At 42.5% G+C, this 288358-nt stretch overlaps 4 protein-coding genes across 4 annotated transcripts in view; 3 read left to right on the top strand and 1 right to left on the bottom strand.

The window, feature by feature from the left end:
• Positions 1-73537, top strand: part of LOC114649576 (uncharacterized) — an 80471-nt gene extending 6934 nt beyond the window's left edge. The window contains exons 2-10 of the mRNA XM_051924780.1: positions 6315-6662; positions 19711-19968; positions 35763-36110; positions 47038-47295; positions 51636-51983; positions 56480-56737; positions 65769-66113; positions 72125-72414; positions 73301-73537. Of these exons, the coding sequence (XP_051780740.1) occupies positions 6315-6662; positions 19711-19968; positions 35763-36110; positions 47038-47295; positions 51636-51983; positions 56480-56737; positions 65769-66113; positions 72125-72414; positions 73301-73537 (2690 nt within the window). The remainder of the gene's footprint in view (positions 1-6314; positions 6663-19710; positions 19969-35762; positions 36111-47037; positions 47296-51635; positions 51984-56479; positions 56738-65768; positions 66114-72124; positions 72415-73300) is intronic.
• Positions 73538-76314: 2777 nt separating this feature from the next.
• On the top strand, positions 76315-110158 carry LOC114649575 (tenascin-N-like). Its single transcript, XM_028799066.2, has 5 exons — positions 76315-76403; positions 86546-86803; positions 99689-99961; positions 104982-105061; positions 109681-110158. The coding sequence occupies exons 1-5, from the start codon at positions 76352-76354 to the stop codon at positions 109765-109767; spliced, it is 750 nt and encodes a 249-aa protein (XP_028654899.2). The 5' UTR covers positions 76315-76351; the 3' UTR covers positions 109768-110158.
• An 8388-nt stretch (positions 110159-118546) lies between these two features.
• LOC114649085 (sterol O-acyltransferase 2-like) lies at positions 118547-211993 on the top strand. Its single transcript, XM_028798513.2, has 16 exons — positions 118547-118741; positions 139373-139472; positions 147396-147454; positions 152631-152770; positions 152883-152939; positions 173946-174053; positions 175891-176173; positions 176314-176389; positions 177438-177522; positions 183749-183794; positions 196991-197120; positions 203555-203652; positions 206958-207056; positions 207147-207282; positions 209597-209742; positions 211228-211993. The coding sequence occupies exons 2-16, from the start codon at positions 139385-139387 to the stop codon at positions 211282-211284; spliced, it is 1608 nt and encodes a 535-aa protein (XP_028654346.1). The 5' UTR covers positions 118547-118741; positions 139373-139384; the 3' UTR covers positions 211285-211993.
• Positions 211994-219425: 7432 nt separating this feature from the next.
• igsf8 (immunoglobulin superfamily, member 8) lies at positions 219426-285547 on the bottom strand. The gene is made up of 6 exons (XM_028798512.2): positions 285116-285547; positions 248415-248789; positions 233761-234246; positions 224959-225363; positions 224471-224872; positions 219426-220282 (listed from the first exon to the last, which is right to left on the bottom strand). Exons 1-6 carry the CDS (start codon positions 285159-285161, stop codon positions 220155-220157), a joined length of 1842 nt encoding a protein of 613 aa, XP_028654345.1. The 5' UTR covers positions 285162-285547; the 3' UTR covers positions 219426-220154.
• Positions 285548-288358: the final 2811 nt, after the last annotated feature.

Genomic DNA, 288358 nt, shown 5'->3' with positions numbered 1-288358 from the left:
CAGTCAGCTACTTATTCATACAGCTTTTGCACACCAGCTTCTTATTCTAACAGCATGGCAAAATATTCTACAGCATGTACATTAATCAGAATCATTACAAACCGATCAATTATTTGAAAAAATAAATATTCCACATTTTGGTTCTGCACAGGTCAAAAATGTTAAACACAACTTTAACAAAGGAATCTGTCTTGTCACAAAACTGTGAAAATTAAGGTGGCTGAACGTGATTTAACACTTTACAGTGTCCATGATAGCACAGTAAATCCTATTTATCAGATATTGGAGTGGAAATACGCAGGTACTCGTACCTGGCAGGGCAAAAATCGGCTGCATCTTAAAAAACGCATATTCCTTGTCACAAAACTGTGAAAGGTAAGGTGGCCCAATATGAAATATGGAACATTTAGCTTTTCAAAGAATGGACACGATCATATCATGTCAAATAATATGCACGTTGCAGATGTGCAAGCAGTGGGACGTTGTGGTTAGGGCTTTGTCCTCTAAACCCTACATTTGTCGGTTCAAGTCCTGATAGTGACACTGTGTGACCATGAGCATGTCACTTCACCTGTCTAGGCGGCACGGTGCGGGATCGCTGAGCATCAGAAATGTAACCAGTAGTAACTAAATGTTATACTGGATAAAGGCGTCAGTCGTAAATGTAGAATATTTTGCCTTTAGAATAAGTAACTAGTTTGCAAAAGCTGTGTGAAAAAGTACAGTCGCGGGTTGCAAGCGAGCATGTAGCTGGAAGTGAATAAAAAGACGACCAAATACGTACTTAACTTCAGCTTTGTGTTCATTACACACTTAATGGCTGATTCTATTAAATAGTAATAATTACCACCAAGTCCTTTCCCAAACCTATCGTGTGGAAAAAAATACGGCGCTGTTTAAAGTAAGCCCAGATCTGTCTCCTATCAGCTTCTCTACACGCTCCATGACACTACCGGCCCCTGAGTTCCTGTTTCTTGCCCCGCCCATTTCCACTGAAGATCACGTGAACAACCAATATAGTTCGCACACAGAACCGATATAGTTCATACACAACATTCCGATAGTGTGCGTTTGCAAACCAGTATGTTTCATACGCAAAACCGATATAGTGCACACATAAATCCAGCATGTTACTTTCACAAAGCCGGCATAGTACGCACACATAAAACCGGTAGAAGACTGACAAGGACTCAATGTAGTGCATACACAAAACCAATAGCGTTCATATGCGAAACCGATATATTACCCACGTGAAACCAGTATAGTGCATATGAAAAACCAGTGCTATACGTAAGCAAACCAGTAGTATACGAACACAAACCAATATAGGTGATACGCAAACCGATTGCATACGCACGCAAACCAATGCAATTCCCTCACAAACCGATAGCAAACGCACGTGAACCAGTAATAAAGTTCAATTCAATATAGTTCATATGCAAACCAGTGCTATGCATATACAAACGGATATAGTTCACGCACAAACCGATAATATACGGACACGAACCAATATGGTTCATATGAAGGAAACCAGTATTGTTTGCACGCAAACCAATTAAGTATGCACGCAAACCGATAGTAATCATCCATAAACCAATAATGTTCATGCGTAAACCAATACTTTACGTACAAAAATATATGATTTTTGGCCCGTTTGGCCCCTCACTCCATCTGAACTAGTGCAGTGCTGAGGTATCACCCGTTGCATGGCTGCACTTGGGTCCTCGTCTGCATCCTGAGTTGGTTTGTCGCAATGTGCGGCAATGCGCTGTATCAGAGTGCGTGCTCCTAACCGCACTTCTCCTCCTAAGTGCATTCTTTAAAAAATGCTTGGCAGGATTCTGTGACACTGAGACATTTTTTGAGTCTTTTGTCTACTGAAGAAATTCAAAGTGGTCTTTTTTGACTAACACTTCAAACTTTGTGGTAGAGTATCCAGCATTGCCATCACTGATAGCGACACGGCTGTGGAGATTCCAGACTGCCAGTTAAAATTGCAAACACAATCCGTGCACTGTGGATTCCACTGCTTTTTGTGGTTCAGTGCTTTTTGCACATTTGTTATGATATAAATATTATAGAACTACATGGTTTATTTATTTATGAAGTGTTTACATTTATAAAGTGTTGTTCCACACTTTATCAGAGGTTCTCTTGAGACTAATATTTAAGAGTGAAATGTACATGTAAAAGCTGAATCTACAGTACTGTCTCCTCATTCATAACAATTTCCAAGACAAAATGGTGTTTGTTGGTTTTTTGAGTCTGTGCCTGTACAAGAAAACTGATGTATATTGTGTGTCCTGACCTGGGTTAGACTTGGGATTCCCAGCCTGAATAAGCTTCATAGTCCGGCACTGCTGATAGGAATTAAAAAATTTTGGTCCAGAGTGATGTTAAGTTCCAGTGAGGCTGGAACTTGATTGATTGTTCACAAGTTGGACCTTGCTCTATCTTGCCCTGGAAACATTTTCGACAATTTTAAGCGAGACAGATGTGCTCGATAAAAGATTTTGAGTTGAATAATTGTATGCTTTGCACATATGGAGCTTGAGTGAATTCTGTGCGTGGCTGCCTTCCACTCCATTTCTAAAATTTTGAGTAAGAGAACCTTTTCCCACTTTACTTTGGGATCTTTAAAAGGAATGGACTTTAAAATGTTTTTATATATTATAGAAATGCTGTCTGAGTCCCCAAGACTGATCAATATCTTTTCTGGAATAGAAATAGGTGGGAGGTGAGGAAAATTGGGCAGATTTCATTTATTAATGTTTCTTTGGAAAAAGTGGAAAAATTGTGTTGATTGGAGACTAATTTTAGAGTGCAACTGTTAATAGGATGCGACATTATTTATATACAAATCTCGAAATGATTTAACCCCATTCGTTTTTCAAACTTTTATTCTATGGCAGCCAGAGTTTAGAATATAAGAAGATAAGAAATTTGACAAACAAATTTATTAGCTAATAGTTAAGTTGTCCCAGTATCTCATCCAAATTCTTCTGAAAGGTGGTCAAGGTTTCTGCTTGAACTATACGACTTGATAGTTTGTTCGCTGAATTTGTCAGCAAGATTTATCCCATCTCCTATAGAAAATACAAACAGTGCATCATTTCCATTGAATAATTTAGACATTTTGGTGTATGGAAAGGGCCGCACGGTGGCACAGTGGTTAGTGCTGCTGCCTCGCAGTTAGGAGACCCGGGTTTCTACCCACAGTCCAAAGACATGCAGGTTAGGTGCATTGGCGATTCTAAATTGTCCCTAGTGTGTGCTTGGTGTGTGTGTGTGCCCTGTGGTGGGCTGGTGCCCTGCCCGGGGTTTGTTTCCTTCCTTGCGCCCTGTGTTGGCTGGGATTGGCTCCAGCAGACCCCCGTGACCCTGTAGTTAGGATATAGCGGGTTGGAGGATGGATGGATGGATGTTCGACCAGATGGGACGCCTCTACGCTGGGAGGACCAGGGGAGAGCTCGTATCCAGAGCATTACCTCCCCAAGAGTGCAGGCCCCCTGGGTTGCAGCGGTGCCTTGGACTCCTGCAGGAGTCCCTTTTGAGTTCCATGGGTGCCAACATAGGATACTGCAGCTGCTGCTGAGCCCTTAATTGCAGCATCTCTGCCTGCCAGAAGTAGGTCAACGTGCACCTGGAGCACTTCTGAGTGCCTCATAAAAGGAGTCGGCAGCCACTACTCCGGAATGTACTGGTAGAATGTACTGTAATGGTGGACTCATTTGAAGAAAGGTAAATAAACTGCACCAGTTGAACAGTTTTTTTGCCTGCATTATTTCTTATCTGTTGCCATAAGTCAAGTGATTAAATTAAGTGACGATCCTTACATAAACAATTTGACAAATGAGAGGGGACCATTCATTAGCTAATAGCTAAGCAGTCCCTGTATCTCATCCAGATCCTTCTTAAAGCTTGCCAAGGCTTCTCCTTCAACTCCATGTCTCTGTAGTTTGTTTTAGAGTCCCACAGTATTATGTGTAAAGAAGTGCTTCTGGCCTTTAGTCCTAAATTGCTCTTTATAAACAAATGAACAAATGGACACTCATTTACATTTGGGGACTACTGTCAAAACCATTACAGAGATCGCATGCAGTACCAATGGCAGGAGAAAATAATGTCTCTCTATTATGATAAAAAAATTTTGGGAGACGAGACTTTTTATGCAATGAGTCGTGATGTTTTTCAGAGAGACACTTTCATGTCCTGCGAGACGAGACTTTGTGCCAAGAGATTTAACCACACCCGGGACTGGAAATAAAAGACAAAGAGTAGATGACAAAGTAGAACATCGAAAAGAATTCAAAAACGTTGGTGAGATACACATACAGAGCTGGTTAGAGGTCATAGTATGAAAATTTGAAAGTCTCCAAAAAATGATAGTAAAGATCACATTAGCGCAAACAAACTTAAATTATTACTCGGTGAAATAATGGAACAGTGAAAAGAGATCGAATATATTGTTTGGATTTAAACTTTAAGTCGGAGACTTGTAGATTGTCTAATTCGTGTTGCCATCAGGGAAAAGTAGTGTTTCTTCCCAATGAAGAGGCCTATCTGCGAGAATGAAAAGATTTGTTGTTTGGTGAAAATGAAATCCCACAAGAGAAAATTTCAAGCCCCGCGAGACAAGACTTTATACAAAGAGATTTGGAAAAGTCCTGCCCACATCTAAAACATTTACAGTCACACACACGGTTCAATCATTTCTCATTTGTGTGAATGCTATTGTCAGACACAGTTCGTGTAGAGAGAAAGAAACGATATTCACTCACGGGCGTTGTCACGATGTAATTCCAAACATCCATTCATCATCCAACCCGCTATATCATAAGTGCAGGGAGCCAATCCCAGCCAACACAGGACACAAGGCAGGAAACAAACCCCGGGCAGGGCGCACACACACACACACACACCAAGCACACACTAGGGACAATTTAGAATCGCCAATGCATGTCTTTGAACTGAGGGAGGAATCCCAGAGCACCCGGAGGAAACCCACGCAGACATGGGGAGAACATGCAAACTCCACGCAGGGAGGACCTGGAAAGTGAACCCGGGTCTCCTAACTGCGAGGCAGCAGCACTACCCACTGCGCCATCGTGCCGCCCCGTAATTCCAAACACGTAATCAAAATTCAATGTGATATTGATGAAAAGGTAAAAGCGAAAAGAGATCGAATATATGGACATAGGTGATATGACAGAAGTATGGAGATATTGTTTGGCTTTAAACTTGAAGTTGGAGACTTGTAGATCGTCTAATTCGTGTTGCCATCAGGGAAAAGTAGTGTTTCTTCACAATGAAGAGGCGTATCCGCGAAAATTAAAAAGTTTTGTTGTTTGCGAGTGGCAAAGATGTGAAGTTGCTGGCGCGTAGCGCAGGTGGGGTGGGGGGGGGGGGGGTTGGCGAGCGAAACCCCCTAGTCCAGGGGTAGGCAACGTCAGTCCTGGTGAGCCGCAGTGGCTACAGGTTTTCATTCCAACCCAATTGCTTAATTAGAAACCAATCATTGCCAATCTCAGACCTTATTTAATTTTATGGCTTGTTATTCTGTGCAATGTAAGGCTCTTATATCGTAGATTTTTTTCCTTTCCAAGGATATCATCCAAATGATATGAAGTCTAAAACAGATCATTTTCAGTCTGTCACATTTTTCTATTAAGTGTTTTATTAAATCAAACCGTGCATGATGAACACACACAGATGTAATTGGAAAAAAGCTAGCTGGAGAACTGCTGGCTGCTTTGTCTTTTACATCTTATTGCTAATAAGGAGCAATTAAAATACTGAATGCAGCAGTTTAAGATTGAAATAAGCAATTAAGGTTGGAGAACCTTAACAAGCGAGACCACTAAAATGAAGCATTAAAATGTCACTTAAGCAATATGTGCTTCATCAGCAATAATTGAGTTCTCGTTAAGGAACTGGGTTGGAACAAAAACCTGCACATACTGTGGCACTCCAGGACCGACGTTGCCTACCCCTGCCCTAGTCAGGTTTAAAATAAAAATGAGCAGGTTTGAGGTGGTCACAAAATGATTCCTCTGAAGAACAAAAACAAAATCTGCTGTGGGCCTAACAGAAAAACAGAATTGTTTAGTTTAAGGCACAAGTACACATTACAGATTAAGATTTCAGTCTTTTTAGTTTGTCCCTTGTGGACAATTCAGTGTCATTTGATTTTGCTTGTGACGAATAAGCCTGTATCCCTGTAACATTTATTACTCAAAATTCGAAACCTGCATGGCTGGCTTGAAACTTGCAGGACATGCTTCATAAATTACAGTCTTATGTTTGTTTTACAGGAACAGCTCCAACAGTAGATCCAAGCCAACCAGGGAAAAACTATTACATCCTAACAAACAGCCTAATGTGGAGTAGTGCTCAACAGGCCTGCATGACCTGCTTTGAAGATCTGGCAGTGATCAACTCTGCAGAACTCACCCAGGCTATTCCCAGTCCTTCTTATGCCACTTGGATTGGACTTAGTAGATCCAGTGCTGGGGATTTTGTGTGGGTCGTTGACAATCAAACAGTTTATGGAAACTGGGCTGCAGGAGAGCCAACTAATGACAACTGCGTATACCTGCAAACTAATAAAATGTGGAACAGTTATCCCTGCAGCAATGGCCTCTGGTATATGTGTCAGGAAGGTAAGGGTTATCTCAATTTTACAGCCATCCCTCATATTTGTTACTGTTGTAGATTTCTTGTTTCCAAATAAAGCATACGCTCTAGACAGATGTTACCCACGGCTCCATGCTTAACCTCTCCCTCCATGTGCTGTTTGCCTCTAGCTACACCTTGTTTATTTGAGTACCATTTTGTCATGGTGGTCTCCTAGGGTGACCCTGTTCTCCCTTTTCAGGCTCAGAATGGTGCATATCCAATCTCTAGCCCTTGTATGCTTACTTTTACTAGCCTGGTCATTCAGAAATGATTGCTAATGTCTTCCTTTCTTTTAAATTTGTAATCCTGAGCAATTAGACTGAGTACCAGAAGAGACAGGAGGGAAAGTTATACCTTTATTTATATTGTGGCGGACAGCCGGAGCCCTTACCTGGCCGGGATGCCCTGAGTATGGAAGGACTGGGGCAGAAAGTATTTTCAAAACCTTTTCTACCCCGGACTGACAGAGGGCAGCCCCCTTGGTTTCCAGTGGGGCCACAGGTCATGAGCATGGAAGCTCAACCCTGCTGGGGCCCGTGGCCACTGCCACGGGGCACCTGGACTTTTCCACACATCCGTAAGTGCTGCTACAAGAAGCTTGTTGGGCTCCCAGACTCCTTCCAGGTGCCCCATAAAAAAAGGCAGTTACCACCACTCAATGGCCTGAGTTGGGAGGAAGTGGATGAAGCTCTCGAGGAGGAGTAGAGGCGGAAGGACTGACGACAAAAGGACTGTGTGCATTGTGTGCTGGACTGTAAATAAACTAAGTGCTGTGTGGCCAAATCGTGTTCTGCCTGCCTGTGTCAGGGATAGGACGACTGTATGCGCCTGGGCTTCACAATATATTGTAGATAATTCCCAAAATATAAGCATAGTAAAAAATGAGGTTTGGCAAAATAATATTAATACAACCTGAATAATTAGTTCATTTTGCTTTGACTACCAGGTGGCTCTCTGTCTTAGTATGTTGAATAATTCCACATGATCCGGCATAGCTCTTAGCTGGAGTGGCCTCCTGCATGAATGCAACTGCTGAGAGATGTTATGCCTCTCTCTCAGCCCTTCATTTAAGTCCAGTTTTGGACTAGCGAGGTGGTGTGTTCATGATTCAGCTCTTCATTGTGACTCGGTCTCCACCCACGCCAAATCCGGCTGCCAGCCAACACAGATCCATTCATGTCCTTTCATCTCAGCCACTTGTATTCCACCAGGCTGTCTTCAAAGAAGGGGAAGGGGTGTAAAACTTCTCTTCCTTCGGTAGACTCATGAAATTTGCGTGTCCTTTTCATTCAAGGCTTTCTTCTGTGACTCTTGTACTAGGGTGTTGTACCGTGTTAGCCATTATGAATGTAGAGAAACATCAAGCAAAATGACACCTTTTATTGGCTAACTAAAAAGATTACAATATGCAAGCTTTCAAGGCAACTCAGGCCCCTTCTTCAGGCAAGATGTAATACAGAAACTGTAGTTCCCTGTGTTTATACACACTAGGACAAGAAACAACACTGGTAAATCTTTAAGTGAGAAATCTTAAATGTAAAAAATTAATAGATTCCTCCAGGCTAGGGTTCATTTAACAAGAGAGAGTAGAACAATGTATGGTCAAGATCTTTGGATAAGATAACTGTCCAACAAAGTCCTTTGAAGTTTGTGATGAGTTTTTCAAAACAATATTGGTCTGTAGACAGGTTATCTGTGTCAGTCTGAGAGATGCAAACAATCCTCATATCTGGTCATAAAACTCTTGTCTCTATTTAAACCATGTTGTAATGTATTAAATTTTAGCATGAGTTTAACGTCCCATTCATTTCTCTCTTGCTGTGTTTTGAAGTTGCCCATAAGCACTGTGACTTTAAAGTCCCTCTCACAGTGTCCATGGCTGTTGAAACGGGCCGCTACAGGAACATCTGTGTTGCCACGTTCCACATTAAACGTGGCTAAAATTTAAAACTGTACATTACAACATAGTTTAAATACAGCTTACAATACAATACAGTTTATTTTTGTATAGCCCAAAATCACACAGGAAGTGCCGCAATGGGCTTTAACAGGCCCTGCCTCTTGACAGCCCCCCAGCCTTGACTCTCTAAGAAGACAAGGAAAAACTCCCAAAAAAAAAACTTGTAGGGAAAAAAATGGAAGAAACCTTGGGAAAGGCAGTTCAAAGAGAGACCCCTTTCCAGGTAGGTTGGGCGTGCCAAAAGAAGGGGGTCAATACAATACAATGCAGTACACAGAACAGAACAATTTCTAAATATAGTAAGAAATAAAAAATATAAATTTTAGAAGTATAGAGCAGAATTTAACAGTAGATGATATATCCCATAATAAGATTTGGATTTGTGTAGAGTCCTGGAGACCTCATCCTTCAAGCTGCCTCCCCCATTTGGCCATTCCATGGCTGAAACAGTGCTGGGCCAGCCAATCCGATGAAAGGACCCCTCTTTCCCACGATTCCTGCGATCCTCCATCTGGGATGACTTTTCCTTAGGCATGCAAAACAACTTGGCAGGTGGGCCATGGCACCAAGTGCCACATTTGAGTACCGAGAAGAAAAACAGAATAAGTGAGGGTTAGTATACAATTATAACTGTCATGTTACTTATGTTTAAGTGCTAATGACTAACAACAGAGATGCAGTCTGTACAGTTAATCAGCAGCTCTAGTCAGGATATCCTAAACTGAAGTAGTGAGTCTTCAACCAGGATTTAAAAGTTGAGACCGAAGGGGCATCTCTTATAGTAGCAGGCAGACCATTCCACAGTTTAGGGGCCCTGTAACTAAAAGCTCAACCTCCCACTGTTATTTTATTAATCCTTGGAATCATAAGCAGACCGGCATCTTGAGATCTTAATATGCGCTCAGGTTTGTAAGTCATGATAAGTTCAGACATGTAAGCCGGACCTCGACCATTTAATGCTTTATATGTTAAAAGAAGGATTTTGAAATCTGCCCTAAACTTAACCGGGAGCCAGTGTAAGGATTTAAGAACTGGAGTTATGTGTTCGTATTTTCTTGTTCTTGTAATAATTCTTGCAGCCGCATTTTGGATTAACTGGAGGCTGTATAAAGAACAGTTTGAACATCAAGTATCCAGTAAATAGAGACAAGAGTTTTATGACCAGATATGAGGATTGTTTGCATCTCTCAGACTGACACAGATAACCTGTCTACAGACCCATATTGTTTTGAAAAACTCATCACAAACTTCAAAGGACTTTGTTGGACAGTTATCTTATCCAAAGATCTTGACCATACATTGTTCTTCTCTCTCTTGTTAAATGAACCCTAGCCTGGAGGAATCTATTAAGTTTTTACATTTAAGATTTCTCATTTAAATATTTACCAGTGTTGTTTCTTGTTCAAGTGTGAATATAAACACAGGGAACTCTAGTTTCTGTATTACATCTTGCCTGAAGAAGGGGCCTGAGTTGCCTCAAAAGCTTGCATATTGTAATCTTTTTTAGTTAGCCAATAAAAGGTGTCATTTTGCTTGACTATTCCGTGACTCTTAAAATTTAAAACGTCTTTGTCTCTGGTACCAGATTTCCTACAAACCAAAACCAAAATGGGAGGCCAGAAAATCAATAGTACCCCTTATGACGAGGATTTAGGAGTCGTAATTGACTTGAAACTATCAACTGCCAGACAGTGTTCAGAAGCCATCAGAAAGCTAACAGAATGTCAGGTTATATAGCGCCTTGATGTGTGGAGTACAAGTCACAGGAGGTTCTGCTCAAGCTTTGTAACACACTGGTGAGGCCTTATCTGGAGTCCTGGGTGCAGTTGTGGTCTCCAGGTTACAAAAAGGACATAGCAGCACTAGAAATGGTCCAGAGAAGAGTGACTAGGCTGATTGAGAGGCTACAGGGGATGAGTTATGAGGAAAGATTAAAAGAGCTGAGCCTTTCGGTTTAAGCAGAAGAAGATTAAGAGGAGATATTATTTTAAGAGAAATTAGTCCAGTGGATTGAGGCGACTGTTACTTTAAAATGAGTTCATCAAGAACATGGTGACACAGTTAGAAACTTGTTAAGGGCAAATTTCACACAAACATTAGGAAGTTTTTCTTTTCACTGAGACCCACAGACACTTGGAATAAGAGGATAGGCCTGGTAAACTGTGATGGGCGGAATGGCCTGCTGTTGTCTGAATTGTTGTAATTTTCTGATGATCTAAAAACGATGCTTCTGATGTGTCTGCACAGGGTTATAGCAAAGCATGCTTGTGAAACCAGATATAAGTAGACCAATGCCCAAGAAAGATTCTTATCTGGTTTATTCTGATCATAGATGTGCCAGGGAAATTGTACCACCATATTATCACTGTACCAGAGGGTGCAGAAGAATTTCATATCAGGACACACAGAAAAAGAAGAAGCAATGGCTGAAGCCTAAGTTTCCCCTGATGCTAGAGGGTGGCATTAGCAATATGTGCAAAATGAATTTGCAGTGAGACCCAGTGTTTCACTTTGCAGAAAAATTATTCCACTTCCAATGAATTTCGTGCCATTCACATAAGAAGAAAGGCTTTTAGCGTCGTGACTGATGAGTTCCAAAAAGCACTTCAAAGGTTGCCCTTTTTTTTTTTTTTTTTTTTTTTTTTTTATTTCACCTTATACAATTTCTTGTACCCTAAGTTCTTGTCTATAAGCCGTGGCTTATCTAAGGAAAAAAGTTGTGAAAATGAAAAAATAGAATATCGGCTTATACATAAGTCCGGCTTATACATCCATCGCGGGGGTTGCGTTCCAGAGCCACCCGCGAAATAAGAAAATCCGCGAAGTAGAAACCATATGTTTTTATGGTTATTTTTATATTGTCATGCTTGGGTCACAGATTTGCGCAGAAACACAGAGGTTGTAGAGAGACAGGAACGTTATTCAAACACTGCAAACAAACATTTGTCTCTTTTTCAAAAGTTTAAACTGTGCTCCATGACAAGACAGAGATGACAGTTCCGTCTCACAATTAAAAGAATGCAAACATATCTTCCTCTTCAAAGGAGTGAAGCAAACAAATCAATATGTCTGTTTGGCTTTTAAGTATGCGAAGCACCGCGGCACAAAGCTGTTGAAGGTGGCAGCTCACACCCCCTCCGTCAGGAGCAGGAAGAGAGAGAGAGAGAGAGACAGAGTTTGTTTTTCAGTCAAAACTCAATACGTGCCCTTCGAGCTTTTAAGTATGCGAAGCACTGTGCAGCATGTCTTTTCAGGAATCAGCTTTACAAAAGATAGCAACGTGAAGATAATCTTTCAGCATTTTTAGACGAGCGTCCGTATCGTCTAGTTGTGCAAACAGCCCCCCTGCTCAATCCCCATACGTCAGGATCACAGATAGTCAGCGCAAGAGAGACAGAGAAAAGTAAGTTGGGTAGCTTCTCAGCCATCTGCCAATAGCGTCCCTTGTATGAAATCAACTGGGCAAACCAACTGAGGAAGCATGTACCAGAAATTAAAAGACCCATTGTCCGCAGAAATCCGCGAACCAGCAAAAAATCCGCGATATATATTTAAATATGCTTACATATAAAATCACAATTTAAATGACCGCTACGCGCGCGTGTTGACTCGGCGACGCCCAGAGCAGAAAGAACACGCTCCGGCCGCTCCAACCGTGCCATGCGGGGAGTGAGAGAGACGCCAATATCTCACACTCTCTCCCCCCTTAAAGAAATTAAATGGGTGCGAGTGAGACCACTGACCTCCCTCCCTTCTATTAGTTATAGGTTATAGTACGTTCGGCTTATCCATGAGTCCGGCTTATCTATGATACGATTTTATTTTAAAAATTAGTATGATTTTTGGTCTCCGGCTTATACATGAGTCCGGTTTATAGACAAGAACCTAGGGTATTAGGAATTTGTTAGTTTTCGCATACCTCATCCTCAGAGCACAGGGTCAGCCATTGTACAGCGCCCCTGGAGCAATTGAAGGTTAAGGGCCTTGCTCAAGGGCCCAGCAGAGTAGGATCTCTTTTGGCAGTGACGGGGATTCGAACCGGCAACCTTCGGGATATCAGTGCAGATCCTTAGCCTCAGAGCCACCACTCCGCCCTTATGCCCTTTGATTCAGTCGTAACCACAACTAGACACCAAAAAGGGTGTTGAAAAATCTTTATAAAATAAAAGGGTTATTTTATCAAAAGCTCTGCAATAGATAAAGCTCCGAATAGCTCAAGGGAATTGCCAGCAATGGTAAGGCAATCGCAGCAAACAAAGTCCAATACAGAATCAAAAGACGTAGTCAAAAAACAGGGCACAGGTTTGAAATATCAGAAAATCACAAATGCATTAGCAAAAGCACAATAAATACACAAGAACTCTCCACTCCCTATCGCATTCAAAATGAACTGCCTGGAACAATGGAAGGCCCTCCCATAAATAGGGTGGAAGGCCACTCCTGGTGGTGATTGGCAGGTGTCCACACCCCTTGGGGAATTACCCACAAAAACACATGGGACATAACCTGGGCCATTTCCCTTTACAAATAAACACAAAGGAAAATGTACACCTCGGTATTATTTCGAAAAATCTTTTGACGCGATGAGACTTTTTGGAAGAGAGATTTTTTCAAGTCCCGCGAGACAAGACTTTTACCTTGACATTTTTTCAAGTCATGCCCTCCTCTCCAACATTTTCGAACAAGACCTCAACTCTCATTCGTGTGAATGCTTTTGTCAGACACACTTCCTGCGCTCTCAGCTCTTATACATTTTAATGTTTTCCTCACTCTAAGTTCCCAATTAAAGAAGACGTATTATGTCCAAATCTTATTGAAGAATTTCATCACGAAGGGTTTTCAACATAAAAAATGAGTACACGGGCAATCCTAGCACAGAGAAACGATGAAGTCAAACGAATTAATGGCAAAAATGGCGATTGGTTACACGGCAGATTGGTTAAATGTGTTTCAATTGAATATGCTGAAACAGTTGGTGGTGATTGTGCGGAACATGAAAACAACAGATTAAATATCCTGTAGAATATCCACAAATGTTAACAACGTCTGGTCTTCCACCGCATGAATTACTGCAGAAAGAAGAATGTATTCAAGAAAGGTAATGTAGGACATCTTCCGCGGATAACATTAGACAACAGAGGAGATCTTTATATCCCATTCGTATTAAAACGTTAACAGTTTTTGGTTACAATAGCTTTTGCAAAGACAATTAACAAATCTCAGAGCCAAACATTTGAAAAAGTAATTTTATTCAATAGAGAGAAAAAAACTAAATTCACTCACGAGCAGTTATACGTTGTGTTGTCACGATGAAAGTCCAATCACAATTCAATGCGATATTGAGGAAAATGTAATTCAAAAAATGTTTTCACTAAAGTTTTACAGTAAAAATGTAAGTTTAAAAAGTATTTGCGTGTTAATTTCATAGCTAAACTGAACGAAATTGTATTACGCAACAAATAACTCTAATGCAACATGAAACATAATTTACTTTCAAATTATTACGATTTAATCTTTTTTTAATATAGTTAATTACTTGGTGTAATGTAAAATACTTCTATTATGCATATGTAACAATTCCCATGAAAATAAAAATCTTTTTAAATTGTACATCCGCATCCTACAGCAGCGGCAGAACCGCAAAGAGGCTAGCGCGTAGCGAGCAAGCAAAGCGAGCAGGGGAATAAATAAAATAAACATTAATACAAATAAATGGCATAAGTTTAAACGATATAAACAAAATACACAACTGTGAACTCCAGGCAGGGGAGAACAGCTGGCTGAGACATAATGTGTGTTTCCTGTCAGGAAGTGCTTTCATTAATTAATTCCACATGTGTCTGCCTTTCCTTTAATACTAAAATAAAGATCTCTAGTGAAAGAGAAACAATCACTGGAAGCGTGCATATCCTCAATTAGGTTAAGGTGGTTGCTAGTTAATGGAAGGGGTTTAGCAGCAGGAACTTTCCATGTAGTGAGTTTTCTTGTGGACAAAACACAGCAATGTTCAAGATGGTGTGTTTTAGAGTGACCTTGTATGGAAAATATCACATTTTTAAAAATTTTTTAAAATGAATTAATCTTACTAATGTGTTACTTACTACATGCTTTACCTTTCAGAAAAGAACACAGGTAAATATGAAAGTGTGAAGGAGGCTTTATGAGTCAATGTTCTTTGTTCTTCACCCAATAAAAGTCCTTTCAAACCCAAAAAAATCTCTTTAACTAATTTCATGTTATGCAATTAGAAAATCGGCTACGAAACAAACTTTAGAGTCAAGTTTGCGAAACTGTATGCTCATCACATTGGCCAGCACGTAATCCTGAGCTTGGTGAATGAGGGCCAGATTGGCCTCTTAAGAGGACAGGCAGATGGAGGATTACCTGGACGTATGGGCCATTTAAGGTTTAGGGACAGCGGGGGCTATTACAGGGGGCTCTATCCTGCAGCTTCTGTTGTGAAATGAGGGCCACCCCAATTCCAAAAGTAATCACTTGTTGAGGCCAAAGGCCAAAGGCTCAACAAGGGTATGAAACATGTGGCAAAGACTCAATCAGCCAGACGTAGTTAGGTGAGGTAGTGACAGGAGGTGAAAGGTGGAAATGGAAGTACCTGTTTGTGGTAGTTTGTGGTGGGCAAGTGGGTAACCCATCCCACCATATAAACAGTGGTCCGAATATATATTTGGAAGACCCAAAGAGGTACCAGGGCTTGTCCTATATGTGTTTATGTTTGTACTTTTAACTTCTCTTTGCTTTTCCCACCATTATGGAGTTTTTGGACCTTTTGGACTAGTTGGTTCACGAGACATGCAGAAATGGCATAGAGTTAAAAATATATATAAACAAGTCAGGTGGCATTTTTTAACATATAGAGTGCTAGTTGTTGTGTTCCACCGACAAAAGGCAAAAAAGTAGTGTGAGTCATCCAAAATGATCAGGAAAGCAGGCCAGCATTTCTACTGGTCTACCCTAAAGCAGCCTGAGATCAACTAAGAGTGTCTGACTTCAGCCTACAACAGGGCAAAAGTATGTTTCCACATCAAAGTTCAAAAAATATATTCCTGAATGCCCCCAATGTATAAAAAATGCCCAACTAGACTGCAAACCCTTGCATGGTAGACAAAATGGGCAAACAAATAATTTTTATAAATATTTTTTATTTATTTTATTGATTTTAATTAAAAGCAAATAAAATTCCATACAATCAAATGAAACTTAATAAACCAAAACTCAACCCGACCCAAAAGAAAGAGAGGAGAACCAACCAACAAAGCAAATCTTTAAAAACAGCAAGGAAGGAAGAGTATCCTTTTCCCTGTTAGAGAAGCTTATTCTAAAATATTTATTGTTTAGATCCTGCCGGTTTTGAAGAGATCCTCTAAGTCGGAATTTAATTTTTTCCAATGTGAAGTAGTATAGGATGTCAGTAACCCACTGGCTGGTGGGGTGGGATTCTTCCAGTTGAGCAAGACAAGTCTATGTGCTAGTAGTGAGGTAAAGGCAATTACAGTTTGTTTGTCCTTCTCCACTTTAAGCCCATCTGGGAGTACTTGAGTGCCCCCAATATGTCAAAAGTGTCCAACTAGAGAAGGGATGACTGTAAACCCCTTGCCTAGGAGACAAAGAAGGGCAAACAAAGTATCTTTATAAATAAAAGATTATTTTACAAAATTGCTCTGTAACAAAGTAAAACTCCACAGTGCAAAAGTGGCAAAAAGAGTTACCTGAAAAGGCAAAAGCAATCCAAGGCAAACAAACTCTGAATAAGGGATCCAGAAATCATAAACCAAAAACACAAATGCATAACATCAAAAAGCCAGTAAACCCAAAGAATAAGCAACAGCAAAAAGGAGGCACTCACCAACCACCATGTGCATACAAATGCACGTCAAAGGGACTGCAATTCCCATGATCCTTTATAGGGTTGGGGACAGTCCCTCAATGGAGATTGACAGGTGGCCCCACCTCTTGGGGAACCACCCACAAAACACAAGGAACATGGCAGAAAATTGATCTAAAACATGGAAGCCAATTAACAAAAGTGACAAAAATAATTATATGAAGAATAAAAAGAAATAGCAATAATAATTAAAGATTAAAAATGAATAAAAAAGATATAAAAAAGAAATTTAAATTAACTTACACATAACTCTCATTGTTAAACCCAAGGAGCCCATGAAGACACATTGAAGAAAATAACTCAAAGACAGGGTGACAGCCAATGGATGTGACTTGTCAGAACAAATTCAAAGTTCTGTTTATTATTAAAGTGCCGATTAAAAATAAGTCTACAAATCACACCATGAGTGACTAATAAAAAACATTTACAGAGCTAGGACACATCAGAAGTCTTGGTGTCTGACTTGATTCTGCTTGTTTGCACCTCTGTGTCAGGAACCTGAGAGTGATGCACACCATCAGGGCTGTAGACCACAAGTTGGAGGCAAACTGAGTGTCCAGGCTGGATGGATAGGAGATTAAGGAATTATTCAGAATAAATTGTGTAGCTGGACAACATACTTCTTGTCATCTCCTAACTCAGCATGTCCTTTTAACAGAGCAGCTTGTGTAATAAGGAATACTGTATATCAGAGGCACAAAAAGGTTTGGGGATGGCCACTCTGTATACTAAAAAAAGTCAGCAAATAAAGAAAACACATCTTTACATGTGGAGTTCAAAATGGAACTGACTAACAATGGAGTTTTGTCATATATATATATTGAAGAAGCAGGAAGAGGTGGAGTCAAGAAGGCCGGAAAAGGAAGTGTAGTATGTAGAAGGTGGGTTCTGGAGACTTGGTAGGACGTCATTAGAGGGTGCCAGAGGTGACATCATCAGTGGGTGGATCAGAGGAGGAGCTACGAGGAGGTACGGCCTTCACTAGGTCTGCAGAGGGACAAAAGGAGAGAGTATTAGATGACAGCGCCAACCCCTGGTCCCGCTGAGAAATGACACTATTTGAGCCTGTAAAGAGTCTCCCATGCACACTTATTGATCAATGAAGTGTGGAGACTGAGGTGAAATAAAATAAGGCAGTGCTTTTCAACAGAATGGATTGTGGAAGTATGGTATGGGCTATCCGGCCATGTCGTTAAGGCTGATGTGTCTGGATGACACCTATAGATCAATCTGCTATGAGCACACACTTTCTCACAAACATTAGGAGGTTTTTCTTCCCACAGAAAGCCATAGACAATTGGAATAAACTACCAAGTAGTGTGGTAGACAGCAGGATTGTAGGGATTATCAAAACTGGACTAGATGTTATTTTAAAAGAATTACGTGGAGAGGACTGAAGAGCTTTGTTGGGCTGTATGGCCTGTTCTCGTCCAGATTGTTATAAAACAATAAACTTGGTCGACTGAATGGTCTCTTCTCATTTGGGGTCAATTCACATATTGCATACAGTGTATTGAGATAGGATTCCAACCCCTCCTCTTTCTGCAAACTTTAATGTGTTGTAGATTTTGTCTTAAATGGATAAATTTGACATTTTTGCCCATCAGTCTACACTCAATAACCCAGAATGACAGAATGAAGACATGTTTTCAGAAAGGTTTGCAAACTTATGACACATCAAAAATTGAAATCTCTCATTCCTAGAAGTTTTCAGATCCTTTGCTGCAGCCCTCCAAATTGTGCACAGGTACATCCCGTTTGCTTTAATTCTCCTTGAGATGTGTCAAGAACTTGACTGGAGTCAACCTGTGGCCAGCTCAACTGATTAGACATGGTTTAGTCAGGCAATTAAAAAGATATGTCTATAAAAGGTCCACATTTCACATTGCATGTCAGCATGAAAACAAAGTCATTATCTCCACCATAAGAGTTGTGGTGAGGCACAGATCAGGACAAGGGGGTAAAACCAATTCTAAAGCATTGAGTGTTCCCAGGGTACCACGGTGGCATTCATACTTGGAAAAAAGTTTGGAACCACCAGGACTCTTCCCTAAGTTGGCCATCCGGGCTCACTGAGTAACTGGACTTCAGATTCCTCTTCTAAGATGAGAGAATCTATCATCCCAGAAACACTCCACCAATCAGGCAGAAGCCACTCTTGAATAAAAAGCTTTTGACAACCTGCTTGGTGTTTCCCCTTACAGAATTTAAAGGACTCTAAGAGAGCATGAAGGAAAAGGTTATGTGGTCTGATGAGACAAAAAATCAAACTCTTTGGGCAGCACTATGTCTTTTGATGACCAGGCACTGCTCACAACATGCCTAATACCATCCCTACAATGAAACATGTTGGTGCCACCATCATGATAAGATGGGTTGGAAAGGAACATGGAGACTGGTGAGATTTGAGGGAAGGATGAATGCAGAATACAGAGAGGTCCTTGAAAAAAACCTGACTGGGGCGACAGGTCACCTTTCAACACAACAACAATAACCCAGATTACATAGCCAAGACAATGCTGGAGTGGCTTTGGGACAATTCTCTGAGTGTCCTTGAGTGGGTCAGCCAAAGCCCAGAATTAAACCCCATAGATTATCTGTGAAGAGACCCAATGATGGCAGTTTATAGAATCTCCCATCTAATCTTGAGAGGATCTGCCAGGAGATTAACTGCCCAAATCCAGGTGTGCAAACCTTATAGAGATTTACCAAGCAGACTCGAACTGGAATTACTGCCAAAGGCGCTTCTACAAAGGTCTGAATTAAGGGTCTGGACACTTAAATCAATGTGAGAGTTCAGTTTTTGAGTTTTAATAACTTTGAAAACCATTCTGCAGACATGTTTTCACTTTGTCATTATGGGTTATTAAGCATGGATTGGTGGGCAAAAATGGTAAATTTGTTAATTTAAAATTAAATCAACAACGCAATAATGTATGTAGAAGGTGATGGGGTCTGAATACTTTCTAAATTCACCATATTTTTTAATTGGTTTGTACAATATTTTGAATAAATCATAATCAAAGACTCATGAATTAAGGAAAGTTTTGGACAATCAGATTTAATTTCAGGCCCCAGGTAAATGCAACTTTCTGAAGGGAGACTGGGTCTTTGAGTCTCATTGTTAACTAATTTCTCTGTTTTCTTTTACCCCTTTAAATCACTGTAGACCCCTATCAGGGAACCTTGACAGCCTCCAGTATCACCAGCTATTCAGTCACGCTGAACTGGACTCAGGCACCAGGGCCGGTGACCTCCTATACCCTGAAAGTGACCGGACCTACAAATCAGACGCAAACCCTCACACTGGGCAATGTCACCGGGACTGTTCTGCAGTACCTGATCCCGGCCAGCTTGTACACATTCCAAGTGATCCCAAATAAATGCCAACAAAGCCTGAACTCAGTCACGGGCTCCGCTTACACAAGTAAGTAAGTTCTTAACCGCGGAGGGATTCTGATGGGATTGGTGCCTTTAGTAAGGATCAGCTGGGGTTAGAACAGAAATATCAGAGTTAAGACTTGTGAGTCAATGACGCAGACCCTGATGAGAGAAAGTTAGACTTTATGTGAAGTTTGTAGCTGAGCATATCTTGATAAACGCGGCAGTGAAATGTGATCCCGGAGGAAGTGAACCCTCTAAATGTCAGGATGGATTGCCTTCACTTTAGATTGTAGCCTTGTAGCTTCTTGCCTGCCATTTGGATTCTGCTTTTCCTTTACTGGTTATTTTGGATACCACTTTATGTTCCTATACTTTGAATGGTTTATCTGTAGACTTGAATTAAATATATTGGCTTTCCTCCCACATGCTGATGAAAGGTTAATTGACGGCTGTTGGCTATTGGCCCTACGTAGGGTGGTGCGCGATTGTGCCTTGCTTCTCATTCAGGACTACAGTTGTGGCCAAAAGTTTTGAGAATGACACCAGTATTCATTTTCACAAAGTTTGCTGCCTCAGTTTTTATGATGGCAATTTACATATACTCCTGAATGTTATGATGAGTGATCAGATCAGAAGTCCCTCATTGCCATGAAAATGAACTTAAACCCAAAAAATCCATTTCCATTGCTGTTATGAAGAAGGCTTCAGGGCACACAAGAAAATCCAGCAAGTACCAGGGCGGTCTCCTATAGCTGAGTCAGCTGCGGGCACCACCAGTGCAGAGCTTGCTCAGGAATGGCAGCAGGCAGGTGTAAGTGAGAAGACTTTTGCAGGATGACCTGGTGGGTGTCAAGAAGGGCAGCAAAAAAGCCAAGGAAAAACATCAGGGACAGACTGATATTCTGCAAAAGGTACAGGGATTGGACTGCTGAGGGCCGCTGGGGTCAAGTCATTTTCTCTGATGAATCCCATTTCCGATTGTTTTGGGCATCTGGAAAAAAGAAAAGTTGAGCACTACCATCAGTCCTGTGTCACACCAACAGTAAAGCATCCTGAGATCATGTCAGTCAAGGTGGTGGGCTCACTCACAATTTTGCCTAAGAGCACAGCCATGAATAAAGAATGGTTCCAAAACATCACACCTACAGTTATATGAGCTTGTGGGACATCCCATTCCAAAACCATGAGCATTAATAAAGAGTTGTCCCCCCATAAGAGCCTCCATTGTTCTGTTAAGACTTTCCACAAGATTTTGGAGTATGTCTGTGAGAATGTGTGCCCATTCATTTAAAAGAGTATTTGTGAGGTTAACTACTGATGGTAGATGAGGAGATGTGGCTCAAAACTCGCTTTCCAATTCATCTCATAGGTCATTAATAGGGTTGAGGTCGCAGCTCCGTGCAGGCCACTCAAGTTCCTCCATGTCTTTGTGATTCTGGCTTTGTGTACAGGAGCCCAGTCATGCTAGAACAGAAAAGGACCTTCCACAAACTGCTGCCAACAAGCTGGAAGTGCCCAATTGTCTCGAATATCTTTGTATGCTATAGCATTAACAATACCCTTCAATGGAGCCAAGGGACCTAACGCAAACCCTGAAAAAACAGCCCCAGAGTATTATCTGTCCTTCATCAGACATTACAGTAGGCACTATGCAGTCTAGAAGTTAGCATCCTTCTGGCATCAGCCAAGCCCAGGTACATCAATCAGACTGCTGCATAGTGAAGTGTGATTCATCACTCCAGAGATCACATCTCCACTGCTCCAGAGTCCAATGGCGGCATGCTTTACACCACTTGGCATTGCACATGTAGATCTTAGGATTGAATGCAGCTGCTCAGCCGTAGAAACCCATTTCATGAAGCTTCCAGGGGACAGTTCTTATTGCTGATGTTGCTTCCACCAGCAGTTTGGAACTCTGTGGTGAGTGATTGAGCAGAAAATGGGTGATTTTTACACACTATGAACTCCAGAACTGTGTGACCCCACTCTATGAGTCTACCGCTTCATGGCTGAGCTGTTGTTGATCCTCGGCACTTACAGTTGACCGGGACAGACCTAGCAGAGCAGAAATTTCACATACTGACTTGTGTCAATGTGGCATCCCATGTCAGCGCTGTGTTTAAAGTCATTGAACGAATCATTCCACAGAGACAGCCCTACTAAGAGTCTCAAATGACATACTAATGCCTGAAGACGCTGGCAAGTGCACTGTACTGGTGCTGCTTCATCATAGTTCAGCTTTTGATATTGTTGACCATAAGATCCTTTTTGATAGGTTGTCCCATTCTGTAGGTATTACTGGCTCCACTTTATCCTGGTTTTCATCCTATTTAGCTAATAGAAGTTTTTCAGTTCATGTAGTCGACTTCACGTCAGTCAGTGCTCCACCGTTTTGTGGGGGTCCTTGGACCTATTCTTCTTTTTTTGTTATATATATTGTGGAAGAAAACTCCTTCACACAAGAAAGAGGTTTGGGGCAGCCACCCGAACACTTGAAATAAGGCTGCAAATAGGCAATTAGATGCAATGTTATTTACAGATTCGAGTCCAAAACAGAACTGATTAACAAAAGGAAGATGGCGGATTTTTAAGGTTGTTCAGGGGAAGTGATGTCATCAGGCCCTTAACTGGAAGTGATGTCCTCTGGCCCAGAACCAGAAGTGATGTCATTTAGCCTGGAACCAGAAATGGCATTATCAGGTCCAGGCAGAACTTCCTGTATTTTGTCTGCAGGGATAAAAAAGAATGTGCTGCTTCGGTCTGTCGTGGTGAAAAAGGAGCTGAGCCGCAAGGCGAAGCTCTCAATTTACCAGTCGATCTATGTTCCTACCCTCACCTATGGTCATGAGCTATGGGTAGTGACTGAAAGAACGAGATCGCGAATACAAGCAGCTGAAATGAGTTTCCTCCGCAGGGTGTCTGGGCTTTCCCTTAAAGATAGGGTGAGAAGCTCAGTCATCCGGGAGGGGCTCAGAGTAGAGCCGCTGCTCCTCCGCATCGAGAGGAGTCAGATGAGGTGGCTCGGGCATCTGATCAGGATGCCTCCTGGACGCCTCCCTGGTGAGGTGTTCCGGGCACATCTAACCGGGAGGAGGCCCCGGGGAAGACCCAGGACACGCTGGAGGGACTATGTCTCTCGACTGGCCTGGGAACGCCTTGGGATTCTCCCGGAAGAGCTAGAAGAAGTGGCCGGGGAGAGGGAAGTCTGGGCATCTCTGCTCAAGCTGCTGCCCCCGCGACCCGACCTCGGATAAGTGGGAGACAATGGATGGATGGATGGATAAAAGAGAAAGGATTATTGCACTCTGCCACCCCCTGGTCTGGTGTGGAATTACCTTCTTTTGAGCCCTTTAGCTGCCTCCCATGCACACATGTGTGACAATAAGCTACCGTTCACTCATATTATCAGTTATTTTAAGGATATTTCTTATTAATTTTATGCCGATGACATCCAACTTTATTGTTCTTTTACGAACATGCAATCTCTGCATGGCTCACTAATATCTCCAGCTCAACCTGGCAAAAATGGTCCTTATTGTTATCTAAGCTCAACCATCTATTCAACACCCCATCCCTGTTCAACTTGGCTGATTATTTACTAACACCAGCCAAGTTGGTATGCAACCTTGGGGTGGTGATTGTTGACCAGCTGTCCTTCACTGACCATGTTGCAACTGTCAACAGGCTCAGATCATATCTGACGGAGAAAGCAGCACAACTCCTGGTCTGGGCTTTGGTCTTACCACATGTGGACTACGGCAAGTTCAGTCAGAAACTCGACCAAGCCACTGCAAATGATTCAAAATGCAGCAACACATCTGGTGTTCAACCAGCCAAGGCAGGCTTATGTCACTCCTCCTTTCAGGTCACTACATTGGCTCCCTGTAGTAGCACGTATTAAGTTTAAACCCTCGCTACTGGCCAACTATACAAGTTTGCTTTTCTTTTTGATTGTCTGACGAAGACTAATAAGTGGCTTTTAGCTAACAACTTAAAGCTAAACTCTCAGATAACAGAGCTTCTCATTTTTGCCCCTCTGGACCTATTCACGGCAATCAGTTAAAAACTTTCATCACTTTCTAGCTTCTCTCAGGTCCCTCTGTATAACTTAGGTGATGTTCAATTGATCGATCCCTGAATTTGATGCCCAGGTGAGGTCCCTTAGTCGCTCCTGCTATTATCATGTGAGAATCTTATCCAAGTTAAGGACTGCTGTTTCTAAAGGCCAAGATGGAAATGTTTATTCACGCTTTTATCTCATCAAAAAATGATTTTTGTAACTCTCGTTTTACCTTTTGTGGAAGACAGACAGACACAGACACAGAAGTCTCAAAAACACACACACTTATTTTGCCTTCCAGTCCCCAGCACAACACAAATGCACAAACCCCCACGGTGCTCACAGACTTTTTCTTCTTCACCTTTATTATTTCCGCCTCCACTCCTCTCTTGTAAGCTCTGTCCTCTGCCTCCCAACAGGTGCTCCCTGATGACCTTCCTGCAGCACTTCCTGGTGTGGTGGAAGTGCTGCATGGGCACCCGGAAGCAGTCCGGGTGTACCTGGTTCCTGTTCCGGCAGCACCTCCTGGTTTGGCAGAAGTGCTGTAGTCCAGGCATGTCAAACTCACTACCATTGGTGGGCTGCTTTGACTGCCTTACGTGCGTCAGTGGGCCGCACTGTAACAAATGCTATTATACTATTATACAAAGCTACTGTAGCTTTCTTTCCAATACTGAAAACTTTAAAAAATATAACAAAGTTTAAAGAAAAGCAATTTGTTTCCAAACAATCTCCGTACAACAGCATACAATTAGAGTCTTAGCCTCTTAGCTAGGTCCTTATATAGGATTCTTACAGTGTGAGATCTATTTCTTTTGTCCTGACACTTGGCATCTCTTGTTAGTAACCAGTTCGTCAATATCAGGCTTGAACTTTTATGAGGGATGAAAGGTGCTCGACAGTAAGTCTTGAGCAATATGGGGTTTTGGTAGCTTTCATTAACAAAAACAATTGCTCACAAAGGTAAGTGCTTCCGAACATAGACAGTACTCTCGATGCCAACTTACGGATCTGCACATACAAGGGTGGCAGGTGAGCATACAGGCCTGGCACATGTGGACACTTTTTGTGACTGAAGACAGAGAAGAAAATTAAAATTAGTAAAAACCTTTTATTGATACATACCAGACAAGGGTAAAATGACAGAGAAATACAGTCCTAGGACACCGCACTTCATCTGCCTCGAGCGCAGATATCCTTGCTCTTTTATACCTTTCTAGTCTCCTGATCGTTGACCACGTAAGCAATAAAAATAGCGTCCTGACTCATTTTGTATTATTCCAATTGGTAAAGTCTTTACCCTAAAGGTATATTTTCTTGTCACACACATCATTGAAAGAAAACTTCCAGAAAGTATATATGCTTTTTTTCACGTACGCAAAACACAAACAAGTTTGATCATTCTGTCCTATTTTCTGTACTTACACACATACATTTTGTTCAATTACATCATTTTATGTTTTTACACTCCTCCCTTTTTGAACAAAATGATGTGGGCAGTAGAATTAAATTGAAATGGTTGATGAAGGGGAAGGGGGGGGAAAAGGGGATGGGGAGGAGAAAATGGAAGAAGCTATACGAGACATGTGCTCCTCATGTAGCCTATATGCCCTTTCCATAGAGGCGGTAAAGTACTTAGATAGAGATCACCACCCATCCTTGGGTAGCCCGAGAGGGTGCGGGTAACAGCCAACAGAAAAAGTATTTTTAAGATAGCCATTTCTTGCAATGCGATGCGTGGATCCAGGCAGGCAGTCCTTCAACTTTCACGGCATGTGGTGTGGATAGAAGAATTTGGAATGGTTCTCTCCACCTAGGCTGATGCCAGTGTTTCCTCCAAGTATCTCGAACCAGGATCCAGGTGCCCAAGGGAATTGGTAAATCCTTAGAAGGTGGGCTGGTCCTCCAGGCTTGATTAACCTGCTGGTGGACTTCCTTCAACGAGTTTCGGAGACCTGCAAGACTAGAGAGAAGATCATTGTCCACAGTATGCAAATTCACATTTCCTACAACCATGCCAATGGGCATGGGACGTCCGGTCAGAATCTCAAACGGCGATAGTCCCAGTTGTCGGTGTGTCCGTCCCCTTAGTCCCATTAAAGCTAAGGGTAGTGCATCTGGCCATGATAAATTAGTTTGTTCACAAATTTTTGCGAGTTTAGCTTTTAAAGTGCCATTGCATCGTTCTACGATGCCTCCGCTTTGGGGATGGTATTTACAATAATGGTGCACATTAATTTGGAGCCAGGTGGTTAATTCATTTATAATGGAGTTCACAAAATGAGTGCCATTATCTGTTTGTAACTTTTGAGGGATACCCCATCTTGGAATAATCTCTTTAATTAGTGCTTTAGCTACTGCTTTGGCATCGTTGTGTTTTGAAGGGAAAGCCTCTACCCATCGGGAGAACACATCGACAATCACAAGACAATATCGGTACCCTTTAGACGGGGTTAGTTCAATGAAATCCATTTGGAGGTGTTCAAACGGACCCATTGGATTAGGGGTAACGGCGGGACTTACCTGGGTACCTTTTCCCACATTAAACTTTTGACATATTGCACAGCGTCTGCAAAATTGCTCTGCATATGTAGAGAAACCTACAGCTTCCCAATGTTTTTCAACATCTCGAACCATGGCATCTCTACCTGCGTGATCGAGGCCATGGGCGATTTTTGCCATTCCTGGGAAAGAGGCTTTTGGAAAAAAAGGTTTGTTAGTGTGTTTATGAGTCCAGACTCCATCAGAGAGGGACCCTTCTTTGGACCATTTTCTCCTTTCGATATCAGTGGCTGCACTCTGTAAAGAAATAATTTGATTATCAGGGTCCTGGTCATTTCTCTGTTGGAATAAAGAAATTGGTGTGTTATTATATGCAGTCTCTGTAGCAAAGTGGTCAGCTAATTCATTTCCTTTGCTAACAGGATCCTGTTTTCCTGTGTGAGCTTGACATTTAACAATCGCTAGCTTCGATGGTTTGGTTATAGCTTCTAAAAGGGATTCGATCAATTTCTGATGTTGGATGGGTTTGCCAGTACTGGTCTTAAATCCCCTTAGTTTCCATAGTGCTCCATGATCATGGCAGACTCCAAAAGCATATCTGGAATCCGTATAAATTGTTACGATCTTCCCTTCGGACAGCTGACACGCTCGAGTGAGTGCTACGAGTTCAGCTGCTTGTGCACTCAAGCTTGATGAAATTCGATTTGCTTCCAGCAGGCGGTCCCCTTGGACCACTGCGTAACTGGTTGAGGGTGCTCCATTTTTCAATCGCAAGGAACATCCATCCACAAAAATCATTTCTCCAGTTTGTAAAAGTGTTTCCTGTAGATCTACTCTAGGTTTTACAACCTTTGCTATTTCATCATGGCAATTATGTGGTTCTCCTTCGTTGTTAATTGGGAGAAGAGTGGCTGGATTTAAAGTGGAGCATCTTTCAATTGTAACATTTGACAAAGTACAGAGTACATTCTGATAGTGTATTGCCCTAGCAGTAGTGAGATGTGAAGTTTTGGCTTGTACTAGGATAGAATGTACAGCTTGAGGCACTTTAACTGTTAGGGGGCTCATGAGAACTACATCCGTGCTTGCTAATACAGCTTCTGTTGTTGCAGCCACAGCACGAAGACACGGAGGAAGTGCTGCGGCCACTGGATCCAGTTTTTCAGAAAAATAAGCCACCGGTCTTTGTTTATATCCGTGTTGTTGCGTCAGTACTGCATTCATAAATCCCTGCTTTTCGTCCACGAACAAAGTGAATGGACGAGAATGATCAGGCAAACCAAGTGCGGGCGCAGATAGAAGAGCAGTTTTTAGGTCACAGAGAGCCTTCTCAGCCTGTTCATTCCATTGGACCTGGCCAGAAAGGGGGATGCCAGGAGTATTAGCCAATTGTTGCAACGGCTGTGCTCTTTCAGTAAAATTTAGAACCCACTGTCTGCAGTAGCCCAGAATACCTAAAATAGACATAACCTGTTGTTTTGTGACCGGTCTAGGAAGATTTTGGATGGCTGTAATGCGATCGCTAGAGAGAGCTCTTGTTCCATACGTAATGTCATGACCTAGATATTTTAAAGTTGTTTTGATTAGCTGCAGCTTAACTTTAGAAACTTTATGGCCATTGTCCCCCAAAAACAGCAACAATTTCTGGGTATCTTTTGTACAATCTTCTTCCGTAGCGCTACATATCATTATGTCACCTACATACTGTATCAATGTACTACCTCTGTCCGGCCAAAAGCCTTCTAAATTTTGGGCAAGAGCTTGTCCATATACACAAGGGGCTTCAGTGTTTCCCTGAGGCATGATGGCCCATGTCCAACGGTGGTACCGCGTTTGACGAGATCGGAATGTACGGCGGAGATGCCAGCCTCTGCTTCGGGAGACAGAGGATATTGGGCATGGTGCGGGCGGAAGGAGGATTTCGGGTGGATCACCAGAGGCTCACAATGGGCTATCCTTCCATAATCATTCTTTCCCTGGGACCATAGTGAATCAGGGAGCATAGAGAGCCAAGAAGGGAAAGTGGTTTGCAATGAACAAGCAAAAGAGGAAGGACGGCACAAAGCGCAATGTACTAAAAAATCAGTTTGAAGCACCACTTTAGTTATTAAATGGTCAGGAGTATCAAAAATACCTGGAGTAACTTGTAACCAGTCTGTTCTTTTAAGGCATTGTTCTACCCATGGTCCTATTTCCTCCCATTTAACAGTGCGTGATTTAGCTAAGGAAATATGAGGCACTGAGCCGCCAAGATAAAATATATGCTGTGAGCATGTAAGATGAACAGAAGCAGCTGCCTTTGTGGATGAAATAAAAACACAGGAGATGTGAAAGGTTTCGGGATGTGAACCCGAAGTAAGGAAAGATTCTAGCCAGGGGGTGTCTACTTCTATAGGGAAGTATTGGGCAGTACAGTGTAAAATGTCAGGGGCCTGTAAATTGGGAAAGAGACAGGGGGAAAAAGAGTGTAGGGCTTTGAGGAGAATGGTGTGTGGGGAAATATTTAAAGTCCAAGCTGCAAAAGAGGGTTTGGGGTAAGGGGCAATTTGACACAACAACTTGGGGGTAGAACAGAAAAAACCTTTGTCAGTCATAGAAATAGAAAGAGAAAGTTTTGTCATGAGATCTCTTCCTAAAAGGTTAACTGGACAGAGCTGATTTAAAAGAAAACGATGCAGTAAGGTATGTCCGCCAGGACGTGACTGGACTTGAAGAGGTTTTAATACTTGGAGAAGGTGAGGTTGTCCAGAAGCAGTAAGCACAGTAACAGTCTCGTTTGAGGCAGGGACCTTTGCCAGCGAGAGGGTAGATCGAGTGGCACCAGTGTCGATTAAGAAAATAATCTCAGTGCCATCAACGAACAATGTCAGTAAAGGATCAGTCTCTGAATTATGGGTGAGCAAAGGTAGTTGAAAAGAGTGGCTGGAGGTCCCTGCATTTTCCTATGGCCAGTATTGTTGGTCAGGGGTGTCAGAAAAAACAGGTGGAATAGGGGGAGGCGGGGGCTGTTGCTGTCTGTGAGGGCACTCCCGACGAAAATGTCCAGTTTCACCACAGGCATAGCAAGAGTAGGAATTAACATTGGGATTAAAGGGAGAGGGAATAAAAGGATTCTTATTGTGGTCAACAGGAGGAGCTCCAAAACCACATCGTCCTCTTCCTCGTCCTCGTCCCCTTCCTCTAAGGCCATATCCTCGGCCTCGGTCAGGAGTATTCCTGGTATAATAGTTCATCTGTGCTGCCAATAATTTGGCATGAGAGTCCGATTCCTTCTGCTTAGTTTGTTTTTCGGCATGTTCAGCATGTTGTTTGACTTCATCAAAAGCGGCACTTTCCCACCCAATACAGGATGTGCAGACCTTGTTTTGTATATCAAGGCGCAAACCGGAAACAAAAGGTGGAACTGCAGCTCGGGTGCGGTCATCAACATTTTCCAAGCCCGAGTGATTAGCCATAAGGTCTTGAATCCTATGCGCCCATTCATCAACCGTCTCGTCTCTCTTTTGTTTTGCAGCAGAAATAAGGGACCAGTCCGTTCCTTTTTTATATTTTTCTGCAATATTTTGTCTCAACGCCTCCCATTGTGGGTTAAATTCGCCTTCTCCACCAATCCCCTGTCCTCGAGTTAAAGCTGGGTTCCATACCCATGGAACGTCATTGCGGACACCCTTGTAAACAGTGGCCCATGTGGTCCCAAGCTTTCGACGAAGTACCTGGGTCCATTCAGCAGCGTTAGGCTTATACATGCTATCTAACTGATCAAGTTGTTCAACAAATTTTAGTCCTCCTACTTCCTTTGGATCTGGAAGTGCATTCATGACATCCTTTAGTTCTTGGATGTCCCAGTTCCGATTTATCATAACTGTTGTGGGATTTTGGGGTCCGGCTGGATGGGCAGGGTTATAATGGGGATTGGGAACTTCTATTAAAGGGCAAGTAAGTAAAGGTGAAGGATTTGGAGAGAAAAAAGTTGGAGCTGGTTTGTGAGTGGAGGTTTGACTTCGAGTGCGTTGGGAGACGGGGGTTTGTCTAGTACGGGTTATAACAACCCTGCTTATTCCTACACAGGATCTTCCTAGTTTCCTGTATTTCACTTGCATCTCCTGTCCCCTCTATCGGCCAACGCCCACCACTCTGTCTATTCCATTTCCTACATGCCTTCTTGAAATCTAAACCTGTCTTCTTTTCTATAAATTTCCTAGGAGACCCATTTTTACGGGGCGTCTGTTGATCCTCCGAAAATAATTCTTCCAGCATTAATGATTTCGATCCCCCTGTGCGGCGATTAACAGGCTTACTATTATAAGTTCCCATTATGTCCCCTTGCTCTTCCCAGGTCCTGTATTTAATTTTCCAACTATATACTGATTTGTCTAATCCCTTGTACGTATGAATCAGCGAGGTATTAAGTGTGCCACTCACTGTTCCCTTACTGTTCCCTTCTTTAGTCCCAAGGGGAGACACCCAACTATCGGTCCTGTCCCAGTTCCCAGGAGAACACGGTATTCCTATTAGTATGTAGATTTATTTATTCCGTCCTAACAGCAAACCTGCAATCTGTGCTCTTTTTCTGTTTATGTTTCCATATATATATATATATACCACCCCGTTACTCGTCCCGTTAGCCTGTCCGCTCACATCCCCGGATTCCAGCTCAGGTGACTTCGTGTCCGATTCGGTTCAGCAGAATACTACATCAATACGTCCAGCCGAGTCTAGGATATGGGTGAGGCCAGTATCCTTTCGTCAGACCTTTCGTATGCGTCAAACTGCTTGGGTCAAGTCTCCATCACCTTAAGCAACCCGTTGAGATATGAATATGACTAGACGGTCAACAGGAAACTCGCCCTCCCGTAATTTAGAAAATAAAAAAATGTTCGGAAATTCCCCGGTGCTTACCCCAGCCTGGAAGTGTGCAAGCTCTGTCTGGAAATCCGTTCAGTCACCGTGGATGTAGCAAAGAGGAGACCAGGGGCTCCTCACGCAAGAACTCTTTCAGGACAGGGCAGTCCTAACTTTTGCCGGAGCTGCATGCTCTGCTGCCGGAGCTCAAGTTGACGGCAGTCCGCTGGTAAGACGGATCACTGAAATGGTCTCGCTGGAGGAGTCGACCGGCCGTCTCTTGCCCCACGTCCGGGCGCCGAAAAACTGTGGACACTTTTTGTAACTGAAGACAGAGAAGAAAATTAAAATTAGTAAAAACCTTTTATTGATACATACCAGACAAGGGTAAAATGACAGAGAAATACAGTCCTAGGACACCGCACTTCATCTGCCTCGAGCGCAGATATCCTTGCTCTTTTATACCTTTCTAGTCTCCTGATCGTTGACCACGTAAGCAATAAAAATAGCGTCCTGACTCATTTTGTATTATTCCAATTGGTAAAGTCTTTACCCTAAAGGTATATTTTCTTGTCACACACATCATTGAAAGAAAACTTCCAGAAAGTATATATGCTTTTTTTCACGTACGCAAAACACAAACAAGTTTGATCATTCTGTCCTATTTTCTGTACTTACACACATACATTTTGTTCAATTACATCATTTTATGTTTTTACACACACCAACTTCATTGTATTTTGCCTTCAGAATAGAATCTGACTGCAGTTCAATCAATTCCATTTGGATATTCTCAGGCGCATTCTCAACATTGTAAGAGTATGGTGACGTAAACAGCACAAAGTACTGTTCGTGTGAACTGAAATCACGAAAACGCTCACTGAATTCACTGCTCAGTGATTCAAGTTGGAAAACAAATCCTCCAAAAATCAAATTGTACCCTTCATACTGCAATGCAAATATTTCATTTTAAATTAAATGACAAAGACATAGGCCTATCAATTTACGCATGTTTGGCATTGTGCAGCTCAAAATTTTACTTTACTAAGTTTATTTCAAAGTTTATATTGTAAAATAAGCCGATATGCAAAAAGCCCCCTGACCTACACTAATTTTACAAACTCAAAATCACAAAAATTTGTTAATAAACAACTCACCAACTTCTCGCGTCCACTTCAGATCTTCAACTGCAGTCTGCACTAAATGTTCGTTACAATATTAGCACAAAATTACATAAAACTAGTGCAAAAAAACGTGAAAATATGTGAGCTATTACTACTCGTGATGGTCAGTTCTGCACAGTGGCCAGTATCAGCAGCCCAGCCAGTACTGTAGCCTGCCAGGCTGCTGCAGCCTAGCACTTCAGTTGTGACGTTGCAGCTCATTAACTTTGGTCAAGGCTCGTGAGGAGGGGACAGTGTCATACCTAGGGTATCAAGGAGCTGACGCCGCAGCTGCAACTATACTAGCAGATGATGTTTCTGGTACGGTAATGCCATGGGAAAACACACTATTGTCAGAAGGCGGAAGTAAGAAAAGTCAATAAGTAACGCCGAAGATGCAGAGATGATTCAATCACAAACAATAGTAATCATTTTGTACAAGTTTAGTGCTAACTAGGATCTGTCATGCGGGCCGCACAGATTTCCATTGCGGGCCACATGCGGCCCGTGGGCCGCGTATTTGACATGCCTGCTGTAGTCCATGGCTCCGAAACCATCCAGGCGCCCCCTGGCGGTGGACATGGCCCCTCACAGGGTTGAGCTTCCAAGCTCCATTGTCCCCAAGCAATCCAGGGGGGCTGCCCTCTTGCATCCCAGGGAAGATACTGCCCCTCTCCCAGTTCTTGCGTTCTCCAGGCATCCCAGTGGGGCAAGGTCCCCAGTCGTCTGTCATACTGTCTAAGCAAATCTGGTGTCATTCGCCTTCAGACCATTCAAAACACAGCTGCCAGGCTTTTAACACTCTCCCATAAGTGAACTCACATTTCTCCTATCTGATTCTCTTTGCATTGGCTTCCAGTAGAATTCAGGATTCAATATAAAATTCTCATACTCACTTATAGACCCTTGCATGGTGTGGAAGTAACCCCCGAGGAAGACAGGAATAGTTCAATCAATTAGTCTTTATTCAGGCACAGGTGAGTATATGGATTCATGTGTTGCAAGGCAAAAGAGCAAAGTTTCCTTTTTCAGTCGACTTTTTTTATATTTTCCTCCGTCCCCTTTCCCCTTACTTATCAAAAACCTTAATATCGTTTACCTAAGCATTTGATCTTATATTGCGCAAATCTGCCAACTATTTCTGTTTTGTTTACATGTCAGAGAGGTTCTAAAGAAGAAAAGGTCATCTTTCCTGTGTCTAACAGATGCATTCGTAAAGAGGAAGTTGTCCTTGGTCAGCTTACTGCACCCTGTTTTATGACAGACGCCTGTATGAATAACCTGCCATTATAGCAAAACAGCTTTGTCAGCTTTTAACCCTTAGCAGCTTGCAAGCAGTTAATTTTTCTTTCTCAATAGTCGGGCTCCTCAGTACATTGTGGATCTCTTGCACCCTTATACCACTAGTCAAACTGCTCCAGATAGTGTAGCAGTCTTCCTCCTGCACTGAGATCGGTGCAATCGGTTGAACAGTTTAAAGCCCAGCTTAAGACTTACCTTTGTAGACAAGCTTTTGGGTAGTTTTTGTTAGTATATTCCGCTTCGCTCGCCAAACCCCGTGCCTGCGCTATGCGCTAGCCTCTTTGTGGTTCTGTCGCTTGCGTATGGGGATGCAGTTGTACAATTTAAACAGACTTTTATTTTCATGGGAATTGTTACATATGCATAATAGACCTAACTATTTTACATTACAGCGAATAATTAACCATATTAAAAAAGAGTAAAACGTAACAATTTGAAAGTAAATTATGTTTCATGTTGCGTTAAGAGTTATTCGTTGCACAATACGATTTTGTTCTGTTTGGCTTTGAAATTAACATGCAAATTCATTTTAAACTTACACTTTTACTGTAAAACTTCAGTAAAAACAATTTTTTGAATTAAATTCTCGACAATATCACATTGAATTTTGATTCTGTGTTTGGACTTTCATCATGATAACACAACTTATAACTGCCCATAACTGAATTTCGTTTCTTTCTCTCTATTAAATGAAACGACTTTTTTGAATGTTTGTCTCTGAGATTTGTTAATTGTGTTTGCAAAAGCTATTCTAACAGGAAACTGTTAATGTTTTAATATGAATGGCATATCAAGATCTCCCTTTGGTGTCTAATGTTATCCCCTGTAGATGTACTACATTACCTTTCTTGGAAACATCCTTCTTTCTACAGTAATTCATGTGGTGGAAGACCAGACGGTGTTAACGGTTGTAGATATTCTTCATGATATTGTAAGTTGATGTTTTTATCTTCCGCACGATTACCACCAACTGTTTTAGCATAGTCTATTGATACGCATTTAACCAATTTGCCGCATAACCGATCGACAATTTTTGCTGTTAATTTGCGTGACTTCAATGTTTCTCGGTGCTAGGATTGCCTGTGTGCTCAGTTTTACTGTTGATAACCCTGCGTGATGAAATTCTTCAATAAGATTTGGACATAATACGTCTTCTTTAATTGGGAACTTAAAGTGAGGAAAACGTTAAAATTTATAAGAGCTGAGAGAGCAGAAACTGTGTCTGTCAAAAGCATTCACATGAATGAGATGTGAGAGGAACGTGTGAGTGGTTGAATATGGTTGAGAGGAGGGCGGGACTTGAAAAAATCTTCCAAAAAGTCTTGTCTCATCACAGGATTTTTTTTTTTTTTTTATAATAGAGAGATTGTATTTTTTGTTATAACCTCTTTGCTCTTTTATTTTATTGTATAAGACTTTGTGATGCTTGTCTGAGAAAAGCGCTTCATAAATGAACATTGCTACTACTACTTACTGAGGTCGTCAGTACGACCCGATGTTTGTCAGTGGAGATCCCATGGCTTTCTGCTTGACTTCACGGACCGGTTAACAGTGAAACACCTGAATTCAATAATTTGGAGGGGCATCCACATACTTTTAGCCATATAGTGTATGAGGAAATGTTGAAGGAATTGAATTGTCTCAGCTTAAGAAATGGAGGATTAAGTGATATGTCAGATATGTTCTAAATTATAAAGGAGATTTTCAATAAGAACACAGGGACACAGATGGATTTTAGTTAAGGGGAAATCCCATGGGGAATAGTAAACACGTGGAATATGTTACTAAGCAGTGTATTAGATGGTGACACTTTGAGGACCTTGTTATCTCAATATGAATAGATGTTGATGGGTAACATTTATGGTGATAGGCCCATTTCTGCTCAATATGTTCTCACAGAGAGAAGAAATTCCTAGGACATATTTACAGACTTTTGTATTAATGGTTTCTTCTAATCTTTTCTTCTAGGTCCACCCCCCAGCCCAAGTCCATTTGAGAAACGGTTTTACATTCCCTCAGGTTCTCTCACCTGGGATGCTGCCAGGAGTACTTGTCAGTCCTGCTTTGAAGATCTGGCAGTCATAAATTCACCAACGCGAATGCTGAATGTCCCTAACTCTGGAAATTCTATGTGGATTGGATATCGGAGGGCAAGCGATAACTTCTTTGCATGGGTTGATGGGAACCAGACACTGTACAGCAACTGGGTCACAGGAGCGGACAGCATTACTAGCTACGATTGTGCTTACCTGCAGACTAATATGATGTGGAACAGCTACGTGTGTTACGGTTCCATGGGCTTTCTCTGCCAGGAAGGTACAGATATTTATTTTATTTTATTTTTAATTAAAGCAATAGCAATAAATCATTCCTGTTGTACAGGAACCTCATTTTGTAAGGAACACAACGCCCTGATCTAAATGCTAATTTGCTGATAGATAAAAACTTTTACTGCTGTTGCTAACAAAGATTGCTGCACCAAGACTGCCATGCAACAAAATAGCAATCAATGAAATAAAATCAAAATGTTCAGAATAGGTAGTATGATGATGCCATCATAACAATGATAACAATACATCGTATGTATAAAAACATAAACAACACATCACTCCTGGAAAATAAACTCTAAAAGGAAAAAAAAACCCAAGAACACAGCAGCAGTGAGTTGACATGTTTTCTCCAAACAGGCCTAACACTATTGGGCTCTCAGGGTCAGCCAGCCACCAGCTGCTTGTTGGCAAACACCACCACTAGGCTTGAGGTTCTGATGATGTTTACACAATTCATAGGAGCTGGTTTTTGGAAGGCTCTCCATTTGATCCATTCCATTTGACCAAGGGTACTCTTACAGGGAGAAGTAGAATCCCAACAGCAAAACTCCAAGGACCCCTGAGATATGCAAGACCTTATATTATGCCAGTCGTCTTGACCTACGGGGGAACATGGCATATTGTAAATTCCAGAATTAGCCAAATGGTTCATGACACAGATTTCAGAGGAAGTTCAGAAGGGTTCTGTGATCATGGTCAAAGATTATCTGCAGATTTCTTCCCTTTTATTGCGCTATGTAGAAAATATGCACCTGTACCTATCCAGAGGACCACGTGGTAACAGCTACAGTCTTTGCACGTCTCACTAATATATCAACATGGCTGAAGAAACGCCATCTCCAGGCTAAACCTGGCAAAAATGGGCCTTGTTATGTAAGCTCAGCCATCTATTCAACGCCCCATCCCTGTTCTACATGGTTGATTATTTACTAACACCAGCCAAGCTGGTACGCAACCTTGGGGTGGTGATTGATGACCAGCTGTCCTTCACTGACCATGGTGCAACTGTCAACAAGCTCAGATCAGATCTGACAGAGAATGCAGCACAACTCCCGGTCCAGGCTTTGGTCTTATCACATGTGGACTACTGCAAGTTCAAGCAGAACCTCCACCAAGCCGCTTCAAATGATTCAAAGTGCAGCAGCACGTGTGGTGTTCAACCTGCCAAGGCTGGCTTATGTCACCCCTCCTTTCAGGTCTCTACATTGGCTCCCTATAGCAGGACACATTAAGTTCAAATCCTCGATGCTGGCCTATAGAGTAGGTAGTGAGTCAGCACCTACTGTATGTTTATGGAGACCCTTATGAGGTCCTATTCTCCTTCTCATCCACTCAGGTCTGCTGATGTGTGGCATCAAATCTCAATCCAGACTCTTGTCATGTTTAGTTCCTTGCTGGTGGAATGAGCTACCCACCTCCATTTAGCTAGCTGTCATTTTGTTCTGAGCTCTTCACTTCTAATGGTGAATTTTGTCACCTTGTCCTGTAACACAAATTCCTAAACAGTCCACCAAACTAATGCATACTCAATTATGTTGACCTCTTTTGTAAGTTGCTAAGCAAATTAATGTCAATGTGTTGACCAGACACATGTAATAAGCTTTGGAGTTCTAAGAAGTTCAGACACACCCTTTTCTGTATCTGATGAGCAATGAAGTCTGATCAACAGGACTGACTGAAAAAAAAGAAAATACACATTTATTTATTTATATTTTAAAATTTTATTTATTAATTTTATTGTAATCATTCCATACAAATAGATCAATTTATACCAAAAAAAAATTGAAGACAAATCAAACCCCACCCCTGAGAAGGAGAGCTTAGCCAAAGGAGAATTGCTTAGGGCTTTTTAATAAGGCAACAATAAACAAAAGAAAGGAAGAAATATATATAGGTAAATAAAAAATGGAGAAGGGAATTAAATGCGGTAATAGTTATTTCTCTTATTCTAAAATAATATTGATTAAATCCTGCCAGGTTTTAAAAAAATTCTGTACAGATCCTCTAACTGAGAATTTGATTTTTTCCAATTTCAAATAATATAAAACATCGGTTTCCCACTGACTTATCAGAGGAGAATTAGGATTCTTCCAATTTAACAGAATAAGTCTGCGTGCCAAAAGTGTAGTGAATGCAATCACCGTTTGCTTGTCCTTTTCCACTTCAAGTCCATCTGGAAGAACACCGAACACAGCTGTTAATGGGTTAGGAGGGATTGTGACCCCAAGGCTGTCTGAAAGGCACTTAAAAAGTTTGGTCCAAAATGATGTTAGCTTGTGCAGGCCCAAAACATGTGACCCAGTGAGGCAGGAGCTTGGTTGCAGCGTTCGCAGGTTGGATCTCGCCCTGGAAACATTTTGGACAGTTTTAAGCGAGACAGATAAGCTCGATATATAATTTTTAGTTAAATAATTCTATGCTTTGCGCATATGGCGCTCGAGTGAATTCTCTGCTTTGCTACCTTCCACTCCTTTTCTGATATATTGATTAAGAGATCTTCTTCCCAATGTCCTCTTGGGTCTTTGAAAGGTAGGGACTCTAATAAGATTTTATATAATGCGGAAATGGTGTTTAATTCCTCGAAATTGAGCAGTATTTTTTCCAGCATGGTGGAGGGTATGAGGTGAGGAAAATTGGGCAGTTTCTGTTTAAGAAAATTTCTAATTTGAAGATAGTGAAAGAAATGTGTGGCTGGGAGGTTGAATTTGGAACGAAATTGTTCAAAATATGCAAATATGTTGTCTATATAAAGATCTCTGAGCATTTTAATCCCAGAACTTTTTCAGGTATTAAAAACTGGATATGTTTGCAAGGGTTAAAAGAGGTGGTTCTCTTGCAGAGGTGCCGCGGATAAAAGATTTTCCATTTTAAAATGCTTTCTAATTTGGTTCCATATTCTGAGTGAGTAAAACACAATTGGGTTATTAGTATATTTGCGATAACTTGCATTTATTGGAGCGCAGAGCAGGGAGTATAAAGAAGTACTACAGGATTTTATTTCTATTGCGGACCAGGCCTGTGTATGTTCATTTTTTTGTGTCCAGGTTTTTATGGCTTGTATGTTTGCTGCCCAGTAATAAAACTGAAAATTAGGTAAAGCCATGCCACCTTCTGCCTGAGGTCTTTGTAGGGTCGCTCTTCGGATACGTGGGTGTTTTAAGTTCAAAATGAATGAGGTTATTGTTGAATCTAATTGCTTAAAAAACGATTTATTGATATATATTGGAATGTTTTGAAATAAAAAAAGAAGTTTAGGAAGGATATTCATCTTAACAATGTTAATTCTTCCGGCTAGAGTGAGATGAAGGGTTGACCATCTATGCAAGTCTTGCTTAATTTTTTCCATACAGACGGCAAAATTTTGTTGATAAAGAGCTTTATGTTTATTTGTGATATTTATCCCTAGGTATTTAAACTGATCTGCTATGGTAAAAGGTAGGGTGTCCAATCTGATATTATATGCTTGTGAATTCACTGGAAAGAGTATACTTTTATTCAGATTTATTCTAAGACCAGATGTCTTTTGAAATTCTGTGAGTGCTGTTAAAACTGCAGGCACAGTGTTTTCTGGGCCTGATATATATAAAACCATATCATCTGCATATAGAGAAATTTTCTGTTCTAGTCCTTCTCTGATAATCCCCTTTATCTGATAAGAATTTCGACAGTGAACCGCCAGTGGTTCAATGGCGATTGCAAACAGCAGTGGTGACAAGGGACATCTTTGTCTGGTACCACATTCTAGCTTAAAGTAGTCTGAGCAAATGTTATTAATACAAACTGAAGCTTCTGGATTGGTATACAGTAGTTTGATCCATGCACAAATATTCGGGCCAAACCCAAATTTCTCCAATGCAGTGAAAAGGTTGTTCCATTCAATCATATCAAATGATTTTTCTGTGTCTAATGATAGTAATATCTCTGGGGTGTTTGATTTTGCTGGTGAATATATAACATTAAACAAGCGTCGGAGATTGGAAGATAGGTGTCGGCCTTTAATAAATCCAGATTGATCCTGTGATATTACCGAGGGCAGCACTTTCTCCATCCTTCTAGCTATAATTTTTGAGAGTATCTTAACATCATTATTCAGGAGTGAAATTGGTCTGTATGATGCACATTGTAAAAATACACATTTAGCAGGATTGTGCTGAGTGAGTGAACACCGCTGAAATTATTGATAAAGTTAGCTTTCAATGGGTAAGAAAGTGGCAGAGCAGGGGTACTTAAGCATTTTCATATGCGGACTCAAATAAGAAAGCTGATACCATACTGGGACCCAAGAAGAGGATTACAACTGTAATGATATCCAAGCCATACACAGACAAATACCAGACCTAGAAAGATAATGTTAACAGTAAATTTACTTCAGTGTTTACTTAATTTGTGTAGAACATAAGACTATATATAAGACCAGTCACTCCACTGTAAGGCATATGGCATATGAGAACATGAGGACAACCAGTAAGATGGATATTACAGAAGCTAAAAGGCAGTTAGAGAGGAATATAGCAGATAGGGCTAAAGACGACCCAAAGAGATTCTTTCAATATTTTAATAGTAAAAGAACAGTCAAGGAGGAGGTGAAGTGCATCAGAAATAGTAAAGAGGAATTAAAAACACAGACAGTGAAATTGCAGATGCTCTAAACTTACATTTTTCTGAGGTTTTCAAATGTAAGGAAGTAGATAATCTCTCTGTGGTAAAAGAGACTAATAAGGAGGTACTGAGTGATTTGGAAATTGCTGAGGGAGAAGAGCTGCTCAGATTAAATAGGCTGAAATCAAACAAATGTTCAGGACCAGATGATATTTAGAGTTCTTAAGGAGGTTAGCAAGTACAGATATAAAACCTTGACACATATTTTTAGGGAATCACCATGTACTGGGGAAACTATGAAGGACTGGAAAATGACAAAGATTATTCTATTATATTAAAAAGAGGACCGGGCAGATGCAAGCAACTACAGGCCAGTAAGCTTAATGTGCATCACAGGTAAATAATAAAAGGAACTATTAAGACTGAGGAGCACGTGGCAAGAACAGGAGTTTTACTGAGCAGTCAGCATGGGTTCAGAATATGGAGGCCATGTCTTACTAACATGCTGGATTTCCATGAGGAAGCAACAAAAAAGATATGATCAAAGTGGAGCATACGATATTATTGATCTTGACTTTCAGAAAGTATTTGATAAGGTGCCACATGAGAGGGTGGGCATCAAACTAAAAGAAGTGGGACTTCAGGGTATGGGGTGTAAATGGGTGTAGAATTGGCTCAGACACAGAAGGTGATTGTGTGAGGAACCTCATTGGAATTGGCTGATATTAAGAGTGGTGTCCAGCAGGGGGCAGTGCTGGGGCTGTTGCTGTTTTTAATATTCATAAATGATTTAGATAGGAATATAAGTAACACCTGGTTAAGTTTGCAGATGATATTAAGATAGTTGGATTGGCAGATAATCATGAACTCATTGAATCATCACAGGCATTTGTGGCAGATGAAATTTAATGTCAGTAAATGTAAAAAATAACACATAGGAAGTCAAAATATTAGGTTTGAATACGCAATGGGTGGTCTGAAAATTGAGAGTCCACCTTATGAGAAGGACTTAGGAGTTGTAGTGGACTCAACGCTATCAACAGCCAGACAGTGTTCAGAAGCCATTGAGAAGGCTAACAGAATGTTAGGTTATATAGCGCCTTGATGTGTGGAGTACAAGTCCAAGAAGGTTCTGTTCATGCTTTATAACACACTGGTGAGGCCTCATCTGGAGTCATGTGTGAGGTTTTGTTCTCCAGACTACAAAAGAACATAGCAGCACTAGAGAAGGTCCAGAGAAGAGCGACAAGGCTGATTCAGGACTACGGGAGATGAGTTATGAAGAAAGATTAAAAGAGCTGAGCCTTTACAGTTTAAGCAAAAGAAGATTCAGAGGAGACCTGACTGAAATGTTTAAAATTAGGAAGGGAATTAGTACAGTGGATTGAGACTGTGACTTTAAAATGAGTTCATCAAGAACACAGGGACACAGTTGAAAACTTGTGAAGGGTAAATTTTGCACAAACATTGCTTTTCTTTTCACTGAGACCCACAGGCACTTGGAATAAGAGGACAGGCCTGGTGAGCTGTAATGGGCTGAATGGCCTGTTCTTGTCTGGGTTGCTGTAATGTCCTAATGTTCTAACAACAATGCTTCTGATGTGTGTGCTCAGGGTTATAGCAAACCATGCTTGTTAAACCGGTTATAAACAGATCAATGCAAAGCCATCAACACTTCCCAAGAAAGGTTCTTATCTGATTTAGTGGGATCATACAGTAGATGTGCCAGGGAAACTGTACCACTACAGTATCACTGTACTAGAGGATGCAGAAGAATTTCAGATCGAGACACATGGAACAAGAAGAAGCAATGGCTGCACCCTGAGTTCCCCCTGATGCTAGAGGGCAGCATTAACAAAGAGCGAAACGATATGTGCAAAATGAATTTGCAGTGAAACCCAGAATAATGATTCTACCTTCAGTGAATTTCGTGCCGTTCACATAAGAAGTAAGGCTTTTAGCGTTGTGACTGGTAAGTTCCAAAGTTCCAAAAAATACTTCAAAGGTTGCCCTCTGGGTGGTATAGTCAAAAGCCCCAACTAGACACCAAAAAGGGCCTTGAAAAATCTTTATTAAATAAAAGCTTTATTTTATCAAAAGGCTCTGCAATAGATGAAGCTCCGAAAAGCTCAAGAAAATTGCCAGCAAAGGTAAGGCAATCACAGCACACAAAGTCCCAAAATAGAATCCGGAGGCGTAGTCAAAAGCTGAGTATAGGTTCAAAAAACCATAAACAAAGTCCCAATACAGAATCAAAAGACGTAGTCAAAAAACTGAGCACAGGTTCGAGATACCAGAAAATCACACATGTTATAGCAAAGGCACAGTAAATACACATGAACTCTCAACTCCCTATCGCGTTTGAACTAAACCACCAGCAGCTATGGAAGGCCCTCCTAAAAACAAGGTGGAGGGCTGTTCCTGGTGGTGACTGGCAGGTGACCACACCCCTTGGGGAACTACCCACAAAAACACATGGAACATAACCTGGGCTATTCCCCTTTACAAATTAACATAAAGGAAAATGTACATAATAATTAAAATAAAAATTAACACAAACAAATGGCATAATTTTAAACAATACAAACAAGATACACAACCGTGAACTCCAGGCAGGGGAGAACGGCTGGCTGAGACATAATGTTTGTTTCCTATTAGGAAGTGCTTTCATTAATTAATTCCACATGTCTCTGCCTTTCCTTAAATACTAAAATAAAGATCTCTAGTGAAGGAGAAACAATCACTGGAAGCGTGCATATCCTCAACTAGGTTAAGGCGGTTAGTTAATGGCAGGCGTTTGGCAGCAGCAGCATGTAGTGAGTTTTCTTGTGGACAAAACACAGCAGTGTTCATGATGGTGTGTTTTTAGAGTGACGTTGTTAAGAAAATATGCAGCATTTCACATTTTTAATAAAACAGACTGCAGTCCTCCATAGCAATGTCAATGAGACGCATAAGCAGAATTAATCTTAACAATGTGTTACTAATTATATGCTTTACTGTTCAGAAAAGAACACCGGTAAACACGAAGTGTCAAGGAGGTTTTATGGGACAATATTATTTGTTTGTCACCCAACCTTCAAAAACCTCTTTGTCTAATTTCATGTTGTGCAATTATAAAATCAGCTACAAAACCAATTTTAGCATCAAGTTTACGAAACTGTATGCTCATCGCATTGGCCAGCACATAATCATGAGCTGGGTGAATGAGGGCCAGATTGGCCTCTTAAGAGGACAGGCAGATGGAGGACTACCTGGACGAATGAGCCATTTAAGGTTTAGGGTCAGTGGGGGCTATCACTGGGGGCTCTATCTTAGAGTTTCTATTGTGAAATGAGGGCCAACCAAATTCCAAAAGTAATCACTCGTTGAGGCCAAAAGCTCAATAAGGGTATGAAACTTGGGGCAAAGAATCAATCGGCCAGACGTAGTTAGGTGAGGTAGTGATGAGAAGTGAAAGATGGAAATGGAAGTACCTGTTTGTGGTACTTTGTGGTGGACAAGTGGGTGACCCATCCCACCATACAGACAGTGGTCCGAACGCACTTAGAAAGACCCAAAGAGGTACCAGGGATTGTCCTATATGTGTTTATGTTGGTACTTTTAACTTCTCTTTGCTTATCCCACCATTATGGAGTTTTTGGACCTTTTGGACTGGTTGGTTCATGAGACATGCAGAAATGGCATAGAGTTAAAAATATATTTAAACAAGTCAGGTGGCATTTTTTAACATATAGAGTGCTAGTTGTTGTGTTCCACCGACAAAAGGCAAAAAAGTAGTGTGAGTCATCCAAACTGATCAGGAAAGCAGACCAGCATTTCCACTGCTCCACCCTAAAGTAGCCTGAGATCAACTAAGAGTGTCTGACTTCAGCCTACAACAGGGCAAAAGTATGTTTCCACATCAAAGTTCAAAAAAATATATTCCTGAATGCCCCCAATGTATAAAAAATGGCCAACTAGACTGCAAACCCTTGCATAGGAGACAAAATGGGCAAACAAATAATTTTTTATACATATTATTATTTGTTTTATTGATTTTAATTAAAAGCAAATAACATTCCATACAATCAAATGAAATTTAATAAACCAAAACTCAACCCGACCCAAAAGAAAGAGAGGAGAGCCAACCAACAAAGCAAATCTTTAAAAACAGCAAGGAAGGAAGAGTATCCTTTTCCCTGTTAGAGAAGCTTATTCTAAAATATTATTGTTTAGATCCTGCCAGTTTTGAAGAGATCCTCTAAGTCAGAATTTATTTTTTTCCAATTTGAAGTAGTATAGGATGTCAGTAACACACTGACTTAAAAGTGGTGGGTGGGATTCTTCCAGTTGAGCAAGACAAGTCTACGCGCTAGTAGTGAGGTAAAGGCAATTACAGTTTGTTTGTCCTTCTCTACTTTAAGCCCATCTGGGAGTACTTGAGTGCCCCCAATATGTCAAAAATGCTCAACTAGAGAAGGGATAACTGCAAAACCCTTGCCTAGGAGACAAAAAGGGCAAACAAAATATCTTTATAAATTAAAGATTATTTTACAAAATTACTCTGTAAGAAAGTAAAACTCCACAGTGCACAATTGGCAAAAGGAGTTGCCTGAAACAGCAAAGATAATCCAAGGCAAACAAAGTCCCAGTACAAGATCCAGAAATCATAAACCGGAAACAGAAGAGTCTAACATCAAAAAGCCAGTTAACCCAAAGAATAAGCAACAGCAAAAAGGAGACACTCACCAACCACCAAGTGCATACAAATACACTGCAAAGGGACTGCAATTCACATGATGCAGTCCCTCAATGGAGATCACCATGAGTAACTAATGCAGCGGTTCTTAAAGTGTGGGGCAAAGTAACAAAAAAGGGGGCACGAAGATGTGAAAAAAGAAAACAAGAATCGAAAATATGAAAAATACATCTATTGAAACCAAAACAAATTAACTTAAACTACATTCTGATACTAGAAAAATAAATATAGAGTTAGATAAATGTCGATAAAAGTTAAGTAGGCATAATAAAATATGCATCTATTATATATCATTAATTAAAAAAGGACAAATTGGTATTAGTGGACTCCTTTCAGAAAAACTGTTATGAAAACTCAGGTCACAAATACTTAAAGGTTGAGAAACGCTAAACTAATGAATGTAAAAGAAAACATTTAAAGAGCTAGGACACATCAGAAGCCTTGGTGTCTGTCTTGATTCTATCTGTTTGCCCCCCTGTGTCAGGAGCCTGAGAGTGATGCACACCATCAGGGCTGTAGGCCACAAGTTGGAGGCAAACTGAGTGTCCAGGCTGGATGGATAGGAGATTAAGGAATTATTCAGAATAAAATGAGCAGCTGGACAGCATACTTCTTATCATCTCCTAAGTTTGCATGCCCTTTTAACAGAGCAGCTTGTGTAATAAGGAATAAATCGAAGGCACAAAAAGGTTTGGGGATGGCCACCCTGTATACTGAAAAAGGTCAACAAATAAAACACATCTCTACATGCGGAGTTCAAAATGGAACTGACTAACAATGGAGTTCTGTCATATATATATTGAAGAAGCAGGAAGAGGTGGAGTCAAGAAGTCATGTCTGTAGAAGGTGGGTTCTGGAGATTGGAGCGACAGGTCACCTTTCAACACAACGACCTGGATTATTCATCCAAAACAATACTAGAGTGGCTTTGGGACAATTCTCTGAATGTCCTTGAGTGGGTCAGCCAAAGCCCAGACTTAAACCCCATAGATTATCTGTGAAGAGACCCAATGATGGCAGTTTACAGAATCTCCCTTCTAATCTTTAGAGGATCTGCCAGGGGATCAACTGCCCAAATCCAGGTGTGCAAACCTTATAGAGATTTACCAAGCAGACTCAAAGCTAGAATTACTGCCAAAGGGGCTTCTACAAAGTACTGAATTAAGGGTCTGGACACTTAAATGAATGTGAGATTTCAGTTTTTGAGCTTTAATAAATTTGAAAACCTTTCTGCAGATGTGTTTTCACTTTGTCATTATGGGTTATTGAGTGTGGATTGATGGGCAAAAATGGTAAATTCATCAATTTAAAGTGAAATCAACAACGCACTAATGTATGTAGAAAGTGATGGAATCTGATTATTTTCTAAATCCACCATATATTTTCATTGGTTTGTACAATATTTTAAATAAATCACAATCAAAGACTCTAGTCATGAATTAAGGAAAGTTCTGGACAATCAGATTTAATTTCAGGCCCCAAATAGATGCAACTTTCTGAAGGGAGACTGGGTCTTTGAGTCTCATTGTTAACTAATTTCTCTGTTTTCTTTTACCCCTTTAAATCACTGTAGACCCCTATCAGGGAACCTTGACAGCCTCCAGTATCACCAGCTATTCAGTCACGCTGAACTGGACTCAGGCACCAGGGCCGGTGACCTCCTATACCCTGAAAGTGACCGGACCTACAAATCAGACGCAAACCCTCACACTGGGCAACGTCACCGGGACTGTTCTGCAGTACCTGATCCCGGCCAGCTTGTACACATTCCAAGTGATCCCAAATAAATGCCAACAAAGCCTGAACTCAGTCACGGGCTCCGCTTACACAAGTAAGTAAGTTCTTAACCGCGGAGGGATTCTGATGGGATTGGTGCCTTTAGTAAGGATCAGCTGGGGTTAGAACAGAAATATCAGAGTTAAGACTTGTGAGTCAATGACGCAGACCCTGATGAGAGAAAGTTAGACTTTATGTGAAGTTTGTAGCTGAGCATATTTTGATAAACACGGTGGTGAAATGTGATCCCGGAAAAGTCAAGGATGGATTGCCTTCACTTTAGATTGTAGCCTTGTAGCTTCTTGCCTGCCATTTGGATTCTCCTTTTCCTTTACTAGTTATTTTGGATACCACTTTATGTTCCTATACTTTGATTTGTTTATCTGTAGACGTGAATTAAATATATTGGTTTTCCTCCCATATGCTGATGAAAAGTTAATTGACTATTGTAAATTGGCCCTACGTGGGGTGGTGGGCGATTGTACCTTTCCCCTCATTCAGGATTACTTCTTGCTTTGCGCAGCTCATTCTGTTGGGTTAGGCTGCGGCCTTCCAAGACTCTGAATCTGATCAAGCAGGTATGAAATTCTTATGTTACACTTCTGAAGAAACAAACACAGGTACAAGGTCAAGAGTTGGGGGAATTCCCCGTATAATGTCTTCCAATGGCGAGTAATCACTGATGACTGATACTGGGGTCAAAATTTGCAATAAAGACATTTGACAGTTGGGAGCTTTGATGTGGATCTTTTTATATGGTGATGAAAGGAAATGATAGCAAAAGGAACTGGCAGGAAATGATGTGATCATGGATGCAGAGGAAGTGAAATCATTATGGAGTCATTATAGCTGAATATGACATCTTTGTGAGACGGAAGTGGTAGTGGAGTCATCAGAGGGAGCCAAAAGTGATATTTGTGCTTGAGATTGAGGTAAAAGCGGTTTATTGTTTTTCTGATGGCCTGCCGAAAGAGGGAAAAAAGAGTTAGCTCTCTGTTTCAAACCCCTAACCTTCATTCTTTTACTCTCCTTTAGGCCCTTTGGCTGCCCCCTAAGCGCATGTGTGTGACATACTGCATGGCCAAATGTTTGTGGACACCTGAGCATCACACCTACAGTTATATGAGCTTGTGGGACATCCCATTCCAAATCCATGAGCATTAATAAAGAGTTGTCCCCCCATAAGAGCCTCCATTCTTCTGCTAAGACTTTCCACAAGATTTTGGAGTATGTCTGTGAGAATCTGTGTCCATTCATTCAAAAGAGTATTTGTGAGGTCAAGTACTGATGGTAGATGAGAAGATGTGGCTCAAAACTCTTGTTCCAATTCATCCCATAGGTCTTTAATAGGGTTGAGGTTGCAGCTCCGTGCAGGCCACTCAAGTTCTCCATGTCTTTGTGAATCTGGCTTTGTGCACAGGAGCTCAGTCATGCTGGAGCAGAATAGGACCCTCCACAAACTGCTGCCACCAAGCTGGAAGTGCACAACTGTTTCAAATATCTTTTTACTCTGTGACATAAACAATACCCTTCAATGGAGCCAAGGGACCTAACACAAACCCTGAATAAACAGCCCCAGAGTATTATCTGTCCTTCATCAGACATTACAGTAGGCACTATGCAGTCTAGAAGTTAGCATCCTTCTGGAATCAGCCAAGCCCAGGTACATCCATCAACAACAACAACAACAACAACAGCATTTATTTATATAGCACATTTTCATACATATAATGTAGCTCAAAGTGCTTTACATGATGAAGAAAAAAGAGAGAAAAAGACAAAATAAGAATTAAAATAAGACAACACTAATTAACATAGAATAAGAGTAGGGTCAGATGGCCAGGGAGGACAGAAAAAACAAAAAAAAAAAAAACTCCAGACGGCTGGAGAAAAAAATTAAATCTGCAGGGGTTCCAGACCATGAGACCGCCCAGCCCCCTCTGGGCATTCTGCCTAACATAAATGAACAGTCCTCTTTGTATTTAGGGTTCTCATGGAAGGACTTGATGATGATGGTCATGAAGACTTCTGGCTTTTAATCCATCAATGTAGGAACATCATGGTGCTTTGATTAGGTGGTGGTGGTGCAGGTTGCCACCACAGAAAACCAGGAAAAGAAACGAAAGAGAGAGTAGGAGTTAGTACGGATTTTAGAGCCAGCATGAATAGTTATGCTAATTAATTGAATATATAGAGCGTCAGGATTAAACTAAAATGAAGTTATGAGAAAGCCATGTTAAAGTAATGAGTTTTTAGCAGTTTTTTAAAGTGCTCCACTGTATTAGCCTGGCGAATTCCTATTGGCAGGCTATTCCAGGTTTTGGGTGCATAACAGCAGAATGCCGCCCGCCTCACCACTTCTTTTAAGTTTAGCTCTTGGAATTCTAAGTAGACACTCATTTGAGGATCTAAGGTTACGATTTGGAATATAAGGTGTCAGACATTCTGTTATATAAGATGGAGCGAGATTATTTAAGGCTTTGTAAACAGTAAGCAGTATTTTAAAGTCGATTCTGAATGACACAGGTAACCAGTGTAGTGACATCAAAACTGGAGAAATGTGTTCGGATTTTCTTTTCCTAGTTAGGATTCTAGCATCTGCATTCTGCACTAGTTGCAAACGATTTATGTCTTTTTTGGGTAGTCCTGAGAGGAGTGCATTACATTAATCTAGTCGACTGAAAACAAAAGCGTGAACTAATTTCTCAACATCTTTCAATGATATAAGAGGTCTAACTCTTGCTATGTTTCTTAAGTGAAAAAATGCTGTCCTAGTGATCTGATTAATATGCAATTTAAAATTTAGGTTACAGTCAACAGTTACCCCTAAATTCTTTACCTCCGTCTTGACTTTTAATCCTAATGCATCAAGTTTGTTTCTAATAACCTCATTATATCCATTATTGCCAATCACTAAAATTTCTGTTTTCTCTTTATTTAGCTTGAGAAAATTATCTATTCATCCATTTAGAAACACAAGTAAGACATTGTGCTAGTGAAACAACAGAATCGAGGTCATCAGGTGCTATTGATAAATAAAGCTGCGTGTCATCAGCATAGCTGTTGTGGCTCACGTTGTGCCCTGAGATAATCTGACCTAATGGAAGCATGTAAATCGAAAAAAGCAGTGGACCCAGGATAGAGCCTTGTGGAACACCATATAGAATATCATGTGTCTTTGAGTTGTAATTACCACAATTTTCTACCTGCCAGGTAGGATTCAAACCAGTTTAAGACACTGCCAGAGAGGCCCACACATTGACTAAGGCGATTTCTAAGAATATCGTGATCAATGGTGTCAAATGTGGCACTCAAATCTAAGAGAATGAGAACAGATAAATGGCCTCTGTTTGCATTTACCCGCAAGTCATTTACTACTTTAAAGAGTGCAGTTTCTGTGCTGTGATTTGTTCTGAAACCCTACTGAAACTTATCAAGAATAGCATGTTTATTAAGGTGGTCATTTAGCTGCATAATGACTGCCTTCTCTAAAATTTTACTTAAGAAAGGCAGGTTAGAAATGGGTCTAAAATTTTCAAAAGCAGAGGGGTCAAGATTATTTTTCTTGAGTAGGGGTTTAACTATAGCAGTCTTAAGACAGTTTGGGAAGACCCCCATATCTAATAACGAGTTTACTATGTCAAGAATACTATCAATTAGCACGCCCGATACCTCTTTGAAAAAACTTTTTGGTATTGGGTCAAGGACGCAGGTGGAGGGTCTCAGTTGAGAAATTATTTTATGTAAATCAGATAAATCTATCCTGGTGAAAGAATTTAATTTGTTTATAACGGAGTACTGGGGCTTAAGAAGATCTGCAGTGTTGCGGAGACATACAATATTATTTCCAATATCATTTATTTTTTGATTGAAAAATACAGCAATAGCCTCACAAGTTTTATTGGAAGTATTTTGGAGGCATTTCATTGAGTTACCTGGGTTTAGCAGACGATCAATCGTAGAGACTTCACGGACCGGTTAACAGTGAAACAACTGAATTCAATAATTTGGAGGGGTGTCCACATACTTTTGGCCATATAGTGTATGAGGAAACATTGAAGGAGTTTAATTGTTTCAGCTTAAGGAATGGAGGATTAAGAAGTGATATGTCAGATATGTTCTAAATTATAAAGCAGTTTTTCGATAAGAACACAGGGACACAGATGGATTTTAGTTAAGGTCAAATTCCATGTAAAATACGTGGAATACGTTGCTAAGCAGTTTATTAGATGGTGATACTTTGGGGACCTTGTTATCACAATATGAATATAATGATAGGTAACATTTATGGTGATAGGCCCATTTCTGCTCAATATGTTCTCATGGAGAGAAGAAATTCTTACAACATATTTGTTGACTTTTGTATTAATGGTTTCTCCCAATCTTTCCTTCTAGGTCCACCCCCCAGCCCAAGCCCGTTTGAGAAACAGTTTTACATTCCCTCAGGTTCTCTCACCTGGGATGCTGCCAGGAGTACTTGTCAGTCCTGCTTTGAAGATCTGGCAGTCATAAATTCAGCAGCACGAACGCTGAATGTCCCAAACTCTGGAATTTCCATGTGGATTGGATATCGGAGGGCAAGCGATAACTTCTTTGCATGGGTTGATAGGAACCAGACACTGTACAGCAACTGGGTCACAGGAGCAGACAGCATTACTAGCTATGATTGTGCTTACCTGCAGACAAATATAATGTGGAACAGCTACGTGTGTTATGGTTCCATGGGCTTTCTCTGCCAGGAAGGTACAGATATTTATTTTATTTATTTTTTAAATGAAAGCAATAGCAATAAATCACTCCTGATGTACAGGAACCTCATTTTGTAAGGAACACAGGGCCCTGATCTAAATGCTAATTTGCTGATAGATAAAAAGTTTTATTGCTGTTGCTAACAAAGATTGCTGCGCCAAGGCTGCCATGCAACAAAATAGCAATCAATGAAATAAAATCAAAATGTTCAGAATAGGTAGTATGATGATGCCATCATAACAATGATAACAATACATCATATGTATAAAAACATAAACAACACATCACTCCAGGAAAATAAACTCTAAATGGAAAAAAGCACCCAAGATCACAGCAGCAGTGAGTTGACATGTTTGTTTCAAACAGGCCTAACACTATTGGGCTCTCAGCGTCAACCAGCCACCAGCTGCTTGTTGGCAAACACCACCACTTGGCTTGCGCCAATGTTGAGTCCAAATGAGGTTCTGATGATGTTTACACAACTCATAGGAGTTGGAGTTTGGAAGGCTCTCCATTTGATCCATTCCATTTGACCAAGGGTACTCTTACAGGGAGAAGAAGAATCCCAACAGCAAAACTCTAAGACCCCTGAGATATGCAAGACCTTACATTATGCCAGTCGCCTGGACTTACTGGGGAACATGGCATATTTTCCATTCCAGAATTAGCCAAATGGTTCATGACACAGATTTCAGAGGAGCTTTAGAAGTGTTCTGTGATCCTTGTCAAAGATTATCTGCAGATTTCTTCTATCTCAACATGGCTGAATGAACACCATCTCCAGGCTGAACCTGGCAAAAATGGGCCTTGTTATGCAAGCTCAGCCATCTATTCAACACCCCATCCCTGTTCCACATGGTTGATTATTTACTAACACCAGCCAAGCTGGTACGCAATCTTGGGGTGGTGATTGATGACCAGCTGTCCTTCACTGACCATGTTACAACTGTCAATAGGCTCAAATCAAATCTGACGGAGAATGCAGCACAACTACTTGTCCAGGCTTTGGTCTTATCACATGTGGACTACTGCAAGTTCAAGCAGAACCTCCACCAAGCCGCTTCAAATGATTCAAAGTGCAGCAGCACGTCTGGTGTTCAACCAGCCAAGACAGGCTTATGTCACTCTTCCTTTCAGGTCACTACCTTGGCTCCCTATAGCAGCACATATTAAGTTCAAATCCTCGATGCTGGCCTATAGAGCAGCTAGTGGGTCAGCACCTATTGTATGTTTATGGAGACCCTTGTGAGGTCCTATTCTCCTTCTCACCCACTCAGGTCTAGCTGATGTGTGGCATCAAATCTCAATCCAGACTCTTGTCATGTTTAGTTCTTTGCTGGTGGAATGAGCTACCCACCTCCATTTAAAGTGCTGACTCCCTCAATATGTGCAAGAAGTGTTTGAAAACTCTCTTGTTTGGGGAATTTCTGTCTAAATGATATGAGCTGTTAGGTTTCGTAACTAAAGAAGTGTAGCTAGCTGTCATTTTGTTCTGAGCTCTTCACTTCTGATGGTAAATTTTGTCACCTTGTCCTGTAACACGAATTCCTAAACAGTCCTCCAGACTGATGCATACTCAATTATGTTGACCTCTTTTGTAAGTTGCTAAGCAAATTAATGTCAATGTATTGACCAGACACATGTAATAAGCTTTGGAGTTCTAAGAAGCTCAGACACAACCCCTTTCTGTATCTGATGAGCAATGAAGTCTGATCAGCAGGACTGACTGAAAAAAAAAGAAAATACACATTTAGCAGGATTGTGCTGAGTGAGTGAACACCGCTGAAATTATTGATAAAGTTAGCTTTCAATGGGTAGAAAGTGGCAGAGCAGGGGTACGTAAGCATTTTTATTTGAGGACTCAAATAAGAAAACTGATACCATACTGGGACCCAAGAAGAGGATTATAACCGTAATGATCGCCAAGCCATACATAGATAGATACCAGACCTAGAAAGTTAATGTTCACGGTACATTTACATCAGTGTTTACTTAATTTGTGTAGAACATAAGACTATATATAAGACCAGTCACTCCACTGTAAGGCATATGGCATATGAGAACATGAGGACAACCAGTAAGATGGATATTACAGAAGCTAAAAGGCAGTTAGAGAGGAATATAGCAGATAGGGCTAAAGACGACCCAAAGAGATTCTTTCAATATTTTAATAGTAAAAGAACAGTCAAGGAGGAGGTGAAGTGCATCAGAAATAGTAAAGAGGAATTAAAAACACAGACAATGAAATAACAGATGCTCTAAACTTACATTTTTCTGAGGTTTTCACATGTAAGGAAGGAGATAATCTCTCTGTGGTAAAAGAAACTAATAAGGAGGTACTGAGTGATCTGGAAATTGCTGAGGGAGAAGAGCTGCTCAGATTAAATAGGCTGAAAGAAAACAAATGTTCAGGACCAGATGATATTTACCCTCGAGTTCTTACGGAGGTTAGCGAGTACAGATATAAAACCTTGACACATATTTTTAGGAAATCACCATGTACTGGGGAAATTATGAAGGACTGGGAAATGGCAAAGATTATTCCATTATATTAAAAAGAGGACCGGGCAGATGCAAGCAACTACAGGCCAGTAAGCTTAATGTACATCACAGGAAAATTAATAAAAGGAACTATTAAGACTGAGGAGCACATGGCAAGAATTGGAGTTTTACTGAACAGTCAGCATGGGTTCAGAAGATTGAGGTCATGTCTTACTAACATGCTGGAATTCTAAAAGGAAGCAACAAAAAGATATGGTATTATTTATTTTGTCTTTCAGTAGTACTAGGGTGTTGTACCGTGTTAGCCATTATGAATGTAGAGAAAAGCCAAGCAAAATGACACCTTTTATTGGCTAACTAAAAAGATTACAATATGCAAGCTTTCGAGGCATCTCAAGATTACATTTTGATGTAAGATTACATCTTGCCTGAAGAAGGGGCCTGAGATGCCTCGAAAGCTTGCATATTGTAATCTTTTTAGTTAGCCTATAAAAGGTGTCATTTTGCTTGGCTTTTCTCTTTTGTCTTTCAGAAAGCATTTGATAAGGTGCCACATGAGAGGTTAGGCATCAAACTTAAAGAAGTGGGAGATCAGGGTGATGTTTGTAGATGGATGCAGAATTGGCTCAGTCACAGAAAACAGAGGGTGATGGTGTGAGGAACCTCACCAGATTTGGGTGACTTTAAGAGTGGTAATCAGCAGGAGTCAGTGTGGGGGCCACTGCTTTTTTAAATATACATAAAGGATTTGGATAGGAAGATAAGTAACAAGCTGGTTAAGTTTGCAAATGATACCAAGATAGGTGGATTGGCAGATAATCATGAATCCATTGAATCATTACAGAGGGACTTGGACAGCAGACAATAATACATTTAATTTCAGTAAATGTAAAGTATTACATGTAGGAAGTAAAAATGTGAGGTTTGAATCCATAATGGGAGGTCTCAAAATCGAGAGTACATCTTAAGAGAGGGACTTGAGAGTTATAGTGGCAGTGTTCATAAGCCATTAAGAAGGCTAACAGAATGTCACATTATATATTACTCTGATGTGTGGAGTACAAGTCACAGGAGGTTCTCCTTAAACTTTATAACACACTGGTGAGGCCTCATCTGGAGTCCTGTGTGCGGTTTTGGTCTACAGACTACAAAAACGACATAGCATTGCTGGAAAAGGTGCAGAGAAGAGTGACTAGGCTGATTCCAGGGCTACAGGGGATGGGTTTTGAGGAAAGATTAAAGTAGTTAATCCTTTTCAGTTTATGCAAAGGAAGATTCAGAGGAGACATGATTGGAGTGTTTCAAATTATGAAGGGAATTAGTCCAGTGGATTGAGACTGTGATTTGATGAAATGAGTTCATCAAGAACATGGGGAAACAGTTGGAAACTTTTTAAGGGTAGATTTCACACAAACATTGCTTTTCTTTTCACTGATACCCAGAAACTTATAGAATAAGTGGATAGGCATGGTGAGCTGTGATGGGCTGAATGGCCTGTTGTCTGTTTTATAATTCTCTAGTTAGACCTCATCACCAGTGAAGAGCTCCAAACCAAACAGAACATCAAAAGGCCAGAATGACAGCAATGCATCTATCTATCTATCTATCTATCTATCTATCTATCTATCTATCTATCTATCTATCTATCTATCTATCTATCTATCTATCTATCTATCTATCTATCTATCTATCTATCTATCTATCTATCTATCTATCTATCTATCTATCTATCTATCTATCTATCTATCTATCTATAATATAGTGCCTTTCCTATCTATCTATCTATCTATCTATCTATCTATCTATCTATCTATCTATCTATCTATCTATCTATCTATCTGTCTGTCTGTCTGTCTGTCTGTCTGTCTGTCTGTCTGTCTGTCTGTCTGTCACAGTAACATATTTTTTGATCTATCTACTTAACATGTGTGTATGTGACACTTACAGGACTCAGTCCCTCTCAGTTTTTTCTCTTTATGACTTTGCAGACCCCTATTATGGACCAGTAACTTTCTCTAACATCACCACCTCCTCGATTACTGTGAACTGGACACAAGCACCAGGGCCAGTTAACTCCTACACGGTTACTGTGAGTGGACCGATGGGCTGGAGCCGATCCATCTCCGTGGGCAATGTTACGGGAACAGTTGTGAATTACCTGATCCCTAATTCCAATTATACTTTTCAAATTGTCCCCACAAAGTGCAGCATTAACCTCAACCCTGCTGTCGCATATGCAAGTACAAGTAAGTAGAAGAGAGAAGGAAATGTCCAAAAATAACTTAATGGGTCATCTAGGAAATGACTTTGAAGACAATAAAACAAGTGGAGAGGAATTTTCTGATTTTTTTATTTGCTAATGGGTTTTGTTTTTAGTCAGTTGGCTTGTTAATTTTTTCTTCAGTTGCATCTCTTGATTTTTTGTTTCTTTTAAAAGCAAAAAGATGTTGTAAATCATGATTTAGAATTGTTGGGAGGGTCCATTTTTGAAAAGGATTGGTGTCAGTGTTTAACAAAACCCAATAATACACAAAAGGCATAAAAGACCACCTACTTTGATAGTCTTTTTGTTCTCTGGGTCATGTTTCACATTTTCTTCTCTGGGTCATGTTTCACATTTTCTTTAGCTTTGTGCTGTTTTCCTTCTCTGCACAAACATAAGGAATTGTGGATCTATGTACAATACAATACAACACAATACGATACAATACAATACAATTTATTTTTGTATAGCCCAAAATCACAAAAGCCGCAATGGGCTTTAACAAACCCTGCATTTTGACAGTCCCCCAGCCTGGACCCTCTAAGAAGACAAGGAAAAACTCCCAAAAAAACCCTAGTAGGGAGAAAATGGAAGAAACCTCAGGAAATTCAGTTCAAAGAGAGACCCCTCTCCAGGTAGGCTGGGCGTACAGTGGGTGTCAAAAAGAAGGGTGTAATCTATGTATTTTCATTAACTTCTTCCAGATTATCTGACCCATTGCTGTGTCATTGTAGGGTCCTAGGGTGACCACTTTTTCTCTTTCATGACTCTTTATTATGTAGATCTGAATAGAAAGATACAAATCCCACCCAAAGCCCATGTATATTTACTCTTACTTAACTTTATTTGTCCCCAAAGGGAAATTAAAAATTTTACAGAAGTTCCAAAAATTAATAAATAAATATAATTAAAACAAACAACACCACCCTCCCAACACACATAAAAAAATAAACTTGTGACATGGATAACAGAGAGCTGCTGTTGTCAGTGGCAGGCTTGTCGGTTGCAGTTACAGTAGATGAGGTCAGACCTGCTCAGATTGTACCACAGGTTTATATTTAAAGTCATTAATTTTTGCATACAGCTGGTCCAGCTTGTAGTGTTCATGAATGGAACATGCCTGAAAGACATTTGTTTCCTTGTTTGAAGTCACCAGCAGTCAGAATGATTCATCATTGACATATTGGTAATAGAGTAAATTATTTTTGCTGTTGAGTCAGCCAGGATGTTGTAAGTTACTATCTGGACAAATTTAGTCTGCATTTCAATGTCTTGGTCACACATTTTAGCTTTAATTGAATTGCAGTCCCGTTTTCACCATTGCACATTCAGAAAACTCTCCAGTCCACCTCCGAGTTTTTCCACTCAGTCTGAAGAAACCCATCCAGCATTAAAATGACATCTGTAATAAAGAGGGGTAAGCCGACTCTCTGCGATACCCAAAATCTGACATAGTACCTGAACTTACCGTAACTCGCTATGAGACACAAAAATTCAAACAACGTATGTGGAAACAATAAAACATTTCTTATTATACGGTATGAAGTCAGACCAAGTCTGAATCCTTTCCACTTGACTTTTATCCACATTCCGGATCTTCACCTCTTCCATCCCCAGACAAGCTTATGGCTTTTATCCTTGCTACTGACATTTTCGCCCTTTTTATTTTCGAATGAGCAGCTCTTCCAATAGGGTGTGAAGGGGCTCTTTAGGTTGTGGTGATCACAGTGCTATTAGATGAATGTGGAAATGTTTAATAGTCCCCACTTTACACTCCTCAGAATTTCTTATATTCTCAGACTAGTAGTCCCCAGTGGCTCCTCCCGCATAGTAGTGAAGCAGGACAAACCTTAAAAATCAATAAACAAACAGGTAACTCTAGCTAAACGGAGGTAAGGTACACTCCAAAACACAGAGGGACACCCACTCAAACAGAGGCTGGCGCTTGAGTGAGTGGCCCACTCCTGATGTCACACTTCCCCCTCCCCTCGGCCTGCAGCCTCTGTCTTGGATTAGCACGAATATATATCGCTCCTGCAAGCGAACTATGATTCTTAGCGTGATGAGAGAAGTCACAAAATCAACTGGAATGCTCAAGCAAATTATAGAAAAAAAAAAACGATCTAGATCCGCTAAATAGTTCACTAGTTTGTTAGCTAAGCAGAGGTAAGGTATGCGCCCTAAGGCTGGCATGTGAGTGAGGAAGGCCCCCAAACCCACCCCCCCTCATCCAATGCGTCTCTCTCAGATTCACCCAAATAAATCGATATGATACTTAGCGCAAAGAGACTTCATATCGTATAATAAGAAATGTTTTATTGTTTTCACATAAGTTGTTTGAACTTTTGTGTCTCATAGCGAGTTGCGGTAAGTTCAGGTACTATATCAGATTTTGGGTATCGCAGAGAATCGGCTTACACCTCTTTATTACAGATGCCATTCTAATGCTGGATGGGTTTCTTCAGACTGAGTGGAAAAACTCGGAGGGGGACTGAATGTGCAATGGTGAAAAAGGGACTGCAATTCAATTAAAGCTAAAATGTGTGACCAAGACATTGAAATGCAGACTAAATTTGTCCAGATAGTAACTTACAACATCCTGGCTGACTCAACAGCAAAAATAATTCACTCTATTAGCAATATTTCAATGATGAATCATTCTGACTGCTGGTGACTTCAAACAAGGAAACAAATTTCTTTCAGGCATGTTCCATTCATGAGAAGTTGCAAAATCAACCGGAATGTTCAAGCAAATTATGGAAGAAAAACCCAATCTAAATCTGTTAAGTAGTTCTTTTGTGAAAAGTGGACAGAAAGAAAGACAGACGTTGGATTTTATATAGAGAAAGATGTTGTATACGTACACAACCATCAGATCTTTTGCGCTTACCGTGTGACATTTCTCCAGTTCGCAGCTTGTCTGAGAGGTAGTTGAGAAGTTCCAGCTCACAGGGCTGCATTGACAACAGCATCTCTTTAGTTAAGTTTGAAACCCTCCACCTTTCTTTTACATTTATAACCGATGAAATTAGTCAAAGTACTAGAACAAAGAGGAGAGAAATGTACGCTTTTCTCTATACATAGTTTAACATTAAGATTTTCCATTTGTGCCCAAAATACAAGTCGAGTAAAATGAATGTTGGCAAAGTCGTTTGTCTTGTTTGCTTTAGCCTACCAGGTGGCTCTCTGGCTTAGTATGTTGATTGGCTTCTGGTCTGACGTGGTCCAGCTTGGCCATGTGCATAGAACAGCAGAGACAGCAAGCATGGCCATCTGCATGGTTTCAGCAACAGAGAGACATTTTGCTCTTTCTTCTCCTAGCCCTTAACTTACGTACTTGTCCTGTCATCTTTGTAACATCTCTTGGATGAGTGGGGGTGTCAAAGATTCAGCTCTTCAGCACAACTTATCATCTGCCCCCAAGTCTATGACTTGCTTATGTCCTTTCATCTCAGCCATCAGCCTCCATTCCATCCCTGACTTTTCTTCTTGGCCACCTGTATTCCTCAGGGCCAGGTTTCTTCCTGGAAGTGTAAAGAGAGCTCCTGCTTCTAAATCTTGTTGATGCTCATAAATTCTACCACCAGAATGATGCAAATTGCATAGCCCAGAGCTGCACGTAACTAAAGTTCTTACCTGATCTAGTAAGGTCATAAATGTGCCCAAGGAAGAACAGGTTTATCCAGCTTCCCTGCCAGGTTAGACATTTTAAAATCAGGTATTGTTAGACATTAAAAAAAACAAAAAAAAAAAAACAAAAAACTATTAGCCTAAATGTCAGAGATGCTCCGATCGATCAGCCACTGATTAAAATCCACTCATTGTCACTTAAAATGACTTGAATGTTGATCGGTAAATTGGCCGATCACAAAAAACTACCCTTCAGCCCCTGCTTTTCTAAGCTTTATGGTAATTTAGTTGTAGTGCTCCTTTACACGAAGTATTATGGTAATTGAGCCAGCCTATGTCTTTATTTTTAATTGTACCCAAAGCATGTCAAGGTTTGTTTTATAAGAGACTGAGAGATGATTGGAATATTAGCCTTTATGTTAAAGAAAATGGAGTCATAAACTGAGAAAAAGTAATCGGAGATGTTGTCCCGTACAATTAGACAAACGGGAAGAAAAGCTACTTTAATGAATTCAGACCTTTTCATTTTGTCCTTTAAATTAAAATGGACAGTGAGCTTGTTTTAAGTCCAGCAGCTTACATTTTTAATTGGAAAAAGAAAAGACAAAGACAAATTTGAAATTGCTGCGTAGTAAACAATAGGCTTGTTAGCTTAACAGAAAAATGTTTCTTTTACTTATAAACTTTTTTAAGCATGTTAGCTTTATGTCTTCGTGATAACTTATGAACATTTGATGCATTTGCAGGTTTTTTAAAGATATGAACATTGTTTATTATTTGTTGTTGTTGCTGCACAGGTTTTGGTAAGAAGCAAGTACTGTATAATTAAAATGGTAATCCTTATTTATAATTACACCTTAAGAATTATGAATGTCTAGCTGATACACTGAAGAAAAAAAAACATACCTGCATAAATATAGTAAATGTAGAGTTTAACAGTAAAAAACTGTAGTGCAATTAATGATTAAATAAATCAGGAGTGGTCTCCCCTAGACTTTCTTGTATACTCAGATATTGGGATGGATATTTGAGGAGTAAACCACAAGATAATGATTATAATATATAATCATTCTATGTATCCATCCATCCATCCATCCTTTTCCGCTTATCCGAGATCGGGTTGCGGGAGCAGCAGCTTGAGCAGAGATGCCCGGACATCCGTCTTCTGGGCCATTTCTTCTAGCTCTTCCGGGGGAATCCCGAGGCGTTCCCAGGCCAGTCGAGAGACATAGTCCCTCCAATGTGTCCTGGGTCTTCCCCGGGGCCTCCTCCTGGTTATATGTGCCCGGAAAACCTCACCAGGGAGGCATATAGGATGCATCCTGATCAGATGCCCAAGCCACCTCATCTGACTCCTCTCAATGCGGAGGAGCAGCAGCTCTACTCTGAGCCCCTCCCGGATGACTGAGCTTCTCACCCTATCTTTAAGGGAAAGCCCAGACACCCTGCGGAGGAAACTCATTTCAGCTGCTTGTATTCGCGATCTTGTTCTTTCAGTCACTACCCATAGCTCATGACCATAGGTGAGGGTAGGAACATAGATCGACTGGTAAACTGAGAGCTTTGCCTTTCGGCTCAGCTCCTTTTTCACCATGACGGGCTGATGCAGAGCCCGCATCACTGCGGACACCGCACCAATCCGCCTGTCAATCTCACGCTCCATTCTTCCCTCACTTGTGAACAAGACCCCGAGATACTTGAACTCCTCCACTTGGGGCAGGATCTCACTCCCAACCCTGAGAGAGCACTCCAACATTTTTCCGGCTGATGATCATGGTCTCAGATTTGGAGGTGTTGATTCCCATCCCAGCCGCTTCACACTCAGCTGTGAACCGATCCAGTGAGAGCTGAAGATCATGGCCTGATGAAGCAAACAGGACAACATCATCTGCAAAAAGCAGTGACCCAATTCTGAGTCCACCAAACCGGACCCCCTCAACGCCCTGGCTGCGCCTAGAAATTCTGTCTATAAAAGTTATGAACAGAATCGGTGACAAAAGGCAGCCCTGGTGGAGTCCAACTTTCACTGGAAACAGGTTCGACTTACTGCCAGCAATGCGGACCAAGCTCTGACACTGGTTGTACAGGGACTGAACAGCCCTTATCACGGGGTCCAGTACCCCATACTCCCAGAGCACCCCCCACAGGATTCCCAGAGAGACATGTTTGAACGCCTTTTTTCAAGTCCACAAAACACATGTATACTGGTTGGGCAAACTCCCATGCACCCTCCAGGACCCTGCCAAGGATCCACTGTCAACTGTTCCGCGACTAGGACGAAAACCACACTGCTCCTCCTGAATCCGAGGTTTGACTATCTGATGGACCCTCCTCTCCAGGACCCCATGAATAGACTTTTCCAGCGAGGCTGAGGAGTGTGATCCCTCTGTAGTTGGAACACACCCTCTAGTCCCTTTTCTTAAAGAGGGAGACCACCACCCCAGTCTGCCAATCCAGAGGCACTGTCCCTGATATCCATGCGATGTTGCAGAGGCATGTCAACCAAGACAGTCCTACCACATCCAGAGCCTTGAGAAACTCCGGGCGTATCTCATCCACCCCCGGGGCCCTGCCATCAAGGAGTTTTTTGACCACTTCGGTTGACACTGCACCTCATCCCCCTCCTGAGACGCCGGATGGTGGACCAGAACCTCCTTGAAGCCATCCGGAAGTCATTCTCCATGGCCTCCCCAAACTCCTCCTCAGCAACCACCGAAGCCGCATTCCGCTTGGCCTGCCGGTACCTATTAGCTGCCTCCGGAGTCCCACAGGACAAAAGGTTCCTGTAGGACTTCTTCTTCAGCTTGACGGCATCCCTCACCGCCAGTGTCCACCAACGGGTTCGGGGATTACCGCCACGACAGGCACCAACTACCTTACAGCCACAGCTCTGGTCAGCCGCCTCAAAGATAAAGGTACAGAACATGGCCCATTTGGACTCGATGTCCCCCACCTCCTTCGGGACATGGTCAAAGTTCTGCCGGAGGTGGGAGTTGAAGCTACTCCTGACAGGGGACTCTGCCAGATGTTCCTAGCACACCTTTACAATACGTTTGGGCCTACCAGGCCTGAACGGCATCCTCCCTCACCATTGAAGCCAGCTCACCACCAGGTGGTGATCAGTTGACAGATCCGACCATCTCTTCGCCGGAATGTCCAAGACAGGTGGAAAAAAAAAAAGTCGAAAAAATCCAAAAAGTTGATCATCGAACTGAGGCCTGGTGCCAGTTGCACATATGGACACCCCTATGCCTGAACATAGTGTTCGTTATGGGCAATCCATGACGAGCACAGAAGTCGAATAACAAAACATCACTTGGGTTCAGATCGGGGGGTGGTCATTCCTCCCAATCACGCCCTTCCAGGTCTCACTGTCATTGCCCACATGAGCATAGAAGTCTCCCAGCAGAAAGAGGGAGTCTCCAGCAGGAGCGCCCTCTAGCACCCCTTCCAGGGACTCCAAAAAGGGTGGGTACTCCAGACTGCTGTTCGGCACCTACGCGCAAACAACAGTGGACCTGTCCCCCCACCTGAAGGCGGAGGGAGGCTACCCTCTCGTTTACCAGGGTGAACCCCAATGAACAGGCTCCAAGTCGGGGGGCAATAACTATGCCCACACCCGCTCTGCACCTCTCACTGGAGGCAACTCCAGAGTGGTAGAGAGTCCAGCCCCTCTCAAGGAGATTGGTTTCAGAGTCCACGCTGTGCGTCGAGGTGAGCCTGATTATATCTAGCCAGAACCTCTCAACCTCACGCACTAGCTCAGGCTCCTTCCCCTTCAGAGAGGTGACATTCCACGTCCGACGACAATAGAAATCCTAAGATCATTGGGACATGCAAACCCCTGCACCACGATAAGATGTTGGCTTGAGGAGGAGTCATTATATATATATAATATATAATCATATACTGTAATATAATATTTTCATATTATGTACATTAAGGAACTATCAACAACAAATCAAAGTAATAATATACTGAACAATTATTATAAAAGTAAAGTTGAATAAATTGGACTCTGCAGCTGAATGAATAAAAGGTAAAGTATGACTTCCGGTTAACGGAAATAGCCCAAAAGTTGTTAGAAATCTACATTTTGTACTTAATACTTGTATGCAAAATTTGGTTGAAATAAGTGAAAGCGTACTCAAGTTATCATGTTTACATACATACACACACACACAGATATAATTTCAAATATGGTATTTTCAGACTCAGGGAGGTCTAAAACATCGAGATTCATCAAAATCTCAACGTCGAATCTTTGGATAATTATAATACTTTCCCTATAGTTATACTATATGAGAAAATAAAAATGACTAAAACTTGTAAGCGCAGGTATATTTACATTGTTTAATTGACAAATACCAATTAATTTACGGTGTACTCACACTAGACTCGTTTGTTGAGTATTGATTATCCTCCCTCCCTACTCCCCTGCTGGCCTGCACTTACACTGTGCTTAACATTCTGGACCCGGGCCCACTTTCGTCATGTTTGTGCAACATCGTGTAAAGCCAAAACAAGATCCGAACATGGAGTGGCAGCACATGTCCCAAAGATTTTACTTATTTTGCGGTTGTGTTGCAGTCGTATAGGATGATACTCTGCCCTCTGAAAGATTTATTGAGTATGCAGCACAGCGTTTTGCTGTTAATTGTGCTGCACGTACGTGAAAATTTTTACAGTGACAAATTATGTTAAGGGAGGAAATTTGCAGCTTTTCTTGCCATCTACAATTTACGTTCATGTATAAGATGATAAAAACCCGTTTTTTAACTCAAATGGTATTGAATGAAATGAGAATTGCACTATCTGACTTGTTGCATCATTGACATCATGTCTGTTTTCCATACTCAAGCATGTTTAGCGATCATGCTGTTCCAGAATGCTACTGAATCACGCTCGGGCCCACCTCTTCCAAGCGGGCCTGGACACAGTATGGTTGGCCCAGCACCGAGTGATCACACTAGTCAAATGAACTAGACTTTGTGGGGTTACATGTGGACAAATGTGCTCAGGCTTGTAACAAATTGTTAGTGTGACTACACCCATAGTTTAATTATTTTTAAATATATTTAAAATTAAATTTTATTTAAATATATATATATTTAGTTTAATTCTAAAAATACACTTTTAATATAGGACATAAGGCTTCTATGTGTCTGGTTATGCAGGAGCTTAGCGTAAAAAGTTTTTTAAAGGAATAAAGGGGAAAAAAGCAGACTCAGTATCGGCAATGGCTATTAAAGTAACATGAATATCGATGAATGGTATCAGGCTTAAAAAACCCAATTGGAGCATCCCTACTATATGTTAGATATTACTTTCAATTATATCTTACTGTAGTCTCCTAATTTGTATTTGTTTATTTCAAACTCCAGGCCAGATGTTCTTCCCCAGCCAACCAGAAAAAAGGTTTTACATTATGACTTCACCTCTGAGTTGGAACGACGCCCGACAAAAATGCATATCCTGCTTCCAAGATCTGGCTGTCCTGAACTCTGCAGAAAGGATGCAAGCCGTTCCCATCACTGGTCTGAACTTGTGGATGGGATATTACCAAGTGGTCAATGGGATCTATCTGTGGGTTGATGGAAATGAGACGTTTTATAACAACTGGGCAGCTGGCCAGCCTAACATTGCTGACAACTGTGCATACCTGGCAACCACCAAACTTTGGTACAGTTATTTATGCAGCTACACCATGCCATACATCTGCCAAGAAGGTAAGGTTATTGCAGCAATTTCATTCCGTGTGTCTGCCTATCGCGTTTTATAAAGCCCTGTTGGGGATTTAGGGGGATGTGGGAATGAGGGACAAATCAGGAAACTGCCAGCTAAAAATGTCGACTCAACTTCCAGCACTGCACATGCAGCTTTAAGAAAACTGGAAAGGTTCTGATTTGGACAATTTAAGATAAAGAGTCTGTTGTAATGTTATTCACTAACATTTACATCCAGAGAAATATCTCTCCGATCGATCGTCACATTTTGAATATAATTTGAGTTTATTTAAACGTGGTCTTGTTCAAAAGGCAAAAGCTGACATTTGACTGTAAAAGAATGATTGGTTGTTTCACCTGCACTGATTTTGGCCTTGAATTACTCCAGATGTGCTACTGTATGTGCTTCACTGGTCTGTTTTTGCGTTGCACTTCCACGATCAGCCTTTTGCTGAGTTTGAATAGTTAGCTTGTTATCTTCTTTAGTAAAATAATTTTGTGGCAATAGCATCTGACTACAGAAATGTATGTATTTTTTATCAGTTATTATAAAATCAGCTATAATTAACAATCGGTTATAATAACATTTTTTCAGTCAGCTGAAGCAAAACTAAAGAAAAACGCAATCGGCTGTATTAAAAATTTTCTGTCTGCATGGCATTTGCTGTTTGCTGTACAGTTAAGGATTCAACCTTCAAGCCGAGACATGCGATTGACAGAAACCCCAGACACTGGACAGGGAAGGACGCGTGTGAGTGCATGTGTGTACGTGTGTGTGCACATGTGTGTGCGTGTGCAATAAGCTGTTGACCATGAAAAGTGGGAAAGACACTGTCATGACTGTCCCCAAGTGCAAAAGTTGGGGAGGGGGAGACATGCCACCCACAACTGCCCTCTCCCAACGTCTTTAGAAAACAGTATGTGATGTGCGTGTGCGCGTCTGTCGTTTGAAACATTCTTCTTCTGCTGAGGATTTTTGTAATTTAGACAATTTGCAATTTTATGCTGCTAACACAGCATTCAACAGCAAAACGCAGACCACTCTTGATAATTTTTTAACACGCGACTGATTACCTTTCTCATACTGAATGTTGTATTACTGCGTTACTGCATAAGTGTCTGTTGTCATCTGAACGCTACAAAGAAAATGAGCTAAATTGTCACTTCAGTTACTGTTTCACTTGGATTGCATAGGTCGATTATAGAAGTGGGAACCATTCTGGGGCGGCACAGTGGTGCAGTGATAGCGCTGCTGCCTCTCAGTTAGGAGACCCGGGTTCGTGGAGTTTGCATGTTCTCCCCGTGTCTGCGTGGGTTTCCTCCGGGCACTCCGGTTTCCTCCCACAGTCCAAAGACATGCAGGTTAGGTGGATTGGCGATTCTAAATTGGCGCTAGTGTGTGCTTGGTGTGTGGGTGTGTGTCCTGCGGTGGGTTGGCACCCTGCCCAGGATTGGTTCCCTGCCCTGTGTGGGCTGGGATTGGCTCCAGCAGACCCCCGTGCCCTGTGTTCGGATTCAGCGGGTTGGAAAATGGATGGATGGATGGAACCATTCGGTACAGCTGGGTAAAGTGTGCAGTTTTTAAAGATAGGGCCTATGCTTTGCATTTCATTTTTGAAAAATCGACTATAATAAAATCCAGTTGTAATAATATTTTTTTCTGGCAAAAGACGTTTTATTATTTCTGGGAAGTTACTGTATTCAAATATTTACTTAATTTTTTAATTTCAGTATTCTAACCTTATTTTTTGGCCACTTTGACAGCCCTAGTCTCAGCATAGGTACTGATCAGCCTGGGCAGCAGCACAGACCACTGTGCCACTGTACTTCCTCACAACTATTAGCATATAAATGTACATGTAATTTATATTGTCAGGAGAGGAAGCTTAGCAAAAACAATCAGTCCTGTTATGCTGTATGTGACGCATTTCTAGGCGGGAAGTACAGAAGTTCCCATTAATTGGTAAAGTGGACACAATTGTTATAATTAGAGGTGGGTAGAGTAGCCAAAAATTGTACTCAAGTAAGAGTAGCGTTACTTCAAAATAATATTACTTAAGTAGAAGTTAAAAGTAGTCATCCAAAAAATTACTCAAATAAAAGTAAAAAAGTACTTGGTGAAAAGACTACTCAAGTACTGAGTAACTGCTTGATCATAATAAATTATTTATTTTTTAGAAATGTTGTAATAAGACAGACAAAAATATAAAATAATGTGCAAATTATAAAATAAAAAATGAGTAAAAATAAATAACATCTTTACAAAATAAAGATGCATAAATAAAGTTCCAAATCTCAGTTTTTAACAACAAAGGTTTTGAAGCCAATACCTACAGTAGGTAACATGTATGTTTGAACAGTGCAAACTACTTACAGTGACAAGATATACTGTACACAAGGGGTGCCCAATACGTCGATTGCGATTGACCGGTAGATCGGAAAGGTAGTGCAGGTAGATCGCATTGCAATCAAAAAAAGTTTTTTTTTAAATGTTACTCTATCATACTGTATATCCTCCCTATGGCATTTGCCACTTGATTGACATACAGGGCGGCCAGTCTGTGATCTCTTTTCTTCTAACACACTGGCCATCCCGCACACACGATCAAAAACGTGAGCTACTGCAAAGCTCCAGCTATCTACAGTAAGTGATCTAGTTAGCCTTCCAATTTATATCGACTATAGAAGGGATTTTAAAAAAATGTGTTGGTTATGGGCTGAATGTGGAATTAGAAGAGGATTTTTTTCTCTCACAATGTCACAATCAAAGTGCGTTTGTCTGATCTGTCAATCTATCATTGCTATTCCAAAGAAGGAAAATGTGGAAAGGCACTTTCGAACTGTTTATAAAAACTACGAAACTGACTTCCTTCCGAAAAGCGATCTGAGAAAGAGAAAGGAGAGGGAACTAAAATCGCAGTTAATCAAACAGCCATCATTTTTCACTTGGCTGAATTCAAAAGCAAAGGCAGACACAACGAACCATCGTTCCGGGTGAGTCACTCGATCATTAAGCATAAGAAGTCCTTCCAAGATGGCGAGATGATAAAAGAGGTCTTTGTTGAGGCAGATGGCTAGGGAGAAATTCCTGCTGAGATTTCAAGACCCCTGGCCGGAGAAAAAGGAGTTTCTTCTTGTCATTAAACATGCAGAATACAAGCAACTTAATAACGATCAATGGCCGCAAGACTTGGCATTTTTTTTCCGATCTGACCAACATGTTGAATGAGCTTAATTTACAGCTGCAAGGAAAAGAGAAAACCATGGTCAATATGATTAGCTCAGTTAATGCTTTCAAACGAAAAATGCAACATCTGTCCTCAAAGCTGCAGCGCCTTGATTTGAGGAACATCCAAAACCTCGTGTCAGAGCTGGAGACGCAATGGAAGGTGTGTGCGCAACTTGACAGCATACGCTACACAGAGCAGATTGAAAATTGTCTGTGCTAATTAAGTGCTATCCATTTAGGGAAGATGTTGAGGGTGATCGAGGGCTCATGGACAGTTTTGGAACTTACTCACAGAGGAAAAGTACCCAAACATGAGGAAATGTGCTACCTCCTTGACTGCATTATTCGGCTCTACTTATTTATGTGAGTCAGCCTTTTCCCACATGAAGATTATTAAATCCAAATATTGTAGTGACCATAAATGTATTGAATTGTTATAGTGCCATAAGGGTTATTCATTTATGCAAAGTACGACAACATATATTTTATATATAAAGTATAGTCAGTATATATATATAGCATTTTTAATGTAGGTAGATCATTTTGACCTGGTCATTTTAAAAGCAGCTCGCAAGCCGAAAACAGTGTGGGCACCCCTGCTGTACACTGACAGTATAATACTGCATATTCACTTGCCCTCCAAATAGCACATCTGATAGAAAATAACATTAGAACAAGGCAGCTTGTGCATGTACAAGAAGTCTCACTTTACCTTGACTGTCTGTGTCTGTGCATGTTTGGCTAAAACGTTCTTGTTCTTCACTCAGTGAAGTGATGGTTAAGCTTCAGCAGGAGTTGGCTCTCATTTTTCATGTACAGTATTCTTTCTTTCCCTGTCTGCTGCATGTGAGGAATTTGTTCCACTAGGACGCGACAGTTTGTGTGTGGTCATGTGACTGCATGGCTATGTCTGATTTGTGAAATGGAGCCATGTGATTATTGTTGCTACATCTGATTGGTGAAACAGTGATGTAGTAGATCCACTGGCAGATTCTCTCTGGAAAAAGTATAGCATACTGTATCTAATGGAAAAAAAGTAACGATTCGAGTGTTGCCCAATATAGCGGAGTAAGAGTAGCGTTTCTTCTTCACAAATATACTCAAGTAAAAGTAAAAAGTATGGTGCAGTAAAACTACTCTTTGAAGTATATTTTTTTAAAAAAGTTACTCAAGTAAATGTAACGGAGTAAATGTAACTCGTTACTACCCACCTCTGTATAATACAATGTTATATATATTATATGCTTTATAAATAAACATGAATCAATGTGAAAATTGTCGATCAGTTACACAGCAAATTGACTATGCTGTTGAACAATTCTGACATGTATAATTTTAACAGGCGACAAGAAAGGTAATGTTGTACATCTTTAGGGGATAACATTAGACACCAAAGGAGATCTTGATATGCCATTTGTATTAAAATGTTTACATTTTCCCATTAGAATAGCTTTTGATATGACAATTAACAAATCACAGGGAAAAACATTTGAAAAAGTCGGTTTATTTATTAGAGAGAAAGAAACGAAATTCACTCACGGGCAGTTATACGTTGCGTTGTCACGCAAAGTCCAAACACATAATCAAAATTCAATGTGATATTGATGAAAATTTCTTTCGAAAAATTGTTTTTACTGAAGTTTTACAGTAAAAGTGTAAGTTTAAAAAGTATTTGCGTGTTAATTTCAAAGCCAAGCAGAACGAAAACGTATAACGCAAAGAATACATCTAACGCAATATGAAACAAAATTTTCTTTCAATTTATTAAATTTTCCTATTTTTTAATATGGTTAATTACTCGCTGTAATGTAAAATAGTTAGTTCTATTATGCATATTTAACAATTCGCATGAAAATAACAATCTGTTTAAATTGAACATCCACTTCCCCATACATGAGCGGCAGATCTGTGAAGTGGCTAGTATGTAGCGACTGAAGAGAGCAGGGGGCAGAGCTCCCTAGTGTGTGTGTGTGTGTATATATATATATATATATAATATTTTTTTTTTTTTAAATATAGCAACTTAACAAAACTGCAAACTTATTCTGATAGAGCCTTGTTGTAACGAATGCTTTGGGGTCATTACTGGCAGAAAAAAGCCCTGGACAGGGAAACAGTGCCCACTTACACCCACACTCACACATACAAAATGAAATGACAATTTATTTATTTATTTATTTATTCTTTTACAATGAGTTAAGTGGCTTGGTCAGGGTCACACAGTGAGTGTCATCACTAAGGGCTGTACAAAGGAAACGAGAGTGAAGTAAAATTATGTACCCCCCCTGTTTTGTTGTCTCCTATGGTGACCCTCTTTTTCTTTTTTCAGTATATTCTTTATTGTGTACACCTTAATAAAATGTGTTAAACCCCATACACTTACCACTCTGTGGTCAGAAGTCAAGCAAAATGACACCTTTTATTGGCTAACTAAAAAGATTACAATATGCAAGCTTTCGAGGCAACTCAGGCCTCTTCTTCAGGCAAGATGTATTTCCCGTGTTTGGTCTTGAGAAAGGATCAGTGCACTCTGCCATCCCCTGGTCCGGCGTGCAATTATCCTTTTTTGAACCCTTTAGCTGCCTCCCATGCACACATGTGTGACACACCTTAAATGCAATATATCACTGCACCGCACAGCCATTTTCTTCTAACCTTTCTACATTAAACATAATAAGCAGGAGTCTCTCGTACTGCTGTGTCTCTGGGTGGAGGTGTCACCTCCAGCAAGTCTCTAAATGCAGAAGTCAGTTGTGATCCTCTGTTAAACTTTGTTTCTTTGAAGACAGGTACTATGGAATCATCACATTCTCAGATATAAATAGTTCTTCAGTCACCCTGAATTGGACACAAGTGCCTGGGCCTGTTGACTCCTATGAGCTGACAATAATTGGACCCACCACTCCGACCTGGACCCTGACGCTGAGCAACCTAACAGGAACTGTGGTGAACTATTTGATCCCTGACAGCTTGTACACATTCGCCATCATTCCCAATAAATGTGGGTTTCAGTTGGACAATGCCACCAGCTCAATATATACATGTGAGTTTGAACTTCACAGTTTCTCGTCCACAGTAAGTGTTAAGTTTGTTGTTTATTGGATGTTGCGGACAATGATGACTGACTCCTTTTGTTATACTGTATGTCTGTGTTAAAGTTTTATTTCGCCTGAGCTGCACAAAATGAAAATCCATACCAACTGACATTTCTATGACAATAAAGTATTTAGAGTGGATTCAGAAGGTCTTCAGTCCCCTTCACTTTTTACACATTTTGTTATGTTGCAGCCTTGTGTTAAAATCATTTACATTTATTTTTTCTGCAGAAAGAAACACTCAATACCCCAGAATGACAAAAAAACCCAGAATTTTAGGAATGTTTGCAAATTTATTACATATAAAAAACTGAAATGTCACGTTATAGCAAGTATTAAAACTCTACTTAGTACGTTGGCAGTGAGTTCAGCCTGGCATCTCCTTAGGTGTGACACAACAAGCTTCACACACCTGAATCTGGAGATTTGTCTGCCATTCTTCTCTGCAGATCTTCTCAGGCTGCATCAGGTTGGTTGGAGACCGTCAGTTGACCGCTGTTCTCAGGTCTCTTCAGAGATGTTTGATTGAGTCACTCAAGGACATTCCCAGAGTTGTCCCTCAGCCACTTCTGTGTTGTCTTTGCTTTGTGCTTGGGGTCATTAAACCTTTGGCCTGGTCTTGGGTCCAGAGTGCTCTGTAGCAGATTTCCATTGAAGATATGTCTGTACTTTGCTTTGTTCAGCTTTCCCTCAACCCTATCTAGTTTTCTAGCCTCTGCCACCGAAAAAACAATCTCAAAGCCTGATGTAGCCACAACCATTCTTCACCTTTGGAAAGGTATTACACTGGTGATGAGGGGTGTCTGGTTTCCTCCAGACATGATGCTTAGAATTGAGGCTAAACAGTTCAATCTTTGTTTCATCAGATCAGTGCGAGGGTCAGCTGGGACCCTTGCCTGGCTGGAATGCCCTCAATGAAGAAGGACAGGAGGAGACAGCATGCACAGGGCATTGTATCCCCGGACACGCTAGATGGCAGCCCCCAGGATTCCCACAGGGAGTCATGGGAAGTGGAATTGTTTGGCGCACCCCTTTTTCATTCCATGGGTGCTGCTGGGGGTGTTGTGGGGACTTTGGAACACCGGAAATACTTCTGGGGATAACATAAAAGGAGCTGCCTGCCGGGAGTCGAGAGAAAGGAGACAAAGCTTGCTGGGAGGAGCAGAGGAGGCTAATATTATTATCGCTATAATTTGCTACTATGTCTAAAATCTTGTTTTTGCTTTGTCATTCTGGGGTTTTGAGTGCTACTTGATGTGGGGACAAAAAAGGATTCAAATGACTTAGTACAAGGCTGCAACATAGGTTGGCACAGTGGTGAGTGGTAGTACTGTGCCTATGGTGTAGCGGGTCCGTGACTTAGAAAATTGTGACTGATTTTTTAATAAATAAATAAATAATTGGCCGGCTTGATCTCAGTGGGTGTGCATTCTCACGCTGCTGCAGGAGGTTGGTGAGGTAGTTGAGGCGAGATGTACCTGCACTGCTTCATCAGCTTCCAGCGGTACGCGACTAGTGGTGCGATGGAGGCATGTAAGGAATAGCCGGCACAAGAAAACAACAAGAGAATTGAGAGTAAAGGAAAGAAGAACAAAAGAAAAGAAAGGAAGGATGATAAGAAAAGAATGACAAGAAGGCAGGAGGCAGAGAGAGCCACGGCAAGTGAATGAGAGAGTGAGAAGGCACGCTCAGGGGCTGAAGGAGGCCACTTTAGTCGAGCGATCAGGGAGCTGGAGTGACTGAGGTGCTGCTCGGTTGGAGCTGCCAGGGTATTGAAGGCTTGGGAGGGATGCGAGCCTGGCATTGGGAGATGGATTCTTGGTGTAATGCCCTGCGGGGGGCCACAGATAGCAGCAGGGGTCCAAGCCTAGGAGCAGCACAGAAGGTTGGCTGAACTGCTGATTAGGCACCTCCTTGGCCGCAAGAATCCATATTGGGTGAAGCTAAAGAGTTATCCATTTTAAAGGATTGCTCATGTTTTTATGGACAGTGTGTTGGGTTTTAAACTCGCTTTTAAAGGATTATTTATTTGATTGTTTTTAACCTCCACTTTCACTTTTTATTGGATTTTTTATTTATTATTTGAACTTTTGCACTGTACTTTTGAACACTGTTTGGGTTTTGTCTGTTTTTAACAAAAGCACTTTTGCACTTTTATGCACCTACCCCTTGCTTTGTGTGAGTGTCCTCATCTGCTGGCTCATCCCTCTGGTATGTTATCGGTGGTAGCGGGTTCATGAGGCTCTCCAAAAGGACCCGGTAGTGTGGGGCTGACCCACACCGTCACACTGCCTCACAGTTAGGAAACCCAGTGTTCACATCTTGTGTCCTCCCTATGTGGAGTTTGCATGTTCTGCCCCTGTCTGTGTGGGTTTCCTCTGGGTGGTGTGCTTTCCTCCCACAGTCCTTAAGTCACGGGTGTCGAACTCCAAGCCTGGAGGGCCACAGTGGCTGCAGGTTTTTGTTTTAACCCTTTTCCTAATCAGTGTCCAGTTTTGGCTGCTAATTAACTTATTTTCCTTCTATTTTAATAGCCTGTTTTTAAGGATTAAGTCTTCTGAATTAATTCTTTTCTTCATTAAATGACAGCCAAACAGAAATGAGACATGAAATAACCCAACAGTTGATCAGCTAAATTGGGGCTTCAAACTCCAAGAAATTTCACTCCAACCAGTTTCTTAATGAGAAGCCGATTATTCTTGCAGTTAATTAAACCCGTTATTTAAGCCTGTTGTTGCTCTCATTCTGCCACAGCAAAACTATTGATATTCTATTATTTTCTAAGAACAGCAAGAAAATGTTTTGGTGACCTGAGAGATTAGCCTTACTGAAACCTTCACCTTTCTTTATTTTCAGATATTGTGTGGTGGGCACAGGTGAGCTGGTCATGTGGCGGCTTGTTTTGTGTCTCATTGTTGTTTGGCTGCTAATTAAGAAAAAAACACCTAAGGGGCCTGAGTCAAGTTAATTAGCATCAAAAACTGGTCACTAATTAAGAAGATGGTTAGAATGAAAACCTGCTGCCACTGTGGCCCTGCAGGACCGGAGTTGGACACCCCTGCTTTAAGTCATGCAGGATTAGTGAAGCTAAATTTGACCCTGGCATGTGTGGGTGTGTTTGCCATCCAATGGACTGGCACCCTGCCCAGGGGATGGTTCCTACCTTGTGCCCTGTGCTTGCTGGGATAGGCTCCAGCCCCCTGTGACTCTGCTCAGGATTAAGTGGGGTTGGAAGATGGTATGGCCGCATTGTAACAAAATGTCTAAAAAGTGGAGGGGTCTAAATACTTTCTAAAGACACCGTATTCACTTACTTTCATGTATATCTCCTTTGGATTAATGCAATATGGAAGCTGCTAAGTTTTTGTTACTCCAAAATTCTTGGTTAACTCAGTGACCTTTAACATGGTGATGGCTCATACCTCCAGCCTAGGAAGACACAATGCATCAATGGTGGGATTCTATGTTTTCTTTACTGCAGTTCTTCATTTGCTAGTTGGGAATGTTCTTATTTTGTCATTCATGAACACTATGCAGCTTCTTTTCTTTTTAATGTCACTCTTTTCTGTGCTCTTCCTGATCACTCCACTAAACTGTACCCTTCTGTTGTCCCACCAGCTCCTTCTTCATCTGCCAATTCCAACCAAAGAGAGAAAAGGTTTTACGTTTCAACAGATGTTCAAGCCTGGTTCAATGCCAGACTCACATGTATGTCCTGCTTTGAAGACCTAGCTGTCATAAACTCCGCAGAAAAGGCCTTGTCTGTACCCTCCACGAGTTTTACCATGTGGATTGGCTACCGACTCCTAGCAGATGGGCCCTATGTGTGGGTCGATGAAAACCAGACGGCATATGAGAGCTGGGCACAAGGAGAGCCAGATTCTAACAACGTCTGTGTGTACATTTCATCATATAAGATGTGGCACACTTATAACTGTCAGTACTCCATGCAGTACCTCTGCCAAGAAGGTAAGGATTTTGCTTTTTCCCTCAGTCAGACTAGGAGCAGCTCCTAATGCAATATGGAAGCTGCTCTTTTGTTATTCAAAAATTCTCAGTTTACTCAGGGACCTTTAACATGGGCATGGACTCTAGATACACTATGTGGCCAAAAAGCAGAGCCGTCTTAATGTATGGGCACTGGCTGGGGACCCCACGAGCACAGGGGCCCACAATGTTTCTGATACCTATGTATATTTCTGTTTTCCTATCAAAGCAGGGGCCGCAGTGTACTGCTTTGCCTGGGGGGTCTATGATACTATTAAGACAAATGATTGAGTTCAGGTGCTTCTTTCTTAACACTTGCATGAGATCAATAGCGTCATAATAATTCTTTACATTTATAGGTGCTGGTCATAAAATTAGAATATCATGACAAAGTTGATTTATTTCAGTAATTCCATTCAAAAAGTGAAACTTGTATATTAGATTCATTCATTACACACATACTGATGTATTTCAAATGTTTATTTCTTTTAATTTTCATGATTATAACTGACAACTAATGAAAGTCCCAAATTCAGTATCTCGGAAAATTAGAATATTGTGAAAAGGTTCAATATTGAAGACACCTGGTGCCACACTCTAATCAGCTAATTAACTCAAAACACCTGCAAAAGCCTTTAAATGGTCTCTCAGTCGAGTTCTGTAGGCTACACAATCATGGGGAAGACTGCTGACTTGACAGTTGTCCAAAAGACGACCATTGACACCTTGCACAAGGAGGGCAAGACACAAAAGGTCATTGCTAAAGAGGCTGGCTGTTCACAGAGCTCTGTGTCCAAGCACATTAATAGAGAGGCGAAGGGAAGGACAAGATGTGGTAGAAAAAAGTATACAAGCAATAGGGATAACCGCACCCTGGAGAGGATTGTGAAACAAAACCCATTCAAAAATGTGGGGGAGATTCACAAAGAGTGGACTGCAGCTGGAGTCAGTGCTTCAAGAACCACCACGCACAGACGTATGCAAGACATGGGTTTTAGCTGTCGCATTCCTTGTGTCAAGCCACTCTTGAACAAGAGACAGTGTCAGAAGCGTCTCGCCTTTGGACTGCTGCTGAGTGGTTCAAAGTTATGTTCTCTGATGAAAGTAAATTTTGCATTTCCTTTGGAAATCAAGGTCCCAGAGTCTGGAGGAAGAGAGGAGAGGCACAGAATCCACGTCGCGTGAGGTCCAGTGTAAAGTTTCCACTGTCAGTGATGGGGTGCCATGTCATCTGCTGGTGTTGGTCCATTGTGTTTTCTGAGGTCCAAGGTCAACCCAGCCATCTACCAGGAAGTTTTAGAGCACTTCATGCTTCTTGCTGCTGACGAACTTTATGGAGATGCAGATTTCATTTTCCAACAGGACCTGGCACCTGCACACAGTGCCAAAGCTACCAGTACCTGGTTTAAGGCCCATGGTATCCCTGTTCTTGATTGGCCAGCAAACTCGCCTGACCTTAACCCCATAGAAAATCTATGGGGTATTGTGAAGAGGAAGATGCAATACGCCAGACCCAACAGTTCAGAAGAGCTGAAGGCCACTATCAGAGCAACATGGGCTCTCATAACACCTGAGCAGTGCCACAGACTGATCGACTCCATGCCACACCGCATTGCTGCAGTAATCCAGGCCAAAGGAGCCCCGACTAAATATTGAGTGCTGTACATGCTCATACTTTTCATGTTCATACCTTTCAGTTGGCCAACATTTCTAAAAATCCTTTTTTTGCATTGGTCTTAATTGATATTCTAATTTTCCGACATACTGAATTTGGGACTTTCATTAGTTGTCAGTTATAATCATCAACATTAAAAGAAATAAACATTTGAAATACATCAGTCTGTGTGTAATGAATGAATCTAATATACAAGTTTCACTTTTTGAATGGAATTACTGAAATAAATCAACTTTGTCATGATATTCTAATTTTATGACCAGCACCTGTATATAGTGCTTTTCTCACTACTGCAAAGCAGCAACGTAGCCAAATACTCTTCTTCTTTCGGCTGTTCCTATTAGGGGTTGCCACAGCGGATCATCTTTTTCTGTCTCTTTCTGTCCTCTGCATCTTGTTCTGTTACACCCATCACCTGTATGCCCTCTCTCACCACACTCATCTACTTCGGCCAACAGTAGCCCAATTTCCACCAGCACCCTGTTGGCTAACAGTACTGGTGGTGGTCGTTGTTAACCCGGGGCTCGACCGATCCGGTATGGAAATTTGTATTGTTGTCTGCATGTTGATTTGGAAAAATTTTACACTGGATGCCCTTCCTGATGTAACCCTCCCCATTTATCCTGGCTTGGGACCAGCACAAAGAGACACACTGGTTTGTGCATCCCCTGTTGCTGGGTCAGCAGAGCCAAATACTTTCCAATGACAAAAACTGGGCTGTAATGAAGGGCTCAGTCACTTTAAACATGACAATGTCATAAGGTTCCACCTTGGCCACAAGTCAGTATGTGAATCTTCTGCACTGACATATCTGCTCTGGTCAACTGTAAGTGTTAGACTCATGAGTGCTGAAGCGTATAAAAATCGCCTCTCCTCTATGGCGTTACTCACAACAGAGGTCCAAAATGCCTTTGGAAGCAAGAACTGTGCAGCAGGAGCTTCATGAAAGGGGTTTCCATGGCTGAAGAGATGCACACAAGCATAAAGTCACTATGGTGCATTACAAACGTCGAGTGAGGTGCTGTCAAGCTGGAGGTGGAAACGTCTTCTCTGGAGTGATGAACTACGCTTCACTATCTGCCTGCCTGATGGAAAAATCAGGGAAGAATGCTACCTTCTGGAATGCGTGGTGCCTAGGAGGGTTAATGGTCTGGGACTCTGTTTCAGGTTTGGGCTATGCCCCTTGGTTCCAGTGAAGGGAAATTTTAATGTTTCAGTGTGCAAAGACATTTCTGACCTCTGTGGAAACATTTTGGGGAAGGCCCTTCTCTGCTGTGCACAAAGCCAGGTCTTAAAAAAGCATGGAGGAACACAAGTGGCCTACACACAGCCCTACTGAACACCTTTGGGATGAATTAGAACACCGATTTTTTATGACCCGGGTCTTCGTGTCCAGCATCGGTACCTGACCTCACAAATGGCTGAAAGGGCATTCCCAAAGACACACTCAAAAATCAAATGGAAAAGACTGGACACTGTTATAACCTCACACTGTTATAACCTCACAGCAGGGCCACATCGATAGTAATGCCTGTGGTTTTGTGGGATGTCCAATAAGCTCATATAGGTGTGGTGGTCAGGTGTCTGCAAACTTTTGGCCATACAGTGTAAGAAGGGGAGTGGGCATCTGATCTGAATACTATTTAGTGCTTTAATGCATGAATTGTAATGGAAGCCTGAACAAAGCTAATTAATAACAAATGAGTACAGACAAGCGTTTGCCACGTTCATAAAGGCCTGCCGTTTGCAGTTGGGTAACGTCTCAGGAACTGAGTTGCCTGCCCTGAAGAGTGCTAGGAGAGTACTAAAGCATTCTTACCAAGCACCATAACCTCTAAGTCTTGTGAGCTGCGCTCATCACTGGCCACTTTATTAGGTACACCTGTAAAACTGATTGTTAATGCAAATATCTAATCAACCAATCACAAGGCAGCAATTCAATGCATTTTGGCCTGTATGCATCATCAAGGCGACCTGCTGAAGTTCAAACCGAGCATCAGAATGGGTAAGAAAAGGGATTTAAGTGATTTTGAACATTACATAGTTGTTGGTGCCAGACAAGCTGCTCTGAGCATTTCAGAATCTTCTGATCAGCTGGGATTTTCATGTACAACCATCTCTGGGGTTTACAGAGAAAAAAAAGGGAAAATATCCAGCGAGTGGCAGCTCTCTGGGCGGAAATGCCTTGTTGATGTCAGAGGTCAGAGGAGAATGACCAGACCGGTTTGAGATGATAGAACGGCAACAGAAACTCAAATAACCACTCATTACAACTGAGGTATGCAGAAGAGCATCTCTGAACAGACTAGACGTTGAACCTTGAAGCAGAAGGACTATAGCAGCAGGAGACCAAACTGGGTGACAAGAACGGCAACTGAGGCTATAATTCACATGGGATCACCAAAATTAGACAATAGAAGATTGGAAAAAAAATGTTGCCTGTTCTACTGAGTCTCGATTTCTGTTGCCACACATTGGATAGTAGGGTCAGAATTTGGCATCAATAATTTGAAGCAGGGATCCATCCTGCCTTGTACTAATGGTTCAGGCTGGTGGTGGTGTTGTAATGGTGTGGGGATATTTTCTTGGCACACTTTGGGCCCCTTAGTAGCAACTGAGCATTGTTTAAGTGCCACAGCTGTTGTGATGTGAGATTTTACATATAATTTGATAAATGTTTTGTATGTCTTTTATTTCTAATTTGGGCAAAGCAATGTAATTTAGTGTTTACCCCCAATTAGGAATGGGTCTGTTTGAATTTTACGACAGGATTTGGGGGATGTGTGTTTTAAACCAGTTTGCAAGTGTTTCTTTGCTAAAGTCATTTCTACCCCCGCAAATGGGCTAAGGTGTACTTTAACATATGGTTTCGGGGCAGGTGTTAAGATGTTCCATTTCCCCCATTGGTCTGAAGTGTGGCTGTTTGGAATTGGCTTGATTCAGAGGCCTTTAAGTACTACGATGCCCTATTGGCTGTAGGGGTTGGACAGAACATCTATAAATGTATGTGTTTAACCTCAGTATCTCTCTCTTACTAACCAACATCTGAAAGAAGCATCTCTCTTGCTATCCTGTGATGAAGAGCACAGCTCAGCAGCCATTTTGAACAGACATGTGGCTGAAAGCTGAGCACCAATGATGCCTTAACTAGAGACATTTATGTAACTAGAAGTCTGTGTACCACCTGAACTACATATCACCATTTAATCAGGTTGTATGGTTGCCAATATTTAAATATACTTTGCATTTTGTTATTATTTATGAATATTATCAATAATACATTGTTTAAACTGTAACTTAACTTCTGCTTGTCTTTTTACTACATCTAATTGCCTGAGATTATAGATATAGAAGGAGAGGTGGGGATAAGTTATATACAATAGTACCTTATAAACAGTGGTAAGTCTGTGAGATTAGGCATTCTAAGGCTACATATTAATAATACAATAGGGGAAAGTAGAGCAATATATATTACTCTACCAAGACAAAACAATTAATATATATTGCTCTACTTTCCCCTATTGTATAATTAATTAATCTCACAGATTTACCACTGTATAGATGTTCTGTCCAACCCCTACAGCCAATAGGGCGTCGTAGTACTTAAAGGCCTCTGAACCAAGCCAATTCCAAACAGCCATACTTCAGACCAATGGGGGAAATAGAACATCTTAACACCTGCCCCCAAACCATATGTTAAAGTACACCTTAGCCCATTTGCGGGGGTAGAAATGACTTTAGAAACATTTGCCAAACTGGTTTAAAACACACATCCCCCAAATCCTGTCGTAAAATTCAAACAGACCCATTCCTAAGGGAGGGTGGTAAACATTAAATTACATTGTTTTGCCCAAATTAGAAATAAAAGATATACAAAACATTTATCAAATTATATGTAAAATCTCACATCACAACAACAGCCTACCTAAGTATTGTTGCTGACCATGTCCATCCCTTTATGACCAGAGTGTCCCCATCTTCTGATGGCTCCATCCAGCAGGATAATGCACCATATCACCAAAGCTCAGATCATCTCAAATTGGTTTACTGAACATGACAATGAGTTCACTGGTCTCAAATGGCCCCCACATTCACCAGATCTCAATCCAACAGAGCACATTTGGGATGTGGTGGAATGAGAGATTTGCATCGTGGATGTGCAGCCGACAAATCTGGAGCAACTGCGTGATGCTGTCCTGTCAATATGGAGCAAAATCCCTGAGGAGTGTTTCCAGCACCTTGTTGAGTCTATGCCATGAAGAACGGCAGTTCTGAAGGCAAAAAGGGGTCCAACCCACTACTAGCAATTATCTTATATATAATTTGCCAGTCTCCTCACTCACTCACTCACTCACTCACTCACTCACTCACTCACTCACTCACTCACTCACTCACTCACTCACTCACTCACTCACTCACGTCCGTCCGAAGCCTTCTGCGCAGTCGTCTTCTGCGCAGTCACCTTCTGCGCACGTCGCCTTCTGCGCAGTTGCCCAAAAAACCTTACGAGACCGACATCGCGGCAGGCGGCGGATTTACGGCTGCGAAAATTCAAAGAGAAAGGTGACTTCGACCAACATCGCGGCAGGCGGCGGATTTACGGCCGCAAAAATTCAAAGAGAAAGGCGACTTCGACCAACATCGCGGCAGGGTCCGTCCGAAGCCGAACGTGCAGTCGCCTTCTGAGCATGTTTGAAGCCGAATGCGCAATCGCCTTCTGCGCAGCTGCCCGAAAAACCTTACGAGTCTGACATCGCGGCTGGCGGCGGACTTACAGCCACCAAAATTCAAAAAGAAAGAGCGACTTCGACCAAAATTGCGTAAGGCGACTTCGATTGAAGCTCTAGAGGCCTGAAAGGCGATTTCAACTACAGCTCCAGGCCTTATTACGCATTCATTCAATACACCTATAATCAGGTTTGTGGTGCTTATACTTATTACTTACTATTCCACTCGTGCCCGTTTCATCTTACGCTGTCGAAACGGGCTCTTTTCTAGTACCCTATAAAGTAGCCAGTTGGTGTACTTTGTTGCCCCCTAGTGGTCTCTGTTTTCCTAAACTGACAAGCTTTTGTTCCTTATGATGATTTCTTCTGTTATTACCCTTTAACCACCATAATGGTGTTCTTGCTCCCAGCAACACATTTCCTAGAATTAAAAGCAAGACCCCACAAATAGATAAACATTTTCTGTTGATTGGATGCCCTCTCTAAATCTTCTGTCTAATGGGGTTTTGAGATGGCACTTAACTTCTGTTGGTCATGGTCACGTTTGCTTGTTTGCACACCAGATATCTTCCCTGGTGATTCAAGTGTGTCATCAAGTGTGTGCCCTGCCATTGACTAACACCCCGCCATGGTTTGTTCCTGCTTTTTGACCCAGCATTCCTCCACAACTCAGAAAAAAAAACAAAAAATGGATCTTAGAAAACAGGAAGTTGGTTTCTGCCATCCACACAATGCCCACCAGGCACGCGCCTGCTCTCTCCAATTATTGGCTGAATTAGAACATTAGAACACTCTAGACGAGAACAGGCCATTCAGCCCAACAAAGCTCGCCAGTCCTATCCACTTATTTCATCCAAAACAACATCAAGTTGAGTTTTGAAAGTCCCCAAAGTCTTACTGTCTACCATGCTGCTTGGTCACTAATGCCAAGTGTCTATCATTCTTTGTGTAAAGAAAAACTTCCTAATGTTTGTGCGAAATTTACCCTTCACAAGTTTCCAGCTGTGTCCCCGTGTTCTCGATGAGCTCATTTTAAAATCACCGTCTTGATCCACTGCATTAATCCATCCATCCATCCATTATCCAACCCGCTATATCCTAACTACAGGGTCACGGGGGTCTGCTGGAGCCAAACTGCATTAATTCCCTTCATAATTTTAAACACTTCAGTCAGGTCTCCTCTTAATCTTCTTTTTCTTAAACTGTAAAGGCTCAGCTCTTTTAATCTTTCCTCATAACTCATCCCCTGTTGCCCTCAATCAGCCTAGTTGCTCTTCTCTGGACCTTTTCTAGTGCTGCTATGTTCTTTTTGTAGCCTGGAGACCAAAACTGCACCCAGGACTCCAGATGAGGCCTCAACAGTGTGTTATGAAGCTTGAGCAGAACCTCCTGTGACTTGTAATCCACACATCAAGGTGCTATATAACCTGACATTCTGTTAGTTTTCTTAATGGCTTCTGAACACTATTGGGAAATCGATAGCTTAGAGTCGACTATGACTCCTAAATCCTTCTCATAAGGTGTACTCTCAATTTTCCAACTGCCCATTGTGTATTCAAACCTCACATTTTTACCATTTAAAGACCCCAAGAAGCTCGCCCTTCCATACTACAACTCCGAGGCAACCTTGCAGGTGTCCAAACTGGGCTCCAACCAGGGCAGCACTGCCATCTCTCGTGCTGGGGGGACAAATTTTTCAAAACATCCATTCGTTCCTCGTCCATTCATTATCTTGTCATCCCGACTGGAACACAAAATGAGGACCATACCAGCCAGGTTGCGCCTCCGTTCTTGCGCTCCACCCAATATGGCCTCCTGGCTGGGTAGGAAATCCTCCCTGAACCCAATTTGGGATGCCAGTCCATCCAGTCTGGCACTTATGATGGATTAAAGAAATACTCCACCCAAAAATGAATTTTTGTTTTTATGAAACTTACCCCAAGTAGTTTGTACCAATAATGTCACGGTTTCATGTATAACAGAGATAAAAAAAAAACATAATACGAGCAAATGGTGACCAATGCTGAACAATGGCAAACAAATGGAAAAAAGAAAAAACAAAATCTCGCTGTACTCTCGTCACAAAGTCCGCATCAGATATCCAGCTGTATGCTCAAAATGTGCGAAACACGTGCATTTTTTTTTGCTAAAATATAGTTAAATCAATACTTCCTGAAAAATCAGTGCACATTATAAGCGAAAAGCACACGTCACATGGGATTGAGCTTCTGAACTGAAGGTTGGAGTTATGACCAGCAAATTGGCGCGGCGCACAGCGTTAACAGGGACTTATGTGTCCTGCTTATGATGTCCCATTTTTGATGTGGGTGGATTTTTCTGGAAGCATTGATTTAAAAATATTGTATCAGAAAAAAAAATGCAGGCTTTTTGTACATTTTGAACATACGACTGGATAATTGACATATGGATTATGTGATGAGAGTAACGTGAGAATTATTATTTTCAATGTTTGTATTTCACATTGTTTCCCTTTGTACAACATTGGTCACTATTAGCTTGTATGCTGTCATTAAGTTTTTTTTTATCATCATTCTGCATGAAAATGTGAGATTACAAATTTTTCTCGGCCATCAATACAAACCACATGGGGTGAGTAACATTTAAAAATATCATTTTTGGGTGGAGTGTTTCTTTAACCTTCAAATGGCAGTAACCTACATGGATAAGCACCCCAGTGGCAGGTTGGCACTGATTTTACTTCTTTATGTATTTGTACTTTGCATTTTTTTTTCTTTTTTGTCACGTTGGTGCCATTTTGTGTGTTATTTATTTTACACTGATGATTGATCATTTGACATTTCATGTATTGACTGTGGCAGCGTCTGACAAAAATAATTGCCACTCAACTAGAAGTCGTCCATCAGAGACTCACACAACAGGCATGTTTAAATGATCAGTGACATAGTGATCCTTAAAATATGGCCCCATTGTTCTTAGGAGAACGATTAAAAATGACACATAGTGGGTTCACAAAATATTCAGACCCCTTCACTTTCTGCACACTTTATCGAAATAATATATTTGCCATTTGTGCCCATCAATTTACACTCAATAACCCGTAATGACAAAGTGGAAACATGTTTTCAGAAAGGTTTTCAAATACAATAATGGCACGTTTACCCATTTCAAGTGAAATCTACAACCCAATAAAGTGTGCAGAAAGTGAAGGGGTCTGAATGCTTCCTGAAATCACTGAATATTACAAACTGGCACAGCCTTTGGTTCATATCTTGGTGTAATACTGAAGTGACTCTTACTGAACATTTGCCTGAACAGTTCATCCATCCATCCATTATCCAACCCGCTATATCCTAACACAGGGTCACGGGGGTCTGCTGGAGCCAATCCCAGCCAACACACAGTTGTTTTCAAAACTTGTTCTTCTTTTCATGTTCTTAAGCCATGGCTAGGAATTGTGAGGTCAAGGCACTTAAGAAAAATGGAATATTTCTGTAACAAAGTAAGACTTGATCTTCAATCAGAGAGCTCACAGCTCTACCTTTGAATGCACCTTTCAGTGACAGAATTGGAGACTCTGTCGCAATATGTCACCAAGTTCACGTTTACTGTCACATGTTCAGTACTGCACACACTGAACGTCTTCCTGGTATATCAGAATAACACTGTTTTACATTCATTTCTCTGTTTTCTTGTTGCTGTAAATTTACTTGATCTCATTGTTTTTTTTTTCATCTCTAAAGACAGATATTATGGAAACTTGTCTTTTTATAACATCACCAGTACATCCATGGCCTTCAACTGGACACCAGCTCCTGGGCCTATTGACTCCTATTCAGTGGTGGTGACAAGTCCAGCAGGTTCCTCTCAGACGATCACAGTGGGCAATGTTACTGAAACAGTTGTGACTGGTCTAAGTTCAAGTAGCGTCTACACTGTTCAGGTCTTTCCCAGCAAGTGCAATATTCAGCTGGACCCGGCCAATGGCTCCGCTTGCACAGGTAGGCACTTGTAAGTGGTTGGGGGGGTTTGGTTACACTGGGAATCTTCTACTTGGTCAGAATGGCAAATACAGCTTCTCAGTATTGAGTGGAATTGTGTCCCAGCTCATTTGGGGCCATGTCCCAGGCCTCACCACCTATCTGCTACTTGAGTCGCAACTCCAACTACTCTGAGAAGACCTGAATGAGTCGGTCAACTTTTTTATTTAAATGATATACTCCACCAAAAAATAATTTTTTATATGTTATTTACCCCATGTATCTTGTAAAGATGGCCAAGAATGGAGATGACAATCTTTCTGATAGGACAAATGTCTATGGCGACCAACACTGGACCACAGAATTCATTAATAAAAAGCATCTTCAGTTCCGAACCTCAGTCCAGTATGATCTGGCAGAAAAATTAATTCAACAATATTTTAGCAAAGAATGCATGTGTTTGGTCCGCTGTAAGCATACAGCTGGATGGCCTGTGGCTTGTGAGTTTTTTCAAGGACGTTCTTATATTGTTTGCTTTGGTTCAGCGTTGGTCATATAAACCTCCTTTCCATCAGAAAACTTTGTTATTTCTGTTCTCCATGAAAATAAAAGATACATTTTATTTTCTTAGCAATCACAACCACAAGGGTTTTTTCAGTGGAGAATTCCTTTAACTCTTTTAGGACGGATGTTGACATTTGTTCTCTGTTCTGGTGATCTGTGCCCCCACCACCTGATCAGGGCACCATGCAGTCCCTACATTGATGGATTGAAGGTCCAACATGACCAGCATCATCTAATTCTTCCACATGAAGCCTGGAGACCATGAGGACTGATTCAGATCATTTATGTTAGGTAGAATGCCCAGTGGGGGCTAGGTGGTCTTGTGGCCTTGGAACCCCTGCAGATTTTTTTTTTTTTTTAATTTTTTCTGTCCTCCTGGCCATTGGACCTTACTTTATTCTTTGTTACTTAGTATTGCGTATCCATAGAATTTTCTTTGCAATAATTTCGCGAAGTGGGTTGCTAGGTCCTTCTCCGCTACCCTCCCCATTTGCCCGGGTTTGGGACCGGCGAACAGGGATGACCCTACACGGTTTTGAACTTTGGTGCTGGAGAAAGCTACTCCGCATTCCATGGATAGCGAGAGTAACAAACAAAGAAGTGCTAGAGCGCATAAAGCCGGATATCTCGTTAGAAGGGAAAATCACTAGACTCAAACTGACTTATTTCGACCATGTAATGTGATCAAATTCTCTAGAAAAATTGGTCATGCTAGGGATGGTAAGCGGCAAAAGAAGACCTGGCTGTCAGCAGACTCGTTGGCTTAACACCATCAAGGCAAACATGAGCATGAACATAACACAGCTCAAAAAGGCTGTGCAAGATCGAAAAGCATGGACAGAGCTAGCTTATAGAATCGCCGAAGGTCGGAAACGACTGAATGGATGACACACACACACACTTAGTATTGCCTAATCTTATTTTTATATTTTTCTTTTTCTTCCTTCATCTTCTAAAGCACTTTGAGCTACACCATTTGTATGAAAATGTACTATGGAAATAAATGTTGTCCGACTAAAGTCGACATCCAGGGGCACAGAGAGAAACAAAAAAAGCTGTAAACGTTGATAAAACTCACTGTTATGTTTTAGGTAGACCCTCTTTGCTAGGAGGACTGTTAGACTCGTTGACTTGACGTTGAATCCCTATTTGTGTGTGAGTAGCGTAGAGTAAACAGCATCTGGAATGGCACTGATGAGCGAGCCAAGTGAATCGCAAAGCAAAATACTCTGCGCCTATTATTTATTTTGTCCGTATTATTGATGAATCAGATTCTGACTTATTGAACTCTGATTTTGATTTAAGTGATCTGGAGATCGAAAATGAAAGTCAGGTACCTGCATCAGCTGATTAGTCCCCCACTGATCGTGTAGCTGATGCACCTATGGCAACGTTCACCTGATTGGACTACACAGTCACTTATTGAACTCTGATTTTGATTCAAATGATCTGGAAATCGAAAGCAAAAGACAGGTACCTGCATCAGCTAATTGGTCCTTGGCTGATTGTAGTGATGAAGAACCGACCCGCCTATGGCAACGTTTGTTTGGGAGGATTACAGAAACATAAATCCATGGGAGACAAGCTGACAACTAGACTTGATCAAATGACACGGCATGCTAGTGGACACTACGGATTACCAGCCACTGGACTGTTATTTTCTAGAAAAATATTCAGCACTGGAACAAAATGGGAAAAAATAATTGGCTTCTAAAAAAGTTAAGTAGTGTCCTTGCTCTTGTGAGCTTCAGGCTTGATTGGAGTTTGGAAAGGAAAATAGTGAGTTTTTCTCACATTTTACAAACGTTTAGTTACATATTTATCATATATTTATGTTTTTATAGATATTCTTTTTCAGATTTCTATATATTTTCTGCTTTATTTTGTAATTGTGTACTGTCTTTTTAAATGTGACTCTATTCCTTGTGTTTTGTGGGTGGAGCCCCAAGAGGCTGCCCTGATAGGTCCATTTGCTGGCTCCTCCCTCTGCCTTTATCTGGAGGCCAGAGTGAGAGATCCAGCCAGTGGTTTATTTGGTTTATATTAGAAGTCTTTTGTTAAGTACAATTATTATTATAGTTATTATTATTATTTTTTGTTTAGCAGGTTGCTATATTCTTGCCTGCTTATTTAGATTTGCTTTTGGAATTTGTGTATTAGGACATGGTTGCTTTTTTCCTCATTTGAACATTGTGCTGAGTTTTTCCCTTTTTACTTTCTCGTATACAGAAAGTATTGTAATCGTCCAAAGATTTGATGTTGAGATTTTGATGAATCTCGACGTTTTAAACCTCCCTGACTTTCTTGTATATGAAGTACTGTATTGGGAAAGTATTGGAATCCTCTAAAAATTCCATTTTGAGCTTTTGATGAATCTCGACATTTTAGGCCTCCCTAAGTCTGAAAATACCATTTTTGGAATTATGTCTGTGTGTGAGTATGTAAACATGATAACTTGAGTTCGCTTTCACTTATGTCAACCAAATTTTGCATACAAGTAGTAGGTACAAAACGTGGATTTCTATTAACTTTTGGGCTATTTCTGCTAACAGGAAGTGGTACTTTACCTTTTATTCATGCAGCTGCAGAGTCCAATTTATTCAACTTTACTTTTATAATAATTGTTCAATATATTGTTAATTTGATTTGATTTGTTGTTGATGGTTCTTTAAGTACATAGTATAAAATATAATCATTGTCATGTGGTTTACTCCGCAAATATCCAAATATCTGAGTATACGAGACAGTCTAGGGGAGACCACTCACGATTTTTGCTGTGTGCAGGCTTCCTTTATAAAAACTCCTTGTTGCCCATCTTTTACAAGCCAGGGTTTTGCGGTTGTCCCCTCCCTTGTAGGACATTTTCATCCATTTTTGGGACATTTCCTTATATCTTGAATTGTTAAACCAGTTGTTCCCTTTTTGGGTCTAGCCAGACAAAACCGAGAGGTAGTTGTCTGGAGCAAGTTGGACTAGTTGTGCCTCATTTGGGCTTTCTAGGGAAGATACTGGCCTGCATTTATGGGTCTTTTAGGAGGCTTCAATGCCTTTTTACGTTTATGATTCCTTCACACGACATAATGTTCCATAGGCTGGATCTCTTGCTCTGGCCAACAGATGAACGCAGAGGGAGGAGCTTTCAGCAGTGACAGTGGGTGTTATGATCAGGGCTGAATGTTGGAGTCTTATACCGTCTTTCTATGGTGGACAACATTTTGCCTAACTGTTGTTGGGGTTGCGTCCTGTGTTTATAGGGGTGTGGCCTCCAGGGGTGTGGCCTTGAGTTAATTAGCAAGAAGGCATAAGAGGTCAACGGTTGCACTAAGGTTTATTCTTCAAAACCCTCATACTAATTCTCTTTGTGATTGATTTTTGTGTCTTGTCTGATTTTGGACTTCTTGCCTGATTTATGCCTCTCGTCTGCGTTTCAGTCGCTTCGTTTTTATTTTATTTGTTTTGTTTTACCTTTTGCACACATCTCCCAGTTCAACTCAAAAAATGAGTCATCTGTTCTGAGTAAGGACACTGGGGATCCATGCACAATATACATGGTACAAAGGCTTATTTAAAATAGACAGCACACATTTACAAAATAACTAAACATATAAAAATATGAAAAATAATAACTGAAAAATAACCATATGATGCATAGGGTCAATTGTAGTGTGCTTTCAGCTCGGGATGATCCCGTACCCGTACCACTTTAACCTTCTTTCCTGTAGTTAACTCTAACTCTGATTCTCTCCTTCCTGTTGTCATCAAGCTTTCTTGCTCCATATATCCATCTCAATGTCCCCATTTCTGTTTCCTTTCATGCACCTTTGTGACTTCCCAGGTCTTTGATCCGTACAACAATGCTGGTCTGATCACTTGTTTTATATGCTTTACTCTTCACCTTTGCACTGATTCTTCAGTCACATTACACTCCTGATACCTTTGTCCATTTTCTCTACTTCACTTCATAAAATACTCATTATTTCCATTTACAATTTTTTTTTCCAAATGGGAAACATGAGTTGAGAAGATGACAACGACATATAAAGACGCTAATCCCATTGCCCACTCCAGTACACTTGAACTGTTTCCAGGTCGTTTGAACAAAGTACGAGTATTTACTCTGTAAACAAACTGAGTGCTTTGCTGATTTAAGATGGCTTGCAAATGAGAAATGGATTCCGGAATGCCTGACCACGTTTTGCAAATAACAATTTCATTTGCATCAATGCAATCGTTACCTCCACATGCAATGCAAATGTCTCTGGGGAATTCTCCTTCTGTGTTCTCCTAAAGCCTTTGCTTCAGAGTCTTAAATGAGCAGCTCAATATGGTTAGAATCCAACCTAATGAAATTATCTTAGGAAAACCTTATAAAACAGGAAATAATTGACTTGTTGAAAACTGAAGGGAAGATTACAAAAATATAAATCAAAATATTTTACCTGCACTGCCACCTTTCGTTTTGAATATCAGAGTACATGCATTTTTTACAATCCACCAAGAAGACGGTGCTTTGACAGTGGAATAAATAGAACATTAGAAAGATTTAGATGAGAACAGGCCATTCAGCCCAACAAAGCTTACCAGGCCATGTCCTTTTTGTAGCCTGGAGACCAAATCTGCACCCAGTACTCCAGATGAAGCCTCACCAGTGTGTTATAAAGCCTGAGCAGAACCTCCTGTGACTTGTACTGCACACATCAAGTCTCTATATAACCTGACATTCTGTTAGCCTTCTTAATGGCTTCTCAACAATGCCACTATAACTCTCAAGTCCCTCTCATAAGATGTACTCTCGATTTTGAGACCTCCCATTATGGATTCAAACCTCACATTTTTACTTCCTACATGTAATACTTTACATTTACTGAAATTAAATGTATTATTGTCTGCTGTCCAAGTCCCTCTGTAATGATTCAATGGATTCATGATTATCTGCCAATCCACCATTTTTGGAAAATGGGAAGTCGATAGCTTAGAGTAAATACTCTCAATTTTCCGACTACCCATTGTGTATTCAAACCTAATGTGTTTACTTCCTATGTGTAATACTTTACATTTACTGACATTAAATTTCATCTGCCACAAACCTGTATGCTGTCCAAGTCCTTCTGTAATAATATAACGGATTCCAAATGATCTGCTAATCTACCTATCTTAGTATCATTTGTAAACTTAACCAGCTTGTTACTTATATTCCCATCTAAATCATTTATATTGTGATGTGTGAGTCCCTGTCTTGCATGCCAAAACACGAGGCTGAGTCTCAATACTTCAGCAACACAAGCTTTATTCCACTTGAAGCAGGAACAGCAGGGTTATTTATTGTAGCGGGATCTGATGCTCTCCTATACACAGACACAGCAATCAGGCAGAATCGTGGCCAAGTAATCCTGTTCCCTGCATTTATAATGTTCCTTGCATCACCCATTGACGACAGGCATTTATAGCGTGACTGTGTGTTGGCTGGGATTTGCTTTTGCGGTGAGCCGCTGCAGTGCTGTGAGCCTGCAGTTGCCCCAGCGATGGATAAATTGTCTTCTACAGACGTGGCGATTGCAATTCGTGACGCTCTTCGGCATGTTCTCCCATTGGGGGGAGTCCAAAAAGTGTTTAGAAACCTCACAATATATATTTAAAATAGCAGCAGTCCCATCACTGCCCCCTGCTGGTCACCACTCTTAACATTAGCCAATTCTGATGAGGTTCCTCACACCATCACCCTCAGCTTCCTGTGTCTGAACCAATTCTGCACCCATCTAAAAACAACACCCTGAACTCCCACCTCTTTTAGTTTGATGCCCAACCTCTCATGTGGCACCTTATCAAATGCTTTCTGAAAGTCCAGATAGATAATATCATCTGCTCCACTCTGATCATATCCTTTTGTTAGCTCCTCATAGAATTCCAGCATGTTAGTAAAACATGACCTCCCTCTTCTGAACCCATGCTGGCTGTTCAGTAAAACTCCTGTCCTTGCCATGTGTTGCTCAATCTTATCCTTAATAATTCCTTCTACTTGTTGAAACATCTTGGCTCTGTTCATGATAATATTTTCATGTGCTTTTCTTTAACATTTCATCTTTATTTGTACTTGATACTCAAAGTATGTGAAGGGCATTGTTAACCAATGACTATGTTGTTACTGCAATGGACTCCTGACTAATGAATGAGGTGGAGAGGCAGGTCTTAAATTCAAATTCTCATTCATGCCTGACCAGGTTCCATGTTTGTTCACAAGAGTGATTTCCAGAAGTGGTTTATTTGACAATATTTTAGTTAAACTACATGGGCTTGGGGTATTGTGAGCATATGACTGGATGACTTGACATTGTGTGTTGTCTTCTTTAAACTGAATAGAATATTAGGATTTATAGTAGTCTCTAAATATGTGCATTATACAGTGCATCCAGAAAGTATTCACAGCGCATCACTTTTTCCACATGTTGTTATGTTACAGCCTTATTCCAAAATGGATTAAATTCATTTTTTCCTCACAATTCTGCACACAACACCCCATAATGACAACGTGAAAAAAGTTTACTTGAGGTTTTTGCAAATTTATTAAAAATAAAAAAACTGAGAAATCACATGTACATAAGTATTCACAGCTTTTGCTCAATACTTTGTCGATGCACCTTTGGCACCAATTACAGCCTCAAGTCTTTTTGAATATGATGCCACAAGCCTGGCACACCTATCCTTGGCCAGTTTCGCCCATTCCTCTTTGCAGCACCTCTCAAGCTCCATCAGGTTGGATGGGAAGCGTCGGTGCACAGCCATTTTAAGATCTCTCCAGAGATGTTCAATTGGATTCAAGTCTGGGCTCTGGCTGGGCCACTCAAGGACATTCACAGAGTTGTCCTGAAGCCACTCCTTTGATATCTTGGCTGTGTGCTTAGGGTCGTTGTCCTGCTGAAAGATGAACCGTCGCCCCAGTCTGAGGTCAAGAGCGCTCTGGAGCAGGTTTTCATCCAGGATGTCTCTGAACATTGCTGCAGTCATCTTTCCCTTTATCCTGACTAGTCTCCCAGTTCCTGCCACTGAAAAACATCCCCACAGCCTGATGCTGCCACCACCATGCTTCACTGAAGGGATGGTGCCAGGTTTCCTCCAAACGTGACGCCTGGCATTCACACCAAAGAGTTCAATCTTTGTCTCATCAGACCAGAGAATTTTCTTTCTCATGGTCTGAGAGTCCTTCAGGTGCCTTTTGGCAAACTCCAGGCGGGCTGCCATGTGCCTTTTACTAAGGAGTGTCTTCCGTCTGTCCACTCTACCATACAGGCCTGATTGGTGGATTGCTGGTGAGATGGTTGTCCTTCTGGAAGGTTCTCCTCTCACCACAGAGGATCTCTGGAGCTCTGACAGAGTGACCATCGGGTTCTTGGTCACCTCCCTGACTAAGGCCCTTCTCCCCCGATCGCTCAGTTTAGATGGCCGGCCACCTCTAGGAAGAGTCCTGGTGGTTTTGAACTTCTTCCACTTATGGATGATGGAGGCCACTGTGCTCATTGGGACCTTCAAAGCAGCAGAAATTTTTTTGTAACCTTCCCCAGATTTGTGCCTCGAGACAATCCTGTCTCAGAGGTGTACAGACAATTCCTTTGACTTCATGCTTGGTTTGTGCTCTGACATGAACTGTCAACTTTGGGACCTTATATAGACAGGTGTGTGCCTTTCCAAATCATGTCCAGTCAACTGAATTTACCACAGGTGGACTCCAATGAAGCTGCAGAAACATCTCAAGGATGATCAGGGGAAACAGGATGCACCTGAGCTCAATTTTCAGCTTCATGGCAAAGGCTGTGAGTACTTATGTACATGTGCTTTCTCAATTTTTTTATTTTTAATAAATTTGCAAAAACCTCAAGTAAACATTTTTCATGTTGTCATTATGGGGTGTTGTGTGTAGAATTCTGAGGAAAAAAGTGAATTTAATCCATTTTGGAATAAGGCTGTAACATAACAAAATGTGGAAAAAGTGATGCGCTGTGAATACTTTCTGGATGCGCTGTATTTTTATGGTTAATGATTTTGTCTCCGTTTGTGTTGGTGATTGCTGGGATTGCATTGCGAACTTCTTGCTTGTGGATTTGTTGAGCTAAGAGCTTATTAGCTTTCTCTCCGTGTTCATAGTAATGATGTCTTGATTTAAAAATGAGTGTCCAGGTTTTATATTCAGGCAGGGCAGCTTCATTTGAATGTGCTCTGGGGTTTGGTGGTAGTGTGTTCTCTTACCTTGCTGGATTTACTGAATATTTGCTTCTGTTCATGGTTCAATACCTTTTTTGACACGTTTTCAGTATTTTTTCATTTTTTGCCATTTTTGTTAATCCACGCCCTCTTTTACAGACGTGGACAAATTTGTCGGTACCCCTCCACAAAAAAGAAGAACCCATAATTGTCTCCAATATCACTTGAAACTGACAAAAGTAATTGGCACTCATCATCGTTAATTCAATACTTTGATTTAGAGTTTTGATTCAACAGAATAGTTCAAACAATAATACAACTGAAAATGATATTGATTAAAATGATGGCACCCTTAAGCTAATATTATGTTGCATGACTTTTAGAGTTTGCAATCCCTGGTGACAAGCGATTCCTGGAGCGCTCTGTGAGATGTCTGCTCCTGTCCATGGGTCATTTGGCTCACTGTTGTTGAGCAAACTGCTCCAGCTGGGTCAGGGTTGAAGGGGGCTTCTCCAGACTATATGTTTCAGTTCTTTCCATAGATGCACGATGGGATTCAGATCAGGGCTCATAGAAGGCCACTTCTTTGTCCACATCCGTATAAAGCTTATTTGTGAGTTTTCATGGTTCTCTCTTTGTTAAGACTGTAGATGCCCCAAGGACGAGTGGGCATCCCTCCCAGGACAGAGGTGAATTCCTTACCCGGCTGGGATGCCATAATGGAAGAATGGAATTAGTGGGAGCAATACCCGGCCAGAACACATTTTGATTCCCATTCTGATTGGAAAGCCCAAAGACGTCAGGAACCAGCAAGGCAGCAATTCATTCCCCATTCAGTCTAGATGGCAGTGTCCCTCACGTAGGGTCCCAGTCTGGATACCCTCAGGGCAGCATGGGAGTTGGAATTCGGGAGTGCAGCCCTGTAGAGTTCCCTGGGAGATGGTAGAGGGCCCCGCTGGGGGATGACCTCCATGGCTTTCCTGTAGTCTGGAAGTGCTTCCAACTGGTCACGTAACGTCACCAGAAGTACTCCTGGGTTTGCCTTAAAAGGAGCTCGCTACCATAGCTCTTGGAGTCAGAGTCAGGAGGATGTGGGCAACTCTCAACTGGAGGACAGAAGTTTTATCACGGTTGTAATGATATTTGTGACTTGAGTTGGAAAGGTGCTTTGGAAAGGAATAGAAATCTTTTATTTTATCCTAAAAGTGTGTGCTGCTTTACTGTGTCTGGGGTGTGGGGTTCTTTGGCACTCCCTCGTGGTTACAAGACATATTTCAACATTTTTTTGGAACTTTTGGCTAGTGTTCAGAATTTTAAAGCCTGACTTTTCTTCTGGGACCTACCAAGGTCTAAAGCCTTTCATTTTCCTGGAGTCAGATTTGCTATGAGATGAAATTTGTTTTATGGACTATTTTGGAGGCCTCACCCCTTTGTCTTTGTTGTTTTGTGCTGCCAGTCATTGGAGTGTGTTCAAATGCTAAATATCTTCAAGGCTGGAAAGCAACGGAATACATGTTTTTTTTTTGTTTTGTACAGATAATGATATTTCTCCTTTAGAATATCCTCTTTTAAAAAAATGTCAACCGCCATTGATTTCTGTAGAAAGAGTCTTTTCAAAATTGCAGCTTATGCTCTTGAAATTAAGTAGAAATAAGATCGGATCTTATTTTGTCTTATCCCCTTTGAAAGTGCAATTTAAAAACCTTTGTATAAAAATTAATATTGATATTTTCCCTTATAACAATTTTATTTAAATAATACTAGTGGGGGTTCGCCCCCTGCTCGCTTCGCTCGCCAACCCCATGCCTGCGCTATGCGCCAGCAACTCCGCATCTTTGCTGCTTGCATATGTGGATTTCTGTTTCACCAAACCACAAAACTTTTAATTCTCGTGGATACACCTCTTCATTGGGAAGAAACACTACACTTCCGTGATGGCGACACGAATTAGACGATCTACAAGTCTCCAATTTAAAGTTTAAAGCCAAATAATATCTCCATACTTCTGTCATATCACCTGTGTCCATATATTCGATCACTTTTCGCTTTTACCTTTTCATCAATATCCCATTGAATTTTGATTCCATGTATAGAGAAAAGCCAAGCAAAATGACACCTTTTATTGGCTAACTAAAAAGATTACGATATACAAGCTTTCGAGGCAACTCAGGCCCCTTCTTCAGGCAAGATGTAATGAAGAAGGGGCCTGAGTTGCCTCAAAAGCTTGCATATTGTAATCTTTTTAGTTAGCCAATAAAAGGTGTCATTTTGCTTGGCTTTTCTCTACATTCATAATGGCTAACATGGTACAACACCCTAGTATTCCGTGTATAGAATTACATTGTGACAACACAACATATAACTGCCCGTGAGTGAATATCGATTCTTTCTCTCTACATCAACTGTGTCTGACAATAGCATTCACACAAATGAGAAATGGTTGAACTGGGTGTGTGATTGTAAATGTTTTAGACGTAGGTAGGACTTTTCCAAATCTCTTGTTTCGTGGGACTTGAAATTTTCTCTCGCAGGATTTCACTTTCACCAAACAACAAATCTTTTAATTCTCGTGGATATGCCTCTTCATTGGGAAGAAACCATACTTTTCTGTGATGGCAACATGATCTACAAGTCTCCGACTTAAAGTTTAAATCTGAACAATATATTCAATCTCTTTTCGCTGTTCCATTATTTCACCGAGTAATAATTTCCATTTGTTTGCACTAATGCGACCTTTACTATCATTTTTTTGAGACTTTCGAATTTTCGTACTTCCATTATCTCTAACCTGCTCTGCATGTTTACCGTGCCAATGTTTTTGAATTCTTTTTGATGTTCTACTTTGTCATCTACTCTTTGTATTTTATTTCTGGCCCCAGGCATGGTTAAATCTCTTGCCACAAAGTCTTGTCTCGCTTGACGTCTAAGTGTCTCTCTGAGAAAGTCACGTCTAGTCCCAGCATTTTTTATTATAATAGAGAGACATACAAAGTGTTGTGTTTTTGTTGCCCCAGTTACGACAACAACATGTATTTCTAGAACACATTTTCATACACATGGTATAGCTCAAAGTGCTTTACAAAATGAAGAAAGAAACGTTTATATGAAACAAAAATAAGATTAACCAATACTAAATAACAAAGAATAAAGTAAGGTCAGATGGCCAGGAGGACAGAAAAAACAAACAAACAAAAAAAAAAACTCCAGATGGGCTGGAAAAAACAAAAACAAAATCTGCAGGGGTTCCAAGGCTACGAGACCACCCAGCCCCCACTGGCCATTGTAACTCAAATAAATGATCTCAATCAGTCCTCATGGTTTTCAGGCTTCACATGAAAGAAAGTAATGCAAGTAAATAGTTTGCTTGTATTGCTTACTGTTATTTAGGGTTAAATAAATAAAATAAATAATGTGACACTGGTTGAGGGCGTGCCAGCCACTCAACCCGACACAGACAGACGCAGGAAGCACATCTATAAAAGCACAAGCTTTTTTATTTTGTTTCTTCACTTGTGGGCAACGTCTTCCTTGATCCCACCAGTACAAACCCACCTAAACACAATACTCAATCCTTTCCTTTTCTTTTCTTTTCTCTCTTTTCTTTCTCCTCCACTCCTCTGGTCAAGCTTTGTCTCCCTCCTCCCGACTCTGGCTCCCCGAGTACTGTCTGCTGGCTCCTTTTATAAAGTTCCCAGAAGTGCTCCAGGTGCTTGATGACCTACTTCTGGCAGCAATTCTGGGTGTAATGAAAGAATCGCCCATACAGGCTTAGGAGCAGCTGTAGCACCCCCTGGCAGCACCCACAGATCCCAACAGGGCTGCACCAAACTCCAGCTCTCATGAAGCCCTACGGGAGTCCTAGGCAGCGTTGCAACCTGAGGTGGGGGGGGCTGCCATCTAGAGCTCCAGGGGAGGTAATGTTCTGGCCACTCTTGCTCCCCCCGGTCCTTCCAGCTTGGAGGTGTCCCGGCCGTCCACGACTTAATCAGCTCCCTTATGCCATTATGGCACTCCTTTCTGTATTTTAGCACAACTGTTTTCAAATATTTTTAAAATTAGTGTAACTGAGAGAGGCCAGCTGCTTATTGAAAACGACTATGTACATTTATAATTAATCTGTCTCTTCTCTGCCTCTTCATATTTTTTAAGCTCCGCCTTCACCCGGATGGATTACTGTTACAAATGTGGGAACCAATTTCGTGTCTCTTGTTTGGGATGCCCCGTCGGATATGTCCAGTAACTCCTACAGCTTTCTCATCACCTACTTCAGCAGCTACTGGGGACAAAGCGGCTCCACCAATTCAAGTTCCTTCTCTGCCACGGTGATGAATCTAAGAGCAGGCAGCATGTACATCTTCAATGTGACAACAGTAAATCCAACCTGTGGCCTAAGCGCCCCTTCATCCATTGCTGTCTACACAAGTAAGCCTCATTCTGAATGGCCTTCTGTTAGTCCAGTTTTGCACTGTGCATTATTTATATTAAACTGAAGGTTTTCTTTCCTCACCCCCCATAGGATTGTTGGTTAGATGGACTGGTGTGATTCCAGATTGACTCTGTGTGTGTGTGTGCAAATTTGGGTATGTGTGCCGGTTCAGGTTTATTAGACAGAAGTTCATTTGTCACCAGGGGGAAATTTGGCTGTTTACCTGAAGCTCTTTAAATAAAAAAATAAATAGATTAATAGACAAATAAATTAATATACATTATACACACACACACACTGTTATGACTAAAAAGGAAGGACATTAAAAACAAAAGAAAACCTCTGACTTGACAGTCCCAATCCCAGTGAGGCGCAATGCAGGCGTATTGCCGTTGTTATAAAGGAGCCCCCATCGCTGACACACTTCTGCTGAATGATTTGTTGTCTGAAAGTCCTCAGTGTTGGTGTGTCACAGAGAGGATGTGCAGCATTGTTCATAATGGCACTCAGTTTTGCTTTAATTCTCTCCTTCAGTGCTACTTCTGGTGTGTCCCATAACTAATCTTGCCCTGTTAATTAGCTTGTTGATTCGGTGGTCCTCTCTTGAAGTGATGTGACCAGCCCAGAACACCACACTGGCCATCACTGCATTAAAGAAGATGTGAAAGATGTCACTTATCACATTAAAGCAATGGAGTCTCCTAAGGAAGAAGATCCTGCTCTGCCCTTTCTTATCTAGTTTCTCTGTGTTAAGAGTCATTGATGTGGACCCCCAAATACCTGTAGGAGTGGACCACCTCTACATCTGCTCCCTGAAAAGTGACCGGACATCTTTGGTGCAGCAAAAGTCAATAAGGAGTTCCTTGGTGTTGCTGATGTTTTAGACATTTTTTTGCTGCACCAACACACAAAGTTATCCACCTGACTCTTCTCCTCTGTCTCATCCCTACTTATCAATATACTCCATAAGTGCAGAATCATCTGAGATTTTCTGCAAATGACATGAATTGATGTTATTTTTAAAGTCAGAGTGAAGCGATAAGGAGATAGGACTGTTCTTTGAGGCGCTCCAGTGTTGTTCCCACAGTCCTTGAGCCTCACAAATAGTGTTCTTCTTGACAGAGAGTCCATTATCCAGGACACCATACACTCATCCACCTGAGATTACCCCTTAACAGGCATGGCTGCATGTTATTAGAGGCTCTGGAGAAATCAAACAACATAATCCTCACAGTGTTGTAAGGTTTGTCCGGCTTTGAGAAGCAGACAGATAATTTCATCTTCCACTCCAAAGAGTAAACTGCATTGGGTCCAATACAAGCCAATGGCTCTTAAGTCCCATATCATGAAATCTTCTGAAAGTCTGTCACAGGAGGACTCCTATAGTCCAGGACCAGCCTCTCGAATGTCTTCATGGTGTGGGATGTGCGGTCCCTTGGCCTGTAGTCAATATCCATGCTAAATGTTTTCCTGTCACTTTATAATGTGTGAGTGTTTTAATAATGGAGATTCGGGCAAACCAAATGACTTCTTCAGTGTCGTAAGAGTGAGGCAAAGTTGAAAAATGGAATGGAAGTTTTTAACATTTTTAATACGGTACCTTTCACACCCTTCACAAGACAGAACAAAACAAATTTGACAAATGAGAGGAGACCATTCAGTCCATCAAGCCTGTTTGTTTAACTAATAGCCAAGCTGTCCCAATAGCTCATCCAGGTTCTTCTTAAAGGTTGTGAAGTTTCTTCTTCGTCTCCATGTTGGTAGTTTGTCCCACAACTGCTTCCTGGTTTCAGTTTTAAATGCACTTCCCCTTCATTTCATACGTGATTCACCCTTAAGCTGAAAGAATGTTACTAGATTTCCTTTATCAGTGCCTTTGAGGATTTTGAAGATCTGGATGAGGTCCCCATGCAGTCTCCTCTGCTCGAGACTAAACAGGTTTAATTCTCTGACTCTGTCACAGCAGGACGTGTCCTGAGATACACTTGGTTGCTCTCCTCTGAATGGCTTCATGTGTTGCTGTGTCTTTCTTGTACTGTGGTGACCACAGCTGCACTCACCACTCCAGATGTGGTCTTACAAGTGCATTATATAGACTGAGCATAACGTCCCTTGACTTAAATCTAGCAGTTTTTATGATATAACCTAACATTTTATTCGCTTCTGTGCATTGTTTAGTCAATGCAGATGTTGCAACAACATAAAACCCTCAATCGTTTTCAGAGGTCTATTCCCGTAGCTCAGTGTCTCCCATCTTGTATTTATTATTGTTGTTCCTGTTTGCCAGAGCTGGCACCACCATTATGGGGAATTAGGCATTCGCCTAGGGCGCAGATCATAAGGTGGTGAAAAACCCAACTGCACGGCTTAGCTGCCAAACAGCTGGTTGGCGCACTAATAAGCTTGGCCTAGGACATAAATTAACCTAGCATTTGTACTTTTCTACATTAAACTTCATTGTCCAGTCGTTTGCCAAGTTCTGAAGGTTGTCCCGAATTCTTTTTGCTGCCTCCTCAGAGTCTGCCATCCCTCCAATATTAGTGTCATCTGCAAATTTGATAAGTTACTAACTAAACCAGAATCAACGGCATTAATATAAATCAGAAATAGTAATAGACCGATGACAGACCCCTGAGGGACCCCATTCTCCTCTTATGTGTACGCTTTGTCTCCTGCCGGTTAACCAATTAGATATCCAGTTTTGTAGTTTACCTCTGATGCCTGCAGCTTCTCGTTTCAGAATTAATCTTTGGTGTGGGACGACTGTCTCAAATGCTTTTTGAAAGTCAAAGTCAATTCTGTTGTATGCTTTGCTTTTCTCAACTATTCCAGTTGCTTCTTCAAAAAAATCTAGAACCACTCTCTCATAAAGTCATGTTGGCTGTTATTTAGTATGTTATTTTTGTTTAGGTAATTGTCCAATTTATTTCTTATTATCCATTCATCCGTCCATTATCCAACCCGCTATATCCTAACTACAAGGTCACGGGGGTCTGCTGGAGCCAATCCCAGCCAACACAGGGCGCAAGGCAGGAAACAAACCCTGGACAGGGCGCCAGCCCACCACAGTGCACACACACACACACCAAGCACACATTAGGAACAATTTAGGATTGCCAATGAACCTAACCTGCATGTCTTTGGACTGTGGGAGGAATGTGGAGCACCCGGAGGAAACCCACACAGACATGGGGAGAACATGCAAACTCCATGCAGGGAGGACCCGGGAAACGAACCTGGGTCTCCTAACTGCAAGGCAGCAGCGCTACCCACTGCGCCACCGTGCCACCCTTATTTCTTATTATAGTTTCCATAATTTTGCATAGCACAGACTATAGACTCATTGGTCTATAATTAGTAGGATCCATTTTGTCTCCCTTCTTGAAGATTGGAGTCACATTTGCAAATTTTCAGTCCTCAGGTGTTTCTCCTTTCTGAAGTCTTCTCAAATTTGCCTAAAAGGGGATTAGAGATGATGTCTTTCATTTCTTTCAGTACAATTGGTAAGATCCCATCAGGGCTAGGGGTTTGATTAGTCTTCGGTGTATGGAGGACTTATTGTGCTTAGTGGGACTGTGTTGTGCCTGTGGGAAACAGGGAAGGATTTTCCCACGAGGTGAAGAAAAAATAAAAAAAAAATATGTGTTTTTATAAGTGCCTTCTGTGTCAGGTTGACAGGCTGCTACACCCTCTACACTTGTCACACTACATATTTTTTATTATTCAGTATGAGCTAGAAACTAACAATGCTTCATTAAGCCAAAGATTAGACGTTCAGGAGAGCTGGATAAAGATGGGCCCCTCGCTTGGAGAGGGAATGTGAACTCTTTGGCAGTAAATAACGGTAGTAAGCATCGAGCTAGTGGGGAGTAAGGACAGGCCTTGTCAGACAGACATGATGGACACAGAGGGGTTTGACACCCCCTCAGTTAAGAAATATTGGTAGAATTAATTAGAGGCAAGATTAGAGCAGTGAAATGATAGGAGTCAGATGAGGATGAATAATGGCTTATACCAGGGGTCCTCAATCACGATCCTGGAAGGCCGCAGTGGCTGCAGGTTTTTGCTCCAACCCAATTGCTTAATAAGAAGCACTTATTGCTCAAGTAACACTTCTGTTTCACTTTAGTTGTATCGTTTGTTAAGATTTTGAACCCTTATTGCTTATTTTAGTCTTAAACAGTTGTAGTCTTGGTTTTAATTGCTCCTAATTAGCAATAACAAGCAAATGACAAAAGAGCAGTTCTCCATTTAGTTTGTTACCATTTACACCTGTGTGCATTTACCAGGCACTACTGGGTTTAATTAAAAACTTGGGAGGAAAGTGAAGAGAAAAAAGTGAAGGACTGAGAATTACTCTATCTATTTTAGCCATCAAATCATTTGGATGATAAACTTAGAAAGGGGAAGAAAATCTAGGATATGAGAATTACCTGACATAGGAGAGTTAAAGCACTAACAAGCCATGAAATTACATTATTGGCAAGAGTTGCTTTCTAATTAAGCAACTGGGTTAGAACAAAAACCTGCAGCCCTCCAGGACTGTGATTGAGGACTCCTGGCTTATATGATAAGAATTGTAATAAATGTAAGAGATACCCTAGGGCTGCTTGCTCAAGTCATCTGAATTGAGTCTGTATGTGCGCCGTATAATAAAGTCTGATTCTGCTGCCTGTCCTGAGACTCCGAGTGCCTTCATTGGGGCTAAGGGTGCCTGTGCCAGTCTGCTTCAATAGATGCTGGTGAATTTAATTTGGGAGTTTATACATACGTGAGCTGAAAAAAAATGTCTGAAGTCTATAATGTAACTCCATTGTATTGGTGCCTTGGAAAAGAAAGAATTTATAGCCCACCAAGTTCAAAATTAGGTAACAAGAAAACTTAAATCAGAGGATGTAAAAACAGTATGGATAATTAAGAGATAAAAAAGCACATTTGGGCACACATGCAAATGGCTTCTTCTTGCAATGCCAATCTGTGAACCATTTAAACCTTCATTTCTGCTCTTTTTAACAGATGCCACCACAAAAATCCTGCTTCTAAATGTCAGAATGAGCTCCAACAGGCCTTGCACCAAAGAGATGATGCGAACCTTGGTAAGAAAATAGCAACAACGATACAATTCTGTCTGTGTGGCACTGCTGCTCGTGCTTTCCTAGGCCTGGCAGAAATGCCCCCTGCTGCTGGCTGCATGCTCTTCCTCACCACCACAGCACTTGTAATATACATCTATATAATTCTAAATCATCTTCTTCGTCAAAGTCCTCCAGTGGCTCCTCATGCCATTGATTTCTCTATTAGTATTGAAGTGAAATGACCATACAGAGAGAATCCACGGCTCACCTATGAATAGGGGCCCCTGGCATTGTGCCAGTCTTTGACACCCTCAAAAATGTGCCTCTCTTCAGACTGATTCCCTGGCCTCTCCTTCTGCTGTCCACCTCAATGTTCAAACTGGCACCCGGGACAATCAGCCCTGTGATAGAAAATCCATACTTATAAAATGAATGGAAGGAGAAATAAACAGAAATGTTTCATATAAAACAAATCTACTTTCTTTTATATACAGTGGATTAAGACAGCATTCCGAAGACTTCGCTTCCTGCACACTTTATTGTGTTGTAATTTTAAATGGAAAAATTTGCCATTTTCGCTCATCAATTTTCACTCAAGAACCTATAATGGCAAACTTAAAACATGTTTTCTGAAAGGTCTGCAAATTTATTTAAAACCAATTAGGCAGGACCTAACTTGTCGATAAACCTGAGTTTTGCTCGATAGCAAAATTAATTTAACAAAAAGTGTCTGTTTATCTGTATGTCCTTCCAGTTGCTTGCTAGATAGACAGATAGATAATAATAAAAATAATAATAATAATTCATTACATTTATATAGCGCTTTTCTAAGTACTCAAAGCGCTATCCACACAGGGAGGAACCGGGAAGCGAACCCACAACCTTCCACAGTCTCCTTACTGCAAAGCAGCAGCACTACCGATAGATAGATAGATAGATAGATAGATAGATAGATAGATAGATAGATAGATAGATAGATAGATAGATAGATAGATACTTTATTAATCCCAAGGGGAAATGTCATTGTAAAAGATATCGTATCACAAAAAAGTTTAGTAATAAAATGCATTGCCTTTGTCTTTTCAACAGATGGCGTATCAAAAACATTAACATTGCTTTTATGAATCCAAAAGCATTGCGTTTGTCATTCCAACAGTTGGTGCATCACAAACACTAACACTGTTCTTACAAATCTTAAAATAAACGGTACATAACACATGCATGTATTGCATTTTTCATTCTAACAGATGGTGCATCACAAACACTAACACTATTTTTACAAATCTCATACCAAATGGTACATAACAGAGACATATACATTGCATTTGTCATCCCAACAGATGGCACATCACAAACACTAACACTGCTTTTACAAATCCCATTCCAACTATTAGTAGGAATATTGGTAACAATCTGGTTGAGTTTGCAAATGATACAAAGTGTGGACACCTGGGGGGCACACAGCTCCCCAAACGCTATTTTCTTCTCTTTTCCACCTCCACTCCTCCCTCAAGTCTTGTTTGCTTCCTCCCAACCGACTCTGGCTCTCTGAATGCAGTGAGCTGGCCCCTTTAATAGAGCACTCGGAAATGCTGCAGGTGTTCCACAATCTCCTTCTGGCCGCACTTCCAGGTGTGGCTGCAGCCCTGCAGAGAAGGGCTCAGCCATTCTCCATGTGCCCCCTGGCAATGGCCATGAGCCCCTGAGAGTGCTGAGGTTCCATGCTCCAGCCCTTTGGCACCACAGACAGCCAAGAGGGCTGCCCTCTGTCATCCCAGGGGAGGTATTGTCCCATGCAAGCTCCTTCCCCTGGTCCTTCCTTTACGAAGGTGTCCTGGCCGGGTAAGAGTCCCGGCTGTCCATCACACAAGATAGGTGGATTGGCAAATAATCTGGAATCCGTTATATCATCACAGAAGGACTTCAACAGCACACAGGCTTGGGCAGATTTGTGGCAGATGAAATTGAATGTCAATAAATGTAAAGGAAATAAAAATGTGAGATTTGAATACACAATGGGAGGTCTGAAAATCAAAAGTCCACCTTATGAGAAGGATTTAGGAGTCGTAGTGGACTCTAAGATGTCGACTTCCCAACAGTGTTCAGAAGCCATTAAGAAAACTAACAGAATGTAAGGTTATATAGCACCTTGATGTGTGGAGTACAAGTCACAGGAGGTTCTGCTCAAGCTTTATAACACACTGGTGAGGCCTCATCTGGAGTACTGGGTGCAGTTTTGGTCTCCAGGCTACAAAAAGGACATAGCAGCACTAGAGAAGGTCCAGAGAAGAGCAACGAGGCTGATTGAGGGCTACAGGGGATGAGTTATGAGAAAAGAATGAAAGAGCTGAGCCTTTACAGTTTAAGCAAAAGAAGATTAAGAGGAGATCTGACTGAAGTGTTTAAAATTATGAAGGGAATTAGTCCAGTGGATCGAGACGGTGACTTTAAAATGAGCTCATCAAGAACACGGGGACACAGTTGGAAACTCGTGAAGGGGAAATTTCACACAAACATTAGGAATTTTTTCTTTACACAAAGAACCACAGACACTTGGAATAAGTGACCAAGTAGTGTAGACCAGGCATGTCAAACTCACTACCATTGGTGGGCTGCTTCAACTGCCATACGTGCGTCAGCGGGCTGCACTGTAACAAATACTATTATACAAAGTTACTGTAGCTTTCTTTCCAATACTGAGAAGTTTAAAGAAAAGCAATTTATTTCCATACAATCTCCATGCAACAGCGTACAATTAGAGTCTTAGTCTCTTAGCTAGGTCCTTATATTACTATATTATATTCATTATTGTCCTCACAGGTGGCGCAGTGGTAGTGCTGCTGCTTTGCAGTAAGGAGACTGTGGAAGATTATGGGTTCGCTTCCCGGTTCCTCCCTGTGTGGATAGCACTTTGAGTACTGAGAAAAGCGCTATATAAATGTAATGAATTATTATTATTATTATATTATATTCATTGCTTACTGTATATAGGAGTCTTACAGTGTGAGATTTATTTCTTTTGTCCTGACACTTGGCATCTCTTGTTAGTAACCAGTTCGTCAATATCAGGCTTGAAATCTTGTACAGCTGCAACTTTTATGAGGGATGAAAGGTGCTCGACGGTAAGTCTTGAGCGATGTGGGGTTTTGGTAGCTTTCATTAACGAAAACAATTGCTCATAAAGGTAAGTGCTTCCACACATAGGCAATACTCTCGATGCCAACTTAAGGATCTACATATACGAAGATGGCAGGTAAACATACAAGCCTGGCACACCAACTTCATTGTATTTTGCCTTCAGAATAGAATCTGACTGCAGTTCAATCAATTCCATTTGGATATTCTCAGGCGCATTCTCAACGTTGTGAGAGTATGGTGACGTAAACAGCGCAAAGTCCTGTTCGTGTGAACTGAAATCACGAAAACGCTCACTGCATTCATTGCTCAGTAATTCAAGTTGGAAAACAAATCCTCCAAAAATCTAATTTTACTTTACTAAGTTTACTTCAAAGTTTATATTGTAAAATAAGCCGATATGTAAAAAGCCCCCTGGTCTACACTAATTTTACAAACTCAAAATCACAAAAATTTGTTAATAAACAACTCACCAACTTCTCGTGTCCACTTCAGATCTTCAGCTGTAGTCTGCGAGCTATTATTACTCGTGATGGTCAGTTCTGCCCAGTGGCCAGTCTCAGCAGCCCAGCCAGTAGCGGCTCTAGGCTCGTGGCGGCCCTGGGCAGAGAAAGAATCGGTGGACCTTCGCCCGTCCATTGTGGACACTGCATAGCCGCCTCGTGCTCATGACACGCTTCTATATGCGCGTGTCCATAACTTGAAAATCAAGTGGCGGCCCATGATATTCTCATTACGGCAGAACGTTATAATACTACATATAGCTTACTGCTGTGACTTGAGCGACATTAGTAAATACAGCGTACTAATTAACAAGAAACACAATGTTTTTCGGCCACATTGCCGTCAGCTGTGTTGTTATTTTCTCTTTCTGTTTTATATTCAATATATATTGGCATGGCGGCCCTGTGCAGGTGCACAGTTTGCACATTCCTAAGGCCACCCCTGCTGCCAGGCTGCTGCAGCCTAGCACTTCAGTTGTGATGTCGTGGCTCATTAACTTTGGACAAGGCTCGTTGCTATACTAGCAGATGATGTTTCCGGTACCATAATGCCATGGGAAAACGCGCTTTTGTCAGAAGGCAGAAGTAAGAAAAGTCAATAAGTAACACCGAAGACGCAGAATGATTCAATCACAAATGATAGTAATCATTTCGTACAAGTTTAGTGCTAACTAGGATCTGTCATGCGGGCCACACAGATTTCTGTTGCGGGCTGCATACGGCCCGGGGGCCGCGTGTTTGACATGCCTGGTGTAGACAGTAAGACTTTAGGGACTTTCAAAACTCGACTTGATGGTTTTTAGAAGAATTAAATAGATGGGACTGGCTTTGTTGGGCTGAATGGCCTGTACTCGTCCAGATTGTTAGAATGCTCTAATGTTTTTGTTTTTTTAAGAGTGCTGCAGCCCCCAGTGTGAACCACAGATCAGAATTACAAAACCTTTTCCATATGAAAGCCTTTCAGAAGGTGTCAGACTCACCTGCTTGTTCCTGTCTTTTCAGATCGGGAACAGACTGAACTTGCTGTTTGCTGACATCTACTGGACACTTGGGCGTATGGAACAGAGATGTTACGGAACACCATTGTGAAGAGACTTCGAGAGACATTTGCCTGGTTTGCTGCTATTTAAAGAGAGTCCGCTAATTTACCAGAATCCCTTTGCGCCATCATGTATGAAGGACGCAGTCTCTGAAACCCTTTTATCCTTCCCTCAGATCTGTCACAGACGTCTCTTTATGATTCTTAGAAGGTCTTTATTGAAATCAAGGTAACACTGTGGTGAAAGAAGCCACAGCCACGCCCCTCTCTTATGACATCACTACGCACAAGTGGCTCCTATTGGTGCATCACAAAGGACAGCTTTACCTTTGGATTGCTACCTTGCTTCCTATGATGCTGATTTCCTGCTGTCTGTTTTGGTGAATGATCACTTCTACCTACAGAGATAGAATTTTGAAATAAACACTTGATTTAAAAAAAGCAGAGACTGTTCAATTTGCATATTTTAAGTGTTTGTCTATATAATAATTTATTTATATCACTTCAAGGCTCCCTGCTTCCATAATTTCTGTCTATGCTGCTTATTGTGTATAGTGGTAGATATCGACTGTGGCCAGTAGGTGGCCATCTGGCCCTTGAGCTGAGCACACCAATGTGCTGCTTCTTCAGCAGAGTCAGAAATGGAGTCGGGGCTCAAGACTGCACTGGTGAGGTCCTCACGTTTGGTCCTGGTGAGCCACATTGGCTGCAGGTTGTTGTCCCAAGCCCATTGCTTATTTTATTTAGTTATACATTTTTTTAATAGGCACCTTTCTTAACATTCAAGGTCACCTTACAATGAAATTAAACAACAGTAATCTTTATATATAATATGCTACCGTGGCTGTTCGTTTGAATGTCCAGGATTTGAAATCGCCTGTAGCTCGCCAACCGTATGAACTATTGACCTGCAATTTGGTACACATATACTATGTGACGTCTACTATCCGCTTTCAGGGTGATGATTTTTATTACTCTTTTTATTTTTATTTTATTTTATTGTAGAATCAACTCTCAGCAGTGCGCAGCAGGGTGGCTGTGCTGCGCATGTGCACGTGCATCGTTCTCATTCCCTACCACCTTCGCGGTCACTTCCCCTACCTCATTATATCTTTAATCATTCTTGAGGCAGATTGAAGACTTAAGTGCCAGCTTAAATGAAAAATTAAGAAAAATGTACTAAGTAATTGCAACACAAAAACTAACTTAATCAGTTTTAACGTGAAAAGATGCCGACCGAAGGAGAGAAGGCTCAGGCCACTAGGGTGTAGAAAAGAAGTGCTGCTCAGGAAGCAGCAAGCGCATCAACCTCTGAGCAAACGAGTGCTAAACAGAGACAGAGAAAGAGGATGAAAACCAGGAATGCTCAAGTTATGTGTATTCACTGCACATTATCGTGCAGTACGCCGTTACTGGTAAAAATATAAAAACAAATAGAATAATAAAATTAAATAACAATAAGGGTACAGAGGTAGTAATAAACAACAAAGAAAACAGGCAGTAACAGTGTTAAATTCATAATTGGTGTGCCAGTTTGAAGAGATAAGTTTTGAGGTTCAGGTTCAGGTTGGGGAGCATGCACTGGTACAGCACATTGCCGCAACCACTACACAACGAAACAGCTCAGGATCCCAGTCGGCACCCCCACAAGGCAGACACGCGGTCCAGTCCCACCCTCCGGAAATGACCCTCTATCTGCCGCAGCCAGGTGTTACGCGGGCATCCCCTTGGCCTGATCCAGCCACTTGGGTCCCCAATAATGAAGATCCTATGAGCAGGATCACCCTCGGGGAATCCCACCACATGGCCGTAGTGCCGTAACTGACGCTCCCCCACAATGCAGGTAATGACCCTCTTCTACCCTTTATGCTCTTTATTATGTAGACCTGATCACAATGCCCCAAATCCGTGATAGAATCCTCAGATATTACACTACCTGTTATATCTATGTTCTTAGGCCGGGTTTATACTTCATGTGATGCAACGCATACTCCAGCGGACACTACTGCTATGTAAGCGATGTACTGTTTATATTTGTGTGCGTATTTTACGTAAATCTGGAAGATTCCACCAGGTGGCAGTGCGAGATATCATCATGGTGAGCACAGGTTCGGTTTCGCTGTGTTGTGAATTGCCTGAAACATCCATTAAATTCCGAGGACACCCAGCCACAATATCTCTGAAAAGGATGAATGTTTAATGATTACATCCATAAATCCACAGATGCGCCCATTCCAGCAAGCATTGGGGATGAGGCAGAAACAATCCCTGGAAGGGGCATCAGCTCATCACAAGGTGAATACAAGCACACACATACACACACCAGCGTCACCAAATCCCCAAACCTGCATGTCTTTGGAAGGAAACCGGAGCACACTGTGGAAACCCAGCAGGAAAACAAGCAAACTCCAGGCAGGGAACACTCCCTGTGAGACAGCAGCGCTACCGCTCTGCCACTGTGCTGCCTCTAAATGTAAAATTATCAACAGTTGTCATAAGAATGAGTCGGAGACATCAGAAAGGTTTGGGGCAGCCACCTGTGTATTATGCTCGGCTGCATATTGCTCTTTTTAGGTACACGATGTGTATAGTTCGGAGTCCAAAACAGAACTGCCTGTGTTAAGGCAAGATGGCAGTTTTAAAGGTCTGGAAAGGAAATGACGTCATCGTTGCAGGAACTGGGAGTGGCGTCCTGGTGTCCGGAAGTGACGTCATCCTTGGGGCCGGCAAGAGGCGGGATTTCCCGGGAAAGGTCTGCAAGGGACTGAGAGAGATAGTCGGTACACTCCGCCGCCCCCTGGCCTGGCGTAGAATTACAAGTGTTTAGGCCCTTCAGCTGTTTCCCATGCGCACATGTGTGACACAGTATACATTATTTCAATTAAGTTAACGATTTATCTGTAAATCGTAACATACTTCAATGCATTTCATCATGAAAGTGAGGACTGTAAATGTACTGTACAGAGAGCTGGAATATCATATATTTAATGTGTTCTGTATGGCGATTGCTGCTTGCGGCTGCTGTCAGTTTACGAGGAAGCCCCAGAAGCACATAGCAATTAACAATTGGGTTGGTTTTAAGATGATGTTTACGACGGTCTACTTTAATGACAAAATAAACTATGAGCTTAAAGTAGACATTTAGAGATTAAAGCTGAAATTTCCATTTTGATCACAAAATAGACCTTTTCACTGTGACCCTAACTTTTTTTTCTCTCTGGCTCAAATACACCACCTTAATGCACCTTTATAATGTATCGTGTCATTACAATCGGGACGCTTGAATATAAAAGCATCACGAATGCATCTGTATGTCGGCATTTTGCTTCACCACCTCGAACCATTCATCAAACATCGAAGCGCGCACATCGATCCCGTAGGATCTCCAAAGCAGCTTTCTGTTACATGTAGATAGTAAACAGAGACTCTGAATACACATTCCAACTTCAACACACTGCACCATCAAATTCCCCCCCCACCCCCCCAGCCCCCCTTGCTGGCACTGCAAATGATGTTGGGAACGCGTGGCAGTCATGATGTGTGGCCCTTAGGCAACACAATAGAGTACCAGAACAGGTGGGAGAAAAAGTTAAAAAGGTAGTCATCACGTATTAAATATCATAGGCCCAAAATATAGGTAGACTACAAATGTGAATGTTGCAAAAAAAATATTAATACCATCTGGGTACTAATCAGTTCATCTTGCTTAGACTACCAGGTGGCTCTCTGTCTTTTTATGATCACTTGTTTTTGTTCCTGCAGGTTTTTGAATGAGTGACAGAAGCAGGCAGCATGGCCTGTTTGAGTATGGCAGCAGACAGAGAGAGTGAGTTCCTTTGTTACTCTGTCTTTATGTTATTCCTTCCTTGATGTACCTCCCAGACCAATGGGATATCATGGTGTCGGCTGATTCCTCTGCTTCATTCCAGTCGTATTTAGGCATGACTTGGCCCTCATCCATTCCAGTCCAGTCCGGTCCAGTTGTATCCTCTTCATGTCCTTTTATCTGAGCCACCCGTATTCCCCCAGGCTAGCTGGACAGTCAGTTACAACCACATCAACGCAGATCCTCCAGTCCTCCAGTCCAGCATCTTATCTGATCTATTAGGGTCACAAATGTGTCTGAGCAACAACTGACTAATCAGCCTGGCTAAACAGGCTAATCATCTTTGCATTTTATAATTAGATGCAGGGCCATCTTAACGTATGGGCACAATGGGCACTGGCCGGGTGGTGGTGTTTTTTGCAGCTGTGTGCCGGGGCAGTGGGGTGAAGACAGCTGATGCCAACAGGCTGAACAAGCTGATTAAAAAGGCTGGTTCTGTCCTGGGTGTCAGACTGGAGAACCTGGTGGAGGTGTCTGAGAGGAGAATGCTGAAAAAGCTTCTCGGTATCATGGACAACCCCTCTCACCCCATGCACGCCTCCTTGATGGGTCATCAGAGCACACACAGCAAAAGACTCAATGTCTCCAAGTGCAGAACTGAACGCCACAGGAAATCCTTTCTACCTGTGGCAATAAGACTGTATAACTCATCCTCATTCTGTAGGTGATCTTTTTCAGAATTTTTGTCATTGGGTCTCATTCGTTTTTTTTTTATTTACTCATATGTATGTTACTGAATGTTTGTTTCATCCCATCATCACATGCTGCTATCTCATTTATTCATGGCACAAACACTAAGTCACTTTTCATAACCACTTGCACTAATAATCTGTAGTTTTATTATATCTGTTATAGTTTTAGTTATAGTTGTTTGTTGCTTTGCACAAATTAGTTATATAGTTATAATACAAACTATTAGTTATAGTTATTTGTTACTTTGTTTAGAGTTATTTTGTTATTCTGTTTGCACTCTTACTACTGATTTTTTTTAACTCTTTACTACCTTATCTTTATTCCTCTTGTTGCACTGAGCATGTATATGACAAAAGAATTTCCCTCGGGATAAATAAAGTTCTTATCTATCTATCTATCTATCTATCTATCTATCTATCTATCTATCTATCTATCTATCTATCTATCTATCTATCTATCTATCTATCTATTTCAAAGGCATAAAGTAAGCATGAGTGATTTTGACAGCTACTCGACTGTGAAAAATCATTCGTGCCAAAATTAAATGCGATTCAACGTGTTAACTACGTTGAAATGCAATACATATGCAAGTGAGCTATTTAAACTTTGGAACAGTTTTATCGTGTCATAATGAAAAACATATTAACCAAACGACTGATTGCTTTTCACTACAACACACTATTTCCATGTAAATATAAAATGCAATACAAAAGCGCATTGCATTTCAATGCATGTCCGTAGATCGCGCGTCATAACTGAAAGCTTAGCTGCAGCCCGGGGGTATTGCATTACAGTCTGAGACCACACTTTAATCCCGCCAACACTAAATGTAACCAAATGACCAATCAGCCTCAAAAGGTGGGGCAAGGGGTGTCAACAGTTGGGGAACGATAGCCCTGCAAAAAAATCTGAAGTGCATCTGTTCATCATGTAGATCACCCACTCGCGAGAATATTTACGTCCCTATATTTTCCTTTTAAAGCCAGAAATAACCGGCACAACTCTTCTTCCATCATCAGTGTATCGCTACCTCTGCTGTGACATTGTTAAGTATGCGACATTTACTAACAATTATCACCTACTGATTAAGAGATCGAACGGGACGCAACAAGAATGAATGTGTTTTGTCCGCTCACCACGTTAACGTCATTCACCTAGTCAAGTTACGTGACAGTATTTGTTCAGTGTCGCATAGCTAATGATGTCACAGCACAGTATGTGAGACTGCTTGTGCAAGAAGAGTTGCGTCATTTATTACCGGCTTTAAAAATGAACAAAATGAGAAGGTGAACTGTCAGACCTGCTGACCAAAAGCAGTGAAGGAAGCGCTAGTGTATTATTCTCGTGATGAGTGGATGCATTTCAAATGTTTTTGCATTTCTTCCTTGCTTTTTGGTCACCCGTTGCATCATATTCAGCTCTTCGTTCAACATTCTGGCACACACGTAACCTTGAAATTCACCAATCTGGGTACAGGCCCGCCGCGTCAGCCAAGTTAGAAACGTTAACGCGTGCGGCTAATGGCGAAAACAGCGAGAGCGGCTGGTGTGCGGGGCGTGTCTCCAAAGCTGACGTCATTTTCGCTTCGCGCCCAGACCAGCGCGGACGCATTTCCATCCAAGGAGTTTTTGCGAAAAAATATTTAGCGCTTCAAATTTTTTTACCGATATAGCTGATGGAAATGCTAATTATCGATAAAATGTTGTACATGTCGACATAATATTTTCCCGTTTAACTTTAGCGCATAAATTCCATATCCATACTTCAGATGTCGCAAAAACTACATTGGAAACAGTTTTTGTCGGAAAAAAGGGCTTTAACGCAAATAAATGTGTCACATTTTCATCACGTGCAATCAAAACGAGAATGGCGGAGCGGTTCGCATGGTCTGATGAAGAGAGTTTTTTTTTTTTGATTAAACGTTGTTATTTTGCATTAATTCAAATTTCAGTTTTAATTAAAAACCTTAAGGGAAGCAGGTTAATTCAGTTGTTATCGCACTGTGAAGGGATGTTGAAAGGTAGGCTCACCTGTACAGATCCGATGCTGCAAACACAGCTGCATCATGGGCACTTCCAGGAGTGCCAACGCAAATGTCTCGTATCATGCACCTGTCATCAACAAGGGCCTGGAGAACAATAGATGGCCACCCTTTGCGATTAAAGTAATCGCGGTAGCCTTCCGTCGGGGGAAGAATAGGCACATGCGTGCCATCCAGCGCACCGTAAATCTGTGGCACAAGATGCACCAAGGAATTGCGGTATGCAATTTCATTGGCCTCCGCTACAGTCGGAAGTCTGATATAAAGCCGCATTAATGTTTCTTTAATAGCGGTGCACACAGCATATACACATCGATGGACGGTAGTTTTACTAACCCCGAAAGTTTCTCCAACTACTCTATACTCGGCGCAGGTTGCCAGCTTGTAAAGGGCGATGGCAATCCGCTTTTGGGTTGGAACCGGTGGTCGGTGGCAACCTGTGATGGGCGCAACATCAGGACTGATGAATCCACACAACATCTCAAACGTCGGCCGTGTCATTATAAAATGTTGCAGCCAGAGATTTTCTGTTAAGTGTCTCTCCACCACCTCCTCCCAGAAGGTCTTATTCCATCGTCTCTCCCATACCCGTGGGTTTCGTCGCACTGGGGTACTTTCTTCGAGCTCTAGGGCTATCAGACAAGCAACTGCTTCATTCTGCTGTCGTCTTCGGATATTATGTACAATTCCAATTATTTGTGAAACTGAAATAACAGTAAGCTGGCAAATTTCAAAAAACTGTCTGAATAATCTCTCCATTTCTTTGTTTCTTTGTTTAGTGGAGGGGGTGTAACGTGGAAAACAAAAGGTAGATAATTTGCGACATACATAAAATTATGTATGGAAACGGCTCAAGGGCAGATTTTTTTCGCGATACAACAAAAGTTATGCGACAGTTCGTTTTGGGGGGGGGGGGGGGGGGTGACGTCATCACGCACACCATTTAATCGACAAAAAGCCAGTTTGATGGAAATAGGCTGGAGACAGCAAATTTCGCACATTTTTTTTACGTATATTCTGTTTGTCGATAACAAAATGTCGCAAAAAACTGGATGGAAACTTATTGGATACAAACAAGCGATCAACTTCACGGGAGCGCGCCGCCGCTCGGAGGTAGCTTGACGAGCTAAGATTATGTAAATGAAGGCCACGACTGAAAATCGCCAGTTAGAGCACTGAAAGCTGGAACATTATCTGATTCCAGTTCAACACTTTCGAGTCTGAAAGATTTTCATTCAGAGGCTAGGCCAGACATATTATATGAAACAATGCAAACTCTATTCAGGAGAATAATGATGGGGCATTATGAATGCTTTCTGTAGATTCTTGCACATGTTTGTGTGGGTGGCAATGATGAAAACAGGTATCATGGAAATAAAGAACAAGAAGTGTGGAAGTGGATAATAATAATAATAATAATAATAATAATAATAATAATAATAATAATGTTTTATTTATGTAGCGGCTTCCATACACTCAAGGACAGTTTACAATTCAATAAACACATTAACAAGACAATAGAAATTACATACAAGAAAATGAATAAAACTCATCATATGTTTTTAACAGGAGTTTGAAATGAATAATAAATTTTTCCTCGCTAAGACCACCCAGCCCCCTCTAGGCATTCTACCTAACACCAATGATCCTGTTTAAATAAAAAAAACAGAAACGTAGGCATCAGAAACACTGTGGACTCCTATGCTCCCAGGGCCACCAGCCAGTGCCCATTGTGCCCATACATTAAGATGGCCCTGATTATTGCAGGTTAGGTAAATTGGTAATGCAGAATTGGCTCGTGTGTGTGTGTGTGTGTGTGTGTGTGTGTGTGTGTGTGTGTGTGTGTGTGTGTGTGTGTGCCCAGCGATGGACTGGCACCCTGTCCAGGGTTTGTTCCTGTCTTGCACACTATACTAGCTGAGATAGGCTCCAGCAGACCCCTGCACCATGTTTAGTTAGGTACTGACTTACTAATACTTTTATTACTCGTTGCTAGCTGGAGACCTTTTGTTATGACCTCAGCAGGGTCCCTGCTACCTCCCCTCAGGGTACATCTCACACACATACCAATTAATTACCAACTGTAAACTGGCACAATGCGTTTCTGCGAGTATGTGTGTGCCCTTCGGTGGTCTGCATCCCACTTCCTGCCATGTTGTGATGGACTCATCCAGGCCCCCTTTCGTGCTGCTCTAGCAGTCTATTACGCTCTTTGACGATAGGGGGAGCTGTTAAGATATCCTGGTGTGGTGCGAGGGGCAACTCACTTCAAATATTAATAAGCTGAAAAAAAAAAGGACACGGTGGAGGTTCCCTGTCAAAGTGCTGCCTCGGGGGGCAAAGTTCAATTACCTCACAGAAGAGCAGAGAGGCGGCCGGGAAGGGAGACTCGAAGCCCTGCACGGTGAGTTCTTTCGATGGCCGACTTTTAAATCTCAGCTGATTGTGGGAGTTAATTAAGCGTTGAATCTGACGGGGGCCTGATGAGACGATCCGGGGCCGCGTTCCCAGCGATTTAATTAACTATTGAATTTAGTGGTTTCCTTGGTACTGACCTTTTTCATGAAAACTTCGCCCGGGAGGCTCAGTACAAGGGAGATAAGCAGCACTATGGCGAAAATGTATGACTGCAAACCCATTATGAATCGACCTTTACTTTATACAATGTCTTTCAAATAGTATGCACTTTTCGGAGAGAGTCAAGCGCAACACAAAAAGCTGGAAGGTGAGTGCGCAATGTCGGACGTAAGTCAGTTTATCTTTGTATAGCGCAGTGACAAGTTCTCAGGTGAAACACACAAGTAATGGGACCGCACTGCGCATGTCTGCACGGGTAGGTTACCTGCGGGGATTCCTAGGTCTGAGCGACGAGATCGCACACAGCCTCAAGTCGAGGATCGTGCGGTTTCGATTCAGACAAGAGGTGTAAAATAACGCTGTTGTGCAGTTTTAGACACAAATCAGGAGTTATCGAGGAGGGCACTGGCTGTCACAGACAGGTGGAGCCTAATGAAGAAGATAAGCGCAGTGCTCCTCTTAACACACTCGCCGCTCTGTTTTTCTCTTTATTCCGCCCTTGATTACCTGATCCATCCTGCCACTTTAGCCACTGCGAGCCTAATCCCCGTACGCCCCTAATCGGCCCCAAACAGGACACCAGTTCAACAAAAACTCGGAATGAGGATAGAGCCGTTATAATCACTCGGACCTTACTTTTATTCAATGTTAATTAGTGTTCTCTTATTTTAATTCTTATTTTGTCTTTTTTCCCTTTCTTCATCATGTAAAGCGCTTTGAGCTACATTATTTGTATGAAAATGTGCTATAGAAATAAATGTTGTTGTTGAGAGCGTTTATATGCACACGCACAAAACCGGAGTGAGGCGAGTAAACCGGTTAAGGCAGAAACCCGCTTTCTTTAAAACCTCCGTTTACATGTGCGAGTCCTCTAACGGTGTACTCCATTGGCAAAAAGCTCGGATGTCCCAAAGGTCATGCGAGAAGACAATTCTCCTTCCGGAATTAACAAAGTATTTCAAATCAGATCTGAAAATGTCATAAAAATGTGCTAAACGATTATCATTGGCTGCAAGGAATCTGAAAACAAGCATGGAGCATGACGTTACTTTAGTTATATTACTAATAACTTAAAAAACTAAATATTTTATGCACTATAGTTACTTAATATAAAATGTAATGTGTTACAGTGAAGTACTTTTGCATTACGTTTTCTTCTTTTGTATGAAAAATAACACATCTGACTTGTCAGCATCCACCTTAATAAAAGGACAACTGTGTCCTTCTGGTTGCTATGTCTTTAATTCCAACAGGTGACGCATCACAAACATTTAGAGATGGGTCTAAATGCAGTTTACAATACCTTTGATATAGGTCAGCTAATGCCCACAGCGTCAGTCACGAAATGCGCACAACCAGGCATGAGATGGGCATTTTGTGACTGACATTGTAGGTGTTTCATGATGTTGGGGAGTACAGGTACTGTTGTCTGCAATTACTACACACGTTCAACAGAACGTAATAAAATGCACTGTATTTGCCATTCCAACAGATGGCACATCACAAACATTTGGAGATGGTTCTCAATGCAGCCTGCAATACGTGTTGTTGGTCAGATAACGCTCATGATATCAGTCACGAAACACCCATCACTTCACATAACACTCACACAACCCAAATCTTAACCATGATGCAACTGGGAATGAGACAGGTGTTTCGTGAATGATGTTGTGGGTGTTATGTGACTGACCTTATAGGTACTGTGGTCTGCATTTACTACAAATGTTCAACAAATGTGTTGTATTTGTTATTCCAACAGATGGTGCATCACAAACATTTGGAGATGAATCCAAAATCAAACCTCAAATTCCTAGGATGTAGGTCAGGCAATGCCCACAACACCAGTCACAAAACACCCATCTTGTCATCTTGTTAATCAGCTCCGGTGGGCTGCAAAGAGACAAGGACACCATTACTGAAGATCTGCTAATAATTTGCTAGTTAACATGAGCTTCACTACTGTTGTGACTTTGTCACATGATAAAATTTTTTTGTGTGCCCCTCGCGATTCAGAAAGAACAGTGGAATACAAGAGTCCCATGGTGGCATTGATTTAGCAATCAATATTCATGGATTGCTTTAGCTGACGATCAGATGAAAATGGTCACACGTTGCTGGTGCCCTCTCCTGACGTCTCTTTCTCTTCTCCGCTTGATGTCGATCTTTTCACGTTATTTACTCGGTCATATTTATTTTAAAATTCCACATGAGTTTTGCAACACGTGATTGTTACATACACCTGGTTGGCTGGCTGTCAATATGATGGATGAATTGGCCCAAATGGCCACCTAAGAGGTGAGCGTGTGCTAACTCACAGACCTGCCGCCGGATTAGCAGTAGCCTTCTCTCCTGCCCATCATACTCAGCTACACGTTTCAGAAGGTCATTTTCTAACACAAAGTGAGGACCTTGTGGCATCGACTGGTTAGTGCGCTGGCCATTGACTAAGACCACTGCATTTTTGGCAAACTTCAGGGAATCTTCATTCCACTGCTCCCTTTTAAAAGAAGCTGGCGTCTCTTTAAATTGAAACTGCAACGGGGAGAGAGGGTCCGTGCCGCCCTCAAGGGGCGTGGTTACCTCCTGTTCCGTCTCGGCGGTGGTGGATGACGTATTGGCCCGCGACCGTCTGGAAGTTGCCATGTCACTCAGGGAGGCCGTTTCGTCTCTCTCTGCCGGCTGGTTACACAGCGTGGAGGCAGCTTGATACGGCTCATCTCCATCTATAACTAGGCCTAAGTTCAACCCAGGAGCGGTTTGTGTCTCACCACTTTTAATTTTACACCAGTCCCGCCCCAGTATCACCAAATGTGGTGGATTTGGAAGGACGGCCACGGTTAGTTTCCGTACCGATCCCCCATAACTGACAATACAAGTGGCGGACCTGTACAAGCGGATTTCTCCGTGGACACAGGCTGTACTGGTCTTGATCCTTAACCATTGTCGCGGCAGCACAAACCGGCGGGCAACAATGGTAATGTTGCTACCGGAATTGAATAAGGCTGTGGTCTTGTACCCATTTATGATCACCACTCCTGTGTGTGGGGGACCACCAACGGATTAGTCAGAGCACACCAACCCCTCCTCCTCCTCCACCTCCATCCCTCCTCGCTTCCAAGCGGTATGCACGTCCGCAACTCCAGGGACGTTGGCACAAGCTCCGGGTTGTACATGGCTAGGTTTTAAGCTCCCGCTGAGTTTGACAAAGGGACGGTTCTGCTCCTCAGATTGTGAGGCCATCCTTTGTTTCTCCAGAAGCCCTATGAGCTCAGCCATGTTCATAAACTGCTTACCACAGACCGGCTGGGTGATGCCACGGGGAAGCACTTTCAGGAGGAGATAGCAGGCTACCTGCTCTATTATGTGGTAGGGCTTGTTCTCATGTGGCCGTTACCACTGCCCTACCATTGCCCAGAAGGACCAGGCTTGTTTGTGGGTCGGCCGCTCTGGGTCCAACCTCCAGTTTGTTATTTTACTCACCTGCCAGTCTGGAGCACCCCTAGGTGATAATTGGGGTTCTGGTTTCACAGGGAGGCGGGCACTCTCCTCCAAGAGAGCATAATAAGCCCCTCTTACCTCTCCCCTCCGGAGCAGCCCAACTCTGTGAGCCCCTCCCGCACACTCCCTGGCCTTTCTAGGTTGTCCGTACCAGGTCTCGCCGAACAACGGGACACCCTCCCCACCTGAAAACTCGGCCCTGGTACGTTCCCACCTGGGTACATTGCAGGTCCTGTCCCCTTCTCTTCCGGGACTTCTCCATCCTGTCGGCTATGCCACTGTCACAAAAGCCACAAAGAGTCATAGCAAGGTTTTGGGGCAGCCACCCGTATAATTGGTATCCTGGCTGCAAAGTGTGCGCAAAACCGAGTCCAAAACAGAACTGAGGGAATATGGAAAAGGTGGGAGCTTTTAAAGGGGAAGACAGGAAGTGAGGTCATAGGGATTGGGCTCATGTTCTTCAGCCATTGGTTCGAGCCCAGACGTGACATCACAGGGGCCGGAGCCGGCAAGGTCTCCTTCCATAGGCTCAGTCCCGGAAGTGACGTCAAGAGGACCAGGTGGAATCTCCCGTGAATGGTCTGCAGGAAAGGGAGAACAAGAGTCAGTGCAGTCTGCCACATCCCGGTATGACTCGGAACTGCCCTTACTCAAGCCCTTTAGCTGCCTCCGATGCGCACGTGTGACACTACATATATAATGCATGAACGAAATGGTAAGCTAATTAAAACAAAAAAGTCGATTGTTTTGAAAAAAGACCCCCCCCACACACCTGGGAGGCTGGCTACACCCCTGTAATGGGGGGATTAGTGCTACTTTCTGCATTTTTTCCTAGAATAGAACAGAAAGCCTTTTATTGTTATTGTAAAATAATTTACAACAAAATTACGAGCGCCACTCCAACTGAGTACAAAAGCAAAATGACACTACATTTGTGATAACTAAGCCAATGCTACAACACGCAATACAAACTAGAAGAAGAAAGGTGCAATTTAATAGTTAGTTTAGTGTTACTGTCTGCTGCTTTTCCTCTTTGCCTAATGCCTTTTAATTTTCTGGCCACTGTACATGTGAATGGGTGTAGATACTTGGTGATAAGAACAGATTTTTAATTCTTTAAATTTCTTCAAGAAATGTTCACTGATGTCACAAGCCAGTGACAATGACACAAGGAGTGAGGAGGGACAACACGTTTAAGTATGGCTTCCGTCTTAATGCTGGGGTTGCTCTCCTATTTTTAAAAAGGCTCGGTCATTTCTACTGAATTACTTAACGGAAGGCTGTTAAAGGTAGAGGCAAACATTGGGGGGAAGAAGTGGGCTTTCGTGAATGCGTATGCCCCAAATTCAGGCTCGGAGAGACTGCACTGCTTCTCTGTTTCACATGATGGTCTTGTGCAGTGTAAGCTGGTGTTTGTTGAGGGTGAATTTAACTGCACTGAAAATGCATAGCTGGACAGGAGTGGGCTGGAGCCGCACTCGGGGTCCGTTAAAGCCCCCATGTCTGGTGTTATTAAGTGTAGTTTCATTGACATTTGCAGAGCATTGCATCCTGGTGTTGGGCAGTTCACGTAGGTGAAGAGCTCTGCAGGGCTGCTCTCTGTGGCCAGACTTGACAGATTTTACATTCAGAAACGTCACAGTAAACTCGTTGCTAAGTGCTCCATTATTCCCACTGGCTTTTCTGATCTCTCTCTCTGCTATTTTCACAATCTGCTAAGTCTTACTGACCCTACCAACCTCCTGAAAGACTTGCGATTCATCAAATGTTCTGGATATTTCTAGAAGCATCAGAGACACACAAAATAAAACTTGTCTATGCCAGCGGTAGGATCTTCTAAAATTGAGATAGAGCTGCTGTGCCAGCAACGCGCAGAACAGACCACTCAGAAAGTGAACACCCCGGTGGAATTGCTGGAGAAGGATATCAAGGGGCTTCATTCTGTTTTGACCACTAAGTTGGATAGCGGCACTTTTTCGAAACACTAAAAACAAATTAAAAACAATCATTGATGGATCTGACGGACAGGCGAGCCAATGATGCACTCGTCCGATCAAGAATACAAGCTCTCGCTCAAATAGATGCACCCGCTTATTATTTTTTTTTTCGGATGGGTCAAAGAAAAACCATTGACCGTCTGAAAAATGATAGGAGCCTGAAGCCATTTGGACCTTGGCTCTACAGCTCTATCAGCAACTGCTTTCCGCTGAAATCAATGGAGAACCTCTTGAGTCGGCAAGTTTTCTTCAGGACTGTAGTGTCATGGATTTTATATTTTATTTTATTTTTTGCTCACACAAACGAAAATGGACAGTTAACAAATTGTATCATTTTAAAAGAAATATTTTGCTCATATGGACAGGATCAATTTAACACTTAAGAAGGCAGGACATTAAAGTGTCCCGTTTTCCTGAATTGTGTCCGTAACAATCACAGTATCATCTGTTTAAACGGAGCAGAAAATCCAGGAGACGCCTCAAGCTTTAATTATTTTATCATCTGTGAAGAGATGGGCACCCGGGACTAAATAGGCTTACAGCCCAGGAAAGGAAGACATGCCGATGCTTCATGTTGTATTCTATTACTTTACAAACTACGAACAGGAGGAGAGGCCGTGGGACTAGAAATTACCAAACCAGTCTACAGCTTGGGACAGGAAGGTTCTTAAAACATCAAAAACTCTATTATTTGTACTCAAACAGATTAAAGAGTCTGAGCCAATTCATCCATCATATTGACAGCCAGCCAACCAGGCATATGTAACAATCGCATGTTGGAAAACTCATGTGGAATTTTAAAATAAATATGACTGAGTAAATGACGTGAAAAGATCGACGTCAAGCGGAGAAGAGAAAGCGACGTCAGGCGAGGGCACCAGCAATGTGTGACCATTTTCATCTGATTGTCAGCTAAAGCATTCCATGAATTTCGATTGCTAAATCAACGCCACCCTGGGACATTCATCTTTGATATCCTTAACTTTTCGTAAGCTTTTTCTAAAGACTATACAGTGTATACTGTATAGAATCAGACTTTACTATCCACATTTTCATTTATGCTTTTCTCTACTGGTATTATTGCTCTTTAATAAATATCATATGGCTTTTAACTTTCTATGCTTTATCTTCATATCTAGAGTGATTGAAGTAATAAGGTAATTTTGTAAGAGCGCCTGGAGTAGTAGGAAGTGCTATATGATCTGATCCACAAGGTTTATCGAGTTGTGGACATAGAGCTCTGTCCAATAATGAACAGTGCCTTAAAGTAAGACATTCATTAGTTGATAAACGGCTTATAGCCAAGGATGTTGAGGCTTTGTATGTTTAAATATATTCTTGTAGACCAAAAGTAATATTTAGGTCTGAGATATATATTGTACGTTATTCGTCCCTATAAGTAAGTCTCTTGCAGTACTAGGGAAAGTGAACTGTGCATGTGTTATTCATACGGTACTTGTGTGGGTTAAAGTTCTAGGGAATAACATGCATGTGTATACGTCTTTTATACGGTACGTTTGTGGTCAGGGTCTGTGTGTATGTGTATATATCTACATATGTGTGTCTTAATCTTAAGGTGTGACAGTTGACCAACCCAGTAATGAACCTAATGAATACTCTTATCCATGAAGAAAATAAGTAAAAGGTAATTAGAGGGGAATATCACTATAATACAAGGACTTACCACAGGTTCCAGCTGGGGAGAAGGATATTCTAGAAGCTGAAAGCACGAGGTGACAGCAGCGTTAAACAGGCTATCACACGTGTGTCTGTGGATCATCTATCGTCTCAAATTAGGCATGCGATACCAATCTAGGACAAGAAGGGCCGCTGTTGCTAACAGTCTTGACTCTAACCTCCTTCCTCCAGGATCCCCCGACCCTTTTGTTCTGAACAATAGCATTAAATGGACTATCACAAATGTGCGTCTCTGGATCAAATCAGGTATGTGATACCACTCCGGGACAAGAAGGGGTGCTGTTGATAACCGTCTTGACTCCAACCTCCTTTCTCCGGAATACCCTGTCCCTTTGGGTCTGAACAATATAAAGTTTATTGCAGCATTAAATGGACTATAATAAATGCGTGTCTGTGGCTCACCTTATCGGCTCAAATCAGATATGCGATACCACTCCAGAATGCGGGGGCACCGTTGATAACAGTCTTGACTCCAACCTCCTTTCCTCCGGGATGCTGCTTCCCTTTTGGTTTAAATATTATAAAGGTGGTCATTCTAGGAACATGGTATGTCAGTCTCAATCCGAAACTACTGTAGGATGAAGTTCCATAGCCATATCTTAGTTAAGAGCCATCAGTGGCTATAACTTGTTTGTTTTGTGCCTGCACCATCAAGTGCCTGTTTATTTTGATAAGAGAGCCCATTTTGTTGATTTATTGTTAAATGGAGTGGCTGGGTTGGCACCCCAAATTTTCTTTGGACTTTGTCTGTCACTTGTACCATGATAGGACTTAATACTGGAAAATCACCAGGGACTGATGGATTACCAGTGGAATTTTTCAAAACCTTTTGGTCTCATTCTAGAAAGTTGATTCTGTTTATCTGGGCATAGTTTTTTTCCGTGGGAGATACGTTACATCACTCATCCAAGTGACTTCCTCAGTCTCGGTTGACTGCAGCATTGTGCACATCCTGGACAGGGAGGAACACTGGTTTGAGGGAGGAGTTAAGGAAGCCATTTACATGAAAAAGAAATGACCATCTCTGAACTGAGGAGGGGTTCTAAGGGTATATCTTTCACCATCTTATGATGCTGTGATTGCAGCCATTCCCCAACTCTCTGTGAATGGTACTTATGGCCACTGATCAATGGACAATTTGCATATCATTGATCACATGGCCCATTGTTAGTCAATGGTGCTAATTGTGGTCATTATGCAAAGGTACTGTGTATAAGGTTGGAGAAATACCACAATGCAGGTAATGTGCCTCAATTGGGACTCCGTGACCAACCACTCATTCAACACAAAATCAAAGCAGCGGTACCCAAGGATTCTCTGAAGAGACACAGTACTGAAGGAGTCCAGTCTTCATCTTAGGTCATTGGATAGCGTCCATGTCTCAAAAACAGGAAGCACCAGGACTTTAAAGTCTTGGATCTTTGTCCTTTTGCAAAGATATCAGGAGCACCACACACCCCTTTCCAGCGACCTCATGACCCCCCTATGCTCTCACAATCGGTCTATTGACTTCATAGGAAGAGTCACCAGAGACATGAATGTCACTGCCAAGGTAAGTAAACCTCTCAATGAGGTCGACACTCTCTCCGCAGCCGGACACACTGCTGATGGCTGTGCCCAAGAGGTCATTAAAGGCCTGGCTCTTGGTTTTTATCAGGACCCTCGCAAGCCCAGACCCTCAGACTCCTCGCTCAGTCTCTCGAGGGCCCCAATCAGAGCCTCCATTGACTCCGCGAAGATCACAGCATCGTTAGCAAAGTCAAGATCAGTGAATCTCTCTTCACCAACAGATGCCACACAGCAGCTGGACCCCATGACCCTCCTTCCCACTCACTCACTCACTCACTCAAACCCAAACCTGGACCCCATGACCCAAACGGGCCAAACCCAAATCCTATCTATCTATCTATCTATCTATCTATCTATCTATCTATCTATCTATCTATCTATCTATCTATCTATCTATCAGGCCTTTCATGTCTTTTTTTGCTCTTTTTGCAGAGTGTGCACTAAATGGGTACATTGATGGGTTTATGGTTTGTAACTGATTTGGAATAAAAAAACTGCAGCAAATACAAAAAAAATCGGACATCCGTATCCTTAAATCTTGAATGGCAAGCTTTTCCTGTAGCATTTCTTCTTAATCAGGACTGTCTCCATATTTTAGTTTTTGTAACACTGTGGTGGCTGTTGTGTTTCTCCCAACTGCTGAACCTTTGACTGCTGAGTGGCTCACCGCCATGTCATTCCCATTGTGGACTTTGTCAATCATTGACTTTGCAGAGTGACAGCTTACAGGTGAATTAGTCATCACCTGGATGGAAGTCAAATCCATCCCCAGATTGACTGATGTCTCTAATCAACGTGTTTGTTTAGTTAGGTCAGGATGTTTTTTTTATTTTTTGGCACTCATCTAGCGTAGGTCTCTTGTTTATGTACTTCTTATCTTCTAATAGAAGGCTCCAGGCGATACTTTCAGTTGAATGTCTTTTAAACTGCTTACTAAGGTCTCCCTATCACTAATCTCATCATAGACTTGCTTATTAAGCTTTAAGCCTTTAGGTGCCTTTTAAATGTGAAACGTTATCAGGTGTTTATTGTCGGTCATTCATTCATTCAGTTCCTTATATGATGTCTTTTGTCATTGCACAGTGTTTGTCTTTCGATCCATTTTCCCAACCCGCTTATCCAGAGCAGGGTCACGGGGAAGCTGGAGCCTATCTCAGCAAAAATCAGCGGCAAGGCAGGAACTCCTAGACAGGATGGCAGCCCTTCAGTGGGTGAACACACACACACACACACACACACACACGGGCCAATTTAGCATGTGTTCTACAAAATAAATCAGTGTACTAACCGCTCGAGATGAACCGTTTTATAAGAACTGGTAAGACCACACATGACACAGTGGGCAGGGCTCAAATGCCAGCCTTGGCGCTGTTTGTCTGCTCATTCTGCCTTTGCCTGTGGGGTGTTCTGGTGTCTGAGATTAACAGGTGATTCTGCTTTGGGCCCATGTAGATGTGTTTGAATGACAGCAGGCCCTGTGATGGACTGGCCGTCTGACCAGTTTTGTTAATTGCCTTGTACCTGGTGCTCCTGAAGCAGGTTTGATGATGGTGGATTCCAAGTGGCAGAGAGATACACAGAGAGAAGTTGTTTCAAAAAGTAATTCAGGATAATCTTCAGCTGGAGATCGAAACATTTCATTAGGTTTATTTTTAAAGGTATTTTATTTACCTGGAGTGGAGTGATGTCATTCAAGGTATAATTAATGCCCCACGGTGACTAGACCCCAGTGCAGTCACTCTCTGGATGATATGCTCGTATTATGGAGTGTGGCGTTTCCATGCTGTCTCCATTTTGAAGCTGCACAGTTTCACGCAGGTTCACTTTGTGTAACCTCTGCAAGATCAAGCCATATCTGATGGAATGTGCAGCACGGCTTTCAGTCCGGGCTTTGTTCTGATCATGTCTGGACTACTGTAGCTGTCTAATAGCAGAAGCAAGCATGAGCTGCCAAGCCACTGCAGGTGACTTAAAATGCAGCGATACGTCTGGTGTTCAACCAACCAAGGTGGACACATGTCACTGCTCTTCTCAGGACACTCTGCTGGCTCTCTGTAGCAGCACATATTAAGTTCAAATCGTTGATGTTTATCTACAGAGTAGTCAATGGGCCACCAGTTATTGATCTGGACTTTCAGAAAGCATTTGATGAGGTGCCACATGAGAGGTTGGGCATCAAACTAAATGAAGTGGCAGTTCAGGGTGTGATGTGTGTAGATGGGTGCAGAATTGGCTCAGGCACAGGAAGCAGAAGGTGATGGTGTGAGGAACCTCATCAGAATTGGCTGATGTTAAGAGTGGTGTTCAGCAAGGGACAGTGCTAGGGCTGCTGCTGTTTTTAATATATATTAATGATTTAGATAGGAATATAAGTAACAAGCTGGTTAAGTTTGCAGATGACACCAAGATAGGTGGATTGGGAGATAATATGGAATCTGTTGAATCCTCGCAGAAAGACTTGGACAGCAGACAGCCTTGGGCAGATTTGTGGCAGATGACATTTATTGTCAGTAAATGTAAAGAATTGCACATAGGAAGAAAAAATGTGAGGTTTGAATACACAATGGGAGATCTGAAAATCAAAAGTCCACCTTATGAGAAGGATTTAGGAGTCATGGTGGACTCTGAGCTATCGACTTCCAGACAATGTTCAGAAGTCATTAAGAAAACTAACAGAATGTCCGGTTATATAGCGCCTTGATGTGTGGAGTACAAGTCACAGGAGGTTCTGCTCAAGTTTTATAACACACTGGTGAGGCCTCATCTGGAGTTATGTGTGCAGTTTTGGTCTCCAGGCTACAAAAAGGACATAGCAGCACTAGAAAAGGTCCAGAGAAGAGCGATGAGGCTGATTGAGGGTGATAGAGGATGAGTTATGAGGAAAGATTAAAAGAGCTGAGCCTTTACAGTTTAAGGAAAAGAAGATTAAGAGGAGACCTGACTGAAGTGTTTAAAATTATGAAGGGAATTAGTCCAGTGGATCGAGACGGTGACTTTAAAATGGGTTCATCAAGAACATGGGGACACAGTTGGAAACTTGGTAAGGGCAAATTTCTCCCAAAGGAAGTTTTGTTTTCACAAAGAGAACCACAAACACATAGAATAAACTATCAAGTAGTGTGGAAGATGATAGGACTTTAGGGACCTTCAAAACTCGACTTGATGTTATATAGGAGGAATTAAAAGTATAGGACTGGTGAGCTTTGAATGGCCTGTTCTCATCTACAGTAGATTGTTCTAATGTTGCATGTATACAGAAACACTCATGAGACCCTATTCTTCTTATCACCCCCTCAGGTCTGCTAGTAAATGCCACCTTTGTGTGGCATCAAATCTCAGTCCAGGCTCTTTTCACATATCGCTTCTCACTTGTGGATCATGCTGCCCACCCCTGTCCAAACAGTTAAGACCCTGAGAGTGTCAAAGATGCATCTGAGGACTCTCTTATTCTGTCACTATGTGCCTAATGATGGCTTTGAGTGGTTCTTGTAGCGAAGGACAGATGAACTAGTGCTGTGTTGTTCTGTTTGGTTTAGAGCTCTTCAATTGTGATGATCAATTTTGGAACTTGCTCTGTGACACTTGTGTCAAGACAGTCCCCAGACTGGATAAAAGTGTCTGCTAAGTGAACACGTAAAGGCTCCAGCTTCCTAGATCAGGAAATGGGCGAAAACAGATGTCATTTGGTCAGAAATTTCAACAAATATTTGATGTGGCAGCATTAGGAGCCTGGCTTAGACGGCCATCACTGGATGCACTCGCTCATAATAGGCCAATGTACAGACACCAGTTTGTCTCAGGCACATGATTTTGTGGTACATCTGTAAATTCAAAATAACTAACTGAGAGGGGGTCCATGTGAATACAGGCAATAGTGTACGGTGCCATCATAACGCAGACAGACCCCAGGAGGCCTCATTACTAGCCACATATCCCTGTACTTATTGAGCATGTTCCTGCATTAGATGGTGTGACCACCAGGGGTGTAGCAGCACATAACTACACAATACAGTTGTGGGTTCAAACACAAGATGTTTATTCCACACAATACCTTCATAAGTTTCCAGTCTCCTTCGTTTCAGGCTGCACAATGAAGTAATAAGTTTTTTGTTCTCCTTCCACATCTCTAACATAGTCTATCCACCTTCACCCAACTCCAACTACTGAGGCAGGATCAAAAGCGCCTATGACACCAGACCTGAGAATACTACAGCATTTCACGCTGGAAGCTCTTCAGAGTCAGGTAGAAGATCTTCAAAGAGGGTATAATGATCCCCTGCAGCTCCCAACCCCTGGTGGTACCCATGTACCCCGACAGGGCTATTCCATGGGACTGCAATTTGCAACCTTCCCTGCAGGTATTCATATGAGTGTCCAACTACTGGGATGCTGCCATCCTGTGTACTGGGAGGGAGGAACACGTGACCCTGGGAAGCAGACACCCTCTGTGCTTCTGACCCAGTTACGTCACCAGTCCATCCTATTGTGGGCTCCCTTTCTACCAAGGAATCAGCTTCCATCCTGGTCTGGAAATCAGTCCATCTATCATGGCACTAACAATGGGGGTGTCCTTATTTTTATGTGCATGCCCTTTAAGAGGAGGATGAGTCCTCATTCTGGATGGACATGTCCTTACACTACACTAGTCGTGTAAGCCTGTGCTGTTAAAAGCCCGGGCTCCTAGAAACCGTGGATTCTGGCACTTCTGGCATCGGTTGTGTATTAGCAGCTCCTTGGAGGTTTTGTTTTGCCAATGTACTCGCCTCGCTTGTGTAAGCTTCTCTCTTGTCGGCAGTTTCACTTTGGTGATGGAGTCGATTTTTTTGAGCTTCCTGCTGTACCCTTGCACTTCTGGGCCAGACAGACAGACAGACAGACAGACAGACAGACAGACAGACAGACAGACAGACAGACAGACAGACTTCTATGCGTAGACGTTTATATATAAGATGGGTGTGTTGTTCTGGATTGGCATCGTCTTATGAAGAACAGGTCTGTTCTTAATATGGCTACACCAAAACATAAATATCTAAAGATCTTTTGCCCATGTGGATGGGCATAGCCTTATACGTGATAGGTAGGGAATTTTATGGATGGGGTACTTCTTTATGTTAGCCCGCTCAGTGCTAACTCAATGCTGTGCCTTATTGGTCTTTTTTGACCAGATTCTTGCTCCCCCTTTTTGGTGCCCTGGACAACACATATTTCATTACAAACCAAGTTTCTATCGATTGACCATCTTAACCAGTAATACCAATGATCCTAACCTTTAGAACAGATGACATTTAGGATGGTTTTATGGGTGGTGAGCAAAATCCGATGGAAAATCAATAGTGGGTCAAAGCTGTCCAAGGGACATGACTGTGTTCAGAATGTTGTGGGGAACAGCCTGGACACAGACAGGTAGACATCGTTGTTTAAACCCACGCATGTTTATTTACAATATTTACAATGTCCAAAGCACACACAACCCAGTGCTGCAGCACCAATAACCCCAAAGTTCAGGCCTCTCAATCACAATGCCTTCTTCACCGCCTCTCCTCTGAGCTCTGTCCTTCTACACTCCCGACTCCAGCTCTCGAATGGAGGGAGGTGGCCCCTTTTATCTCCCCCTGGACATGCTCCAGGTGCCTCCCAATGATCGCCAGCCGGAAGCACTCTAGGTGTCCCTGGTCTTCTTCCCCCCAGCACTTCCGGGTGTGGTGGAAATGCTGAGGGCCAGGGCTCCACAGGCATCGGGGTGACCACGGGCCCCTATAGGGTTGAGCTTCCAAGCTTTGTTCTCGTGGTCCCCATACCATCCAGGGCGGCTGCCCTCTCGTGGTCCGGAGGAGGCGTAGTCCCTCTTCTGGTCCTTCCAGTCGTCTCAGCTGGGTACCATCCCCAGCCACTTGCCACAATGTGTAGCAGCTGTGCAGTAATATAAATGTTTTACCTTTATTATAAAATTAGGTTACTTTACTAAAACCCTTTACATTTATGAGCTGTAAAGATGCCATTTAGAATGTCAACGAAAACCACCCAAAATGAAGAGCAAAATCCGTGAAAGTATATGGCGGGTCAAAATTGACCCAACGGACATGGCAGCGTTCAAAATGTGTAGCAACTGTACAAAAATATGACATTTGGAAACAGTGGCGTAGCTAGCTTACTGAAGGCCCCTGTCCCGCGCTCTGAGGTGGGCCCCTCCTGTCTAGCACAACGGTTAGTAATTTAAAATCCTAGGGACTGGCTGGGCAGTGGTGTCCATGGCCGCGACACTATCAGATCACTGTCAGTTAGCAAATATAAAGTAAATTGTGGGACTGGAATGTGGGAGGTGTGGGTAGTCGTAGGACTAGTACATAAATATACATAAAATGTGGACCCGTTTGCTTTTCTAAGACAACTTTGTGAAGGAAGATGATTAAAATGTAACATAAGCTAGAAAGTTCTGTGCTATAAAATGAAACAGTTTCAATTTGTAACAATTAAAACGACAACACCCGCTGACAGGATACTACTACACAATCGACCTGTTTTACACAAGTTCGGAGAAAATGGACATCATAAAGTGGTGACGCTCACAAATCCTCATGATTGTAATACTAATGCACAGTAAGCCATACTAAGGTACACGATAAAACAGATTACAGATTTGTCAAACTGTTAAAGCTTACAAAAGTAGAACTGACTGACAAGTCACAAATCCTATCACTTCTAATATCACTAGTACCAGTGGCGGCTCGCGTATAAGCACTGTGGAACTGCAGCACCCCCTATTTCTACTTGATATTATCGATAACATTTAATATAATGAGTCCTTTTTTCTTACATTCTTTCTTTATACTTGCACAATATATAATTCTTAAGCTTAATGTCAGTAGCCATCCCCCAGTTTATGAAAAAGATACAAAAATGTTTGTATGGAACTGTGCGATTCACAGTAGCAGCGGCGTGGTGTTTGGCTGTTGTGCGCATGCGCACATAGGAAGCTGCACGTGAGGCTGCGACGTAGAGAGAGAGCGACCGTCGCTCCCGCAGTGCCGACCCTGGCGTGCTGGTGGAAGGCAGTGTTTTTTTTTTTATTTACTCCGCGTGTGTTGTGTTTAAAAACCATGTACCATATTCTTGAATGTCATAAAGTGTAAAATTAGATTATTATCCTGCTTCCAGCTATTCTATTTGATTAATTTTTTTTCGGTTTCTGAATACATTTTCTTTTTATACATGTTTGTTTCCTTTTACACAATTTTAAAAAAAGGCTAAAAATTTTCTGGAGCATCACCCCCACTAATTTTAGCTACGAGCCGCCACTGACTAGTACCTTAAAATACTCGCTTGCGTACCTTCTGTTGCACAAATGTCAAGTTGTCTGACACGCTTGTTTTCGATTGAGAGTACAGCCAAGCCACTAAGTCTGTCTTGTGACATAACGCTTCTGAGGTCGTTTTTGATGAGTTTTAACTTGGAGGACAATCGTTCACTCGCAGCAACAGTCACTGGCGTAGTCAGCAGTAACATGTAAGCTGTGCAAATGTCACTGGAAGTAGACGACGGTACACAGTGATCTATCAGCAACAGTTCAGCTACTTTGAAAACAGTCGACTTGGTTGACAGGATGGCTTGAAAACACGCATGAAATGACAATTGAGCAGAAAACGGCGGTGAAATGTTGGTGTTATAGCGTTCAACGAGAAGATCGACGACCGGGTACAATTTGTCATCAGCCATCGAGGTTGATGGTAACAAGACATTGAAGGTTGAAGCCACTGCATTGAGACTGTGAAACTGCTGTTTTAGTTAAGCTGTGAAAGACCTGGGTTCGATTCCCGGGTCCTCCCTGCGTGGAGTTTGCATGTTCTCCCCGTGTGTGCGTGGGTTTCCTCCGGGGGCTCCGGTTTCCTCCCACAGTCCAAAGACATGCAGGTTAGGTGGATTGGCGATTCTAAATTGGCCCTAGTGTGTGGTTGGTGTGTGGGTGTGTTTGTGTGTGTCCTGCGGTGGGTTGGCACCCTGCCCAGGATTGTTTCCTGCCTTGTGCCCTGTGTTGGCTGGGATTGGCTCCAGCAGACCCCCGTGACCCTGTGTTCGGATTCAGCGGGTTGGAAAATGGATGGATGGATGTGAAAAACTTTTTACAAATCTATAGGCCCGAGTGGGCCCCCCAAGCTGCCCAATCCATTGCCACGCCACAGGGTTTGGAAACTTTTTCATACAAACTTTTTTTTTTTGCTTTTTTTAAAATTATGTCTAAGATTTATTTGAGGATGTTTTAATGGAGGGCGGCACAGTGGCGCAGTGGGTAGCGCTGCTGCCTTGCAGTTGGGAGATCTGGGGACCTGGGTTCGCTTCCCAGGTCCTCCCTGTGTGGAGTTTGCATGTTCTCCCCGTGTCTGCGTGGGTTTCCTCCCACAGTCCAAAGACATGCTGGTTAGGTGGATTGGCAATTCTAAATTGGCCCTAGTGTGTGCGTGGTGTGTGGGTGTGTTTGTGTGTGTCCTGCAGTGGGTTGGCACCCTGCCCGGGATTGGTTCCTGCCTTGTGCCCTGTGTTGGCTGGGATTGGCTCCAGCAGACCCCCGTGACCCTGTGTTCGGATTCAGCGGGTTGGATAATGGATGGATGGATGTTTTAATGGGAGGCGAGCAGCCAAACTACCCTAAATGCAGCAGAAAACCCAATGGTGGGTCAAAACTGACCTGAAAGGCATGGCAAGGTTAAGGTACAAATTATGGGATGTTTAACTTTTTGTTAACTTGGGGAATTGTAGGAAAAGTCACAAAGTTTCATCCTGAGTAAATTAAATGAATGAGGCTTTCACTGATTTCAAACACAAAACGGGGTCACGTTTGACCCAAAGACGATGTGAGTGTTAAATGAGTGCGTCCTTCTCATCCTGCATTGAAATGTCCTTCTACTGGATAGGGGCTTGGCTGAAAACATGGGGTTGGGGTGTGTAAGTTCAGCTTCATAAAATTACAAGCAAAGTAGTCATGTCTCAGGGAGTTTCTGTGCCCACCTTTCAGATACTTTACCCATGACCACCTTCTCCTGACATATCTTAGCATTTCCAGGTTAAAAATAAAGGAAGCAGGTAAGTACTGAATAGAAGGCAAGGGTCAGAGGTGTAATGATGCTGGAGGCCACTGAGGGGCACTAAAGTTTGGAATTGAAATGATCTTGAGATAGGTTTAGGTTTAGGTTTAGGTTTCTTTATTTAGTCATGTTTACACAGGAAAACATGAAATTTGCCTTCTCAGTTGCATCAAATAACAGGTAACAGACAGAATGAAATAAAACAGACAAATAGAAATAAGAAAGTTTAAGGTAAGGCAGTTAGATAAAACATATTTATACCAAAAAAAAAAAAAAGGTAACAGGATATACAGGGTGGCCCACGAAAAAGTAGCCCGCGTTACTATAGTATTACTGGCGGCCTTCCGTAAAGAAAGAAAGAACTTGAAATGCCAAAATCTTTACTCACTCTTTACAGAAAGTGCTGGAAATGATCCCCTTGTGCGTCAATGCAGTTTTGGGCGCGCCTTAACATGTTGTCATATACGCGACGCAACTCTGGGGCACCAATGCTCTGAATTGCATTACGAATATTGTCTTTCAACTGCTGTAAAGTTCTCGGGTTATTAGCGTACACTTTTCCCTTCAAATTGCCCCACAGATAAAAGTCACATGTTGTTAAGTCTGGCGATCTCGGTGGCCACAATCCTTTGGTGACAATCCTGTCTTCTGTAAATGCCTCCCGAATTCGTGCCAGTGACACATGTGATGTGTGACAAGTCGCGCCGTCCTGTTGGAAGAAGGCGTACTTGCGTTCTTCCAGCGTCAACTGTCCGTAAAATTCCTCAAAAATTCTCATGTACACGTTGGTGTTCACTGTTGTCTCAAAAAAATATGGGACCCACAATCCGAGTTCCAGACACAGCACACCAGACGCCAACGCGGCATCCCCCAATAAACTCGGTGGAAGGGTTGGGTTGACAAGGTGCTACGGGGAAGGATTCACTCGGCGCGCCACTCTGGCAGGAAGGCGGGCTACTTTTTTGTGGGCCACCCTGTATATCAAAACCTTAAACATTATCTCCGATATTTCTTATTGAAAAGTCGTATGGCACTAGGAAGAAAGGAGTTTCTGGAGCGATTTGTGTGGGTTTTCAAAGCGACTATCCTTCCTGATTTACTGAAGTTTAGTTCTACATGTAATGGATGACTGTCATCAGTTGAGATGATTTCCAGTTTCTTTAGCATTGCCCTCTGACACACACTAGTCAAATCATCTACATCAGCCCCAATAACTTTAGCTGCATACTTCGGAATCTGCTGGAGCTTTTTTGAGTTTTGGTTTGTCAGACTATTAAACCAGGCAATGAAACTGAAAGTGATCGCAGACTGGATCATACTACGATAGAAGGACAACATGAGGTCCTTGTTTACTTTAAATAGTTTCAGTTTATGGAGGAGAAATAAGCGCTGGTTGCATTTAGAAAATATTTTTATTTTCAACCAAAATGAAACTTTGGCGAGGATTCAAATGGCTGCCCACCGCCAGAACAACATGTCTCCATAAGCGAGAACCATTTTTCTAAAGGAGCTTGAGATGTTAAAGGCTGGCAGGTTAGCTAGAATCTGACCATGGCGTCTAACTCGAGTTGGGTTTCATTGCTCTAACTTTTTGTTTCCATTCCTCTGACGCCAATGGTTAGCTGACTCCGCAAGGGCAACTGCCACATACACCATTTTTAGTGCCTTTTGGAACTTCTCAAGCAGATTAGATGGCAGGACGTCTGATGGTGCCTTTGATTTATATCTTTTATTTAGGTGTTGTGATAATAGAGGCACTGTTGACCCCTTGAACCCTCAGAGCAGACGTCAGACAACAGATAAAAGTCCAAAATGAATTTATTATAATAATAACTGTGCACAAAGCACCCTCCACACCACAATACTTAATAAATCAATAATCTCAAATAAACAATCAATACAATCCTACACTCCCAGACGCGTTGCCACCCTTCCTCCCAGCTCAGCTACATGTCTGGGATTTCCCACAATCCTTTTATAATCCTTGACCCGGAAGTGGTTCTGTCCCTCAGTCCATGTGACTTTCTATCACTTCCGGGTCAGGTAAAAACTTCTCTTTTTCTTCAGCCCAGAAGTATATCATTTCTTCCGTTCCCGTGACTTGGAAATACTTCTGGGCTATACGGAAAGCATAAATCCCTGGGCCTCCCTGCAGCGACTCCTGGCGACCCACATGGTAGCCAGCAGGGCTGTGCATTAAAACTCCAAGGTCCATGGGGCCCTGCTGGAATTCGGGGCACCTCCATGTTGCAGGGAGGGCTCCATCTGGCGGCCTGGGGGTATTGGCCGGACTGTATGGCCGGCAATCCCTCACAGTGTGTTATGTAAATTATTTTCTGTTTTGTAAGCGGGTAGTTTTGTGACGTGCCTCATAATGGCGCTCATCAGTGCACCTCATCATATACTTAATAAAATAGACGTTGTACATTCCCCATGGCCATGCTCAGTTCCCAAAGCCAGAATAAACATGCCAAGGTCCTTCAAAATGAGCAGCTCCTTGGCTCTGTCAACAACACAAAGAGGGCAGCCATTCTGATTTAGTGCAATGCCAGCCTTGAACCAATGGCCTGGTGGTGGGTGTGAAGACCAGCAAGTGATGCCTTTTTTCTTTTCTCACAGCTACTAACAGAGATGGCTGACGATGACACCAGCAGGAATCTCCGGCGCAGGAACGTGAAGCGCGACAGCACTGTGATGAACGAAGAACCCACCCTGAGCAGTAAGTAGTGTGATTTAAAGATGCAAGAAATTGAACGTTCAGTTAAATGTAAATACAAATTATGGCTTTAAAGGCATCTGAGTGGCAAGAAAATGTTGTGTGCAAGTGTACTACGTGCTGTGGGTGAATATCACAATGCATCTATAAAGTATACTGTGATGGTTTATTAGGTTTGCAAGGGCTTGCCATGGGATAAGGAGCCACATGTATCAGTAAGCCACGCCAGTGGGTAATGAGCCCCCCTTTATAAGCCAAGTGCAAAGGGGGATAGTTGGAGGTTGGCAAATCTAGAGAAATGCCTTCAAAAAACTGGGGGGGAGTCCTCCACGCCAGTAGATGGCAGCAGAGGCACATGTGGCATTGTACTGCTTGTGCAGAGGATTGGCACTCCACATGTTGACATGGAAGATTAGGCTCCTTGTTTTCAGGGCAACCAATAGGAATTGGGATTTTGGTAGGGTTGCCGCTAAGAATGGATGGGATTTTATGGAGGAAGCCAAAGTAAATGTTAGTCACTCACTGCCATAATAAAATGAGTCTGAAGTTAGGAAGTGAGTTTGGCAGAGGTGCAGATCACAGGGAGACGGTTGTCACATCCCACGTTCACGTTTTACGTCTCTTTTGTTCATTCTTGATGCTTTATTTATGTTGATCATGTGTATCATTCTTTATTTGTGATCTTCTCCATGTCTGTAAGCTGCCTTTGTTATGTTTGAATGTGCTTTGTGGGTGGGGCCACCTGCCAATCACCCCCAGGTACTCTTCTCCACCCTATAAATCTCGGTGGTCTCCCATAGTCCCTTGTGGTTTATTTTGAATGCACTAGAGAGCTGGTCAGTTTTCTTGCGCTCTACTGTGCTTTGTGATTTTTGTTTTCCCTTTTCTGGATTTCTGACAATGTTGTTCAGTTTTTTTTTTTTGACTTTGTGTTTGTATACTTTATGGAGTTCCGTGTACATGTTTTGCATTTTTATGATCATCTTTTATTTTATAACGATTCTGCGTGGCCCTTTTTGTATCTAGCTGGGGCTTTTGATGGGATTTTCCTCTCTAGTCTGTATTTTTGGAAGTGATTTTGGGACTTATGTGCATTGGGATTGCTAGTGTGGCCAGAGAATTGTAAAGGAGAGGGTGAAAGGTGAAAGGCAGGTGAGGGAGCCATCTTGCCTGATATCCTCTTTTGGATTGTCCCGGATAGACCATCTGTCTCTGCCCATCAACCAGCCTGGCCGGTATGCCTGTCCATCCACCTTGGCACCTACAGTGTATCCGGAAAGTATTCACAGTGCATCACTTTCTCCACATTTTGTTATGTTACAGCCTTATTCCAAAATGGATTAAATTCATTTTTTTCCTCAGAATTCTACACACAACACCCCATAATGACAACGTGAAAAAAGTTTACTTGAGTTTTTTGCAAATTTATTAAAAATAAAAAAATTGAGAAAGCACATGTACATAAGTATCCACAGCCTTTGCCATGAAGCTCAAAATTGAGCTCAGGTGCATCCTGTGTCCCCTGATCATCCTTGAGATGTTTCTGCAGCTTAATTGGGAGTCCACCTGTGGTAAATTCAGTCGATTGGACATGATTTAGAAAGGCACAGTTGACAGTTCATGTCAGAGCACAAACCAAGCATGAAGTCAAAGGAATTGTCTGTAGACCTCCGAGACAGGATTGTCTCGAGGCACAAATCTGGGGAAGGTTACAGAAAAATTTCTGCTGCTTTGAAGGTCCCAATGAGCACAGTGGCCTCCATCATCCGTAAGTGGAAGAAGTTCGAAACCACCAGGACTCTTCCTAGTGCTGGCCGGCCATCTAAACTGAGCGATCGGTGGAGAAGGGTCTTAGTCAGGGAGGTGACCAAGAACCCAATGATCACTCTGTCAGAGCTCCAGAGGTCCTCTGTGGAGAGAGGAGAACCTTTCAGAAGGACAACCATCTCTGCAGCAATCCACCAATCAGGCCTGTACGGTAGAGTGGCCAGACGGAAGCCACTCCTTAGTAAAAGGCACATGGCAGCCGCCTGGAGTTTGCCAAAAGGCACCTGAAGGACTCTCAGACCATGAGAAAGAAAATTCTCTGGTCTGATGAGACAAAGATTGAACTCTTTGGTGTGAATGCCAGGCGTCACATTTGGAGGAAACCTGGCACCATCCCTACAGTGAAGCATGGTGGTGGCAGCATCATGCTGTGGGGATGTTTTTCAGCGGCAGGGACTGGGAGACTAGTCAGGATAAAGGGAAAGATGACTGCAGCAATGTACAGAGACATCCTGGATGAAAACCTGCTCCAGAGCGCTCTTGACCTCAGACTGGGGCGACGGTTCATCTTTCAGCAGGACAACGACCCTAAGCACACAGCCAAGATATCAAAGGAGTGGCTTCAGGACAACTCTGTGAATGTCCTTGAGTGGCCAAGCCAGAGCCCAGACTTGAATCCGATTGAACATCTCTGGAGAGATCTTAAAATGGCTGTGCACCGACGCTTCCCATCCAACCTGATGGAGCTTGAGAGGTGCTGCAAAGAGGAATGGGCGAAACTGGCCAAGGATAGGTGTGCCAAGCTTGTGGCATCATATTCAAAAAGACTTGAGGCTGGAATTGCTGCCAAAGGTGCATCGACAAAGTATTGAGCAAAGGCTGTGAATACTTATGTACATGGGATTTCTCAGTTTTTTTATTTTTAATAAATTTGCAAAAACCTCAAGTAAACTTTTTTCATGTTGTCATTATGGGGTGTTGTGTGCAGAATTCTGAGGAAAAAAATGAATTTAATCCATTTTGGAATAAGGCTGTAACATAACAAAAGGTGGAAAAAGTGATGCGCTGTGAATACTTTCCAGATGCACTGTACATCATGTAAACACGGCAGTGATAGCAACGGTGAGAGATGGGTAGAAAAACATTCTAGAATGTGTCCTCTATTCTGACTTCTAAAGAGAGTCTTTATGAAAGCTGTTTGAGGAGTAGTAGGCAGTTTGTGAGTTAGATATGGCCGATGCAAGTGGAAAGAACAGAGATGGGAAGGATCAGGTGGATGTGTGAAGAGTCACAGAGCGAGAGGACGTTGAGCTCAGAGCTGAGAGAAAGATCTGGCGTGGAGTTAATGGGTGATGTACTGAGCCAAAGGCATGAATGTATCCCAGTCCTAGCTGCCTTTGATTATATTTTCCTTGGTTTATTATTTTGATGCTACAGAAACACTTCGGCTATTTTTTCCCCAGGAAGAGCGCCTATGGATGATGATCATTATGAAAGGAACTGCGGTACACCCAGAAAGCCTTCAGATCCCTTCACTTTTTTTTTGCATTTCATTATTATTCTTTATTATTTCACCTTATACAATTTCTTCTATTAGGAATGTGTTAATTTATGCATACCCCTTGGTTGTCAGAGCGCAGGGTCAGCCATTGTGCAGCGCACCTGGAGCAATTGCAGGTTAAGGGCTTTGCTCAAGGGCTCAGCAGAGCAGGATCACCTTTGAAATTCGAACCTGCAACCTTCCGTATACCGGCGTAGATCCTTAGCCTGAGAGACACCACTCCACCTACAAATTATTATATTATGTTGCGGCCTTGTGCTAAAATCATTTCATTTTCCTCTCATCAAGCAACTCTCAATACCTCAGAATGACAAAGTGAAAAGTGGATTTTAGACATTTTATGCCAATTTATTAAATATAAAAAACTGAAATATCCCATTGACAGAAGTATTCAGAACTTTGGTATCCATTCAGGTCTGGAGTCTTCTTGGGTTTGATGTGACAAGCTACACACATCTGGATTTTTGGATTTTTCTGCCATTCTTTTCTGTAGATGCTCTCAAGCGTCCTCCAGCTTTTGCCAGGAGTCTGCTGTACGTCACATGTGCGTCCTATGGGTGTTACATTAATTAAAGCCCCCCCTGCTACAACAGACAAATAGGAACTATATACAACAGATACAATGATTACATTCACATTAAACAAAATTCACAATATATATAAAACAGAAGAATTTCAGTATAAAAAAAAATAGTTTTGAGAATGTTCACAACAAAACAAAGTAACTCAGCCACACTCGCGTATGTGGATTTCACTTTCACCAAAAAACAAATCTTTTAATTCTCGTGGATACGCCTCTTCATTGTGAAGAAACGCTATTTTTGTCTGATGGCAACACAAATTTGTTGATCTACAAGTCTCCGACTTTTGTTTAAAGCCAAACAATATCTCCATATTTCTGTCATATCACCTACAGTATGTCCATATATTCAATCTCTTTTTGCTTTTACCTTTTCGTCAATATCACATTGAATTTTGATTACGTGTTTGGAATTACATCGCAACAATGCAACGTATAACTGCCCGTGAGTGAATATCGTTTCTTTCTCTCTACACAAAGTGTGTCTGACAATAGCATTCACACAAATGAGAAATGATTGAACCGTGTGTGTGGTTGTAAATTGTTTTAGATGTGAGCAATTTCCAAATCTCTTTGTATAAAGTCTTGTCTCACAGGGCTTGAAATTTTCTCTCGCGGGATTTCACTTTCACCAAACAACAAATCTTTTAATTCTCGCGAATATGCCTCTTCATTGGGAAGTAACACTACTTTTCCCTGATGGCAATACAAATTAGACGATCTAAAAGTCTCCAACGTAAGGTTTAATTCCGAACAAATAGATTCGATCTCTTTTCGCTGTTCCGTTATTTCACTGAGTAATAATTTCCGTTTCTTTATGCTAAGGCGATCTTTTTACTATCATTTTTTTGAGACTTTCGAATTTTAGTACTTCCATTATCTCTGACCTGCTCTGTATGTGTATCGTGCCAATGTTTTTGAATTCTTTTACAACGTTCTACTCTTTGTCTTTTAGTTCCGGCCCTGGGCATGGTTAAATCTCTTAGCACAAAGTCTCATCTCACGGGATATGAATGTCTCTCTCTGAGAAAGTCACATCTCGTCTCGTCTCTCTTCCCAAGATTTTTTTGTTGTAATAGAGAGATAATAATAATAATAAGCAAAGTACCTATGAATATTGGCAACCATACAACCTGATAAATGCTGATATATAGTTTCAGGCATCACACTTGTTAGTTACTTTAAATGTTTCTAGTCACATCATCATTTTATGGTTTTCTTCAGAACAGGCCGCATGCCTGTCTCAATATGGCTGCCGAGTTGTGCTTCCCTGTGTGGTCTTCTTTTCAGTCCATGATGTGTGAGATGCTCCTTCCTTATGATGGTGCGAGAGAGAGAAAGAAAGAGAGAGAGAGAGAGAGAGAGGTAGGTAGGGAGGGAGGGGTAAAGCAAGTGAATTTATACATTCTTTGCCCAAATCCTTACACCAATAGGGTGCCGTGCTACAGAATGGCCTTTGATTCAAAGCCAATCCCAAACAACCATACTTCAGGCAAATGGGGGCACACATTACCTTTCACACCTGCCCCCAGGTGTTCAGATGATGCTTGCCAGCTAGGTGGTCTGGCTTTCCTGTGGGGGTTGATTGAGAGAGTCCTGCAGAGAATCACTTGCCAAACTGGTTTTAGGCACTTCTCCCGGATTCTTAAACATCAAACCATTGCTGTTCTTATTGTTACCCCTGCAACATTCAGTGTCGGAGAGCTGCAGTTCTTCCGTCTAGCCAGTATTTAGAAACTGCGATAAGAATAGAGAGAGCACACGCATTGAGCTGGCGTTGGCTTCAAACAGGAGGATTTATTCTTGTTTAAAAGAACATACTTCAGGTATCAATAAAATCACTTCAGTTCAGTCCCATTCACAAAACATGGCCACAACACCCCTGACTTAAAACTAGAATAGTTTCTTTACATTCACAATCCAACAATTTAATTTGTTTATGCTCATTTGACTTTTTAACACAATCTTATATTGCAATATCACAGTAACACCTTCACTGACAACATACACATCTATAAACGGCTATGTGTATTAGGTTCATTAACAATGTACGGTATATTTACTGCATTCATAAAATGCTATACAGTAAGTAAATTTACTTGTAACCAATTTAACACAACAGGTTTTAATATAACTATTATAACAATGTGAAATGGCTTGACAATATTTTGCCCCATCCATTTTTCCTTCTACCCTGACAAGTTCCCCAGTCCCTGCTGCAGAGGAAGACCCCTACAGCAGGATGCAACCACCTCCATGCTATACTTTAGGTCTGTGTGTGTTTTGGATGGTGAGCTGCGTTGGCTTTCCTCCATTTGTACCATTTGGTGTTGAGGCCAGTTAGTTCAATTTTGGTCTCATCTGACCATAACACCTTTCTCCACTTGGCCTCAGAATTTTCACGGTGCATTTTGGTAAAGCTCCAACGAGACTTTCTTGAGGATTGGCTTTTTTTCTTGCAAACCTCCCACAAAATCCACATTTGTGGAGCACTTGTGTCATCACATGCACAGAATGACCACTTTTTGCCCTAAAGTCCTTTCAAAGATGCCCATTGGCCTCTTGGTTGCCTCTCTGACCAGTTTCCTCTTCACTCTTCCATCCAGTTTGGAGGGACGGCCTGATACCCGGGAGGGTCCTAGTAGTACCAAACACACTTTCCATGTCTTGATTATGGACTTTACTGTGCTCACAGGGAGTGATAAAGCCTTTGAAATACTTTTTGAATCCATCATTTCACTTGTGCCAGTCCACAGCTTCATCTCGGATATCTTTTGACAGCTCCTTGCCAGCCATAGTCGATTGCTTTCAGCTCACTACCAAGCACTGGAATGCTCCGGGACTAGCTGAGCGAATCAGAAGGATTACAATGGGTCACAGGTGGAAGCACATTAGCTTGGTGTGTAATGGAGAAGGTGACTACTTACTTGTGATTGAGTTTACAAGTGTTGTGCTGCTGAGATGATTATTCTTCCAACAGGTTCTCCCATTTCAGCAGAGTATTTCTGAAGCTCTGTTAGAGTGACCATTGGGTTCTTGATCACCTCCCTGACCAAGGCCCCTGTTGTCTGGCTACTTAGTGTCACACATGTGCGTCACTGGAACACTTTCCCTTCTCACTACAGATACACAATACCCCAATGGAGGGGTGAGAGGGGGATCTGTCACTAACCGCCTCGTCTTTTATGTCCTCAGCAGGAGTGAGGAGACGCCCCTTGAGGTAACGTAACCCCTCCTGATGTCGGCATCTCATTTGGACATGAACTTGGTGTAAAGACCGAGCTTCCTATGACTGAGCCAAACACTTCAACGAAGCCCTTGAGCACTGATTTTGAGTTGTATGATTTGAGAATGAAAAGGGGTGACCCCATTCATATCCCAACGCTTTTGGGACACACCCTGCAATTATTCAACCATCTGTACTAGTTTGGAAGAGTCCTTGTAGCTTCAAACATCTTCCATTTCCCAGTTTTTGAGGATTCTGTTGTTCTGGGAACACTCAAAGCTTTACAAATGGCTTTGTCCTTTTGCCCTGGTCTGTGCCTCACCCCAATTTGACTTTGGGGGTCCGCAGAGAGTCCCTTGGACTTCATGAGTTGGCTTACATGTCAATTGTGGGACTTTCTATACACAGGTACACGTGTGCCTTTCAAAGTGATAAGTCAAGTTTGCTACAGGTGGATTCCAATCAAGTTCAAGAAACATCTCAAGGAGAAGTAAAGGCACCTGAGCACAAAGCACAATTTGGAGGGCCACAGCAAAGGGAGAGATTTCAGTTTCTGATTTTTAATAAATCTGCAAACCTTTCTGAAAAACATGCTGTTACTTTGTCGTTATGGGTGTAGATTGATGGGCAAAAATGTCAAAAGCATCCATTTAAAGTGAAATTCACAACTCAATAAAGAGTGCAGAAAGTGAACGGGTCTGAATACGCATTGAAACCACTGTATACATGATAACAAAATCAGTCAATCAGTCCTTCATTGTTCTAATTCATTCATTTGTTTTACTTCTGAAGGAACCCCAGAGCAGACCAACAGCATAAGCAATTTAATGCACTGGAGGAAACACATGGAGGTGAGTTGACCACACTGATACTTCTCCTACCTGGGATTGTGTACAACTCACTGATGCAGAGCTAACACTCATTCACTTCATTCAGATCAGAGCAGGGGTTCAAAATACCTGCTAGTTTACCGGAAGGTGCTTAGTAGCATATGTTTGGGCTACAATAGCCAGAGATGAACAATAATAAATAAGCAAAATGAAATTGTGGTTTGTGAGTCTTTCCTTACGTATACAGGAGGTGTGATATGAATACCTTGCTTAGAAATACAACTAATAATTAAATTCTACACAGCAGTCGGACTGTAGTGCAGTGTTTCTCGGTTTATTCAACAAAATTTACAGAATTCAACCCTCAAAGATCTCAGGGGATGACACTGTGCTGACTTGTGTAGACGGTGCACAGTCCACATGGACAATGAGTGGACACGGGACTCAAGGCCATGACACTCGCTGTGAAGCCTACATAAGAGCTACTGTGTTTATCTCTCCATTATGTAGTGCCTTTCATATCTATCTATCTATCTATCTATCTATCTATCTATCTATCTATCTATCTATCTATCTATCTATCTATCTATCTATCTATCTATCTATCTATCTATCTATCTATCTATCTATCTATCTATCTATCTATCTATCTATCTATCGCCTATAAACTGTTGACCTTTCATGGTTCTTTACTGGGTGGTGTGGTTTCTATTGCTTGACAAAGCACCATTTCATTCTGGGAAGGCTTCTTTGTGTCTGAAGTTGGTTCTGACAGAACAGTAACAGGTTAAGAAAGCCATCCTGTGTCTCTGTATGCAGCGAGAGTCCTTTTAAGATCGCGTCCCATTGGTTTTTCACAAATCTGTTGCTATCCAGTCGTGGTTATGGAGCATGTTATGGGATCTAAGTAAATCAATGGTTCTTTCTTGAACCTTCATGTGGATGGGTCTGTGGCGAACCTTTTTCCCCTATGGCATCACTCTAGAGAACCGCTCTGGCACCTTGATTCTTAAGAGTGTCAACATTTTCCCTGTTAAGTTTACCGTTACTCGCATGATCAGCTGAAGCACACGACTTGTATCGTGAGGTGTGCAGCTGTATAGCGGTCAGCCCGTTTCCTTCCATAATTATCCAAGTTGATAGATAAACCTCTTAAACACAACTGTGAGGTTTTCATCTTCTTTTTCTCAGGGAAATTAATTTTTGGGGACTGTTTTTTTTTTTTTTTTTTTTCAACAAGATTTTGGGGTTTTGAACTGGTTTGGCAATGGGCTGCATTGAGTTTTTTTGGTTATGAACTTTGCACATTTTGGTCTTAAGCTTCTTTCCTGGTGTTTTTGAGTCAGCATATTATGTAGACATTTGTACTTCTGAAATCTGTGCTTAAAGTGGCACCACATTACTGTCATTACTCCTTTCATGGATGGCAATATATGATTTCGATTAAAGAGCTTCAAGCTCTTACATACTTTTACATTTAATTGAAAATGCAAATCTGTGCAGATTTGAGTTACATTTGCCAGTACTCACCCATATGCCAAGAAATGTGCCAGGCGGGGTTTTTAGAAAAATGTATAGCCCAAGGACAGAGGCAGTGGTGCTGTAAGAATTATGTTTCTAGACTTCTCTAGCACCTTCAACACCATCCAACCTCTGCTCCTCAGGGACAAGCTGACAGAGATGGGAGTAGATTCATACCTAGTGGCATGGATCATGGACTACCTTACAGACAGACCTCAGTATGTGCGTATCGGGAAATGCACGTCTGACATTGTGGTCAGCAACACAGGAGCGCCACAGGGGACTGTACTTTCTCCAGTCCTGTTCAGCCTATATACATCAGACTTCCAATACAACTCGGAGTCCTGCCATGTGCAAAAGTTCGCTGATGACACTGCTATCGTGGGCTGCATCAGGAATGGGCAGGAGGAGGTGTATAGGGACCTAATCAATGACTTTGTTAAATGGTGCGACTCAAACCACCTACAACTGAACACCAGCAAAACCAAAGAGCTGGTGGTGGATTTTAGGAGGCCCACACCCCTCATAGACCCAGTGATCATCAGAGGTGACTGTGTGCAGATGGTGCAGACCTATAAATATCTGGGAGTGCAGCTGGATGATAAATTAGACTGGACTGCCAATACTGATGCGCTGTGCAAGAAAGGACAGAGCTGGTTATACTACCTTAGAAGGCTGGCGTCCTTCAACATCTGCAATAAGATGCTGCAGATGTTCTATCAGACAGTTGTGGCGAGCGCCCTCTTCTACGCAGTGGTGTGCTGGGGAGGCAGCATTAAGAGGAAAGACGCCTCACGCCTGGACAAACTGGTGAGGAAGGCAAGCTCTATTGTTGGCATGGAGCTGGACAGTTTAACATCTGTGGCAGAGCGAAGGGCGCTCAGCAGGCTCCTATCAATTATGGAGAATCCACTGCATCCACTTAATAGTATCATCTCCAGACAGAAGAGCAGCTTCAGAGACAGACTGCTGTCACTGTCCTGCTCCACAGACACACTGAGGAAATCGTTCCTCCCCCAAACTATGTGACTCTTTAATTCCATCCGGGGGGTAAATGTTAACATTTAACATTATACATAGTTATTGTCTGTTTTTCACCTGCATTATTATCATTCTTTAATTTAATATTATTTATTGTATCAGTATGCTGCTGCTGAAGAATGTGAATTTCCCATTGGGATTAATAAAGTATCTATCTATCTATCTATCTATCTATCTATCTATCTATCTATCTATCTATCTATCTATCTATCTATCTATCTATCTATCTATCTATCTATCTATCTATCTATCTATCTATCTATCTATCTATCTATCTATCTATCTATCTATCTATCTATCTATCTATCTATCTATCTATCTATCTATCTATCTATCTATCTATCTATCTAAAAATGTCCCAATGCCTGAGGGTAACAAAATGACACACTGAAAGTGGGGGTTATTGGGAGGTGCCATCTGACATATTTCCGAGAGACAGAATCACGTGACACGTTTTCCTGCTCTGAGATTTTAGAACAGTAAGCAACATATACTGTACGTGTGCAAATAGCAGGGAAGGTGTGCCAGATGAATAAAAACATGGCAAAAATTCATTGGAGGCGTGTTGAAAAGCAGCCCAAAATACTTTGCTGTTTTTTAAAACACAACCTGCGAAAGTCCATTTTTTTCACTGCGGACGATGATTTAAAAGAGCCCAATTGGTGAAAAAACTGTGGAGCTGGCAGCACTGATGCCAGTGTTGAATGATGAGTGGTCACAATTATTGAAAGTTATCAGTGGCTTATTGTACAGTAACAATTCAATTCATTCTGAACTTAACAGCACCATACTTACTTTTTTAAACTACAGCACATGCATGCAGCATCTTCATCCAGTAACTACAATGGTCATCGAGGTACACAAACAACAGAACGCGGTCTGTAATTCTACACCAGTACTCCCATACGCCAAGAAAAGGTGCCAGCTCTCTATGTTGAAACTGGCATGAATGGCAATACTGCATTTTTACTTTCTCATATATGAAGTATAGAAAAAGTATTGGAATCGCCTAAAAATTCCATTTCGAGATTTTGATGAATCTCGATGTTTTAGACCTTCCTGAGTCCGAAAATACATGGAATTAGGTCTCTGTCTGTGTGTGTGTGTAAACACGATAACCTGAGTATGCTTTCACTTGGGTCAACCAAATTTTACGCACAAGTATTAGATACAAAATGTAGATTTCTATCAACATTTTGAGTGATTTCCGCTAACCGGAAGTGGTACTTTACCTTTAATTCATGCGGCCGCAGAGTCCAATTTATTCAACTTTATTTTTATAAGAATTGTTCAATATATTTTCCATTTGATTTGATTTATTGTTGATGGTTCTTTAAAGTACATAATATAAAAATAGAATCATTGTCTTATGGTTTACTTCTCAAATATCCATCCCCATATCTGAGAATACGAGAACGTCAAGGGGAGATCTTTTTAATTTTTTCAGTTACTTGTGTAATTCTCAACCATTAACCTTGTGCAGTTTTAAACCTTGGGGCATCACACAGGTACATCATTGGCACACAAGCGGAGTTCAGGGAGTGGTGCTCTCTGCTGATTGGGCCGTCCTCCATGCATCAAACCATTTTGACCAATCAAGTGCTGGCTTTTTTTTTTTTTGGATTGAGCACACGGATGTTCTGATTCCAGTTCTCCTTTACCTGAAATGACTTTTCCATAGACAGACAAACAACTTGGCAGGTGGGCAGTGGCACCAAGTGCCATATGAGAATTTCTGAGAAGAGAAACAGAGTAGGTGAGTGGTAGTAACAAATTAAAAATATAATATTACTTATATTTTAGTACTAATGACTAACAACTGAGATGCATTATACACAGCTAATCAGCAGCTCTAGTCAGGGTGTGCTAAACTGAAGTAGTGAGTCTTCAGCCGGGATTTGAAGGGTGAGACTGAAGGGGCATCTCTTATATAAGCAGACGGACCATTCCACAGTTTTGGGACCCTGTAACTAAAGGCTCGACCTCCCATTGTTATTTTATTAATCCTTGTTACTTATATTTTTTTGCTAATGACTACCTCTGCATTGGGGGTGTTGCTTGCCTGCTTTTAAAATATCCCCCCACCCCAAATAGTCAGTCAGTCAGTCATTGTCCAACCTGCTATATACTAACTACAGGGTCATGGGGGTCTGCTGGAGCCAATCCCAGCTAGCACAGGGTGCAAGGCAGGAACAAACCCGGGCAGGGCACACACACAAACCCACCAAGCTCACACTAGGGACAATTTAGGACTGCCAATCCACCTAACCTGCATGTCTTTGGACTGTGGGAGGAAACCGGAGCACCCGAAGGAAATCCACGCAGACACGGGGACACCATGCAAACTTCACGCAGGGAGGACCCGGGAAGCGAACCCAGGTCTCCTAACTGCGAGGCAGCAGCGCTAACACTGCACCACCGTGCCGCACCCCAAATAGTCTTTATATATAATTTTGAAATGTCATCTGGAATCCTCCAAAAACAAAATTTCATTGCAATTAGTCAGCCAATGAGTGAGTGCACATGCATTCAGTGGTGGAGCTACTACAAATTTAAAAAACAAAAACAGGTTGCAGATTTCAACATGGCTTCTTAGGCTTTTAACAAGTCTACTTTTTGTTTATTTCCTATCCAGCATGTGAAGGCAGAGTTGCTGGAACAGATGCAAGGACAGTTAAGTGACCTTCTAGACAAAGCCATTGAAGAGTCCATTCACAGCTACTCGCGGCACAAGAACCGGCCTGAAAGTGTCAATGGACTGGAAACATCAGCAAGGCAAGTGGGCTGGAGACGGCCATTGATGACCTCAGGCTCAGGATGGTCTTCTCTATAACCTCACTGTGTCGTTGTGACCATTATTCATCCTGTTCTGCATGTTTTCATTAAGGCACCAGAAGATGCAGGAACATGGGAAGGTGTTTGTGGATCGAAGGTCCATGCTTGAGTAAGTACTGCTCAGGTAATTGTTTTTTAAATTTTACTCATCCCAGTAATTGATCCATTTTTGGAGTTTTCTGGCCCACCTCTCATAGCACAAGGTCATGAGAAAAATAAGATTTAAAATTTGCTTAGCAGTCACTTGTGATACACACATGGGTTCTTTAAGAACTGACAACTTTGGTTTAGCAGTTATTGCATACCAGATATCTACAAGTGCAGAGCAGTAATAAAAACTGGCACCCATAAGGACTGCTAGCAATATAGAGCAGTATAAAACTGAAACCTACTAGTTTGTATAAAAAGACACAGCAGCTGCTGCTTCTTCCTCTTCATCTTTTCCCTCTTCTATATGGGGTTGATGTTCTTGATCAACCTTCTTCATACAGTTTGGTCCAGCACCTCCTTGCCATTCAAGCCCTTTTCCTTCAGATCTTCCTCTGTTTTGGTCTCCCTCGCTTTCTTCTGCCCTGCACTTCCATTCCCATCACTCTTTTGCCCACATATTTCTCATCTCTCCTCATCATGTCCATATCTCTTCATCCTTGTTTCCTGTCCATTTCTTCTTTTTTGTTGTCCCTCTGATTGATTGTCTCATTTCTTATTCTGTCCTTCTTTGTAACGCCACACATCCGTCTAATCATTCTTATGTCTGCTACATCTCACTTCATCTCCTGCTGCTTACTGCTCATGTCTCAGCTCTTTACTTCATTGGTGGTGTTGTTACTGTCTTAAAATACTCCCCTTTAACCTCTGCCTTAATTCTTTGCTCTCACAACACTTCTGAGACCTTCGTCCTCCATCCACACTGCACTCTATGGGTTATCCCTGCTTCTAGTTTTCCATCTTATTCTACCACTGATCGTAAATATTTAAACATCCACTCTTTTCAGTGGCTCTCCTCGCAGGCTCACCTCTGTACCCCAATCATCATTGCCCCTCATATATTCTGTCTTCATCTTCCTATTTATCTTCAGCCCACTGTCTTCCAAAGCCCTTCTCCATTCTTCCAACTTGCTGGTGCTCCACAACACAATGTCAACAGCACAAAGCTTGCATCAGGGGGATTGGTCTTTTACACCATGACTCCACACATCCATAAACAGATCACAGAGGTAAAGACTTCCAGAAGACCTCTGGTCCAGATTTTCCCTAACTGTGGAATTGTCTGTTACCCCACCACTACTTTTAACTTGAGTCCCCACTCCTTCATACATACCCTGGACAATTTCTCTCCAAAGGTCAGGAGTTAAACAACATAAAAAGATATTGTAGGATTTATTTAAAAGACAGCATTGGAAACATATTCTTGTAAGAAGAAATGTAAAGTCTTGCAGCCTTATGTACTAATGGATTTGGAATAGCCAGTAGGTGGCAGTGTGTGGTGCAGCAGCAGTTTTCCATAGGGGGAGAATTGTGAGAAAAAGGAGAAGAGCAGGAAAATAAAATGTATTTGTGTGAGTTGTGTTGGAAATGAAATGAAGAATGCATTATGGTGGCGCGGAGAAATGTGTTTTAACTTGTATGTGCAAGTTAACTAGGAGAGTGTGTCGAAACAACCAGCATTGAAAAGGTAGCTTTGCTTTGCAACATGTTACCAGCCTCCAAAGAAAGAAAGAAAGAAACAACAACAACATTTATTTCTTTAGCACATATTCATACAAATGGTGCAGCTCAATGTGCTTTACAAGATAAAGAAAGAAAAACAAAGACAAAATCTAAAAGTAAAATTAGGAAACACTAATTAAAACAGAATAAAAGTAAGGTCCGATGGCCAGGGAGGACAGAAAAACCAAAAAGAAAAAAACAAAATCTGCAGGGGTCCCAGGTCAAGAGACCACCCAGCCACCCACTGGGCATTCTACCTAACATCAATGATCTCAGTCAGTCCTCATGGTTTACAGGCTTCACATGGAAGAACCTGATGATGATGATGGTCACGTGGACCACTGGCTTTCCATCCGTCAATGTAGGGACTGCACGGTGCCCTAATCAGGTGGTGGGGGGCGCAAATCACCAGAAAAAGAACAGCAGAAAAATTAGGGATTAGTACTTCCAAACTACTGGAGAGTCCCAGAATGCATGGACTTTTACTTTTTATAAAGTTTATAAAAAAAATAGAAATATCAAAATAAGATTAGGCAATACTAAATAACAAAGAATAAAGTAACGTCTGATGACCAGGAGGACAGAAAAAAGAAACAAAAAAAAAAACTCCAGATGGCTGAAGAAAAACAAAAAAAAAAAAAACAAAATCTGCAGGGGTTTGGAGGCCATGAGACCACCCAGCTCCCCTCTGGGAAAGAAAGAAAGAAAGAAAGAAAGAAAGAGAAAGAAAGAAAGAAAGAAAGGGCACACTCAAAACTGCTGAACTGTATTGAAATATAAGATTGTGGATTAAAAGTAAGTCAAAAAAATGCACTCAATGGATTGCATCTTTAATAAAAATGCCACCAGAATAATTCTGAGTCAGGTTTTTATTCATGCATTACTTAAAATAAAAGAAAAAAACAACTTATCTTTCTGCTGTAAAACAGCATTTCTCAGTCTTTAAGTATTTGCGACCCGAGTTTTCATAACAGTTTTAATACCAATTTGTTCATTTTTAATTTAATGATATATCATAGATGCATATTTTATTATACCTACTTACCTTTTATCGACATTTATCGAACTCTATATTTATTTTTCTAGTGTCAGAATGTAGTTTAAGTTAATTTGTTTTGGTTTCAATAGATGTACTTTTCATATTTTCGATTCTTTTTCCTTTTTTTTCACATCTTCGCACCCCCCCTTTTTGTTACTTCGTGCCCCCCTAGGGGGGGTCCACCCCACAGTTTGAGAACCACTGCTGTAAAAACTAAACTCTTTAACAACTTTGTAATAGATGCTCTTCAAAAGTATGTACCAAGATACCGTATGTGAAACATTTTTCAGAATCTCAACTAATTATTTAAAAATAATTTAATATCTAATAATACTGTATAATTGCTAATTAATATGGAGTAGTAAGTGCAATGAATTGGTTATAGAGAAGCATGTCAAACTAAACAACCCTTTAATTATAACTTACCACTTTTATTTGTGGCATGATGCCAACTATTCTTCTCAGTTTTTTTATTGCTTTACTATGTGCCTTACTACAATAACCATCACAATCTTTTGTTATTTTTCGTACAAAACTTCTAAAATACTATTTCTATACAGTCCAAAGATTGCATCTAAAAATCTTTGAATCTAATGTTTTCTATAACATCACAGATTGAATGTAGTGAATAGTTTAAAAATAAATAATGTATAGAACTGCAAAACAGCTATACAGTATATGTTGTCAGTTCTCCTTGTTAGGTTTCATTAAATATACTGTAGCATTACCTTTCTTATTAAAGCAAAACTATATTTTATGCAAGTTAGTATTTGATATAAGTTGAATATGATCAGCACCATGGTGGCGCAGTGGGTAGTGCTGCAGCCTCGCAGTATGGAGACCTGGGTTCACTTCCCGGGTCCTCCCTGCGTGGAGTTTGCATGTTCTCCCCGTGTCTGCGTGGGTTTCCTCCCACAGTCCAAAGACATGCAGGTTAGGTGCATTGGTGATCCTAAATTGTCCCTAGCGTGTGCTTGGTGTGTGTGTGTGTGTTTGTGTGTGTCCTGCGGTGGATTGGCACCCTGCCCGGGATTGGTTCCCTGCCTTGTGCCCTGTGTTGGCTGGGATTGGCTCCAGCAGACCCCCGTGACCCTGTGTTCGGATTCAGCAGGTTGGAAAATGGATGGATGGATGAATATGATCAAATGGTGATGACCATATATTTACCCCACAAGCAGAGTCTTTGCAAGATTTCAGAAAATCATTAAAATGTAGCACAACAAAACTAAAGCTCTTTGATCTTCTGACCTGTCTGCTTACGCTAATACTTCTGTACATTCCAGGAATAGCAAGACTCACTAGGAAACTGGATATGCACGTGTATGTTTAGGCAAATATTTACATAAAGAGAATGGGATAAGAGGAAGTTATGTGTTCTTGCACTTTGTCATCTTTAGGAGACTGTCAAATACGTATTCCTATTCTATGACAACATCAAAATAATTCTGTACAGTCAGAATTAACATTGTTGGTCACAAAAATGTTTAATAAATTAATTTATGGCAAAATAGATATAATTTGAAAGAAAAACATAAACAAACAAATAATATACATTTGTTTTACATATACAGGTGACTTTTCTTTCTGTTGTAGTTTCTCCGCAATAGACTGTAACCGTACTACAAATTGTAATATAGGAAATTAATTCTGTAAATGAAATAATAATTGGGGTTACCAGACACTCTGTATTTCCTGAGGCGGTTACCGATTTCTTTCCTGTGTTTTAGTTTCTCAATTCATTTAAAAAAAAAAAATCTGAATCTGTCCCGTGTTTTAAAAACGACTCTTTTCTCAGTTCATCAACATAGCAGTATGCAAGTTGTTGTAGAAAGAGCACTTTGTAGTGAGGGGCAATTTGTGAACGATTCGTTTTTTTCAGTGAGTCACTCGAATCGATTCAGCGGAGGTCAACAGGAGTGCCGTGATGCATGTGTCATATTAGAACATAGAAAATAAGAATTTAAGAAATTTGACAAACGAGAGGAGACCATTCAGTCCATTGAGCCCATTTGTTTAGCTAATAGCTAAGCTGTCCCGATGTCCCATCCAGGTTCTTCTTAAAGGTTCTCAAGGTTTCTCCTTTAACTCCATGTCTTGGTAGTTTGTTACGGAGTTCTGCAACTCTTTCCATAAAGAAGTGCTTCCTGGCTTCAGTTTTAGATGCACCTTCCCTTAATATCCACTGATGTCCCCGAGGTTGTGATTCACACTTAAGATGGCTGAATTTCATTGGATCTCCTTTATCAGCACCTTTGAGGATTTTGAAGACCTAGATGAGGTCCCCACATGGTCTCCTCTGCTCGAGACTAAACAGGTTTAACTCTCTGAGGCCGTCAGACCTCAATCTGTCCTCATTGTATTCAGGGTTCACATGGAAGAATTTGATGATGACGGTCATGTGGACCTCTGGCCTTTAATCCATCAATGTAAGGAAATCATGGTGCTTTGATCGGGTGGTGGTGGCGCAGATCGCCACCAAAGAAAACCAGAAAAAGAACAGAAGAGACAGTAGGGGTTAGTACGGATTACAGAGCCATCAGGAATGATATTGATAAATAAATGCATATACAGAGTATGAGGATTAAACTAAAACGAAGCTCTGAGAAAGCCATGTTAAAGGAATGAGTTTTCAGCAGTTTTTTTTAAAGTGCTCCACTGTATTAGCCTGGCGAATTCTTATTGCTCAGCTATTCCAGATTTTAGGTGCATAACAGCAGAAGGCCGCCACACCACTTCTTTTAAGTTTAACTCTTGGAATTCTAAGCAGACCCTCATTTGAAGACCTAAGTTTATGATCTGGAGTGTAAGGTGTCAGACATTCTGAAATATAAGATGGAGCAGATTATTGAAGGCTTTGTAAGCCATAAGCAGGATTTTAAAGTCAATTCTAAATGACAGAAGTAACCAGTGTAGTGACATCAGAACTGGGGTGATGTGCTCATTTTCTTTTCCTAGTTAGGATTCTAGCAGCTCCATTCTGCACTCGTTGTAACTTATTGGTGTCTGTTTTAGGTGGTCCTGAGAGGATTGCGTTACAGTAATCTAGTTGACTGAAAACAAAAGCGTGAACTAATTTCTCAGCATCTTTCAATGTTATAAGAGGTCTAACTTTTGTTATATTTCTTAAATGAAAAAATGCTGTCCTGGTAATCTGATTAATATGCGATTTAAAATTCAGGTCAAAGTCAACAGTTACCCCTAAATTCTTTACCTCTGTCCTGACTTTTAATCCTAATGTATCAAGTTTATTTCTAACTAGTCATTAAGCCCGTTACAATAACGGGCGCTAGAACAGTAGTGCAAAAACATTAGTAGGAACAGTCTATATTAAATGGCAAGGGACTTTGACCTCATTCTTTTTGTTGGTCGTATTTTTCTTTGTCTTTCTGCCTTTTTTTTGTTGATGTTTACTTGCTGAGCTGACCGTTCTTCGTGGGCTGCCGCCGTGTATTGTGTGTCTTTAATTTTCTGTGACAGTAATACTGTCTTGTACGGCTCTCTTCAATAAGGGCGCGCACAAAAAGGCGAGCTTCAAAAGGGCGACCTCAATTGAGCGCGGCGAATAAAGGCGTTCGTAGATAATTTAGTTCAAATGGCTCTGGAATATGTGAAGAGCAACAAAGGTGCAGATCTTTATTTACGCGCACCAATTGAGGTCGCCCTTTTGAGGCTCGCCTTTTTATGTGCGCCCTTATTGAAGGATACAGTCTTGTACGTCCGCTGGCTTGTACGTCCGTAATATACCTTTAATTTTCTCTGGCGGTAATACAGGCGTGCACGTCGGTAATATGCCTTTAATCTCCTCTGACAGTAATACTGGCTTGTATGTGGCTGTAATATGCGTCACTGTATTGTGTACCTTTAATTTCCTCTCGCAGTAATACTGGTTTGTATTTCCGTAAAACGCCTCTAACTTTCTCTGAGAGTAATATCGCGCATCGCACCGTGCCCTGCGCATGCGCACTTCATCAGAAGACACCCACACACGGACACCTGGACGCACATAGGGATTTTATATATATAGATACCCTCATTATATCCATTATTGCCAACCACTAAAATTTCTGTTTACTCTTTATTAGTTTGAGAAAATTACTACTCATCCATTCGGAAACACAAGTGAGACATTGGGGGGGTCAGTGAACCAAGAGAGTCGGGGTCATCAGGTGCTATTGATAAATACAGCTGCGTGCCATCATCATAGCTGTGGTAGCTCACATTATGCCCAGAGATAATCTGACCTAACGGAAGCATGTAAATCGAAAAGAGCATCGGACCCAGGATAGAGCCTTGTGGAACACCATATAGAATATCATGTGTCATAGAAGTATAATTACCACAACTAACAAAGAATTTTCTCCCTGCCAGGTAGGATTCAAACCAATTTAAGACCCTGCCAGAGAGGCCCACCCATTGACTAAGGTGATTTCTAAGAATATTGTGATCAACGGTATCAAATACGGCACTCAGATCTAAGAGGATGAGAACAGATAGACGGCCTCTGTCTGCATTTACCCACAAGTCATTTACTACTTTAACGAGAGCAGTTTCTGAAACCTGACTGAAACTTATCACGAATAGCATTTTTATTGAGGTGGCCATTTAGCTGCATAATGACTGCCTTCTCTAGGATTTTACTTAAGAAAGGCAGGTTAGAAATGGGTCTAAAATTTTCAAAAGCAGAGGACACGTCACTGACACATCTGAATAAGGACAACATCGGAGAAATGTCATTTGGTCTAAAAGAGAGGTAGAACTGGGTGGCATCTGCCTATGAGTGAAAATGAATGTCCTGTTTTCTAATGATAGATCCCAGTGGGAGCATGTAAAGTGAAAACAGAAAAAGACCCAGCCACATGAGTGTTCCAGAAAGACCCTTTATTTATTTGGATCTGTAACAGGGTCCATACAGTAACTGACCATGAATTGATAGTAAGAGATTTGTGAAATTCGAATGGGTCCTGATTTTAAAAGAACTCTCGTTGATACAATCACACAGGCTAAGTCCACATTTTTTTTAATCTGTTAGTGTCCTGCTAGGTAGCCTATCATACATGAAAGATTTCAGGTAACATACTCAGATGTTTTTAAAGCACCAGCATCATATGTAAAGTTCCCATCCCAGAAAGCAATGGAGCTACGAGGAACCACACAGCCCAGTAAAGAACCATAAAGTGCCATTAAAGAACCAGGATTTTGACGAGTGTACACTGTAAATAATCTAGTCAAAATACATCACATTAACTGTATAGATTCACAGTAAAAACACTGGAATGGTGAAAATAATATTATATAGAAAAATGCATGTAAATGATCAAAATAAAGTAACTTACCAACATAAAAAATGCAACATGATTTTATATTGCAGTAGATGCCCAATGCAATGTGAAACAGGCTCTTTTTCTTCACCGTGGAGGAGTCCATGCCCACGGTTTTGTGCAGATCCTCTAAGATGAGATTTTTTTCCAATTTCAAATAATATATAACATCAGTTACCCGCTAACTTAGAATAGGAGAGTTAGGATTCTTCTAGTTGTTTGTCCTTCTCCAATTTAAGCCCCTCTGTGAACCCAACAAACACAGCTGTTAGTGGATTAGAAGGGATTGTCACACCAAGGCTGTCTGATTGGCATTTAAAGATTTTGGTCCAGAATGATGTTAATTTGGTGCAGGCCCAGAACATGTGACCCAGTGAGGCTGGAGTTTGATTGTAGCGTTCGCAGGTTGGATCTTGGACTGGAAACATTTTGGATAATTTTAAATGAGACAGATGTGCTCGATATATAATTTAAAGTTGAATAATTGTATGCTTTGTGAATTCTCTGCATTGCTGCCTTCCACTCCTCTTCTGAAATGTTGAGTGAGAGATCCTTTTCCCACTGTACTCTGGGATCTTTGAAAGGGAGGGACTGTAAAATGGTTTTATATATTAGAGAAATGCTGTCTGAGTCCTCAAGACTGATCAATATTTTTTCCGACATAGAGGTAAATGGGAGGTGAGGAAAATTGGGCAGGTTTTGTTTAGCAAAGTTTCTAATTTGAAGGTAGTGAAAGAAATGTGTTGCTGGAAAGTTAAATTTGGAGTGTAATTGTTTGTAGACAGATCTCTAAGTGATTTAATTCTGAATGGTTTCCAATCATTAAAAACTGTGTATGTTTGAGAAAGGGAAGTAAAAGGTGTTGATGTTGAAGGACGCCAGCCTTCTAAGGAAGTTTAACCGGCTCTGTCCTTTCTTACACAGAGCATCAGTATTGGCAGTCCAGTCTAATTTATCATCCAGCTGCACTCCCAGATATTTATAGGTCTGCACCATCTGCAGACAGTCACCTCTGATGATCACGGGGTCCATGAGGGGTCTGGTCCTCCTAAAATCCACCACCAGCTCTTTGGTTTTGCTGGTGTTCAGTTGTAGGTGGTTTGATTCTCACCATTTATCAAAGTCCTTGATTAGGTTCCTATACTCCTCCTCCTACACACTCCTGATGCAGCCCATGATAGCAGTGTCGTCAGCGAACTTTTGCACGTGGCAGGACTCCGAGTTGTATTGGAAGTCCGATGTATATAGGCTGAACAGGACCGGAGAAAGTACAGTCCCTTGTGGCGCTCCTGTGTTGCTGACCACAATGTCAGACCTGCAGTTCCCGAGACGCACATACTGAGGTCTGTCTGTAAGATAGTCCACGATTCATGCCACCAGGTATGAATCTACTCCCATCTCTGTCAGCTTGTCCCTAAGGAACAGAGGCTGGATTGTGTTGAAGGCGCTAGAGAAGTCCAGAAACATAATTCTCAGTTGTGCTACTGATGGATGTGTGAAGCCTTAACACCTGCTCATTTTGTGCAAAAGGCAGTTTAAGTGAGCCGTGTGACAGCAGTAGGCCTCCAGAGTCATTTCTTGAGCGTGTTCTCTTCTAAGCGCTGACAGGGCTGTGTGTGTCCTGACCCCTGCCCCCCTCCAGTGCCCCCCGGTGTATCCCTCTTAATCTCAGGTGCTGTCCATACACCCCTTGCATGTTTTCACCTGATTTGCTGTTTTTGTGGAGTGCCTATCGATGTTTAGACGACTCCTAAGCTGACATCTCATACCTCAGAAACGCCCAAGTGGGGTCCTGAACAATTGTTCAAATCCAGGAGCCCCCTTCTCCCCAAGCCCTCTCCTGCAAACCAATATAGTCTATATGCATGAAAGCAGCATGCAACCAAACTAAGTCTGTAGGTTTGATGGGAAAGGTACAGAAGTCAACTTTATAAACCTGCAAACTGAAATGTTTTGTCCCCCATAGGCCACTGTGTCACTTGTTTTTCCTTTTTGTGGTTTTACTGAGAGCCCCCCCCCTTCTCGCCCCCCCTTGACATTGCCTTACTCAACAAGGCACTTTCATGCTGTCAGGGTGGCTCTGTTATCTGTGGCTCATGGCACAGATAAGATGAGCGACTTTATGGAGTGGCCATTTCAACGGGAAGGTGGATTACAGCACAGCTGCTAGGGCGTCGTAGGTGGGCTCTGGGTGATCTTTGTAAGGGCTCTTTGCTCTTCATTTTTATTAACTACGTTTGAAAACACTCTAATTTAAAGGCTCTATAAATTACGGTGTAAAATGCACATTGTGTTTCTAATTGATGTCCACAGCTCATCCTAGATGAACAAAGGTTACACATATAAATCCATAAATTGAATGACTGGTGGAGTAGGTTTTGTAATGAAGTTCCTGCCACAATCCTGCCCTGGATTAGGTGGGTTAGAAAGACGGGTGGACATCCTGGGCATTCCTTTGTAAGGAATGTGCAAAGAAAGCAGAAAGCTAATCAGAAGATATCTGAATGAGGACAGAAAGTGTGACCGCCATCATGCAGGGTCTCGCCTGAAAGTTGGTCTTCTGTGAAGCAGTGACAACACGTGCAGTCATTTGCAGCGAGTCAGCGGATGACTTTGCGTCTGCAGGTTGAAGTCCACCCAGCTCCTTTTCGACACCACTGTAAGAAAGTTTTGTAGAAGGATAACTCGAAAATTCATATATAATTCAAAGTTGACCGACTGACTGACTCACCCACTCACTCTTTAATAACACTGTTTGCCGTTTAGTTACAAAGATGAAATTTGCTGTGGTGGGTACATCAGAGAACATACAGAGAAGTAGTGTGTCCCCTTGGAGGTCAGACGGCGATGTGCCAGTTCGCCCCAGTTCACAAACCGGAAATGGGGAACTGCCAGTAAGGTATCCTGGCCCACTTCAAGCTCTGGGCACAACACAACATGCATTGGGCAGTTTAAACGACCGGGCAGCTCGGTCAAAGGGTCGCCCACGGACAGAACATAGGGAGCTAGACACTGTACAGAGTTCACCATATTATTTCTTTTCACCCGTTCATTTCTGTAGAGTGCTAAATATGTTCAGTTTATTTCATGGGACACGTAAATGTGCAGCCTGTAAATGTCAATGCTTTATGTAATAAGTTACATTAAATTACAATTCAGTATATATTACTTTTGATCAAAACTCTCCAAAAGTTTCAAATGGTACAAGGCTTAAGGTTAAAGTGATACATTCAAATCTGACTGATGCTACCATTTGTATCGGGTGTGCTACAGGGTATACACTATATGGACAAAAGTATTGGGACGCTTGCCCGTTACACCAACGAGGACTTTAATGACATTGCGTTCAAATACATAGTCTTTAATATGGAGTTGGTCCTCCCCACTTTGCAACAATAACAGCTTCCATTCTTCTTTGAAGGCTTTCCACCAGAGTTTGGAGTGTTTCTGTGGGCATTTGTGCCCATTCATTCTGTAGAGCATTTATGAGGTCAGGCACTGATGTTGGACAAGAAGGCCAAAGGTGTTCGATGGGGTTGAAGTCAGGGCTCTGTGCTGGCCAGTCAAGTTCCTCCACACCAAACTCATCCCACCGTGTCTTTATGGACCTCGCTTTCTGCACTGCTGGAATAGTAAAGGGCCTTCCCCAAACCATTTCCACAAAGTTGGAAGCATAGCGTTGTCCAAAATGTCTTGGCATGCTGAAACATTAAGATTGCCCTTCACTGGAAGTCAGGAGCCTAGCACAAACCCTAAAAAACAGCCCCCCACCCTTATCCGTCCTGTGGCAAACTTCACAGTTGGCATAATGCAGTCAGGCAGGTAACATTCTCCTGGCATCTGCCAAATCCAAACTTGCCCATCTGATTTCCAAACAGAGAAACATGATTCATCACTCCATAGAAGATGTTTCTACTTCTCCACAGTCCAGTGGCGGTGTGCTTTACATCACTCCATCCGACATTTGCCATTGGACTTGATGATGTGAGGCTTGTATGCAGCTGCTTGGCCATGGAAACACATTCCAGGAAGCTCCTCCTGCACGGTGGAATTTTGGAAGTTTTCAGCTATAGAATCAGCAGAGCTTTGGAGACTTTCACACACCATGTACCTTAGCCGTCGTTGACCTCACTGTGTGACTTTATGTGGTCTTCCACTTCGTGGCTGAGTTGCTGTTGCTCCGAAGGCTTCCACCTTCCAATAATACCACTTAGAGATGACCATGGAATATCAAGCAGGGATGATATTTCATGAACCGTCTTATTGCAAAGGTGGCATCCTACACTTGAAGTCACTGAGCTCTTCAGAGCAACCCATTTTGTTTCACAAGTGTTTGTAAATGGAGACTGCATGGCTATAGGTGCTCGATTTTATATATCTGTGGCAATCGTCTGATTGAAACACCTGAATTCAATAATTAAGAAGTGTGTCCCAATACTTTTGTCCATATAGTGTGTATGTGTGTATATACACAGTATATACAGTGCATCCAGAAAGTATTCACAGTGCATCACTTTTTCCACCTTTGTTATGTTACAGCCTTATTCCAAAATTGATTCAATTCATTTTTTTCCTCAGAATTCTACACACAACACCCCATAATGACAAAGTGAAAAAAGTTTACTTGAGATTTTTGCAAATTTATTAATAATAAAAAAACTGAGAAATCCCCTGTACATAAGTATTCACAGCCTTTGCTCAATACTTTGTTGATGCACCTTTGGCAGCAATTCCAGCCTCAAGTCTTTTTGAATATGATGCCACAAGCTTGGCACACCTATCCTTGGCCAGTTTCACCCATTCCTCTTTGCAGCACCTCTCGAGCTCCATCAGGTTGGATGGGAAGCGTCGGTGCACAGCCATTTTAAGATCTCTCCAGAGATGTTCAATCAGATTCAAGTCTGGGCTCTGGCTGGGCCACTCAAGGACATTCACAGAGTTGTCCTGAAGCCACTCCTTTGATATCTTGGCTGTGTGCTTAGGGTCGTTGTCCTGCTGAAAGATGAACCGTCTCCCCAGTCTGAGGTTAAGAGCGCTCTGGAGCAGGTTTTCATCCAGGATGTCTGTGTGCATTGCTGCAGTCATCTTTCCCATTATCCTGACTAGTCTCCCAGTTCCTGCCGCTGAAAAACATCCCCACAGCATGATGCTGCCACCACCATGCTTCATTGTAGGGATGGTGCCAGGTTTCCTCCAAACGTGACGCCTGGCATTCACACCAAAGAGTTCTTTCTCATGGTCTGAGAGTCCTTCAGGTGCCTTTTGGCAAACTCCAGGCGGGCTGCCATCTGCCTTTTACTAAGTGGCTTCCGTCTGGCCACTCTACCATACAGGCCTGATTGGTAGATTGCTGCAGAGATGGTTGTCCTTCTGGAAGGTTCTCCTCTCTCCACGGAGGACCTCTGGAGCTCTGACAGAGTGACCATCGGGTACTTGGTCATCTCCCTGACTAAGGCCCTTCTCCCCTGATCGTTCAGTTTAGATGGCCGGCCAGGTCTAGGAAGAGTCCTGGTGGTTTCGAACTTCTTCCACTTATGGATGATGGAGGCCACTGTGCTCATTGGGACCTTCAAAGCAGCAGAACTTTTTCTGTAACCTTCCCCAGATTTGTGCCTCGAGACAATCCTGTCTCGGAGGTCTACAGACAATTCCTTTGACTTCATGCTTGGTTTGTGCTCTGACATGAACTGTCAACTGTGGGACCTTATATAGACAGGTGTGTGCCTTTCCAAATCATGTCCAGTCAACTGAATTTACCACAGGTGGACTCCAATTAAGCTGCAGAAACATCTCAAGGATGATCAGGGGAAACAGGATGCACCTGAGCTCAATTTCGAGCTTCACGGCAAAGGCTGTGAATACTTATGTACATGTGCTTTCTCAATTTTTTTATTTTTAATAAATTTGCAAAAACCTCAAGTAAACTTTTTTCACGTTGTCATTATGGGGTGTTGTGTGTAGAATTCTGAGGAAAAAAATGAATTTAATCCATTTTGGAATAAGGCTGTAACATAACAAAAGGTGGAAAAAGTGATGGGCTGTGAATACTTTCCAGATGCACTGTATACAGCTGAAGGCCACTATCAGAGCAACATGGGCTCTCATAACACCTGAGCAGTGCCACAGACTGATCGACTCCATGCCACGCCGCATTGCTGCAGTAATCCAGGCCAAAGGAGCCCCAACTAAATATTGAGTGCTGTACATGCTCATACTTTTCATGTTCATACCTTTCAGTTGGCCAACATTTCTAAAAATCCTTCTTTTGCATTGGTCTTAATTGATATTCTAATTTTCCGAGATACTGAATTTGGGACGTTCATTAGTTGTCAGTTATAATCATCAACATTAAAAGAAATAAACATTTGAAATACATCAGTCTGTGTGTAATGAATGAATCTAATATACAAGTTTCACTTTCTGAATGGAATTAATGAAATAAATCAACTTTGTCATGATATTCTAATTTTATGACCAGCACCTGTATATATATATATATATATATATATATATATATATATATATATATATATATATAGTATATGTAGTATATACTTATATATATACACAATATATATAGTATATGTAGTATATACTTATATATATACACAATATATATAGTATATACTTTATACTTATATATATATACACAATATATATAGTATATACTTTATACAATATATATAGTATGTACTTATATATAATGTAGTGTGTGTATATATATATATATATATATATATATATATATATATATATATATATATATATATATATATAGTATAGTATATATTGTATGTGTGTGTATTGTAAGAAAGACACTATATTGTGTCTGACCCGACACAGACTGCACACGGAAGCACATATAAAAACCAAGAAATCATTTATTTTCTTCAGCTGGAGGGCATGTCTTCCCTGTGCCCCCCAGCCACAACACAGTCCCAAAGTAACACAAACACACCAAAGTAGAACACTCGGTTTCCCACCCTTGCCCCCCTGGTACATATGGTGCAGGGGTGTCCCGGCCAGGCATGGGCCCCGGCCATCCATCACAGTATATACATACTGTATGTGTGTGTATATATATATATATATATATATATATATATATATATATATATAATGTTGCATAGTTTACTGTCAAATAATGCAAAGAGACATGTCATCAGGGCTCATGCAGTAGAGGCTTCAGTTGTTTTGGAATGGTTTTTCATGATGGAATCCGAGAATCGCATCTCTTTTGAATAATTGTAGTTTTCTATAGATGTCCCTAATAACAACAAATAACAAATAATAACAAATCTGGACAGCACAGAATTGATTAGAGAATCATTTAATATGTAGTCGATGCCACAACCAATTATCATGGCCACTGGGCCAGTACGCTGTACTGGCACATACCGTCACCAAAAAAGCCCTGGCACTTGGTTTAAAGTAATAACAAATATCATATACAGAAAACCGCAGAGTTAGTTATAGTTCTTCTGATACGGCACCATAAAGAAGGCGGGGGTCGTTTGTCTTATTGGTAACACGGCCAGTATCATTATAAAGCAAACACAATTAAACCAGTAGCAGCAAAAGTACAAACTGTATTAATGAAAGAATCTTATTGAAAACATACTTCTGTAAAGGTACCGATGATGGTGAAGGTGAGACTTCAAGTCTGGGCACACGGCTGCTTGAAATGTCTTCAATCCACGGAGGTCTTGTCAGTTTCTTTGAGGACAAAGACATCTTGACTGGGTGATGATCTTCACTCCCCTGTTCTTCTTTCTTATTTCTGTTCCCTCGTATGCACAGCATGCATCCCACCTACAGAGCCTTGTCTTCCTGACCATTTCACAATGACATACTGTACATGCAAAACCAATCTTTTTCTTTTGGCTGCTTCCGTTAGGGGTTGCCACAGTGGATCATCTTCTTCCATATCGTCCTGTCCTTTCCATCTTATTCTGTTACACCCATCACCTGCATGTCCTCTCTCACCACATCCATAAACCTTCTCTTAGGCCAATGGTTCTCAAACTGTGGGGCGCGCCCCCCTGGGGGGGCGCTGAAGCTGTACAAGGCGGGCATCGAATAAATGAACAAGACATCAAAATTAATTTTTTACATCCATCCATCCATCCATTTTCCAACCCGCTGAATCCGAACACAGGGTCACGGGGGTCTGCTGGAGCCAATCCCAGCCAACACAGGGCACAAGGCAGGAACCAATCCTGGGCAGGGTGCCAACCCACCGCAGGACACACACAAACACACCCACACACCAAGCACACACTAGGGCCAATTTAGAATCGCCAATCCACCTAACCTGCATGTCTTTGGTATGTGGGAGGAAACCGGAGCGCCCGGAGGAAACCCACGCAGACACGGGGAGAACAGGCAAACTCCACGCAGGGAGGACCCGGGAATCGAACCCAGGTCCCCAGATCTCCCAACTGCGAGGCAGCAGCGCTACCCACTGCGCCACCGTGCCGCCCTAATTTTTTACATTTTTATTTCAAATTTAAATTTGCAAGCATATAATCGCAACGAATGCATTATAACTAAAATTAAAATAAAACATTTCTAAGGCATAGATCTAATGACTAATTCCGAGCAGCGCCGCTGCTGCTGCTTTTATAGTCGTGTATTTTCAATCCAGAAAGTTCGAGATGTATCGGTATCTGTCTCGAACTTTCGGGTAACAGTAGATCAGGTGATAATGCGACGCGACTGCACCACATTGGCAGCATAGCCAATATTGCCAAATTGAGTTAAATAATTTACTGCGTATTGGGTTATTTTCATGATACAACTAACAGCGATATAATATTTGTCGGATGAAAATATGTTCGTCTCGTGCAGATTGACTTCATCGGTGTCCTCGTTTACAAGATTTTTAAAAATTAAAACATATTTAATCGTTTCTTAACATAAAAAAATAATTAAATAAGAATAAATCATTTATTCTGTGTTTTTGGGATTAGAATTACTACCAAAAACCACACAAGGCATTTTAACAGTTATTATAGCACTTTAAAAAAAATAAATAAATAAAAAAAAAAATAAAAAAAATGCAAATATTTCATTGAAGTTAGCCGAACACATGCAAATCTTATGGAAGTAAAAATGATAGGATACCGCGACACTGCACGAGTATCATACCTTTATTAGTTGTATCATGGGTTATTCTCATCTGTCTTATATTATGCAGGGGGCACAAAATTATTCCAGGTAGAAAAGGGGGGGTGTGAAATACGAAAGTTTGAGAACCGCTGTCTTAGGCCTTCCCCTTCTCCTCTTCCCTGACAGCTCTATCCTTAGAACCCTTGTCTCATTATACCCAGCATCTCTCCTCTGCACATGTCCAAACCAACACAATCTTGCCTCTCTGACTTTGTCTCCCAACAGTCCAACTTGAGCTGACCCTATAATGTCCTCATTTCTTCATTGCTTGCAGGTGCAGAGTGATGTAACAAGTTCTCAGGTAAAATACAAATACAAACAGACAGTAAAACAAAGTGGGTTGAAACTGAAAAACATAAAGGAATCCCAGAAGTATCTGCCCATTAACTGATTGTTGAAAACAAAAACTCTAGCCAGCAGCATCTCCCTAATGCACAACATGGACCCACATGCAAATGCAGGCCTTTTGGTATAATAGGGATGCCTCAGCCTCAGTCAAAATAAAAGGTCAAAACAGTAGAAACAAAAGATAAAAAAAACAACTAAAGACACCACGGAGTTGCATTCTCAGTATTCAGCTGTGACACTTACTGCCAGTGCTACACTGTAAAGCCTCTACATCTCTACTTGGAAGACTTGTAATTTAACAATTTAATATTATCTTGTATATACTATTCATGGTGGGATGCCAGCTGGCCAAAGCCATCAGAACTTTGCCATTGTCAGACATTATCATGATCACTCTATTGATATTCGGAAGTACTTTTTCTTTATTACATTTGCCATTAGATAAGGTTATATATATTTTATTTGTAATCAACGCTTGTTTTGTTCACATCTTCTTCTTTCAGCTGCTCCTGTTAGGGGTTGCCACAGCAGATCATCTTCTTCCATATCTTCCTTGTTCCGTTACACCCATCACCTGCATGTCCTCTCTCACCACATCCATAAACCTTCTCTTAGGCCTTCCTCTGTTCCTCTTCCCTGGCAGCTCTATCCTTAGCATCCTTCTCCCTATATACCCAGCATCTCTCCTCTGCACATGTCTAAACCAACACAATCTCACCTCTCTGACTTTGTCTTCCAACCGTCCCACCTGAGCTGACCCTCTAATGTCCTCATTTCTAATCCTATCCAACCTCGTCACACCCAATGCAAATCTTAGCATCTTTAACTCTGCCACCTCCAGTTCTGTCTCCTGCTTTTTGGTCAGTGCCACCATCTCTAACCCATATAACATAGCTGGTCTCACTACCGTCCTGTAGACCTTCCTTTTCACTCTTGCTGATATCCGTCTGTCACAAATCACTCCTGACACTCTTCTCCACTCACTCCACCCTGCCTGCACTCTTTTTCACTTCTCTTCCTCAATCCCCATTACTCTGTACTGTTGATCCCAAGTATTTAAACTCATCCACCTTCACCAACTCTACTCCCTCATCCTCACCACCCCACTGACCTCCCTCTCATTTACAAACATGTTTTCTGTTCTCTTTCCCAGGCTGATGTGCCTTCTGATCCTAATTACCTCGGGCTAATACATTTCAAAAATATATCCAGCAATCTGTTTTTTTTGGATTCTAAAAGATTGATGTAAAAGATGCAAATCAGTAAATATAGAAGATTTAAAAGATGCTGTGTACGGGTGAAAGAAACACAGGGTGAGTCCAAAGAAGTATTGGGGTGTCAGTTGGGTCACCCCTTTTTAATTCCAATGGCAGGTTTAATCAAAACAGGTCTACGAGAGCACAAAGCAAAACACAAAGAGCCTTCTTGACTTCTCAAACTGTCAGCTCATAAGAGCGGGTCTGAATGGCAGATCTCCATCTTACATTAAATCTGGGATCAAGTGAGATGCCGCCATTTGGGGTTGTTGAGTTTTTATAGGCCTCCGGCCAGAAGGAGTGGAGTCTTCACCCTCAAGGGTTGTCTTCTATACTACACATATGTACTGTAAATGTAAACTTGTCATTGTGACTTGGTGCTTTGAGAAAAATGGCCATTTCTGGAATAATTAGCTGCATCCAACCTGGGGAAAAAAATGGGACGTTTGCCGAGAAGGGGAGTCAGAATGGAAGGACAGCAACGGACTGGCATTCTGTCTGGGTTGGGTATGGGACCCTTACCCGGATAGGAGCAGTGAGGGAAGGCTCCTAATTTGGAATACATTTATCCCCTATCTGCTAAATGCGGACACCTGCAGGGCATGATGGGAGTTTTAGTTCTTGTGAGTCAGCCCTGCTGAGTCCCATAGGTACCACTAAGCTGAACCGTGGGGATTCATGATCCCTGTTTTTCGGGGCTTCTGCTTCACCCAGAAGTGCTTGTATCGAGTTATGTTCTGCTGCCAGAAGTACTCTCACTTCCAACATAAAAGGTGGCCATCCAGCCTTCTGCAGTGCAGTCAGACTCGGGAGGAAGGAAGGCAACACTCAATGGAGGGAGGGGGACAAAGAGAGAGGGGAAGAGAAGGAAGGAAGGAAGAAGGATTTCATCATAATTCTGCTTGTGCAACCTTCTTGAGGTATTTTGATATTAAAAACTTCTGTTTTGAACCTGTGACCTCATTTGTGTTGGTGCCCAGGGTTTGGGGCTCCATGTCTGTCATACTGTGTATTGAAAAATGTGCAGTTGGTAGTGTAAAGCTTATTAGTAACATTAAGAAGTGTATGTTAGCAGACATCTCTGGAAATTTAGATTCACGGTACAGTAATTGTAGAATTGACATGCAACACGGTGGCTCAGTGGTTACACCGCTGCACCAAACGCTCCAGAAAACCACAGCATCTTCAAAGCCCAGACTGGCCACTTCTGCCTTAGTCATCCCCAAGTGTCCGCATCAGTTTTCTTTGTACATTCCCTTCCAGGGTTTGTTCCTGCCTTGCACCCTATGCTTGTTGGGATAGGCGCCAGGACCCCCCATGACTCTGGTCTGGATTAAGTAGATTAGAAAATGGTATGACATGACACCCAAGATTTAATTATGTCAACACAGACAGTGCCCAGGCTGCACTATTTTATTTTTGGCACAAACTTAAAAATGATAATAGCTGGTGAGTTTAAAGCACTTACCTTGAGAAAGTAATCACTGGGGAAAGGTGTTAGATAAAATCAAGTTGATCCCAAGAAATAAAATATATGTATGAAGTGTGAAGCAACTATTCTGTACTCACCCTGTAAGCCATCTTGCTATGTTGCTTCCAAAGGAAAGGCGCTATATAAAATGTGCTCTTAGGAATTTGTTGAAAATTTGTGACAGCCTGTGTCCTTGAAATAACATTGTTTCTCACTGCAATCATAAAAAGAAAATCTGCACAAAGGATGTGAACTTCGATTTTAAAAAAACGTCCTCATACTTCCCATCCCCTCTCCAGATCCCCCACTGCACCCTAGCAGAATCTTTCCATTTTTCTTGACCTATACTGTAGTACACAGTGTACCTCCTTGTCCCTTCACATGTCCTAACAAATGAAAACGGGGTCCTCAGTGCTAAAACAATTCGGGACAGGGAATGGCAGCTCTTCACACTCTTCAGAAATAAAAATCAAGTAGTTAGGGATTTTGCATGTTCTCCCCGTGTCTGCGTGGGTTTCCTCCCACAGTCCAAAGACATGCAGGTCAGGTGGATTGGCGATTCTAAATTGGCCCTAGTGTGTGCTTGGTGTGTTTGTGTGTGTCCTGCGGTGGGTTGGCACCCTGCTCGGGATTGGTTCCTGCCTTGTGCCCTGTGTTGGCTGGGATTGGCTCCAGCAGACCCCTGTGACCCTGTGTTCGGATTCAGCAGGTTGGAAAATGGATGGATGGATAGTTGGGGATTTTGTTCACTTTTCTGGCTGGCGCCTCAGTGATTTGTGTTTCCCATGTGCTTCCTTTCTAGTGAGTTGTTTGAAATCAACCATTTCAAGACCATCTACCATATGTTCATTGCCATTCTCTGCGTGTTCATCATCAGCACCTTGGCGGTGGACTTCATTGATGAAGGCAGGTAAGAGGAGTAGGAGTTACGGCATTTGAGTGGGCTCTTCTGTTAATGTCTGATGTCGTTATTAACTTGGGCTGTCAAACAGTTCCATTAATTCTGCCTTAGGTGTTTAGTTATTTATTATATCTACAACATCAATCCTTGTACAACCTTCAACATCGATCCTACTAAATGGGAACAGACAGCTCAGGACAAAACCAAATGGAGATCAGCTGTCAAGAAAGGGGCTCAATCTTATGAAACCAGCAGGACCGCGGCAGCTGAACAATGCAGACAAGCCAGAAAAAACAGCATTAGACCATTGTCTGCCGCAACCATTCCCTGTCCGCATTGCCAGAGACTATTCCAAGCACACATCGGACTAGTAAGCCACCTATGCACCCACCCAGACCCACCCCACCCCACCCTTAACCAGATGACTTGATGGTCCTTGTCGATTCGACGGACGAATGAACGAACGAACATATCTATCTATCTATCTATCTATCTATCTATCTATCTATCTATCTATCTATCTATCTATCTATCTATCTATCTATCTATCTATCTATCTATCTATCTATCTATCTATCTATCTATCTATCTATCTATCTATCTATCTATCTATCTATCTATCTATCTATCTCTATCTATCTATCTATCTATCTATCTATGTATGTCACACACTTGTCCCATGTGAAGGTAATGTGTGAGAATAGTCAGACCCCACTGGGTAACGTGTCTCAGTCCCATATCTTCAGCTAACTTATGTATGCTGTGATCCATTTTGCAATAAACCGCATTCATGGACAAAAGTCGAGTTGAACTTTTATGGATTGCAGTCTGTCGTAGATTTTGCAGCCTAACGTTTGAGTTTTTAACAGCTCCTTTTTGGAGCACCCGAAAGTTCTCCAGATGTCCCATGATCACCTTCCAGCAGCACTTCCGGGTGTTGCTTCATTCCTGCCACGAAGGGCTCTGCCATTTACACAGCTCCCCCCTGGTCACATCCACGAAACCCAACAGGGCTGCAGCAAACTCCCATGAAACCCTGTGCAAATCCGTGGTACAGCAGCAACCCTGGGGGGCTGCCACCTAGCATCCCGAGAGAGATAATGTCTTGAGCCCACTCTCTCCCCCGGTCCTTCCATCATATAGGCATCCTAGCCGGGCAAGGGCCCTGGCCGTCCGCCACAATCCTCTCATGTGTGAGCCTTCCACCAAGTGCATTCCTGTAAAGCCTGCTTCGCAGACTCTGTCATTGTTTTCGAGGCGCTTTGCTCACCTCCTGTCCTCTTTTATACTTCCAGTCTTTGAAGATGACTCTCAGTGTGCCTCCTATGCCTTTAATTCTCCTTGTGTATCTCACACTTCCTCTTTTGGGTGCATCACCAAAGCCAAACTGACCAATCAGATTGCTTGGAGGAATTAGACACACACCCACACACACCCACCCACACAGAGATCTTCAAATTTTATTATACAGTAAATTATTGACAATGTTAGGTTCTAGTTTTGATAACTTTGATAACTTTAAACAAGGTTCTGCTTCTAACTTCAGCCTTGTCTTGTCAACTCTGTCTGAAACAACAGCTTTCTGCTGATTCTCACAGACATATTGCCGAGTCTTGTGGAAAGAGAAGTGAAGGCCATTATAATCGTAATGATCCCATATTTAATGTCCATTGTTTTGGAATGGGATGTCCAACAAGTTCCTAAAGGTGTGATGGTCAGGTGCCCACAACCTATAACCATATAATGTTGGTTTATGCACATAATTGCTTTTGTTATGTTAAATAATCTAACAGTGATGGTCTGCTTAACTGACGTTACACCAAAGACATTTCTGTTCTTTTTCTAGACTCGTGCTGGAGTTTGATCTCTTGGTTTATGCCTTTGGGAAGTTCTCAACAGTCATTTATGCCTGGATTTGCATGTTCCTCTACACCCTCATTGTCCCATACATGGCCTTGTGTTTCTGGGGCAGTTACTACCCATCAACTAAGTTCCACAGTTTATTCACCATCGTGGTTGGCATCCTTGGTTTGACCTGCCAGCTGTGCATCCTGGGAATTTATCCAATTTACACAGTGATTCAAGGTCAGCTGCCACCTGCCTCACGGTTCATCGTCATCCTGGAACAGGTAACAGGTTGTTTAATTTAATTTTTATTTGGACCAAATCGAGGATAATTGTTGGGCACCTGAATAGGCAGTGACAAGGCATTCCTATGGGTTGTCATGTTAGTATTTTTGCAGTATTGAATCTTTTCTTCCCTCTTTAGATCCGATTTATGATGAAAAGTTATTCCTTCATTCGTGAAACTGTGCCCAAGTTCATCTCTGCCAAGACAAAGCAAGGTGAGTTAACTGGAACCTGAAAAGCAACCGTTGCTGATTTACGTCAGGTAAACACCAATTTTGAATGCCAGGGCATAGTTGGCAATTTTTGTTTCCTTCAGCTACCAGAGAACAAGGTGGGAGAAATGGGGGACATTTTGATTGGATAATTTATAATCCACAGTACTTAAACTCTCAAACTCTTGTTGGGGAAGATGATGCTAGAGATGTGGAAGAGGGAGAGCTCAGGACCAAAGATTATTTGGACTGTCATTGCCTAGATTACTTTTTTAATTGCTTTGTTTTTTGTATGGCACATTGGTCAATAGAAATTGATTTTAAATATGTGTTAAAATGGTTTGCTGTTATAGAATTATAAATTTAAGCAAATATCTTTTAACCCTTAAACCGCCACATACTTGGGGGGGTTAATGCACCCCGGGACGCCAAATACTTTTTTATTGCACTTTTTAAGAAAATGTCACAATTCACCAAGAAAAAGTGACATTTTTTTCATACAAGGAGCATCACAATTACTGCAACACTGATCATTTTACACACTGCCAATGAACTGTAAAAAAAAAAAACTACTAGAACAATATGTACAAGGTGCAACTGACGCCATGGATGAAATTCAGTAAATCACCTGCACTTGAACTGGCTGCACACAGAGGACAATGCTGACGCTGGCAGGCTAGTCCAGTGCAGCGGCTCAATCCCAGTGACGGTGATGCTAATTCACTGGGGGGGCACCAGTGGTCATGAGCTGGCTGCTTAACGAATGTACGGCACGGACTGACCAACTCCAGCGTGCTAGCAGATTGCATTGGGAAACGACTATAGCTGGTGGCGGTGGTTTAAGGGTTAAAATGGCATCCTGAGCAAAATAGCTTTTTGTGTAAGTATAAGATGTCATCTCTTTGTCTTGAGCTAAGCTTGTGGAGAATAGCAGTGGTCCCTGTAAGAATGGCTGGTCTTTGTGACTACCGACTTGCCAGTCATTGTCAGGCTTTGTACATTTTACCGGAAGAGTTAACGGACTTTAATCTTTTTAATTGTTTTTTTACAGATCAAATTATCGAACTTCCCAAGTTCTCCCAATATCTTTATTTCTTGTTTTGTCCAACACTGATATACCGAGATTCATACCCCAGGTGAGTAGCTGATGATGGATATACACAGTGGCTAAAAACGGACTGAAGCTGATTGACGCTGAGTGGTTTACAACGTTTACTGAATACGAAACCTTCCAGAGCTTTTCAAAGAGGAGTAATAGATGAAGTCCGTTAGCACCCTGTGGCCCCTTGGCTTCATGATGTGATGGTGATGCTGTCCTGGATCGCGCTATAAGCTCCTCCTTGCAGATCATTTTATTGTACAGTCTGTGCAGACATTAATGAGTTAAACCATAAACGATACCTGTCAAAAACAACTTTGTATCATTTTTGTAACCATTCGCCCCAACAGTTATTTATTATGGGCGCTGACATTTTGGAGTTGCAGATATGCAGCACACTGCCTATACTGTAGTGTTGAGCGAAACACTTAAGTTTCAAATCACACTAATATTTTTTTTCACTAGACGATTTTTCGATTGAGGAACTTTTGGGGTAGGAAACAAGGATTAGTCCTCCGTAAAGTCTCGTATACACTCCTGTCTTTACCTGTGTATTTTTCTGCAGCTGCCTAACACATGTAATGTGTGTGTTATAAAATTTGAGCAGAATCTCCTGTGACTTGTACCGCACACATCAAGGCACTATATAACCTGACATTCTGTTAGCCTTCTTAATGGCCTCATAGTGGCCACATGTTAACAGCTGCTATGCAGTTACCCAGTAAGATGACGAGGGAACAGGCAGAACACGCAACACAAATGGCCATCAAAACAACTGTATATACAGTAGGCAGTAGGTCAACGTCATCCATTTTTTTCATCATATGATGATTCAGATTCCTCCTGTGACTTGTACTCCACACATCAAGGCGCTATATAACCTGACATTCTGTTAGCCTTCTTAATGGCTTCTTAACACTGTCTGGCAGTTGATAGTGTCGAGTCCACCACAACTCCTAAATCCTCTCATAAGGTGGACTTTCGATTTTTCAGACCTTCCATTGTATATACAAACCTCAAATTTTTACTTCCTACATGTAATACTTTACACTTATTGCAAATCAGAATTTGCCCGTTTTGCTCATCACTGCTTGTAAGGTGACGAACATCTCACCAGTGACGTATGTGAAGGCCTGCATTGCCCGTTTCACCAAAACACTACGGCAAGGCAAGACATCGTTATTAAGCTCCAGTGAGTGTCTGAGACCCGCCATCATTTCTTTCTGGTCCTTACCTTGACGTTAGGCCCTAACCAGTGTATTGTTATAGCCAAGTTATAGCGGGGCTACATAGTAGTAATAGTGTTGTCAGTGTTAGTACCAAGTGCGTCTTGTTCCATCGTGTCGTTTGCTGTTTGTGTGTCAGTGAATGTCGTCCCCGTAAAGGGGGACGAATGATGGGAGGAGACCGCAGCCTCAACCCTATTAATCAATTACATCCATCACAGGACTATTTAAGCAATCAGGAGGGAACAGAAAAGGGAGGAAGGAGAGGAGAGAAGGAGACTTTTCATTTTCACAACCACAAGCCATTTGTACCTGCTGTATTCCATATTGTGCATTTTCATCCAGTTTGTTTTTCAATCTGCCGGACTTACTTCAATACCCTCAACACGAGAGACCCCGGGGTCAGACTTCATCATCCGCCACGCGCTGAGGATTCATGGTGAGGCTGCTCCATTTTGTTCCAGGAAATACAAACACTCCACGTATCGGTTAACTAGTCAGCTGCATTTCAGGACAATTATATATTCGGACTCAAGTTCACGACCATTCAGTTCTGTATTTCATTCAGTTTTTGTTATTTGTGTTGTTTGTTATATGTTACAAGGGCAAGGGAGTGTTTATTGTGTGTGTGTGTGTGTGTGTGTGTATATACTAGCAAAATATCCGCGCTTCGCAGCGGAGAAGTAGTGTGTTAAAGAGGTTATGTAAACATATATATACATATACATATATATACAGGTACATATATACATATATATATATATATATATATATATACATATACACATCCACATATATATTCATATATATATACACATACATATACACACATACATACACACACACATATACATATACACATACATACATACACATACATATATATATATACACACATACATACATACACACATATATATATATATATATATATATATATATATATATATATATATATATATACACACATACAGACACATATATATACATATACATATTTACATATCTACATATATATATACATATCTACAGTACATATATATACACATATATATACATATCTACATAAATACAGTATATATATATATATATATATATATATATATAGACATACTGTATATAGTTTCTTTTCAATAAAGTCAGGCGTTAGGCAAGTGTCATTGAATAGCAGCGCGTCATTGAAGAGCGGCGCTGCAAGTTTAGTTTCTTTTCAATAAAGTCAGGCGCGCTTTGCAGCGGCGAAGTTCTGCTTTTAAATTTTTATTAAGAAGAAAAGAAAACCTCCCCCACCATCGAAGCCAAGTCACCACCAGGTGGTGATCAGTTGACAGCTCCGCCCCTCTCTTCACCCGAGTGTCCAAGACATGTGGCCGCAAGTCAGACGACACGACCACAAAGTCGATCATCGAACTCAGGCCTAGGGTGTCCTGGTGCCAAGTGCACATATGAACACCCCTATGCTTGAACATGGTGTTCGTTATGGACAATCCGTGACGAGCACAGAAGTCCAATAACAAAACACCGCTCGGGTTTAGATCGGGGGGGCCATTCCTCCCAATCACGCCCTTCCAGGTCTCACTGTCATTGCCCACGTGAGCATTGAAGTCTCCCAGCAGAATGAGGGAGTCCCCAGAAGGTATGCCCTCTAGCACCCCCTCCAGGGACTCCAAAAAGGGTGGGTACTCCGAACTGCTGTTCGGTGCATACGCACAAACAACAGTTAGGACCCGTCCCCCCACCCGAAGGCGAAGGGAGGCTACCCTCTCGTCCACCGGGGTAAACCCCAATGTACAGGCTCCAAGTCGGGGGGCAATAAGTATACCCACACCCGCTCGGCGCCTCTCACCGGGGGCAACTCCAGAGTGGTACAGAGTCCAGCCCCTCTCAAGGAGATTGGTTCCAGAGTCCAAGCTGTGCGTCGAGGTGAGTCCGACTATATCTAGCCGGAACCTCTCAACTTCGCACACTAGCTCAGGCTCCTTCCCCTTCAGAGAGGTGACATTCCACGTCCCAAGAGCCAGCTTCTGTAGCCGAGGATCGGACCGCCAAGGTCCCCGCCTTCGGCCACCACCCAACTCACACTGCACCCGACCTCCTTGGCCCCTCCCATAGGTGGTGAGCCCAGGCGTGGTAGGCCCAAACGTGTTGTGAGGGTCTGCTGGGAACGTCTGGCAGAGCCCCCTGTGAGAAGTAGCTTCAACTCCCACCTCCGGCAGAACTTCGACCATGTCCCGAGGGAGGTGGGGGACATCGAGTCCGAATGGGCCATGTTCCGTGCCTCTATTGTTGAGGCGGCTGACCGGAGCTGTGGCCGTAAGGTGGTCGGTGCCTGTCGTGGCGGCAATCCCCGAACCCGTTGGTGGACACCGGTGGTGAAGGATGCCGTCAAGCTGAAGAAGGAGTCCTACAGGACCCTGGAGGCAGCTGATAGGTACCGGCAGGCCAAGCGGAATGCGGCTTTGGTGGTTGCTGAGGCAAAAACTCGGGCGTGGGAGGAGTTTGGGGAGGCCATGGAGAACGACTTTCGGACGGCTTCGAGGAGATTCTGGTCCACCATCCGGCGTCTCAGGAAGGGGAAGCAGTGCAGTGTCAACACTGTATATGGTGGGGATGGTGCGCTGCTGACCTCGACTCGGGACGTTGTGGGTCGGTGGGGGGAGTACTTCGAAGACCTCCTCAATCCCATTAACATGCCTTCCAATGAGGAAGCAGAGCCTGGGGACTCAGAGGTGGGCTCCCCCATCTCTGGGACTGAGGTCACCGAGGTGGTCAAAAAACTCCTTGGTGGCAGGGCCCCGGGGGTGGATGAGATACGCCCGGAGTTCCTCAAGGCTCTGGATGTTGTAGGACTGTCTTGGTTGACACGCCTCTGCAACATCGCATGGACATCAGGGACAGTGCCTCTGGATTGGCAGACTGGGGTGGTGGTCCCCCTCTTTAAGAAGGGGGACCGGAGGGTGTGTTCCAACTACAGAGGGATCACACTCCTCAGCCTCCCTGGAAAAGTTTATTCAGGGGTCCTGGAGAGGAGGGTCCGTCGGATAGTCGAGCCTCGGATTCAGGAGGAACAGTGTGGTTTTCGTCCTGGTCGCGGAACAGTGGACCAGCTCTATACCCTTAGCAGGGTCCTGGAGGGTGCATGGGAGTTTGCCCAACCAGTCTACATGTGTTTTGTGGACTTGGAAAAGGCATTCGACCGTGTCCCTCGGGGAATCCTGTGGGGGGTACTCCGAGAGTATGGGGTACCGGCCCCCCTGATAAGGGCTGTTCGGTCCCTGTACGATCGGTGCCAGAGCTTGGTCCGCATTGCCGGCAGTAAGTCGAACCCGTTTCCAGTGAGAGTTGGACTCCGCCAGGGCTGCGCTTTGTCACCGATTCTGTTCATAACTTTTATGGACAGAATTTCTAGGAGCAGCCAGGGCGTTGAGGGGGTCCGGTTTGGTGGGCTCAGGATTGGGTCACTGCTTTTTGCAGATGATGTTGTCCTGTTTGCTTCATCAGGCCGTGATCTTCAGCTCTCTCTGGATCGGTTCGCAGCCGAGTGTGAAGCGGCTGGAATGAGAATCAGCACCTCCAAATCCGAGACCATGGTCCTCAGCCGGAAAAGGGTGGAGTGCCCTCTCAGGGTTGGTAGCGAGATCCTGCTTCAAGTGGAGGAGTTCAAGTATCTCGGGATCTTGTTCACGAGTGAGGGAAGAATGGAGCGTGAGATCGACAGGCGGATCGGTGCGGCATCCGCAGTAATGCGGGCGCTGCATCGGTCTGTCGTGGTGAAAAAGGAGCTGAGCCGCAAGGCAAAGCTCTCAATTTACCAGTCAATCTATGTTCCTACCCTCACCTATGGTCATGAACTATGGGTAGTGACCGAAAGAACGAGATCGCGAATACAAGCGGCTGAAATGAGTTTCCTCCGCAGGGTGTCTGGGCTTTCCCTTAAAGATAGGGTGAGAAGCTCAGTCATCCGGGAGGGGCTCAGAGTAGAGCCGCTGCTCCTTCGCATCGAGAGGAGTCAGATGAGGTGGCTCGGGCATCTGATCAGGATGCCTCCTGGACGCCTCCCTGGTGAGGTGTTCCGGGCACGTCCAACCGGGAGGAGGCCCCGGGGAAGACCCAGGACACGCTGGAGGGACTATGTCTCTCGACTGGCCTGGGAACGCCTTGGGATTCTCCCGGAAGAGCTAGAAGAAGTGGCCGGGGAGAGGGAAGTCTGGGCATCTCTGCTCAAGCTGCTGCCCCCGCGACCCGACCTCGGATAAGCGGGAGACAATGGATGGATGGATGGAGAAAAGAAAACCTTTTTAAACTGAGGGAAAATATACCAATAACAATTTGTTAAGGATCTGTTTTTTAGTGAAGCTGTCTTTACACAGCTTCTCCGCTGTTTCTCAATTGTGTAATGAATGTTTTCTTCAGTGCTCTTTGTGGCTGTTCCTTGTTTTCAGTTCACATGATTATGTAGGAGGCATGATGACGCAATACGCGACTCCGCCTCCCACGGCCATCGACCTGCACTGAATTACAGTATATGGACAAAAAAGAGGTTCCAGTTATGACCATTACATGTACAATTTCGAAATGAAACCTGCTTAACTTTTGTAAGTAAGCTGTAAGGAATGAGCCTGCCAAATTTCAGCCTTCCACCTACACGGGAAGTTGGAGAATTAGTGATGAGTGAGTGAATGAGTGAGTGAGGGCTTTGCCTTTTATTAGTATAGATATATATGGCGTTGTTGCTTTGGTGGATGGATATATATATATATATATATATTTATTGTGCATTTTTTTTCTTGTTATTGCTCATTTAATATAATTAATTACCTATTTTTACATATCATCTGTTTTTTGCATGCTTGATTAAACTGTCGATTGTGGGGAAAATTTTCATTTGTTAGAGGTACGGCTTGTTATTTAGATTCGGCTCAGTAATTTATCCAGACCGCAGGTCTTGGAGGTGTAGCTGCCGGCCGGGTAAGGGGTCGGCCGTTACAAAGTTAAGGAGATTTGATATTTTTTATGTATTTTTTTTTGTTGTTGCAGAAATCCATACATCAGATGGGGATACGTTGCTGTAAACTTTGCACAGGTATGACATTTTTATTTGTATATTATAGAAGAGTCAGAAGAATACATGCTAAGTCAATCTCCCAGAGTACGTGGTGAGCCCGTGTCATGGTGAGGGCTCCTCAATGTTCTGTCTACAGTGGGATGCACAATGCTGGTGTGACAAATATGGATGACGACTGTCTCCTTACAGCACACGGGGTGAATCCGATCATAAAACAAAGTCATCCACACCATTACGTCACGATAAGGAACAACATTGGCAGGCTCACCTCCGCATCCATCCAGAAGCAGGAGCCATTTCATTGGTGACCAATGGCAAACGATGACACCGTAGAACACTGCCGAGCAAGGGGTCAGCCTGAATATAAAGCCATTGAGCAGCTCATAGTCTTGCCAGTCAGCCTCCATAGCACAGAGTGTTTGGCATAAAAGAACTCTAGAAAAACTATGCAAGAAAAAAGAAGCATATGAACCACCTGTCTTCAGTTACAATTAGGGCTGAGTGTTTCAAGTAAAAATGAACCCCCTTACCATTTGAATAACCCCCCCAGAAAAATGAGCCAAAAATAAAAACTTAAAATTTATTTCAGCAAGAAATAAATGTTATTATGTGTAAGAGAAGCATGTGAATGCCACATTGTCAATGTAAATACAGTCTGCCGAGTGTCCACTGCTGTACTGATGCAGATTTAGCACACGTCCTTCAAGTGACATGTTTTGAGATGGCCATTGACACACAGTCCCATGTCACGATCAGGACAGTAGAAGCGTGTTTCTTTGCACACTTTTCTTGTATTTTTTTCTGTTGCTTGCATATGAGGTTAGATTATCAGAGCTGGACTTGCACAATTGAAGCACCCCTTGTGTTATCGAGGCTCTCACAATACAACGCTACATCCTTCATGTGACATTTGTTTTTTTGAAGCAGTCACTAACACATAGCCTGACGTTGTAGTCGGGACAATAGATGCGTGTTTTTCTTTTTGCCCAATTTTTTTTTTCCAATTGCTTGGGAATGAAAAGGTAGAACATCAGTGCCTGATCCGCACTATCGACGCACCCCTTGTGTTATTGAGGCTATGGCAATACAAAGCTTAGTGACTTCCACATTTCCCTTGACACAAGCGTTGACTGTTGCCACATTGTGAACAGTGCTTAGCAGGCTAATGTCTTGCTTGTCCTTACATTTGATCGCAATTCTGCCCCTAAAAACTCCGAGGTATGCGAAAAAGAGAACTTCCCCTCTAGGATTAATACGGTATTCCAATTATTCTGACTGCTGTTACATTACAGTAAAGCTTCATGAGACCGAATTCAATGGGCATACGTGTATCATAGTGGTTCGGTGGTACAGTGCCGTTATATGCATCAATTTCTGTATTTAACCCCCTGATGACCACCCCTATCTCTCAATTCAGGCAATGTTTCAATTTCAGTTCATTCTAAAACTGTCCTTCATTTACCATTGTATTTTTTTGTTGGTGGCTCCACCCCACTCATGAATAGTAATGAGTTACCATAAAGTGTCACCTCTTACTGGCTAACTAAAAAGATTACAATATGCAAACTTTCAAGGCAACTCAGGCCCCTTCTTCAGGCAAAGATGTAAACATTACATCTTAAACATTACATTACATCTTAAACATCTTAAACATTACATCTTTGCCTGAAGAAGGGGCCTGAGTTGCCTCGAAAGCCTGCATATTGTAATCTTTATAGTTAGCCAATAAAAGGTGTCAGTTTGCTTGACTTCTCACTGCATTCATAATGGCTAACACGGTACAACACCCTCATAATACAAAAAGTGCCAGATAGCATAGACATTTTTTGTTGTTTTTGCAGCTTGATGTTATTTCACCCACTAGATGGCAGCAGAGTGCTGTCCTGAGACTATAAAGCATATCATTACACGTCACCCCAAGCCTGACTCTGGTGTAACCGTAATCGCATGGTGTTCTGAGCCCAAGTCCTGCTCATAGTTAATGCCAAGGAGGTTGAAGTCAGGGCGGCTGCACCATTGACCTAATTACCTCTTCCTTGGTCATTGCCCATGGCCTTTCATTCCTCATTATGTTAATGCTTCCAAACTACTGGAGAGTCCCTGAAAGTGGGGACTTTTACCTTTATATCAAATAGAACTGGGTAGCTTTGTTGGGCTGAATGGCCTTGTTTTATTATGAAACAGTAACGGCGCACTGCGCAATATCGTGCAGTGAATACACTTGACAGTTTCCATCCTCTTTCTCTGTCTCTGTTTAGCACTCATTTGCTCAGAGGTTGATGCGATTGCTGCTTCCTGAGCAGCTCTTCTGTTCTCCACCCTAGCGGCCCGCTTGTTCTCTTCTTTCGTGTTAAAACTGATTAATTCAAAGTTTGTGTTGCAATTTCTTAGTACGTTTTCTTTAATTTTTCACTTAAGCTGGCACTGAAGTCTTCAATCTGCTCTCATGAATGATTTAAGATATGAAGAGGTAGGGGCGAAGGTGGTATGGATGAGAACGGCACCCATACGTATGCACCGCACGGCCGCCCTGCTGGGCACTGCCGAGAGTTGATCCTACAACAAAATAAAATAAAAAGAGGAGTAACCTTGGAGGTCAATCATCACCCTGAAAGAAGATAGTAGATGTCAGGTAGTATATGTGTACCAAATTTCAGGTCAATAGGTCAAACAGTTTGTGAGTTACAAGTGATTTAAAATCCTAGACAGACAAACAGACAGCCACGGTAGTGTATTATATAGAAAGATCGTCCATGAAAGGCCCCATAATAGCCTCAAATGCCCTTTAACAGTACCATAGCTTATTAACTTTGTTTCACGTGTACACTTCACAATATTTAACCCTGGAATCCTTAACAAAGACAAGCTATCTTGTTGCTGGGGCTAAAGCTCACAGCCTGTTCCCAGTTCATCACCCCTCAAAGGATTTAACACTTACCCTCTGAAGATCTCAGCAATGGAAGGCCATCTCACTGCCGAGACCACAAGTCACAACATACATCCACTTTACCTCCGCTGCAAAGATGGATCCTCAACAAGCCTGTTAGACGACTAGACCTGTAGGATGTGTATTAGCATCTCAATCTCTCATCCTGTAGAACCTACTGACCTCTTTGAGCTGGGTTATAGAATCCTTCAGAAAGCTGCATTAGTATGCCAGTCCCTCTACACAACATCCACCCCCATCTTTGAATGCTGGTGTGAGTACACCACAAGGTAGTTTTGGTAAGATAACAACAAACTTTATTTCATTAGAACTTTAGAACAATCTGGACGAGTACAGGCCATTCAGCCCAACAAGGCTCGCCAGTCCTGTCCACTTAAATCTTCTAAAATAACATCAAGTCAAGTTTTGAATGTCCCTAAAGTCTTACTGTCCACCACACTACTTGGTAGCTTATTCCAAGTGTCTGTGGTTCTTTGTGTGATTAAAAACTTCCTAATGTTTGTGCAAAATTTACCCTTAACAAGTTTCCAACTGTGTCCCCGTGTTCTTGATAAACTCGTTTTAAAATAACAGTCTCGACCCACTGCACTAACTCCCTTTATAATTTTAAACACTTCAGTCAGGTCTCCTCTTAATCTTCTTTTTCTTAAACTGTAAAGGCTCAGCTCTTTTCATCTTTCCTCATAACTCATCCCCTGTAGCCCTCTAATCAGCCTCGTCGCTCTTCTCTGGACCTTCTCTAGTGCTGCTATGTCCTTTTTGTAGCCTGGAGACCAAAGCTTCACCCAGGACTCCAGATGAGGCCTCACCAGTGTGTTATAAAGCAGAACAGAACCTCCTGTGACTTGTACTCCACACATCAAGGCGCTATATAACCTGACAGTCTGTTAGCCTTATTAATGGCGTCTGAACACTGTCTGGCAGTTGAAAATGTCGAGTCCACTACAACTCCTAAATCCTTCTCATAAGGTGTACTCTCGATTTTCAGACCTCCCATCGTGTATTCAAACCTCACATTTTTACTTCCTATGTGTTAATACTTTACATTTACTGATATTAAATTTCATCTGCCATAAATTTACCCAAGCCTGTCTGCTGTCCAAGTCCTTCTGTGATAAATTTCAGCAGATTCTTGATTATCTGCCAATCCACCTATCTTGGTATCATCTGCCAACTTAACCAGCTTATTTATATTCCTATTTAAATCAACCCCCACACTGCCCCCCTGCTGATCACCACTCTTAACATCAGCCAATTCTGATGAGGTTCCTCGCACCATCACCCTCTGTTTTCTGTGTCTGAGCCAACACTCCACACCCTGAACTGCCACTTCTTTTAGTTTGATGCCCACCCTCTCACGTGGCACCTCATCAAATGCTTTCTAAAAGTCAAGATAAATAACATCATATGCTTCACTTTGATTGTATCTTTTTGTTGCTTCATTGAATTCCAGCATGTTAATAACACATGAAATCCCTCATCTGAACCCATGCTGACTGTTCAGTAAAGCTCCTGTTCTTGACAGGTGTTACTTAATCTTTTCCATAATAATTCCTTCCATTAATTTTCCTGTGAGGCACCTTAAGTTTGCTGGCCTGTAGTTGGTTACATCTGCCGACTCACCCTTTTTACATACAGTAATGGGATAGTATTTGCCATTTTCCAGTCCTTCTGAATCTTCCCAGTATTCAGTGACTTCCTAAAAATCCTCTTTAAACTGAGCAGTACTTCTCCCTCTACAATTTCCAAAGTTTAGAGCATCTGCTTTTTCACTCTCTGTATCTTTTAACTCCTCTTTACTATTCCTGATGCTCTTCACCTCCTCCTTGACTGTTCTTTACTACTAAAATCCATGTTACTAACCGAGAATGGTAAACTGGATATGGACGCAAGGACATGTCCGTGGACGCAGGAGACATAGTGTGCAGGCGCCACACAAAGCCCCCCACCCCAGAGTGAAACGGGAGAGAAGTAATGTGGAAGCAGGTACATGCCCGTGGACGCAGGAGACATAATAAAACAAGAGGAGTCAACGGCTCACCCCAAAGTGAAACGGGACACACTACGGAGTCCACAAAGGTTCACAAATCAAACCCGACATTGTGTGGAAGCGCGTCTGAAACCGCGGAAGCAAAACTGTCTCGGCTCCAAAACCACACAGCTCAACAACTAACACGGCTACAACAACGAGCCCGCATGGACAGATACAATGTACGCAGACGACTACAATGTGCGTCTCACACTGCGGAGGCAAAGCAGGCACGGGATCAAAACGAGTGAGCTCGAGTGACCGAGATACAAACACGTGCCCGCCTGGATATAATTAATGAACGCAGGTGCCTACAACGTGCGTCTGAAATGCCGCAAACCAGGCAGGCGCGGCTCCAAAAAGAAAGAGCTCGACTGACCGAGATACAAAGCGAAACGGGAAACACTACGGAGTCCGCAGTGGTCCACAATGCACCGCATAATAGTACGAACGGAGCTCCGTATGAACATGGACGCCTACAACGTGCGTCTCAAACTGCAGAAGCAGGGCAAGCACGGGTTCAAAACAACGCAGGCTTCTACAACGCGCGTCTGAAACTACGGCTGCACAGCGGGCACGGGTTCAAAACGCCGAGGGTAGGCGAGTGAAGCGAGCAGGGGGCAGAGCCCCCTTGTACTGAAAGAATCTCTTTGGGTCGTCTTTCACCTTATCTGCTATATTCCTCTCTAACTGCCTTTTAGCCTCCCTAGTATCATTCTTAATGGCCACTTGACCCTAGTGGTCCAATCATCTCTACACTCTCAGTTCTATCCTGATTATTACAAAATACCAAACTTTACCCCGTGTTGGTGCTTTAACATGCTGTGTTAAGAAAACCTCACTGATTACTTCTAAAAACTCCTGCTGTTGAAATCCTCTATTTGCAACGTTATCTAAGTTAATGCTCATATAGTTAAAGACCCCCATAACTATAACACCCCCCCCCCTATTAACTTGCCTTCTTGATATTACTAAAAAGATGTGCATTAAAATTACTGTCTGCATTGGGTGGTCTATAACACACTCCTAAAACAAGGCCTCTTTCTCTAATGCTTTCCAGACGTCCTCACTAAGATGGGGCTCCTCGTCCAATTGAAGAGGACTTGCGTTCAAAAAGTTGCGTTCATCACTATTTCTCTTTATTTGCAGAGACACCAGGCCTGTCAAATACTAGTAGTTACAACAGAAGAAAACAAACAACCTGAAAGTCCACACAGCAAGGTTCAGAAGTGGCACAGTCTTTATCGTCTTAGGCCCGTGTTAGGATGCTATTGCAGGTGGCTGTTGTGACTAGGAGTCCCAAAGCACACGAGGCACAAAATCACTTCCAGAAATACCCGCTAGAGGGAGGAAATCCCATCATAAACCCAAAATGGGCTTGATAAATCTTAATAAAATAAAAGATTTATTCTTCACAAAAACAGTTGCTCAATCACAAAGAAGCTCCATGCAGCACAAAGGCAGTTGGATTTGCCCAAATTGAGATGGTAATCCAATACAACCAAACAGCCCCAATACGAAATCCCAAGAGTTATCGATTTACAGTGTGAAGTTTCAAAAATCCAGTAAAGCACATTAAATTCATGACAAGCACAAGAACTCATCACTCCTACATACATCACAAATGAACCACCAGGATCTGTGGGAGACCCTCTGGATTTATAGGGTAGTAGGCAGTTCCTGGAGGTGATTGGCGGGTGACCTTGCCTATTGGGAGACCACTCACAAAACACATGGAACATAACAAGAGCAGCTGACCTGCATAAACAAAATCAAATCATTGGATTTTTGTCCATTTTGCTTTGTTTTTTTTTTTTGGCTTCACCGTGGGATTGTGTATTGGGACTTTGTTGGTCTTGAATTGCCTTTCCTGGCAGCTCATTTTTGCTTTAAGGGGTCTACGGAAATTCATGTATTTACAGAACTTGTTTAGAAATAAACCTTTTCATTTCATAAAGTTTTGATGCTTGCTATTATTACCAGGGGTTTGATGGTATATCCCCTTCTAGTGAGAATTATTGGAAGTGTTTGGGACTACGTGCTTTGAAACTTACTGCTACTTATGTGCTTTGGAACTCCAAGTCCAACAGAGAATGTACCAATGAAATATAAGTACACTGTTGTGAATTTTGAGGGAGTCCCTGGCAATGGTTGATGGCTGTTTAAGGAATTACAGAAAAGCCCTGCACACTAGTATACCTCCAAACATGCAGCTTCATACGTATAACCGTTCAATGGAAACCACTGTATAAGGCCTCCTCTTTTCCATCCCGCCCCCAAGACTACAACTAACTAGGGATCGATGATGTGCTTTGTGATTATGAGGCTGATGTTAGATACACAATCCAACGGAGAAGTCGGAAAACGGAGGCAAATGGTCAAAAATGCACTGAATCCCAAAAGCTCAGACCTAATTTAAGAAACACTCGCCCAGCTTCCAAACAGATTTGAAATGAACTGTGGAAGACGCCCCGGATTTATAGGGTGGAGGTCCATTCCTGGAGGAATTTGGCAGGTGGACCAGCCTCCTGAGGGGACCAACCACAAAACACATGGAACATAAAAAAGGCAGCTTATATACACACACAAAACCAAAAATGAACAATGATGCATATAACAACATAAATAAAAGAATAAAACTTGAATTAGAACCTCAGGTGCCAGGTGGGGGACAGTGGTCTGCCCGACAGTGATGTCGAAGAAAATACTTTCAAATCCCCACTGTTATAGATGAGTGGTGGCTCTGAGGCTAGGGATCTGCACTGAAAACTTTCTATTTCATTTATGTTAGATAGACTGCCCAGAGGGGACTGGGTGGTCTCGTGGCCTGGAACCCCTGCAGATTTTATTTTTTTCTCCAGCCTTCTGGAGTTTTTTTTTTGTTTTTTCTGTCCCCCCTGGCCACCGGACCTTACTCTTTTTCTATGTTAACTAATGTCTTATTTTAATTTCTTATTTTGTCTTTTATTTTTCTTTTCTTCATTATGTAAAGCACTTTGAGCTACTTTTTTGTATGAAAATGTGCTATATAAGTAAATGCTGTTGTTGTTGTTGTTGTTGCACTGGCAATCGGAAGGTTGCCGGCTTGAATCCCGTAAATGCCAATAGGGACTTTGCTCTGTTGGGCCCTTTAGCAAGGCCCTTAACCTTTTATTGTTGAGCGCTTTGAGTAGTGAGAAAAGCACTATATAAATACGAAGAATTATTAGTATTAAAGAATTATTAGATTGCCTTGGTGGCTGATCAGAAATAGTGGAATTTAGACAACTGATGACTTTTAATGGTCTTGTTACTTGTCAGTGAAGCTACTTTTATCTAAATGCAATAAAATGGTGAGTACAAAGTCTGAAGCGCTTATTTCATCTTCTTACGAAAGGGTTCGTTTATCTGAGCTTAAAGTGTACACAATTTATTAGTTATAAAGCTGTTTTAGTATTTGCTTTTACATTTGTGTATATCCTAATAGGGTGGTGCAGTGGGTAGCGCTGCTGCCTCGCAGTTAGGAGATCGCTTCCCGGGTCCTCCCTGCGTGGTGGAGTTTGCATGTTCTCCCCGTGTCTGCGTGGGTTTCCTCCGGGTGCTCCGGTTTCCTCCCACAGTCCAACGACATGCAGGTTAGGTGCATTGGCGATCTTATAATTGTCCTTGGTGTGTGGGTGTGTGCCCTGCGGTGGGCTGGCACCCTGCCCTGTGTTGGCTGGGATTGGCTCCAGCAGACCCCCATAACCCTGTAGTTAGGATATAGCGAGTTGGATGATGGATGGATGGATGAATATATCCCAATAACTATGAGCCCATTTGCCATCAACATATTTATCTTGAAAAACACTTAGTCATTCCTATGAGCTCATTCTTGTCATTTGCTCCTTGGCTAAGCCTTCACTTCAAAATGACAATTCCCTGTTAAATGCAAATTTTAAATAATGCTAGCCTTCCCTTATGAGCTTCATAGTTTTATTTACACAGTTTTGATTCACTTAGAAGCTGCATCTGTTTTAAATAATCCAATGTTCCTATATTAACACAACAGGTCAGGCCAGGTTGGGGAACATGCGTGTTGCCGCACCCCCCACACAAAGAAACACCTCAGGATCTCAGTTGCCAACCCGAAAGGCAGACATACAGACCAGTTCCACCTTCCGGAAATGACCCTCTATCTGCTGCAGCCAGATGTTACGTGGGCGTCCCCTGGCCGGGTCCAGCCACTTGGGTCTTCAACAATGAGGATCCTGCAAGTCAGGTCACCTTTGGGCAAATGCACCACATGGCTGTAGTGGTGAATCCACATCTCTGACGACTCTTCACATGAAGTCAGTAGATGGACTGGGAGAGCATGGGGGTCATGAGGTCGTTAGAAAGGGGGCTGTGGCATATCTGTGCAAAACAACGAAAGTCCAAGTCTTTAGTGTGCTGCCTGGTTTGCTATATGGACGCTACCCAGTGACCTGAGAAAAAGATTGAACTCCTTTGGTAATCCTTGGGCACCGCTGGTTTGACTTTTGTTGCTCATGGAGTCCTGAATGAGGCACATTACCTGCATTGTGAGGGAGTATCAGTTACTGTATGGCACTACAATCATGTGTCGGGATTCCCTGAGGGTGATCCTACTCACAGGACCCTCATTGTTGATGACCTGAGCAGCTGCATCAGGCCAAGGGGATGCCCACATAACACCTGGCTGGGGCAGAAAGATGGTCATTTCTCTACTGGACCATGTGTGTATGTGTGCTTTGGTTCCAACCAGGATCACGAGGTGTTTCTTCATGTTGTGGGTGCAGCAATGTGCTGTACCAGTGCCTGCTCCCCAATCTGACCTGACCTGGAGTTTGTAGGACTTACGTCATGAAAAGAGTCAATTTTCAAATTTGAGTTTACTCTACTTTTAACAAAGGGATAAAAAATGGATCAGAAAAAGAGAAAAGGTAATAATGATAAAACAGAGCATTAAATGAACAAAAAGTTTACAGGTAGATGCTTCACTCTATGTGAGCAACCAGTGAAACGCAAATGGAGAGAGGAAACAAAAGTCGTCCATCTTGCAGAAAATGCACTTTGTGTCGTTACTGTGCACTAATAATAATAATAATAATAATACATTTTATTTATATAGCACCTTTCCCATGCTCAAGGCACTTCACAGAGGTTAAGATAGAACGGCAGGGTATACAGTATATAGCATTGTACAAACCAGATAAATAAATAAAGAAGATTACAACAGTGAATTCAGAGAAAGAAAGCCTAACAGACAACATAATTGATGGTCTAGCACACACATACAGGTTACATGAGCATCTTGACAGAGAAGTAAACTGAGAGAAGGGTAATAGAGTCAAGTAGAGCTAAAAGCCTTCCTGAACAGACGAGTTTTGAGTTGTTTTTTAAAAGAATTCATGGAGTCGGCTGACCTGATTAATTTCGGTAGGTCATTCCAGAGTCTGGGCGCTATACAGCTGAAGGCCCTGCTGTCACCCATGGAGTGTAGATTAGTGAGGGGTACAACAAGATTGCAAGAATCAGAGGACCTTAGTGGGCGGGCAGGCACATAGTGATGGAGAAGGTCACTGATGTAGTTTGGCGCAAGATTATTTAAGGCTTTGTAGGTTATTAGTAGGATTTTATATTCGATTCTGTAAGACACAGGGAGCCAGTGAAGATGGAGCAGGATGGGTGTGATGTGCTCGCTGCTGCAGGTTCAAGTAAGGACTCTTGCAGCTGAGTTTTGAATAAGCTGGAGCTGTGATATAAGATTAGAAGGGGCACCTGCCAGGAGGTAATTACAATAATCGATGTGGGATGTGATAAAAGCGCGGACAAGTTTCTCAGCGTTAGAAAAGGAGAGGAAGGAGCGAACACGGGATAAGTTACGGTGGTGAAATTAAGAAAGTTTCTTAATGTGATTTATGTGGGCGGAATAAGAAAGGGAGCAAAAAAAATGACACCAAGATTCTTTACAGTAGAGGCAGGTCTGATGAGATCACCGCCAAGATGGACTGGGAAGGAGCTCATTTTATTAAGTTTCATTTTAGTCCCAATTTGCAGGAGTTCAGTTTTGTTGCAATTTAAACTTAAAGAGTTCTGCTCCATCCAGGTTTTAATTTCAATGAGGCAGGTTGTGATCTGAGAAAGCTCTGATGAAGTTCCACTTTTAACATTGAAGTAGAGTTGAGTATCATCTGCATAAAAATGATAACCCAGTCCATAGCTACGGATAATATGGCCAAGGGGAAGCATATAAATACAGAAAAGCAGAGGACTGAGGACAGAGCCCTGAGGAACTCCTTGTGTGACTGGCGCTGAGCTGACTACTCATTAATGGACGTGTATCGTATAACTGGTCTCACCTACCAGTTCATTCTAACCCTGCCAGTCACTCAGAGGTTTTTCTACTCTAAAGTTCATAAAAAAGCAGACGGAGGAGTTTGTTGTCACATAACCGTCTGGAGGCTTTTTATATTAATGTCTACTGAAAAGATCATCCTGTTGACTGTCAAAGCAGAGTGGGTGACCAACCTGCTCGCAGAAATAAGTGAACTACTATGACGACTTTTGATTGTTTATGGTCATGGCTGTCGCATTATTACAAGCAGTTGTGCGTTAATTGAGGTTTGCAGGTTTGCATTATGACATCGTACCTGCAATGGCTGCTGTATGTGACATGGGCCTAATGGATTCACTAGGATGGGGTGTCAGCTTTTGTTTTTGTATTTATAATGGTTCAATTGTTCTGCTCGTTTCAAAACGATAGACTATAGAACTGATGTTATACAGTGAAGCCATGAATGCTTTTTGGCTCTTTGGGTCTGTTATTGTGTATATTGGGTGTGTCATGGTACACAGATCCGTGTGGAGCTGTTATGTTTACTAAGCCACCAGAATCTTAAAATTCCCAGCAACATTTAGGGTCCCAGTCTGACTCTGGGTGTAAGCGCGTCATGCAGTGGATGTCCATCCTTCCCAGGGCTGCTAGCAGAATGAGCTCCGGCTCCCTGTGTGCCTGCACTGCACAAAGCAAATTTAGAAAATGGAGACTGAAGCTGTCATCACCATAGGAATGAAAAGTCAAACAAGGGATCTTCTTTGTATCTTTTTGGTTTTTCCAAGACAACAACAAAGATATCGGAAAGAAATCAAATGAAGACATGTTATTTTGTCCCAGCTTCTCAGATTTTTCTCCAGATTAAATATACCCTCGTAAGGATCTCTTCTTCAGTTTCAGCAAAGTCAAACCATGGACTCGGATTTTCCAAGTACAGTCTTGACATTTTTTATTTTGCAATTTGAAAGTATTTGTATTGCATGCTCAGTAATATCTGGTGAAATGTATGGACAGTTGTTTGTGATAATAAAACACTTTACTAACATTACAAAACTGCAGTCCTCACTTCTGAATAGGGCCATCTTAACGCATGGGCACGCTGGGCAGTTGACCCGGGGACCCCACGAGCACAGGGGCCCCATGCTGATCTATGTATGTTGTGACTTGTTGATTGATCTTTGCTGTGCAGCATGTTTTTTAATGTTTAAACACTGATTTTGCTGGAAGTACCAATACAATACATTTTCTTGACCATTTACATTTTCATTCCTGTGAGTGGCTGTGTAGGTAGGGACTCCAGTGCACTACTTTGCCCCGGGGGCCTATAATGCCATTAAAACGGCCCTGCTTCTGAGTAATGCAGATAGTTGCCCTAATTTTTATGGCTGTGTTCCAATTAGATCATAGTCATTCTGGAAAAAAAGGCAGACTATGGTTACGTCTTTGGACTTCAGACTCTGAGGTTGTGGGTTCAGATCCCACTTCTCACACCAATGTGTGACCACAAGCCAATCACTTCATCTGCCTGTGTTCCGATTGGCAAAACAAAAAAATGTACCCGATCACATCTGAAATGTTGTACTTCACCTTAAATAGAGGCATCGGTCAAAAAAATAGGTAAAAAATAGAAAGGGTTAAAAAAAGACTAGAACGTGATCTCACAGAACCTCACGTGCACTTCAAACCAAATTCTCAATTTTGACTCCTTTTGCCTTAGTTGTATCTCATGTCTCCTTTTTTTCTGAAGCTAAGGAATTTAAGGAGAAACTTCAACTCCAATGACGTTGATTCTTAAACGAAACGTGAATAAGAATCTCCTTAAAGTCTCACGGGCCATCAAAGATCAACTTTGATCGGTTCAAGTTTCCCTAGGGGCTTGCTCATTGGCGTTTGTTTTTAATCCATTACTCCTTCCCCTGCAGATTCTCGGCTGCCTGTTCTATGGCTACTTCATCCTGGTGCGGCTCTGCATTCCTGTCTTCACCAACATGAGCAAGCAGCCTTTCAGCACCAAGACTCTGGTACTGACTCTGTTTCATGCCACGCTGCCAGGTAAGGAGCCCACTTCTATGTTCATTTATCTCAGTCACTGGAGTTGGCGTTAACTAACTTCGTTTTAAATAAATAGAGTTGTTGTTCTGCTGCATCTAGAAGTAAGCCCACGTCTCTGGCTTCATCTCAATTTTCAATGTGCAGTGGGCTTCAGTCACACCCTCTAGTTGGCCCCGCTTCTCATTTTGAGGTTACAAATTGCGTTGTAGTCATGTGATGAAGTGGGTGTGTATGTGAAGTCGCAGTCTGTTGGTTCACTCATCACAAGGCATCAGCTGAATATTTGACTGGTCTTTGAGTATTGAGACCCTTTGCATGTCTGAGCCTCTTGAGTTCTTGCTAACTGTCATGACATAGCAGGCCGGAAAATTAGAAAAGACGCAAATCTGGGTCACTAGAAAGTGTCAGGAGATTTACTCCTGCTAGTCTCTATATATAATCTTCATTTGGATCTTGATCTTTGTTTGTCCGCGAATGAGTTAGAAGAAGAAGCACTAGATGGCAGTAGAGAGACAGCTAAAACATAGGCATTGCATTAAGAATCTCCTCCAGGCTTATACTACTGAAGACTGTAGTACACAGACATTCAAACTAAACAAATTGTTGTGCTTTAAATTAACTAATCTTTATATATAATCTTCATTTGGATCTTGATCTTTGTTTATCCACGAATTCCACGCATGCGTAGACCACCTTCCAGTTTAGTACGTTATTGTTTCTCACGGATGTCACCAATGTGCCGGAATAACGAAAGGGGTGGTGGACAGTGTTATGCTGGTTAGCTCCTGAGGCCTGGTTAGAGAATGAGATTGCCGAAGATAAAAGGTACGTGCCTACGTAACATATGAATGAAAGAAAGACAGTGGGTAAAATGAATGACAACGTAACAGCACGTTCCAGAAATTATTATTGTTACATTGTAGTCGGCGAGTGCTGCGCGTCTCACAGTTGTACCGTGGCTTGCTCACATGTCAGTGAAGTGATCCCTATTTATGCTTTAAAGAGCCTGGATACCTATGTGTCCCCCTTTTATAACCTTTGCTCTGTGTATATTGCCTTACTCTTTGGATTTCCACAAAGCAACCTGCGAGATTGGAGAAAGGTTGAGAATAGATCGTGAGAGGAAACGACAGCGTCGTGAAAACGAGACGGACTGTGAACGGAGAGAAGCAGAAATGCTCCTCCACCACCACATAATAACTATTTGGACAGTGATTCTGAGTAGGCCGTTCCTATCGAATCAATGTCCAAGGGTTTTGTTTTGTAATTTTGTTTCCCTTCTAAAAAATCATAATGCTGTGCAACGAAGGGCCCAGTTTACGACTGGCAGCCGCGTTTAAACAGGGAGCCCTTCACAGACAACTTTAACACGTGCAACGTAGTTGGGCGCACATGGCTAGTTTCTAATATACCACAGCGACCAGCTACCACCAAAGCACATTTTAAGCTACAAACCTTCATGTCGGACTAAAACAGTAATGGTGTACCTCTGAAGTTTATATCCTGTAAATCCAGGAGGAGACCAACAAAAAATAGGCCATCAACCTTCCACAGTCTCCTGCTGTAGACAGCCATGAAATTCAATCAATGCTAAGTGTGTCAGGGCAGTTTGTGTAGTCTACAAGCTTTGCACTCGTATAACCTGCTTATATTTTATATATAGATGTCTATGAGTGGAAGTGTTGTGTGTCTGTCTGTCCTGCCAAGAACTGCGAGGCTTCAGCATGAAGCTCAAAGAAAGCGACTCTGTCGCCAAAGTGAAACTGCCGAGGAGAGAGAAACTCGCTTAGCCACTGAGACACAAGCAAGGCGAGCACATCGGCAAAACGAAACCTCAGAAGAGATAAAAACTCGCTTAGCCATTCATAGACAAGCGAGGCGAGCACATCAGCAAAACATAACCTCTGAAGAGAGAGAAACTTCGCTTAATCACTATTACACAAGTGAGGCAAGTCACATCGGTAAAACAAAGCCTCAGACATGAGAGAAACTCGCTTAGCCACTGATACACAAGCAAGGCAAGCACATCGGCAAAACGAAACCTCAGAAGAGAGAAAAACTCACTTAGCCATTCATAGACAAGTGAGGCGAGCACATCGGCAAAACATAACCTCTGAAGAGAGAGAAACTTCGCTTAACCGCTATTACACAAGTGAGGCGAGTCACATGAGCAAAACGAAACCTCAGAAGAGAGAAAAACTTGCTTAGCCATTCATAGACAAGGGAGGCAAGCACATCGGTAAAACAAAGCCTCAGAAGATAGAGAAACTCACTTAGCCGCTGATACACAAGCGAGGCGAGCACATCGGCAAAACGAAACTGCAGAGGAGCGAGAAACTCGCTTAGCCGCTGATACACAAGCAAGGTGAGCACATCGGCAAAACGAAACCTCAGAAGAGAGAAAAACTTGCTTAGCCATTCATAGACAAGGGAGGCAAGCATGTTGGTAAAATAGAGCCTTAGAAGAGAAAGAAACTCGCTTAGCTGCTGATACACAAGCGAGGCGAGCACATCGGCAAAACTAAACCGCCGAGGAGAGAGAAACTCACTTAGCCACTAATAGACAACCGATGCGATTGATTGATTGAAGTGCCAGAATTCATGGTTTCTATGAGCCCAGACTTTTTACAGCTAGTATTTTATAAGATGCAATAAGTCTCCTTCTGAAATAAGAAACTTCCACAAGTAAAAAGGTTTGGGGACTGTCCCCGTATAATGTCAGTAGGACAAAGACAAAAAAACTTCTTTTGTGATTAAAAACATAAATCGTGTTTGACATTGGTTACATGAAAACGTGGTGTTTATATACGGACAAACAAAATGGAGATGGGAAGTGAGATGGCAGGAGATGACGTCGAAGCTGTGGGATGGATGCAACGTTCATCAAAGGCGGACCGGAAGTGATGTGGAAATGGTAATGATGTCATCATGAGGAGCTGGATGTAATGTTATACAAAAGAGCCGGATGTGACGCCATCTGGGGTTGACGAACGTGACGTTTTCGGTGGCCATCTTTGGAATCCGTCAGCGCATATTCATTTTTGTTCCTTTTGTCTGATGGAGAGAGAGAGAGAGGCACCGTTACCGTATATCAACCCCTCGTCTCACAATGTTTCACTCACCTTTGAGCTTATTGACTGCCTTTTAAGCGCACGTGTGACAAAGGGTAAATCAAAAAGTAAAGGCAATTTGAAAATTATGTGGTAACCATAACGGATAGAAGGTGACGCAATACAACACATTCTCGATGGCTTATGGGTAGCTTGAATGTGCACAACACAACACTCTGCCGTTAGTCCAGTAGTAGTCAAAGTCAAATGAACGTGGATGTTCCGCTGCCGGACTGCACCGTTGTTGAACATTCGCTACTGTGAGATTTCTGTGAGCAGAGGGAGTGAAATCTCCTGAAATTCACCGAAGGATGTTGTTTCAGTATGGAAGTGAAAGCAGCAGGAAACAACAAAAAGTTCATGAACTGGTGAAGTTTAAGGCAGGAAGAACAAATGCAACCGATGAAGCTTGATCTGGTCAGCCATCAACAATCGCGCACACAAGCCCACTTCAACATGGTGAACACCTCCATCAGAGATGACCGATAGATTCTGTTGTCCACTGTTGCTGCACATATGGATATCCGGTATGGATCTGCGCAGGCCTTGGTGCATGATGACTTGTTCAAGATGGCTACCCCAAAAGCTTACTCATCTGCACAACCCAACATCCTTTGAATTTCAGCAGGTTTCACATCCTCTGACTAAATAAATCTCGCTACAGCACATTGTTCAACAATCCTGCAGAGGAGCATCCATAATCAAATGACCTTCGCTTCAACTACACTGATGGCAAGGTGCCGCACTGTGCATGTTCAGACTACCCATAAGCCATTGAGAACTTGTTGTATTGCTTCAGCCTCGGTTGCAGTGATGGTGTAATCAAATTGCTTTTACCCTTTGATTTTCCCTTGTATTTATACTTATTATTATTATGCTACATTACTTACTTGTTATACGTTCTTGTATCAGTGTAGTGGACAGTAGGACTGCAGGGACATTAAAACTGGACTTGATGTTCTTTTAGAGGACTTAGGTGGATAGGATTGACAAGCTTTGTAGTCAAAAGTTTTTCTAATGTTCTAACGTTCAGTCGGTGAGAAAATATTTCTTGGGGGAAAACGCTTTATACTAAAAAATCTCTGGGAAGCGAGTAAAGTCAGAAGGCCACATTTCAACTCTAGCATTAAAGGACCGATTGTATACTGTTGAGTCCCATTCACGTCGCTCAATTTGAAATTGCTGTGTGTTTAACACTAGAATTACCAGAGCCTACGAAAAAACTCGTAAATCCGTCCCACCTTAAATCGCATCTTAAATCCATTTGCACATCTCCGTCAGAGTCTTTTGTCATCTAAATGTGCTGATAAACAAAAGCTACTAGCAGCCAGCTATTCCATCCCCCCACCGACTTAGAATGAACTCCTAGCTCATGCCTTGCCTTGATTTGATTATTTGGGATTGAAGTGGAGTTTTACAGTGGAAATAATTCGAGCGTTATTTGGAATACACGCATTTCATGTGTGTTCCATTTCTACAGTATAGTAGTCTGTGCAAACACATTTTTAAAACAGAAAAATTTTTCATATTCTAATAGTAAATGACAAAATGTAGGCATAAACTATATAACGTATGAAGCCTGAAGTCCATATATCAAAGAAACACTTTCACAAAAGGTACACCTGATCTGACGCTGTTCGTTTTCAAATAATATTGCATTAGTGCGATGAAGTTTTCACATATATTGTCTCTTTCAGGTGTGTAATAGAAACCACAGCATAGAGAGAAGTGAGTACATTGCTTCTTACAGGAAAAGGTGATGGAAAAAGTGCATTGGTACGAGAATGCAGTCACGAGTATACTGCAGTCTTTATGTGAAAACAGCATAAATAATGTGAAATCATTCTGTCCTCTGCATGTCCTGGAGTACAAAAGAAACAGCATACAGCAACATGTGGGGACTGGCAGGAACACTCAATAACACTGAATAAAAAGAAAATCAAGTGACGGTGAGATACGAAGGAAGGCAGCTTCACCAGCGTTTATGTGTCAGAACCCTTTTGGGGGGGGGGGGCATTAGTATGCATCGACTGCGAGAATGAAAAGTGAATTAAAAAAAAAAAAGAAAAAAAAAAGCTAACCTTTACCAGTATCATAAGTTACACCGGCTGTTACAGACTGAAATGAAATTTATGTTGTTATTCTAAAATTGTAAGAATAAGAGCAGTTCATTTCTCAAAGTGGAGCCGTGCGGGATCGAACTCATCACCCTCTGATCCCCAGTCAGGAGCTGATACCATTACGCCACCACAGCAGTTATAGTAAGAGTGTCAATGTGGCATGCTAACGCGGCTTTTTTTTTTGTGCAGTTATACTTTTGAAGAAAAGCGCACGTGTTCTCTTATTTGTACCTTTTGTGAAAGTGTTTCTTTGATATATGGACTTCAGGCTTCATACGTTATATAGTTTATGCCTACATTTTGTCATTTACTATTAGAATATGAAAAACGTTTCTGTTTTAAAAATGTGTTTGCACAGACTACTATACTGTAGAAACGGAACACACATGAAATGCGTGTATTCCAAATAACGCTCGAATTATTTCCACTGTAAAACTCCACTTCAATCCCAAATAATCAAATCAAGGCAAGGCATGAGCTAGGAGTTCATTCTAAGTCGGTGGGGGGATGGAATAGCTGGCTGCTAGTAGCTTTTGTTTATCAGCACATTTAGATGACAAAAGACTCTGGCGGAGAGGTGCAAACGGATTTAAGACGCGATTTAAGGTGGGACGGATTTACGAGTTTTTTCGTAGGCTCTGGTAATTCTAGTGTTAAACTCGTCTCTCCTGTTATGCATGCACGTTATATCTTATATATAAACGTCTACACGTGGAAGTATGCGCGTCTGTTTGTCCGGCCTGGAAGTGAGAGGTGGAGTCGGGGTAAGGGCTCCACCTCTGAGGATACACAAGCAAGACCACCACATTGGCAAAACGAAACATCCGAAGAAAGAGTCACTCACTTAGCTGCTCATACAGAAACGAGGTGAGCACGTCGGCAAAATGGTATCCCTTTTACTTTTCCTCCCGCAGCTAATACACAAGCGAGGCGAGCACATCAGCAAAACAAAAACTCCTAGGAGAGAGATGCCCAGAGTAGTTCCTTTCGATTACCGGACATCTCTACATATCGATATTTTTTTTGACGATTTCAATAGTTTCTAGGACCCCAGACTTTTTATAGCACGGGCTTACATAGCTAGTAATTTATAAAGTTGTGAACGTGGTACAGCACCCTGAGACCTGCACTCGTGAAATACACTGCACAACAATAAACAGAATGGAATGGAATTGAACTTACAGCATCATCTTGTTCTCTCCAGGAACCTTCGTTTTGCTGCTCTCCTTCTTTGCATTCCTACATTGTTGGTTGAACGCCTTTGCAGAGATGCTGAGGTTTGCTGACAGGATGTTTTACAAGGTAAACCTTCAAATGTCTCTTATTTTACTTGGTGCATTTGACTCAAAGTACATTCAGAAGGTGCTGTAGAAAACAAATAAAGCCACAACATTAACACTAGAATCCCTGAAACCTACGAAAAAAGTCGTAATGCCGGGCCACCTTAAATTCCTTCGCACCTCTCCATCAGCGTCTTTGTTTCACAAATGCATCAATCAGCACAATCAGCAAGCAGCCTGCTATCCCATCCTCCCCCAGTGACGCAGCTGAAGTGAGACGCAAAATTCTCAGATCTGAAGTCTGTTTATCTGGGTGTGAGGTGCCTGGAGTTGTAGAGAGTAAATAATATCTCATTATTTGGAATATATGCATTTCATGTGTGTTCCGTGTCTACAACGATCTCAAATCAAATGTATGTTTTTATTATGTGAGAGTACTAATAACCGCAGCTCACTACTCAAAAGGGTAAATGCAGGCAGGACCAGGGCTTCAACACGCAAACTTTTGATTATGAGACAGCAGTACCTACCTCTGCACCAGCCAAGCTATGTTTAGATTCTGTCAATTGATATTTGGACTTTGGTTTTTACTCATTGACAGCAACATGTAAATTGAATGATATTTGGACTTCAGTCTTCACATATTATACATTTCACGTCAACATTTTATTTATTATACATGAAAAAAGTTTCTGTTTTAGTTATGTGTTCAACATTTCTTGCCTCGCTTTTTCCTGTCTTCCTACATTTATCCAGATTATTGTAGAAATGGAACACGCATGAAATATATGTATTCCAAATAACGTTATATTATTTACCCTCTACAATTTCAGACACCTCATACCCAAATAAACACACTTGAGCTCTGAGAATTTTGTGTCTCACTTAAGCTGCGTCGCTGGTGAGGATGGGATAGCAGGCTGCTTGCTGCCTGTGTTGATCAACACATTTGCAAAACAAAGACACTGATGAGGAGATGCAAAGGAATTTGAGGTGGCCCAGCATTACGACTTTTTTCGTAGGCTTCAGGGATTCTAGTGTTAAAACCACCTGCCTGATATTCTGATGATCTCTCTTGTGTGGACACGTCGAGGCATGAACTCAACCAGACCTCTGAAGGTGTCCTGTGGTATCTGCACCAATATGTTCGCAGCAGGTCCTTTAAGTCCTGCAAGTTGTGAGGTGGGGTCTCCATGGGTCGGACTTGTCTTTCCAGCACATTCCACAGATGCTCGATCGGAGTGAGATCTGAGGTGTTTGGAGGCCAAGTCAATGCCTTGAACTCTTTGTCATGTTCTTCCAACCATTCCTTGAATAATTTTTGCAGAGTGGTAGGGCACATTACCCTGCTGAAAGAGTACACTGCCACATACCATTGGTGTATGTGGTCTGCAACCGTTTTTAGGTAGTTGGTACGTATCAAAGTGATATCCACATGCATGCCAGGACCTATGGTTTCAGTGAGATACCAAGCAAACCCTGGAGCGGTTCACATCTGATCTGATCTGACTACAGGAAATACTGTGCATCATAGGAAAAATGTGTACGACCTGTGGTTGCCACACTGCAACCATTTGCACCATAAACAGGTAATCATATCATAAACCTACAAGTATGTGGACAACTCCCAGCCAATCAGATCAAGCCTAGAACCTGATTCAGCCTCTGGGTCTCTCTATCTTGCTAGCCATTAGATTGTAGTTGACCACATAAGGATGTAAATTCACTTGTGATCGAATTGATGAAACCACCTGCTGAAGAAACGAATGCCCTTTGTGACCGACGATGAAACCCCTGAATCGTACAGAGCAAGAGTGATGTGTGTGCAAATGGGATGTCCACCTTCTCGATGTGACTCCTCTACTGGCACAGTGTGGACACTAGCGGCACATTAACTTACATATTGTGCAATAAATGTTCATCAGACATTCCAAAGTGCCAAGATTATTAACACCGGCCTAATGGTAGTAAACATGCGATTTGAGATGAACTAAACAGAGGTGATGTTCATATGGTAAGCAACCTGAGAATAAATAAGCAACATCATACATACATACATCATGCTACCTTCTGTGGAGTCGCCTAGATGAAACCAGACCTTTCTGAGGTAGCACATCATTTTTGTTTTTTCATCTTCATGTTATCAGATAATGGATACTCTGTTCATAGAGCTCTGTATGGCAAGCGAACCAGGCAGCTCTTGTCGACTCTCCATCAGGATTCTTCCAGGTAAAAATTGTTTCTGTCCAATGAAAGAAGTCCACGATGAGGCCAAATGGTGTTTTATGGTACCTTTTGGTTTGCACGAAAATTTGCTGTGTGAAATGCAACCCAACTAGCAGTAGTTTGAAACAAAGTAATGAATCATCTCCTGATATGGCACAAAGCAACCAGTGTGGAAACGCCAGGAAGAACCTCTTCAGGCGAAGAGTTGGTGGGACTCTGGAACAAAGTACCAAGTGTAGGAGGCACACAAGATGGACAAGCAGCCCGGTCAGGAGTCCAGAAGATCGCTTACTTGGACGGGAGAATCCAAATAAATGGATAGGCGTCCTGACCGGACTTTATACTTTTCCTGACCATGAGAGAAGAAGAGGACAGGAATGGACTGTCCCTGGGGGATGTTTATTCCCCGCAGGTGCTAGATGGCAGTAGTCCTCCGTATCGGCACCCATTCAGGAACCAGTAAGGAATGCTGGGAGTTGTAGTCCGGAAGCACAACCCTGTTGGGCTCTGTGGGTGTCACAAGGGGGTGCTGCAGGGAGATGCACTCCCCAAAATACGGGACTTCCATATGACCTGGAAGTACTTCCATCGGGTGGTGGCCCTGGCACCAGAAGTACTCCCTGGTCCTTAATAAAAGGGGCCGCACTCCCTTATCCAGGTGAGTTGGAGCTGGGAGGACGTGGAGCAGCCCTTGACTGGAGGAGGGCACTGAGAAAAGAAAGGGTATTGTGGAAAGAGAGAACCTGTGATTTGTGCTTATGGTAGCCTACATTATTTGACCCTGGGACTCTTTGAGTGTTCATGTTCGGGGTTTGGGGCTTGCTGACGGCCTGGTTTCTATCACACAAGTCATAGAGTTGAAGTTGACAGCCTTCAAGAAATATCTGGATAAGATATTGGGACGGCTTAACTATTCGCTTAACAAGCGAGTCTAATGGACTGAGTGGTCTCCTGCCAGTTGTCAGATGTCTTATGTTTTTATCTGTTCTGGGCCCAGAAAGGAGGGACATTAAAACCAACTCTTTCACAGAGTAAGCCATCATCACAAGGCCAGGACACATCACAAAGTAAGAATATTAAACAGAACCTTTTATTTTCTAGGACTGGTGGAACTCGACCTCCTTTGCCAACTACTACAGGACATGGAATGTGGTGGTCCATGACTGGCTCTACTATTACATCTACAGAGACTTCCAATACGTATGTGGTTTACACACTCATTTTAACATCTTGTATCTGCTGCTGAGTTTCTCTGACTAACACCCATTGTTGTTGTGCCTTTCTTTTCAGTTTCTCCAAGGGAGGTGCAGAACCGCCGCCATGCTGTCTGTGTTCATCTTGTCGGCGGTGGTCCACGAGTACGTCCTCACGCTGTGTCTTGGCTACTTCTACCCTGTTATGTTCTGTCTGTTTGCTATCTTTGGAGGTAAGAATCTGCACGAAGTTGTGTTGTTGCATTTCTCAAACAGTCCTGCTCCTCCACAGGGTTCAAGGGAGTGCAGTGGACATCATGTCCATCTATCCTTCCACCCATCCATTTTTTAACCCACTTATCTAGCTGAGGGTCATGGGATGTCAGTATCTATCCCTACTGTACTGACTGCACTGAATGGCAGCAGTTGGAATAAAGAATAAAATTAGGAGAAAGGAAAAAGGCGTATAACCTACCCAAGGTAAAAAAACACCAGGAGATCAAGGCCCGTCTTTATCAAACATTTCCTTGGAGCTGCACAAAATGTCACACTAGGGTAAGAATGGGTCCTACCTCAGAGTAGGACAGGATAAGAATTTACAAAGCATCCTACACCTCCTCCCGGCTAGGAGTGAGAGATCATAGTTGAGAATGAATGACATTATGATTTTACGACTCCACCGATGACGTCTTGTAGTTTTCTAACTCTAGTGCTAAGGCTGCACCACAAAGACGGTGTAATGTCACTTTCCAGGCCGGAGAAATAAACTGCATGAACGAGTGGCTGCAGCAATCTAAAGGGGTTTATTGCTCTTCTGTTTTAACTGAACATTCAAAACAACAGCAAAGAAAAATAACTATTTACGATTCTCCTGCCGCTTCAGCCACTGCAGACACCTTCGCTTTATGATTTTTTTACTCTTTCTGATGTGCGCTCCTTCTCTAACCTCCTGCTTTTAAGACATGGCGGTTTCAGTGGACCCTCACGTGTCACGGCCTTTCAGTCTACAATCACGTGAACACACCACCGAGCGAGTCCATTTTTTTCCCTTTTTGGCTTCCCAAACTTCCTTTTCAGTTCCAACCCCCAGCATCCCAGTTGCTGCTTTAATTGAGAGTGGCATATGGCGCGCCTCTGTGCCCGCCCCAGTCCATGGCGCTCTGAACAGCCCCCAGTTATCATGGCTTTTGGGACACACTGCCTTGTGGTGATTTGCCAGATCATTACAATGATGGTGATAATAAGAATCAAAGTAGTAGCACTGCCAATTCATTACAACATCGAGAATAATAATATAACGAGCACCGAAATGGAAAGACAGAGAAACGCACACTGAATGAGAATAATTTAACAACGAGGGATTGTTCCTGTCTTGCGTCTTGTGAATGTTGGGAAAGGCTCCAGCTTCTACTCTACCCTGCTCAGGATGGAACGGACTTAGAAAATGAATGGATGGTAGGATGGAATTGTGATCGATAGCCATTGTGAGACAAATGACAAGACAAAGAGTTGGGGTACCAGCCCGGTAACCCCCTATAATTGGATCGCAAACAAGTTGAATGACATGTAGTAATTGCAGAGAGGTCTTTTCAGGCATGAGTTCAGGACAGAACTGACAAAGATGGTGGAACTTCCAGTTTTCAGTCCTTCTGGCAGGAAGAGGCAGGTTCAGGAGGGAGGAAACCGGATGTCAGAGGTGTTCCTTCCTCTGCAGACCGAATGATTGATGGATAGAAGAGAAAGTGGCATTAGGATACAGCGCCAACTCCAGGTGTGGCAGTAGAATTACAGTCACTAGAGCCCTTCAGCTGTCCCCTATGCGCATGCGTGTGACACCATAGCTTCAGATCAATCACCATCCTGTTGATTAGGCCACGAGAAACACCTCATATAGTAACAGTTTTACTGACGCTAACCATGGCTGTTCTTGTAGTTTCTGAATGTCAAGTTCACTCTTCCAGTGTTCCTGATCATCTTTCACTGTGACATGTCATGTCTCTCTTTCTCCGTGATCTCCCCTTATGTTCTGCAAGGTTCTATTTATCCAGTGCCCTGGGAATCTCTGCCTGCCTTCTTGAACCTTCCCGGGCTTGTGAGGTGGGGTCTCCATAGAACAGACTTGTCTTTCCAGCACATCCCATAGATGCTCGATCGGAGTGAGATCTGAGGAGTTTGGAGGCCAAGTCAATGCCTTGAACTCTTTACATGTTCTTCCAACCATTCCTTGAATAATTTTTGCAGTGATAGGGCATGTTACCCTGCTGAAAGAGGACACTGCCACATACTGTTGGTGTATGTGGGTCCATGCAATACAGACTTTAGACGTACATGTGTGACATTTGACTGTCAATCAACTGTGATTGGGCCCGACGATGGACTGCCGCCCTGTCCAAGACTGTCTGAGAGGGGCTGCCTTGCAACTCAGTGCTACTAAGAGAGTCTCCAGCACTGTGACGCTGAATTGGATTAATCTGGTTTCAGAATGTTGTGTTTATGAAGTCCAAGTTGATATCATCTGCTCAGAGGTCACCTTGTTTTGTCTTGCAGTGGTCTTCAACTTCATGCTAAATGACAAGCGGAAAGGTCCGGTGTGGAACATCATCATGTGGACCTTCCTGTTCATTGGCCAGGGTATCCAGGTGTGCCTGTACTGCCAGGAGTGGTATGCACAGATCCACTGCCCACTCAAAGAGGTCAGTAGTCCAGGCAATACAATTACATATTTTGCTCTGGCATGAAATATCACCTGCTCTCCAGAGAGCCATGATGGGATGAAAAAGCTCTGACTAGCTAGAGTAGCTACCTTCACTTTGGTTAAGTGTACACCCATGCATCCGTCCATTTCCAAACCCTTATTTCCTGTTCAGGGTCCCAAGGTTTATCCCAGCAGTACTGTACTTTGAAAGACCCCACATTTATCTTCCCTCAAATTGAATTCACAAAATGAATCTTTATGATTACTCTTGTATTGCTGTTATGCTGATGCGTGTTTTCTCAAATGTGCTTTCTCAATTTTTTTTATTTTTATATTTGCAAAAATCTCAAGTAAACTTTTTTCACGTTGTCATTATGGGGTGTTGTGTGTAGAATTCTGAGGAAAAAATTAATTTAATCCATTTTGGAATAAGGCTGTAACATAACAAAATGTGGAAAAAGTGATGCGCTATGAATACTTTCCAGATGTTATCTATCTGTCTGTCTGTGTCTGAGCGGACTATTCCATTAAACTGAAAAGGTTCAACTTCCTCATTCCATCTCCTTCAGATGCTTCATCCTGATCCAGAATCAGCCCAGTCACATTTCTGTGGACTTTCTCTAGTGCTGCTGTGTCTTCTTTATAATATGGAGTACAACACTGCGCACAAATACTCCAGATAAGACCTTCCTAGTGACTTAAATAGCCTAAGAGGAACGTCCCTCGGCTTATACTCTACACATCGTGATATGTGACCTCACATCCTATTGGCCTTCTTGATCTCTCCTGCCCACTGTCTGGATGTGGATGATGATTAGATCACAGTGATGCTGAGGCTCTTCACCCAGAAATGGACTCAAGATTGATGTTTAGTTGTATGCTCTGAGCAGTGGATGGCACAGTGGTTAGTGCTGCTGCTGTTTGATGGTTCACCATGCTGGATTTTGAATCCTAAGCTTCAAAGCTGAATGTGTGATGTCTGCATGCAATTTTTCCTCCTGGTGTTCTGGTTTTCTCTTCACATCCTCAATGACCTCTTTGTCTGTTTTTCTGTTAAGCTGGTTTTGAGACCTCTAAATTGGCCTTAGTAAGAGTGTGCAAGTGAGTGGCCCCAGTAATGGTGCCCTGTCCAGAGCTGGTTCCTGCCCCTAGACGTTGAGTTCCATATCTTTGAGAAGTTAGTTCTGTGTTATGCTTTGGCCACATGGATGTGCATTGAGTCTAACTGATGCCATCCTGGGAGGTTCATTCCAAGTGGGAGTCAGCAGGACACCCTGGCATCTCATTCAGTGAGGGGTTTCACCTGTGCCAACCATGTCCAGGATCGGCTGTGACTGTCATGAGACTCCAAACAAAGCAGTAATTACTGATGATTGATTTAATAAAATGTGTTCTATTGTGGCAGTAACAATGGGATGTGCCAGTCAGGGAAGTTCTTCTCCCTCACACTGACTAACTCTTCTTCTTCATTTTGATATAACAGAAGAGCTTCTGGGAGCTGGTGACTCCACGGTCCTGGTCATGCAGGCTGCAGGTGTAGTGGACATCTGCTGGACTCCTCATCACTGATCGCCGACCCGCCTTCTTTCCACAAAGTGCGAGACTCGACTCAAAGCAGGATGCTGGGAACTCCGAGGAGAGAGAAGAAGGAAGATGCACCAAAGTGGCAAAATGTGAATTTTTTTTGCACTCGTTTTTCACTGTACATTTAATATTTTATTAAAAACAAACCACAGTTGCCATGGAAACCTTTCATAATGTAGCTTTTTTGAAGAACAAATCTATTATATACAATATTTGGAATCTTTTTGTGATAAAGCGGGGAAAAAAAACACAGAGGACGCCTATGAATATACAAACTGTCTTTCCTTACTGAACATTAGGGTTTAAATGGGTGTTGAGAATTTATTAGTATTCTGAAACTAAAGCAGCGAATACTTTAAAGTGTTAAAGATTATCAAATCTTAGATTTTGTAACTTAACAATTCCAACGCTGACAAAAATGGCACTGGTCTTCTATTGACTGATTGTCCCGATTGTCACTTTTCAGAAACCATGAATTTTGAGTAAAGGGAACTGTGTTAGGATTGAGAAGCAGAGCTATTCCCGTGCGTTATCTCCTATCAAATTTCTGGAAATGATAAGGTGACCGTGATTTAATCCTGTTGACAATGTGAACTCGAATAAACGTTGTGAATGAATCATATTTTGTGCTCCATTGAAAATGAGAACTGAGTTGAGCTGGCGGAGGATCTTGCAGAATCCCTGAATTTCACTAAAATGTTTTCGAAACGTTGAGCAGACCATAGGGGACTGTGTAGGGAGCTTACGGAGGTCTTCTAGATTCTCAAAGGCATCGATAAAGCAGTTCTTCTACCTGAACAGTGACTCACATACTGGAGGACGCTGGTGGAAATGAAGGCTTCCTGTCTTCACTCCGTAAAGAGTTGTGGGAATCAGGACCCAACAACCGAGACTTAAGAGTTGAACGTTAAGTTTGATGTGACATTCATATGGCAGGCTAGCTGAGGATAAATATGCAAAATCATACGGTGACATGAAATTCATCTGACATGCCTGCTGTCTAAATGAAATTGAAGCCATCACATCACTGAATGTCACCTTCTGTAGAGTCCCCTGGCTGAAACCTTCTGAAGCGCGCGAGGCAACACATCATTTTAAATAAGTGATAACTAAAGAAGTTAGCAATGGTAACGGCAGAAGTAGTAAGGGTGACAGCAAGAAGGGTTCTTGGTGTGACATCTGGACAGAGGAAGGAGGGAAAAGAAACTTGGTAGTGGAATAAGGAAATATAGGAGAGTATACAGAGGAAGACGATGGCAAAGAAGAAGTGGGATAGTCAGAGAGATGCAGAAAGTAAACAAGAGTACAAGGAGATAAGGTGCAAGGTGAAGAGAGAGGTGGCGAAGGCTAAAGAAAAGGTGTATGATGAGTTGTATGAGAGGTTGGACACTAAGGAGGGAGAAAAGGACCTGTGGGCTAAACAGAGGGACCGAGGTGGGAAAGGTGTGCAGCAGGTTAGGGTGATAAAGGATAAAGATGGAAACGTACTCACAAGCGAGGAGAGTGTGTTGAGCAGATGGAAAGAGTACTTTGAGAGGCTGATGAATCAAGTGAACGAGAGAGAGAAGAGGTTGGATGATGTGGAGATAGTGAAACAGGAAGTGCAACGGATTAGCAAGGAGGAAGTAAGGACATCTATGAAGAGGATGAAGAATAGAAAAGCCAATGGTCCAGATGACATACCTGTGGAAGCATGGAGGTGTTTAACCAGATTGTTTAATGGAATCTTAGAAAGTGAGAGGATGCCTGACGAGTGGAGAAGTGTACTGGTGCCGATATTTAAGAATAAGGGGGATGTGCAGGACTGTAGTAACTACAGGGGAATAAAATTGATGAGCCACAGCATGAAGTTATGAGAAAGAGTAGAGGAAGCTCGGTTAAGAAGTGAGGTGATGATTAGTGAGCAGCAGGATGGTTTCATGCCAAGAAAGAGCACCAGATTTGCGATGTTTGCTCTGAGGGTGTTGATGGAGACGTTTAGAGAAGGCCAGAAGGAGTTGCATTGCGTCTTTGTGGACCTGGAGATAGCATATGACAGGGTGTCTCGAGAGGAGCTGTGGTATTGTATGAGGAAGTCGGGAGTGACAGAGAAGCATGTAAGAGTTGTACAGGATATGTACGAGGGAAGTGTGACAGTGGTGAGGTCTGTGGTAGGAGTGACGGAAGAATTCAAAGTGAAGGTGGGATTACATCAGGGATTGGCTCCGAGACCTTTCTTATTTGCAATGGTGATGGACAGGTTGACAGACGAGATTAGACAGGAGTCCCCGTGGACTATGGTGTTTGCTGATGACATTGTGATCCACTGTGGCGACCCCTAACAGGAGCAGCTAAAAGAAGTTATCAAATTACGGACGTTCTGGTCACAGAGCTCTGCTCGGTTCACAAACCACATTATTGTAATGGCGGTGATGCACAAAAGCAGCTCTTGTCAACCCTCCATCAGGACTTTTAATGGAAAAAAAAAATTCTATCCAATGAAGGAAGTCTGTGTCATTCCCATGGGGTGCTTATTGTTAATTTTGGTTCACATGCAAGTTTTCTTTGTGAAATGCAATCAAACTAGCAGGAGACTGAAACAAAGTAAGAAATCATCTGCTGATTTGGCACAAAGCAACCAACTACGGGTATGAAAATGGAAGGAACTACCCAGTCATGGAGGTGAAGCAGAAAACATGACAACCTTCAAGAAGGATCTGGATGAGATGTTGGGACAGCTTAGCTATTAGCTAAACCAACACGCTAGATGGACTACGTGGTCTCCTCTCGTTTGTCAAGTTTCTTATGCTCTTTTGTTCTCAACCCCCTAAGTCATGTGACATATGTTCTCATGTCCTCCGTATCAAAGAGGGCAGCTGCAACCAAGCTTTTGGATAATCGGTGCCTCCTTCTGGACATTCAATATAATTTTAAAAGTGCCATCCTTTTACACTACAGAAGAGGTCATCCACCTGAAGTAAAGCAGGTTCAGGCCTGGTCAGTACTTGGGTTGGAGACCATCTAGGAAAAGTTGGTGTTGTTACTTGAAGAGGTGTTGGTGAGGCCAGCAGGGGGCGCTTACCCTGTGGTCTCAATGTGGATCCCAATACCCCAGTGCAGTGACGGGGACACTGTGCTGTAGAAATGGTGCTGCGCTTATGTAAATATCCATCCATCCATCCATTTTCCAACCCGCTGAATCCGAACACAGGGTCACGGGGGTCTGCTGGAGCCAATCCCAGCCAACACAGGGCACAAGGCAGGAACCAATCCCGGGCAGGGTGCCAACCCACCGCAGGACACACACAAACACACCCACACACCAAGCACACACTAGGGCCAATTTAGAATCGCCAATCCACCTGACCTGCATGTCTTTGGACTGTGGGAGGAAACCGGAGCGCCCGGAGGAAACCCATGCAGACACGGGGAGAACATGCAAACTCCACGCAGGGAGGACCCGGGAAGCGAACCCAGGTCCCCAGATCACCCAACTGCGAGGCAGCAGCGCTACCCACTGCGCCACCGTGCCGCCTGTAAATATACAGTATATATAAAATCCTAAGCCTAAAAGTGTAACGATTTTATGTGACTTCTTACATCGTTTTTTTATCACGCTTTAAATTGGGCTTATTTTAAAACCTACATGTATATGTTTGGTATCATTCTTTTCAGAATTTATCGAACTTTAATGTGATGTTGTTAGATTTTCAGATTCTTATTCCGTTTTTAAATTATAAACTGAAAATTATCAAGAACTCACATCACACGAGACTAAGACTGTGCTAAGAGATTTAACTACGCCCGGGGCCGGAAATACAGTCATTGTGAAAAAGTTTGGGGACCCCTCTTAATTCTTTAGATTTTTGTTTCTCATTGGCTAAGCTTTCAAACTAGCAACTTCCTTTTCATATATGACATGCCTTATGGAAACAGTAGTATTTCAGCAGTGACATTAAGTTTATTGGATTAACAGGAAATATGTAATATGCATCATAACAAAATTAGACAGTTGCATAAATCTGGGCACCCCAACAGAGATATTACATCAATAATTAGTTGAGCCTCCTTTTGCAAATATAACACCCTCTAGACGCCTCCTATAGCCTCTGATGAGTGTCTGGATTCTGGATGGAGGTATTTCTGACCATTCTTCCATACAAAATCTCTACAGTTCAGTTACGTTTGATGGGTGCCGAGCATAGACAGCCTGCTTTAAGTCATCCCATAGATTTTCGATGATATTCAAGTCAGGGGACTGTGACGGCCATTCCAGAACATTGTACTTCTCCCTCTGCACGAATGCCTTTGTAGATTTCGAACTGTGTTTTGGGTCATTGTCTTGTTGGAATATCCATCCATCCATCCATTTTCCAACCCGCTGAATCCGAACACAGGGTCACGGGGTTCCGCTGGAGCCAATCCCAGCCAACACAGGGCACAAGGCAGGAAACAATCCTGGGCAGGGTGCCAACCCACCGCAGGACACACACCCACACACCAAGCACACACTAGGGCCAATTTAGAATCGCCAATCCACCTAACCTGCATGTCTTTGGAATGTGGGAGGAAACCGGAGCGCCCGGAGGAAACCCACGCAGACACGGGGAGAACATGCAAACTCCACGCAGGGAGGACCCGGGAAGCGAACCCAGGTCCTCAGATCTCCCAACTGTGAGGCAGCAGTGCTACCCACTGCGCCACCGTGCCACCCTTGGAATATCCAACCCCTGCATAACTTCAACTTTGTGACTGATGCTTGAACATTATCCTGAAGAATTTGTTGATATTGGGTTGAATTCATCTGACCCTCGACTTTAACAAGGGCCCCAGTCCCTGAACTAGCCCCACAGCATGATGGAACCTCCACCAAATTTGACAGTAGGTAGAGCAGGTGTTTTTCTTGGAATGCGGTGTTCTTCTTCCGTCATGCAAAGAGCTTTTTGTTATCACCAAATAACTCAATTTTTGTCTCATCAATCCAAAGCACTTTGTTCCAAAATGAATCTGGCTTGTCTAAATGAGCATTGGCATACAACAAGCGACTCTGTTTATGGTGTGAGTGCAGAAAGGGCTTCTTTCTCATCACCCTGCCATACAGATGTTCTTTGTGCAAATTGCGCTGAATTGTAGAACGATGTACAGATACACTATCTGCAGCAAGATGTTCTTGCAGGTCTTTGGAGGTGATCTGTGGGTTGTCTGTTACCATTCTCACAATCCTGCACATATGCCGCTCCTGTATTTTTCTTGGTCTGCCAGACCTGGTTTAACAGCAACTGTGCCTGTGGCCTTCCATTTCCTGATTCCATTCCTTACAGTTGAAACTGACAGTTTAAACCTCTAAGATGTCTTTTTGTAGCCTTACCCTAAACCATGAGACTCAACAATCTTTGTTTTCATATCTTTAGAGAGTTGCTTTGAGGATCCCATGCTGTCACTCTTCAGAGGAGAGTCAAAGGGAACCAGAACGTGCAATTGACCACCTTAAATACCTTTATATCTCGTGATTGGACACACCTGTCTATGAAGTTCAAGGCTTAACGAGCTCATCCAACCAATTTGGTGTTGTAAGTAATCAGCACTGAGCAGTGACAGGCATTCAAATCAGCAAAATGACAAGGGGACCTAAATTTGTGCACAGCTAGTTTTTCACATCTTTTATATATATTTCTCTTCTGGTTCGTCCTGCTTCCACTTCAAAACCGGTCCTGCCCACACGCAGCCGACACGGCATTTCTCGATTCCTATTCGTCCTCTTCCATGTCATGCACTATACTGGCCTGCTGAGCGTAATACATCCAACAAGTACTCGAGGTGCTGCCACATCGGTAAAGTAGCTTTACCACCTTTGTGGGAGCCACCTGTGTCTTTACAACAGCTTCTTACACAGCAAACATCAGAAGGTAAAAATTATCGTGAACACATTCGAGAATACAACCCTTCTCTAGCGTTTGCTTCCATGGGTGCACAGATAACTCAACCTCCTGGCCACGGACCATACTGTTTTAAAATACACGGACAAATTTATCACCAAATCTCTCCACTATACGCTAACACTTCTACCTCTCCAGGATATGGACAGTTGTATGTTTTTGACACAGCGCAAGCTACTGAAGTACGCTTACAAAATAAAGCAAACTCTGCATGCAGCGAAAATGTACTTCTCCAGCTAGATTCCATGCTGAGAACCATCAACCCCGTAGCTAAATCATACAAACACATGCATGAAATCGCTCAGTCCAATCCAACAGCATCTGTACGAATGGTTTTCAAGGAAAACCCTGGGCAGGATTTACGACGATACAATGCCCCGACATTGCAGCGATTTTCATTGGAGAAGATGGCGAAACGCCTGCCAAAAGGGATATTTGCATCTAACCCATACGCAACTCCTGTAAACAGATTTCCACGCTCAATATGAATTGCTATCCTATGGTTTACCCACTTTTATTCCCTTATGGAGACATTGCACAAAGATTTACAACATGTTCCCGATAAAAGAACTGCCAAGTGCATAAGGCTTACTCAATGCCAATTTTACACGTACAGATTAGCAATGAGGTACATCGTAGATGCGTATGTTAAAACAGAGGGCGCGCGTCTCAACGATCTCAGATTACATCAACAAGATCTGCGCATGGAACTATCAGACGCACTGCAAGCAAACGCTGAAAATAACAATGTATGTGTAGGCAAAATGATCATATTACCGTACACATTTCCAGGAAGTCCAAGATACATGCAACAAAACTATCAGGATGCCATGGCCATAGTACGTAAATTCGGAAAGCCTGATTTATTTATCACTTTCACATGTAATCCTACTTGGTCGGAAATTCTACATGCACACTGCGTCTTTGAAGAAGTATTTATTTCTACTTGGTTTCTGAATTCCTTTCTCACCGTTTTCCATTCCTATTCTTACACTGGCGTATGCTACGGCGGGCGTAGGCTAGTTTTATTTAATTTCATACAACTAAATACTGTGTCATTAAAAATCTTTGTTCAGAATACACGCCAGTACTCAGATGTTCCTAGGAAATGAAAGACATACCACTGTCATCTCTTTTGTTGAAAGTAGAGTCAATTATTATGCAGACTGAGTGGGGTTCCCAAACTTTTTCATATGACTGTAAAAGACAAAGAGATGGACAGCTGCTGTACAGGCTTTTAAATGTTTGTAGCGCTGTGCGAGATGCAGATCACGTGGCACGGCAGCAGCAAGCCAGCAGCTCATCGAGCAAATAGGAGGGTTCAAGAGGGGTTTCAAAGGAGCGACCGCGTCTCCTTGGGGTTTATTCAGCCCCCCTCTTCACAACACGAGCGGCAGAGATGCGAAGTGGCTGGCGTGTAGTGCAGGCCAGGGGGGGTTGCTGAGCAAAGTGAGCCTGGGGTAAGCCCCTAGTGCATATATATATATATATATATATATATATATATTATATTGTCAAGGACAGCCAGGGCTCCGAAAGGAGCGGGGGGCGGGAGAAGTGGCCGGAACATTACCTCCCCGGGAACACACGGTCTCTCCGAGCTGCAATCTGAATAGGATAAGACGGAGAGACGTTGATTTTAAAGGGAAGCACTGAGGCCTGAAAGTTTTATAAGAAGATTTCAGCCATGTGTTAACCTCGTTTTTATGGATACTTATTGGATTTTAACCTCCACTGAACACTTGTTTTTATTTTGGATTATTTACTTATTGAAGATTTGACTGCAGTGCACCAGCTATTTGCACGCCAATTTTTTTTTTACTTTGATTTTAATAAAAACACCCTGTTACATTTGCACCAACCCCTTTGTCTGGACGTTTGTGTCCTCATCTGCCCGGCTCATCTCGGTAATGTTATTGACGGTGGAGGGTTTAAGGGACTCCCGGAAGAAGCCAATAGCATGGAGCCAACCTGCACCATCACAGGGAAACTTCTGGAATGTGGCCTGTCTGTACGGTGGGAGCAGAATAAAAATTCAAATACCGGGACCATGCCGAGTGACTGTTACTGCTCCTTTTCCCTGTTTTATTTTTTTTTTAGGTCCTGTGGCCTAGTGGTCAATGTAAGCTACTACACCTGCCTAAAAGAGCATGTACAAAGGTGCTATATAAAGTGAAAGGCGTTTGTTTTCAAGTGTTTTATTTTAAACAAGTGCTTCAATATTTCCACAACACAATATCTTTTACTCCCACAAACAATAAAAAAGCAGCAAAGAAAAAAAAGACCCTAGTATGACCCCCAACCCCTCCGCTGTACACATCCGCTAAAGCATTTGACCAACAAATTACACAAGTGGGAACCATCAGAAAACGCAGTGCAAATGGCGGCTTGAGAACGCATCCTAAAGCGAGTCTTCCTTCTCCACGAATGCCCACAGTTTAACAAGCAAAACAAAGCCACACTGGTGCCACTGGAACTAAACACGGGGACAACAGTGCAAGAAGACAAAAGGAATTTGTCATCACCTTTTAACACGTTGGCACATGTCCAAAGTTTAGATTTTTTTAAAACGTGATAATTAAGTATAAAAAAATAAAAATTCACAACAGAAAGGAAACAATTTCCAAAAACGACACACTGTTTAGCTATGTTGGTGTGACCACCAGGTCTGGTGCATCAGTGGCGGGCAGGGGTTTTGCTATTAGAGGTCAACGCTCTGATAAACCCCAAGTAAGGTCCTATGGAGAATCAAAGGAGAACAATGGGAACACAAGAATTCCAATTCACTACAAGGACGGGGGGAATTGGGAAGTGCGGGCTGCTTAGGCTGTCCATTCAGCACTGTCTTCCCGAAACCTAGCCAGTCCATTGGTTACCGGTGTGCCTACGTGGAATGGTAGCTCTCTGTGGCCTACTTGCGGGCACTCTTTCTTGCCAGGCGGCTCATGAAGCAGCAGGTCACGGCGGCGACCACAGTCACTCCTACGAAGAGTGCGCTGGACACTCCCACCAAGATGGGGATGAAAAGTAGGTCCAAAGCTGGAAAAAAAAGCAAACAAAACATTTAATGATATGTACTGTAATTGGCATCTTCATCACAGTAAAGGGTGCAAAACGCAGCGGATTGAGAAAGTATTCAGACCCGTTCACCTTCTGAACACTTTACTGTGTAGTACATTTATTTTTTGATGTGTAAGTTTGACATTTTTGCCCATCAATTTACACTCAAAAACCCGTAAACGTTTTCAGAAAGGTTTTATGAAAAACTAAAAACTGAAAACCTCTCATTCCTAGAAATATTCAGACCCTTTACTGCAAATTGTGCTCAGGTGCCTCCCGTTTGCTTTCATTCTCCTTCTGATGCTTTTAGAACCTGACTGGACTCCATCTGTGGTAAACTGAATTGACTGGACGTCATTTAGAAAGGCACAAATGTACCTGTTGTCACACACATGCGCATGGGAGGCAGCTAAAGGGCTCAAAAGAGGGTAATTCCATGCCGAACCAGGGGGTGGCAGAGTACACTGAACCATTCTCTTTTTCCTCTGCAGACCAACCACGGGAAATTCTGCCTGGGCTTGATGACGCCACTTCCGCTTCCGAGGATGTCAGTTCCCGCCCTGATGACATCACTTCCTCTGACTGGCTTTAAAACTGCCATATTGTGTCTGTGTTCTCGGGCCTTTTTTGGACTAATGTCTGTCAAGACCATTTGATGAAATCTTTGCTTTCTTCTCAACTTTCAAGTAAATGGGGTGGCTCCCCCAAACCTTTTTGGCTGTGTTGTCTGCATCATTTCACACCGTGTACATAAGGTCACATAATTTACACTGCATGTCAGGACAAAAACCAAGCCATGTAGCCCAAAGATCTCTCTGTAGACCTCAAACTGTGGTGAGTCACAAATCAGAGGCAAGGGGATAAAACCATTTCCAGTGCTCCAAGTGCTCCCATGAGCACAGTGGCCTCAATAATTGTGAAATTACTTGAAAAGTTTGGAACCATCAGGACTATTCCTAGAGGTGGCTGTCTGGTCAAGCTGAACAACTGGGCCAGAAAGGCCTTAAACAGGGAGCTGACCAGAAACCCAATTGTAGTAGCGCTACTGAAATGGACTACAAATCCCAGCAGCCCTGGTAGTACTTCACCATTGGGTAGCTTCAGAGTGGCGCTGAGTTTGCTGTGAAGTAAAACGATTAGGCTCTATCTTTAAAGAGAAACCAAAAGACGCCAAAAGGGGTCTTCTGTGTCTATTTGCTTCAATGCTTCTCACCTCACCTCTGGAATGCAACCTCATTGGGTTACAATTTCTTTCCAGATTTACATGCTTGTCCTGCGCCTGCTTGTTCGTGCAATTTCTTCTGGGTTGGTAAGCGACTTCATCCAGCGCTTTCAACTTCTACTGATCTTCACGCAACAACTGGAACACGGTAGGACAAAACTTTCACAACATTCAGGAAACTGTTCACTTGGTGTCTCCATTCATTTTCTGCATCACTGCACCTGTAGAATCGTGAGTGTTTAACTGTTTTGTGCTCAATGCTTCATCAGATGTTATTTGTCTAGTGCCTGTTAAATAATGATCAGTGTCGGGGAATTTTCTGGGTTTTTTTTGCGTATGCCTTGTTTGATTAATAACTTTTTTTTTTTTTACCTTTTTTGTTTGTTTAATATACTGTTCATCTTTTACCAATTTTAAGAAATATTTTTCGCATCTACATGTGTGAGAGTGTTCACGCCGGGTCAAGGCTGGGGGTGTTCCTGGTGTCCCTAAATAAAATAAACAAATCACCGTTAAAAGACAGTAAGAATCTGAGAGTGTCTGCAACCGCTACACAATGGTCACTTTAACCGAGATTCAGAAAAACAACCATCTTAGCAGTGCTCCATCAATCAGGTGTTTATGGTGGACTGGCCAGATGGCAGCCACTCTTGAAAAAAAAAAAAAAAAAAAAGGATATGGCAACATTTAAAGGATTCTGGGAGTGTGAGGAGAAAGAGTTTGATGAGACAAAAATTGAACTATTTGGGCAGAACACCAGGCACTGCTCATCACCTGTCTGATACAATCCCTAAATAAATAACACTTGCTTTTATATATATGAGTAGCCGTCCCCCATGGCTCCACCTGTGTAGTAGTGAAACAGGACAGTGAGGAGGGCCCTGCCTGGCTCCCTACTCCTGATGTCATGCTTACTCCTCCCCTTGGTCTGCAACCTCAGTCTCAGATTAGTAGTTCTCTCGTGAAAAGCAGACAGACAGACAGATGTTGGATTTTATATTTATATTATATATATATATATATATATATATATATATATATATATATATATATTATAAAAAGAAATCCTGTCCCCTGTCCTGATAGTCTACGATACGTGATTTTTCTTGGAAGATAATTTAAAGACCCGCGAGACGAAAGAGACCTGCCACGGTGCGTCTCACGGGAACATAGAACGAGAGTCTTGCAAGACACACACTACTTACAAGCAATATCAAAAAAAAAAAAACAAATCAGTAGTGTAAAGGCAGTCATGCAGCACACACAGCTCCAGGGCTCTCAGTGCATATAAAGTGTATAAGGTCAATACGGTAGAAATGAAACATCGATGATTAAACGAAGAAGTGCGGAGAAAAGAGACTCAAATGCGTTGGACAGAAAAAAGAGCAAAAAAGAATAATCGAGGTGCAAATTCAGAAAATAAGGAAAGTAATTATCAGCCTGGAACAAGTGGAACTGAAAAAAAGCACATCCAATACGGCTCAGAATTAAATGACAAAGAGTAAAAGACAAAGTAGAACTTCATAAAGACATTTACAAACGTTAACGCTAAACACATGCAGAGCAGGTTAGAAAAAGAAAAAAAAAAACGGCGCTATACACATGTGGAGAAAGTTAAAGGATATGAAAGTAGGAAAATTAGAAAATATAAAAAAGTAAAGATCGCAGTAGCGCAAACAAACAAACTGCCTCATTTAACTATGCACCAGTCTAACTTTGGTTTTGCACAGTAATTGCTACACTATTGCACCTTAACACTTAATTCTACTTTATTCACATAATTTTACTTATTTATTATGTTCTACTATACTGTTATCTTTCGATCTATGACTTTTTGTTAATCTGATATTCTTCTAACTTTGTACAGTTTTTGATAAGCGGATCAGGATACATTTCACTGTGTGTTGTCCTGTATAACTATGCATGTGACAAATAAAGAATCTTGAGAATTTCAAAAATGGAGTTTACCGCACATGCATTTATTGGTTACTTTGTTAATGTATATATATCTGTCTGCTTATTTAAAAAGATAAATTTACCCCAGGAGTCAAAAACGTTCTGTCTAGCCCTTGTACAAAAACCTAGACAAAAGCTGGGGTATCACCTTGGTAACCCCATGTACTTTTGGAACTGTGAGAGGAAAATAGCACGACTTTACAGACAGGAGTCCAATGCAGAACTCTACTTACTTTGTTACTTTGTAAAAAAAAATTATTAAATGCTGATGATGTAAATTGTTTTGTCTATGCTGAAATTCCAAACAGAGAAACCTGTCCTGACCTCATTAAAAAGATTCAGCATATTGGGACTCGCAAGATTACAAATATTGTTTTTACAGAAGTTCTGAAATAAAAGTGAAACTAATGAAATAGTAACAATTCAAAGAAAAAAAAATCTTCAAAGTGTGTATCCGGAAAAACAAATACGGGGGTTGGCGAGCAAAGCGAGCAGGGGGCGAAGCCCCCTAGTATTATATATATATATATATATATATATATATATATATATGAGAGAGAGAGAGAGAGAGAGAGAGAGAGAGAGAGAGTGAGAGGGAGAGAGAGACATTATTGTGATACAAATCATTTTCAGTATTGTTTATGTATTTTTGGCTGACGCATTATCTAAGTTTTTGTGATCTTTCGGCAAGCTCCAAAAATATTCCCATTTACTTGTTTACGGCCTGCTTGCAAAGCCGAAAGTCAGAATGTCAAGTTTGCAAATCTAGAAGGGCACAATTAATTTGAGTCATGTCACAACAGAGTCGAGCCGAGCTCTTGTGAATTGAAATTGCATTGAGCTGGGAAGTCAGTGCTAATTCATAGCCCTAGCAGTGACAATATAAAATCAAACGAAAGAGAAAATTCCACGTCAGATCTTTCCTCCCAACCCCAATTTTCACGGACAGAAGCTTAAAATTAGATGGAGACTCCCTGGCTGATACTGACCTTGTGAGTACATGTACACCTGAACTAAGCTGGAATGACTGCTGGCTCCAGTGTTGTACCAGGCTCCATGCTGATCTTGGCCCCATACAGTCACCTGGCACTGGTACAGGCCCTGATCCTCCATCCTCGCATTGTGGATCCGCAGGCGGTAAGTGCCAAGGACTGGCTGGTCAAGGCTAATGTCACTCCTGTTCGAGTGGAAGTTGGTGGTGCCATCATGCCGCAGCTCCACCAGCACCGTCTCACTGCTTAAGTCCTCCCTGTTGTGAAACGCCAGCCACTTCATCTCTATTTGGGTGAGGCCAACAGTTTCAACAGAAACGTTGCAGAGCAGCGAGATGGTATGGCCTCTTTGGAGGGTAGGGCCTTCAGAAAGTCCTGCCACAGCTCGGACGGTCACAGCTGAGAGGAAAGAAAAGGAAAAAATAATCAACGGAAGGGACAAGGGTATCGTCCTCTGAGAGAGCAAAGTAAATCTCTTGTCTCACCTTTCATCTTAAGCTTAATATTGACCCCATTTGACCTCTGGTTCGCAGCTGGGATTTGCGTGACTGATGGTAGTCCAGTGTAGATGCTAACTGCACACTGATAGAGGCCTGCGTCGGCTGGGTGCGAGGAGAAGAATCTTAGGGTGTAGCGGCCTTCGGCTTCCTTTTCAAAGGAGACCTCCCCTTTCCTTACAATATCTTCACGCCAGCTCACAACTCCATCTGGGGCCATCTGAGCCAATGAAAGTTCAGCTCCACCACCTGGGCCTCCACGTAGCCACTGGATAAGCATGTAAGGGCGAGAACTTGGGCTAATTCCACTAATAGCACAAGAAAGGCTGAGAGGAGAACCGATGGGCAGAGACACTTCTCCTTCTGGGGTCACTGTGACAGTCAGGGTGTCCGCTGGAAAGACAAAACAGGAAACAGTTTGGTATGCATTAAGAAAAGGACAACTTGACCTTGTGATCACCAAGTTCACCAAGATCTGGGGCGTCCTTTGGAGAAGGTGGCAATAATTCTGCTAAACACATGCTTACTTTAAGCCGATTGGGTGGACTCTACTCTGGACATTTCTTGTCTCAACCATCAGTTCTCATGTCATTTTACTGTATGCCAAACCTCTAAACACCAGGCAGGCCTCTCGATTCTGCCATCAAACACCACAACTCCTGCTGATGTGGTGCAACCTGCTCTGGAAACGGTGTATACTGTAACACAGATGTCCCAAGGTGAGCTCAGGGAGAAAAGAAACCTCCCATGGGGCACAAGGGTTAAAGCTCTCTTTGCTTGCTTGTACTTCTATGGGCACACTAAGCATCTATTTTGAGTTGCTTCCATGCTAAAGTACAACTGAAATTCTTTCCGTTTTCTTGAAACCTACGAGAGAAACAAATCTAACTTGCAGCTGAAGAAAACAGCAGCGTAACTTGTATAAGTAGTAAAACTTGACAGCAGTATATTATGTGCATTGTCTAATATAGTAAAGGGCAATGATCAGTAATGTATCATAACAGATATGCGCAGGCTGGACAGAAGGCTTATGACGGTAGAATACGCCTCTACGGCATCAGACTTTGGGAACACGTCTCTATGGCAGCGGACTGTAAGATTTGGAAACTTGCATAAGCGTAACAGTGGTGCAGCGTTACAGATATGCTCAAATCAGACCTGCAGTTGAAGAAAACGGTAAGTGTAAGTAGTGTAACTAAACAGTGGTATATTATGTGTGTAGTCTATTATAGTGAAGGGCAATATTCCGGCCAGCTGGGTTGTGACAGCAGAGAGGTGTAAAGGCCTTTAGGGAATGTGTCTCTACGGCAGTGGACTGTAAGATTTGGAAACTTGCGTAAACGGGAGTGCATTTGTATTTTACCTTCAGAATAGAATCTGACTGCAGTTCAATCAATTCCATTTGGATATTCTCAGGTGCATTCTCAATGTTGTAAGAGTATGGTGACGTAAACAGCGGAAAGTCCTGTTCGTGTTAACTGAAATCACGAAAACTCTCACTGAATTCATTGCTCAGTAATTCAAGTTGGAAAACAAATCCTCCAAAAATCAAATTCTACTTTACTAAGTTTACATTAAAGTTTATATTGTAAAATAAGCCGATATGCAAAAAGCCCCCTGACCTACACTAATTTTACAAACTCAAAATTACAAAAAATTGTCAATAAACAACTCACCAACTTCTTGTGTCCACTTCAGATCTTCAGCTGTAGTCTGCACTAACTGTTCGTTACAATACTAGCACAAAATTACATAAAACTAGAGCAAAAAAACGTGAAAATATGCAAGCTATTACTAGTCGTGATGGTCGGTTCTGCCCAGTGGCCAGTCTCAGCATCCCAGCCAGTAGTGTAGCCTGCCAGGGGTGGCTCTAGGTTCGTGGCGGCCCTGGGCAGAGAAAGAATCGGTGGCCCCTTCGTCCGCCAATGTCAATATGGTATCTTATGCACGGTGGATGGCCACATCCATTGCGGACACTGCATAGCCGCCTCGTGCTCATGACACGATTCTATATGCGCGTCTCTGTAACTTGAAAACCAAGTGGCGGCCCATGATATTCTCATTACGGCAGAACATTATAATACTACATACAGCTTACTGCTCCGACTCGAGCAACATTAGTAAATACAGCGTACTAATTAACAAGAAACACAATGTTTTTCGGCCACATTGCCGTCAGCTGTGTCGTTATTTTCTCTTTGTTTTATATTCAATATATATTGGTGCCCCTTGCGATGTCGCGGCTCATTAACTTTGGACAAGGCTCATGGCTTTACTAGCTGATGACGTTTCCGGTACCGTAATGCCATGAGAAAACGCGCTTTTGTCAGAAAGCAGAAGTAAGAAAAGTCAATAAGTAGCGCCGAAGATGCAGAATGATTCAATCACAAATGATAGTAATCATTTCGTACAAGTTTAGTGCTAACTAGGATCTGTCATGAGGCCCGTACAGATTTCTGTTGCAGGCTGCATGTGGCCTGGGGGCTACGTGTTTGACATGCCTGGTGTAGGCCGTTATTCAGGCCAGCCAGATTATTATAGCAGAGAGGTGTAGAGGGTTTTGGGTATGTGTCTCTACAGTTGCAGACTACAAGATTAAGAGACCGCATAGATTAACACAGATGTGTAGTTAAAAAAACAGCAGCATAACTTGCATAAGTAGCCTAACTAGACAGAAGAATATTATGTGTTTAGTCTAATATAGTGAAGGCCAATATTCTAGCCAGCTGGGTTATGACTGCAGAGAGGTGTAACGGCCTTTCGGGAATATGTCTCTATGGCAGTGGACTGCACGATTTACAGAGTAGCATAAACTTAACAGTGGTGCACTGTAACAGATATGCGCAAATCTGACATGCAGCTGAAGAAAAAAGCAGCATAACTTGTTCAAGTAGTGTAACTAGACAGCAGTATATTATGTGCATAGTCTAATATAGTGAAGGGCAATGAACAGTAATGTATCATAACAGATATGCGCATGCCACTATTCTGGACAGAAGGCTTATGATGGCAGATGAGCGTAGTATAATTTCGAGAATAGCCTATCATATGGATATGCGTTAGCTGTTATTCAGCCTAGCAGGGTTGCGATGGTAGATAGGTGGTCTCTACACCAGCCTTTCAGGTATATACTGCTGTAGGGCTGGCTGGGAAACTCACCTGCCAGATTTTAAGAGTACAGTGATCCCTCGCTATATCGCGCTACGCCTTTCGCGGCTTCACTCTATCGCAGATTTTATATGTAAGCATATTTAAATATATATCGCAGATTTTTTGCTGGTTCGCGGATTTCTACGGACAATGGGTCTTTTAATTTCTGGTACATGCTTCCTCAGTTGGTTTGCCCAGTTGATTTCGTACAAGGGACGCTATTGGCAGATGGCTGAGAAGCTACCCAGCTTACTTTTCTCTCTCTCTCTCTCTTGCGCTGACTTTTTCTGATCCTGGTGTAGGGGGATTGAGCAGGGGGGCTGTTCGCATACTTAGACGATACGGACGCTCGTCTAAAAATGCTGAAAGATTATCTTCACGTTGGCTACCTTCTGTGCAGCTGCTTCGTGAAGCGACATGCTGCACGGTGCTTCGCATACTTAAAAGCTCGAAGGGCACGTATTGATTTTTTTATCTCTCTCTCTCTCTCCCTGCTCCTGACGGAGGGGGTGTGAGCTGCCGCCTTCAACAGCTTTGTGCCGCGGTGCTTCGCATACTTAAGCCAAACAGCCCTATTGATTTGTTTGCTTTCCTCTCTGTTTCCTTTGAAGAGGAAGATATGTTTGCATTCTTTTAATTGTGAGACAGAACTGTCATCTCTGTCTTGTCATGGAGCACAGTTTAAACTTTTGAAAAAGAGACAAATGTTTGTTTGCAGTGTTTGAATAACGTTCCTGTCTCTCTACAACCTCCTGTGTTTCTGCGCAAATCTGTGACCCAAGCATGACAATATAAAAATAACCATATAAACATATGGTTTCTACTTCGCGGATTTTCTTATTTCGCGGGTGGCTCTGGAACGCAACCCCCGCGATGGAGGAGGGATTACTGTAAACAACAAAAACATAAGGAAAGTAATACAAATTAAAAGAAAAAGGGAAGCCTCTGGTATCACTTTCTAAGAAAATATTACCAGTGGCTGAAATATCTTCAACTTTGTGTACTACTAAAAACAAAGCAAAATGTCAAAAACAATCCCGGATTAATTCAGGTGCTGAAAATACAGAAGGAAGGAAGGAAGAGAATTAAAAAGGAAGGAAAACACACTACTCCTAAATAACCCTGTTGTGAGGTATTACAAAAAGCTTAGGTAAAAAAATAACAAAGAAAAATATTAAAAGTGGGTAGCATGGCTTTCCAAACTAATAAAAAATACTTATAACATGAAAAATCGACCAAGTGTTAAAAAAAACAATGGGTGGGGTCTCTGTGTAAGCTTGTCTTGTAAGCCGTGGATCATAAAGATTCTAAAGATTATTTCAATTTGTATCCCCCCCCCCCCCCCCCGACTTGTTTATTTTCATTTTATGATTTCATTCTGCAGTGACACCATTTTGTGGCTCCACTGCCCAGACTCTGCCTTCTGTTGCTAGAGAGTTGCACAGAAACCTAAAAATAGTAGAAAATGTCATCGCTACATGCGCCGGCCAGGTCCTGGTGTTTCCGAATGATCAATTATAGATTTTCTCTCTCTCATGTTTATCAACATTTAAATATTTCATTAGCAGCTCAACCCTAATTAATGAAAACTAAACTAAACTTGAGATCAAAAACTGGTAACGTGTGATGCCAGGAGGAAAACAGAAGGGGCAAAAACTACGGCAAAATGCACTTGGCACCAGGAGCTGGGTGATATCATACTTTTTTTTTTGGTTTTGATTTGATTTGATAACCTGCATTCGCTTCCCAGGTCCTCCCTGCGTGGAGTTTGCTTGTTCTTCCCGTGTCTGCGTGGGTTTCCTCCGGTTTCATCCCACAGTCCAAAGACATGCAGGTTAGGTGCACTGGCGATCCTAAATTGTCCCTAGTGTGTGTTCCCATGCGGTGGGCTGGCGTCCTGCCCAGGATTTGTTCCTACCTTGCGCCCTGTGTTGGCTGGGATTGGCTCCAGCAGACCCCCCGTGACCCTGTGTTAGGATATAGCGGGTTGGAAAATGACTGACTGGATAAACTTTGTTAATCCCTGTGGGAGAACTTGTCATTTGGCATGTCCTTTGGGGGTTGGAGCATAGGGTCAGCCATTGTACGTTTCCTCTGGGGCAATTTTCAGGTTATGGGCCTAGCTTGGTAAACAAAACAAGAGTCAGAAGGCAGTAAAAGATGGAGAATCCAAAGGCCAATAGGAAAATCAGGAATTAAAGTCAAGTGCAGCACACTGAGAGCCCCGACTCCCTCGGCAGATTTAAAATAACTAATGCACTATTAGCACGATGAGGAGGTCCCATTGCTACCAACAATATGGTGTAGTTAGCTTGCTAATCCTGGCTGGGACATAAGGCTGCGACAACCTGCCTCCATCTTTCCCTGTCTTGGATGCTGTAGATAAAGTGACAGCTGTATTTATATTCCTGTATTAGGATATAGCGGGTTGGAGAATGACTGACTAACTGTATTTATAGCACTTTAGACAGACAGGGGATGGCCACTTCAATCACTGCCACCACTACCAACGTGCAGCATCCACGGGCCATTCTTGTGCTAGTATGTTTACCACACATTAGCTATTAGGTAGTGAAATAAAATGGGGTAAAGGGATAGGTCAGATAAGAACCTAAATGCTAATTAAAATATGAAAAAGACATTCACCAAAATAGATAACCAAAAAATAATCAGTGGAAGGAGAGCCCAGAATAATCAATCAACCTGAGAAGAGTATTGGACAATTAGCCGAGGGGGCCGATGGGCCTCATATTCTACTAGTACATAAAGAAAAGCCACAATGTAGGGTCTGTGTGCTTGCCAGCGTATGTCAGATCAAGCCGAAAAAACAATCTTCCACTTCTCTGTGAATGGTACCAAAAAAAAAAAAAATGGGGCAGCGCCTTCACAGGAACGCTTTGGATTTATGGGCAGCCCCCGATCCACCACTGGCCCATTAAGTGTGAGGAAAGCACAATAGCATTTTTATGTGAGAAGCACTTATGTGTTAAGCCACCTCACTGGCACTGCTTTACGCCAGTGAGTCGTCGGACCACCCCCCTATAGAGAATCTTCGAAGGGGAAAAGAAACGGCAAAGAAAAGAAGTGTCTTTCCCAGCTCTCTCAGATAATGGAGCCGTATAACAATGGACACAATAGATAACAACGGCAGAGAAGGAGCGGTCAGGCTGCAGAGGAACAATGGAGATAGTCGTGGAGAGCGCGGGGAGTGCAATCTGTTGAGCTAGGCTACTCAGTTAGACATCACCTCTGGTGTGCTGACGTGACCTTACCACGGCTCGGACATACCATCCCCATTCCTTGGGGTGATCCCCCAAAACTGCTTCTTAATCTTTCGGCTGCTCCTGTTAGGGGTTGCCACAGCAGATCACCTTTGTCCATCTCTTCCTGTCCTCGTCATCTTGCTCCGTCACACCCATCACCTGCCTTCCTCTTGCCTGTCAGCTCCATCCTTAAATATCCTTCTCCCAACAGTAATAATAATTCTTTACATTTATATAATAATAATAATAAAAATACATTTTATTTACATAGCACCTTTCCCATGCTCAAGGCACTTACAGAATATAAGAAAGAATGGCAGGGTATACGGTATATAGCATTGTACAAACCAGATAAATAAATCCATATTACTAAACGAGAATGGTAAACCGGATATGGACGCAGAGACCTGCCCGTGGACACAAAAGACATAGTGCGCAAGTGCCACACAAAGCCCCCCCCCCCAGAGTGAAACGGGAGAGTCTACGCACGTGTGCAGGCGCCACACAAAGCACCCCCCAAAATAACCCCCCCGCACCAGAGCAAAACGGGAGAGACTACGAACCGTCAGAGTAGGAAACAAAGTAAAACGTCATAAAGAGGTTAAAGAACAGGGACAAACACATGGAGAGCAGGTTACAGAACAAAGCCCCCCTCCCCAGAGTAAAACGAGAAAGACTACGAACCGTCTGACATGCCGCAAGCAGGATAAAGCGAGGTCAGAAATAAAACACAGAGTAGGAAACAAAGTAAAACTTTATAAAGTGATTAAAGAACGGGGACGAACACATGGAGATCGGGTTACAGATTAATGAAAACTGGAATGCAACAGCTTCAAAAAAAACCTAGGCACGAAACACATGCACACCGAGATACAGAATACAGGCATGGTAAAAACTGACATAATACGGAAGGCGCAGGCGTCGCCACCATATTGTGAGTTAATGAACGTGGACGCCTACAACGCGCGCCTCAAACTGCGTAGGCAAAGCAGACACGGATTCAACACGACACAGCTCGAGTGACCGAGATACAAACACGCGCCTGCCTGGATATAATTAATGAACGCAGGCGCCTACAATGTGCGTCTGAAGTACCGCAGACCAGGCAGGCACTGCTCCAAAAAGACAGAGCTCGACTAAACGAGATACGAAGTGAAACGGGAAACACTACAGAGTCCACCATGCTCCACAATGCACCGCATAATAGTTCGGAAAGAGCTTCGTTGTAACAGTGGAAAGACCCAGAGTAACACGGGCGGACGCTCCGTATTAAACATACGTCATCCTCACACGTCCAAACTATACAGCATAGGTAAACCACATTACACTAATGCATTATTTACAGTACGATAAACATCACAGTATCGCAAACAAATGAAAATTATTACTCGAAAAAGGGAAAATATATTCACCACGGACCAGGTGTCATTGAAACAAAAGCAGAATAAAGTGAGATCAGAAATGAAAGACAGAGTAGAAAGCAAAGTAAAACGTCATAAACAGTTAAACGAGGGGGCCAGACACATGGACAGCAGGTTACAGATAATGAAGACCACAATTCAAAAGCTTCAAAAACAAAAGCTTGACTGACCGAAATACAAACTGAAACGGGAAATACTACGGGGTCCGCAGTAGTCCACAACGCACCGCATAATAGTACGGACGGAGCTCCGTATTAACAGTGGGGGACCCCAGAGTGACACGGGCGAGTGCTCCGTATTAAACGTGCGTCATCCTCACACGTGGCTGCCCAGCGGGCACGGGTTCAAAACGCCGGGGATAGGCGAGCAAAGCGAGCAGGGGGCGCAGCCCCCTCGTAAAGAAGATTATGACAGTGAATTCAGCGAAAAAAAGCCTACTTCAAGTGGGGAGCCACTTCAACCACCATTAATGTGTAACATCCACCGGGATGATGAGATGGCAGCCATGTTTGTGCCAGACTGCTCACCACACATGAGCTGTTAGGTGTTGAGAGAGGTAGCCAGGTAGAGACAGAGGATAGTCAGGGAGCCATAATGACTAGGCTGTGGAGGGCATTTTAGCCTGGGCATCGGGATACACTCCACTCTTTATGAAGGATGCCAGGGATCTTTTATGACCAAAGAGAGTCAGGACCTCAGTTTTACATCTCATCCATGGATGGCGCCATTTTTACAGTGCATGTCCTTGTCACTGCACTGGGATCCACATACAGTCCACAAGGTAAGTGACCCCTTCTGCTTTCACCAAAACCTCTTCCAGCAGCAACCCAAGCTTTCCCTAGATGGTCTCCTTCCCAAGTGAACATGCTTATCTTCAGGTGGGTGACCTGTTCTGAAGTGCATATGGTATGGCCATGGGGTGAAACCATTTTCCCTTTTAGACTCTTATTACTCACCTAAAGGGGTAATTGTGATATTCCCCAACTCCAAGGTCCGCTGGGCAATCTTCTCCCATTCTCCTTGTGGGTCCCGGATCCACTGTGCCACGTTACAAAAGTAAGCCCCATCATCTTGGGGAACGACTTGGGCAATCCGGAGGACATACAGATCTCTCTCGCCCCCGGCCTTCCTTTTATCCAAAGTGATCCCTCGATTGGCGTAGCGCTCAGCATAAAGCTTACTCCGGCCAGGCACCACGCTCTGATCCTGTGCAATGGAGATGATCTCTCGCAGGTTGTGACCTCTCCCTGCATCCACCGCAGCAGCATCCACTCCTCCTCGTGTGCTGAACGTGACCGAGAGGTGGGTGTGCTGCTCAGACTGGACTGAGGCCGCACAGGTCAGTTCTAACTCAGCGCCTTCTGGAAGGGACTGACCGGCAAGGGAGCGAGAGGACATCTGAGATGAGGCAACATAGCTGACCTGCAGAGTATCAGGCATGACTAGAAGAAGGAAAAGGAGACAAGAGATTAGAGTTAGTGGTGCAATGCCAATCAAGCGTTTTAAATTTTAGAGAAAGGAAGAAATAGTTTGTAATCTGAGGAAAAGGGACTGAAAACAGAACACAAGCCAGAGAGAAAAAGATGGCACACACACAAGCACAGACCAAAAAGGTGGGAACCTTCAATGTCATGTTGGTCACCATAGACACTAATATGTGTTTCAGCACTGGACCCTTCATGTTCTCTCAATTCTACAAGATGGGGAGTTCAATCAATTAACAAGTGTGATTCAAGGACTGGGTGTCAATGAAGGACACGGCATACTGAGAATGTGTTTTTCTCATAACAGAAATCACTCCACCTCTGGCCAAAAAATAAAGAAGGTATGATGGGTGAAGATGACCTTCCAGAATTGTGAAGTACTGATTAGCATGGAATAGAGATGGGCTTAAGTGATCGATTAAATGTCAGGTTGGAGAGCAGGCATTGGTACAGTGAGTTGCTGCACACACCACATGACGAAATAGCTCTGGATCCTGGTTGGCAACCCCCCAGGCAGACATGCAGTCCACTCCCACCCTCTGGAAATGACCATCTATCTGTCACAGCCAGGTGTAACGTGGGCATCCCCTTGGCCTGATCCAGCCACTTGGGTCCTCAACAATGAGCCAGATCACCCTCAGGGAACTGCGCCACATGGCCGTAGTGCCATAACTGATACTCCCTCACAAAGCAGGTAATGTGCCTCATTCGGGACTCCATGAGCAACACAAAGTCAAACCAGCGGGAGCCGATCTTCATCTCAGGTCACCGGATAGTGTCCATATCTCGCAAACAGGAAGCACCAGGACTCTAAAGACATGGACCTTTGTCCTTTTGCAGAGATATCTGGAGCCCCACACACCCCTCATGACCACCCTATGCTCTCCCAATCCGTCTACTGACTTCATAGGAAGAGTCACCAGAGACATGAATGTCACTGCCAAGGTAAGTAAACCTCTCGACGAGGTCGACACTCTCTCCACAGACAGACACACTGCTGATGGCTGTGCCCAAGAGCTCATTAAAGGCCTGAATGTTGGTTTTATCAGGACACTCGGAAGCCCAGACCCTCACACTCCTCGCTCAGTCTCTCGGGAGCCCCGATCAGAGCCTCCATTGACTCCACAAAGATCACAACATCGTCAGCAAATTCAAGATCAGTGAATCTTTTTTCCTTTCTGGAAAGCCAACCTGCTAGATATAAGAATGTCACCATATTAGTGTAACATTAAAAACTTTGTGTCATTCATGCTTGTATCAAAGAGGCAATTGGTACTAAACACACAAATTATTTCAACCACAGCAGTTCTTCTACTAAAAAAATGTTCACTTTGCTTCAGACATAGTAGGAGAGGGGACAAAGTGGGAGAAATCCTTAACAACCTCACAACACCGCTGGATAGGCGGCATTTGGTATTAACTCAACACATTGCTCTTCTTCAGGTACTTCTTTCAGGCAGGACAGGGGGTGGCGGGACATTCTTCAGTCTTTTCTGCATCGACTTAAAAAAAGAGTGCTGGAGGCTTAACTCTTTTAGGGTGGATGTCGACTTTTGTCGACAGGAAGGGTTGAAGGCGAATGTCGACAAAAGTCGACATCCAGGGATAAAGGGCGACAATCAGCTGTTAATGGCGACAAATCTCACTGTCACGTCACAGGCATTCCCTCTGTGCTTGGAGGAATGCTAGACTCGTTGACTCGGCAAATAAACATTGCGTGTGCGTGAGTTGCGAAATGTAAACAAAGGCAAGATGGCACCGACATGTGAAAAGGCAGCGAAGCAAGTGCAGAAAAGAAAACACTTGGCAGACATTGTTTTGCGCATTACCGCGGAGTCGGACTCTTGATTTTTCAGAATCGGACTTTATTGGCAGTGATCAGGAGATCGAGCAAGAGAGTTAGAAGCAGGCATCAGCTGATCAGACACCAGCCGATGCCGCGCGAGCGGATCTGCTGCCAGTTGAGTGCCTTCGCGCAGCCGATGCATCTACGGCAAGGTTCGCATGGGATAAATACACATACATTGATCCGTTGAGAGCCGATCTGGCTACCGGAGTTTACAAGACGGCATGGCTTGCTTTTGGACACGACAGATCACCAGCTGCTGTACTTCAGGCTGCTCTCTCCTGATGCTGCTTTTCAGCTACTGTCAGACGAGACAAACAGGTAGGCAGAGATTTTTTTTGAATCGCGGGCTGCGTTTGCATCGCATTCTCGTTTTTCAAAGTGGAAACCCACAACGAAAGACGAGATGAAGCGCGCTGTGGCATTACAAATAGAGATGGGACAGAACTTGTGATATAACTTCAGGGAGCATTGGTCCAAACGTGTTTTGTCCCCTGGTGGCTTAGGTACGTGCTGCTGCAAAGTTTTATTCACTTCTGTAATAAACAGAAGCAAATCCCATGGGGTGAGCCAGGCTATAATGCCATACATAAAGTTCAAGTTTCAGAAGATGAAAAGAGGTGACAATACGGTTTTCATGCAGGCAGAAAACTTGGTGGCAGTGGCATGGCACGATGGCAAATGGGTGACTTGTCTCTCTACAGTACACACTAACAATATATGTTAGAAAATGCAGCAACAGACAATTGAAAAATAGGCACCAAAGCAACACGTATTGTAAGGAGTGCAATGTGGCAATGACTGAAATTGGCTGCTTTGAGCGAGATCAGACTTTGCTGTGTAAAATGTATGTGATATGTATGTGAAATCATAGAGAATTCAGGCTCATACAACATGCAAGACAGTAACATTTGTCAAAAGGAAATATTTTTTGTTGATTTGATATGTTAAACAATTGCTTTGTGTTCTTTTTTAAAAAATGTTAGTTTTTGGAAAAATATTCAGCCCTGGGAGAAAAGAAACAAAAAAAAAATTAGCCCTAAAAGAGTTAATGTCCAGCAAAAGAACATCCAGCAGAGGTCTGGTTTTTAAAGAAGGTGGCTGTCAGGGGCTCAAACAGGTCTTCTTAACATAACACCTGCCAAGATGGCGAACCATGAGCACCAGATCCCTATCAGAGCAGCTTGTGGTGGAGGAGCAAACTGTGAAAAGACAATGGAAATGAGCGTCCCCGACAGATGAAACACTGGCTGCCATCCTTAAACTGAACACACAACTGAGTGACAGAACTAGGAAAGTCCGTGGGGGGAAAATCACAGAAAGAGAATTATAAAAGAAGATAAATACAGAGGTGGAGCGGAAACGCATACAAAGGTCGTGAAGACTAAGGGTGTGCTCACACTAAGCATGTTTGTTCTGTGCCATGCCATTCCGATGCTCGATTTCTTCTCTCCCACCCCCAGCTACCTGTCCCTCCTACTGGCCTGCGCTTACACTGCTCTTAACATTCTGGGCCTGGACACACTTTCGCCAAGACTGTGCGACTTCATGTAAAGCCAAAACAAGATTCGAACACGGAGAGACAGCATGCGTGTCAAAATGATTTTCCTTATTTTGTGGTTGTTTTGGATTCGTTTATGATGACACTCTACCCTCTTATAAATTTATTGATTGTGCAGTGCAGCGTTTTGCTGTTGACCATGCTGCACGTACGAGATTTTTACAGTGACTAATGATGTTAAGGGAGGAATATGCAGCTTTTCTTGCCAACTACAATTCACGTTCATGCGTAAGGTGAGAATAAAAACCTGTTTATAACTCAAATGGTATTGAATGAAATGTGAATTGCACTATCTGACTTGTCGCGTCATTGACTTCATTTCTGTTGTCTATGCTTGTTTAGCGATCACACTTTTCCCGAATTCTACTGAACCGAACTTGGGCCCACCTCTGATTAGGAAAGGAAAGCAGATAAAACAAAGCAGCAAAAGTGAAACAGACACTTATGAAGTGAGGCCTTTATGTTTAAGAAGCAGAAGATAAATGTCGGCCAACGTTTGAGAAGCAGAAGAGGAATGTCAGCCAAGCCTTTATATCTGAGAAGCAGAACATAAAGGTTGGCCAAGATTATACATCTAAAACTTGCAACACCACCGGGTTAATGGACTGTATTAATAAACAAATGGAGCAGCTGATATTGTCTTTGTCCACTAGAGGGCACCTCAAGGCTGTGATGTGGCCAGCTAGAACTCCCAATATGAGATTGTCTCCAAAGTGGCCTTAGCATCGACAGGTTCAGTCCTTTTGGGGGGTCAGCTAGAAAACAAAACACATTAACAACGTTACAGCAGACGAGCTGCCACAGCAACAAAGGCGGCTGCTATGGAACGAGACAAATGTGAAAACAAGAACTAGAACATGGCTGGAGTCTTACCGGTGCTCATCGGAGGCAATCGAGGATACACTTTTCAAGAAAAAAACATTCAGTTTTGCATACATTATCTGCAGCTCTTTTTTTTTTTTGTTACGTGATGGTAGTAGCTTGACATACTGGAAGCTGTTGTGGGACAGAGGATGCCAGGAGCCATTCTGAAAAATCCCCTCCAGGAGGCGCTTTCTCTTGCAGCACTTTTAGCCACAGGCTCATTCCAACACGGTGTGCTAAGAAAAGTGTCTGGGGGTCTTTTCTGCCTGCTGCTATCAGGCAATTCAATGCTTCCTCCCAATGTACTCCTTAAGTTCATTATGAAATTTCTGCACAATGTACAGTTACTTATCGATTGATTGATTGATTGGCTGTATTATTTGTCCTGTACATCTGTATCTTTGTTTTTGGTATCTCTGCATCTAAATTTCCCCTTGGGATTAATAAAGTTTATCTAATTTAATTTAATGGCAGGAGCCAGCTGTGGACAGAATGCCAGTAGCAGTGCAATCCTTCATTGTGTTTTCCTCTTATCATTGTCTTGTGATTCTTTATATGCTCCTCAATTAAGCCCCTCTCTTTTCTGAAGATGCCTTTCCAGTACATGGATGTAGGGAGACGCACTGGCACCCTCAACAGAAAGGCGCATGGAGAGAACATCGGTGATGGTGACTTCTTGTGTTAACAGACCATTTTCTTTTCAGTCCAACAAAATCTCTGCATTTCCTGTACACATTTTACATAACATTATCGTGAATGGGATGCCAGTCATGGTGTAATACTTTAATTGAGATGGTACTTGCTGCAAGTCACGGGATGAGGATGGGAATGGAGCTCGGGGGTGGGGGATAAAGCACAATCACGCCTTAACATTAGTCATAATGTAGTACATGGTTTCTTAATCTTTGGCTGCAGCCATAACATTAACATCTTAAAAAAAGTTAATGCACTACAGTCCAAAACTGTGCATCATAGCACCATAACTTAAATGAAATAAAGTAACAATAGTTATGAGTTACTTTGGTTTAAAGCCCATGAACTATAATTAGGTAAGAACAAGTTAACAGCACCTGGACATTTCAACAGAAGACTGCAGAAAGAAGCTCATTTATAAATGTAACTTGAAAAATGATTTAATGACTTATGAGCAACTTATGGTTTCATATTGCTACTTTGGAGCGTATGCAGCCATTTATGACCCAATTATTTCAAGAGGAAAAAGAAGAAATCCTTTAGCAGATCAAGTTAAAGCTCATTGCTGCAACAAGCAGGATTGGATGAGGCGGCCTACTTGGACCTGCCCATATCTAGCCATGCAAATGAGGATAATGTTACACGGGTGGGTATGAAATCCTAACTCTGACCTAGTCTGTCCACGGCCCCCCCCACCAAACTCTATCTCTGCCCCATTCTGGGTCTGTCCATGCCCCCTGAGCTCTGTCTCTGCTTCTTCCTGTGTCTGTCCCCGCACCCTGTGCGCTGTCTCTGCCCCTTCCTGGGTCAGCTCCGCCTCCTCCCTGTGCGCTGTCTCTGCCTCCTCCTGGGTCTGTCCACGCCCCCCTGAGCTCTGTCTCTGCCCCTTCCTGGGTCTGTCCCCGCCCCCTGTGTGCTGTCTCTGCCCACGCCCCCCTGAGCTCTGTCTCTGCCCCTTCCTGGGTCTGTCCCCGCCCCCTGTGCACTGTCTCTGCCTCCTCCTGGGTCTGTCCACGCCCCCCTGAGCTCTGTCTCTGCCCCTTCCTGGGTCTGTCCCCGCCCCCTGTGTGCTGTCTCTGCCCCCTCCTGGGTCTGTCCACGCCCCCCTGAGCTCTGTCTCTGCCCCCTCCTGGGTCTGTCCACGCCCCCCTGAGCTCTGTCTCTGCCCCTTCCTGGGTCTGTCCCCGCCCCCTGTGCACTGTCTCTGCCTCCTCCTGGGTCTGTCCACGCCCCCCTGAGCTCTGTCTCTGCCCCTTCCTGGGTCTGTCCCCGCCCCCTGTGTGCTGTCTCTGCCCCCTCCTGGGTCTGTCCACGCCCCCCTGAGCTCTGTCTCTGCCCCTTCCTGGGTCTGTCCCCGCCCCCTGTGTGCTGTCTCTGCCTCCTCCTGGGTCTGTCCACACCCCCCTGTGCGCTGTCTCTGCCCCTTCCTGGGTCTGTCCACACCTTAAGTTCATTATGTCTCTGCCACTTCCTGGGTCAGCTCCGCCTCCTCCCTGTGCGCTGTCTCTGCCTCCTCTTGGGTCTGTCCACGCCCCCCCTGAGCTCTGTCTCTGCCCCTTCCTGGGTCTGTCCCCGCCCCCTGTGCGCTGTCTCTGCCTCCTCCTGGGTCTGTCCACGCCCCCCTGTGCGCTGTCTCTGCCCCTTCCTGGGTCTGTCCACACCCCCCAGAGCTCTGTCTCTGCCACTTCCTGGGTCAGCTCCGCCTCCTCCCTATCCAGCAGAGAGGGCTAATTTGCTTCAATTTGTAGATTAGATGAGATGAGATTAAACTATTTATCCTGAGGAGAAATTCAGATGCATACAGCAGCAGAAACATAAAAAGCAAGAATACAGACTAACAGGACAGATAATCCTGCCTATCAATCAATCAATAAATAAATAAACGTAAGATATGGAGATTAATAAAGTTGGTACTAGCTTACTAATGTAAGCAAAATTTATTACATCTGAATTTTACCAAAGTCAACGAGTATATTGGGTGGAAGCACTGAATTGCTTGATAGCAGTGGGCAAAAAAGACCCCCAGAGGCACTTCTTAGCACACCGAGGTGGAATGAGCCTGTGGCTAAAAGTGTTCCAAGAGACTGCGCCTCCTGGAGGAGATTTTTTTATGATGGCATCCAGTTTTGCCACAACAGCTTGCAGTGTGCCCAAACTTTGCCTGTACTGAACCAACCAAACTCATCCATTTTCTGAACCTGCGTTTTGTTCCCTGGAAAAGTAAATGCTGGCAGCAACAGAGCCAACCCTGAGTGGGATGCCAATGGGAGTGTAAATTCTTTTTCTGACTTTCTTATGTAAGAGAATTCATTGTGTTAACTGTTCTAGCAGGATTAATCCATCTTTTTTGCTACCCACTTTGATGAGACAGTTGTAGTGTTCCTCCCCAGGCACATGTTTAAAGTGCTTCTTTGTGCTCTTTTCATTATCGTTCATTGTTTTCTGTTGTGTTTTTATTATATTGTCATGTATTTACATTTATAGGTATTTTCTTAGTAGATGCTTTTAGCCAAAGCAAGCTACAGAAAAGGTCAACATAATCGAGTAAATATCACCCTTGGGGACCAAGTGTGACAGGACAAGGGTATGAAAGCTGACAATCACACGTGAGGAGCTCAAAACAAAACACAAGTGAGTTACAATTCCCAGATTACAAAGCTAACAGCCCACATCAATTAAGACAGAAATTCACTAAACAGGGGGGGTCTTCAAACACTTCTTAACCTCCTTAGCGTTAGACTCAAGCTTCACTCGGGCAACTGTATAGATGCGTCTCGCCTAAGCACTGGACCTGAGGATTACTAGGGCTGTAAAAGTGCCAACAGTGACTCAGGAAACGGTATGGGCGTGTCTCGATTAAACAACAGGCCAGAGTGTTACCCTGGCAATGGTGCAGACACATCTTCTCCTAGCCTCATAATGTTTCTCCCCACAGTTCAGGTGTTGCACACTCTTGATGGTGATACAAGCAGTGATGACAAAGTGAATGTGTCTGCAGGCAGTGATATTGAAACGGACAATGACATTCTGATGAATCTGAAAGTGACGCGCTCGTGTCAAACGCACATGTGCAGTGTGCCGTTCAAAAGCTGATCAGTCTGGAAAGAAAATCTGCAAGGAATCACGCTACTCTTGTCCCGACTGCGACATAAGAATGTGTATTTCACTGTGCTTCAAGGTATACCACACAAATTACACATTGACAGTATATACAGTACTGTGCCAAATTTTTAGGCAGGTGTGATAAAATGCTGTAAACAAAGAATGCTTTCAGAAATATAAATAGATTGTTTATTGTTATCAATTTACAAAATGCAAAATGAGCGAACAAAAGAAAAATCTAAATCAAATCAATATTTGGTGTTACTACCTTTTGCCTTCAAACCAGCATCAATTCTTATAGGTCCACTTGCACAAAGTCAGGGATTTTGTAGGATTCTAGTCAGGTGTCTGATCAACCAATTCTACCAAACAGGTGCTAATGATCATCAATGTCACACGTAGGTTGAAACACAGTCATTAACTGAAACAGAAACAGCTTCAAACTGGGTGAGGAACAGCCAAAGTCTGCTACCAAGGTGAAGTTGTGGAAGACAGTTTCATGTCATGGCAAGATTGAGCACAGCAACAAGACACAAGGCAGTTATACTGCATCAGCAAGGTCTCTCACAGACAAAGATTTCAAAGCAGACTGGGGTTTCAAGATGTGCTGTTCAAGCTCTTTTGAAGAAGCACAAAGAAACGGGCAACGCTGAGGATCGTAGACGCAGTGGTTGGCCAAGGAAACTTAGTGCAGCAGATGAAAGACACATCAAGCTTATTACCCTTCGAAATCAGAAGATGTCCAGCAGTGCCATCAGCTCAGAACTGGCAGAAACCAGTGGGACCCAGGTACACCCATCTACTGTCCAGAGAAGTCTGGCCAGAAGTGGTCTTCATGGAAGAGTTGCAGCCAAAAAGCCATACCTCCGACGTGGAAACAAGGCCAAGCGACTCAAGTATGCATGAAAACATAGGAACTGAGGTGCAGAAAAATGGCAGCAGGTGCTCTGGACTGATGAGTCAAAATTTAAAATATTTGGCTGTAGCAGAAGGCAGTTTTTTCGTCGAAGGGCTGGAGAGCGGTACAATAATGAGTGTCTGCAGGCAACAGTGAAGCATGGTGGGGGTTCCTTGAACGTTTGGGGCTGCATTTCTGCAAATGGAGTTGGAAATTTGGTCAGGATTAATGGTGTTCTCAATGCTGAGAAATACAGGCAGATACTTATTCATCATGCAATACCATCAGGGAGGCGTATGATTGGCCCCAAATTTATTCTGCAGCAGGACAACAACCCCAAACATACAGCCAAAGTCATTAAGAACTATCCATCCATCCACCCATTTTCCAACCCACTGAATCCGAACACAGTGTCACGGGGGTCTGCTGGAGCCAATCCCAGGCAACACAGGGCACAAGGCAGGAACCAATCCCGGGCAGGGTGCCAACCCACCGCAGGACACACACAAGCACACCCACACACCAAGCACACACTAGGGCCAATTTAGACTCACCAATCCACCTAACCAGCATGTCTTTGGACTGTGGGAGGAAACCGGAGCGCCCGGAGGAAACCCATGCAGACACGGGGAGAACATGCAAACTCCACGCAGGGAGGACCCGGGAAGCAAACCCAGGTCCCCAGGTCTCCTTACTGCGAGGCAGCAGCGCTACCCACTGTGCCACCGTGCCGCCCCATTAAGAACTATATTCAGCGTAAAGAAGAACAAGAAGTCCTGGAAGTGATGGTATGGCCCCCACAGAGCCCTGATCTCAACATCATCGAGTGTGTCTGGGATTACATGAAGAGACAGAAGGATGTGAGGAAGCCTACATCCACAGAAGATCTGTGGTTAGTTCTCCAAGATGTTTGGAACAACCTACCAGCCGAGTTCCTTCAAAAACTGCGTGCAAGTGTACCTAGAAGAATTGATGCTGTTTTGAAGTCAAAGGGTGGTCACACCAAATATTGATTTGATTTAGATTTCTCTTTTGTTCATTCACTGCATTTTGTTGATTGATGAAAATAAATGATGAAACACTTCCATTTTTGAAAGCATTCTTTGTTTACAGCATTTTTTCACACCTGCCTAAAATTTTTGCACAGTGCTGTATGTCATTCAGTCATCGTCCAACCCGTTACATCAAAACACAGGGTCACGGGGGTCTGCTGGAGCCAATCCCAGCCAGCACAGGGCGCAAGGCAGGGACAAATGTTAGGTAGGGCGCCAGCCAACCGCAGGGCACACACAAACACCAAGTACACACTAGGGACAATTTCGGATCGCCAGTCCACCTAACCTGCATGCCTTTGGACTGTGGGAGGAAACCCACGCAGACACGGGGAGAACATGCAGACTCCACGCAGGGAGGACCCGGGAAGCGAACCCAGGTCTCTTAACTGGGAGGCAGAAGCACTACCACTGCGCCACCAGTATATATGGTACTAGCATAATATTTATTATTATTATTATTCATTATTATTATCATTATTATACTTTCTACAGTTCTAACTATGTACTTTTACTGTTTTGCACGTTTTAAACTAGAAAGAAGAGATTTAATAAACATGTCATTTTTTCAAGTCAAAAAATGCAACGCTTTACAAAAAAAAAAATGTAATGCTAAGGGGGTTAAAACACATTGAAAGTGCCATAAGTCTGAATGGAGGAGGGCAGCTTGTTCCACCACCCACACATGAAAAGGGTCTGGACCGAGATTTGACACCACACAGAAGTGGCATCAACAGACGTCGTTCATTAGCAGAATGAGCGTCTCCATTAAGTGTAGGTGCTGTCCTGTCGACGCTTGGCTTGCCTACGCAGTAATCAAAGGTTTGGACTTAGCAGCGACATTACAGGGAGCCAACACAGCGATCTGAAAGGAGGGCTGGCGCGTGCCTACCGGCCCTCAGGCTGCTTCATTTATCTGCAGTGGCTTGGAGACTCATGATGTGCAAAACCATTCTTTTTAGTCATTCCATTCATTTTATTCAGTTCACCAAAAGGATCTGAATCTTTCAATCCCTGATTGGTAGCGCTGCTGCCTCACAATCAGGAGACCTGGGTTCGCTTCCCGGGTCCTCCGTGCGTGGAGTCTGCATGTTCTCCCCGTGTCTGCGGGTACTCCAGTTTCCTCCCACAGTCCAAAGACATGCAGGTTAGGTGCACTGGTGATTCTAAATTGTCCCTAGTGCGTGGTGTGTGTGCGTCCTGCCCGGGGTTTGTTTCCTGCCTTTTGCCCTGTGTTGGCTGGGATTGGCTCCAGCAGACCCCCGTGACCCTGTACTTAGGATATAGTGGGTTGGATAATGGATAGACGGATGGATAATTCTCCTAATTGAATCTGACAATAAATAAAATTTCAACAATAAATAGAAAAAGTTGTCGTTCCAGACACTTCCACTTCACAACAATAACATGGCTGACCAGGGGAGATCTAGCACAGCGTAAATTTCCTGTACTGACTGGTGCCAAAAGGTGGTATCCCATGACAGTGAGATCTTCAGTACGTATGCCAATGTTTGTCAGTGGAGATGTGTTCGAGTTTATGTACCTGTTAACAATGAGACACCTAAACACAATCATTTAGGGGGGCGACAACACAGTGTATGATGGTGTTATTCCTGCTCTGTTTTTGGATTTCTTCAGTGCCTTCAATACCATCCAGCCATCCCTGTTAAGGGGTAAACTCAGAGATATTCAGGTGGATGAGCCTGTGGTGTCCTTGATGATGGACTACCTGTCAGGCAGACCACAGTTTGTGAAGCTCAAGGACTGGTGTGAGCAACACTGAAGCACCACAATGAACAGGCCTGTCTCCTGTTCTCTTCACTCTGTACACCTCCAACTATAAATATAAGAGCAGCTCATGTCACTTGCAGAAATTCTCAGATGATTCTCCACTTATGGGGTGCATTGATAAAGGAGATGAGACAAAGGAGGGGAGTCAGGTGAAGAACTTTGTTTCTTGGTGCAAACAGAATTGTCTGCAACTTCACATCAGCAAAACCAGAAAACTGCTTATTGACTTTCACAGCACCAATGAGCCTCCATGTAAGGTCATTGTTCAGGGAGTGGATGTAGCGGTGGTCCACTTCTACAAGTATATGGGATCCACATTAATTATCGATTGGACTGGTCTCAGAACACAGAGGAGCTACATAAAAAGGGCAGAGCAAACTCTTTTTTCTTAGAAGATGGCACTCCTTTAATGTGAGAACTGACGTCCTTCACATCTTCTCTGTGATGGCCAGTGGGGTGTGCTGTACTGGTAACATCTCTTTAAGAGAGGACCATAAAATCAACAAGCTAACTAAAAGGGCAGAATCAGTTACAGGATGCACTCTGGACCCCCTGGAGATCGTAGCAAAGGACAGAATGAAAACAAAACTCAATGCCATTATAAACAATGCTACACATCCTCTCTGTTACTCCATAACACTGAGGACTTTCAACTAACAAATCATTCAGCAGAAGTGTGTCAAGAAATGTGATGACGGCTCCTTTATATCAACGACAATATGTCTGTATAGCGCCTCACTGGGACAGGGACTGCCAAGTCAGAAGTATTCTTTATTTTTAATTTCCTTCCTTTATAGTCATTCTAGTGTGTGTGTGTGTGTGTGTGTGTCCTTTGATCTGTTTATTTATTTATTTAAAGAACTTCTGTAAAAAGCTAAGATTCTCTTTCTTTCTTTTACTTTTTCGTATATGAAGCATACAGAAAGAACTGTAATTGTCTAAAAATTCAAAAATTCAATGTCGAGATTTTGATGAATCTCGAGATTTTAGACCTCCCGGAGTCCGAAAATACCATTTATGGAATTATATCTGTGTGTCTGTCTGAATGTGCAAACATGATAACTTGTGTACACTTTCACTGAGGTCAACCAAATTTTGCATACAAGTATTATGTACAAAACGTAGATTTCTATCAACATTTAGGCTATTTCCGCTAACCGGAAGTGGTACTTTACCTGCTGAGTCTGGTTTATTCAACTTTACTTTTATAATAATTGTTCAATATATTATTAATTTGATTTGTTGTTGATGGTTCTTAAATGTACATAATATAAAAATATAATCATTATCTTGTGGTTTACTACTCAAATATCCATCTCCATATCTGAGTATACGAGAAAGTCGAGGGGAGACCACTCCAGATTTTTTCCTGCTTGTACTGTGTATTTTCCTATATCCCTATCTCTATTATATAGTGCCTTTCACATCTATCTATCCATCATATAGTGCCATTTACATCTATCTATCTATCTATCATATAGTGCCTTTCAGATCTATCTATCATATAGTGCCATTTACATCTATCTATCTATCATATAGTGCCTTTCACATCTATCCATTTCCTTTCACATCTATCTATCTATCTGTCTATCCATTACATAGAGCCTTCACATCATCTGTTTATCCATTATATAGTGCCTTTCACATCTACCTATTATATAGTGCCTTTCACATTTATCTATTATATAGTGCCTTTCACATCTATCTATACATTTCTTTTCACATCTATCTGTCTGTCTATCCATTATATAGAGCCTTTCACATCTAACTGTCAATCTATAATATAGTGCCTTTCACATCTATCCATCCATTATATGGTCCCTTTCACATCTATCCATTATAAAGTGCTTTGCACATCTATCTCCTCTGTGTAAACCTTTCAACTAAATCCATCCATTTCCTGAACCCATTTTTCCATTGCAGAGAACTGAAGACCACGCTGACTTCATTAAAAACCAACCCAGGACAGGAAGCCAGCAGCAGCACAATCCCTTCCCTTGACCTCCTCAGATAATTGTGTTACTCCTGCTGTGATGCCCTTTATGTAAATGACACTAATATTCGGCTACTATCTCCATCCAACAAATCCATCCCTTTTCTGAACTCACTTTTACAGAGCACCACTGTGGGAAGTCTTATTTTTTTCAAAGATAGCGTTGGGACCAGCCCTGGACAGGATGCCAATCAATTGCAGGGCATACTAACTCAAATCTCCCATTAGAAAGGTTCATCATGTGAATGCTACAGTTTTTGGGGATGCAGACAAAGGCCGCACTACTCAACAATTTAATAAGGAAGAAGGAGAAAAAGTGCTATTACCGTTGACGGCGACTGTGCTGCTGTAGTTGCCCAGATAGCGTGCGTCTGTGCTCGGGGTGTAGCACTCCCAAACACCCTGATCCTCTGCGCGCAGTCTCTGTATCACCAGGCGCACCATGTCCCCTCTGTCTCTCTCAATGCGCACCTCGCCTGCCCGGACTCTCGACTTGAACGGGGCATAGGGAAAGTTCCGGTCCCGGGTCGAAATTGCTCCAATGGGGTTCCCACCTGCCCCATTCCTGTAGAGGAACCATTCGAAGTCCTGGATCGGTGAACCATCGTAGCCAGACACGGAGCAGGGAAGAGAGAGGGGAAAGCCTGCTACCCTGTAAAGGGGTCCAGGGGGCAGAGAGACCTCTCGACATGTGACGACCACTAAAGAAAAAAGAGAAGACCACAGCTTAGCAATTCAAGGTGAAGAAATACATGGATGACATGTTTGTTAAGCCTTGTGAACCTCAAACACTAGAGCTGGACATAATGATCAATAAGGCTGAAGGCCTTCTCCAGTGTGATGTACAACATGCCAGATACAATAGGTTACATTTCATTTGGGTCTCTAATTGGACCACATTCTGGTGAAGTGAGTTGGTTGCATGGTGTCAGGTCAGTAGTGGGATTTGAACCCACAACCTTAGGGTTTGAAGTCCAGTCCCTTACCCATTAAACCACACTGTTACAACCAACCCCAGTGGGACCACCAGTCATTGAACAGTAGGGTAGTCCAGTAAAGCTCCCCCAGTTCTAGGTGAGCAAACTGAGGGCCACCCCCCTAAGAAAACTCAACCAAATATGGACCTGTAGAAGTTGAATTCAAGTGACCAGGCAGCAGGCAGGAAACACCATCTCTAGCCATTCTCTAACCAGCTTAACCAGTTCAGCTAAGTGGTGTCTAGTAGTGGAAAGCAACCCTGAAATGGACACACTCACTCTGGACATGACCAATACAAAGTCATGGAGAGGCCACACTGTGTTGTCGATTTAATTTTAAATGGATATATTTGACATTTTTACCCATCAATCAACAGTCCATAACAATAATAATAACAATGTGAAGACATGTTTTCAGAAACAAGTTTGCAAATTAAACACCAAAAACTAAAATCTCTCATTCCTAGAAGTATTCAGCCCCTTGGCTTTGGCACTTTAAAATTGTGCTCAGGCCCATCCTTGAGATGTTTCTAGACCTTGATGGAGTCCACCTGAGGCCAAATGACCTAATTTACCATCATTTAGGAAGGTACACGTCAACCTGTGGGTGGAAGGCCCACAATTCACTCTGCGGGACACAAACCAAGCCATGAAGTCCGAGGAACTCTCTGTAGACCACCGTGGTGAGGCACGGATTGAGACGAGGGGGCCAAACACTTTAGAAAGGTCTGAGTGATCCGAGGAGCTCAGTGGCCTCAACAACTGTGAAATCACCAGGACTCTCACTGGAGTTGGCTGTTTGGACACACTGAGTAATCAGTGTCATACAAGTACAAATGGCAGGCAGCTAATGGGCCTGAATAGTGATAATTCCACGCCAGACCAGGGGTTGGTGAGGTGCACTGACTTTCTCTCTCAATCCTCTGCAGACCATTCATGGGAAATCCCACTGGGTTCAGGCGCCCATCATTACATCACTTCATGTCCCGTTGGCCCAGGATGATGTCACTTCCGGTCCCAATGCCCCCATGATGATGTCACTTCCCTGTCCCGGTGCCCATAATGACATCACTTCATGTACTGGCACCCCATGATGACCTCACTTCCGGGCGCGGGGGTTGGCCCATGATGGCGTCACTTCCGGTCCCCCCACGATGACGTCATTTCCGATTTCAACCTTTAAAGCCGACATCTTTACACCTATGAGACAGTTCTGTTTTGGACTTTGAGCTAAATACAACTCAAGTACATTCACCCCTTTTGCAGCCAGGGCATATTATACGGGTGGTCGCCCCAAACCTTTGATGTCTCCTGTTCATTCTTATCACAGCAGGCAAGCTGGGCCTTGGTCAGGGAGGTGACTGGGACCCTAATAGTCAATTTAAAAGAGTGTCTGAAGTCTTCTGCTGAAGCCAATAATCTCAGCAGCGCTCCATCAATCGGGCATCTATGGTACAGTGGCCTGGCAGAAGCCTAGATAGATAGATAGATAGATAGATAGATAGATAGATAGATAGATAGATAGATAGATAGATAGATAGATAGATAGATAGATAGATAGATAGATAGATAGATAGATAGATAGATAGATAGATAGATAGATAGATAGATAGATAGATAGATAGATAGATAGATAGATAGATAGATAGATAGATAGATAGATAGATAGATAGATAGATAGATAGTCACTTTTATAAAGGAACAACAAAATTGAAGGTGCAGTCGACTCAGTATGAGGCATAAGAGTTAAAAAGACAAGAAGACAGAAAATAATAACAAACTGAATAGTAATAAAAGTACTTCACAAAATATACAAATATAGACAACATATTTACATCTTTTGAACAATTACGTTCAAAATCCAACCTCCCAGCTACACATTTCTTTTACTATCTTCAAATTAGAAATTTTGTTAAACAGAAATTGCCTGATTTCCCCCACCTTGCACCCTCCACAATGCTGGAAAAAATACTGCTCACTTTCGAGGAAACAAACACTATTTCCGCAATATATAAAATCTTATCAGAGTCCCTACCTTTCAAAGACCCAAGAGGACATTGGGAAGAAGATCTCTTAATCAATATATCAGAAAAGGAGTGGAAGGTAGCAAAGCAGAGAATTCACTCGAGTTCTATATGCGCAAAGCATAGAATTATTCAACTAAAAATTATATATCGAGCTCATCTGTCTCGCTTAAAACTGTCCAAAATGTTTCCAGGCCAGGATCCAACCTGCGAGCGCTGCAACCAAGCTCCTGCCTCACTGGGTCACATGTTTTGGGCCTGCACCAAACTAACATCATTTTGGACAAAAATTTTTAAGTGCCTCTCAGACAGCCTTGGTATCACAATCCCTCCTAACCCATTAACAGCTGTGTTTGGTGTTCTTCCAGATGGACTTGAATTGGAGAAGGACAAGCAAACGGTGATTGCATTCACTACACTTTTGGCACGCAGACTTATTTTGTTAAATTGGAAGAATCCTAATTCTCCTCTGATAAGTCAGTGGGAAACCGATGTTTTATATTATTTGAAATTGGAAAAAATCAAATTTTCAGTTAGAGGATCTGTACAACATTTTTTCAAAACATGGCAGGATTTAATCAATATTATTTTAGAATAAGAGAAATAACTATTATCGCATTTAAATCCCTTCTCCATCTCTTATTTACATAGATATGTACTTCTCCCTTTCTTTTGTTTAATGTTGCCTTATTAAAAAGCCTAAAGCAATTTTCCTTTAGCTAAGCTCTCCTTCTCAGGGGTGGGGTTTGATTAGTCTTCAAATTTGTTGGGTTATAAATTGATCTGTTTGTATGGAATGATTACAATGAAAATTAATAAAATAAAAATATTAAAAAAAAATATACAAATTGCACTGGTTGCCTTAAGGTCTATATTGCACATTGGGAGAATGATATGGAGTTTTATTCTGAGTTCAGGGCTATGATTGCTTTTGGATTAAAGCTGTTTTTAAGGCGGTTTGTCCAGGTTTTCATAGCTCTGTATCTCTTGCCCGATGGCAAAAGCTGGAAGAGGCAATGACTGGGATGTGATGAATCCTGTGAAATGTCTATTGCTTTTTTGCGGCATCGGGAGGTATAGGTTTGTTTCAGAGTGGGGAGGGTACAACCAATTGTTCTCTCAGCTGTCCTAATGACCCTGTGGAGCGCTTTCCTTTCTGAAGAAGTGCAGCTGCTGTACCACACACACAGTCCGTAAGTAAGCACACTCTCGATGGAACAGTGATAAAAGGCAAGGAGCAGATTTTTGGGGAGATGGTTCAAACTGAGGATTCTCAGAAAATACAGTCTCTGCTGCGCCTTCTTCAGCAGCTCCTTGGTGTTGGTGCTCCAGGTCAGGTCATCCTCCAGCTCAATGCCCAAAAACCTGAACACCGGGACCCTCTCCACACAGGCCCCACCAATGATGAGAGGCTGGATGTCAGTTTTGTTTTTTCTAAAGTCAATAACAAGCTCCTTCATGTTTGTGGTGTTGAGGAGCAGGTTATTGACTCTGCACCACTCTGACAGCCATTCCACCTCATCCCTGTATGCCAAGCTCACCCTCCTTGCCCGAGATGAGTCTGACCACTGTTGTGTCATCCGCGAACTTTATGATCTTGTTGCTATGGTGAGTGGGGACACAGTCATAGCAGTCACAGTCACAGAGTGTGTAGAGGAGCGGGCTGAGCACACAACCCTGCGGCGTCCCGGTGTTGAGGCTGAGAGCAGTGGAGGTGTGGGGACCCAGCCTGACCCTCTGGGAGCAACCAGACAGGAAGTCCAGTATCCAACTACAGGTGAGTGATGGAAGTTCCAGACGTTGTGGGAGGATGGTGTTAAACACCGAGCTGAAGTCCACAAAGAGCAGTCTGGCGTAACTGCCCTATTGCTCCAGGTGGGTCGGGGCAGCATGAAGGGCTGTGGCCACAGCGTCCTTCGTGGATCTCTTTGCTTTGTAAGCAAATTGAAATGGGTCCAAGTCTGGTGGCAGGCAGGCGATGATATGACTCTTCATCAGTTTCTCAAAGCACTTAACGATGACATATGTGAGTGCCAGTGGGCGGAAATCATTCAGACTGTTCGTGATGGATTTTTACAGCAGTGGAACAATGATGGAGGACTTGAGGCAGGATGGGACAGTGGCCTGGGACAGGGACTGGTTGAAAATCCTAGTGAAGATTCCGGTCAGGTGATCCGCACAGTGTTTCAGCACCCGTCCAGCCAAACCGCCGGGTCCTGCAGCCTTCCTCGGGTTCACCTTCCTCATCACCCGCCTCACCTCACACTCTTCCACCGTGAGTACGTTGCTGTTGTGAACAGACGGCTGTGATGGAGCTGCTGTTGGTGTCGTCTCAAAGCGGACAAAGAAGATGTTCAGCTCCTCTGCCAGAGAAGAGTCTCCCTCAGTGGCCGAGGAGTTGCTGGATTTGTAGCCGGTGATGTGCTGTACACCCTGCCACACCTGCCTGGTGTTGTTGCTCCTCAGATGGTCCTCTATCCTCCTTCTGTACGCTGCCTTGGCCTCTCGCATGCCTCTCTTCAGGTTCGCTCAGGCTACACTGTAAAGAGCCCCATCCCCAGACCTAAAAGCAGTATTCCTGGCTTTCAGCAGTCTCTGGACCTCCCTTGTCATCCAGGGCTTCCTGTTGGGATAAATCCTTATGTGTCTGTCCCTGGTGACGTCGTCTGTGCAGAACCTGATGTAATCCAGGACTGCCGTAGTGCGGTTCTCCAAGTCTTGGTGATCGAAATACTCCCAGTTGGTTCTCTGGAAGCAGTCCTGCAACTGTTGGGAGGCCTCCTCGGGCCATGTGGTAACAGTCTTGGTCATAATGGAAGCTTGTCTCCTGAGGGGGTATAGGCAGGGATCAGAAGCAGGGACGTGTGATCAGACTGGCCAAGGTGTGCTAGGGGTTTAGCCCTATAGGCCTGTCTGATGTTTGTGTACAGCTTGTCCAGTGTTTTTACTCCCCTGGTTGCACACTTTGTGTTGATGGAATTTGGGGAGAACTGCTTTCAGATCTTCATGATTAAAGTCCCCAGAAATGATGTGAACAGCCTCAGGATACTTGCTCTGTTTACTGCTGATGGTGTCATGCAAAAGCCCCAGAGCCGAGCTAGCATTAGCATCTGGCGCTATGTACACAGCAGTTAGCAGTATGGCGTTGAATTCACCGTGGAGGTATATGGGTCTGCATTTAATTGTCATAAACTCCACGTCTGGACAGCAGTGTCTGGTGACTATGGTGGAATTCGTGCAGCAGCTATTGTTCACATAAATGCACAGCCCCCCCCCCTCTTTTCTTACTGGAGCTCTCTGTCCTGTATTGCCAGTGTGCTGTGTAGCCTGCTACCTCGATCGCCGTGTCCGGTATGCGTGGATTCAGCCATGTCTCCGTGATCAGCCGGATGCAGCAGTCCCTGATGATCTTTTCCGTTGCAATCCGCAGCTTCCACTCGTTCAGTTTGTTTGCCAGAGACCTCGCATTTGAGGAGAAAATGCTTGGAAGCGGTGGTTTGTGTGGCTGCTTCCTTAGCCTCGCTAGCATGCTGCCTCAGCACCCCCTCTTTTGTTTACGTTTATTGTGCCGCCGCCAGCTCCTCGAAGCTGGGATTATAATCCATGGAGAGCCCGGTGTCCGTGCAATGTCGTCCAGAATGTTGTGGACGCAGAGAATCTCGGATGTCGAGCAACTCTCTCTCCATAAGCCGACAGATAAAATATCCTGCCGGTTATACATGTATTTGTCCAGGCAGGGTGGAAAAACCAAACTCTGAGTCTGAGAGCACACAGCCACAACATCTAAGCGCGCCACCATTGTAGTAGCATAGCAAAGGCAAATGAAAGATGGCCTGGAGTGGGCCAAGGAGCATTTAAAGGTCTGTCGAGACAAAAATTGAACATTTTGATAGAACTCCAAGGACGATGTCAGGCAAAGGCCACCCACTGTTTATCACAATGAAGCATAGTGGTGCTAGTGGCATCATACTTTGGGGGGTTTCTGGAGGCAGGAAGAATGGTCACAATTGAGGGAAGGATAAGCGCAGACAAATACAGAGAGGATTTGAAGAAAGATCTGCTCCAGAGTGCACGCGGCCTCAGACTGGGATGGCAGTTCACCTTTCAGCATGACAATGGCCTGAAACATACAGTCAGGACAACACTGGAGTGGCTTTGGGACAAGTCTCTTGAGTGTTCTCGAGTGACCCATCCAAAGCCCAGACGTAATTCCCATAAGAGACCTGAAGATGGCCATTGATAGACACTTCCCATCCAGTCTGAAGGAGCTTGAGAAGATCTGCCAGGAAGAATAGGAAAGAAATGGGACAAATCCAGGTGTGCAAAGCTTGTGGAGATAAATCAAGAAGACTCAAAGCTGGAATTCAGGCCAAGGGGGCTTCCACCAAGTACCAAAGTAGGGGTCTGAATACCTTTATGAATGAGAAATTACAGCTTTTCATTTCCATTAAATTTGTAAACCTTTCTGAGAACGGGTTTTCACTTTGTCATTAGGGATTATGGAGTGCGGATTGATGGGCAAAATGTCAAGTTTATTGATTTAACATCACATGTACAAGACGATAAGTGTGGAGAAAGTGAAGGGGTCTGAATTACTGAATCCACTGCACACGCGCACACACACACACGCATGCACATGCACGCACACACACACATACAAACACACACACACGCACGCACATGTGCACACTCTCATACTCTGGGAGTTTCAACGGATTCCTGCTGACCCTGAGTAGGACCCTCTGTGGCCCTTCAAGGTGGATATCCATATGGATTAGAAGACTTCAGTGTGGCCCGATGGTGATGGTGGTCTGTCCTTGACCATGACAATTAGAAGTAGGTGCTCATCTGGACCAAGTGGAGGAGCTTAACAGCCCCATGGATTCATAGACTTGGGAGTGCAGGAAGATGAGAGGTGCGTCACACTGAAATGTCACCCCTGAGCACCGCGACCCCTCATTATTTACACAGTTTTAAAAAACGGGCCCAACCATTCCAAAACAACAATAGACTGTCCTGAGACTGGGCTGATGACTACCTACAACATAACAGGGTGGGCTTCAGCTGCATGCTGAATTTCAAGTATTAAATCATCCTGGGAGCGATTCGGTGCCCCGCATTGAATAAACTCAATTAGTGAGCCGACGGGCAATTCAGGCCGACTGTGGCAGATGCTTGTAAAAGGCGCGGTAAGCCGCCGTCAATACACGCTAAGCACACATGGGGATGGCTCGACGGCGATGGACGAGATAACGACAGAACCGTTTAGGGGGGTCATAAGCAGATAATTGGTTTAAAGGTGCCCACACAGTAGCCAGGATTGACAGACGGCATGAGCGCAGTAATTCAGGCGTGATGTGCAGATGCATGTACAATATGTGTGTTATATCGATACTGTATTCTTCATTACATTAAAAAAAACAAAACACTGAAACAGTCTCATCTCATTTTCTGGTGAGGTCAGGGTGGCAGCAGGCCAAGCAGGTCAGCCCAGACTTCCCAGTCCACAGCTACACATTCCAGTTCCTCCTGGGGAATTTTCCAAGCGTTCCCAAGCCAGCTGAGAGATATAATCCCTCCAGCGTGTCCCGTGGGGGTCTCCCTCTGGTAGGATGTATCCAGAGGACCTCCTGAGGGGGGTGCTCAAGGGATAGCCTTACGACATGCCCAAAACCCCTCAGCAGAAGGAGGAGTAGCGACTCTACTCTGAGACTCTACCGGTTGAGCGTGTTACCCACTCACGGAGTGCCAGACCTCTGGCCACGCAAGGAGGAACCCTCACATCTGCTGCTTGACCTTGCAGTCTCACCTTACAGCTTGTGACAAAATGCTTCATCTTTAGACTCAACTCCTGGTTCACTGCCATGGACTGGTACTGCTGCCACCACACCGATCTGATTGTTGATCTCATATTCCCTTCTTCCATCACTTGTGGACAAGAACCCAACACTAAGGTCAGGTTTTTCCTCCCCCTGACCTGGAGATAGCAATCCACACTTTTCCAAGAGAGAACCATGACTTGAAGGTGTTAATCTTCATCCCAGATGCTCCACACTCAGCAGCAAATCACTCAACTGTGTGCTGAAGGTCACAGTTAGATGAGGCAAAACGGACAACCTCATCATATACTGTATGTATAATCAAAGCTACCCCTAGCCTCCCCAGCTGGACACTCGTTCACATCCTCCACCTTGAGATCCCGTCCATGAAAACCACAAGCAGGAGTGGTGAGGAGACGCAGCCGGGACAGAGTCCAACACCCACAGTGAGGTCGACCTAACAGCACGTATTCGGACACAGCTCTCACAGCATTCATACCGAGAATGAACAGCGTGCGAGAGTGGCCCCAATACCCCATTAAGTCATTATGGCTTTGTAATATCCACTTTATTAACAGGATAAGTGTCTCTGTGTCATCCCAGTTCCTAAGTCTCTGTCATTCCAATAGATAACACGTCACAACCATTTGTAGTAATAAATGCATTGTATTTATCATTCCAAAAGGTGGCACCTCACAAGCACTAACAAAGCTTTTACAAATTCCACACCAAATGGCCTATAACAAAGAATATGTCATTCCAAAAGATGGTGCATCACAAGCACTAACGCTGTTTTTAGAAATCCCATATCCCATACCAAGCGGTACATAACAGAGGCAAATATATTGCATTTGTCATTCCAATAGATGACACATCACAAGCACTAACACGGTTTTTATAAATCCCATACAAAATGGAGCATAACAGAGGCATATGTATTGCATTTGCCATTCCAACAGATGGTGCATCACAACAACTAGTGTTACACATCTTTATATATATATATATATATATATATATATATATATATATGTATATATGTATATTGTTGGGCTGAATGGTCTGCTCTCATACAGATTGTTCTAATGTTCTTTACATACTTAATGAGGGCCTGCAGAGCACGCTCAGGACCTCAGACTGGGCTTAAGCACAAACAAAAAACAACACAGAAGTAGCTGAGGGACGACACTGAGAATGTCCTTGAGTGGTCCTGCCAGAGTCCACACCTGAACCCAATCAAACATCTCTGCAGAGACCTGAACAGAGCAGTTGCCATGGACACCAGGCACAGGGTGGCATTCCGGCTGGGATAATTCAAGATTCCTTACCTGGCTGGGAGGCCAGTTTAACATGAGGACAGGGGGAGAATAATCACACAGACTTACTTGCTCCCCCAATACTATAGATAGAAGTCTTCCTGGGCTATGGTGCCTGCATGGACACCCACAGAGCAGGCTGGGAATTGCAGTTCTGTTAGACTGCCACTAGACGGTTAGACTGCATTAGGACACTTCAAAGAACTCCCGCCAGGCCCAGAATGGCTTCCAGTGTGCACTGCTGTGGCACTGAAATCACTCCTGGGTCTGGCGTAAAAGAAGCCGAGTTTCCTGGACAAGTTGGAAAGAGTGGATGAGACAACGTGGGAGGTGTGGAAGGAGACAAAAAGATTTGGTGTTGTACTATTGTAGTAAGGATTTGGAGGTATTGTAACAAAAAACAATATGTTCTGTTTGACCCCAGGACTGTGTTGTGTAGTTGTGTTTGAGGCCCTCTTACACATCCTACTGGTCACACTGTCCACCGATAGTCTCCATTCAACCTGATCGAGCTTGAGAAGATCTGCCAGAAAAATCTTGAAATCCAGGTGTGCAAAGCTTGTTCTCTCAGACCCTAGAAGACACCAGGCTGGAACTGCCGCCAAAGTACTTAGTTAAGGGGTCTCAATACTTGTGTCAATGTGACATTTCACCGTTTGACCTTTAATACATTTGTCAAATTTTCAAAATCATGTTTTTGTTTTGTCATTCTGAAGTATTGATTGTGCGGGGGAATAAAAATGACTGTAGCACAAGGCTGCAATGTAACCAGATGTGTTGGAAGTGCAGGGGTCTAAAGAGATTGTGAAGGCAACGAATTGTGCAATTCAGTTCACTTAAAATGTCCACGATTCAGCTATGCAATAAACATAGAAACGGTTATGAACAGTAGGGGGCACCACTGAGCCCCCAAACCACAGACACAAAAGAACTAACACATGTCTGGGCTCAAATATAAGGATTTTTAATCCACACAGCTCTAAATTAGCAATCTACAGACTTTAAGAAGTCGCTCTCTCTTTCTCTCCTCCACTGACTGTCACCTACAGCCTCCTGACTGTGACTCACTGAGGTATGGCAGCAGACTCCTTTTAAACTGGACCTGGGAGTGGCACTTTGTGGCTCACTGAAGCACTCCTGGGTGAAACAGAAACCAGAGAAGTTATCTCCTGGCAGTGCCCTCTGTCGTCACTCAAGGACCCCTACAGGGCTGTGCTTTTGGCCTCCAATTCCCATGTAGCCCTGCAGGTGTCCATACTGGGACTACTTACTAGGGACACTGCCACCTATTCATTCTGGCGGGATGAACTGTTCCTGCCTTCCAGCTCTCACCAGTCCATCATTTCTTACAGCATTCCAGCCAGGGTGGGAATTATAAGGCGTCCCAGCTGGGTGTCCCCAACCTGGCCATCCTTTCATTATGGCTTCCCAGCTGGGAAGGTCCTCCTGGTTGCTGACACTTTTATGATATGGATTTGTGCTTAGAAAGTGTTGTTCACCATAGAAAAGGCGCTAGAAAATGAAGTTTGTGTGTTTCAATTAAATTCTCATCAACATTAACAACGGACATAAAGGTGGTATCTTTCATTCCTATTGTCCACCGAAAAACTGGCGTTATATCGGGATTGGAAACCCTGGCTCAGTCCTCCCCTTCTTGACTGTCGAACAGCCTGGCAGAAAGCACTGGCTTGCTAACAGCAAGGTGAGCAGATCTGCTGCCCCAGTGTGAGACCCCCCAGTGAGGCAATACACCAGTCAGCGCTTTATTTGTGAAAATATACAGTACATGGAATTACAGTACAATCCCTCTTAAGCGGCCACCTTGGGACTGGATCCATGGCTGGTTGCTCCGACGCATACCTATTTTCATGTAGAAAAGTATTCTCTTCGCCAGTCAATTAGCGTGCTTACCGAAATTAGTTCATGCTTTTGTTTTCAGTTGACTAGATTACAGTAACACACTTCTCTCAGGTCTACCCAAAAAAGACATAAATCGTTTGCAATGAGTGCAGAATGCAGCTGCTAGAATCCTAACCAGGAAAAGAAAATCCGAGCACATTTCTCCAGTTTTGATGTCACTACACTGGTTACCTGTGTCATTCAGAATTGACTTTAAAATTCTGCTTATGGCTTATAAAGCCTTAAATAATCTCACCCCATCTTATATGTCGGAATGTCCGACGTCTTACATTCCAAATCGTAACCTCAGATCCTCAACTGAGTGTCTGCTTAAAATTCCAAGAGCAAAACTTAAAAGAAGTGGTGAGGCGGCCTTCTGCTGTTATGCACCTAAAATCTGGAATAGCCTGCCAGTAGGAATTCGCCAGGCCAATACAGTGGAGCACTTTAAAAAACTGCTGAAAACACATTACTTTAACATGGCCTTCTCATAACTTCACTGTAATTTAATCCTGATACTCTGTATATCCAATTCATTATAATAACTATTCATGGTGGCTCTAAAATCTGTACTAACCCCTACTCTCTCTTCTGTTTCTTTTTCCGGCTTGCGCCACCACCATCTACTCAAAGCCCCGTGACGTTCCAACATTGATGGATTAAAAGCCAGAAGTCCGTATGACCATCAGCATCAAGTGACTCCGAGAGAACCCTAAATACAAAGAGGACTATTTCATTTATGTTAGGTAGAATGCCCAGAGGGGACTGGACAGTCCTGTGGCCTGGAACCTCTGTAGATTTAATTTTTTTCTCCAACCGTCTGGAGTTTTTTTTTTGTTTTTTCTGTCCCCCCTAGCCATCGGACCTTACTCCTTTTCTATGTTAACTAATGTTCTCTTATTTTAATTTCTTATTTTGTCTTTTATTTTTCTTTTCTTCATTATGTAAAGCACTTTGAGCTACTTTTTTGTATGAAAATGTGCTATATAAATAAATGTTGTTGTTGTTCTCCCATCGGGCTTCGCAACAGGGGAGTCGCCCTACCTGCAGGTGCAGCTGCCTTCCACACTGGTCCGGTAGCCCTCCAATCCCTGGCTACGTCGGGCTTCATCCTGACCGAGACTTGGGTTGTTTCCCCACCGGCCAGGTCGCTCACGCTGGGGCTAAACCAGCCCAAAGCCTCCACGACTGCCGCTGCCTTTCGATGGCCAGTCGTCTTCAATACCGGTCACTCCAGCTCCGTGATCGCTCAGCTGGAGCGACCGCTTTCTTCACCCCCACCGAGTGTCGGCCAAACACTCCTCTGCAGGGGCTCACCTCCCAGCTGCCTGCCTTTGCTCCATCGAGCCTGCTCTCCTCTCCCTGCTTCCTGCCGCCTTCTTCCCTGCAACCTCCGTCTATCTTTTCTTTTTCCCCGCTACTTGCCGCCTCACGCTTCTATATATCACAGGGACGTGGATCAGCTGTGGCAATCAGCAGCTCTCAGGAACAATTACGGATGCGGATGACTCCTCAACTGTGCATTTAAGCGAGGTTCGCCCGCATCACGAATTCCCCGAGAACCGATCCACCACATACACTAAGCCATGAATGCGGCGATTATTTATTTAAAAAGTGGCCCTGTTAACTTGAGCTGTGGACCCGCTATACCACAAACATAAAGAAAAACTCAGGATTAAAAAAAAATATTTTATTTTAACAGGCCGGTTAATGCGAGGCTGGTGAAGAGGGACTGTACTGTAAATGGATACTATTCATGAGATCCCTACAGAAAGGCACTACATGAACTAAAGCCCCTCTAAATTTGCTTCACCTGTCTACCAAAAAGCATACCCTCTTTCCTGTAGTGGAATCCTGGACATATTCGAAACTTGTTGAGCTCATTTTTATCTATACTGTACAGGGCTATTCAAAAATGAAAGAGCAGATTTCAAAAATGTATCTCAAACAAACTGTATAAGACAGAAACACATTCAGCACATCACTGGATAGAGGAAAGTTCAAAGTTTAAAGGCCCGCCTAAAAGTACCAGTGAATGCCACTGACTGATGTTTCCCGTTTATAGTAAAATGGCAACAAGAGAAATCATTTTGTGTGCTGCAATTTGCGAAGCATAAGTCCATTGTTCAAGTGCGACGGTGCAACAAACGGCCGCCTCGTCGTAAGCAAATTGACGAGTGGCACAGGGATGGACAGGATTAGAAATGAGGACATCAGAGGTTGGAGAAGTTGGTACTGTAGAAGAAGAATGTTCTCCTCAGCACCATGTATTTTGTGTGTTTAGTAAATTAGAATTGTTATAGTAACTATTTTTCTAACTTGTCAGTGAGAGACGCTTTGGCTTATGAACTAACAAAAATATGTTATTCCAGGATTCAGGAGAAATAGTGTCCACATGAATAAAATCTAAGCTGTTTCTTGTTTTCCCTTTCTCAGAGTGAATGTTTGAGGGACAAGGTCACAAGGCTGCAGAAAGTACATGTAGTTTATGCAAAGGCGTCTCTCCTGTGCTCAGCTTTGAAAACACAGATAATGCTTAGCTCAACAGACATATTGTTTAACTTTACTGTTTTGATAAGGATGTTCTTTCTGTCTTATTAATCATGAAATGCTGAATTATAAAAACCCCTCCTAATTTTTTCTCGGTGTTCAATTGAGCTTTGCGGCAATAAGTTATACTCTTTTGAATCTCTACTTACCGTGACTCCGAATGAATAAAAACGAGAATTGAGAAATATTATCTGCCTGCTTTTCAGTGTGCCTTTTTCGTCCACAGTACTGACCAGAAAGCAGGAGACAGAGCCGGAGGTGGCCAAGTTAAAGATGCTAAGATTTGCATTTGGTGTGACGAGGATGGACAGGATTAGAAATGAGGACAATAGAGGGTCGGCTCGGGTTGGACAGTTGGGAGACAAAGTCAGAGAGGTGAGATTGTGTTGGTTTGGACATGTGCAGAGTAGAGATGCTGGGTATACTGGAGGATACTAAGGATAGAGCTGCCAGAGAAGAGGAAAAGTGGAAGGCCTAAGAGAAGGTTTATGGATGTGGTGAGAGAGGACATGCAGGTGATGAGTGTGACAGAGCAAGATTGAGAGGACAGGAAGATATGGAAGAAGATGATCCGCTGTGGCGACCCCTAACGGGAGCAGCCAAAAGAAGAAGAAGAAGATAAATAAAATTTGTAGAAGAAGGTTTCATATGCAACCGTAAAAGCACTGGTCGTCCTCGCACTTCAGATGAGAATGTCGAGCGTATCTGAGGTGTGTCCGAACGGAGTCCTAGGAAATCCACATCATGGGCAAGCATTGAACTTGGAATTCCTCAAACAATGGTATGGCATGTTCTCAGACAGCGTCTGCATATGAAGCTATAAAACTGGTTGTTTCCCCAACTTCAAGAAGATTCGAATGACTTCATTTTCATGCAAGATGGTGCCCCGTCTCATTTCCACTTGGAGGTCCGGCCTTACCTGAATGACACCATTCCAGGACGATGGATTGGAAGAGGTGGACAACAAGATCTTGCTCATCGTCTATGGCCTCCAGACTAACTTACCCCCTTAGATTTTTTATCTATGGGGGTCCATTAAAGAAAGCGTGTTTGTTCCACCTATGCCTGCTAATCTTCAAGATTTGCGACACTGAATTGAGGAAGCTGTGAATTCAGTGTGGAAGAATAATTTTAGGGTAACATAGCAATCATCTTAAAGAAATACCATAAAGGGTTAATAAATGTGAGAAACCAAATAAAGGTCAAGTGAACAACAAAACGTACACAAATTATAAGAATTGGTTTAGGAAAAATACTGAGATGGTCAAGTAAATAGAGAATGTACCAGAAGAAAGGCTGATGTAATACACAAAATGTACTAAAGGATGACTGAGAGATGACTAAGAAATCAGCAGATGTCCTATAAATGAGAGCGGATATGCACAGAAATTTCAAGGGTGGCGGCTCAACTCAAAAGGTATAAGAAGAACAAGAATATAATACTTTTATTTTATATAAATCATTTGGGTGTAAACCAACCAGAGTAAAATGTATGCATTGACTGACACTGTATGTAAATTCAACAGTTTATAAAATGAACCTCTATTCTTTGTTTCTCTGACCATTCTGGCCATTTAGACCAGGCTGTAATGGACTGCTTTTGAAGAATGCTCCCTCCAATGGCATATTACAGAGGAGTTGTTAAAAGATTCAATGAGCAGCTTTTCTCCTGCCTGATTACTGAGTTGTCCTGTTAATGTTTCTTTATTTAATAAAATGTTAAATTTTGACCACATCACTAACTAGGGACCAGTTGACTCATGGGTGGCAAGAAATGGTCTACTGTTTTGATGTTTGTCACACTACACATGGTGCTCATGTTGAGTGTGTGTAACCTCAAGGACCATAGGACCAAACTTTGAATTTTCCTCTATCCTGTGATGTGTGGAATGTGTTTCTGCCTTATACAGTTTGTTTGAAATACATTTTTGATATCTGCTCTTTCATTTTGAACAGCCCTGTATATATAAAATGCTACAAGTTGAGTCCGTCTGCCACATAATTACTTGCAAACCACTGGACCTAGAACCTTGATCTTGGACCTCATCGAAAGCTTATGATGTGATGAGTGCTGGTGAGGCAAAACATGTGGCTAGTGGCAACCCACGCAAAGTTGTTGGGGTTGGGTGGGGGGGTCTTCTCTTTCCTACAGCAAACTGCACAAGGAAACTGATTGAGCAGGGGACATGGCGGAAAGAAAATGTAGAACAAAGACATCTTCTGACTGTGAAGCACGTTGCAGAAGCCGTTTAGATTCTGGGTAGAAGAAGAATGACAGCTCCTGCCTTTGCAAAGTTGTCAAGGTTTGCGTCTTTCTCACGGTAAACTGATCAAGAGGGTGACATGGCGGAAAGTAAAAGTAGAGCCGTGAAATCTGGTGAGCGTGTGGCAAACTGCAGAAGCAGATTAAGGAAGAAGAAGAAGAAGAAGAAGAAGAAGGACAGCTCCAGCCTCCACAAAGTTACTGGAATTTGTGTCTTTCTTATTATAGTGAGGAAAAAGTAGAGTAGCAATATCTGCTGAGCATGTGGCAAATTGCAGAAGCCGATTACATGACAGGAAGAAGATAGCCAGCTCCAGCCTCCGCAAAGTTATTGAGGTTTGCGTCTTTTTTTAATGATAAACTGATCAAGAAAGTGACATGACTAAAAAAAAAAAAAATGTGTAGAGCGGCAACATCTGCTTAGTGTGAGGCAAACTGCAGAAGCCAATTATGTAATAGTAAGAAGAAGAAGGACAGCTCCAGAATCCATGAAGTTATCTTGATTTGTGTCTTTCTTACAACAGTGAGAAAAAGGTAGCAACATCTGCTGAGTGTGTGGCAAACTGCAGAAGCAGATTAAGGAAGAAGAAGAAGAACAGCTCCAGCCTCCACAAAGTTACTGGAATTTGTGTCTTTCTTATTATAGTGAGGAAAAAGTAGAGTAGCAATATCTGCTGAGCATGTGGCAAATTGCAGAAGCCGATTACATGACAGGAAGAAGATAGCCAGCTCCAGCCTCCGCAAAGTTATTGAGGCTTGCGTCTTTTTTAACGACAAACTGATCAAGAAAGTGACATGACTAAAAAAAAAAAAAAAAAAAAAAAAAAAAAAAAAGTGTAGAGAGGCAACATCTGCTTAGTGTGAGCCAAACTGCAGAAGCCAATTATGTAATAGTAAGAAGAAGAAGAATGACAGCTCCAGAATCCATGAAGTTATCTTGATTTGTGTCTTTCTTACAACAGTGAGAAAAAGGTAGCAACATCTGCTGAGCATGTGGCAAACTGCTTAAACCAATTACATGAGAGCAGAACAACAATGACAGCTTCAGCCTCTGCGAAGTTATTGAGGCTTGCGTCTTGTGTAATGACAAGCTGATCAAGAAAGTGACATGACTAAAAAAAAAAAAAAAGTGTATAGCAGCGACATCTGCTTAGTGTGAGGCAAACTGCAGAAGCCAATTATGTAATAGCAAGAAGAAGAAGAATGACAGCTCCAGAATCCATGAAGTTATCTTGATTTGTGTCTTTCTTACAACAGTGAGGAAAAGGTAGCGACATCTGCTGAGCATGTGGCAAACTGCTTAAGCCAATTACATGAGAGGTAGAAGAATAATGACAGCTCAAGCCTCTGCAAAGTTTTTGAGGCTTGTATCTCTCTTATGGAAAGCTGAAAAAGGCATGTGACATGGCTAACAGTAAGAAAAACAGCGGTGGCATCTGCTGAGCGTGAGACAAATTATAGAAGCAGATTACGTGACTGGTAGAAATTAGAATGACAGCTGTGGCCTCTGCAAAGTTATCAAGGTGTGTGTCTCTCTTATGGAAAAGTGAAAAAGAAAGTGACATGACTGAATGAAAAAGTAGAGAAGCAACATCTGCTGAGTGTTAGACAAATTGCAGAAGCCAATTACATAATAGTAAGAAAAGGAATGAGAGCTCCGGACTCTGCAGCGTTATCAGGGTTTGTGCCATTCTTACAGCAAGCTGATCGAGAAGGTGACATGGCAAAAAGAAAAATCGGGAGTGCGCGCTCCCCTCGACTTTCACATATATTGAGATGGAGGAAAAGCTTAGCAGAGCCACTTACAGTTGCACAATAGTTCTCAAATATCACATCTCTTTGTTTCTCATCATAACTAATTGATAATATCGATACACAATCCTTTATCTCGATTTATAATCAAACTTTATATTAAAATGATATTTCTGCACTTAGGGAGGTCGAAAATGGTGGTGGAATTTTTTCATGGCTACATATGCGTTACCTCAATCATGTACAAAGTAAAAAGAGTTACAGTCACCTAACAACACAGAAAATGTTTTAGTATTATATAATATTAGTTGCAATACATTGCTATAGGTAAAACTGCATTTAGCTACATTTAATTATGAAAATGATGGCGGAAATAAAAAAAAAAAAATCATAAAATGAAATGTGTTACCAGGAACACGACGGGGACGTAGCAGCTTATTGTTCCCATTACATCTTCATATTTACATGGCATGTTCAGTGTTTACACATTATTGTTAAACTGATGATATATAAATTTAAATAAAATTAATAATAGTTACTGAAAGAATATGCATTATATTGAATACAGCTTTAAATATTGTGTACACTTGTATTTTTCCATGATACAAAAAATTCAGATGGCTGTTTAAATAAAAAACTACTTCCGATTGAGTAATTTTTCTGAAATTTCATATCTGTTTGCTTTTATCATTATAAATATCTATACAAAATTTGAATCATGTAATTATAACCATAGTTTACTTGAAAATTTGTGAAAGTATTCAGTTAAAGTACCACTTCTGGTTGCTGGAAGTGGCCCAAAAGTTGATACGATTCCTTATTTTTTGATATAAAGCAGGTGTTCAAAATCTCACTGACCGAGGTCAAAGCATTTTTAAGTTATCGTGTTTACACACAGACACACATAATTTCAAAAATGGTATTTTCAGACTCAGACAAGTCTAAAACATCAAGATCCATCAAAACCTTGAGGTCGAATTTTTTTATGATTCCTATACTTTCTCTTTACTATGTATACGACAAAGTAAAAAGTAGAGCAGCGACATCTGCTGAGCGTGTGGTGAATTGCTGAAGCTGATTACATGATAAGTAGAATAAGAATGAGAGCTCCGGGTTCCACTACGCATCAAGCACACGTGGCGCAGCAGCCTGCTGGTACTCGTGAACTGTGGACACTGGAATGTTGATCTTGAGAGGAACGGAGGTCCGTGTTTTTTCTAGTTAAGCGTGCTGTACTAACCAGCTGAGATGAATTAAACATCAAGGGTACTTGTCTGACCTCCACTGACGTCTCATTCTGTGACCCTAAGTGTGTCACTTTTGTGACTGGTGCTTTATTTGTACGCTAACAAGTATAAAAATATTTGATATCTCTTGCTGTCGGTGTACCATCAGTGCCGTACCTTCGATATCTGCAAGTATCTGAACCTCTCTTGACTCAGTTCCCATAAAGCCTGCTTCTCAAACTCTCATTCTTGGGGTGCCTTTCTCACCTCTTGTCTGCGTTTGTACTTCCCATCTTTGAAGGGAGACTCTCTGCGTGCCTCCTACACCTTGACTAATCCTACACCTCACTAATTTGGCATTTTAACAAGGGTATATTTCTTGTCTGAAAACAGCAGGAGTTAAAGTGGCCCAATTTGGATTTAACTCTTTAGATGCACGTTAAATCCCACAGGTCATTGATGTAGATAAGCGATCGAGTGTGCCAGGTTTACCAGTGCATTAAAATAGTGAACCCACATTGGACTGCATAAACTTCACATGTACTCAGTACATGAAATATGAATTCCTTTTGTAACTTGTGTGAATAAGAAGCTGCGAGCTAGTAAGTAGATGGCTAACTAATGTCATTTCCTTTTACTATAAATTAGTGCAGTGATTAGCGGTGCTGCTTAGCGGATTTAACGATCTGGGCTTGAATGCACAGCCTGCTTTGATAAGCTTGCCAATATCCATTTCTGTGGACTGTAACTGTGTGAGGAAAACATCAGACTGTTCAGTGATATGTCCTGTTTCCAGAAAATGATGTACAGTAGCACGTGATGGCATTTCGTGCTCATCTGAATGTATGAGGAGCACACGCAGTATTGGCCGGTGCGACCTTAAAGCACCTGGTGCACAGGCTATGGTAAGTGGTGGGCACAAGATATATACATGGTGAGCATGAGATAGTAAGTTGTACGCACTAAATTGTTTCCCAGAAAGAAAAAAACACCATATCTCCTCAGGTGCTCCGTACGAGTGAGCAGACGAATATCTGTAAACATAAAGCACGTACCCAAACCCTTACCCCCCCCACAAGCCTAATCTTAACCATAGTGTAACGGGGTATGCGATGGGCATTTCGTGACTGACGTTCTGGGCAGTACCTGACATACGTCACAGGTATTGCAAGCTGCAGTAAAACCCATCTCCAACCATCCCACACTCCTTTAATAAATAAAAGCCCAGCCGTCTGCTTTTTTTATATCACTGTGCTACAAGAACTGGAAGTGACGTCAAACTGAAGCGCCAAAGCCTTGGTAAAGGCATAATTAGGTAGCCCCGAAGCGCACTGTAATATTTTTATCTAACATTATCTTGTATGTATGTGAAAACATCTCGTACGTACGGAAAGTATCCTGTACGTACGAGATAAGGGTTATCCCATAATTTTTTTTTCACTATGCGGTTCAGAGCTTCCGTACTCATCAGCTACTGCATACTGAAAAAACTCAACAAGGTGTCGTCACAGGCACATCAGAGGGTCACCTTCTGGGCTCATCAGAGTTAAGCACTACCACCACAGGACACAAGGGGCCGCTATCACGGTCGATGTGGTCTCGTTTTTCACCTTCAGCTCAGAGAAACCGCCCAGGGAGGGCATCTGACTCCACCCCTTCCAGCCCAGTGACTATATAGCCAAGACACTCGTGACAGGTGAACCACCGACCACCAGATGGCGCTCTGACCTACCCAGTGTGACGTATGCTTTGATTTATTGTGCAGCAGTTTTCCAGGCAATCATAATGCTTTAGTACTTCTGTTTAGCGCCATTGAGGGCCTGGTTTTTTTTTTTTTTTTGAAGTTATTAATTCTTGAAAAGGCGTGACCCTGGTTGGTGAGGATTATGTTTTTTGATTTCGCCGGCACCATCAATACCATCCAGCCATCCCTTTTAAGGCTTCAGATCAGAGATATGATTCGAGAAAAATTTCTAATCAGCGTGTTGCCATTCCCACCACACGATCCCAAATTAGGACCCAAGCGCAGCCGTGTTACGGGTGACAACTCAGCACCTCACTAATTTGAAGGGCTTTTCACAGAATGGCTGGAGTGCCAAACCTGCCACCATCCTCTCTGTATAGGGGAGGACCCTCTTGCAGGGCTGGATGCAGGTTAACGTCATATCCCTCATTAAGGGCCTTGCTCAAGGGCCTAGCGAAGTAGAATTCGTTTTGGCATTTACGGGATTCGAACCGGCAACCTTCCGATTGCCGGCGCAGATCCCCAGCCACCACTCTGCCGATCTGTTTTCATGGAGAAATTACAAATTGAAGATTCATATTCAATGAAGCCCAACAGTGACCAGTTCTGGACAACGACAAACAATGTGAAAAACATCCCTGGAAGAAAATAAAAAATCCTCACGTAACTACCTGTCCGATATCCACTTGTACAGTCAAAATGTGCAAATTTTTGGCTAACTATTAACATTTACTTCTTGAAAAAGACTATGTTAAAGATCTTCCCCTCTCCCCCTCCTTCATTGGTCAAAATTCCTGTCTTCTACAAAGTACTGAATGAAGGGTCTGAATACTATAAATGAGAGTTTTTCATTTTTAATAAATCCTCAAACCTTTTTGAAAACATGTTTTCATTTTGTCATTATGGGTTACTGAGTGTAGACCGAAGGGCAAAAACGGCCAACTTCCATCCATCCATCCATTTTCCAACCCGCTGAATCCGAACACAGGGTCACGGGGGTCTGCTGGAGCCAATCCCAGCCAACACAGGGCACAAGGCAGGAAACAATCCTGGGCAGGGTGCCAACCCACCGCAGGACACACACAAACACACCCACACACCAAGCACACACTAGGGCCAATTTAGAATCGCCAATCCACCTAACCTGCATGTCTTTGGACTGTGGGAGGAAACCGGAGCGCCCGGAGGAAACCCACGCAGACACGGGGAGAACATGCAAACTCCACGCAGGGAGGACCCGGGAATCGAACCCAGGTCCCCAGATCTCCCAACTGCGAGGCAGCAGCGCTACCCACTGCGCCACCGTGCCGCCCAACGGCCAACTTGACCATTTCAAATTAACTCTTGTCACACATGAGATCTCCTTGCTGGTTCACTCAAGGTAGGTGGTAACCCACCGGGGCGAGAGGGGGGTGCTGTCGCTAACTGTGTCATCTCCTTTTCTCCCCGCAGATACAAGAAATCGCCCAGTGAGTGAAATTAGCTCCACCCCTACTGGTCCTCCCGTTACATGAAGCCCAACTGAGCTGTCTGTTGATAACGATACCCAACGGGTACAGAGCTCCATGTTGATTATTGTAGAACGGGTCTGCGGCTTCAAAAGAATGGCCAGTTTCTAAATAATCCAGATAGCCATGTCAGTTTCCGTGGGCGCGAGCGCATGACCGTGGGGAGTTAATGAGGTAATTGGGACGAGTCGCAACTGCACGAGGATGTCATCGTTTTCAATTGCTTCATCAGCTTCCTGCGGTGTGTGATCAAGACACTGTGCTCACAGAGCCGTATAATTACGGACCGGTGCAGGGGAGAAAGGGAGATCGAGGGAAAAAAGAGAAAGAGAACAGAGGTAGAAAGACGTAAAGAGCAGTCACCTAGGGAAAGGAAAGGCAGCACAAGCTGGGGCCACGTGAAGGAGCGTAGGCTGTGGTGCTCCAGGGGCTGGTTCGACCCACTGAATAATCGTGTCGAGTGGAACAAGCATGGTGGATGCATCCGAGGTACGACTGCGGGAGCGCGAAGAAAGATGGGAGGAGAGCTGACCTTGGACAATTTGGCTGCACGGTTCAGTAGAAGCCAAGACGGGGGTTAGAGGAATGAAGTTCACAGCTGATGACTCTCCGCCGGCTGCGCGAGTAATGGGTGAGCCGGGGAGACGAAGTAGAAGGTGGGCTGAGATCGGAAGGAGCTCATTTATTTATTACGGTTTTTACCCCCTACTTTTCACTTGGTTTTTATGGATTATTTAATTATTGAACTATTATTTTGAAGCAGTGCACTGTGGACCCTATTTTTGTTTTGTCTGGATTTGTTTTAAATAAAAGCACCGTGGCACTTTTCCACCATCCTTATTGCTCCATGTGAGATTTGTCACCATTAGTCAGGTCAGCTTGGTCATAACTATCGACGGTGTTGGGTTCGAGAGGCTCCCATATGTGAAGAGGGAGTCTGGAGTGGACCTGCATCGTCACAAGCCTAACCAGAGTCCTAAATTTCTTTTGTGTTTTGCCCTACGGGGTGGTTATGCCTATTGTTGCCAGAAGGCACTTAAGTTGAAAGAAGAAGAGCAGTGAATTAAATGGGACGACCCAGCTGGTGTCCCAACCATTCTTTGCTTGTCACGGTTCTGTTTTGACCCGCGCTCGGCCACCTCACACTCTACAGTGTGCAGAAAGTGCAGGGTAGTTCTTTCTGACTCCCCTCTATCTACACCGATCTGCCACAACACTAAAACCACCTGCCTCATATTGTGTAAGCCCCCCTTGTGCTGACCCGTCGAATCATGGACTTCACAAGTCCTCTGAAGGTGTCCTGTGGCGTCCAGCACCAAGACGTGCATGGTAAGACCATCTACGTCCTGTAAGTGGTAAGGTGGGACCTCCCAACGGACAGCACATCCCAGAGACGCTCTACTGGATTGAGATCTAGGGAATTTAAATGCCAAGTCAACCCCTTGAACTCCTGGTCATGTTCCTCAAACCATTTCTGCACCAGTTTTGCAGTAGGTGCACATGGTCCGCAACAATTTTCAGGTTGGTGATATATGTCAAACTAACAACTGCATGAACACCGGGACCCAAGCACTCCCAGCAGACACTGCCTCTGCTAGCCTGCCTTCTTCCCATAGTGCATCCTGCTGCCAATCCCTTTACTACTTTAGTCTGGCATACCCTAACTAGAGCTGCTGATCATCTATGCATACTGATATTGGTTGGTTTGTACACAAATACAAGTATCACAATATTTCTAAACTGTTACTAGTCCTCCTCTATTAAGTTTATCATGTTGGTATCAGGATGTGCCACTTGGTGCCACTGCTCTCCTGTCCATGGAAAAGTCATCTCAGATAAAGGAGTGTTGGAATTATTCACTCATCAGATTGGACAGCCAGCACAGACTTCAAGATATAAATCCCAGAAGCGGGGTCTCCAGGACAGTGACTTTGTTGTTCTCTTTTATGATTTTAATCTCATCCTTTTCTAAACTGGCATTAATTCATGGACTGATATTGTTGGTCCACATTTATGTTTAATCAGTTTCTAGATTGTTCTATATGCATTTTAACAAATCTGTTCATGACGTCCTGGGCCTACACTCACTGTAGAGCTCTATACAAAAAATAAGTTGTTAATTGTATTGTATTGTATCTCTTCTCCCAATAAACGACACACACGCCACACGATCGTCTATGTGATCTAAAAGAAAATTAGGATCAATCAGACGAGGCCACTTTCTTCCACTGCTCCATGGTCAAGTTTTGACACTCATATGATCATGGTATGCACTTTCAGTGGTGGACATGGAGTCAGTATGGGCACTCTGACCGGTCTGTGGCTAAGGGGCAATGCATTGTGGGTCCTGGCACCTTTCCCTCATTGCCAGTATTGTGTTTTCCCAGCAGTCTGTGCTCTGTGGGATCAGACCAGACTGGCTGGCCTTCACTCCCTTCACATAACAATGAGCCTTGGGTGCCTATGACCCTGTTGCTGTTTCACCAATTGTCCTTCCTGGGAACACTTTTGATGGATACTAAACACCGCATACTGACAAGGCCCCCCCGTTTTGGAGACGCTCCGTCCCAGACATCTAGTCAGCACTACCTGGCCCTTGTCAGAGACCCTCAGATCCTTAAGTTTGTTCATTTTTCCTGCTTCCAGCACATCACCATCAAGAACTGACGGTTCACTTGCTGCCTAACGACAGGTGCCATCACAGTGAGACCATCAACGGTATTCACCTCACCTGTCACTGGTTTTAATGGTGTACTGTATATTTACCTTTTATAGGATTTTTATTTTAAGTGATTCAGTTTCTCGGACGCCATTGTTCTTTAACCGCTTCTCCCCTTTCGCATTTAGTGCAGCACCTTCTGCTTTTTGACTGTCATTATCTGGATGAAACAAACTAGAAGACAAGCTCTATAAAAAATTAAACAACAGGAAGAACATGAGAACGATTTTATTGAAATCATTTGAAAAAAAAATATTTAATTTAAAATATTTCATCTGTCTGACTGCAAAGTGACTGTTGAAGACTTTAATCACATGCGGCATTAATTTTTTTTTTTTTTTTTAAGTAATGTCACCTAACAAAGAGCCGACTCGGGTGTAAATGTGAGGAGCTGCTCCTTCGTTATCATTTCTGTTTCTGTAATAATTGTTAGCAAGCAAGTGATTTAAAAAAGGCATAAAACAGGCACATCTGAAAAGAGGACATCAGTAGAGCTTAAACCTCCTTGTCGAATTCCTTAAACAAAGTACATCAGCCCTCTTGGGCATTCCCGGATTGGCACGATAAAAGCTAAAAACTGGCAAATAATTAAGACAAGAGTGCAATTCATGTCAGCGTTAGGTTGGAACCAACACCTGCACCCACTGCGGCCCTCCATGGACTAAGCTGAGCAGTTCACAGCTTCCCAACGAAGATTAACTGCTGAAATTAATTAGGAACGGAGATGATGGCACACAGGCTGTCACGCTGAAACAGTTTTCCAAATTAACAGCAGCAGCTCTGCCACCTCTCCTCGACTCGTGTCGCTGCGGTTGTGAAGCGTGTCGGCCTCTCTCTGGGTTTCAGCTCTTTGGAGGGTCTGACCAGGTTATTCTGACATTGACAATGAGGAGCACCCACTCGGCACCCTCGTTCCCGCACCAACAGCACACAGACCTCGGCACAGTGGGCAGCACTTTGGTATGAAAATGGGGGCTGGAAACACACCGGAGAGGAGCTAAAAATGGCACCCATTACTGACAGAATACATAGACTAGTAAATGTTCTTATGTATAGGTTGTAGGTTTTATTTATTTATACAGCACATTTAAAACAACTAGGTCAGTGGAATGGTGAGGATGCAGAGAGTAGAGTTGGCGAAGGTGGATGAGTTTAAATACTTGGGATCAACAGTACAGAGTAATGGGGATTGTGGAAGAGAGGTGAAGAAGAGAGTGCAGGCAGGGTGGAATGGGTGGAGAAGAGTGTCAGGAGTGATTTGTGACAGACGGATATCAGGAAGATTGAAAGAGAAGGTCTACAGGATGGTAGTGAGACCAGCTATGTTATATGGATTGGAGACGGTGGCACTGACCAGAAAGCAGGAGACAGAGCTGGAGGTGGCAGAGTTAAAGATGCTAAGATTTGCATTGGGTGTGACGAGGATGAACAGGATCAGAAATGAGGACATTAGAGGGTCAGCTCAGGTTGGATGGTTGGGAGACAAAGTCAGAGAGGTGAGATTGCACTGGTTTGGACATGTGCAGAGGAGAGATGCTGGGTATATTGGGATATGGATGCTAAGGATAGAGCTGCCAGAAGAAAAGAAGAAGGAAAAGAAGAAGGCGTAAGAGAAGGTTTATGGATGTGCTGAGAGAGGACATGCAGGTGATGGGTGTGACAGAACAAGATGCAGAGGACAGAAAGATATGGAAGAAGATGTAGTTGACCATAGTGCTTTACATATAAAAGATAAGAGTATGAAATAAAAGCCAAAGAATTATTAAAAAGAACCTTTTTTGATATTTTTTTGTTTTTGGAAAACTCGAGTTATGTGTATGGAGTGTTATTTGATTTTAATAAATTCAATAAAATTATAAGGAAAAAAAAGAATTATTAAAAAGAAAAAACAAAAAGGAAAACATTATACGTACATGAACACACATATATACCAACACAAAAACATAGCTTATACAAAATTATATAAAATACAATGCATACGTAAGATGAACACAGTATAAACAATACAAGTAGAAAGATATAACCACTCAAACTCATAAGCTAAAAAGCAAGTGAATAAAAGAGCTTTTTTAACAGAAACTTAACTGTATGAAGTGTGGGAGCCGACCTTATTACGAGGGGTAAACCATTCCACAATTTAGGACCAGCCACCACCAAGGGTCAATCGCCCCTCAGCTTCAACTGTGAACATGGGACAGCAAGCAACAGCTGAACTGAAGACCTCAACTGCCAGGCCAATGAATGTGGAACAAGACAACCAGCTAAGTACGGCCAAATACTAAAAAAACAAATACTAAAATCGTAAAATTCATCCTGTGACTAACAAGGAGCCTATGAAGAGAGGCCAACACCTTAGAGATGTGATCTATTTTATTTGTGCTGGTATCAGGATGAGCTATTAGGCCTGCTTAGTGATTAGCTAAACAAATAAGCTCAATGGACTGCGTGGCCTCCTCTCGGTTTGAAATGTCTCATGTTCTGTAAAGTTGAATATACAATTGTGGATTTTTAAAAAATAAATAAATAAAGCCATCTTCATTATGCAATCGGATGGGAGGAAGCTTAAGGGTTCTGGTGATTGTAATTACAACAACATGTATTTCTAGAGCACATTTTCATACAAATGGTGTAGCTCAAAGTGCTTTACAAGATGAAGAAGGAAAAGACTAAGATTAGACAATACTAAGTAACAAAGAATATAGTAAGGTCTGATGGCCGGGAGTACTGAAAGAACAAAAAAACTCCAGATGGACTGGAGAAAAAAAAAATCTGCAGGTGTTCCAAGGGCATGAGACTGCCCGGCCCCCACCGGCCATTCTACCTGACATAAATGATCTAAATTAGACTTCACTTGAAACACTTTGATGATGACCCACCAAACCAAGACTTGTCACTGTGTTCTAATGTCTTCTCTCATCCTCTCTACAGAACAGAAGACTGACGGCCTTCCCACCACTGACTGTCACTTCTGTTGTCCGTCCTCCTGGACCCGCCCCCTTCCTGCCTGGAACCCTTATGAGCGGATGTGTGGCCATTGTGAATCAGTTCTGTTTCAAGCTCTAGCCTGGCAACTTGTTGCATGTATTTTTTTTGCCTTCAGCTTTTGGAATCTCACGGGGTTCACCTGGGTGGTGCCCCAAAATGTTGATGTTGTTTATAATTAGGGCTGGGCATTGGCACTGATTTCCCGATTTGATTCGGATTCACAATTCTCCGATTCGATATCGAGTTTATGTTGAATGAATTAGCGTTCACTGATACATTTGAAATACTGGCTTTTTTAGAACACTAATATGATAATATTCAGTAACACTTTATTTGAATGGTGTCTACATAGTGACTTCATAAGATATGCATAAGCATGGAGTGCCATTTAAGAACTAACACTTGATTAATAACACTGGTCAACAAGCATTTTGCTACTGGGATTCTTTCACCTTTACTTTAACAAATTTCACTTGCTGACTCCAAATCTGAAAACCGTTTTCGTCCAGCATTTTTAGTTATGATGTTCCAGGTCTTGGACAACTAGGGTGACTGGACAGTAAAGGCGATGCGTTTCAGCATTTAAGACTTAAGATTTAAGTTTGGTCTTGAGAAAAGTGAAGCCAAAATTAAAAAGGTGTTTTTGTTGGCCCTGAAATCCGTGAACTGATGCTTGACGAGGAGTTCAAAAGGAAACTGAAGCCAACTGAATCAGCACCCTCATTCGTGCAGGTTGTCCAGAATTTTCTTGACAGTCACAGAGCAGAGAATTATACTGAGCTAGTGGAGAACCTGCTGAAAGTAAATAAGCTTACGGGAGCCAGAATGTCACTGAAGACGCATTTTTTACATTCTCATCTCGACTTTTTTTCTACCAAATCTGGGCGATGTCAGCGATGAGTATAGGGAAAGATTATATCAAGATATAAAGGAAAAAATTCACTCCGAGCATGATAGGTGACTGCTGTTGGTTCTTGCAAAGAGAGACAGATGTGCAGTACAAGCGCAAAAGCGAGTGCCTCCAACATTTTTGGGCAGGCTGACCTCACTTTTATATTGAGGTAAATTGACATAAATATGCTTTAAAGTGTCTCTGGTTTGTTTTCAGAATAAACACATCAAAACAATTTTGGTGGGACACAGCCCAAACTGCAGATATCATGTTGATATATTATATTGATATTCGAAAGTGTCAAAATGTCAATGATGTGTATTTCAAAAACCTCACTTGCTAGCTTAATTCTGATTAGCTGCTCTGAAGTTCCCAGTAGCAAACAAAAAATATTTGTTTGTAGACCAGTGTAATGAACAGTTACCATCAGTATTTGGAAGATGTGGAACATTATTTCACTGCCGTTTAAAAACAAAAAAATAAATAAACAAAACAACTTTCTCACAGCACTCAAAATTCACCAGAATTCAACTAACATACAGTACATACTGCCACATCAGACTTAACATATATTATTATGGGGGCTCCTTGTTTCAATACAATGTAATGGCATCTACTCTACTAATATCATCTTACGAATAACATTATTATAAAATTATTTAATACTGCCTGTTAAATAATAAGTATGTTTTTCCAATAACCTATTTATGTTTTATGAATCTCCATGAAGACACCCTTCAACTAAACTGTTAGCCAAATGTATTCCCCTATTGGACATTTAAAATAATTGAGAATAAGTCAAAATTAAAGATACAGTCATGTCTTTCTATAATCCTACAAGTCACAAATATCTTGTTTACGTGTAGCGGTCGAGTTAACAAGTCTCGAAAATGTGTCCTCAAGGGTTCCTCCTCAGACAAAAAGGAAGCATTTTTAAAATGAGAACCTAGAGAGTTGATGTTTGTTGACTGTGGTGCTGGATGAATGGAACATAAAAGACAACGAACCAGGCCATCGTGACTGATAACGTCGCTAATGTGGTTCAGTGCAGTACAGCTTATGGAGCTACGTCACGTTGGCTGCTTTGCACACACACTTATTTTGGCATGCTCTGAAAATTCCAACAACTGCCCTGTTGCTATGCCAGGTAAGGTGCACTGCAAACTTTTTCCACCATAGCGGTATAGCTACTGTAGCCTCGTGCTTCAAGAAAAGCAATGTTTACTGGACTTGCCATCACACAAACCTGTGATTGATGTGGTCACGTGATGGAACAGCGGACTGGAGACACTAGAAAGGTTTATGGAACAGCAGGCAGCCATCTCAGCAGCTCTGCTTATAAGCAGCGAGGTCTCTCCCGGTGCGACTGGCATGCAGCACGCTTGTATGCAACATATCCGTTGGGATATCACCTGAGATTACGTTTATGGGTGACGTCAGGATAGACAATCTCTCAAATTTGTTGTCTTACAACAGTACTTAACTTCTGACCTGCACAGCTTACATATGGCTTTGCTTTTATCCAGTTGTTCTTTACCAATGCACCACTTCAGTCCACAGTAAGGCCGGAGTTATACTTCACGCGACACATGCTGCAGCGGACGCTCCTGCTACGCAAGCGTTGAAGTGTTTATACTTGCGCGCGTACTTTCCGTAAATCTGGAGGAATCCGCCAGGTGGCAGTGCAAGATATTATCACGGTGAGAACATGTTCAGCTTCTCTGTGTTGTGAATTGCCTAGAACACCCATTAAATTCCGATGACACCTTACCGCAATATCTCTGAAAAGGATGTTTATTGATTAAATCCAGGGATGTGTCCATTCCAGCAAGCACTGGGCACGAGTGAGAAACAATCCCTGGACGATGCCTTGGCTCATCACAAGGTGAATACAAGCACACACATACACTAGCATCATTTTAGCGGCACCAAATCCCCAAATCTGCATATCTCTGGAAGGAAACTGGAGCACACTGAGGAAACCCAGCAGGAAAACGTGTAAAGTCCAGGCAGGGAATATCAGCGACGTGACTCCCTGCAAGACAGCAGCGCTAACGCTCCGCCACTGTGTCACCCCATGTGTGTAATTATTAACAGTATTCATTATTTAAACGAAATTACCGATTTATCTGTAAAATGTAATATACATACTTAAATGCTTTTCATCATGAAAGTGATATCAAGTGTAAATCTAAGGATTCTAAATGTGCAGAGAGTTGGAATATCATACATTTAATGTGCTCAGTGTGGCAATCTATTGCTGGCGATTCGCTGCTGTCAGGAGCAGAGGAAGCCCTAGAAAAAAAGATAGCACAGAAGACGATATGTGAGAATTTTAAAATGTATCGTGTCATTACGATCGGGAATATGCGACACTTGAATATAAAAGCACCATGAATATATCTGTATGTCGGCATTTTGCTACACCACATCGAACCATTTATCAAATATCGAAGCGCGCACACCAATCTTGTAGGATCCACAAAGCAGCTTTCTGTCACATGTAGATAGTAAACAGAGACTCTGACGTCACATTCCAACTTTTAGCACACTGTGTCCCCCGACTTTTTGCTGGTACTAAAACTCGCGCACGCTTCACGTTAATTTCTGAGGACCTGCTCTGAGGACGCATCAGATGAACACTCAGAACGCGTAAAAGGCGCAGATGAGACAGTAAAGTGCCTTTTCCGTAGAAAGCCTTAACAGGTTGTGACACCAGTCGGGGGCGTGCCAGCCACCCAACCCGACACAGACAGACGCAGGAGGCACACTTATAAAAGCGATTTTTATTGTGTTTCTTCCCTTGTGTGCAATGTGTTCCCCGTTCCCACTAGTACACAACACAGTCTCAAACACAAACAGCACAGCTGAACACAGTACTCTTCTTCTTTTCTCTCTCTCTCTATTTCTCTTTCTCCTCTGGTCAAGCTTCGTCTCCCTCCTCCCGACTCTGGCTCACCGAGTACTGTCCGCTAGCTCCTTTTATAAATTACCCAAAAGTGCTCCAGGTGCTTGATGACCTACTTGCGGCCGCACGTCCGGGTTTGGTGAAATAACCGTCCATATGGGCTCAGGAGCAGCTGCAGCACCCCATGGATGCGCCCCTGGATCCCAACAGGGCTGTATACAACTCCACCTCCCATAAAGCCATGCGGGAGTCTAAGGCACTGCTGCAACCCATGGGGAGCTGCCATCTAACATCCCGGGGGGAGGTAACGTTCTGTCCACACTTGTTTCCCCGTTCCTCTGTCCACACTTGTTTCCCCGTTCCTCTCCGCGAAGAGGCGTCCCGGCCATCTATGACAAGGTGCATTAGCAACATCTACATGGGTGATATCAAGCTGGTAATACCACTCCGAGACTCCAGGGGGTGCTGTTGCTAACCGTTCAGTCTCTTTACCGTAAAGTAAATACTTAATACTTTTAAGGTTCCCTTATTTATTTTCTCTTTCTTCATCATGTAAAGCACTTTAAGCTACATTATTTGTATGAAAATGTGCTATAGAAATAAATGTTGTTTCTTCCTTCCGCAGCTCAGAAGAGACATCCGATGAGGGCACATGACACACACCGTGAAAGGCCTCATCCCTTCCAGTAACAGATGTCACACACACGTGTTTAGGGGACAACCAAAGGGCCTGAATAAATGCGGTTCCACGCCTAAGTGTGCTAATCTCCTTGCAGACCATTCTTGGGAAATCCCACCCTGCTCTGGGGCAGCCAACGATGTCACTTCCGATTCCGGTCCTGATGACATCACTTCCCCTGCAGGGCTTTAAAAAGCCACCATCTTAAGAGGATAGCCAGGTCTATTTTGGACTCAATCGTATGAACACGTCTTTGCTTTTGAACAGATTTTGCAGCCAGGAAATATTATATGGGTGGCTGCCCCAAACCTAAACAATGTCTCTAGGTCGTTCTTGTTACACAGCCTTATAAAAGCCAGCCAGTCCCGGAAGGAGGCATCATTTCTTGGACCTGAGCCCACCAGGACGGAGCTCCCACAAAAGTGAGCTGCTCTACAAACAAGCTATTTACAAGATTACTCAAGAAGGCACCTGACGGAGCTGAGGAAAAGCATTTTTTTTGGTTTATGTTTATACAGTGCTATTATGCGCTGGTTACATATACCCTGCTGTTCTTTCTGATACTCTGAAGCGTCTTGAGCATGGGAAAGGCGCTATATAAATAAAATGCATTACTATTATTATAATTTAAGCCCAAGTATTATTTGTATTATTTAAGCTCCCCTGGGACTTGGTCACTTTGTTAAATCACTCAAGCGATTACATATTATATCTCATATATTATATACACATATACACATTTATTTTCAAACCCACTTACTTCATTTCTATGTACAAACACAGGACTGAAATGGCTAAGCCTTTACTGGACAAGAATGTCAGCCGACACACTTAAAAGCTGAACGGCCACTCAGATAAATGCGGTTCTCCTTTTGCTGACTGACTTCAAAAGCCCTGCTTTTTGTGGCCCACATCTTAGGTGTGGAGTGGCGACTCTTTTCAGAAATGGCTGCAGTTTTTATTACACATGCACACAATAACAGAAATAGCAGTAGTAATGAGATAGCATCAGTCCATCTGTCCGTCCGTCCACTCATATTCTTAACCTGCTTATCCAGAGCAGCCGGACGTCATCAACCACAAGGCAGGAACAAGGAGATATTTAAATTTTACTTTTTACACTTAAAATTTCTTTAAATAATTTAAATGATTTGTATGGATCAGTTCATGACTGTAAATTCAAATAGGCATCTGTGTGGCTATTTCATATCAGAATTAATATGCTAATTTTTTTTTTTTTTTTTTTTTATACGAAAACATTTTGCTTACAAGACTTTATTGATCTCCATATTATTTAATGTTTACAGCAAAATTAATATACTGTGGTAGAATAGGAGTATTCTTTTTATATTGATTAATTGTGCTCTGTGTAGTTAAATAATAAATGGATTGATTGATTGATTGGCTGTATTATTTGAACTTTGAGTTTGTATCTTTGTTTTTTATGTTTCTGCTCCTGCATGCATCCAAATTTCCCCAAAAAATTAACACATTATGGTAGAATACAGATATTCTTTTTATATTAATACATTTTGTTTACAATAGTAAGCTGGCACCAACTTTATTGATCTCCATATTGTTAAATTTACTTTAATTTCTTTATTTATCGATTGGCTGTATTATTTGTCCTGCAAGTCTGTATCTTTGTTTTTTAAGTTTCTGCTGCTGCATGCATCTGAATTTCCCCCTTGGGATTAAAAAAAGTTTAATCTAATTATTGCAGATTTCTAACAAAATGAATACACTATGGTATGACACAAGTATTCTTTTATATTAATAAATTTGATTTCTGTATTATTTTGGATTTATGGAAAAATGAACACACTGTGGTAGAACACAAGTATTATTTTATATTAATAAATTTGATTTCTGTATTATTTTGGATTTATGGAAAAATGAACACACTGTGGTAGAACACAAGTATTATTTTATATTAATAAATTTGATTTCTGTATTATTTTGGATTTATGGAAAAATGAACACACTATGGTAGAACACAAGTATTCCTTTTATATTAATACATTTTGCTTACAATAGTAAGCTGGTACCAACGTTGTTGATCTCCATATTGTTAAATTCACTTTTATTTCTTTATTTATCGATTGGCTGTATTATTTGTCCTGTGAGTCTGTATCCTTGTTTTTTATCTTTCTGCTGCTGCATGAATCTGAATTTCCACATGGGATTAAAAAAAAGTTTATCTAATTATTGCAGATTTCTAACATAATGAATACATTATGGTAGAACACATGTATTATTTGATATTAATAAATTTGATTTCTGTATTATTTTGGATTTATAGCAAAATTAACACACTATGGTAAGTTTATCTAATTATTGCAGATTTCTAACATAATGAATACATTATAGTAGAACACATGTATTATTTGATATTAATAAATTTGATTTCTGTATTATTTTGGATTTATAGCAAAATTAACACACTATGGTAGAATACAGATATTCTTTTTATATTAATTTTTTTCTTGCAGTATTAAGCTAATCCCAACTCTGTATATTTTATGTTTATAGCAAAATGTAAATCTTACTATAAATTAATTCTGTTTACAGTAGTAAGCTGATCCCAACTTTTTAAATAATACCATAAGCCTACAATAATATGGAGACCAATACAGTATGGTAGAATACAGGTATTCTTTTAATATTAATAAATTTTACTTAAAGTAGTGAACCAATCCCAATTCTCCTGATCTCTGTATATTTTAAGTTTATGGAAAAATTAACACACCATGGTATTGTACAGGTATTCCTTTAATATGAATATAATTTTGCTCATAGCACTAGGATGATCGCAACTCTGCTGGTTTCTGTATTATTGTAGGGTTATTATAAAATGAATATACTGACAGAAACAATACTGATTATTTTATATGTATACATTTTGCTTACAGTAGCACACTTACCTCAACTTTATGAATCCCTGTTTATTGCTCACTACAATGGTCATCTGTCAGAACGCCTTAAGGTTTTCCTAATTTTATGATGCCGTTTGAAATTCGTAAATGTGTATAAGAGCTTTCAATGCATTCCTTCGGTAATGGCGCTATACAAGAATAAACGGAATTAACATGAGGGCTGACGTTTTCAGAACCTCTCTTCTTTAGCACCATGCCTACCCTGATAGCACTTGGCACAAGGCTGGTGCCACCCAGGTGTGACTCTAATTATATCGGTATCATATGATCGCGGCGAAAGATGGTGGAGTAATGAGAAGCCAAGTAGATGTGTGCAGCGCTAATTACTGAGGGAGAGCAGTGCACAGATCTACTGGTGCGTTAACACATAAGCTGAATCGGATTTGAAAAATAAAATAAATGTACAATTCGTCTACTACAACGGACAAACAGCGACCACCTTTTATAAGAACGCCATTATTATATAAATAACGTCAGATAATTCCAGATCACTAGTAAACTCCTCACTAGCTAGGAAATGGATTTGCAAGCGTTTAGACAACTAAATGTAGCAGCCCGTCGCGTGAAAACAGCCGGACAGCCCGAAATGTACGGAGGTTCAGGGGATGGAGGAACCGCACCGGCTGGCGTGAAGTGAGCGCGAATTGCACGTAATGGCCACGGGCCGAGAAGGACGAAAATAGTAATTAAAAAAAACGTCTAAACTTATGCTCGAGACCCCAGAGGAAAACCCACATCGGCTGGAGGAATGGAGCACGTGCCCCCGCACTGCCCCTGAAGAAAGAGGAGGTGGTGTGGGGGTCTCAGTTTTGGCGGCCAAGCACACTTACCCCACAGTATGCAGCCCACAGCCGCTGCCACTAGTCTTGCTGCCATCTCTTCTGCAAACAGATGCGACCTAAATGTCAGCGAGAAGTTAGGGCGGAGGGGCGCCTCTCCATCACATACTCCGGGGGGTTCAGCTGCCCGAAGACAGACACTCAAACAAAAGGCGAGCGATGGTAGCCATTCAGTCTTTCTCTGCGTCTTTTCTGATGTAGCGTAAGAATGGAATTTTCTATTTTGAATGGAGTTTTTCCTATTTTTTATATTCCCTTGTCGTTATTCCCCCAAAAGCCCGGCGTTGTTTTCCATGGTACTAGCGGCACAAGTGGGCGTCTCCTTCAATCTAGGCCAGCCCCGCCCCCGCACACGGACCCACCTCCCACGGAAGGCGTGGCTGTCTGAGTGACTAAATACAGTTTGGCCGTTTCAGCGGAGTTTTTTGGAAAACCAGCCGAGCGGATTTTCTTTAATTACACGCCGCTTCGAGTCGATGGTGTCAGGCTGAGGTAGAAACTGAGATCTGTGCTTGTCGTACCGATATGTGTCCATCTTATCGTTTACATCTCCTTCCGATCCCCGCCGCTTATCCCGATAGCAACACATTCTGAAACTGGAAGCGATGTCAGACACCGAGTCAAAATCGAGCAAGGGAGTGTAATGGGCTAGAATTCAGTGTTTTAAAGAAAAGGAAAATTTCCTGGAAAATTCTGCTACAGGTTATTGTTGATGGCTATCTACAGGGCATAAATGTTTACCTGTCTTGCAAAAGAATCTCCTGCTTTGAATAATCAGACGGCTTTTATTAATATCTCATCCGCATACAATATGGTGATACAGAACTGCCTGCCTCCTTTGAAAATTAACGAGTTGTGGGGATATTGGTTTCTATTAAGGTACTTTTTGATAGCCGACAACACAAAGTAAATGTGTTTACAATATTGTTCTGGGCTGCATGGTGGCGCACTGGTAGCGCTGCTGCCTTGCAGTAAGGAGACCCGGGTTCGCTTCCCTCCTCCCTGTGTGGAGTTTGCATGTTCTTTCCGTGTCTGCGTGGGTTTCCTCCCACAGTCCAAAGACATGCAGGTTAGGTGAATTGGCGATCCTAAATTGTCCCTAGTGTGTGCTTGGTGCTGGCGTCCTGCCCAGGGTTAGCTGGGATTGGCTCCAGCAGGCCCCCGTGACCTTGTGTTAGGCTATAGCGGGTTGGATAATGACTGACTATTGTTCTGCAGATGAAATTGGCATGCACCATTGTATAACAGATTGTCACGTCGACCAATGCAGAGATTGAAGCATTTGTATATTTCTGGGTAAATGAGAATAAACGAGAGAAATATGGTCTGAGACTCGTGACTGTTGCTTGCTTCTTTTATTTGACAGCATTTTGCTGAGGCTACACTCTGAAGCAACAGTGGCTTGTACCTGACCCAGGTGCCCCTAGACCTGAGGCCAGCAACACGGGCAGTCAGGTCTTTGGAGTCCTAATGCCTCTCTCTGTGCATAATTCACAAATACTCAAGCAAACTGGTTTGGTATTAAGTAAACTGTATAAATCAATATCCCAAATGACAATCTGAGATAATATCTACAAGAATGCAAACATTTTTGAAATGACTAAGCATAAGATCCCTCCATGAAGATGCAGTGCTTAGTTCAATTTAAGGCCACAAGAAGCTGCATGAAGAAGTATGAGGAGCAAGAGAGAAGCCAGGCAGTCCATCCCTGGTGCACGCATACACTCACACACACACACACGCACACACAGTGCCCGTTTAGAGCTACACAATAACACGTTCTATATGTTTTTGGGATGTGCAGACACAATCAGAGCACGTGGAAGCAAATCCATAAGGACAACATACACGTTTCACACCTATGATGACATCATTGGGGTTGTCCTGGAGCAGAAGCACCTGTCACTGTGCTGCAAACTGCATTGTGAATTTTGTCAGTTGCATTGCCAGTACTGCAGGGCAACAAGATGGAGGTGTATGTAGCACTGCCACATCTAGGATCCAGCATCCTGGGTTCGAATCCCAGGATAGACAGAAAGAGAGAGAGAGACAGAGGAAAAGAGCAGGACAAGGTAAAGCGCTGTGGCACCTTCTGAGAGAAGACCCCTTTTAACAAAGGAAAAATAATAAATAAATGGACTCAGCCGCCAGTTACAAAATTGTTAGTTACTGATAGAAAAAGGCACTGTGAGTAGGAGCTGTGTGTCCCAGAATGACCACCCATTCCCGATTGTTGGCCAGTTCATACAGAGAAGATTCTTGAAGGTCTGTGGAGCAAGTGAGGTCTAAAGCTTCACAAAGCCTCCATTTATTGAAATTTAAACAGTTCAAATCCAGTGAATGACTTGAAACGGTAGAAAGGAAAGTGGAAAACTGCCAGAGGTTAAATGAAATGTTTAGGTTACTAAAAAAAACTGAAAACTAAATTTAAATTTTTAGAGTTATACGACAAGGCCTTTTTCAGGGAACAAGCAATGGGTTACCAACTTATAGCTTATTTGTGCCAAAATCAAATGCAATCCAACATGTTAACTGTTTTGAAATGCAATACATATGCAAATAGGCTATTTAATTTTTGCACGGTTTTATCGTGTCTTAATTAAAGACATATCAACCAAATGAGTCATTTTCATGTCAATTTAAAATGCAATACAAAAGCATAATCATTCACATCCATCGATCACGTGCCATAACTAAAAGAAAAGCTGATGTTTTGCATTTCGCTTGGCGGTAGTCCTGTGAGTATGGCATTTTGATTTAAGACCGAGCTTTAATCGCTCTAAAACTAAATGTAATCGAATGACCAATCAGCACCAAGAGGCGGGGCAACACTTATGGAAAGAGGCGTTCCAATCACAAGTGTGCTGCACTTGGACAGAAGGAGATCTAAGAGTTCATTCTCATTGCGTGTCAAAAAAAGGGAAAAAACTATTTACTATTTATCACAGAGGATATGAATAAAAAGCTACAAAGAAACCAAGCTCAGTGTCACTAACATTTATTTCACTATATTCAGTATTTAGTTAATATCATTAACAACCCACACCTCGAAAATGTAACTGCACTGCGTACTTAAAGTGTTTAAAAAGAAACCAGGTGTATCACACTTACAGTCGCTGTAGTCTGACAATTATCACTACCGGCATGAAGAATGGGGCGTGGCACCTGTGGATTATGGGTGGAGTTAGATGTTTAACTTGACCCATGTTTAGCCACGGGCGGCACGGTGGCGCA

Source organism: Erpetoichthys calabaricus, chromosome 3 (assembly GCF_900747795.2).
Source record: "Erpetoichthys calabaricus chromosome 3, fErpCal1.3, whole genome shotgun sequence".
NCBI classification, from domain to species: Eukaryota; Metazoa; Chordata; class Cladistia; order Polypteriformes; family Polypteridae; genus Erpetoichthys; species Erpetoichthys calabaricus.
Note: the sequence above shows the minus strand (reverse complement) of the source record. Positions and strands in the feature narration are given on the sequence as shown.

What these genes read in the sequence shown, in the direction of transcription:
- LOC114649575 (XM_028799066.2), top strand. Translation starts at nt 76,352, where the DNA reads ATGTGGCACACTTATAACTGTCAGTACTCCATGCAGTACCTCTGCCAA. An exon ending in GCAGTACCTCTGCCAAGAAG is followed by an intron (nt 76,404 to 86,545) that starts GTAAGGATTTTG and finishes TCATCTCTAAAG; the next exon opens with ACAGATATTATGGAAACTTG. An exon ending in ATCCATTGCTGTCTACACAA is followed by an intron (nt 99,962 to 104,981) that starts GTAAGCCTCATT and finishes TCTTTTTAACAG; the next exon opens with ATGCCACCACAAAAATCCTG.
- LOC114649085 (XM_028798513.2), top strand. Translation starts at nt 139,385, where the DNA reads ATGGCTGACGATGACACCAGCAGGAATCTCCGGCGCAGGAACGTGAAG. An exon ending in GGACTGGAAACATCAGCAAG is followed by an intron (nt 152,771 to 152,882) that starts GCAAGTGGGCTG and finishes GTTTTCATTAAG; the next exon opens with GCACCAGAAGATGCAGGAAC. An exon ending in GATCGAAGGTCCATGCTTGA is followed by an intron (nt 152,940 to 173,945) that starts GTAAGTACTGCT and finishes CTTCCTTTCTAG; the next exon opens with TGAGTTGTTTGAAATCAACC.
- igsf8 (XM_028798512.2), bottom strand. Translation starts at nt 285,161, where the DNA reads ATGGCAGCAAGACTAGTGGCAGCGGCTGTGGGCTGCATACTGTGGG. An exon ending in CAGCACAGTCGCCGTCAACG is followed by an intron (nt 234,247 to 248,414) that starts GTAATAGCACTT and finishes TCCTTCTTCTAG; the next exon opens with TCATGCCTGATACTCTGCAG. An exon ending in TATTAAGCTTAAGATGAAAG is followed by an intron (nt 224,873 to 224,958) that starts GTGAGACAAGAG and finishes CTTTCCTCTCAG; the next exon opens with CTGTGACCGTCCGAGCTGTG.